The 288,358-nt window shown below is 38.8% G+C and overlaps 16 protein-coding genes across 24 annotated transcripts; 8 read left to right on the forward strand and 8 right to left on the reverse strand.

Moving 5' to 3' along the window:
* Positions 1–12,142: 12,142 nt before the first annotated feature.
* On the reverse strand, positions 12,143–19,766 carry abhd17ab (abhydrolase domain containing 17A, depalmitoylase b). Its single transcript, XM_043247299.1, has 5 exons — positions 19,438–19,766; positions 18,418–18,797; positions 17,228–17,422; positions 16,535–16,714; positions 12,143–15,320 (listed from the first exon to the last, which is right to left on the reverse strand). The coding sequence occupies exons 2-5, from the start codon at positions 18,789–18,791 to the stop codon at positions 15,095–15,097; spliced, it is 975 nt and encodes a 324-aa protein (XP_043103234.1). The 5' UTR covers positions 18,792–18,797; positions 19,438–19,766; the 3' UTR covers positions 12,143–15,094.
* Positions 19,767–22,081: 2,315 nt separating this feature from the next.
* zgc:77486 (uncharacterized protein LOC405808 homolog) lies at positions 22,082–28,884 on the reverse strand. Its single transcript, XM_043247431.1, has 6 exons — positions 28,746–28,884; positions 27,050–27,251; positions 26,825–26,930; positions 26,535–26,659; positions 25,297–25,404; positions 22,082–24,886 (listed from the first exon to the last, which is right to left on the reverse strand). The coding sequence occupies exons 2-6, from the start codon at positions 27,207–27,209 to the stop codon at positions 24,738–24,740; spliced, it is 648 nt and encodes a 215-aa protein (XP_043103366.1). The 5' UTR covers positions 27,210–27,251; positions 28,746–28,884; the 3' UTR covers positions 22,082–24,737.
* Positions 28,885–29,851: 967 nt separating this feature from the next.
* plin3 (perilipin 3) lies at positions 29,852–34,192 on the reverse strand. 2 transcript variants are annotated; one of them, XM_043247902.1, is made up of 8 exons: positions 34,095–34,192; positions 32,729–32,795; positions 32,315–32,510; positions 32,135–32,217; positions 31,821–32,052; positions 30,683–31,041; positions 30,345–30,563; positions 29,852–30,217 (listed from the first exon to the last, which is right to left on the reverse strand). In XM_043247902.1, the coding sequence occupies exons 2-8, from the start codon at positions 32,792–32,794 to the stop codon at positions 30,113–30,115; spliced, it is 1,260 nt and encodes a 419-aa protein (XP_043103837.1). In that variant the 5' UTR covers position 32,795; positions 34,095–34,192; the 3' UTR covers positions 29,852–30,112. The 2 variants fall into 2 exon arrangements, with proteins under 2 accessions (XP_043103837.1, XP_043103836.1); XM_043247901.1 differs by having other exon boundaries at positions 30,345–30,602.
* A 2,904-nt stretch (positions 34,193–37,096) lies between these two features.
* rgl1 (ral guanine nucleotide dissociation stimulator-like 1) lies at positions 37,097–60,435 on the reverse strand. Of its 2 annotated transcripts, none has more exons than XM_043246992.1 (18): positions 59,996–60,435; positions 46,672–46,782; positions 45,175–45,383; positions 44,020–44,094; positions 43,527–43,720; positions 43,286–43,410; positions 42,966–43,181; positions 42,519–42,622; positions 41,996–42,080; positions 41,631–41,720; positions 41,404–41,490; positions 41,154–41,186; positions 40,917–41,038; positions 40,739–40,828; positions 40,171–40,351; positions 39,831–40,082; positions 39,143–39,257; positions 37,097–39,048 (listed from the first exon to the last, which is right to left on the reverse strand). In XM_043246992.1, exons 1-18 carry the CDS (start codon positions 60,128–60,130, stop codon positions 38,861–38,863), a joined length of 2,412 nt encoding a protein of 803 aa, XP_043102927.1. In that variant the 5' UTR covers positions 60,131–60,435; the 3' UTR covers positions 37,097–38,860. The 2 variants fall into 2 exon arrangements, with proteins under 2 accessions (XP_043102927.1, XP_043102928.1); XM_043246993.1 differs by lacking the exon at positions 59,996–60,435 and adding an exon at positions 50,452–50,665.
* A 5,006-nt stretch (positions 60,436–65,441) lies between these two features.
* mpeg1.2 (macrophage expressed 1, tandem duplicate 2) lies at positions 65,442–69,415 on the forward strand. Of its 2 annotated transcripts, none has more exons than XM_043247941.1 (3): positions 65,442–65,577; positions 65,720–66,224; positions 67,178–69,415. In XM_043247941.1, exons 2-3 carry the CDS (start codon positions 65,787–65,789, stop codon positions 68,876–68,878), a joined length of 2,139 nt encoding a protein of 712 aa, XP_043103876.1. In that variant the 5' UTR covers positions 65,442–65,577; positions 65,720–65,786; the 3' UTR covers positions 68,879–69,415. The 2 variants fall into 2 exon arrangements, with proteins under 2 accessions (XP_043103876.1, XP_043103875.1); XM_043247940.1 differs by having other exon boundaries at positions 65,491–65,573.
* Positions 69,416–70,224: 809 nt separating this feature from the next.
* On the reverse strand, positions 70,225–87,984 carry colgalt2b (collagen beta(1-O)galactosyltransferase 2b). 2 transcript variants are annotated; one of them, XM_043246179.1, is made up of 13 exons: positions 87,910–87,984; positions 85,759–86,045; positions 77,882–77,992; positions 77,550–77,667; positions 77,247–77,381; positions 76,200–76,404; positions 75,190–75,309; positions 74,516–74,589; positions 74,252–74,358; positions 74,031–74,163; positions 73,030–73,157; positions 72,710–72,916; positions 70,225–71,721 (listed from the first exon to the last, which is right to left on the reverse strand). In XM_043246179.1, exons 2-13 carry the CDS (start codon positions 85,986–85,988, stop codon positions 71,448–71,450), a joined length of 1,842 nt encoding a protein of 613 aa, XP_043102114.1. In that variant the 5' UTR covers positions 85,989–86,045; positions 87,910–87,984; the 3' UTR covers positions 70,225–71,447. The 2 variants fall into 2 exon arrangements, with proteins under 2 accessions (XP_043102114.1, XP_043102113.1); XM_043246178.1 differs by lacking the exon at positions 87,910–87,984 and having other exon boundaries at positions 85,759–86,148.
* Positions 87,985–89,958: 1,974 nt separating this feature from the next.
* On the reverse strand, positions 89,959–114,097 carry zgc:92140 (uncharacterized protein LOC447854 homolog). 2 transcript variants are annotated; one of them, XM_043247809.1, is made up of 6 exons: positions 113,909–114,097; positions 103,403–103,534; positions 94,840–94,925; positions 93,494–93,564; positions 92,241–92,301; positions 89,959–91,533 (listed from the first exon to the last, which is right to left on the reverse strand). In XM_043247809.1, the coding sequence occupies exons 2-6, from the start codon at positions 103,491–103,493 to the stop codon at positions 91,489–91,491; spliced, it is 354 nt and encodes a 117-aa protein (XP_043103744.1). In that variant the 5' UTR covers positions 103,494–103,534; positions 113,909–114,097; the 3' UTR covers positions 89,959–91,488. The 2 variants fall into 2 exon arrangements, with proteins under 2 accessions (XP_043103744.1, XP_043103745.1); XM_043247810.1 differs by lacking the exon at positions 113,909–114,097 and adding an exon at positions 106,442–106,494.
* Positions 114,098–114,635: 538 nt separating this feature from the next.
* On the reverse strand, positions 114,636–126,257 carry edem3 (ER degradation enhancer, mannosidase alpha-like 3). 3 transcript variants are annotated; one of them, XM_043247436.1, is made up of 21 exons: positions 125,049–126,257; positions 124,916–124,961; positions 123,811–123,911; positions 123,663–123,702; positions 123,449–123,561; positions 123,192–123,342; positions 121,399–121,533; positions 120,854–120,959; positions 120,636–120,733; positions 120,139–120,264; positions 119,976–120,059; positions 119,789–119,872; positions 119,234–119,358; positions 118,903–119,065; positions 118,657–118,802; positions 118,360–118,504; positions 117,982–118,173; positions 117,663–117,828; positions 116,756–116,941; positions 116,519–116,566; positions 114,636–115,815 (listed from the first exon to the last, which is right to left on the reverse strand). In XM_043247436.1, the coding sequence occupies exons 1-21, from the start codon at positions 125,159–125,161 to the stop codon at positions 115,517–115,519; spliced, it is 2,667 nt and encodes an 888-aa protein (XP_043103371.1). In that variant the 5' UTR covers positions 125,162–126,257; the 3' UTR covers positions 114,636–115,516. The 3 variants fall into 3 exon arrangements, with proteins under 3 accessions (XP_043103371.1, XP_043103369.1, XP_043103372.1); XM_043247434.1 differs by having other exon boundaries at positions 118,891–119,065; XM_043247437.1 differs by lacking the exon at positions 116,519–116,566 and having other exon boundaries at positions 118,891–119,065.
* Positions 126,258–127,299: 1,042 nt separating this feature from the next.
* On the forward strand, positions 127,300–132,461 carry npl (N-acetylneuraminate pyruvate lyase (dihydrodipicolinate synthase)). Its single transcript, XM_043247811.1, has 12 exons — positions 127,300–127,407; positions 127,576–127,645; positions 127,737–127,810; positions 127,922–128,009; positions 128,407–128,464; positions 128,688–128,763; positions 128,855–128,947; positions 129,104–129,252; positions 129,355–129,401; positions 129,894–129,978; positions 130,091–130,130; positions 130,548–132,461. The coding sequence occupies exons 2-12, from the start codon at positions 127,578–127,580 to the stop codon at positions 130,691–130,693; spliced, it is 924 nt and encodes a 307-aa protein (XP_043103746.1). The 5' UTR covers positions 127,300–127,407; positions 127,576–127,577; the 3' UTR covers positions 130,694–132,461.
* Positions 132,462–133,071: 610 nt separating this feature from the next.
* Positions 133,072–137,319, forward strand: sec22bb (SEC22 homolog B, vesicle trafficking protein b). 2 transcript variants are annotated; one of them, XM_043247957.1, is made up of 6 exons: positions 133,072–133,266; positions 134,513–134,524; positions 134,623–134,732; positions 134,879–135,039; positions 135,133–135,279; positions 136,015–137,319. In XM_043247957.1, the coding sequence occupies exons 1-6, from the start codon at positions 133,192–133,194 to the stop codon at positions 136,167–136,169; spliced, it is 660 nt and encodes a 219-aa protein (XP_043103892.1). In that variant the 5' UTR covers positions 133,072–133,191; the 3' UTR covers positions 136,170–137,319. The 2 variants fall into 2 exon arrangements, with proteins under 2 accessions (XP_043103892.1, XP_043103893.1); XM_043247958.1 differs by lacking the exon at positions 134,513–134,524.
* Positions 137,320–141,439: 4,120 nt separating this feature from the next.
* On the forward strand, positions 141,440–155,141 carry si:ch73-281k2.5 (neurogenic locus notch homolog protein 2). The gene is given in 8 exon segments (XM_043246283.1): positions 141,440–141,579; positions 145,185–145,443; positions 146,385–146,507; positions 150,722–150,739; positions 150,742–150,954; positions 151,225–151,380; positions 151,496–151,662; positions 152,862–155,141. Coding segments are annotated over 7 exon segments (903 nt in total). The 5' UTR covers positions 141,440–141,576; the 3' UTR covers positions 151,627–151,662; positions 152,862–155,141.
* A 9,769-nt stretch (positions 155,142–164,910) lies between these two features.
* Positions 164,911–201,866, forward strand: notch2 (notch receptor 2). Its single transcript, XM_043246282.1, has 34 exons — positions 164,911–165,265; positions 176,244–176,325; positions 184,909–185,174; positions 185,311–185,652; positions 186,413–186,535; positions 186,937–187,170; positions 187,298–187,453; positions 187,602–187,787; positions 187,894–188,007; positions 188,391–188,504; positions 188,671–188,904; positions 189,426–189,536; positions 189,690–189,882; positions 189,983–190,128; positions 190,224–190,337; positions 190,873–190,992; positions 191,166–191,318; positions 191,658–191,886; positions 191,981–192,182; positions 192,359–192,509; positions 192,621–192,805; positions 193,351–193,483; positions 193,571–193,813; positions 193,916–194,028; positions 194,830–195,347; positions 195,583–195,930; positions 196,027–196,169; positions 196,272–196,473; positions 196,804–196,891; positions 196,982–197,135; positions 197,256–197,578; positions 197,858–198,005; positions 198,112–198,209; positions 198,317–201,866. The coding sequence occupies exons 1-34, from the start codon at positions 165,193–165,195 to the stop codon at positions 199,706–199,708; spliced, it is 7,431 nt and encodes a 2,476-aa protein (XP_043102217.1). The 5' UTR covers positions 164,911–165,192; the 3' UTR covers positions 199,709–201,866.
* A 516-nt stretch (positions 201,867–202,382) lies between these two features.
* slc35a3a (solute carrier family 35 member A3a) lies at positions 202,383–208,506 on the forward strand. Its single transcript, XM_043247556.1, has 8 exons — positions 202,383–202,763; positions 203,430–203,652; positions 204,466–204,620; positions 204,697–204,819; positions 204,906–205,080; positions 207,022–207,140; positions 207,286–207,419; positions 207,551–208,506. The coding sequence occupies exons 2-8, from the start codon at positions 203,463–203,465 to the stop codon at positions 207,639–207,641; spliced, it is 987 nt and encodes a 328-aa protein (XP_043103491.1). The 5' UTR covers positions 202,383–202,763; positions 203,430–203,462; the 3' UTR covers positions 207,642–208,506.
* Positions 208,507–208,524: 18 nt separating this feature from the next.
* Positions 208,525–216,752, reverse strand: fam78bb (family with sequence similarity 78 member Bb). Its single transcript, XM_043247557.1, has 2 exons — positions 212,609–216,752; positions 208,525–210,616 (listed from the first exon to the last, which is right to left on the reverse strand). Exons 1-2 carry the CDS (start codon positions 212,869–212,871, stop codon positions 210,094–210,096), a joined length of 786 nt encoding a protein of 261 aa, XP_043103492.1. The 5' UTR covers positions 212,872–216,752; the 3' UTR covers positions 208,525–210,093.
* A 4,498-nt stretch (positions 216,753–221,250) lies between these two features.
* Positions 221,251–223,047, forward strand: foxe3 (forkhead box E3). The gene has a single exon (XM_043247612.1). It carries the CDS (start codon positions 221,601–221,603, stop codon positions 222,867–222,869), a length of 1,269 nt encoding a protein of 422 aa, XP_043103547.1. The 5' UTR covers positions 221,251–221,600; the 3' UTR covers positions 222,870–223,047.
* Positions 223,048–226,240: 3,193 nt separating this feature from the next.
* Positions 226,241–228,854, forward strand: foxd2 (forkhead box D2). The gene has a single exon (XM_043246233.1). The coding sequence runs from the start codon at positions 226,999–227,001 to the stop codon at positions 228,106–228,108; it is 1,110 nt and encodes a 369-aa protein (XP_043102168.1). The 5' UTR covers positions 226,241–226,998; the 3' UTR covers positions 228,109–228,854.
* Positions 228,855–288,358: the final 59,504 nt, after the last annotated feature.

Here is a 288,358-nt window from a genome sequence, read left to right on the forward strand (position 1 = left end):
TTTAGAGAATGATAAATAATAGCCGGCAACAAGTCAATTAAAACAATCCAATATATTCTATTTCTTTCTGTGGCATTTTGGGGCCAATCTCAATTGAAGATACAACAATGTATTTTTAAAATGTGTATACACATATACACATGTGTATATATAAGATTTTCATAAGACATTTAGGGAGGCTAATAATAACAACCCTCTCCTCCTGTCTCTTCTTCTTTTCCTCATTCCTCTTTCTGTGATCATACTCCTCCAAGTTATCATAAGGAGTCTAGACAACAATAAATGAGTCGGCTCAGTGCAAATAGCAAAGAGTTATTCAGAAGTTGGTGACTTCATAAGCTAAGGATGCCTAGGGCAGGTACATGAATGACAAATAGACTGACATTATCAGACAGATAATAAACGCACCTGAAAAAGTCCCTCTTAAAGAACCCATGAGCATTTCCTCAACATGACTCAAACTAATTATGTTTACTCACAGAAACAGAAAAATGTAGGTGTGTGGTATCTGTATATTGTCCATGAATTAGAGTAATTAGACAACACTCGAACCATTGTAACAATTCTGGCCCTTGCAAACAAAGTCAATATGATTTGCTGCTGTCACAGTTGGGGTAATTGAATTGGCTGAATCCCAGTGGTTCACAATTATCCAGTACAATTTTGCTTATTGTGATCTTTTAATAAAAAGTATCAAATTAGGCCAAAGAAACTTTGAGGGAAACATCTCGCTTTTTTCCTTTTTCCACATTTGATCTGAAGTAAAGCTCTCGCAAGAGAGCGATACGGAACTGACAACAAATAAATAAACAAAAGAGAAGCACAGTTTTGTTCTTCCTGGCTTTCATCCCACACTGCCGCTCTGAAATGGAGCATTTGCTTCAAACCCGGGCCACAAAACCGTGTTGGGAACACGAAACGAGGCAGTTTATCAGAGACAAAGAACTTTGAAGAGCAACATTTTTTAGCTCTTACTCCTGCTAGAGAAGCAGCCAGAGATCACCCTGAATCAGTGCAGTGCTAACTCTGAAATAGTCATCATTCTTAGTCAAGATGCTAAAATAACGCTCCTGTCTTCCGCTCCCGGCTAGTTCTGGTTGCCAGGTGTATATATGGCTGAATGGGTGAGATAAGAACAGTGAGGTCACCATTACGCCACAATGTGAGGTGCAATATGATATCTCTGGGTAATGACATATATCGTAGCTCAGGGGCAGCATTGCATGTGATCAAGCACAATCGAATTACTTGCAGTCACAAGCCAACCATCATGTCTCCATTTCCTTGTGATTTGATTGCAGGTCCTGATAGCAGCCGACGAATAGCCTAGCAGTTTATTCCATGTTCATATCCATTAATGTTAGAGATGTCTAGGTTTTTAATGGGATGGGATACTTCAGTTTCGGACCATTGCTTCAAATACACAGTAGCTTTACAGTAGCTTTGCTTTTGTTCTTGCAGTAACAAGATTTCACTCCATAATTCCATATCGTAAAGCACCTTATAGATCATTGTGCTGGCTGGAAACCAAACAGCCTAATGGCCTACATATTCTCAATCATATAGCTGTCTAAAAGCTCCAAAGCCTTATTTGTTCATGAGTAGAAATCCATGCAGCAAGTGCCAAACACAACAATAAGCTGAGCCCTAGGTGACTTTTGTCAGTCACCCAAATCCAAGCCTCTTTCTTTACTGTTTTCTCTATAATCGCAAGCACATGTACAAATCGAATCAACAGCCATTATTACTTGCATCTCAATAAACATACTCTCCATGGAGTCTTGACTCAACGTTCATGAATGCAAATGCAATTATAGGTCATTTGAACTTGGTAGATGCCCAGTGCTGATAAAAATGGAGCTGGTTTGGACCAGTCTAACAATCTATTGTGCTGAGAAGGGAGTTGGGAAGAAGCTGGGCCAATGACATAGTGATTTATGCATTAAAAACACCATTCATACATACAATGACTAGAACATGCCTCTTCTATGAGAAGCATCCTTTTAATTTCTGTATTAAAATTCGTTCAGATTTTTTATGGATGGCATTAAATCGAAAATGTCAGAGTAATGCAACAGTGATATCATAATGAAGAGTAAGACCTCATTAAAAGAATGAAATTATTGTAAGAAAACCTTATTAACCAGTTTGGCATAACACAACTGCTTCACTGCTTATTAAAATTGGAAAAAGTCATGTCGTTTAATGAACTTGAATAAACATGGAGGGGGGGGGGGTCTACCGCAGACCATCATAACTATGCGTCAAGGTCAGTAGGAATATTAAAATAGTAGATAATTTGACTTGTTTATGACAAAGCAAGATTAATTCAAGTTGTAAAAGTCTTGTGCAGAGTGAGTTTAAAACACATATGGCAATGTAATATAGAAATGTATTTTTTTGTTCATATTGGTTTAATATAAATTTTACTCCTAATCACAATTTTGTTTATAGAATTTCTTTCTCTATGCTTTTTTTTATTACATTCCTAAGAACCTGACTCATGTGTTTTCTTTACTTCTTTTACTCTACTTTTAATTATTTTAGTTGCCTTATTATTTTCATTGTGTAAAATGTAGACAGAGCAATACAAAAGAGTCTGATTTCTCTTTTCTCTGTATGTGCCACAGTTGAAGGCCTTGTTTGGTAAGGCAGCTGCGGTCTATGATGAGGTCGTCACGGCGTGCTAACTGCGAGCAGATTAGAGATCTCACCTCACCCAGAGTGCTGAACGCACCGAGGCCACTGACCCGCCAGCAACCCACACCTGACATGATCCCAGAGCAATAAACACTGGCTAGTGTGAGTGTCACGGACATTAAAAGCCTCTGGAAAGAAAAAAGCATACAGAAAAAGTGGGTTCATTTATTTGTCTTTGACAGGCTGCTGAATGATAGGCCTAACTGCCTACTCTATCTGAAAATACACGATGGGTTCCTGTAACCGTTTAGCTTTCGTTTTGTTTCCCTGGAGACAATGGTTTTCAATTCACTCTCTATAAATGTTCAGATGAGTTTGGTAAAATGCTTCTAAAAATGTCAGCCCAGGAGCAGAGGGGTGTATTTCTAGCCATCTCGCATGTTTGCTGCCCACTCAGGGACGGTTTGATGAGTTCCCCGCGATTGTGTAATGGAACCCGACTGTTAACTGCACAGGACATTTCAAAGATTCCGGAGTTTTGTTCAACGCTGGAATCATTCCAAAAAACACAGCGAAAGCATTCCAGTGAGCTTCATGGAACGACAATGAAATGTAAACAGTAAAATCACAACACATATTCTGTGCTGATGAATTACATAGGGTTGTCAACGTGATAAATTCAGCATTTGTTGCAGAAGTCATTTAAGGTTTATTTTTGTTTATCTTAATGTATGGCAACAGAATGTTTTAAATTAATGAGTGGTGTCAGTCTGTGTTTTTTAAGTGATTTAATAAATAAACTAACAAAAGGGCAACTATTCAGTGTATAATAAGGGAAAAAATGGGCCAGAAATTGCATTACACATAAAAATCAAATGCTTCTTTTCGTTCATATAACAGTCAAACCAAAAAGAATGTCAATGTTGATGAAAGTTAATCATAATCATAGCAAGCTTTATTCTTCAACATATATATATATATATATATATATATATATATATATATATATATATATATATATATATATATATATATATATATATATATATATATTTTTTTTTTTTTTTTTTTTTTTTTTTTTACCTATAGTAAACGTTCTGAGGTACTGGACTCATGTTACTTGTGTTTAACTTATTGCTTGCAGTCCATTGTAAGACAGTGTGCTCTCAACTGAGTGTGGCTGTTCAACAAGCTGAATTAATTATGCAGATCTGTGATTGTGTAAAAAGAAAGAATGATTAAATAAATGATAGTGTCAAAATAATATCCCACACACACACATACTGAAAATCACAGAACGGGGCAGATGTGGCAGGTGAATTATTTTTTATTGCTGATGCAAGGCTAAGTCTTCGAAGTTATATTACATCCACGTGAAATATGTTTCAGTCCAATTCCTGTATCCGCTTGGCCAAGGTCACACACTAATATGTTATTAAATGATAAATGGTCTCAGGGCAGAAGTTTATGTATAATATTTCATCTTTGTCATGATTTGTTTCTCTAACCTCTATGTTACTGATACTGAATGTATCCAGCACATACATGATTCCAGACATACGATGTGAGATAAAAAGATAGAGCGATGACATCTCTTGCCAGAACCAGATGGCGGAGAGTTTGAGGGTAACAATACAGCTCTCATGACCTTGATGCTGATATCTGGAAAGAGTATAGTCTGTTCATCCATATAGAGTCAAGCCAGGATGTATGCGTGCATTCTGTGCACTGCATTTGGAACAAAATTGAATTCTGTGCACAGATAATGTTGATTAAAATTGCATATAATCATAGCCTACAGCTTTCTAAGTCGAAAATACTGAGAAAACAAATAAGCATGCTAATAAATAACATTCAGGCAACAACAATAACTTAATGTTACTATTCTAAATAGAAAACATAATTTTTAAAGGAACATTTCGCTCAAAAATTAAAACGTACTCATCTTCGGGCCATCTAAAATAAAGATGTAGATGAGTTTGTTTCTTCAACGGAACACATTTGGAAAAATGTAGCATTACATAACTTGCTCACCGTTGGGTCTTATGCAGTTAATGGGTGATGAGAGTTTAAACATCTGATAAAAACATCAAAATAATCCACAAGCAATCCACACATTGCTTCATGCTAAAATATGAGTCATTTGATACAGTTTTCTTCCGTGAAAAAGTCATCTCATATGAATCAGGAGAAAAAGATGCATATATTAACTTGATATACAGTATAACATCTCCTGAAGTAACCAGTGATGCATGTCTTATTTTCTTCCTGTTTTATCAACTCTCTTGCTGATGGCAGCCATTTACTGCAGAGCATCCATTTGTGAGCAAAGTGATATATTCTCTAAATAGGCTCCAAAGAAAACAAATCTTGGATAAATGTTTGAGAATTTTTTCATTGTTGGATGAACTATTCCTTTAAATAGGTTATGAGGTGATGTACAGTATGCAAACGTAAACCACAGCACAAGATTGATCAGATCATCTGCAATCATACAGCATAAGAGGTTGGCAATATTGGGAACAGTGCAGGAATAACTCTAATATCTGCATCCATTTCGCCTGCTGCCCCCGAATCTTCAATTACCCAATATCCAGGTCAATTTGGACCACAATAAATCGACCCAACAAAGTTAAATGTGAGCAAAGCAGAACCATATGACACTGCTGGCCTCAGGGGCCGTAGCTGGTCTTGGGAAAAAATGCTCAAGACCACTCAAGAAAAATACACAAAACAATAACCGTGACAAATGTAACTTGCAATATTCCAGATCACTTGGTTTCCATGAACAGATCTATGTCTTTTCACGAGCACTGTGGGTTATGTTTGTTTGTTTAGCAGTGTGCTAGACACAGGCACAAACACAGTGAGGACTAAACACATACTTCTGATGTTTTTCCCCCTCCACAGCGAGAATGCAGCACAGATTTCTTTAATGCAGACCTCAGATGACAGTGGAGATATGAAACACTCTGTAGTGAAGTGTAAACACATATTTTGTGGCTATGGTGAGGAAGGAAGCATTTTACCAGTGATGCTAATTACAGAACGTGGCAAAAGAAAGTCAATAAAAAACATAACACAGCATGAATCAAATATCAAACATGCTGTCTTGTTAGTGTGATGGAAATAAAAGAATAACGTCAAAATAACCCGTTTTTAAGTGTAATTATGCAGTTTATAGATTTTTAATGTTATATTTACATTTGTCAATATTTTTTGTATTTGTGTTCTAGATAGATTTATCATGGAAATGCCCTTCCGGTTTTTAATAATAATGCTGGGAATAGCTTTAAGTGGACTTAGCTTTCAGTTCAAAAAAGGTCGTTTTGCGGTCTTAGCAGATCATTTCATTTTGACGTACACAAATCAGTTTTTTTCACATGTACGTCTAGTAGAACAACTGACTGTTAGCTATTTGAATGAGCGCGTCTCAGCGCATTGAGAATGTAGTGAGTGCCCCCTAGTGGTCGGATGCGAGAGCTGCAGTGCATCTCCCTCTAGCAAGCCTCAGGCGAACTGTCAGACAAACTCAAGAGACAAAGGATGACATAGCTATGGTAAAAACAATCACCTCTCCTGAAGCAACCAGTGATACATGTCTTATTTTCTTCCGGTTATCTACCTTTGGAGTGAGCTGAAATAAATAGGCCTATGTAGCCTACAATAAAAAACAACCTTGCACTGTACTGACAATAAACAAAGAGCTAACAGTGCATAAATCTAAATTTGTTGGCATAACATTTTTTCAAGTAATAGCATACTAAAATGACATGATGTTGGTTAACAAAAAGTTTTTATGAGAAAAAAAACAGTGGATAATTTGAAGTACTAATGTAAACATAATTTTATAGGCTAGTTACATTAATTCTTCTGGTAGAACTTGTTTGTTATTTGAGCTTACGGTTGTTTAGGCGTTACTGTTATGGCAACAAAGGTAGCGATTTGTTCACACTAAAATTAAGCATATCCCTGCTGGGAAAAAAAAAACACAAAAATTTGAATGGTTTCCACTACAAATACCATTACAAACATTACAAAACATCTACTTTAACCATTAAAGCCTTTTAAAAATATTAATGTGTTTTGGGACACATTCCATAAAAAAATTATTTATTTTAACAAACCACTAACAGAAGGCGACCAATAAATCTATCAGTAGAAATCACAGTTTCCATTAAAACCAGTACAATTACCATTATAACCTGTAAAAAGCATTACAAATTCTGTCATTCATTTTTTTTTTTAGCAGGGATGATTTACAATACAGTATTTTTACATTAACAGCCTGACCCCGTTCAATTCCACTGTAAATGCCTGACAGTTACCAAATACAAGTCCAAATCATTTTTTTTTTTTGTGGTAATTAGAAATACACAGTGTTGCAGTTTGAGACTAATTAATTGAACGCAGAAAATGTCTTGGCATATCACATCTAGAGCAGGTCTCAAACTAATGCATTTGAATGCAAGCAAATTAACATTGTGAGAATAATCCAAGCGTGATTAGACTGTAGAAACAAGGTTTTGTGTGCATATCCACATACATGTCCATGTGTTTAACAAGAGGCCTTAAATCCCATCTGGCAGTATTAATGCCTCTTGACTATAGCTGTTGCAGATAGTCTGGGTCATGCCAAAGCTCACAGGGCAGTAATTAAAACAAGGCAGATAATTGGAGTTTTTTTGTTACAGATAATAACAGAACCCATCTGCTGCTCCAGAAATCCTCTGCGACTCCTTCTTCTCTCTGTACGCCCACATACATACACTTTTACAAGTTTTTTTCCCTAGGATGATTCAAATCAAGAGTCTTGAGACCGGTTTGGCATTAACTGATGAATCTGAGGAGAAGACTACATAGATGAAAAGAGAAATTCAGCTACACGATGAATAAACAAAACACGGCCAACGGCAACAGAGCGTTATCCGTCACGCTCACACATCAGAATGTTTCTCTCTGTGCCTTGAATTATAAATGCCTCATCATTGATTGTTGGGACTTAATGTCTGTGCCACAGGAGTTGAGGATCACAATTTAATATGCAGGTCAGCTGCTACCATCGTTTTACGATTCTTGAGGATTTTTATAGCTCAAGGATTCTGGGAAGCTCAGCCCCGCTCAGCCTGTAAAATATATCACCATATAAATGTGATGTTCCTGAGTGCAGTTACAAGAAAAGAGATTTACAATAGCTAATAATTTATCATTTCAAGTTCACATTAAATATATCAAATATTAAAACACTAAATAGATGCATTAAATGAGAATGTAAAATGTTCAAATAGTAAGAATGCATTACGTATTCAGCATACAAATGTGTTCCAGCATGTCACATGATGATAGACGTACAATAATAATCAATTTATATGGTCAAGTTCAAAAATAATTATTAATATACTACCGTATAACTGTATTATTTAAATGTAAATAAAAGCATTAACAAATTGTGATAAAAATAAGTTTTTATGCGATATTACTGTTTTAATTGTAATAATTATGAATTCAAATTGTCAAGCTAAAGGATCCCTCCGAGGATCGCCACCTTAACGTGGTGGAGGGGTTTGAGTGCCTGAATGACCCTAGGAGCTAGGTTGTCCGGGGCTATATGCCCCTGGTAGGGTCTCCCATGGCAAACAGGTCCTAGGTGACAAGCCAGACAAAGAGCGGTCCATGACACCCTTATGGAAAAGACCTGGAATGGAGTCGCGACGTCGCCCGGTATGGCGCAGCCGGGGCCCCGCCATGGAGCCAGGCCTGGGGCCGGGCCGGCATGCGGCGCCTGGTGGCCGGGTCTTGCCCCACGGGACCCGGCGGGCTCAGCCCGAAACAGCGGCGTGGGGCCATCCCCCCGTGGGCCCACCACCTGCAGGAGGGACCGTAAGGGGCCGGTGCCTTGTGGTTTGGGTAGCAGTCGGCGGGGACCTCGACAACCCAACCCCTGGACTCAGAATCTAGTTTTAGGGACATGGAACGTCACCTCTCTGGGGGAAGGAGCCTGAGTTGTTGCGTGAGGTTGAGAGATACCGGCTAGAGATAGTCGGGCTCACCTCCACGCACTGCTTGGACTCTGGAACCCATCTTCTCGAAAGGGGCTGGACTCTTCACTACTCTGGTGTTGCCCGCAGTGAGAGGCGGCAGGCTGGTGTGGGCTTGCTCATAGCTCCCCAGCTTAGCCGCCATGTGTTGGAGTTTAACCCGGTGGACAAGAGGGTCGCCTCCCTGCGACTTCGGGTTGGGAGGACTCTCACTGTCATTTGTGCCACGGGCCGAATGGCAGTGTAGAGTACCGGCCTTCTTGGAGTCCTTGGGAGGGGTGCTGGAAAGTGCTCCAACCGGGGACTCTATCGTCCTGCTGGGGACTTCAACGCTCACGTTGGTGATGCTAGTGACACCTGGGGGCGTGATTGGGAGGAACGGCCCCCCCGATCTAAACCTGAGTGGTGTTCTGTTGTTGGAATTCTGTGCTAGGCACGGTCTGTCCATAACGAACACCATGTTCAAGCATAAGGGTGTCCACCAGTACACCTGGCATCAGGACACCCTAGAGGCGGAGGTCGATGATCGACTTTGTGGTTGTATCATCTGATCTCCGGCCGCATGTCTTGGACACTCGGGTGAAGAGAGGGGCGGAGCTGTCAACTGATCACCACCTGGTGGTGAGTTGGATCCGTTGGCGGGGGAGGAGGCCGGACAGACTTGGCAGGCCCAAACGTGCCGTGAGGGTCTGTTGGGAACGTTTGGCAGAGACCCCTGTCAGGAGATCTTCAACTCCCGCCTCCGGCAGAACTTTGACCGGATCGAGGGAGGCTGGAGACATTGAGTCCGAATGGACTATGTTCTCTACCTCTTTGGTCGACGCAGCCGTCCGGAGCTGTGGCCGTAAAGTCTCCGGTGCGTGTCGTGGCGGCAACCCGAACCCGATGGTGGACACCGGAAGTAAGGGATGCCGTCAAGCTGAAGAAGGAGTCCTATCGGGCATGGTTGGCCCGAGGACCCCTGAAGCAGCTGACAGGTACCGTGTGGGCCAAGCGGACTGCTGCCCGGGTGGTTGTGCAGGCAAAAACTCGGGTCTGGGAGGAGTTCGGGAGGCCATGGAAAATGACTATCGAACGGCCTCAAAGAGGTTCTGGCAAACCGTCCGGCGCCTCAGAAAGGGAAAGCAGTGCCCTGCCAACACCGTATATAGTGCTGATGGGAACCTGCTAACCTCGACTGGGGATATTGTGGGGCGGTGGAAGGAATACTTTGAGGACCTCCTCAATCCCGTCAACACGTCTTCCACTGAGGGAGCAGAGGCCGGGGATCCGGGGACTCGACCATTACCCTAGCTGAGGTCACTGAGGTGGTTGAGAAGCTCCTCTGTGGCAAGGCACCAGGGGTGGACGAGATCCGCCCGGAATACCTCAGGTCTCTGGATGTTGTGGGGCTGTCTTGGCTGACACGCCTCTGCAGCATCGCGTGGACGCGGGGAAAGTGCCTCTGGACTGGCAGACGGGTGGTGGTTCCTCTTTTCAAGAAGGGGACCGGAGGGTGTGCTCCAACTATAGGGGGATCACACTTCTCAGCCTCCCTGGGAAAGTCTATGCCAGGGTACTGGAGAGGAGAATCGCCCGATAGTTGAACCTCGGCTTCAAGAGGAACAATGCGGGTTTCGCCTGGACGTGGAACACTGGACCAGCTCTATACCCTCTCCAGGATGCTGGAGGGTTCCTGGGAGTTTGCCCAACCAGTCTACATGTGTTTTGTGGATTTGGAGAAGGCATTCGACCGGGTTCCTCGTGGTGTCCTGTGGGGGTGCTCTGGGAATATGGGGTAAGGGGCCCTTTGCTAAGGGCTGTCCGATCCTGTATGATCAGAGCAGGAGCTTGGTTCGCATTGCCGGCATTAAGTCAGACTTGTTTCCAGTGCATGTTGGACTCCGACAGGGCTGCCCTTTGTCACCGGTCCTGTTCATTATTTTTATGGACAGGATTTCTAGGCGCAGTCAGGGGCCGGAGGGGGTCTGGTTTGGTGACCACAGGATAGCTTCTCTGCTTTTGCTGATGATGTTGTTCTGTTGGCTGCATCTGGCCAAGACCTACAGTGTGTGCTGGGGCGGTTTGCAGCTGAGTGTGAAGCGGCAGGGATGAAAATCAGCACCTCCAAGTCTGAGGCCTTGGTCCTCAGTCGGACAAGGGTGGCTTGCCCCTTCAGGTTGGTGGGGAGCTCCTGCCCCAGGTGGAGGAGTTTAAGTATCTTGGGGTCGTTCACGAGTGAGGGAAGGATGGAGCGAGAGATTGACAGGCGGATCGGTGCAGCTTCTGCAGTAATGCAGTCGCTGTACTGGTCTGTCATGGTGAAAAAGAGCTAAGTCGCAAGGCGAAGCTCTCGATTTACGGTCGATCTTCGTTCCTACTCTCACCTATGGTCATGAGCTTTGGGTCATGACCGAAAGAATGAGATCCCGGATACAAGCGTCGAAATGAGTTTCCTTCGTAGGGTGGCTGGGCGCTCCCTTAGAGATAGGGTGAGGAGTTCAGTCACCGGGAGGAGCTCGGAGTAGACCCGCTGCTCCTCCACATCGAGAGAGGCCAGCTGAGGTGGCTCGGGCATCTGTTCCGGATGCCTCCCGGACGCCTCCCAAGGGAGGTGTTCGGGCATGTCCCACGGGAAGAGGCCGGGAAGACCTAGGACACGCTGGAGAGACTATGTCTCTCGGCTGGCCTGGGAGCGCCTCGGTGTCCCCCCGGAAGAGCTGGAGGAAGTGTCTGGGGAGAGGGAAGTCTGGGCATCCCTGCTTAGACTGTTGCCCCCGCGACCCGGCCCCGGATAAGCGGAAGAAAAGAAGAAGAAGAAGAAGCTAAAGGTTAAATAACACATGAAATATTTCTATATAAATGTACTGAATTTATTTAAATATTAAATGTTCTAAAAGCGATACGGTTCATTTTTAAAAGTTGTTTTTTTTTTTTATAAATAAGCTTCCTGTTGATGTATGGTTTGTTCAGATAAGCAATATTTGGCTGCAATACAGCTATTTGAAAACAGGAATACTGAGAAAATTGAGAAAGAGTTGTTAGCGACGCATATTCCAAAATTAAGTTTTGATAGTATGTTTACAAAATACCTTCATGGAACATTATCCTCTCTTAATATCCTAATGATTTTTGGCACAAAAGAAACATGTTGTTGGCTAACAAGTATACTCATGCTACTTTTGACTCATGGTCCAGGGTCACATATAAATATATCTGTATGTAAATGTGTTCTTCTTCTGTTCAAGCAGTATATTTACAGTAATCATCAATACATAACGTAATGTTCAAGACTAAATACATCAAATAGGAATTTAAAAATATAAATGTCCATTAAAAATATTAAATGGAAAAGCATTGCCGTATAAATGTGTGTTAGGCTTACAATAATTATCAATTAATGTAAATGTGTGTTTACGCATAAATGCAATAAATACATATGCGATGTTCCTGTGTGCCGTTACAAGAAAAGAGAATTACAATAATTATCAATTCATAATTTTATTTTCTAAGATATCTCTCTTTTATTATTAATTCTGGAAAAGGAAAAGGACATATTTAAAACTAAAAACAACAACATTAGAATAATGCATAAAAGGATAGAACAGTAACACCCCAATGACTCTTGCTCCCGATCCATTAAGATTAAAAAAAACTGATTCTCAAACCTCAAGATTAAGCTTCTCAAACAATGTTATACAGTACATACATCTGATAGATTTAAAAAGACTTTTCTATAACTTATTTTCTTTAAACAAGAAAAAAAACAAAAAACAAATCTTAATAAAAAGAGCAGAATCTGAATGTGTTGGGACGGAGCCTCTGGGTAACTCCAGCCCCAACCCAAACCAACATCCTCCCCTCTTGTTAACACACACAGAGCATCCTCACATCCAGTCCGCTGGCTCCAAGTCAGTATTGCTTCTGCCCTCCAAACACTTGTGTCTTACAGGAGGTAAACACGCACCAACAGTCCACACAAAAACTTCCCCTCTGCGGCATCAACAGCAGCCTGTATTGTGTGAGACCCGGCTCTGTTCTGAACAGCCAAAGTCCACCGCCTCCTCCTCCGATCAACATCTGAGCGCTGACAAATGGCGGTGGGCGGCCATCGCAACACCAACACCTGTCGTCTTTGGTTAGAATGGAGAACAAACAAGCCCCTTTGTATCCAACCGCAGATTACACACTTAAATACATGATGAAACATGGAATCGGATTGGCTGGAATTAGGATTCAGATATTATGTACAAACCAGTGTTTTCGGAATACAGATTGCTTGTGCATTAATGGGAGTCAGTTTAACCAGAGCACATAATAACAGACCAAATAGAGTGGATGGATGAATGAATGTTAACTAGGAGAAGAAAAAAAAAAAAAATGTGATGAAATCACATGTCTTATCAACTCCAACACCATAAAATCAGAACCCTCATCAAGCAAAGACCTATCCGGACAAGACACTGAAATGAATGAATCCAATTAAACACATTGTTACGTGGAATCTAAAATGGAAGTGCAGCCTGCAGTGTTAAAAGGGCAAGAATGAATCATGGCAGAAAGAGGAAGAGAGGTCTAATCTCACTGAAAAGGCATGGTAGTCTTTGACGCATCGGAAAACCACAAAAGGTTGCAAGGTTCGGCCCTTTAATTTCATTCAGACCATTCTATAGCAGCAAGTTCCCTTGATAATTCACAGTTGAAAAGCTTAGTTTAAAAGAAAGACACCTCTGTATGATTTTTAATTCACCGCCAGTGTTTTTCAAAGCTTTGACAATCTTCCTAAACATAATACAACCTGATAGCTATAAGAGCCATAGTTGTGTCCAGATCAAATCAGACGAACTCCCTTTGAAGACGAGCAGCTTGACTAGAGGCGGCAACAATAGGTTTCGGATGACCTCACTGTTGTGCCTTTATTGCTAGTTCTAATCTTTAAACTACCCACAGCTCAGAACCTTACTTAGATGGATTAAACCCTGTGCCACTAACTAGCAATTTAAAGTTGAAACGAAAAGGGGAAATCCTTTATTAGCATTAAAAGGAGTCTAAATGATGTGCTCTGCTTTGAAACGATTTGCTTTAACATAACAATCAACAAAAAGAGAGTAAATACGCATGATTATAGCTTGAGCTCAATTTCAAATGCCAACAAGAGAAGAGTAACATTTCCGTGGTAGAAACACACTTGATGTCAGACTGAAAACGAGAAAAACTGGTTGCGTGTTGTGCGCCACAGGGTTCAGAAGTGCTTTCTGTTTTTACCTCTGTCTGCTACCCGCGTTGTGTGAATTGTATGTTCTTACACAATTCCACAATTTATTAACCCAAATCCCATTTAAAAGGTTGAACTACTTGAAAATTAATGTGGAAATGCTACGCCGAAGATCTGGCTTCAGGAAAGTCCCGACAACATAATGAAACCTTGATCTTTCTACTGGCCCAACAGTTCAGAAACATGATGTATGGATCTGGACGTGAATGTAGTCCGTATCGTGTCATCCCAAATGTGGTGGTTTCATTGAAATATGATGAGAGATCAGCCCTCCCAGTTTCTTTCACCTCAGGGTGCTATGGACACCCTCACATGCTGAGAAGAAAGGAAAGAGACAGCAAAAAGGGAAAAAAAAAAAAGACTGATAATGCTGGGAACAAAAGCCACAGTGCCAGGATTGGAGCTTTCCCTGCCTGAAGCGGTGTAGATCATCAGGTGTCATCTTATCCCAAAAGGCAAAAACTCATTGGAAGGGAATGTGAGTGCATCAGACGGACACACACACTGTCCAGAGGAAGCCAAATGGTTAAACAAATGAACAAAGATGCAGAGGTGGGCATAGTTGAGCCTATGTAGGATGCTTCAAACCTTAATCCTGATATCCTCCACCAAAGAAACGTTTTTTTTTTTTTCATCCTGCAGGGTCAGCAAGGCTAAAAAAATTGCTAGGCTCTGAGAATGAGCTATTTTAGGCTGCCTGATGAGAAGTGGGAAGAGAAGATCTCTCAGGCTGAGGCATCATGAGAGCAGGTCAGAGATGCAAACGCTCAACTGACAAATGAACGCTCAGATATTAAGAAACACCATCGGGTTGGAGGTACAGGACAGCGTCTGGCTTCTTTCCGTCGGGCTGAAACCGACAGAGGCATCCGTCCATCCTTTCTTGCTCCATAGAAATTCCACTTCCATGCCCCAGAGTTCCCATGCGCACGCATACGTACACACATGCACACTCACATGTACAAGGAAATGACAAACGAAGGGGGGGAAAAAAAGAAAACATTTAAGAAAACAAATTTGAGCAGAGGATCATGTGTCAAACTGCTCCAACAGTAACGTTGTCCATACAAAATGGCAGCCTTCAATAAGTTACTGATGCATCCATCTCATTCTTGCTCGGACTGGGAGATGGTGGGATGACAAGAGGGAGACGAAGGAGTGCTTAGGCGTGTTGTGCGGCCAATTCCTGCCCGATGAAACGACGCAGACGTTCCAGGTATTGACTGTACAGTTCGATGTCGTTGTGTCCTGCTCCTTCCACCCACAGCGGCTCCACGGCTTTGGGGCAGCGCTCATACAGGGCCAGGCCATGAGAAAAATCTATCACCTCGTCCTCTGTGCCATGGATGATCAACACTGGAGACGTGATTTTAGACACTTTCTCAATGCTGAAACAAATGAACACAGGGTTTTAGAAGAAACTTCATTAATAGACTGAATAGCTAATTTCACACTTGACGTATGATCAATGAAACACCATAAATTAATTTCAGCTTTAAGTAATTTTTCAGTAGCATGATAACAGCTCAAACTGTAGCTTTCCAGTAATGGGCTTTTTTAATTTATTAGTTGCATTTTAATTTTTGGAGATTTTAAATGTTCACATTTTATGCCAAGTATTTTACATACAACAGCTGAATACAAAATATGTAATAATAGAATATAAACTACTTTTAAAATGTTTGGTTCAGCAGTTTTATGTGAGAAATTAATACGTTTATTCAGCAAGGGCCACAAAAATGAGCAGCACAACTTGATAATTAAAAGAAAATCAGCATATTAAAATGATTTCTGAAGACTGGAGTCATTGTTGATGAAGTTCAGCTGTACCATCACAAGAATAAATAACTTTTTTAAATATTTACCATTTTAAATTGTAAGAATAATAATAATAATTCACAGTATTACTCTTTTAATTTTGAACAAAATTTTAATTACATATTGACTGCAAACTTTCGAACAGAACATACAAATACTAATAGAAATAACACTAACAATCACAAATTGTTATGTAGCCAACTACATTCAAGTGTGGTGCATGTGTTGCATGCATGCGTGTATGTGCGAGTGCCAGCAAACTAAACAGCTGCCTGCCAAATACATAGCACTTGTGCGAGAACAGTGGTGGTTTTGACTGAAACTGTATGGCGACCATGTGTTCTGCTACACTGGCACTGAGTGACACCGCCCACTGAGTGTAAACAACCTCTCTCTAAGCTCCACTATACCGCTGTCACAGCCGACATGCAACAATGAAAATGATTGTAATGAAAATTGAAGAATAATAACTCTTATTCCCTTAAATCAAGAGCTGAAGGTCTAATTTTAAGATTGAAAAATCTATATAGCGTGATAGTCAACAAACAAGGAGCTCAATATAATCGCCGGCAGCAATCCACATCACAACGCACTGCTTGCTCTCGCCAAAACCAAAACCCAGTGAATCGCTCATAAATAGCTGCAATCTGTGCTGGCCATGACAAGGCAAATCATCAGCTCATAAACAAACCGCAATGATGATGCCCTGTCAGTCCTCCAGTACAATGAAAGGAGCACACAAATAATTGAGGACGAATAGGAACCCAACGTTTTTGGTACTCACTTGGGAAATGCGTCAAAGCAGTAAGTCTTCTTAGTTTCGGGGAAGGCCACCCTCATGCCAGAGGTGAGAGGGGAGTGGAGAATCACAGCCGCGCACTCGTATCGTGATGCCAGGTCTACCGTGGGCACCGTGCCAATGCTCTGTCCATACAGGATAATATTCTCTGGGCTAATGCCATATCTGTTTGCAAGAAGGGAATCAAAAGCCAATTAAATGTCGTATAACGAACAAATAACAAGTCTCATGTCGACGTGAATTACAGCGCATTCACACCAAAACCAGTATGAATTGCAGATTGCTGGGAAAAGAAATTGTGCCAGAACTATTCAGAGTGCAGTGTGAATTTTTATCAGCCTTTGAGAATATCTGCAGAAAAATTGCTCTGTTCAATCCTGGTTTATATTCCACTTGATGGTTTCTAACTGATCCTATTAAGGATTCTTTTAGCACTTTTAAGAAAGGCTTGTATAGGCTAAGAAACAAAAATGTTTACTGAAAAATATGATTATTTCAAGTTACATACATGTATTTCACACAGAAAGCTTTAGTTACATTATAAATATATTTATACTTGTGATCAATCTGCAGATTGTTGTCTAGATCTTACAATAAGATGCAGCGCTGTAAACCTTGAACTCTACTACAGTCACGCAGTTGTTTTGGTTGTGACCTGGTATTGATTTCATGCCTCACCGTGAGCGTAGAGCCTGCCACGCTGCGTCTATATCTGCATACAAATTCTTTTCCGAGGGCTTCCCTGTACTGACCCCGTAGCCGGAGTAATCATAAGAGAATATGTTACAGTTGATGCGAGTGCCCAAGCCGATATAGAAGCTGCTCATCTGTCCTAGATCCACTGCATTACCATGGGAGAACAGGACAGTGAACCTGAGGAGAGAGACAGACAGAAGGGACGATGGGGTTTGTAGTACAAAGTCACTCTCTAGTACGCTCATTTCAAGGTCTGACTCAACATCGAAGTCAAGATGGATCCTCAAAGAGACTTAATAACCTGTAATTTCACTCTCTGAATCACTGGGCATGTAGGAGCATTTGCAGTGAGCCTGAGCTCAATACGCCACAGGGAACGGTTTCATAACTAGCACGGGTGTATGTGTGTGTGTGTGTGTGTACAATCATATAATACCAGAGTGTCCAAATCCAAATCCACCGGCAAAAAAAAAAAGGAAAAGAAATGGCTGTATATCAAAGTGTTATTTTAATATCACTTCTTCTGTGGTATTATTAAAATAATAATAATGGTATTATTTTAATATTTGTGTTTTAAATTTTCATTAGTAATTCATCTTTTGAAGTTTGTACTCTTCTCATTTTATTTTTAGCTAAATTTGTATTTCAACATTTATTTTATTTGAGTTTGTTGCCAGGGACTTTTTCTTTAAATGTTTTTTCATTCAAAATTTGTAAGCTTTATTTCAATTAAAGAAGCCCTTTATTATTAGAATATGATATAAAAGCCTTCCCGAAAACACTAACAGGTACTTGGTGTAGTGAAGACATTCACAGTACATACAACAACACAAAACCACTGTACTCATCCTACAAAAGTTGAAGAGGAAATAAAGCAACAAAGGAGCAGGCGAGAATAACAGTGAGAATAAAGCAGCGCGTGATAAAGAAAGAATGTGTCCAGGAAGGAGTGGCTTCTGAGTAAAGATAGCAGACAAACTCAGGGAAGCAGGAAATGGGACAAAGGAAAATGGAAAAATAATGAAGGAATGTAAATGACCCATGGGAGGAAAAGGGGGGTCCATCAGAGGAAACGTGACATTTTGAGTTCAACATATATTATCGTTTAACAAATAAATTTATAAAAATAATAATACTACTAATAAAAATCACAATAAATCCAAAAATCCTACCTGGCAGAGGGGGCACAGCGGATATACATGCAGCCCACTCTGTTCCCCCTACTAGATCGAGTCAGGAACACTTCTGTGGCATCCAGTTCCCGTTGGGAATACTGGAATTCTGCCCGCTCTGTGAGGTGAAGCTTCCAGCGCCCGTCCCCTGGAGCATTCCCTCCCCCTATCGAACTCCCACCACCGCCACCACCTCCCCGGGACCGGAGGCCTGACGTCCCCGTGGGTCCGGCCGGTACCGGCCCGGCCTCCAGATCGGGCAGGAGGGCATAGGTAGGTTCAGGGGGCAGGAAGGCAAGCTTGGCAGCGATACGGCTGGGGCAGGGGGGGCAACAGAACAGGCAACACAACTCACTCACAGAAAGGCCATTCATTGTCAGCTGAAAGAGAGATGACAGGAGATTGTGGTCAATACATGTTTAACACAAAACATTTATTTAACACACACACACACATGTTATTATTATTAAATGACACCGCTGGTCATGTGATCTCAACATGGCAGCACCCATAAGGGGACGACCCTCTCAACATACAATAAAACAGTATTTCTAGAATACTGATATTTTATATATATATATATATATATATATATATATATATATATATATATATATATATATATATATATATATATAATATACAGAGCAACCATTATAAAAAATATTCAATTGATAAAATCTACTAAAGCTTGAACAAGTAAGAAGCTCCAGCAGTAAACAAATGGTTAATAAGTAATACCCAGGTAGAATTAACTCAGGCATCCAGTAAACCTATCTCCCAGCTATACTGTCCTCCCAGCGTAAAACTGATAGTCTATCTGCCATCTGACACCGTATAGACTACAAATATAAATAATATATATTGCCGGTTTAAGAGGCTCCAATAAAATAACCACCAGTGGTCACATCAGTCTCAACAGACCCGCTCACCGCTAACTCAACATTTACACTTCATTTCAGCTGCAAACGAACATTATATTGCTAGCAAATACATTAATGTATATATTTGTCCACATACGTGTCGTTCTCTTGACCACAGCCTGCCAAAGCCGGATTTCTTTATATTTTCACACCTCTGTCGCTAAGTAGCTAGCTCGTAGTGAGGGGGTAGGGGGGAGTTAGCCAGCTAGCCAGTCAGCTACGACTCCTCTCAGACAACAAATAAAGGCCTGGACGCCGTTGAGGACATGTCTCATCCGCAGATAAAAGCCGAGCCCTCCAGGAATAAAACTCGATTTCTGGTTTGTCGTTCCGAGTTGATTCCCGGCTACCGTCCTGGCATGTAATAATCTGCTGGTATAGGCTAATAGAGCTGTGTGTTTTTTCCACTCCAGTCAAAGATGCTTATTAGCCTTCCCACTCTTCATTGCGTCTCAGCTTGAAGTAGGAGGCGCTGTAGAGGTGTACATAAACATGGCTTGAAAGCTAATATGATTAAAAAAATGATATTTACAAACACGATATTGTATAATTACGCAGTAAGATTAAGTTAAAATACACACTGTTTAACTGTTTATGCTTAACAAAATTATCTATATAAAAAGACAGAATAAAAGTAATAAATTGTCAATTATAAATAATGTTTAAAAATAACCTTAAATTATAAAACCTATAAAATAACTAAATAAACTCATTTTAACATATATCTTTTTAATACAAATGTATGTCCTGATTCATTCTGGAGATCATGTTTGCTACTAAAACGATTGTTTGCTACTTGTACGATTTGCTACTAAAAGCAAGTCATGAAAATGAATATATTTGTATTTGTATAAGAAGATATTGCGTAAAAATGGTAAATATAAATAGACTACGTTAAATATAACAGATGGGAATTCCACCAATATTATTCCTTTGGAGTAACTTAATTTTTGACATATCAGTATTAATATCAGATAAGTATCTTTGCTTTTTAAAAGAAATGACAAACCTTTCTATTCTGAAATAATTTAAAAATAAGATATCTGAAAGCGCATTATCGAGAGGCATGTAACCAATCAGATGATCCGCTAAGTCGCACGTGATTCGACGAGTCCTCAATGCGGAAGTCATACAAAGTGGATTACAGTCCTCCTGTTAAAACGTCTTTGCCCTTCACTTTACTGTATCCGGAAATTACGCTGCCGAGACATCGAGGGAGGAGCGTCCCAGGAACTTCTGTCAGATCTGCTGGCATAGCGATGTAAAATCTCTCAGACAGCTGATGATTACAGCCATGCAAAAGACGTCTGCCAAATACTTTTATTTAAATAAAGTTGTTTATGTGCATTTTATAAAATGTTTATGAAAACATATAATCTACTTTATTTTTTATAATTGTAAAAAAAATTAAAAATTAATATGTCTATTTTTAAAAAATCCATATAATTTCACGCATGTTTATTATAAAACTGCATGTGTGGTTTGTATAGCCTATTTTCACCTTTCTTCTAACAAAAGTGAAAGAAAATCAAGTCACTGTTCATATAAGGCTTTAGAAGACCAAGGAAATTGATAATTGAGATCACTGGTAAGAAAGGGTGGAGAAGAGATTATCCAGCACTTCCAGGCAGAGAGAACTACTGCTTTATATGGGATTACATTTAAAAGAAAAAAAAACCCACTACTTCTTTTTTTTTTCAAAAGCTTACAAAGTGTACATGAATGCAACGGAATCATGCGGTCACATTAAATCTAACAGATAAATGTCAACTCATTTAAATCAGTTGACTTAAAACCACGTAAGTGCCCACAAACAGTAGCCAGCCGCTTGTGGGGGAAAAAGGCTGATGTGGCAATAATACAGGGTGATTCATATACTGACACTGAACAATTTCACTATGCACAGATCTCATTTACTCCACTCAAAACACTTCAATTAAATTTTCAGGAAAAGAAGCTAAACTACTCTCTTAAAAATAAGGCTTCCTTATTGGCATCAAAGCATTATTATGGATCCATGATGTTAAACAGGTTATAACTATGATATAAAATAATATATAAATATTGTGTCCCGAAGCTACAATTTATAGTTAAAATTTTAATAGACGTTTTTGTACTTAATTAGATTAACTGATAGACTAAAGTCATGTGAATGACTTGTGTATTATTGTGATGTTTTTTATGAGCTGTTTAAAATTTTATTCTGACGGCATCCAAGATCTATTGGTGAGCAAGTGATGTAATGCTAAATTTATTTAAGCCTATTCAGATGAAGAAATAAACTCGACGTTTTGGATGGCTTCTTTAGAAAACAGTCTTTTTTTTGGGTGAAGTATTATTTTAACAGTCATGAATCATTTCATTTGTTCTTTACGTATGGATTATTCCCATGCTTTATAGTGGGAAAATGTTCCAAAAACAGAATTCCAAAAGTTTTTCTTTTTTGGAGAACACAAGATTGCACCGCCACCAAAACTTTGTAAACTTTTTTTTTTTTTTTAATGAGAATCTGTTTATTAACCTTTTGGGTCCAAGGTCGCTTATCAAAAGTTGTCCCATCTAAGCTGCGTTTAATAAAAAAAATAAGCTTGTTAAATATTGCTCCTTTTTTTTTCAACATTCTTCTTAACTTGTATTCAATTCAAAACTAAAATTGATCATTTTTAAAATTTACCTCTAGATGAGAACGATGGTCTGGGCAAATACATCCCCAAAGTAAAAGAACAACACAAGACATTGTGTAAATTTAAAATAAACTTTGTGATTTTATTGGTTTTATACTTACTCATACACATCATACAATCCTAAATTTAAAAAGAAAACAAAAAAGGTATCTGGTGGTGTCTCTGGGGGACTGGGCACGCTGGTAAATTAAATTGATGAATGCTGGTTAACGTACTGCCAAACATGCCTGAGCTGAAACTCACATCACCCATCCGAATGTTCTGATGAACTACTAAGAGAAAAAAAAAAAAAAAAAAAAATCAATCTCGACACCTTCACTAAAATCAAGGCAATTCTTCTTCAGTTACATGTACGGAAGAAGTCGCTCCTCTATTTTGCTCAATAACATGCAATGAAGGCGGTTAATCATTGCTAGCACTGAAGGGATAACACACTGGCATATAGTGCCAACGGTCCGATAAGACACTGAAGGCAACAACAGAGGTGACCGACTGGCTTTTAACCCACTGGAGCTTCATAGTCAAGCGGTTGACTACATTCACAGTTTTGTGCCCACCACGCTACAACAATCTCACCGCGAACTGGAGTCTAGCGTTCCCATACAGCGTCTGTATCCCTACACTCAAACCCTAGAAAGGTGGGATTATCCTCCAGCAAACGGTGCAGACAGAAAGCGTGAGATCCAAACCCTCATTAAAAGGCTGTCAGGATGCCGGCTCAGCCAAGCATGGCGTGTACACATGCCAGCTCGCTGAGCCACTTACACCTGCCTTTCACAAAAGCCCTCTTGAGCTGGCAGCCCCACTGAGGATAATGCTGCAATCACAGACGGTGCTAATTAAAGCTCAGGTTATTTCCTTAATAAAGCAGCAAGGTCATTACCGGGACTTCAAATAGGATACATCCACCAAAGTTCATTTCAACAAGTCAAGGGGACTGTACACGAATCATGGAAAATGTGCACATCAAGAGACATTATGGAGGGAAGATTGCTGGACAACATTAAGGATAAATACAAAACGGTTGTTTCAGCCCTTTTACAAAAAAAAAAAAAAAAAAAGTAATTAAAAACACAACCAGCACAAAAGACACAAGATTCACGCAAAGGATGACAGAGAACACCACGGCGAACCTTTCTCCTTACGTATGGGTAGTTAATAAACACTACATACACACAAAATACGTTTTTTCCCCCGTTGTACCTTTCCTGTTCTTTCTTAAACATTCTATTTTAGAATGGCAGCCACATGGTATTTACATTAGAATCCTGTTCATTTGGAAAGCAGGCTTCATTCGCCCATGCAATGGGACGTTTGTTTTACATTCGTGTTGCAATGTTAATGTGTGGCTGTAGCAAACTCTGCATTTGGCCTAATATTTGTGCGAGCATGCAACGTTTATCTGTTGGGGAAGTGTGTGTGCATCTTCCACTATGAGCTGTATTAATTGTAAATACATGTTTTTGGAACAAAAGGCGTTGCCTAATAAACAAATTAGTAGCCGGTTCCATTAGCATCATTCATTGGTCTGCTGGTGGTTATCGAATACCTTGCTCTTGGGCAAAGGTCAGAAAAGTTCATCGCTGGCGTGCATTAGCAATAACGGGTCTGCTAGTTTCCGTAAAGCACCGAGGATCCTACACTAACTGCACTTTTTGTTGCGTTTGTGCGAAGAAACTGAAGAACGATCTTGTGCTTTGATTCTAAAAAGCCCAATCTAGTCCAACTCAACTCCATCAGGACCTTTTTTTTTTTTTTTTTTTTTTAAATGCATATGTAGACAGAAATATCATTAAGGGATAACCTACTGGATTTTTTTTTGGACACATGCTTCCAATCCTCCAGTACCAACCAACCAAATGATAATACAAAATAAATAGAATGCAATCACACAATTCAAGCTACGTACAATATATTAATATAGATCTTCTGATGCCATACACTCATTAAAACAGAAAAGATAAGAAAAAACTCAACTCAGCGCTAAGCTTATGTCAAGGCTCTTGCTACACCCCACCCCTTCCCCCTTCAAACCCTATCCGATAACTATTCATGCACCCAACATTAGCATGATAAGTCAATATATAAAAGAGAAATATTTTTTTAAATGCACAGGCTGGGATTTGACATGTCGGGATAATTCATCAGAATAAAGAAAAAAAAAAAAAGAATAACACAGTAAAAGAATTTTACATGGGTAAATGAGGGAGTAGTCATTAAAACCTATATTCTTCAATGTTTTGCAATATCAGAGAAATTCCCTCTTGACGTTCCACCCCACCCACCCTCTCCGATTGGACTCCTGAACATCTCAGGGCTCCTATAAAAAAATAATGTTAATATCCTAACAAAAATCAATGCCAGGGTAAAAACTAAAGAGTCCACCCTTCCCCGGTGCACATGGATGCCCACCTGACAACCAATCCCTCTTCTCCCTGGCTCTCAAAAAAAAAACAGAAAAAAACAACAACACACACACATCTTTCAACCCGTCACGCATTTACTCACACTCACACACACACCTCTACACCAGCCTTCTGGGAGAGACAGGGAGATGATAGTTTAGGGAGTGGCCAAGCAGGGGCTGTACCCTACAACCCCACCCACCTTATCCTACAATGAAGACATGAACCCAGTTTAGAATGGTGTTATTCAGCGCCATGGTTCCAAAACTTGCAGGTCAAACAATTTTTGCTCATTTAGCTGTCAGTCCTCATAACTTCTGAATCTTCTCGGCTACCACGATGGGGTTCTCCTTGCGGATGCGGGCGGCAGCGGCTCCTCGGTAGTCGTAGGGACAGTCATGTTTGTCAGAATAACGGTGGATAGCGCAAAACAGGTTACCGCAGCGACAGTCAAAGCCTACAGATGCAAAGGAAAGTTGATTTAGTCTTTCAATTGGCCATGTTTCAACATTAAGGGCTCTAATTATTAGTGGGATACCAGCAGTACTATGTGAAATGCAGCAGTATACTGTCTGACTACAGATAGAAACTATTCGAATTGACAAAAAGTTTACTACCTACACTCATAAGCTACCATTAAAAAGTTTGCTTAAAAAAACATTAAAAATTCTAAAATGTTAAAATTTGATGGCAAAGTTGGATTTTCAGCATCATTATTCAAGTCTGCAACGTCACAGGATACTTCAGAAATAGTTCTAATATGCTGATTTGGTGCTCATTAAACATTTTGTATCATCATCAATACATTTGCATGAAGGGAAATTATATGTGTTAAAACAAACAAAATGCTTCTCCATTGGTTCTTACCCGTGAGGCCAACTTTTTTCCTACAAGTGAAGCATCGATTCTTCTTTTTGTTCTTGTCAGGAGTCTGATCTCCGTCTGAAGAAGCCTGTGCAGCTTCCCCTGCTGGCCCTGCGATTAAAGACACGGTCAGTCTTTGACATAATTAATTTCCAAACATCTGAAGATACATCAGACTCTGACACTCATATCAATGATTTAACGAAAGATCAGTATTCATGTCTTCCCATAAAATGAATTGAAAGGAGGGCTTTCTTTTGAATGGAGCTGCTCAAGTTATTAAAAATGTAAAAAAGTTTCTTCTTCTTTTTATATTGTTATGGTGTTTCATAATTAAACGTTTATGAACAAGATCAAATCTCAAATATGTAAGAATCAAAACCACAGAATTATTATAATGCTACATAAAACTTCCAACAACTGGTTTAACATTAGAATAATATGCCAATTATTTATTTGATTTGTTGACCATTACATGTCTCACTAAATTAAATCTAACAGCGCAAAATTACAAGTTACAATATAAAGTGATTTTAAATGAAGAAAAATAAAATGTAAAATATATTTAACATTTTAAGTAAGCCAGAAGCACTTCTTAAAAATAACACATATATAAAAACACATTAAACTAATGGTTATTCAATTGATATAAAAGCAGGAGACCAAAAATGGTTAGTGATGTTATATTACATTAGAGTAGGGATGCACGACAATCATCGGCCGATATGTAATGTGCATTTTGTCAGTGAAGCCAGTTCTGTAACAAGCAGTAAATGCCATCACATGCGTGATTTCACATTGAGCAGCTGATTACAGCAGCACTGATTAAAAAAACAGCTTTACTGACAAAATGCGCATTACTTATCGGCCGATGATTATCATGCATCCCTACATTAGAGTTAATATTATAGTTTTTACTACGTTGGAGTAATTTTTTGGAGTTAACGTAAATTTCATTTCAAGTAACAAAAGCCATTTCATGGTTTCAATTAACCATAATAACCCAGAGATTTATTTATTTTTGTGCATTTGTTTATTTGAATGCCATTTCGGCAACAATGGCTGCATTCATAAAAACATCAACAGAATCATTACAATACATCGTATACAATATTATACAATTTTACAAGAAGCAATCACAATACAAAAACATACAAGTAACAATAGTAACCTTTCAACTTAATCAGTTATAAAAATTCTTCTGTGTTATGTACAACGTGCATGTATGAGACACAACGGACCTGTGCTTTTAGACGAGCCCTCCTCCTCTTCCTCCTCTACTTCTGCTCTGTCTGAATCAGTGGTTGCTGTGTCCTGGGAGATGCTCATAGCCGTCATCTGCTGGGTTACCGGGCTGGGCGAACTACTGCATAAACACAATCCAACCAAATACAGGGGTTATTTGTTATAATTCCTTCCTATAATCATAAGCAGCTTGTACTAATTAAGAGATTACCACTGAGCTACAGACTGTTTTGCACTTGTACTAAATGAAGCATGAACAGTCTCAGATTTATAAAGGTTGACTTACCTAGATGTGCGTTCTTCAGGTGGGGTAGCGGCTTCTGTGGTGGGTACAGGGGTGGGCTCCACCGTTACCGCAGATGCTCCTGGGGAACCTACAGGAGATGTGGCAGCTGGAAGAAATGGAGGAAACCTACAATGAACTCCGCTTAACCTCAAAACTGAGTGAACGCATTTGATTCCTAATGCAATAGGTGCCTGTGATGCGTAAATCAATCTCCCTGTATCCTACCTTTCTCACCTGGGGGACTGTTTCGCCCCCCTCCTTGTTGTCTCTGCAGATGTTCCTTGTAGCAGACAGAGCACATTCCATTGGTGCGAGGGTTACCATAGAAACCGCATCCCATAGTGCAAAGCATTGGCACCTGCGTCTGATTTGTCTCCTGAGCCATGCTGTTTAAAAAGGGGGGTAAGGGGGACGGGAGAGGGCGATCCTAGAATTCAGGTTTAAGAATTAGTATTTCATAAGCGTAATTTATCATAAAGTATATAATGAACAGACCTGATATATGAGAAAATAACATCTAAAAGTAATATATTTTTTCTATGAAACTGAAAAATTTACTTCACATAAATATTTTCATAAAAACTTGAATCTACTGACTCAAACCAACTCAAAGAAAGCCCTACAAAAGCACCAGAAATGTTATACAACTCATGCGCTAAATGACAATTCTTCTGAAACCACATGATAGATTTGTTTCAATGGAGCATGAGAGTCATATTAGACAAACGTGGTGCTTTTTTTGTCCTTTCGTGGCTTGACACCTTATGGTCACTGTGAACTGTTGCTGTATGGAAAATATTCATGTGCAGACATGAAAACTATTTTTGTCTTCCTTGGAAGAAATAAATAGCATAGAAGTTTGGAATGACACAAGGGTGAATAAGCAATGACATAAATTTCATTGCGGAGCAAAAATGAGTGCTGAGCAACATTAATAAGAAATATGTAACTGCTATATAGTTAGGGTTTGGTTTAGTAACTAGGTTTAGTTTAGTAAAGCATAATTTAAAGTTAGTATGTGCTATGAACACATGTAAAGTGAAACAACTTTAAAAATGAAGCCATACCAACTTACCCTGATATTGTTAAAATTAAACTAAGTGCATTAAATTTACTATCTTTATACTTTTGACTTGGTTTAAAAGACTTTAAAATAATACAATGTTTATTTACTTTTGACTTTTTTTAAGAAAGAGAGAAGTTAAGACCAAGTGTGTCAATAAATCTTGTGACACCATTTAATGTTGTTGAATTCAGTGAGCAAAACCCCAACTTTAAACCCTTTGACTTATTTGTTGGTGACCCTGCTACAGGCTGACAATACGCTGCACGAAAACAAAAGTTCCTTTGTTTGTTCGCGTTTTGTTTCCCAAACAAGCAAAGAATGATCCAGGTTACTGACACCTAAAGAGCCTGCTGATCAAATGACGATTTACAATCTGACAACAGTTGCGCTTCAATTCGAATAAATTACAGCAAGTACGTGTTTAGTGTTAAAATAGTAGTTTACCTTAACTATCTGAAAGGCACATTACCAAGCTAACGGGGAATAAACAAGGTTATTCTGGAGCATGTCCAGGAAAAATCAGCTGAGAGCGGCTCCGCAATTAGAAAAACATTTTGTCTTTGACCCGAGGACCGCGACAAACAACAAATCGACTTGATGTCAGAGTCAAAGCGACATCGAAAGCGAATATTTTCCTTTGAAAGTAGTCAATATTACGCACGCGTGACCGCGTTCAAATCGTTGAGCAGATACAAGTCGTTTTGTTTGTGATATTCATCTAACCAGGCTAACGCGCTAGCTCTGCTAACGGCTAGCTGACGTGATGGAACGCACACAAAACGGACAGCCGGGACCTCGAGACCGTCCTAAGGACACTTGCGATGGCTTAAAACCCCCGTGCGCTCGAATATTTACCCGTATTTCCGTGTGATTGCGGAGAAATCGACGACCTTGATCCACAGAAACTGACAGAGTAGGTTCCTGCTATGCGCGTGCGGCCTGCTTCTCTCGACGTCATCCGAAACAACGGGCGTGACGTCACCCATAGCGCAACAATTCATTTTTTGGCCATCATCGAAACCTCGTCACACTTCCCCCAGTCCGGTTCAGTCCCCACCGGCAATGCTGTCAAGTATTTATATGACATGCAGTTTATTTGGCTGACAAAAAAAATTAAGGCGAAAATGCAGCTATATTAGGGAAGCCTATATGATCATGTGCAATTTATTAAAATGTGTGTGCTTTCATTTTTTATGTTCAGTTTATTTCAGTTCCATTCTTTGTGAATTATTCAACTGCATCCACATGTTGCTGTAATATATTCACAGTATATGTGGTGTTACTTTTGCTTGTTTCTTTTCTCTCCCTCAGAATATTGGATGAAATAAAATGACAGATATAATCTCTCTCTCTAATCACTCCACACATCAGAAAATGCTGTCAACAGCAAGAATAAAAATACTTTTATGTTTTAGGGAATGAAGTGTTCTAAAAAATCACAGTGAATGATATATAAATCCCTCATTAAAAACCTTCAGAACATGTGTGGAATAAAATGTTATATCAGAATGTTATGGAATAAAACAAGGTTTTGGTGAAGCTGAGATTTCTGGGTCACTGCATGAGAAAATAAACTCATTTTGATAAATCAGCCTTTGAATATATGCAAATAGATAAACACTTCAATCTGTATTTTAAATGTTTTCTTCTACAGTAGTCTTAAAGAATACATGTTATGGAGGCGAAATAGCCAAAAACCAAAAAAAATTCCCAGTGCATGAAAAATGATTACAGACAATGCTTTGTCTGAAGTGTCCTGCATTACATCTAAAAGCAAAGATACTCACTATAAAATGGCACTTGCTTCTGTGATATTCCATACATAATCTTAAATATGCTGACATGGTTTATTATAAAATATGACCTATCTTTAGAATCCTTCATTTTTGTCCAGGAAGCAAAAACAAACGATAGTTATGCAAAAATTGTGATATGAAATCATGTATTACAGAACCAGTGAATTATGCATGATTTGCTTTTATTTAGAAAGTACATGTATTGAGTATTTAAGTACCACAAACTTTTGAATGCTACACCGCATTATATCACCACGCTACCTGCTTGGTTTAGAATACTGACATTGATGAAATGATAGCGTGAATCTACAGACTTCAATTACCACTAGTTACATTTTTAAAATGGGAATAGTTGCAAGATACAACAATTTGGACTATATATTAACCTACTGCAACAAAACATCAGTTTTAAATTGTACAGCGTTTTCAATCGCCTTTCTCTGTTATCTGTGGTGCAAAAGGCCCAACCAGCCAATTGAGAGGAGTGTTATTGAGAAGGTAATCCACGACTCCATCCAAAGATTGTCGTACCTGTTGAAGGATGAAAATATACATTACACCGTCTAAATTCTACACACACATTTTCACAAAATAATAAAATAGAGCAGATCTCAACAACTGCTATGTACAAAACTGCATACTCCCAGACTGGCTATACCTGGCCGATCTGCTGTCGTGTCTGCTCTAAGAGAATGGGCGTGAGTATTTTGGTGCTGCTCAGTGATGCCTGGAGTTCTCCAGCTGTATGTCGAGCATTTAGAAGCTGTTCCTGCACAGTGCCCGGGAGACCCTGTACGCTGGACACGACCCCTGAACATGCCGCCTTGAGCTGATTACTCAAACCCTGAACCATCGACAGGGCTCTCGACTCCAGCTCCTGTGAGGAGGCATCCGCATGCACACACTGAGAAAGTGTCTGACAGACAGTCCGCAGTAAGTCATCTGAATGGTCATAGACATAATTGCACTGCATTCCGAGTAAAATACAAACTGTACCTCTTTCTTGTCTTTTGCTGTATCCACCGCTGTCTCGGCTGTTACTTTCTCCTGCAGTTCTTTGGGCTGCCCTTCTTTCCATTCTTTCCATCTCTGCAGTAACTGCTCCGGAGCACCTCCTAGCTGCTGGTTGGCACTGGCCAAGGTAACCCGGGCACTTTCCAGCAGGTCCATAGTGCTGGTCATTTGAGTTACAGCTGCATGCGTAGTGTCTCTGGCTCTGCGGGCCCTGATGAGAGACTGCTCAAGTGCCCTCTCCTGAACTTTGGCAGACAGTTTACCAAGGCGGACAAAATAGCTGGGTCTAGCAGTTACTACGAATCCTTCCTCCTCACCTGGTCTTGGTTCAGCCAGTGCAGCTGTAGACAGTAACACAACACCGGTGTACATTAATACATATCAAAAGTTTGAGGTCATTCAAATATTTTATTGCTTTTTGAAAAGTCTCTTATGTTCACCAAGACTACATTTATTTGATAAAAAAAAATTATATTACAATATAAAATTCCAGTATTTTATTTAAATGTATTTTTAAAATGTGTTTTATTTTCGGTGATTGCAAAGCAGCAGCTATTACTCCAGTCTTCAGTTTCACATGATCATTCAGAAATCATTCTAATAGGCTGTTTCCAATTTGAAAACACTTTCGTGAAATGCATTACACAAGTTCAAAAGATCAGCATTTATTTGAAATCGATTTTTTCACTGTAAAAGTATTTACTGTCACCTCTGAACAATTTAACATATGTTTTTACTTTTTAAAAAATATAATAATTATTAAATATACATATACATAAAATAAAGCATTTTATTGTATGAAATATACAATAATAATGGGACAACAATACAACAATAATTGAACTAAAAACTAAGTGAAAAAATAAGTTTTCCTAAAACTGCATTTCCTATTGCTTCACTTCATCTCATTAGCTGCTGCCAGAACTGTAACAAAAAAGGAATGTGTTTTCAACAGGAATGTGTTCTTTGCCCTTTTGTTGTGATAATGTGTATTTAAACCCAGGGCTAATTTCAGAAGCATTTTTGCATTTCTTTAGCCAGTTTTACATTTAACCTGAATTTAATTGTACTTGTATGTTGATATATTTACGTCAAATAATTAAGTTACAACCACACTTACCAAGCTCCTTTTCACTGATTGGAAGGTTCTGATCTACCCAGTCTTCAGATTGGGTGAGGGCCTTGTCTACACCATTACTGACCATCTGGCCCACACGGGTTCCCATAACAGTGTTTATGCCACCGGCCACGGCCATACGTGTCTTTTCCACACCACCCAGCACAGCCCCCACCACAGCATCCTTTGCTCCTGTTACTGACTGGTACACCATGCCCACTGTGTTGGATACCAGCTGCAATGGAGATACAATGCTGATTCATATAGAATTTCAAGTGCTTCAAGTCGCATACAAAACAAGTCAGTCTACACTTCACCTTGTCTGCTGGTTGTTGTAAAATTGGAAGGTTTTCTTCTACCTTCTCCAGCCCTTTAATGGCATATTCATTTACCGCCGCAACTACACGAGAATGAACACAAAAACAGCTTAATAAATGGCACAAACTATATCTGATGGCACAAATGGCACAAAGTAAATCTAAGATTGAGATCCTTACTTTGAGGTTCCAGACGGTCTAGTATGGGTTTGGAACCAGTTGAAGCAGCAGCACCTAGTGTGCGCACCCCGCTCTCCGCAACCTCCATTACTCCTTTCAGGAGCGGCACGCTGTCTTTAGTAGAGCTGTATGCATTATACATCGCACCACAAGCTGAACTCACCAGCGGCAGGTTGCTCATTCTGGATACCACACTCTGAAACACAAATGTTAGATTGTTGCAGTTTACTCTTAACTTAATGTAGAATGAATTTCATTTATGAAAACAGAGCAGAACATGCCTGATTATTTACAGAATAATTTTTACACAGATTGAGGTTTCATGTCACTTTCATGAGTTTCATGTCACTTGTTTCAAATGGTTTCAGTATGAAGTGTTTCATTAGTGACTTCTGTTGTGAAACTGTGACTAACCTGTTGTTCCTGAGTAGCATGTGATGCCTCTGTGTCCTTCTCGACTGTCTTCCCGTTATCTGCCATTCTGTGAAAGATGTTACTTAATCAGAAAAACTGAACTATTTACTTCTTAGGTAACCGCAACCAGTCTACATCCATCTCATAAACACAAATACAGGGGATTATACACCCACAAATTATTATTATTATAATTTGCTCACCCTCATGTTGCCCCAAACCTGTATGAATGTTTTTGTATGGCGATAACAGAACAGTTGATGGTATCTATAGACTTTTATAGTATTTTATCTATATTATGGAAATCAATACTGTCAATGTTAGGTTAGTAACATTCTTCAAAATATCTTCTCAGGTTTGGTACGATGTGAGGCAAATAATGGCAGACTTTTCCTTTTTGAGTGATACACCTTTAAAACTCACCTGTCTGTTCAGAAATAAATCAAGTGAGAAAATGATGAAAGAATACTCAGTATAGCTATACAACTATTCCAGTCCTAATACTACAATCTAACTGGCCAGCTGATGTTGCTACAGGACCAAGAATGAACAAGTAGAGGAAAAAAAACAAGTTTATTAAGTTTAATAACAGAATTTAATTAATTCAGATTTTGAAATAACTAATCAAATAATAAGTACAATTATAAAAATCATATGTCTATGTCCATATAGACGTATAATATATTAATCATAAGTCCAGGAAAATAACTTTTACACGTTATGTGAGTATATATTAGTAATATTGTAATCTAGTAATAAGTTTTGTGGGAACTGTAAAAGTTTGCCTTATCATCCTCCCTTTAGGATTGGCAAACAATGAGCATTTATAGCATAGCCTATAAAGTCTATGTTGTGATACTTGTAATGTTCGGACAACTTAAAAAAAAATTCGCTAACAAATGAATTATATCTTTGCCACATTTCAAAAAAGTGGGCGTTAGTATATCATCGTTATTTCTCGTAATGACAAATCAAGAGCGTTGAACAGACGAAAAGGCGTAAACTTTCACCCACTTCCTGAAGAATTTTATTGTTGCGCCATTCCGTGTGGAATATGTCAGAGAGACGATAGACAGCCAACTTTTAACAGTAGCCTACAATCTTACAAAAGGCTTATTTTGATACTGTATTACAATATTAAAACCTTTTTCGTTTCTGAGGCGCAACTCTTCGGAGCGCGCTTGAAAAAAAAAAAAAACTTCCATCCAACTGGAAACAAAACGCAATCGTATGCTCGCGCTCTTTAAGAATAATAAAAGCTTATTGACATCACATTAAACCACCGATGAAAAAGCGATCGTTATTTGCCGTCCGGCACACTATAGTCATTTTCCCATTCTCTCAGACAGCTGTCACATGAACTGACCTGTTATTGATCCGCTGTCCTTCGCTGACCCGCGTTCAGTAGACGTGTGAATCTCTAATGCTGAGTCTGTAAGAGCCTGTGAGTCAAGAACTTGATGCAATAAAAGTGCAAAGTTAGGCGGAGTTCTTTGAAACAAACCAATCAGCCTTTCGGAAACCTCGTATTCTGAAACTACCCTCAATTTTTGGTAACTACTTTTAAATATTTGCCTTTTTTAACATATTGTTTAAATCATTATTTCCATAGAGCTTTAGAACGTTTCCCCATCTTAATTATTACCACATTTTTTTTTTGCTGAAATTTACAAAAGCAAATGGTTTTATTTTCTTTGTTTTCTTTTTTAAAAAATACCTTTAAGCATCACTGTAAAATGCTTAAAATTGTCTTAAAAGAGGACACAATATAATCTTATATACTATAACAGCATTTTATGCGTATTCTGTTAATGAGCTACTTGTTTTCACAATATTTTAAACCTTTATACCAGATTTATCAGGGTGCTGATAAAGATTCTGGCAGTTCACCAGTTATCATTATCATGAACCTTTTGAGTTCTCCTGAGGTGAAAGAATCGTTATGATATCGGATATGACCTAACATCTATGGAGATCTCGGGACTCTGACAGGTCTCTGAGGCACTTGGCCCATAATACCAAGCCAGTCCTTCCATGTCAATGGTGTTTACAACTCTGATGACAACCAAACACGATAAGATATGGAATCTCCTGAAGATTCGAAAACCAGTGGTAAAAAGCTGCCTCTACACTTCTGCTAATCATGAGATGGCAGTGAGTAATGGAGTGATGTGTTGTCAAAGCGCCCACCGTGAGTACTACCGTCTTGAGTAATCTGTGCAAAAGGACAACGTTGTATTATGTATGTTTTTCTATTTCCAGTTTTCATTTAAATTTGAAGTCTCAGTCATTTTTAAATTAACTTTGTCATTTTTATTACTATTAAAAAAACATAAATTTTAGTATAGATTTAGTTTAATACAAACCGGATTCCAAAAAAGTTGGGACACTATACAAAACGTGAATAAAAACTGAATGCAATGATCTGTAGGTGCCAACTTCTAATATTTTATTCAGAATAGAACATAACTCACGGAACAAAAGTTTAAACTGAGACAATGTACCATTTTAAGGGAAAAATATGTTGATTCAGAATTTCATGGTGTCAACAAATCCCAAAAAAGTTGGGACAAGGACATTTTCACCACTGTGTGGCATCTCCCCTTCTTTTTACAACACTCAACAGACGTCTGGGGACAGAGGAGACCAGTTTCTCAAGTTTAGAAATAGGAATGCTCTCCCATTCTTGTCTAATACAGGCCTCTAACTGTTCAATCGTCTTGGGCCTTCTTTGTCGCACCTTCCTCTTTATGATGCGCCAAATGTTCTCTATAGGTGAAAGATCTGGACTGCAGACTGGCCATTTCAGTACCCGGATCCTTCTCCTACGCAGCCATGATGCTGTGATTGATGCAGAATGTGGTCTGGCATTATCTTGTTGAAAAATGCAGGGTCTTCCCTGAAAAAGATGACGTCTGGATGGGAGCATATGTTGTTCTAGAACCTGAATATATTTTTCTGCATTGATGGTGCCTTTCCAGACATGCAAGCTGCCCATGCCACACGCACTCATGCAACCCCATACCATCAGAGATGCAGGCTTCTGAACAGAGCGTTGATAACAACTTGGGTTGTCCTTGTCCTCTTTGGTCCGGATGACATGGCGTCCCAGATTTCCAAAAAGAACTTTGAATCGTGACTCGTCTGACCACAGAACAGTCTTCCATTTCGCCACACTCCATTTTAAATGATCCCTGGCCCAGTGTAAACGCCTGAGCTTGTGGATCTTGCTTAGAAATGGCTTCTTTGCACTGTAGAGTTTCAGCTGGCAACGGCGGATGGCACGGTGGATTGTGTTCACTGACAATGGTTTCTGGAAGTATTCCTGAGCCCATTCTGTGATTTCCTTTACAGTAGCATTCCTGTTTGTGGTGCAGTGTCGTTTAAGGGCCCGGAGATCACGGGCATCCAGTATGGTTTTACGGCCTTGACCCTTTCTCACAGAGATTGTTCCAGATTCTCTGAATCTTTGGATGATGTTATGCACAGTTGATGATGATAGATGCAAAGTCTTTGCAATTTTTCGCTGGGTAACACCTTTCTGATATTGCTCCTCTATCTTTCTGCGCAACATTGTGGGAATTGGTGATCCTCTACCCATCTTGGCTTCTGAGAGACACTGCCACTCTGAGAAGCTCTTTTTATACCCAATCATGTTGCCAATTGACCTAATTAGTGTTAATTGGTCTTCCAGCTCCTCGTTATGCTTAAATTTACTTTTTCCAGCATCTTATTGCTACTTGTCCCAACTTTTTTGGGATTTGTTGACACCATGAAATTCTGAATCAATATATTTTTCCCTTAAAATGGTACATTTTCTCAGTTTAAACTTTTGTTCCGTGAGTTATGTTCTATTCTGAATAAAATATTAGAAGTTGGCACCTACACATCATTGCATTCAGTTTTTATTCACGATTTGTATAGTGTCCCAACTTTTTTGGAATCCAGTTTGTATTAATACTTCAACATTTGTAATTTATGTCGTTTTTTTTAAAGTTTACAATCTAAGATTTATATTTACTTTATTTCAAACACCACTATTTTTGGTAATGCTTTACAATAAAGGTTCCATTACTTAACATTAGTGAACTAGTTAATATGTGACTAATGAAAAAACTTCTAAAGCACTTATTAATCTTAAATGTTAATTTCAGTGCTTACTGTCACCCAATTACTGATAGTTTTGGTTTTAGTTAACACTAACACAGAAAACATCAACAGAATTATAAAACAAAACACATCTGTCATTTTCTTCTTATGGTATTTTAGGCGTGATGCAAGCGAAGTGAATTTTAGTCAACATCCAGAGTACTTAAAGGGAGTCTTCATTTAATTCATAAAAAGTAATATTCAAATGACAAAACATCATAACGATAATAATTTATTCACTGACTCTCTGTACAATTCTTTGGTAGTGAAGAAATATTCAAAAAAAAAAAAGAATGGAGAAAATTCACAAGTGCTGAATAAATTTGAATTAAGACAAATTAATCAAAGTACAAACGCTGCTGTCCCCACTAATGTTAAAACACTACATTTTTACCTTGTTGAAAAACTGTTAGTGTCATCAAAGTCTAACGTGTACAATGTAACAAACATAAGTTTCTTAATTAGTGCGAGAGAACAAAAGGCAAAAAAGGGGCATGTTTGGCACATTCTGTAGCACATCAGTTGACATATTACCAGGAGTCAGGGTCAGCTAATGATTATTACCAGATTAACAACTTTATGAGAATTATGTAGAGAAAGAACAGGAATAAGGCAAACACCTCAAGAGCTTTTAGAAACAATTGAAACTATTTGGTATTAAAATGCCTCAATGTAAAATGATTTGTTTTAGTGTAAAACAAGTTGTGATATTCACCAGGTGCACAGAAGTAATGCCTAAAATGCTCTGGAAAACAGGGTGACGGGGTAAAATGAGAGTGAATTATTGTGCTGGTTGATGGAAATGACTGACATGTTTTAATGCTCACTTTACAATCACACACTCATATTTCACAGCTTTTTTTTTTTTTTTTTTTTACGTTTTTTCTTTTAGTTAACAAAATCATTTTAAAATTCCAATTTTTTTTTAATATAGATATCGTGGATACTTCATCTCTTACAAAAACATACGTATAAAAAAGAAGCAAAAAGGAAAATATATCATTAATATAGTGATGCTTGAAGACAAAAGAGAGGAAAGCTACAAAAAGTGGACCAAGTGCTCTTTTTAGTACACACCTATTGACTCCGCCCACTCTAGAGCAAGTGCACTTTCACACAGAGGAAGGCAGCTCAATCCAGGTTTCCTAATAGAAACCCATCCTACTGGTGCCGTGAGACCACACCTTAAAGAAGCAACATGGATCCGATCGTGAAAGGAAACACCACAGACTTGATAAAACCAAGCAGGAACCAATCAGAATGCGTATTTTCTGCATTCGTCACCCAGCTCACAATATGAGAAACACAGAAATAGAGATAAAATGCTTAGAATAGGCAGAAAAAAAAATAACTTCATTGATCTTGTTTCATCATAGATCCTTACTGATTATGATATCTAAAGGAAATTACATCAATTTTGCTTAGAGATGGAAAGTAAATGTAATTCTATGGATTCTTAGTGAGCCAGTCTAAGCACTTTAAGTCTAGGGATACAATCCACATTGTCCACACAGTGCACAAGTGGACAGCTACTGCAGTTCATCTTCAATACTGACAGGAGTTACATCATTACCGTTGATAAAGGCAACATGGTTGTTGTTTAACTTCTCTTCCAACAGCTTCTTTTGTTCCCCTCTTTCTCTCTGAGGAAGTCGTGTAGGCCTCTCGGCTGGGAAGAGATGTGCTGTTATGCAAATACTGATGAGGAGCAGGAGACTTTCCTGCAATTGTGCAAAATATCCAGCAATAGGGAGGATGTCTTTTGTGGGCCAGATGGGCAGGTGGAGGCGCATGCTGCTATTAACAAGCCTTTTTTATTTCGGAAGGCAGCACGGAAGAACATGAGATGTCTAAATTAGTTCTGAAATGTTTCTGAAGTCCCCTTGAAATAGTCTATAAAGGCCATTTTATTTTACTCCACCTGTCTGCTGTAGTCTTTTTTTTTTTAACAAAGCCTTTTCTGGTCCAAAAGAAGGTCAGAGGTCACAGTGTGACCTTGCTGAGCCTGAGGGACAGACTGGAGCGCTGCTGTGTGCGGGGTAGTGTGGAGCTGCAACGACTGCGCAGCTGAACCGGCCTACCCTCAGAACCACGCAGACGCAACAGGAAGTCAAAGTTCGCAGATGTGCTCATGGCGTAAAACACATTGGCGTTGTCAGGGATGATCAATTCTGGAGAAAGAGGGGACAAAAAATTGCTATTCCACCGTAAAAAAAAAAAAAAAAAAACTAAATAGATGATATATTTCAAACTGTCATGTCGTACCTCTCTCCTCAGAGATGACCTGCACCAGCTCGTAGTCAGCAGTCTGCTCACCCTCCAGGTTGTGTTTGGCCATGGCCCGAGAGATCACAGCTGGAGTTTTATCCTGACTGGTCAGCTGCACAGAGAAACAATGATCCATTTTACATTAGAAATTCAACTCTCTATGAATTTAGGCTTTTTGTCAAAATCCTCTACAATATGAGGATTCATTTTCATCTAAAAACAATGTTTTCACATTTCAAAAGCAATTCATACGGTGTAAGAACAAGTGAAGTGTTAAAATAATAAATAAATAATTGTTTGTTATATTGTCAGTGTACTAAAGCCTATCTGGAAATATTTTATTATATTATTTAATTTGTGTTTTCCCCTCACTATTGATGTTTGATGTATAAACCTGGAGATTTTTTTTTATTCAATTAATCACTATTATAATTATTATTATTAACTACCTAATTTAAACTATTTCTACAACAATTTTAATATTGACTGCAAGGAAGAAGAGATTTGTATATGAGTGAGATTAACACTATACTGCAAAATGTTAAGCCGATTTGTTATTATTTCTTTCTGATAAAATCTGTGGAGATATATATATATATATATATATATATATATATATATATATGCAAGATTAGATTGTACAAGCTCATAAAAGTAGTTTAATATTACTCAAGTGCACACTAACCATAATACTCTTGTAGAGGTTTCCGTTTCCCTGTTCAAGGCTTACTCGGATGATGCACGCATCCTGAGCTTGTGTGTTATAGGCAGGAGGAAAACCAGGTGATGTGGGGGACATGGGCATCAACGAGATGGAGCGGCGGTGCATGCAGGGTGGCCCAGGCAGGGTCGGGGAGGCCAGAGATATGGAAGCGCTGGCTGTAGAAGAGGAGGTGTCCATGGAGTGCAATGAGGTGCAGGAGGAAGAATCTGACAGCTACGGTAACCAAAAAGGTGTGTATTTAATACATTATTTGAATACATTAGTATATCAATAATTTTGCCATGAATTAAAATGTTTGTACCTTCTTCAGATGAGTGTCTATAGAGTGTGTGGGCGTCATGCCTTCGCTCTCTGAGGGACTAGAGTCACTGGAAGACACACTGACCGAGTCCATGCTTTCCCCAGAGCTGCCAGTAGGAGGCGACCGAGGACTCTCTCTCACAGGAGAGCTCGTGTTCGTGTTGTCAGTTCCTAAGAAGAGTCTAGGAGGACAAAAACAGATATTAAATAAATTATTAGAATGTGTCATCCTCTTTGAATATGCAATATGATTAAAAGGTTTTGTGTCAGTAAGACTGCTGTTATGTTCACCAAGGCTTCCTTTATTTAAAAATGCTGTAAAAACTGTAAAACTGAACTATTTTCTGAATTTCATATATTTTTAAATAACCATATTTTAATATTTTATTTCTGTGGCGTAAATTTTTAAACATATTTATGTACAAAATTTTAATTTAACTTTTATTAGCATAAAGGACCTCAATGTTAACACAGATCTGTAATTATTAAATTCAGATCTGTTTTATTAAATGGAAATATTAAAAATATAAAAATATGATAGATCTGGACATCAAGATTTTGTCACGCACAGGCTTAATCTTTTCACCATACTCTTGCGGGGTTTCGGTGACGTTGGGCTGTTGTCTCCCAATCCTTCAACGTCACAAGACAGAGCATAGCTGAAGGAAAATAAGAGAGAAATATTAATTTTGGAACTTCAGATTCAGATGAAAAAAAATAGGCATGCAAAGGGAAAAATGTGTGTACCTCTCTTCCTCTGAGTACTGAGGCTGACTTTTAAACCAGCGCAGAAATGAGGGATCAGGGGTCAGACAGTAACTATTACACGCAGACTGCAGGAGCTTAATCTGAGCGATCACTTCAAACTCCTGCAAAGAGAGATTTTATTCAGCATTCCCAGAGATCTGAAAGCCTACAGCAACGAATAAGAGATTCAACAGATGCTTTGACTGTAGACCAAATAATAAGGAATGTTGTACTTACTCTGCGCCGCTTTTCAAAATTAATCAGTCCTCCCTGTGAAGCACAGAAATAGACTTTAGCCTAGATTCTCTTCATCATTTTTACTCATGAAAAGCTTTGATTAAAGTTCTTGTGAATCCAATGTCAAATAAACCTTGGCAATGAAAACCTCAACGGTCTGGGAATGTTAGGTCAGTAATAACATCAGAGATAATTCTTTATGAGCTTTTCTTTGTCAGGAAACGTGTGGTTGGATGTGCAGCTGACTCACCTCCACTTGGTCAGGCAGTGCTGTATCAAGCATGGTTAGATCTGTGAGAAACGTACCCAGGTACGGAATCGTCCCCTGCATGGCACCCTGGAGACAAAAATGTAAATATGTTTTTATTAGCTTTAAGGTAACATTACACGTTACAAACACAATATTGAACTCTGCTTCTGTTACCAGTATATTCTGACACTAGTTTTTTTGTGCCGTGTTATTTTTTACTAACTCACCATCTCTTTCTGTAACTGCAGTCTCTTGTGGGATCTTTTCTGGTGATCTTTGGCACAGCTGTCCAGACTGGCAAATTTTGAGGTGCCCTCCTGTGATCAGAGAGATATCATCAGGAATTGGCAGTACTTTTTGGGTTAAATAGAGCTGAACTACTACACTGTTATTGTACCTAAAAGCATCAAATCATAATAAACACCAAAAAAAACACAAGCAAAAAAAAACAAGCAAAAATGCAATTTATTTTTAATTTTTTTTAACTTGTGCCTAGTTATTAGCGAAAGCTAATTTAAATGCGCAAAAAAAAGAAAGAAAAAAAAAAACACAACAGAACTGAACTGAAAAAGAGATGTATGCGTGAGCTCACCCTCATTAGCAGTTCCCTGCTTGTAAGGTAATTGTTCTGGTCAGAGAAAATATCAGAAAGCTCTTCAAACATCTGCATGCTATCTCTAAAATTGCAGAGTGAAAAACAAACAATCTCAGAGCATGTAATTCTTTATATTATATCAAAAATTAATTACAGAGTATATAATTCAAAAGTCTGACTTTTATGTTTGTTAAAGGTACCATTTATTTGATAAAAATAGCGTAACTGTAATACTGTGAAAGATCATTACAATGTTGTACAATAAATCATTCTAATATGCTGATTTTGTGAAGTGTAAAGACTTTGATACAGCATGATTTTTGGAACAGCTTTTAAAATAAAAACATTTTGTAGCATTTTAAAGGTTTTACTGTCATTTTTGATCAAAGAACTGCATTCTTGCTGAATAAACGTGTAATTTCAATAAAAATACTTAACAGGATTTGAATCATTTCACCAGTCTATATAATTTTTAGAAATCAAGAAATAACCGACAGGCTTGTTTACTGACAGAACTTACTTGGAAACAGAGGCCCAAGCTCTCTTCAGTCTGTAGATGGGGTTGGACTGCAGCGCTGATACTATGGCTCTCAGAGAGGAGAAGTTCTTACGAATGCGACACTCCTGAAAACACGTTAATCCATGTTTACACGTTTTCATTTACAAATGGGCCTAATCAGACTTTTTCAGAAATCCTTTGGGAGGCTAAAAGTCATTATTATGTCTACTTCGGTTTATCTAGATCTCAACTAAAACAGTTATGTTTTACAAAGAAATAGATTAGGTGTCTTTTGAAAAAATATATTCCAGATGAACATCAGGCATCTTTATCTAAAGTATTGCTAGAAAAATCACACAACACTAAAGCGCTGCTTATCTGTAATGAGCCTGAGGTGGACGGGTTTAAAAGTGAGCAAACTTTAAATCATACTGGGAGGTCCAAATACGTGTGTGTTGGGATATGCACCTGCGCAATGTCAATCCAGCGCTGGATGATGCGAGCACGCAAATGCGGGCGTATCTGCCGCTGACGGAGGATGGTGCTGACCACGCACGCAGTAACTGCATTAAACTGGGTGATGGTGGCACGGATGGTGGGCGCACTCTGTTTGCCGTCCTTTTTATCACGCTGAGACCAGATAGCACCCAAACAGTGATGAGGAACCACCTTCTTAAACAACAGCTGTGGAAAGAAGGAAATATTTCATAGCTTGAGCCAAAGAATGTACAAAAACAATATTTCACAGTTCCTCAGTGCTGATTTTAACGTAGGTTTCTTTTTCTCACCGCATCCATATAAGTCAGCTGCTCTGCTACAAGGTCAACCTCGAAGGAGAAGAAGTCCTCCTGCAAATCGATTTCCACTTCCTCATCCTCTCCAATGCAGAAAGGGTTGGTGTACTGAAAGCCTCCTGCAACAAACGCACGGCAGGTGTTTTTGTAAGCACAGGAAGACAGAACAAACATGAATAGACAATAAGTTAGATAGGATGGATAAAATTATTAACGGTAACCGGATATGACTTACCTTCAGTCTCATTTTCTAGGCTGGCCTGGACTTGCAATTGTTCTAACAGACTCCGAGCCCGGCGCATTGGCTCTGAGCCTGGCATGGCCTTCTGCAGGAAACCCAGCACACGATGCAAGCTCGGATATGATGGAGGTTCCTGGAAGTCCTCTGGACACTGATCCAACCAGGCTCTTAGAATAGAGGCCAAAGCACTGAAAGAAAAAAAATTATAATAACACATAGATGTTTGTATAAACCAGAGAAAACCAGATGGCACAAACTAGTGAGGGAATCTCTCTTTCTATAATTCAGCTGCAACGCTGTGATTCATGCAGAAATTAAGCGCCATCATTTATCAGATCTCTTTTATTTGAAACGGCATGCACACATTACAAAGCTGTTTGACCTCTATTTTTAAGCTTCCATGGAAATGAAACAACAAACACAAGAGCTGCTCGGAAGTCACTGCAGATACAGCAGCACAGATAACCACGATGATGACAGAACTCACGTTCTCACAGCAACTCTGCTCTCTCCAGTCCGACACTGGTTATGCTCTCCCTCACAATCCTCAAAACTGCCATACCTGAGAACAAAGAGAGAAACCAACCTTTGAGCATTTAGACAAATAGTAAAAGGCATAAACCACTGAACAAAACAAAAAAGAAGTTATAAAGTGGCCATATCATTTTTAATTACTATTTTTATTACCTAAACTTAGTCCACTTTTAATTAGCAAAGATTTTTCAGTAACATTTTATTTTGATAGTCCACTAACATTAAGTAATGTTGCAACTAAATATCAATATGCAGTTATAAAATTAGTAGACTGTCTGCTTAATAACTTCTAACACTTTATTTTGATGGGTCCACAACATGCAACATATTGATTATTAGAAATTTTGCAAGTATATGTAACTTATGCTATTAACCCTAAACCTACCCTAACAAGAGACACGTAGTTGCAAATTACTGAGAATAAGTTGACATGTAAATTACATGTAACCACAAAGTTAATTATTGTTAGTAAAATGTCTAAAGTGGACTATTAAAATACAGTGCAACTGATTTTTCAAATATCAAAAACACAATTTTTTAAAACAGCAAAATAAAAATAAAACATCAGGTATGACAATAAAATATTTTTTTTTGTAATAAAACAATACTTTGATGGATTTAAACTGCATAGATATTGCATAGATTCAGGGTTGTTGAAATAAATTATGATTTTACATAAAACATCAGTTATGAAAATAAAATTATATATTTAGATATATATCTAGCTTTTTTCCAGTCACTTCTGGTTTCTAAATATGGACTTTTAAAAAGCAGTTTTTAAAGATTGCTTTTACAAAAAACTGTATCTATTGAAAGAAGTACTTGAGGAAGTGAACATAACAAAATATATATATATTGACCATACATTTTAATAATTGTAATAATTTACATAAATTTTGCTGGTACTGTATGACCCCTCTAGATCTAATATTTTGACACACATTAAATTTTAGTTTAACCTGTTCACATTAACACAACCTAGTCTGTTTACACTAATACCTTGAATACTAGTTGGGCATTTGTATCACAAAATGCGACCTCTCTTCACTAAGCATACACACAGGTTTCACCTGAAATCTATCAAAAACATGCGAACAAAAGTACACACCTGTCCAGCAGCAGCTCCAGGACACTCTGTGTAGTAGCAAAGGCCCTGTACGTGGAGAGGAAGATGCTGGTGTAGGTCAGGTCATTATCCCCAAATGCTGTGAGAAGCGTCTCTACCAAACGCTCCAGTGTCCCTGCCCGAATACTCCTGATCTTACATGTCTCCAGCTGGCTGACTGTGTGACCTGGGGGCAAGCGGTCACCCTCCGCCTGAGAGAGCAAAGGAGAAGGAGAGGAAAATACTTTCAGCTCAGTTCTAAGACATGTGTTCAAGTATCGTGTAGAGAAAAGCAGAAATAAACAGGGGAAGAAAAAGAACTAAACCTTGGTAGTGCAAGCACGCTACAACAGGAAACTCTACAATCTGCTTTTAATCAGAGCAACCCTCCTCCTCCCTCTCTGAGACGCGCTGGAAAGTCAGCAGACTTCTTAAAAATGCTTCATTAGTTGAAAAAAAAAAAAAAAGGTTCACACAAAAATAAGCGATTTAAAAGTAGGCCACAAAAAGGTAAGTGTCACTTAAACAGCAAGAATACTAAATCTTCCTGACGTAAAAATAAACTGATTGTGCCGCAGTCACTAAAACTAGGTCAAACATTGAGCACCATGACCTCTCTAAAACAAGACTCTAACTAGTGTCATATGGAAAGAAATGTGTTTGCTTTTAATTGCAATGTCTAACAAATTACTGTTTGATTTTTTGTAGTATTATTACTATAAAGTGAACTTGCTTTTGAAACCATGAATGTCACATTCATGAAATGATTCGACATTAAATTAACTGTGTTTTCACTCAACACCCATTTAGTGTAGAAAACAGCTGCATGTTACAACAAACTAAAGCCCTATGGAAATCAAGTCAGCTCATAAGTGCTTTTTTATGTTGATTCAGAAGGGTGTTGACAATATGGAAAACGTTATCCAAGGTTAAAGCAACAGATTATACCATATTCACCACTTTCAGCTGGAACATATCCATAACAGCATGCCTTCATAAAATAACAATGTTGTATAAACCTTGAAATTTCTGCAGCAAATTTTTAGTTGAAAATGTGCAACAGTTTAAAGTTTTCCTGTCACCAAAACCCATAAGTATGACATTAAGCAAAACATAAAGAAGCTAATTTGAAGAGTGTGTTTGCTCATACAATAAAAGCCAACGGGTTTCATTTTTTTTTATTTGTCCTCATACAATAAATCAATCAGTTTGGAATGGCGTTAATGTGAATAATTGACAACAGAACTTTAATTTTTGGCTTTTTCTTTTACCAAACAAATAACTCTATAGAATGCTTTATAGGTTTTCTTGCAAGCATCCATGAAAACTAATGACCAGAACACTATAGGAACCCCACAATTAAACACATCCGTAAACCATAAAAAGCTTTACAAGGTCACCGTTAATACGCCCTACTGTCTGGCCGGCCCAGCATGGGCAGCCGAAGTGTTTCTTTAAATAAAGAGTGGAAGTGCATTCAGATCAAAGGCCTTCTCTCACCCCCAGCCATCTTGCGCCTTTGTTAGCCGCCTGCTGGATTTGGACCCTCTTCAGAGTCACGTTGTATATGGCTCCTTCCTCAACCTCCTCTCCCCAGTCTTGCACAGAGCTCTGCAGAGAGAGAAAACAATCAATGTTACTCCATTTGGAATGTCATGGCGTAAAACTGGGGAACAACATGTCTCCATTCGGCATAAACAGGAACTCTGGCTTTAAATTTTAGTATCAAAAGACTGACAGGGGGTGAGTGGAGAAGAGAAAATGATAACTCATTCGGAGAAAGGAGGCAGAAAGAGGGGGAGAGAAGAGAAATGAGATCAGAGCTGGCATGGAGTTTTAAAAATCGGCCTAAGAGCTTTTACAGACTCTTAACAGCGAAGGATTTCTCCAGCCTTGGAGTATAAGAACCAATCTTAGTCTACAAACATATACATACACACACATAGGTTTTCTCAGTCAGACACACACAAATGCAAACAATATAATGGGCTGACCAATATTAAGTGTCTGGGTGAGTGGAGGCTTTCAGGCTGTGAACTGTCAGAGAGAGAATATCGATAAATTCTGCCTACTTTAATCAATAATACTAAAGTAGAGCTGTGATATATATATATATGAAATCCTGCAAAGTCTCTCATATCCAAAATACATTTGTCAATAAACTTCATTAAAGCGCTTTGAAATGGAAGTACAAAAATTAAAGAGACAAAAGTTAAGGGATTAGGACAGCAAATCTAAATGCAAAGATTTTAAATTAAAAACCTATGGGGATAAATAAAGAGAAATACCATTTAGAAAAAAAATAGCATTTTTTAAGGCATTTGAACACAGTCGTGTGGCCATAGTGTGTGAAAACAACCAGTCAATAATGGTACAAATCAACTCACTCATTTTTCATAATCCCAATATATTATAGTCTCTCCAAACGAGCGGTTTCAGATTTCTCCCTATATAAATAAGATTTCTCCCATTTGTGATGCTCTCTGCCCTATTTGCACAGATACAGCCCTGAGTGAGAAGCAACAGTGCGACATTACAGTTTCCTTGATGTAATGTGAGCTCCTGGAAATGTACAATGTCAGCGCTAAAGAGGCATCACAAACGTGTTTTAGGATGCACCAACAAACATAGAAGTCTCCGTAGACTCAATCTGAGCTGCTGAAGACACTGGCTAAATTTCATTTATGAAGGAAAAATCTCAGAAAAAAATAGGGTAAAGTCCCCTATATGTTTAGGGATCAATTCCAATGTATTTGGCAGGCCAAAATATCACGCATTTGTTTTACGAATTACCTTTCTGAAAGAGCTTTTCGGCACTCTGTAAGGTTAATGATGAAGCTATGGCTGTTTTCACTGGTGCTGCCATAATGATCATAAACAGAAATGTAGCAGTTTAAAATTGCATATTAAAGCAATTTAAAGTCAACCGCCTGAATTTGTTGAGCTTTTAAATTACATGTGGAACTTTGTGATAGTTTGTAATGATTGTGATGGAAGCTAAAACACAATGACACCAGCTGCCATTATTTTTATCCTTACTATTAATTTATAGTACACGTTTAAGTTAACAGGCTTGTACTAGTAGTAGACCATTTATTTGCATGCTGAAGCTTGAGCTCCTGAAACTCCACCCCCTTCTGAAAGGGGGCCCAAGAGCACCAGCTCATTCGCAATTAAAGGGACACACACAAAAACAGCATGTTTTGGCTCATACCTTAAAAGCGCAGATTTTAACAAGCTATAAAAAATTATCTGTGATGTATTTTGAGCTAAAACTTCATGTACACTCAGATGACATCAGAGATTTATTTTACAATAAAGGGAATAATAGGCGCCCTTTAAAGACAAGTCTACTTCTTAGAGTGCAAATAAACAAGAGATTGACAGATCTCCAAAAAAATATGAAAGAAAAAAAATTCCAGTGAAACACAGCAAAGAATACTTATATTTAAGATTTTAGTCTACTTTTTATGCCATCTCATAAGACATTAAGATGGTTTCAGTTTAAAACACGTTGTTATTTATTTTTGCTGTGCATTCTCAAGTGACTGTGGGAAGACTTTAAACGAACACAGATGTTTAGATGTTTAATAAACTGTTGCCTTCATGCACACTAAAAAATGCACCTAAAGGCATTTATGAAATATTACTGTTTTACTAACGATGTCACCAGACATTTTCCAAAAAGACTCCAAAAGTCTGGGAAAAGTCAATATGCACGGTGGCATCATGGACCTGTCCTGGCATTACTTTGTGAATTCATCCAAAAGTCATGCTAAATAGATCCAACAAGTCTATCTAACTCTCTCTGGTACCGAAATGTATCTCTGAACATCAGAAAAAAAGAAGAATATTTAGTTTTATTGCTGTGTGTGAATATGTATTTCTACAATGCGTAACAGTTTTAAAAGAACATATAGCCTATGTGCATGAATTTTAAAGTCCCTGACATAACAAACATCTCTGTACTGAGCTTTTTCACTACTGTAGCACATCCAGACTACGTCTGCAGTTTTATATGCCTGAAAGAGTAACTGTCCCTGGAATGAAGTGGATGAGTCTGTCTGTATTTCCCGGGCCGTTTCCTGTACAGTGCATTCAGAGAAATGCTCAGCTGGATGAGTCATGCAGTCCACTCAAAAACAATGGTAGGAGGTCTGTTCACCCGCTGCCCGGACCCTGCCGAGTCCACAGACTATGCACTGTGCTGCCCCTTTGTACTGGAAGAAATGTTTTCCAAAGCGGCTTTAAAAGCCTGCTCAGTGGCACAGGCAGATATTAGAGAGGGTGGGGCTACACATTTCTCTGAAATAAAAAAGAAGTGGAGTACTAGTACAGTGGCCACATGCGATTAGATAAGATTGGACCTCTTTGAGGTTAGGTTTATTTGTTTGAATTATATCAGCTTTAAATTTTATCAATTTAATTATATTATTTTTAAACTGTTATTGTTTTTATTCCAGGATTTCTTAATTTATTACTTAATTTTTTCCATATTTATTTAAATTGTTTGCGGATGTTAAACTATTTTTATAATAATAATAATAATAATAATAATAATAATAAAGAGCAATGCCAATCCCAAGAGACTGCAAATCTGATGAAACCCGTGAAAATCAGCACTCAAGTATTTACTAAGTATAGTGCTTTGTCAATTAACACCGACTACGATACTTTATGGTCAGAAACTTAAACACTATATTCTTAACAATAATGAAAGGCCTAAAAAGCATTAAAACAATATACTTTAAAAGCTGTGGGACAGCTGAGGACTATGTTAAGGTCCCCAAAATCCTATAAACAAACAATGAAAGGATGCTGACCGTGTTATCATCCCAAACAGAGTCGTTTTTTAACCCCTACAGCCCGCACACAAAAACAACACAACCCCAAAGTCCACGAGAAACAATCCCTCCCCGATAACAACAATAACAAGTGGGTTTAAGCCCATCTGTCCGCTTTGTTTTCGTCTGCAGCCTGGAGGCTGTTCATCACAAAAGTAGAAGTATTTCCAGAGTGAGAAACTAACGGGAACCGCCGCCTACGTGGAGACTTTCAGATCCAAATCAGATCATAAACAGAAGAGCGCAATACATTACTCCAGTAAAACGCGATTTAACAACATTATTCATATTCCCCCACAACCCCCTCCACTCCCAAACTCTTCTTTATCCTCCACTCCGAGCTCTTTTCCCCCTCCCGCTCCTGTCTTTCCCCTCTAGAAGCTCAAAGCCGCAAAATCAACAGTGTGCAGGGGGCAAACGAACCGCAACTTCTTACCATTTTAGCTTTCCAAGCGAATTTCATGGTGAGGGCCTCTCTCATCGTCCGGTTGCGGCATCAGAACCCAGCCCAAGTCCAGCGCGAAAGGGTAAAATGTTTTCAAGTATAGTACGCAGAGCTATCCTGTGTGAATTGTCTTCCTTCAGAGCGCGCGCGCGCACACACACAGCCCGTCACAGATCTCTGGAGTCTCAAGCTGCTCCCCTCTCTCTCTCCCTCCCTCTGGCTCTGCAGTCCACCCCCGCTTAGTGAATGACACAACTCCGCCCACTGCACTCTCTCTCTCCCTCCCTCCCGCTTTAGCACTTCGCTTTCTAGTCCTTTTTTATTTTGGAATGCCGGGTACATTTTTTAAATAACTTTTGTACCCCATCATGGACCGGCGCTGAACATCGGCATTAACGCCGAACGACTTTTTAAAACGCACGAGAATGGACTGTGCACGTGCGGATCTTTTTAAAGTGTCTGAAAAAAAGTCTACCATCACCCTCATTTGACTCCAGAATTATATATGTTTGAAAAGTAGTTGTTTAGCATAATGTTCAAGCTGTTTTCATACAGCGTAAGAAGGCGGTGATAATAGCTTTCAAATATTAGGCCTAGTATAAGGTCAATTTAGCCTAAACGATTAATTTAAACACTGATTATCATGGCTGCAGTTAATTAGCCCATGCCATTAATTTATTTCTGAATCCATATATTGATCTTACTGTGTTTCATGAATATTTATTTTTCTTTCTTCCTTCACTTGATCTTCTGAAGCTACTTTTCTCTGGTGACCAAGCCAGACTGTCAGACTTCTCCAATAATCTAAATTATCCTCCCTTTATTTATTTATTTAACCAGGAATTATTCAACTGAGATCAAAAAATCTCCCAGGGACTCCTTAAAGCCATTTTCTTACAATCTACTGCAATTCAATTCAAATCTGCCTCCAGCCAATCAACAATCAATGGACGCAACCAAGTACCCAATCTACTTTTTTTTTTACATTTCAGTAATCTGTTTCATTTGGATCTACGTCACAGTAAAGAAGAAACAACCTGTTGCGACCTCCACTACATCGCAAATTTAAATGGCTCAAGATTGAAAGATTCAGATATGACAGAACGACTGAACTCAAAGAGACAATATGAGGAAGGCTGACGCTGTAGCTGATTGTCTGGATGTAGGGATTTTCCATTATGTCTCTTATGTGCAGGACGTCTGGCTTTTTCATTTGTTTGAGCCCAATGGAGACAAGGTTGAAATTAGCAGGTGCCATGAGGCCATTCATTCTCACACACACACACACACAGACTCTCACACGTACACTTCCTAGAGGACAATTAAGACGCCGTAGAGAATCGGTGTGATCGTTCATGCAGGCACACTGGGGAGCACAAAAGAAAGCAGTTCAATGCCCTTCACTTCCAACAAGGCCAGCGATGAGATCATAAACCTCAAGGGCTAGTTTTATGAAGACAGATTCAAAGAGTACTCCCTCAAACTAAATACATTTTACAGGCAATGTTGCTCAATCACAAACATTTAGTAGCTATATATAAAAGCTATACAAATAGATTTTATTTATTTAGCCATTCTGCAGAGAATATTTGAACTAAAAGAATAAAAACAAGAGAAAACACCTTTGACAATAACGTTAACATTAGTTAATCCATTAAAATGAGCAAAACATTTGGTATGTTATTAACTGTTGTAAATAAAGTACATACAACTAACTTGATTTTAGTAATGTAATAATAAATTCTGAAATGAACATTTATTTATTATTAATTGCTTAAAAAGTATTTTTCATTGTTAGTTCATCATGTTATACTAATGTTAACAAATGGAAGCTTATAGTGATGTTTTTGGGGGGGTCTGGGGGTGGACTTTCCACCCAGAGGACTTTCCCAACCAAATTAGGATACTGTATACTCCTCTAGAGAACACTAACCTAGTGACTACTAGTAAAACATCAAAAGAAATATAATATATATTACAATATTTTTTAAATTGATCACAAGTTGCCATGTTGCTATTTTTTCTTAAATCTGCCTTTTTCTTTTCCTATGTTGATGTTAATGAATTAGTTAAAATAGATTAAATTAGTTTAAATGTATCTCTCAAACCTGACTGGGGAACATCAGAACATTTTTTTATTAGGATATATAAAAAATTCCAATAATATTTTTAAGAGGATGTTTTTGAAGGCACTTTTCAAAATAAAACAAAAATGTTGTTGAGTGTAGTCCAAGAGCTAATAATTTAAAATTTTATGGAATTTAGTCAAGCACTATAGTCAGTTCCTGTGCTTAATACCCTATACTTTGATCAATATTCTACAAACAAGGACTAAAATTGTATTAGTAAAAGTGCATGCACGGGAGAACCCTGACAACCTATCACATGACTTCCCTTAAACCAAACTACTTCACCCTCTACATCATGCCTACAGTCACAACAAATTCAATAAGTGTGTTTGATATACAGAGGAGTGGTCCGGTCAGAGAAGGCTGGTCAGTCAGGGCGGTGGGGCTCCAGAGGGGAAACCCTCATTCTCTGGGATCCGCTCCAGTTCCCAGGCTGGTCTGACTGGGTGTCCTCTGCTCGGCTGCTCCTCGGGGGCTCTGGGAAGCGTGGAGAAGCAGTGGGAGAGGTCACGACCTCTTGGTCCCCCTCAAGGGACAGCTGTTTGCTTTCAAAAGGGAGTGATGTCATTGCAGTGCACGACAACAAGGTCTGACAAATGGCAGACGCTTGGGCTGGCCCTGGCTGACGTGCACATACACACACACACACCCCTCTGATCTCATACACTGCCATAGCCCAAGGGAATTGATAGAGATAGTGTGTATCTATATGCACAACCACCACTATAGCAGTAGTGATGTTAATCTCTAAAAGAAACACTCTGCATCATTTGATCACATTCAAGGTGTGGGAACTAAATCTATATTTTCTGACCACTAATTTGTGAAAATGCAACCCAAGGACATTCATCTTTATTTAAGAACATTGTTCCATTAAAAAATAAAGATTCCCCTTTATTTAGTTTCAAATCAAAACATGCATCTCACAGGCACTATTTATTTAAAAAATGTTCAAACTGTAATTTCTATTGGGTATTTCTGCCACAGAATGCTATTAAACACAGTAATTTTATGCTGTGTTGGGAATTTTATTCTCTTGTGATGCATTGTTCATTGCATTATATTGATCAAAAACTGACAGCAACGAGTGACAGTGAAAGTTCATAAATGATGACGGAATTTTTATTTTGGGGTGAACTATCCCTATAGACATATACAGAGCAAAATGTTTTAATTTGTTAAGGGATTTTCTAGTGTTTATTTTCAGGTGGGGAGGCATGGGGTTGAGCTTAGGAAACAGGCTTAGCGGGAATCTTAGGGAGTGTGTTTAGACCCCTAGGGAGGCTGTGGATATCTGTTCTGTCGACACCAATAGAGACAAACTGAATCTAAACCTCCCTAGAGTATAATCGCAGTCTCCAGTCAGTCTCTCCTCCAGCGGTGGACTCACACACACACAAATACACGTAAACACACACACAGGGCCTGTGAAGCTGTGGAGCACATCGACATGAGTAACGAGAGTGCTGTTATTGCACCACTGTGGGGGGAAAAACACACATTCCAGGAAATCTCCCACTTCCTGCCTGCAGCCTCCCAACTTTATGCGCTTGCCGTCATTGTACCTGACCGACGAACCTATCATATCTACACCGCCAAAGCCACTCGCAAAAATCTGAGGGATAAAGAAAATGAGAGTCTAGTCCATTCTGTATGCATGGGAAGATTTACGGTCAGATTTTGGACTGCTGTGTTGCACCAGCGTCACTACAAGAGTTATAAGCTGAGCTGACGCAGACAGAGGGAGCTGGAGCTATAGGGCGCTGGGAAGGAACCTTCAGTGGTGGCGTATCTCTCTGTGTTATGACGTGCCAGGCAACACAAGTTCTTCCTGGAGGTTGTTATTTGCAAAATCGCCGTTTGCTACAAAGCTCAGCATTATCCACACTTTAATCTGTGAGACACTGAGACATTCTCAAAAATCTATGATCCATTTTCTCTCTCACACTGTGAAATCGTTTACTTTCCTTTCAAATCAACTTCACGGGAAATCCACGCAATTTAACATAAGTGAAACATTACGGTCAAATGTCGACAAAGTCAGTTATTGTTATTTCATGCATTTATTTGATAAAAAACTGCAATTTTCCAAATATTATTAAAACTTAAAATATCTGGTTTATATTTATTATATTTAGAAATATAATTTGTTCCTGTGATGACAAAGCTGAATTTTTAAAAGCCATTACTCAATGGAACATCTTGAATATGAAAATAACATTATTAATGTATTTACTATTTTTGATCAATTTAATGTGGATTAAAAAAGGTCTACTAACATGCAGTACACAACATAAGCACATTGCATTAAATACTGTATCCCATAATGCAATGAGCTCCACTTGATCTTACCGTAAGGAATTAAAAATCCATAATTGTTCTTGTCAAATGTGGAAATGTTTTTTTTAAAAAAAGGCTAAATAACTAATTTCCCTTTTCTGAGTGAGCCGTTTTCTTTTCCACCTCATAACTCAATATTAATTAATATCACAGAAACATTACTGTAATTAACCGAGAGAGATGAATGAAGAACTGAAAATTATTGAGTAGCTCATGTGGTTTCCAGATGAAAGAAAACTGAAAATAAAATAAGAGGGAAGCGCCATCAGAAGAAGCACAGGCTAGATATGCCACAGTAGAAACTCTGTCATTGTGAAATGTGTGGTCGTAACATCTGTTACCATCAAATGGCTGGAACTGTAAAAAAAAAAAAAAACTCTCACAGAAACTCATTTCCCAGAATCTCAAGACAAGGAACGAAAGAAAGAATGAGAGAAAAGTGTTTATGTCCCTCAATACCTGTTGACATGCCCAGTAGAGGGCAGTAGATTCTGCTCAGAGTTTGCAACGTCAGCAAAGAACAGAATGAACTAAAATTTTATGGCTTAGAGTTTTATTGTTTAGAGTTATGATCTGCTCCAATTTGAGTGCTTTACACCAAATCCAAGAAACACTCTGTCTTTTGTTAGTTATTCAGTATGAAGCAAACTTAATTTAACAAGCAGTGTTTTATCAACCTTAAATTTACCACAGCGTTTATCTAGATTGATGCGAAACATCTGGGTCACCTAGTTATTAATTGGTAGGCATTCAACAATAAAAAAATACAATACAGTATAAAGTGCACACTTAACCATACTCAGTTGGAAATGAAAGATCCTTGAAATGAAAAAGCCAAATCTGTTTTTCAAGAGATCTGTCCTGTGTTTAGAGTATCATAATAACAGAACCTGACAGGAACTGTGGCAGACTGATTATACAGTCAGCATTAAGATTATTATAATCATTCAAGTATGGGTAAGTATTACGCTCAGTGATTGGTCAAAAACAGAGAAAATCCTGGACGGCCTTTGATTACTAATATGGTGGCCAGTTGTTTGCGGCGAGTCAGTAGGTGTCATTAATCTTCCTCTCTGACCTAGAACTAATAAGCTTTAATTAGCTAGTGTGGTAAGTCTGGTTTGGACCCCCACGTTAGCAAAACCATCTGCCACCATAATCATAAACAGATGGATGGATAGATAGATCACGGTCTGCCGGACTGTGATTCTGCTGATTCAGTCAGCTAGAAGTGTTTGCTGATCAGATAAATAACTTCAGACAGTTAAATAAATTCAACACAGTGCCTGGTCCTGTCTGCTTGAGTTTCAACCTCTCCATCCCTTCTTTTTCCTCTCTTCTACCACTCTGACAGAGGGGGCAGTAAGCCAGGCCACATGACAGGGATCAGGCCAGCCACGGGGGGAGAAAGAGGGAATGAATGGATGGGCTGTAGATGGGAGGAGGGAGCTGTTGTTGCTTTTTTTCTTTTCTTTTGCAGTGTGAGGCTAAAGAGGACTGTGTGTGTGTTTGTGTAACTGCTGCAGTGACCTGAGTGGCTCCACACCTGTCATCTACCACAGCTAAGAAGACTCACAGACCTCCCAGAATGAGAGTTTACCGACACACACACTCGAACACAATCTCTTTACAGTACCTCTAACACACACACACACACACCATTCCTCGCACAGTTGTTTTCTCCATTATGCCAGATACACCCATCCTCACTTATTGGTCTACCTTGTATAACTCCTCACCCTATACATGAGAGGTATATATTTTGTCCCCCAGTTGAGTTATTTGCCATCTTTGGACTTCAGCCTGAGGCATCATGCTGTCAGACAGGGTGACAGCAGTCATATTAGCAGCTTTAATAACTTGTTCCATTATCATATACTCATTGAACCAAACTCCACCCTGGAAGTTCAATAGTGCAGTCATGCAGACTGACACATTTACGGAGAATGCTAACCATTTATAATGCAACTACCTAAAAAGCATGCAATATTAGGAAAAGCTCTGTTCGTACATCTATTTATGCAGCTGTTCAGAAGTTTAGAGGCAGTAATTTTTTTTAATAGATCAAATAAATGTTCTTTTGAACTTTCCATTTATAAAAAAAATCCTGAAAAATGTATCATGCTTTCAACAAAATTTTTATAGCACAACTGTTTTGAATATGTTTCTTGAACGTAAAAAATCTACATGATTTCTGAAGGATCATGTTACACAGACGACTGGAGTAATGGTTGATGGAAATTTTGATTTGCCTTTACAAGAATAAATTACATCTTGAAATATATTTAATTTAATTAATAACATGTTTTTGCAAGTAAACTGCTTAAATGTTTGCAAGATATTTTCTATAAATTAAACTTTTTTTGATTGTGACAACTTTTTGTCAAACTTACAGCATTTCACACTTCATAACTACAGCACTTATATAAACTCTAGGCCTTGTGCTTTCTTGTTACCAGTTGCAAAACTGTCACTGAATTACTGAATCAGATTCTCCATCACAACGCGTGACTCAGTGAACGCAAGCAAGGAAACATCGCCTAGCAACGAACCATCAAGTGTCGCTTGTTACGAACATTCACAACAGTAGATTTCAAAAAGAGAAGTGATGCAGAAACAGAGAATGCTTAGTCTGCGATTCCTATATTCAGCATAATTCCAGACACGCGCTTGCGGTCTGCGCAAAGCTTCCTCAGTGTGCGATGGCACTGACCCATATTGACTTCTGCATGAGTAAATGTCAGCAACAGGACTGTGCCATATAGGCTGAATATACGAGTGCAATGACCCCAATCCTTGATCACTTGACTACAAAGGTTGAGCGGAGGCTTTGCTGTGTCAAGCAGAAAATCAGCCGCTATATCAGCATTTATGGCTGGTGGAATATGCAAGGAAGTATCCAGAGCGACCTGACCCATCTTACTTGAACTTTGGCCACCATCTTCATCATTAAAGCCACAAAAACAAAGCAATTAACAACCACGAAGGCCCTATCAAACTTTAACAACCAGTCGTTGTAACTGTAGCTAAGCAGTGGTTAAGGATATGTGAGCAAAGCTGTAAAAGGCTTTAAGTGATAAAATCGTGAAAGTTAAAGCATTATGCAACATTCTCTTGTCTCTGAATTAAAGAGTTTCCAGTTTGAAGCGGTCGGGGTAGGGAATAATAATCATGTGAAGTCTTTCCGAGGTAACTAGAGAGGGAGTGAGAATGTCATGGCTGAGGTGAAGGGTGGACGGGGGTCCCGTATGGCATAATCGAGAAATGAGTTTCAGATCTGTGGGACGTTTGTGGGAGACAAAGTCATTTTGTGTTGGTCTATGTATGTGCGCATATCTGCGAGTTTGGTATTTAGTCGAATGTGTTTGAATGGCTTTGAGTGAGTGCGTGTGTGTGTGTGAGGACTATGTTGAATATGTGTGTGCACTGGACTTCATGGGTGAGCGTAGGGTAAAGTGACGAGGGAGCGCTCTATGGCCTCACTGTCAGAGGAACAATATGCTGTCAGAGGAACAATACACGGAAACTCTCCAGTGTGAGAGGAAGAGACTTGAGTCAGGATGTTGGATAAGGATGGATCTCTCTCTCTTTCTCTCCCTCTATCTCACTATGAGCTATTCTCCCAAAACTACTAGAGCACAATTAATAAAAATCTAGATATTTAATATTTTTTTAATATATATTATAATATTACAAACAAGTTCTCTATTGTCAGAAGAACATTATTATTATGGTGTAAATTTTAACTTAATTTGTATTCATAGATATTACATTTTACTTAGAATTATTTTTTACCCTCTAGCACATTTCAGTGCAATTTTTCTGACAGATCAGCTATGTAAGTAGCCTACATTAAAGACAAACACACACACAAGCTCCCATTCCCTCACCATCCATCAGTTATGACTCCACTTTACTGTCCTCATCTATGCCTCCAGCGAGTATGTTATGATGCTGAGTTTCACTTTGTATAATACAATGATGCTGTTTCCCTGAATTGAAACGCACTGTTCTGGTCAGTGCTAGTCAGACAGACAGAGTAACCAGCGGTCAGTTCCAGTGTATGACTATTGAAAAAGTGCTGACAGAGAGAGCTTTTCCCGCTCTGAAACCCCCACACACCATTACCACCACCACCACATAGACACAAAACACACACACACACACACACACACACACACACACACACAAACACACACTGCCTATCCTTTTAACAAATTCTACTGGTCAATGAATATGTGGCCAGCAGATCTAGGGGCTTTCTTAAAAAAAAAAAAAAAACATTTAGGCCTATTGTTGTTGTCCCTTTTCACCTCTGATTCAGCTTTCCCTGAATGGGCTGGCTTACATTCAAAAGTGCTAATTTAGGAAATTTTAGACATTAAAGTAATGTGAACAGCACTGCACAGGGTAATAGACTACAAATAGGTCTAGGTTTACTTGAGTCCCATTATAAACAACAAGAAGGTTGTTACATTTATTAAACAAATACCTCCCACTGACATCTATTGGTATTAATCAGTAAAAAAAATAATGAGTAAAGTTCACTTTAAAAACATAGAAATAAAATGACCAGAATGAATTTACTGTTCAAAGGCACGCTATTACTTAATCTTTAAAGCACCATATACTGTACATAGTGACTAGTGTTGTTTTTTTCATGAATTATGAGCCGGTTCAAGTGAGCGAAATCCATACAGTGTGACAAGTGGCAATCTATTTCCAAAAAACTATTTGTTTTCTTTAGTGAACCAAATCCTCACAGTGTAACGGATGAAAAACATCCCTTATAAATCAATTACTTTTAATCTAATCAGACAGCAAGGTATATACTACAGACATTAAGACTGCTGCATGAGTACATTCTTTCTGCATGCTTACAGCTTTATGCAGACAAAAAAACAACGCAATATAAGTTTAACCCAAGTCTATACGCCATTTAACTTTGGCTTCGTCTTACATCGCTGAAAGACCCAAAACAACAAAGCATAACTCAAATAAAGTCCTTTTACAAACCAGGATAAAATACATCTAAGCAGTAATGCAGACAAATGTAAGTGACCTACCCAGCAACGAGGGCTGCTCTCAGGTGACCGTGGTTGGTACCTCTGCAGGGCCACCCCTCCTTCCCCATCTAGGTCTAGACAGTGTGGTATGGGCGGCCAGGGGAGCAGCGATGCCAGCGGATAGTGTGAGATCATGATGCCCGTGCAGTTTGCCCACACATGCTCAGGGCTAGAGATCCGATGCTCCTGTGATAGCCTGTCTTTACTTATCTGTCTCAGAAGGGCATTCTCATCTGTGGTTTTCCAGAGCGTGCCCTTTTGTCTGTTTGCATGAAGTGGAAACAGTCTAACAAATCTGTGTTTAGAAGTCCACGATTGCTGTTTTCCAACACATACAAACAGTCTCTCTCTCTCTCTCTCTCTCTCGCTCTCTCTCTCTCTCGACCCCAGTGTAATTCAAGAAGAGTCTGGCAGCTTCTCTGCTGTGGCCACATGAGTGATTAAACTCTATTGTTTTTTTCTCTCTCACTGAAGTGAAGGAGGGGTGAGTGATAAGCCCTGCCCCTGCACTAATACCAAGAGTGTGCAGAAAGAGGGAGAGAAGGACAGGAAAAGAGAGAAAAGGGGGGTTAAACGGGGTCCTGTATTGAAGGAGGGAAACTAAGAGGAGGTCTAAACAAAACAGTGTTATTTTAGCATTTTCTACTTCTAAATGTATTTTTGCGCATTTTAAAAAAAATTATAAACAGAAAATGTTATATCTCCTGGATACGAGGAAAGACTTTTTCCATTTCAAAAGCTTCTCAAGCAAAACAATATGCTGCTCCAGAGAGGCAGTAAAACTCTAGGGGGTCTAAGAGTTGAAAGAGGACCTGATAGAGTCATCTTCTCAGTTAGGCTGTAGCTGTTAGTAATGAAACTTTCCTGTTAACCAATAATTCAGCAGTGGCCTTTGTTACCAGGACCAAATACAAGGTGTGTGTGTGTGCTGGTTTTTGTGGTTTATATGGACACAAATTTGTTTAATGACATGAGTATGACAGAGGTGTTAAAAATGCAAATTAAAGATGGTTTATGTGGACACTGTGATTCAAAAGGCTTAAAAAATATACAAAATTGTGTTTTTTCAAAATGCAATGCGTAGTTTTAGGTCTAGAGTTGATGTAGGGCAATAGCACATATAGTTTTTACAGTATAAAAACTACTACGCCTATAGGGAGTCCTCATAAACCACAAATACCAAAGTGTGTTTGTGTGTGAGTGTAAGAGAGAGAGAGAGAGAGAGAGAGAGAGAGAGAGAGAGAGATCGTGTATGTGTGTGTGTGTGTGTGTGTGTGTGTGTGTGTGTGTGTGTGATAGCACGCATAAGACTGGGGTGAAAAATACTTACAGAAAGGGATGTGGAGGCTCATAGGTATTGCTGAGGGTATCATTTGAGACACAGGCCAGTGTTGGTAATAGCTCTGTGGAATGACTGATCAGTCATGAATGATTTAGTGGCTTACTGATACATATTTATCTATGCTAAGGCATACAGTACATGGGACAGTTAATAAGACACAGAGTTTAGAAACTGTAACTTCCGAATGTTGCAAAAATTCTTGCAGCAGATACGTGAATCAGTAACATAAAATAACAAAACAGCAAGATCCGGAAAACGTTAAACACTAAACTTAGAACTTTTCACAGAATACAAAGTGTGTACACACACAGTGATCTCTCTTTAGGGAACGTTCTGGGTAAAGTATAACTTTTAGATCTATGGAATGCTTTCATCATACGCTGTAATTTCTATTGACAATCATTCTGACTAGCGCCTTAGGGCATAAAAAAAAATTGTGTTTATAAAAAGTAATGTATTTATACTGAAGGCCTATAGGAAAGGATATTCCAGAATGTTTTAAAGCATATGAAAGCAATGTGCTGTTAGCATTCAAAATAAATTTTTCAGTAAGATTGTGAAATGCGAAATTCTGGTGGTCAGACTACTGCAGATAAAAAAAATGAAATACATTTTAAATAAAATAAAATAAAATAAAATAAAATCTATGCATTTTTAAATAAAATTCTATATAAAAGGAAAAAAAATCCAAAAACAATCTTTTAGAATACTATCATAATTTAGATTTATGTTATAAAGTACGAAAAATGGATGTTCATTTTATGATTTGCTAAATATTACATTTAACAGAGTAGTAAAATTATTAATGTTTTTAAAGATTAACTTTAAGTGAGCTTTAGAGAACAGCAAAGGTAATCTAAATATAAAAACGGGAAATGAGCCTCTCAGCCAGTATATTGTGCATTCCTAGATTTTATTACACTTGTCTCATGCTAACACGTAAGCCCATACTCTACCCTTTGGAAAATGTTTTTAACATTTATTCCGGTGCAATGACTTCATCCACAGACCTGCATTGTAACGAACCCTTAACATTATGCACCCCAGAATGAGGTGCTTTGACTGCAGGTATTTGTGCCCCGAGCTTAATATACGGTCTCTCTCACACATGCTGCACATTCAAAAGCGAAGATTAGAGAATAAATTAGCCAATTAAACCAGAATGCCATTGATTTTCTCTTTCATATCCTCAGGCCTCTCATCTATTGTTAAATATTTAAGAGGATTTTATTGTGAACCACAGAATGAGGGACCTGAATCCCCGCTATTTGAGCCTTGTGGATTCCTCTCTCTTTCTTTCCCCCTCTTTTCCTCCTTTTATTTTGTTTTCTTTTTCTAACGTTCGTTCCAGCTTCTTCTGTCCCCACGGCGCAGCTCAACACCCTTCTGAACTGTTTTGAAATTTCTCTGCTTCCCTTTGCAGATTCTCTCCACTTGTACATTTTGATCTCAACAGTTTGCTGACATAGCTTAGTGCGGTCTGCTGAAGTTTACACAGCTGGCACAATCTTTCGGCTTTTGCATGTACACTTAAACAAGTTATATCACCCAAATTATATTCCTTATTTCACATCCCAATGCAACACAAGAAAGACAAGTAAGAAGTAGTATTAACACTTCAACCGAGGAACATCATGTTTACCGTATATAAAACACCTATTAACACATTTGAGTGGTATTTCTCAGTATAGCTGTTTTGTTTTGCTGTAATAAAAAGTGCTGATGAGGGCATCCAGGCGGAACATAGGCTGCTGGGGATCTCGTAAAGCATAGGATTAACTCTCTGAGGGTAAAGTACACCAAGACTAGCACGCTTATATGTAAAAAATTCCAGATAAATGTTTATGAAACATTCTTTAAAAGATTGTTAGAAGATTTGAAATCTGAAATAAATGGATTATATTAAGCTATTTGTTCCTAGCAAAAGTTTTGTGCAAAAACAAATCGCACGGCCAGTGTTCAAATTCCTGCTGTCGTCTATTACCACCTGGTGGACACTAGAGGAATTACATACACATTACAAAACTACATTAAGTATGCTAACGCATCAATGTAAATGACAGGGGTAAGTGTATACATTGTGTAGTTGTGCGTGTGGAAGAGACACTGCCACCCTACCCGAATAATGAAGCAGATTTGAGTTGGCTAAATAAACGAATCGAGTAGGCTTAAACTATTTTACTTGCTTTTCATACGGGTTTTGGCAATATCTCACTCTTATTCCGCTAAGAGGTCGATCATCGATGACAGTGAACAACACATTGACTGTAAAACTCCACTAGGTGTCAGTAGACACTTCGCTGCATTTATAACGTAGGCTATCAGAAATTATAAATATACTCAAGCAGAAACCGGGATTTTTAAATATTTCACATTACTCCAAACGCTGTATTTTGGATTAAGTAAATGCTCAATATTTACATAAAGCACGAAATGAAAATGAATGAACATTGCATTTTATTTAAATCGCGGAGCACACCGTTAAGTTTAAGTCAACGGAAGTTAACCTACTCTTCTGTCTGACTTGTGTTTAAAGTGAAGGGATACTCGGCATATGCGTATTTACATATTTTCCGAGTCAACAATATAACGTGAAACCTATGGAAATCGTTTTTAAAAGCGCATGGCGTTGTAGATTCATTACTTCATAGCGTCGCAGGCAATGTTTTCTTTTGGGTTAGCTGCATTGAAAACATCGAGATGAGAGCACATCTGCTTAAACAGATGCCGATTGAGGTGAAGTTCACGGGATGTTGTCCACAGAATGATAAGAGCACACGTTTTAGTATATTATTTTATTATTTAACACTGAGTATTTAACTACAGAGCCGAAATCCATGTATACGCTGCCGGACATGACAATTTTTCTCATACGCAAAACAAATACTTAATTTAAAGTAATTCCTTAGCTTGTTACCGTTACTGGGGTAATCAAAAACATCACAGCCTGACCCTCCAGACATTTTTATACTTACATTGAAAAGTTTTCAGTTCAGTCGATCTTTCTTTACCCCGTATTAACTTTCTGTGGAGATCCGCAGAAGATTCCCTGATTGGTCAGATCACCTGTCAATCAATCTCTTTGCAAACGATCAATTCTTTCATTCAATTCAATGTTCTTCTCAGCCAATCGTGTTCACATACCCTTCGTATGCTTGGTATACCTTGTCCTCCAATTAGCTCTTCTCTCTCTTGCAGCAGCAGCCTGTTCCTTTTATTTTATGATCTGAGCATTTGGCTGAAGCAAGTCAAGTCTGCAGCAGCAGTGTAGCAGATCTTCCAAGACCAAACTTATGCACATTCTATTTGACATTTATAAAGATTTATCAGTCCTTTCCCAAAAGTTTTTCTTCTTAAGCACCTTTCTAATGTGTGCACTCTGACTATGGGAAATTACACAGCAACTTCTCAAGGATTGAAAATCTTTCAGATAGGCTAACCATTTGGTGAACAAATTAACTGCATGAAGAACTTTATATAGTTTTTTTTCGTGCTTGGTTTCCTGTTGTGTGTGAGGCTGTTTGTATGCATGTGTAAAAAAAATAGTGTTTTTGTAGATAGTTGAAACCAGTTGGGACAGTTTTCCGAACCACAAAGCATCTCATGTCTTCATTCCATGGATAAATGAGCTGTGCAGACATCTAGCATTCTCATGATGTTATTGTAAACTGAACATGCAATGCTAAACAGATAGGAAGTTTGAAAAGGAAGACCATTACATTTGACTTTTAAAATTTTTTACATTTTAAAATTCTCAGTTTTTAATTACTCATTTTAATGTTAGAACTCAGTTTAGTCAAGTAGTTCATTGCCTCATTGGTAAAATTAGATTTTCAATGCCTAGTCATACCATCAGTGGTAGCATACATGTTTAATTTGTTATCATATTCACAACTAATTATTTAGATTATCATAGCTTGTTTCTGTACCTTTAACTGGGAGTTTGGACAGTGGTTTGCACGTGAAGAGCATTAATGAAGCACAGAGCATATGTGTTGCACTATGGGCTATATGACACTTATCTTCTTTGGTTTTTTTTTCTAAATTTCAACCTGACAAAACAAGATAAATCTAAAAAGAAAGGTATCGGGATTTTTGACAGTTGCGCAATGTCAAGGACTTTGGAGAGTCCCAACAAAATGAAACTAAAAGGATACTTAGCCTACTCACTATGTAACAGTAAAAATAACAACAGCAAACCGTCGTTGGTTTAAGACGTTCTTTTTGTCCAGAAAGGCTGGTAATTTTTTTATATATATTATTTTTATATATATATATATATATATATATATATATATATATATATATATATATATATATATATATATATATATATATATATATATAGAAGTAGTCTAACTTGAATGTGCATTATTTTTCAGGACCACGCCTCCCGTGAGTAAGATATTTAAGGCAAAAAAAATCGTTTGAAGAGAAACAACCTAAACCATGGAGTCATACACTTTCCTGGTGCTCTTCGTGGTTCTCTGCGAATCTAATGCGCTCATCCGACCCAGTAATGGCCTTCGTGAATGTCGCGTAAACTCAACTTTAACAGCACTAGAGGTGCTCCCAGGTGGAGGCTGGGATAACCTGCGCAACATAGACGTGGGACGGGTGATGAACTTTAGCTATTCCCAATGTCAGACCACAGAGGATGGGATTTATCTCATCCCGGATGAAGTCTTTGTCATTCCAAGGAAAACGAGCGGAGTGGAAACTCACTCTGAGACCATTATGTCATGGCTGGAACAGAAAAGCTCAACATCAGGATCCATCAATGCAGACATTTCTTTCCCTCCAGTGCTAAACGGAAAATTCTCTATAGAAAATACACGCATGAAAACACACCAAGTGAGGACGAATTCCGTAACAACACGAGTTCAGGTAAGTCAGGAAAAGAGTAAAACCATCATGGTTTTTCAATGGCAGGAAAACGTTAGAGCGTATTTAACACCTTTATTGTTTTAACGCGTAGGGATTATTAACTTTTTAGGAGGGAGATATAAAGTTAGACTGTAATGAAGGGTCATAGACAGTTGGATCCATGTGCGACAGGGTTTAATCGTGGTCAGGCAGGCAAGGTCAGACAGGAGCAAACAGAACAATAAGGGAGATCCAGAAGACGAAACGATAACAGGCAATAGGTCGGCAGGCAGGCAGAGAACAATCACAGGAACGAACACGATCTAGGTCGGCAACAGATAATCAAAACAGGAGTAAACGCTCGGAATTGCTGTATACACAAACAAGACTTCGTAAAGAGTGATCGTGGGGAAGTTCATTATAAAGGTTGAGGTGAATGAGAAACACCTGGTGGCTCTAATCAGCCCAAGGCACGGGGTTGTGGGAAATTGAGTCCTTGGCGATCAGTACTCCGGTGAGAGCTCCCTCCGGTGGTGGTCGGAGAGAGCCACAGAGGTGCTATTCGTGACAGACGTTTTAGGAAAAGTTGTTAAGAATTTGTCAAATAGAGTGCAGTTACACTCTACTGCTGGAGCTTGCTTACTTTACATAGACTTTTGGATATTTTTATGCTCTCTTCATCCAGAATGTGTTTGTTCAAATATATGCTTTGAATCAACTACTATTAATATGAACACATACAATCTGCCATTTATTCACATTCATATGTATCTCTTATTTTATAGAACTTCCATTGAACTTAATTTAATTAAGTTCCACAGTTGATATTTTTGCTCCTACAACTTATTTATTCAGTATAAATTAAAAAGCACATATTGAAATCACCAATAAATTATTTTGTTTATAGAAATATTATTTTTATTATGTTTTATATTTAGTTATAATTGTTTTATTTTTCCTTTATACCTTCTCAGGTGCGCAATCATCTGTACACCGTGAATGCTTACCCTGACTTTACTCTGGATTCCCGCTTTGCTCAGCAGATTGTGGAAATCGCAGACGCTGTAGAGAACAATCAAACGCGCCTGGCATCTTATCTATCAGAGAAACTCATACTTGATTATGGTACCCATGTCATCACAAGCGTCGAAGCTGGGGCCATTCTGGAGCAAGAGGACTATATAAAAAGATCTTATGTCTCTAACAGTCAGTCAGACAAGTCTTCTGTCTCTGCATCGGCAGGCATTAACTTTTTTAACAAGGTCAACTTTAACTTTGGTAGCAAGGAATCCCAGGAAACTTCAGAAACCATTACTTACCAGCAAAACATTACATATTCTTTAGTTCAGAGCCACGGTGGGGCTTTATTCTACCAAGGAATCACTCTGCAGAAGTGGCAAGAGAGCACTCAAAATAATCTAGTGGCTATTGACCGGTCTGGTGTGCCACTGCACTATTTCCTCAATCCATCTATGTTTCCTGATCTTCCAGTTCCAACTTTAAATAAACTTACCTTTTCAGTCCAACAGGCTGCGGCGCGTTACTACAACATAAACACCATTCCAGGATGCGTAGATCCAAATTCTCCAAATTTTAACTTTCAGGCTAATGTTAACGACTCGTCCTGCAAGGGTCCAGTCACCAACTTGACCTTTGGTGGTGTTTACCAAATTTGCACTCCTTTTGCGCCAGATGGAAATGTCATCTGTGATGAGCTTGCACAAAAAAATCCAGATACTGGTGACTATACGTGCCGTCAACCATACAGTGCCTCTTTGTTACACTCAGAGACAGTAGAGCAGGGTTACAATCAATATGAGTGCCATCAGGAATGCCATTCATGCTGGATTCTTTTTGATTGTTGTGACAATGTTTGCGGAAATGCTTATTATGTCCGTCGTGCAAAAATTTATACTTACTGGTGTTCCACAAGTCAGACAGTCCCTGAGTACTCTGGATACCTTTTTGGCGGTCTATTTGGACCATCCTTACAAAATCCACAGACCAAATCTCATGACTGTCCTCCAAATTACTTTGCACAAACATTTTTGACTAATGGTATGAGGATTTGTCTGAGCAATGACTATGAGGCAGGAACAATATCTTCTGTGCCATTTGGGGGATTCTTTAGCTGCCAGTCTGGCAACCCTCTTTCGAGGGACCAATACCGTTGTCCACCTCAGTTCAGCCAACACCTCGCTGCCATTAGCGATGGTTGTCAGGTATTGTACTGTGTCCAATCAGGTGAGTTTACTGGTGGCCAGTTAAAACCCATTCGCCTCCCACCATTCACGAGACCACCTCTGGTCAATATGATGGCGACAAACACTGTAGCTGTGATGTCAGAAGGGGATCGGGCCTGGCTGAGGGTTGGAGAAACCAAAAAATGGAGACTAGCAAAGCCTGGGGAAGTTACTCAATTAGTCGGAACGTTTAAGGCATCATCTACCCGGATGTCAGGAGGTGAAAAGGCTGGCGTGGCCTGTGGTGTGATGACTTTTATAGCAGTGGTTGTGGCGGGAATTGTCATTTTGGTGAAACGCAGAAGGAGATTTGCTCACTTCAGTTCAAGCAGGGGGTATGAAGAGGTTCACTATGATGGCCAAAGTGGTGTAGAAAGTCAGAGAGTGCAACAGAATGTAAACGACAATCCCACTCAACCTCTGTTGGCTTAGTTATGTTGAGTGCATTAAGATTTGTTAAGTATTTAAAAAAATTAAATCTTGATCAGCTTTGTAATCTTTTTTTTTTTTTTTTTTTTTTGTATATGGTGATAGGGAATATATTTATCTGGTACTTGGTATAAGGGCTGCTGTTTACAATTGCTTCACAGATTGCGTGAACGATGAACAGTATTTTGTATTTTTATGTCTACAATATTCCAAAAATATCCCAATATCCCAAAAATTACTAAACCCATGTTTTAATGATACTATTTGTCTATCTGTACCTATATGTGTACAGTGTGTATGTGCTTAGCATTTTGTACATGACTGTTTTTGTGCTTTGTCATTTCATTTTTTAAACTGTGTTTGAAAGCAGCGTATTATTTTTTATTTTTTAATTAAAAAATTAACCATCTTAAGTGGCCATTGCCGTTTGTTTTATGCCATTCTGTTAATGCATATTGTGACAAGTGTGAATTATGTAAAACATCGTAGAATATAAGTAATCTTCATTCTGCTCATAATAAAAACATTCTTACGCCACTGGTTGCATAGTGGAAAATTGCTTGGGAATGTGTGCTGGGTACTGTATGTCACAGTATATGCTGGAAACACATAAGCTATAAAACCGTTCAGGACATTATTTACACATATTAAACAACCATTTGGATTGTGTGTGTAAGAAAATGCGTTGTCATCCAACCTGAATGATGTTTTAAATCTCTCCAGAGGTCAGAAAACATTCAACATTCCAGCAAGGCCGGAGATGACAGTAACGTTAACGCTTCATTACCCGTCATGCCTTTGAACTTTATCTCACAGACAAAATGCAACACCACCATGCGCCAATAGATGGCAGTGTCTCCTAATATTACAGCACGGACGAACAGCTAATTTTTTCCCCCTAGGTAATGGACAACATTGAAATTTTACATGTGGATTTGCACAATAATATGGCAATACATCTACTGTATTATATATTTGTGTCATGGTATGACTAAACGCAGCTCACATGTCTCCTATGAACGTAAAATAATACATATTTTGCTATTACAATTAATAAAACATTTATCAAGAAGTTTAAGGAAACTCCTTACTGGTTGGAGCAAATAACTAATGGTTTAATCTACCAACACCAACATGGCAAAGACCTAAGAAATTTTAGCACAGGCCACTCTGTGTAAACATCTCTTGTTTACTCACTGGTCATAAACATTAAATTGGCAGCACATTCTGAAACAGGAAGCTTATTTATGGTGAAGGTTTTTAGATTGTTTGGTGTGATGTGTTTTTGGACACCAAAAGCAGTAGCTTACCATTTTAGCCATAAACCAACACATACACATCTCTTCTGCACTAAAAGGACGTTTCAAACACATCTATTGAAGATTTAGCATAGAAACAGACGTTACTGAAGAAGACAAGCACAGAAATGTTGCCAATATTACCAAAATGAATATGAAGCTATGAATTTTGTTAGCTTGCACAGACATCATTAGATGCATTATATTATTGATCAGTCAGTTTTATTGAATCAGCCCACCACCAGCACCATGACATCTTCAGATATCAAAGAAGGTAATGAAATCAACAGTCAGAGAACAGGAGCCAGCCTGCTGAGTGGAAAAATACGAGTGTGTTTGGAAAAAAAGAGGGCGTTTGCATCCAGCCATTTCAAATTGTGATAGCTGACATAATGCCCAGCAGAATCATACACTTTTTAAGACACAGGAGCCTTATGGAATATTCTGGAAGGAATTAGTGACGATATGATGTTCACAATAACACAAAAACACCTTTTGTCTCTCACACACACGTTGAACTAGACTGGGTACAGCTGCTCTTATTCATTAAAACGTTCACATAATAGCCAGTGAATGATGTGTCAAAAATCACGTGTTCTCCTTTTAAGAAAATGCAACTTGCTTTAGAGTAAATCCAATACAACAGAATTATCTGAAAACAAGACAGATTTGAACAACCTTCCCCCAAGTATGTAAAGTAAAGTATGTAACTACTGCATTTCATTTATGGCTCTAATATACATTTGACACATGAATTTCATTTAAAAGTGAATTTGTAAAGCTATATAAAAATATCAACTTACAATATAATTTCTTTCCTGACAGTATACAGTAAAAATGTAGACAGGCTGTAGGATTCTTTTATTCAGTAATCTGCGCATAAATCGTATCTGTTTTTATATTACAAAAGAAAACATTAAAATAAAGGTTCATCTGTCTTGTTCATCCACTAGCAAATTTATCTAACTCCCATATGTCTATGTTCCTCCGTCCGGTCCTTCCGGAGTGTCTTCATCCTTCAAACACTTTGAAGTGTCCACCAAGGACAGTTTGGTCCCTGGAAGGCATGATGAAATAAATAAGTGGAAATAAAAGGAGCTTGTGTGTCTGCAAAATCAACCAGCCAGCCAATGGTGTTTGAGCATCCCAGCCAGCTGTCATGCTATTGGCTGAAGTGTCGCCAGGGAGGAGGGGACTGCTGGACATTAAGTGAGTTGTCTATGAGTCAGTGTGTTTTGTCATTCATTTGTGCAGTTTGAGAACACGTTGAGGACTCAGAGTTCGTCTCGCGAGGCTCGGGATGCAGGCGGCGGTGTGTCCCCGGTGACGCTGTTCTGAGCAACTGAGCGAATTTGTTCTTGCTGAGCAGTTTTTTTAGCATACTGTCTGTCCCAGTCTGTGTTGGTGGCCTCGTCATCCCAAATAGTGGAGGTCTCTGTGTCGCTGAAGTAACCCGGCTCACCCGTATAGTGTGTTGGGTACAAAAGCAGCGGCTCAACAGAGAAAGCACGCAGATCTCTGGGATCAAAGTGAGACATGTATGCTGCACTGAGAGAGAGACAAGAGGGGAGGAGATAAGGAAAGCAAGGGCATAAGAAAAATACACAATTGATGTATATAAAATTAATATTGTTGCTAAATCAAAGTATTAATTCTTTGCTAAAAAAATGTAACTGACCCTAAACTTTTTCATCTTAACATTTGCCTACTAACGTTTTATATGAATGTATATTTAGTACAATTAAATGATTCTATAATGGGTAAAATTAAAAAAAAAAGGAAACAACCTGAAAACATTGCATTATTCACTACACTTTACAATAATACAACACTAAATTGATACACTTGGGTTACACAATGACTCTTTCTCTCTCTCTCTCTCTCTCTCTCTCTCTCTCTCTCTCTCTCACACACACACACACTACAAACACACAGAAAGTGGAGTATATTTATACAGTAATCCAATCTTACTATATACCAGTGACCCTTCCCCCAAAACTCAGAGAACCATCAATGGGAATTTTGTCCCTTGAATGCCGAGAACAGGAAGAACGGGCCCTTTCCAAAATTCCTCAAAGTAGAGAGAGAGACCCAGAGAATGCAAGACAACAGAGGAGAAGGACCGCAGGGTACTGAGGGTGTTAGGTGAGAGAGAGAAGGGCCAGTAAAGGCGACACATGCTGGGGGTACAGCTAGTGCTGAGCAGGCCCCAATAGAGTAAACTGTGTAGAAAGGCAGTCATTGTGTGAGCCAGTAGAAACACCATCATTTTTCTGCCCACTCTGAACAATCTAGCACTGTGTCTATCCCACTCAGCCGTACAGCCTCAGTGCGTACAAGCTTCTGAAAAATATCTAGCTATCGAGTGATCCTTTAATCCATCCATCTGTATATCCATCAGTCCATCCATTTATCTCTCTCTCCATTGATCCATTAATTTATTCATCTATCTGTCCATTTATCCACACCCATTCATATGCACATCCGTTCATTCATCAGTCTATCTTTCGAGCACCCATCCATGCATCACACTTACTTTGGGTGTTTGTTGAACATGACTGGAAGGAACTCATCCACAGGGAGCATTTTGCCGAACGACTGAGCGGCAAGGAGTTTCTTGGCCCCCTGCTGCGAAAGGGCATAACCTAGAGTCCAATATGAGTAATCAGCCTCCACCAGATTATTAACACCCTCTACGGACACCTCTGGCTGAGCTACTTGCATCCGCTTACGGCCCACATATCTATGGAGAGCATAAAAGAAAGAGATAGATGTAGAAAGAGAAAGATTGATACGCTTTTGTGAATGATGAAAACGTCTCTTCATGTGTTTGTTGTCAACTGGTGTTGTTCTTACATGAGGTCCCAGTTTAGCTGAGCTTTTTTAACATCCTCCATGATGGTCTGTAACCTCCTTTTAAATCGAGGCTCAAACCTCACGTCATCCTCCAACACCAGCACATGCTGCAGACCCCTCTCCACCACCTATCACACACATGCACAAAGAAAATTATTTGTCTGTTGAAAAAGCTTGTTTCGGGAAAAGTAGGAAATTATACTATGTTTGGTATGTTTATACTATGTTAAAGACACAGGGGGTTCAGTGCGTCCCCTGTATTTGTGAACGTGTAAACAGAACTTTATTTTAAAGTATTAAACGCACAAATTCCCACAAAAATTGTGCTGTGATAATTATTCGATGTTTTGAAGAAATATAATTTAATATAGAAAAAAGATTTTAGAAGCTAAAAAATCTAAAAGTCTCAATCATTCAACTTCTACAAAAGGTATAGTTCACCCAAAAATGAAAATTCTGTCATCATTTACTCACCCTTGAGTAGTTCCAAATCTGTATGAATTTCTTTGTTCACAAAGGAATCAAGATATTTTGAAAAAACTGACTTCTATAGTATTTTTTCCTATTATGGGAGTCAATAATGGCCGAAACAGCCTGGTTGCAAACTTTCTTCAAAATATCTTCCTTTGTGTTCAGCAGAACAAAGAAATTCATACAGATTTGGAACTACCTGAGGATGAGTAAATGATGACGGAATTTGAATTTTTGGGTGAACCATTCATTTTATAGAAGAAAATTTTTAAACAAGTTGTTTTTGTATTTATGGGAGGTATAAGTTTCCTATTTAATGTTTTATTATGAATGTTTACTTATATATTGTATTTATTTTATACATATTTCATTTATTTGATGGTACACAAAAAAGGAGAGTTTAGAGATCTTCATGCAAAATTAATGCAAAATAAAATCTACCCTCTATGTATTGAAAAAGGAAAAAACTAAAACCTATTCCAGATTCTGTTTATAGTGAGTGTCACATGTGAGTGTCTGTATGTCTGTACCTGCTTCCATGTGAAGTGGTGGCTGAGGAAACAGCCGATCTCTCCACGCGTCAGCACCCTACCAGAGTATGGATCTTTATATCCCGGCATCATTTCTATACCTAGAGCTTGAAGGTGAGACGTATTCAGAGCCCTGACAGGAAAGAAAAAAGGTCAAATCAACAGTTACCCAAATATCCATCGCAAATATGATTCCACAGAATCTCCCCTTGATGACCTACTTGCCATCTACAGCATCAACCAGTGTAGCCTCAATTTCCAGCACCGCCATTGTGTTCAACATCCGCTCCCTCCGGTCCAACCTCCTCTTCAGATTAATCAGAAAGATCTAAGCAGAAAAGTAAACGAGAGAGTATGAGAAATGAAGCAGGCCAAAATAAGAAAATGTCACTTCAAAGAAGCTTAAATCAGCTGAGGTTTCTCTGCAGAATAGCTATCATGAGTGTCCAGTCAAGCAAGACATTCCAGAGATTCTGCTCGCTCACCTCGTCAAAGCCCATCTTGTCCTGGAGTTTGGGTGGAGTGAAGAGAAACTCAGAGGGTTTTATGTTATGATCAACTGCAAGAAAAGACATTTTAGTTGCATGAAATAGACATCTGACAATTACACATTGAAACATAACAAAATAAAACCTGTGATGAATAATGGTTAAAAAATGTCATGTAAAAAGTGCTGGAAATGGGTGGTTTATTAGGGGCAGTGGCCATGGGTGTGCTTATGGGTGTGTGTGTGTGTGTGTGTTTGCCTACATCATGGGAACCCGGCAACGGTCCCTAAGAAGAAAATGACTTGATAAACATACTCTGCTGTTTGGGATAATTAAGATTTTATTTTTTTAAAGAAACCAAGACATTTATTTAGCAGAACCGATCAAAATAGACAGTATAGACATTTATAATGTTGAAATTAAGCAGCACAATTGCTAATATAAATAAATATGTTCTGAGAACCAAATCAGTATAGACATTAGAATGCTTTTTGAAAGATCATGTGACACTGAAGGCCACAGTAAAGTTGCTGTATCAAATTGTATTTGATCAAATAAAACCTTCTTTAAAAAAATTGTTTAAAATAAAAAAAAAATTGATTTGTGTGAATGAATGAATTAATGTTTCAATGCATCTATACTGTAATGTATTTTTGAATGATAATACTCACTCATGGCCTCAGTTATAGTGTGTGTGAAACTCTCCTCCTCATCGTCCACACTCTGCTGGGCCTTCAGCGGTACAGGCAGAAAACCATAATGTTCTCTGTTACACACATACATCTGTACTCCTACAGAAATAATACAGACACATTATGAAATACATCTGCACCCATCACTGTATATCTCATTATTCTATGTACTCTATGTACTCAGCCCACCCCACACAACGAGAAACATGAGTGTTTACATCAATGTATGTATTTGTGTGGTTTGGTGTTGCCATGGCTTTATTCATGGGTGTGTTTGGAGAAGGCTTTGTGTTAGCTGTGTGTGTATGTGATTTACTATAAATCCACTGCACGCTCGCTCTCTCTCTCACACATTATTTCCTTAATGGAACTTCCACAAACACCCAAAAAAAGCCATAAAACTGCCCAGCTGGAGCTGGTTATATTAGCCACAAGATTATCTGACATGAAAGCTGTTATATTAAAACAAACCCTCCACAGCAACATATACTGCAGCTGGACGGTTGGAGGTGCAGTGATTTATGTGTGCGTTTCTGATCCGTGTCTGTTCTGGGTCGCAAAAACAGAAAAACTGTACATCTCAACTGCCTTCATCTGTTTGCTCTAAAAACATTCCAGCACTCATTTCCAAAACATCTCACGCACTTAAATAATAAAATGACAATATGTTCAATGGTTTAACGTTAGCACCATATGACATAATAAAAAATACTACAATAAGAGCATTTATTCATTATTATTGACATTATAGATTATAGACATTATTATTATAAAATCTGATTGTATTATTTGATATTACTTTCATTTTTTTTATATTACTTTATACTTTAAACTGTTATTTCTAAAACATAGTACACAAAAAAGCATATAAGCAGATAAATACATATAATTACACTAAATTAGATCTTCCTTTTAAATTTCTAAAACATTATAGTATACAAATCATTTTAATGGACCATTGTTAAAGCAATCCAATGGAGATCTCTCACCAGCTTGTCGCGCGGAGAATGCAAAAACCATGATGTCGTCAAAAGCCCAGCTGTAGTCGGGGTGAGGTGGGTAGAAAGCCATGTTGAGTGTGGCGCTGCGTCTCAGATCCAACAGGAAGGTGGAGTGCACCATGGGAACTGAGAAACAGCCCAAACGCTTCCACTCACGGATAGGCTGGTAGTCTGGGGTACGCTTGTAATAACCCTGAGAAAAGACATCATGAGACATCAGACTGTTGAAGCATTATTCATAATTACGATTTAACTGTAAATGTTAAATGTACAATTTCATTTGAATGCGTTTTGAACAAAAGCAATAAATCTTCCTTTAAAGGGCTAGCTCACCCAGCAATGAAAATTCTGTCATTAATTTGTGACCTTTGTCTTCGGAACACAAATGTGACCCTGTACCATAAAACCTCTTAATTAGCTGCTATATTTGTAGCAATATCCAGAAATACACTGTATGGGTCAAAATGATAGATTTCCCTTTTATGCCACAAATCAGGACATTAAGTAAAAATTATTTTTTATGTACTTTTTTTATTGTACATTTTTTAAACATATCAAAGCACAACTTTTGTTTGCAGTATGCATTGAACCACTGACCTTACAAGGACTATTTTATTGTTTTCCTTAGTGCATTTCTAGGCCTGGGAACATTTAAGTTACATTGCTGTCTTTGCAGGGTCAGGCAGATTTCATGAAAAATATCTTGATTCATGTTCTGAAGATGAACAAAGGTCATCGAACAGAATTTTCATTTTTAGGTGAAATGAAAATGCTATTATGATTTACTCATGTTTACATGCCATTCCAAACCCTTAATGACTTGCTTTCTTCTGGAAAATCAAAAGAGGATATTTTGAACAATGCCGGTAACCAAAAACGTTTTAGTGTGTTCCAATTTTTTTAATTTTTTATTTATAGTTCACGGGTGAAAGAAGGCCATACATGATTGGAAAACCAAGAGGTTGAGTAAATGAGGAGATAATCTGTATTTGTGGGTGAACTATCCCTTTAATCTTTTAGGTGAACAAGGTTTACCTGAGGCGTGATGCCACACCAGAAATTTGAGTAAAGGGATCGGGAATCCAACATAGGTGCCACCAGTGTGAAATTCTCTGCCATCATTAGATCCAACACCCGTGGGTTAGTCAGGAGGTTATCACTGTCGACAAACTGAGAGAAAAAGAGACAGATGTAATTGGAGAACTTTAGTTGTACATTAAAATAACAGTTTAGCATTAACACAAGTGTCAAATATATTTGGAGTAATACTACCTGCGGTTTTTATTTATCATAAGTGTAACAGATTCAACACAAGTGAATTATGCAGTGTGATCTCACCAGTATATAATCAGCCCAGCGTTCTCGTGCAGCCTTCAGCGCTGCCTGCCTGAGCTTCATTACATGATTAAAACGAGATGGAGCCCAATGTTTCGGCCCCCACTCATCTGTGTATGACCTTATATCGAAAACAAAAAGATGCATAGGTTTAGATCAGGATGGTAATAAAATAATGACACAAATGACGTGATTTTTAATCCCTGTTCTGAAAAGCATTACATTTACATTGGAAGAGCTTTAGCAGATCGTTGCAAATTCCTGACATAAACAGCTATTAGTGCTAAATGACTTTTTGAAACCTCCTGTTCTGGAACAAGATGTTTTCAACCAACCGTGGCTCCTCCATAGGCCTCCACTCCACGTAATGGTATCTGCTCTGCCTGTTTTTCAGCCATTCTCTCAGCATGGAAGTGGTGTTGTCCACATTATGGTCCGTTGCAGCCCTTCAAGAACGGATAAAGAAGAATTTACCAATCATTTTAACATAAACAAGACAATCTCCAAAAACAGCTGCTCATCAGGAGCAGAGAAAGAGCGATGCGTCCCTCAGGCAAGGGTGGAACAGTCAACAATGTGTTTTGAGTTAGTATTTCCTTCTCCTAGACTCCTGGCTCGATAAGATCATGACAATTCACGTGAAGATGGCAAAAATGCTAGTTGATGACGCTAGCAAGCAGCTAGCGCTGTATTTCCATGACTGAAAAATTCCTCAGGGGCATTTATGGGCTAGCAAGAAAGTGAGGCACTTAACAACAGCTTGCCAACAGCAGCTTGTGAGAAGTAAAGGGCGTATTGTTTCATATTAGCATTCAGGCTTATCACTAGCTTAGCATAGTCAAATATGCTACCAGCAAGTGAAAATGCAGAAACTTCTGACTTCATAAAACAATAAACTGTGACTTGCTAGGAAAATTTATCCGAAACAGCAACTAATTTCTATTTTGACTACATTAAGAGGGAACGAACATATACAGTGTGACATAACAGTGAGTTTTCCCAGCATTACTACTCTGTGGCTTTGTGGAGATCACATGTAAACACTGACACAGGCACACAAACACACTCAGTGTCCTCAGTTAGTCAGGGCCGTTTGGCTGTGCCAGTGGAAACCTCCACTGCACAGTGAGACCATGTGGGAAAAAACCAACAAATATTGACATCACCTCAGTCGTCACATTTACACAGACATTCACATTTCCTCACTCCACCTTTACCAGAAATAAAATTCAACTGGTGTGTATGTATCCATATTAATAGAGCACTGCAGCAATGTCAAGGGTGAAACTTGAGGTTCATTTCACCCAATGTGTAGACAAGTGCCAAAACAGTTAAATGAATCATAATACTAAATTACATAAAGCCTTTTCATAAGCCTTTTTTTATTTTTAAGTATTATTTTTACATCCTTTAAAGTTTAAGCAAATACAGGTTTAAGTTAAGCTCAGAAGATAAATTACATTTCACTTGTATTAAAGCACAAACTTTTTTTTTTTTAACAATTTTACTGAGGTTTATGCGTTAAAAGAAGATAAAACATCAGTCTGGTTACAATATATTCTCTGGGGGAAAAGTCTCTTTTGTGCCATTTTACTATACTTCAAGTAAACTGACAAATTTACTGAGATTTATAGATAAAATAAGACAAAACATTAATCACTTTATATTCTCTGATTCTATTTGTGTTATTTGACTTCTCATGTAAAATTATGTAAATGTATTATTTTCCTGTTTGACTATTTCAGTGATTTATTTATTTTAATAGATTTTTTTATTCTGAGGGACATATCCATCCTGTTCCTAGATCTGTCTGCCTTGAACATCTGCAGTAAATAATACTAGTGTACACCCACAAATACACACATAACTCTCACAAACAAACACTGTCAGACAACAGATAACAGTGTATGCAGTGTGCACATCTAAGTAAACTCATATTATTATACAGTATAATTGATAGACCAGCTATTCGACACTATGACAGTCTCACTCATAACAACATATTCCAACAAAGAGTGCCGAAAATACAGGTGTATGTGTGTTTTAAGTATGCTTTATGGGTGTCCAAGATTTTATGAGTGTATAACAGCAAAGGAAACAGACTTGATAAGCAGTCTGGTTTTTTATCACTGGTTCGAAACACCTGACACACAGGTAATGACAGGTAACGCAGTGTCAGAAAGATGACTGCTTTCATACACACTGGTTTTCTGATGACTTCAGCAAATGCAAGTGTGCCACAGTTGCTTTATAGGAAAACAGGCCTTTGAGCTGCAATCAGTTTTCCAGAACATCTGTAAAAAATCCTTTAAAATCAGAACGAACAATGAAGCAGAATAGCGAATACATGTGCGTTTTATTATATGAGGATAAATACACACGTGCTAGTTGTTTCTTTGCATGCAATTCTCATATTTGTGTTCAGTTCTCTGTTCATTCAAATTCTGCATTTCAAAGAACTGAATAAACATGATTCTGCAGTCGATATAAACATCTGGAATATACAGACTCACTGCATCTCTTTAAATGACTCTCAAATGGCAAAGTACTGCACATGTGTCCTTCTCTAACCTTCTCTCCTGGGGAGAGACCCACATAATGTATTTTTGGTTATGCTTCTCCGTGACAAAGAAAACTGCACATATATACATAGTGAAGAGCGCAAGTATCCCTGTCGATAATGAAGATTTATGATTTATGCATGACTTTGTTACATTGTTATATGCTTAAATTATGTCTGACTGTAAATGGGGAATGAGATGAGCGTATTTCTGTGTATTTCTGCCTGTATGAAGTCTTTGAGGCTGTGTCTCAGCTCTGGCCGCAGGGGGCAACACTCATATTCATGACCGGACAAGTAAGCGGCCAGAGGAATTCGAACCCGCAGCATATGAATGACTCAAACTTCTGTTTTCTGAAGGTTCAGTCAGTCATATATCTGAACAGAAAGATTCTCTTCACCTTTCACTCTCACCTCTCGAACCCTAACAAATTTCCATATCCAGGGGCAAAAACACACCGCTGACACTGGCCATGTTACATACACTCTTTAAACAAGGTCTATATTCTACAATATTATTTAGACTCTTCTCTAAACCTGTATATTGATTTACATTCATTTCATTTTCAATTCATGTTTAGGGAAACTAATCCTAATGCTGCAATTAATTTGATATTTTACTGTTAAACACCCCAAAGTTATTTCACTTGTAATATTCTGTAAGTGGGCCTCATGATAAAGATGGTTAAAAGTGTGGAGGATGTGGGTGTGCTCGTGGCAGGACATTTAGCTCTAGGTTTTGTATGTGTGCGCTCCTGCTGTTCTTGGAGGAAGCAGGACTTTGCTTATAAAACCTGATTTTTTTTTAACCACCCGTTTGAAGTTTATTGTAAGTCTCCAGCTCATTATCTGACTGCCCCAGGCTCACTCTCTCTTTTTGTCTCTCTGTTTCTCCTCCATATGTCATTATTGACAGCATCTGGACACCACATGCTACTGACCTCCAAACACGCACATCTTATACTTTCTCCACCTGCACAGTGCAGCCATCAGAGATAAGTATCACTATCCCCTCATAAAAAAGCATGTTTTAGTAAAATCACAGAGATTACATGAAATAACTCCTAATTAGATAAACCAGTAAAAAAGAAATGAATAAAGTCTTCTACTGTTCAAAGCTGCTCAGACAACACCCGAAACAAACTTCCTTCTGGGCTGATTACCCATTACAACTAGAACAATAAGCCTATTGTATTAAGATGAGCATGTGTGTTCATAATGACAAATGTCTTTAATAACTACATTATGTCCTCTTAACATAACTTTGAAAACAGTAGAATGACATTATCAACTTCATTATGTCTAGTCTCTTGGTATCACCTTAGTAAGTGTTTATGTCGGTTTTTCATCAGTTACATTTTTTGCAGCAAGGTGATGCATTTTTGTTACATGTCAGTATTGACGAACAATTTCTAAATGTTTTATTAAATGGTAGTTGCAATAGAGAGCGTTTTGAAACTTAAAGACATTTTCAAATGTATATAGATGCTCTAATGAGGGTTTTTTTTATTAACATTCATGCAACACACCATACACAGATAAAGTCATAATTTAAATAAATTGTTCAATGCAAAGATAAAAAATTATGGCATGATTTACTCACCTTCATGTCATTCCAAACCTCTGTGATTTTCTTCTTTAGAACACAAAAAAAGATATTTTCAAAATCTTTCAAATGTTTACGTCTGTACGATAAAAGTAAATGGGGTTCAAATCAACACTGGGTCATTGATTTTCATTGTATAGAAAAAAATACCTTGCTTAATAGATTTACAGACACTGAAATAATTCTGCTTTGGAACATTGTTCATTGAGAAAAGATACAAAAAAATGCAAAAACAAAAGTTAAAGGAAAATATTGATGAAAATGTCCATTAATCCAAAACATAGCCAGTTATAGATGTGTGTGTGTGTGTTTGCTTGCTTTGCAGTGGCTCTGCCCCCATGCATGGGCTGACGTGGCTGCCTGGCCCTGAAGATTGAGGAGGGGGCAAAGGGGCTTGTGAAACCCTTGCTGTACTCAAATTCCTCCAGCCACCCTCTGTCAACACAGCTCTGCCATGTCGCACACAAACACATCTAGAGTGTGATACTAGTTCATCCCCCCTCATGACATTTGACATCTTTTTACCATTTACATTTAACACAGCTGCGAACTAGAGCCTAAGAGGTCCATCCAGAACATTTTAGCTTAATCTGCTTTTCAATGACTCACTGTTCTCTTGTACATCTGTTCTAGAGTTACAAATCTGATAAAAGCTACAAAAGCAGTTAAATTAGTTGTAAACACTGGACGCTTTTCTCGAGAGTGCATATAGGATCACACACTAGTCGGTCTGGAAAGCAGGAGAGATTCCCACAGCCTCACCTGACACACTGACAAGAGTTTATCAAACATTCACACAAACTCAGAGACTCTTCGTTCAATTTCATGAATATAAACACATCTGTGAAGCTCTGTATGTGATATGTGATTATGCACAGAACTAGAGCAGACAAACAGAAAAAATGAGGAAGGGGTGTGAGAGAAACAGACAGGGAGAGGTAGACAGAAGGATTGATTGCTTGCACTGCAGACAATGTTAGACATCCCAGTGGTTTACCAGAAGGATAAAACCAGCAGAGAGCAATAAAACTGCGTTCCCCCTCCAACAACATAAACCTCTGTCACCTCAAAATACCTCACTATATGTCCCTGCAAATCTGCTTCTTGCACGCCTTTTTTTGTCAAGTGAGCAGCCTAGAGCAACGGTCTGTGACTGTGAGAGAAAGAAATTCAAAAGAAATTTCTATATAACACCTGGAGAAAATATTTCATTAGCAGCAGCATTGGAACCCAAAACATTTTGAGCCGATCGACGGAACCTTATGTCATGTTACTAACAAGTGCTGCAATATCCACTATTCAACCATGTCATAGTATTGTACAGATTATTTGGTCACCTGCCCTGACCCAAAACACTGCACACCAATAAACTATTATTCCAGCTTGACTCTAGACACCCGTGACTAAAGTGTGCAATCGTGTGGCCGTCTGGACTTTTGCACAAAGTATCGTTCCTCTACACTTGAACCCCCTGCAGGGTTGAGGCCTTTTGTGTTTTAGACAACTGAGGTAAATGTTGTAGGATAGAGGAAAAACTCTGGACATGTTGAAAAGAACAATACTAGGAGAACTGCAGAAACATAGACCCCATCAAGCATTGCGCCAGGGTTGTATTAACAGCTAAACTTGAATAAAATCTTGCCAAATCTAATAAAAACACAAACACACTCAAAGCTGTAATGACATACACGTAATCATTTACAGATCTGACCTTCAGATCAATAGCTACCCAACATGTCTCTATTGTTTTCTCAAGCCCTTTGTTATAGCTATTCAGCATGCTTTGTTTATTTAACTTGCCAAAATGCCCAGCATTTCTCAACAACAGCATCATAACTGCTGGAAAGAACACCTGAGTCTGAAGAAAACAGCTTGCATGGTTGTCAGGAAAATCACATCATACTGATAAGGCTAGTAAACAGACACAAAAGAGCAGTCGGCTCTTATAAACGAGTCTGCGTTCGGTTAATTTGACTCTAACTTGATCAGTCATTTTTAACTTGTGTTGGCACCATTAGCTTGAACACCGTTTTGCTAATTAAAGGGCTGTGCCTTTAGGGAAAATAACGCTGGATTCATACTCTTCCCTCTTTATTACTTAAGACTCACTGAGCCATTAATCAAGATAGTGTCAGAGGAAATTGTCCTCTCTGTCTTTCTTGTTAGTGCTAACAATTCTCTTCAGCGTTAAAGCAGCTTAGTTCCTGCTGAAGTCAATCACAGAAAATGTACCTGTAATCAAAGTTCCTTTAAGGTTGTAATGAAATGGACGTAGTGACAGATCTTTTCTTTTTTATTGTGATATACATTAAGCAGATTATCAGAAAAGACTTGATTTTCTCCATCAGTTGCTGATCGGATGAGAGCAGATCTAAACAAGATTGAATGTCAATCATCTTGCCTTTTTAAGTACCGTAGGCCTAGCTACCCACCTAAATATCTCCAAAACTGTAATCAAAAATGTTGCTTATTCTGTTCCTGTTGTGCTATTTAACATTATTTTTTTCAGGCTAGTAATTAACACACAAATTCTAGTGTAAACACAACTCTTCCACCTCATACTGACTTTGATCCCAACTGAGATACTTAGGCTACTTAACAAATAAGAGAAGACCAAGTTGGGCAGAGAGATGTCACTGTGGTTGACCAGTGTGCATGGCCAATAGGGATGGAATGTGGATTGTTAGGCCACTCGTGGTGCCCCTCTGTAATTTTCAACAGTTCCCCTCCCCTGCTCTTTCCTCTCACTCCATCCTTTCTTCCCCCTAATTCCCCACATTCTTTCGCAAAGCAGTGAGACTTTCGGCCTGTCATTTGACTGTTCCGTTTGTTCAGTAAACTCCTGTAGGTCTTCATAATTGTGCGCAAACACACATACAAATTTCCACAGGCGGCCAAAGCTGGCATGAAATGCAAAATTCACCGAAACTACTTTCTAAATGGGTTTTATGGATCTTACTGTAAACAATGTATCCATGCATGTTTTATTTATGTGTCATTTTTAACTCTGCCAAAAGAAATGCATGTAAAAAGTGGTAAAAGCTAAGCAATAGCAGTGTAGTGGAGTGTACTGTCTATCAGCTTAAACACATACTGAATGTTTTCCGATCAAAGCAGCTCGCCTCAGATTGCAGGGGGAGCATAGAGAGGAGAAAGAGAGATTAAATTAAAGATTGTGTGTGCCTCCCAAGGATTGATTTAGGAAAAAAAAAAGTAATGTAAATCACTTGGAATTGAGAACAGTTTACATGCTCATCATTTGTGGTATGCGAACACGCAAAGTGAGCATGAAAGAGACAAAATAAATTGAATTTGGGCCCCCTCCTTCCCCTCTCTTGCATTTACTGACACACACAAGAGGAGGGCGGGGATATCCGAATCATTCATGTAACTTCACCAAAAAGTTGTTACTTGGCTATGTATTCTTACAAGTGTATGCGTTTCACCGGCTTTTCAAATAACGTTTAAGTAATAAAACATTTACAAGTTAGAGCAAATAAATAGCATATATTTGCGAGTCGAGTTCGCTTGAGACTGTCATTGTACGCAGTACCTATTTTCAAACGGCACAAAACATAAGTGCGATTATCTATCACTTTTACCTAATTTTTTATTACACATATTTCAAGTAGCCACCAGTCACAGTTAAGACGGGTGATAGGGCGGCTGCGCGAGGCGAAAACCAAACGACTGCCGCTAAAACATTATGCTGACAGAAATTCTCCTAAAACTCTAATTATAAAGAGAACCGACGGGACGTGTTGCTTAGCTAGCAAAAGCCTTTCATCTTAATTTAACATGTAATTAAATCCTTGCACACACGCGTGGACAGAGTGCAGTAAAACCGCTTTAACAGGTCTGCTGCACGCAGACAGCGGCGTCTCTGTTCCTCTATCTGCCAGAAGGTTTTCATTAACCAAACCTTACCTGCGCGCGCTTCACAATAACTCCACTATGTAGCGGACCTTCTCGGTTTTCAACCAGCACACTTGCCGCAAAGCAAACTATAGCCTAACCCCCTTTAAGTCCAGTTTGGAAGGTCTCACCATATTGCAATCCGGTCCTTTGGGTAGTCCAGGCGGTCGATGCAGCCCAGGTAGCGCGGCAGGCTGTGCGCCGAGTTCCGAGCCAGAATCGCGATCATGACTTTGGGCTTGAGCAGGGAGGATTCAGGCACGGGATTGAGCTCCTGCACGTGAGCCACAAGCTCCCCGCGGCAGTTTTGCGCCATCAGAGCGCAAAACACAGCCACCGCCACGAACCCCTCGGCCGGCATCTCTGCCTGATGGACACCGCTGTCGCAACCTGAACGGGCGTATGAGTGAATGGGAGGCTGGAAGACAGAGAGGGTGTGTGAGGAGGGGTAAGGGAGAGGTGGAGAGGTTACCTCTTGACGAAAGTGGGTTGCCTCCTACAGATTTTCACACCCTCCACCAAGATCGGAGGCACCGAAGGGCAAGATCTCTGCTGAAAAGTGATACGGCAGCATGATAGCTTTAGCCTGTTATTAGAATATATTTCAAAAGAATGCACTATCGTGCAGATGCAAATGCTCCAACTGGCTATAGCTGTAAATATCGTACTATTGGCAGATGCAGATCATCAATGCATATATACAATTTGCAAAAATAACTGAAAAGTGTTGTGCATATCGCTTACTAACTAAACATGCAATGTCGGAATATTATACATTTTTTTATTTCTTATTTTGGCACACTGTTGTCCAAAGCTCTTGATTCCCTTTCGTTTATTCCCTTCATTCTTTCCACATTGCTCATTTAGGTCTACTTTATCCATCGGGAGCTTGATCTCATTCCATTCGCGTCTCTCGTATCCCATGATTCCCAACACTTCTGGGAGTTCAGTTTAGTCGTGACATCATTACTACAGCTGACACCTGCTGCTCTTTCAAACAGCTTTCACGGTTTTGTTTTTGTTTTTTGACAGTTTGGTGGCAAATTGCTACAAGTTGTATTGATGGGCTATACAATAACTAGTATATATGGCACACAAAATGAGATTACAATGATGCATATTGTAAGATATAGTTGATTACCTGAAACTGCTCCGAAGGGACTATTTTTTTTTTTATCGAAGTACATTTGAATTAGGCCTAAACTTCTTTGCGCTTTTTAAAATGACATTTGATCTAATAACGCCCCCTAGTGTTTGAAGTTGGAAGCGAAGGAACGAAGTACCTAAAATAATGGTCGTGTAAATTAAATATTAATGATTCTTCTTCTTTCTTTCTTTCATTTTAGTTTAATAATAATAATTTAATGCCAGATACCATTCAGCTGATTCTGTGTGTGCCTGCTGGAATTCGTTTAAGAGTTTAAGATGGTTCACATATGGTCAGGAGACAAACGTTTATTAGACACAGAACACCTTTAAAAATACAGGTTTTCAATCAAAACCATATTTGACATTAAGTAGATGCGAATGTATGTTTTCATCATTCGGCTAACAGAAAAACTCTCCAAGGACAGCCAAAGCAGAAGTTTGGCCTAGTTACTCTGGCTGGTGCAAACCTGGTTTCCGTCTGCTATGTCTATGACTAGGTCTGTGTCTGCTACAGATTCTCACGTCAAATGAGTTATTCTGACAGTTTCTGCAATATTTTACTCCGCCATGTGAGAAGTTTGGATCAGGTCACTGGTGTCAAGTCCTAAAAGAAATGCGTACGCCAGAGTGAAGTAATGTTGCTTCAGAATGCAAGGAAGGTCGTGTTTTCTGTCTTTGTGCAAAGGCGACAGCTTTTAATAAACCAATTGAAAGCGAGTTTTTAAAGAGGTTAGTCAAAGTTCTAGTGGGAATGCTTTTAAAAAGCAGAGTGAATGACAGAGAGCTTATAATTAGAGGACAGTAATGGATTACATTTGTAAAGGCTTTCTACAGTTAAAAGCAGGCATGTAGGAAGTGTTTAATGGTGGAGAAAAGAGGGATGATGAGAAGAGAAAAGTGAGAGATATGCATGCAGAATAAGAAGAGTGAAGGGGGGGTTGGAGGAGGGCAAGAGAGGCCTGCTGGATTGAGTTAGATGTAATTGCTGTGAGCTCATGTTGGCAATGTAGAGTGACAACCAAGCCAGAGCTCTCACAGGGCTGAACTCCACTTTCTCGCTCTCATAGCAGATCTTTCTTTCCTCCACTTCTCCTACACACCAGATGGAGATCAGTCACACACATTAGACCTACCTAAACGATCCCATTTTCATCATTCAGATCCACTTCAAACGCACCAGCCACCATGCAGCTCCTCCACTGCTTTCCTCTAGAAAGCGTAACCACTAGTACTAGATTAGCCTGGTAAAACTCAGTCATGCATCACACCAGAACACCACGTGAGAGAGAAGAACACAGCTAAACTTCCAGAACATGTTGTTCTCTAATGACGCAGCATTCACATGGGAAGGGATTTATTGGGTTTTACCTCGCAGTGGAAAGTACAAGATGTCAATGTCTTTGCCCATGTTCGTGCCCGTACTGTTCTCTTCTTTGCAGAGCTGTATGAAAAAGCTAATTAAGCCTTTACCCTAAAATATCCACAGGCTATGCATGCGTAATATGTGATAAAAAAAATATATATATATATATATATATATATATATATATATATATATATATGGACAGTTTACAAGGGATTTATTCTTAACTCTAGATAAAGCCAATCTTTACTTTTTCTTTTAAACTTTGTCATATAAGTGTAGCGTAAATTGGATCTTTGAAATACACTTTTTCTTATTTCATGTAATTAGTTTACTTTTGTGTAAATCCTTAAGTTCTTAAAATGAGCTGTGATATAATATCAAAATGACCAGTCATCAGTAGTATGTGTATGTCTGCAGCAATAACCAAAAAATAACCTACACTGTGTTGGCCAAAATGACAGTATTTTCTCTTATGACAAAAGCACTAGAATATTAAAATAAAGATCATGTTCCATGAAGATATTTTGTAAATATCCTACCATAGAAACATACATTTTGATTATTTATGTGCATTGCTAAGAACTTCATTTGGACATTTTGATGAGAGTTTTCTCGATATTTAGATTTTTTTTGCACTCAGATTCCAGATTTTCATTACTATTCAGTTTTTAGATGACATATAAATCTCAATTTTAAAAATTATGGTTTATGTGGTCCAGGGTCACATATATATATATATATATATATATATATATATATATATATATATATATATATATATATATAGAGAGAGAGAGAGAGAGAGAGAGAGAGAGAGAGAGAGAGAGAGAGAGAGAGAGAGAGAGAGAGAGAGAGATTACATATACTTGGTTGTTTTCAAATGTTTCTTGAGCACACAATAAGCATGATTTCTAAAGGATCACGAGACACTGAAGGCTGGGGTAATGGATTACAACAAATCAGCTTTGCCCTCACAGAAATAAATGACTTTTAAAAACATCAAAACACACAAAAGTTCTTTTTATATAGTGAAATATATTTTCAATATTGCTGTTTTTCGATCAAATAAATACGGTCCATTTATAAAAAAAAAAAAATGTATATAAAAATCTAATCACTGGGATGGTACTTTTTAGGTACTAAAATGTACACTTTAGGTATTAATATGCATTAATATACAAAAACTGTACCTCTTGAAAGGTACTGCCCTTTAAGTGAAAGCATTTGTATCTTTATTTCTGAGTGTAAATATCCTGAAATGTTGACAATGCACTAGAAACTAAAATGAAGTTAGTAAAGCCATCATTGAGGAAAAGGACTCAAATAGTGAAGAGTCATGAAATCTAACATGCACGTTCATTTTGTACAATTATAGACATTTTAATCTAATATTACCATTTCATACATTTCTAGCATAGATCAGGTCCACTCTTTAACCAGCAGGTGGAGACAAATCACAAGAAGTAAAATTAAAACGCACATATGCTTCGCGTCGGTCCCTCAACGTCTCCCATCTCGTTCCTGTGAGGATTCTTCGAAAAGACGTGATGTCTAACAGCTATTTTAACAACATAGTTCAACATTTTTTTAGGTTTGGTAATATTAACCCATGGTGGAAATGTAATCTGCAGATTTCCGCATTTAAAATTCAACCCCAGAAACCATTGAGTATTATTAATGTTGTGAGTCAGACCACCAACAGGAAATATGACGCGATAATGGATTAATGATGTCAGCAAAGCAGTACGTACCTAGACGCGCGCGCACACACACACACACACGCGCGCGCACACACAAGCGCACAGAAACAAATTAATCGGTGAGACAGCACACAGAAACCACAGCTCCTGTGTCTTATATTTTAATAGAAAAAGAAAACATTGAAAATAAAAATGAAAAAGGAATCAATCCAGTAATCATAATGACAAATGCTCGGCCAGCGCTGTCCCCCTCAAAAAAGTGACCCCACCCCACCTCATACTACTAAGGTCTAGAATAGGTCTATGAATGATAAGAGACAAAGATAATTAATTTAAGCCAACACTGAATACGTCTGAGTAAGAAAGGCAGGGTGGGAAACATAGGTAAACACTAGCTAAACACATACAGGCCTAAGACAAACACCTCATCCCTTTGACAAAGATTAACACAGTAAGACCTGGTTCTCTGACACAGATTAACACAAATACAGCCCTCGACACAACACAGACAACCCCAGTTATCTGCCATAGTCTCTTCACAGTCCATTACCTGTATTAAAGGGCAGCATAAACGGTCAATATGGATCTTTAAGTTAAATGTTGCCGGTTTTGCCGGGTATATATTTGGATGTGTGTGGGGGTAACTAGTCTGACAGTATTTCCGTCTATTTTCTTAGAACTTTATATAATAATAATAGCAGGATATACAAAATGAAAGTGTGAACCTGTGTGTGGAAAGAGGGTGTGGTGATAATTTTAGCTTTAAGACTTTCCGTGTGTGTGAGCGAGTGTGTTATGGGGTCACCGTACAGCCCTGACCTTTACAGCACAAGCTTGAAGAGGTATGATCTAAGCAACAAGCGAAAAAAAAAAAAAAAAAAACATTTATGGAACAAACAAATCAATCTTGAGGAAATTAAAAAAGGTCCTTCAAAAGGCAGGAGTCCAAACTCAAATGTTCAAAAACTTGCCGCAACGCTCTTATCAAAATAATCAGCCAGTTCGTTCATATAGTCGCTCTTAATAAAATATCTTTCTTGTTCAATAATTTCTCCCCCAAAAACACACAACACTCCATCTTTACATTCACTCCCCGTTATCTCCAGAGGATGTTCGTAAGCTCTCTTCTGGTTCCTCCATATGTCAGTTTTTTCTCTGTCCTGCCACTTAAAACGAGGACTGGGAGGGGCATGTCATCTTTTTCTCTCTCCGTATCCTTTCATCTCGCTTTCCTCGACATAATCTCTCCTTCTCTCTCTCAGATGGCTTCGTCACAGCCAGGCGGAGCGAGGGGGCCGTTTCATTGCTGGCCATAGGAGGAGTGGAGGGGGACGGGGGTCCTCATTTCACGTCAGAGTGAGTCCGTGTTGATAATACATCAATCAAGCTGTTCTTTCTTCACCCAAAACCATCTAGATCTCCCAGCAAGGCAACCCCAAGAGAGGAGAAGGGGTCAAGGGTGCAACAGCCTATGAGGAAAAGTCCTGCATTCTCTCTCTCTCTCACAATCATACACTCTCACGCACTCGCACGCACACTCGCTCTCAGACCGACAGAGTGTTACAGACATAGGAAACACTGATTTTTTTTTTTTTTTGAGTTCACACTCTCTATTTCCATCTCTGGCAAGATCTGGCGCCTCTCTGCTATGTCACATCCTCCTCCTCCTCCTCCGAGCAGTAATCCCGCCCCTAAAGAATATGGAAAGAAAGATTAAATAAAAATTTGACTGTGCTCCAACCACAAATATAAAAGATTCTCAAAAACCTTAATCCTCAGATATGGTCGAGAACAGACTATGTAAACTAGTTTCTGGCATGGACTAAGAAACAAAGATGATAATCAGTTCATCTCAGTTTTTTTTTTTCTTTCACATTTCACTGTTGTTTTTCTTCTTTAAGCCACAGAATAAAAAAAGGTAACTTTTTCTCTCAAAACACTGACTTTTCTCTCGCAATTGCAAGAAATATAAAAACCCACTGCAAACTGAAATGATACTTAATGAGACTTGTTGCAGTGTAAAAGCGCCACAACCCTAACATAACCCAGTCTTATTTAAAACAAAATCTAAAATGTTTAGATTTTATCCTTTTTTTTTTCAAGTGGTGTCAGACGTCAAGAGAGAGACGAAGACAGATAAGAGAGGGAGACGAAAAGGAGGAAGTACTGAGAAAAAAAAACAAAAAAAAACAGAGCCATAAATATATCATTTTTATCTCCAGAGGTCTACAGGAAGTACCAGACAGGCGATTAACATGATGGAAGGACAAGACAATCTTTTAAATTTCACAGTCTAGATAGGCGAACAGGGCGGTTTAATGTACATTGAGCCTTTAACATTTCTAGCCCATCTGCTGCCTTTACTTCTGTGCCTTGTTCTTTTTCCTCCCTCTCTCACCTTCTCAATCTTCTCATCCAGCATTCTGAAGAACTCCTGCTGACTCTCTGACGTATGTATGCTGAGAGAGAAAGAGAGAGAGAGAGAGAGAGAGAGAAAGAAAGGAAGTTAGTGGGGGTAGGAGAAGGGAAGCAACAAATACACTAGAATTTTCCATTACAACAAGCATAAAGAACACAAACACACACTCTCTCACACACAGAGCTAGCAGCTCCTGTAGGTTCCAGAGTGGCTGGGCAGGAATCATTTTTATAGACACATTACAGCAGGGACTATAAACCCCTTGCCTCCACAAACACACACACACACTCACAGAGCACATTAACTGAACATTACTCCATCGACACACACATAAAACAATAATGAACTGTTCATTCTTAATGAACACTCCCTCAAACAATTTTTTACCTCCTGAAATTTTGAACACCATATGAATTAGCTTTCCGTTTAATGTGTTCATAGTGTTCAAAGCGCAGTAAAAATTCAAGTCCATTAAGTCATAAACAAATAAAATATTAATGGTTAACAGATCATAAATTAGTTTACACGTTAATAGTTGTTTAGATACATATTTTCAGCTGAACGTTTAATAATTAGCTAAATATATCGCCCAAAACGATTTAGTTCATTTACTTTGATTTTCTGTGCATTTTCTTTATTCCATTGAGACCTACGATATTTTGCAGAAAGTTCATGCTGCTCTTTTCCATATAAACAAATCAGAATTGCGACTGAGGCACTGTTTATTTTTTTTTATCCAGTTGTCATCAATACAGATATAATGCAAAACCCCTAGTTTAAAACTGCATAAAGTTGAATAAATGACACGTTCATCCATCATGGTGGAACTACTATTTTGTAATTATCTTTTGTTAAGTTATTTAAAGTGTTAGCCTTTTTGTGTATTCTTTATTTCCATCACAATTGTGTTATTGATGCTTTAGAAAGGCAATTTCACTAGAAATAATTATGCCAATAAAACACTATGACAATTACATCCGAAGGCAATAAACGCATCATGTTTACATACAATAAGTTACGAAACATATGGCACATCACGCTCAAACAGAACATGCAAATGAGATCCGGAGGGGATAAGACGGGCCACAAAGCGAAACAAACCACACACAATTTACAGACTTCTGGCACGTTTTCAACAGAGCAGGAACTCTAATGCCCTCACCCGCACTCGCAAAACAAACAGAAACACACGCACACTGTAAACAGAACGACACATGTATAAACCCACTCACTTCGTCTTGTTGGCGCTGGGCCCAGGCACCTCTTTGTGCTGTTTGGTCCTGTGCTGCGTCGAGCTCTTCTCCTGCAAACACACCCCGAATGAGCACGTTTTCACTCACTACTGTTCAAAACAAAGCCAAATTCAGCCTCCGCCGACCATCCCTGGTGGCCCTCTGGTGCAGAGGCCCTGTCGGCTTCTGGACGCGGGCCAGAACCAGCTTCTCTGCCTGGAACACAGCGTGATACAGAGGCCCTGGGAGTGACCTTCCTCTGGCCACTGCTAATGAGAACGCTGCCCTGCTGAGAGACAGCGAGAGAAAGGGCTGCCCTCGCTTTCACTGCGTCTCTATTCTACTCTCACCCCCTTTATCGGAACATGGGCATCCGAACACCTGCTCTGCCTGTACGACTTAATTACACCGGGCAGTTAAAAGGGGCAATATCATGGAAAAAAAATTTGAAAGGTGAGTACATACTCATTCACAATGCAAGGAGACAATTTATGGAAACTAAGACAAAAAAAAGAGAGGTAGAAACAAAATCTCTCATTTATTTTGATCTCTAAATGATACGATGCATCCGAAATTTGGCCAAGTTTTATTTGATTGTTTTGATATATAATATATCATTGTATAATATAATTCTTTTTAAGGTTAAATAAATTTGAAATAGGTTGAGAACCGTATTTTGGGTAAGAAATAAAAAGTAGCGAAGCATTTCACACCCCCACTGAGCACATTAACATATAACATTAACATATGATGCCCTGCATTTGCATATCAATGCCAATATTTAACAACTTGGCAGTGACATTATTACTCTTTTAGCAGGTGAAAAGGTTAGCCAATCATAACAGGGTAATTTACATAAAGGCTTAAAGTAAAGTAGCTAAACAGACAGCTCCATTCTAAAGGTCATTGTACAAGAAACCTTAACATTATTGGTTAAGCGAAAAAGAAAAAGCAAAAAAACGTGTATGTGTAAGAATCTCTAAGAAAAAGAATACATAGCTTCCTCTGAGAAAGAATCAGTACAGATAGATCCAGACACCTGAGTGTTTGTAAGAAAAGACGCATGTAGAAACTCTAGAACATTACATTTTGTCTGGTAATCGGAGTTTCTGTGACAAAAGAGGAAAAAATTTTTTAGAATTTCCCTCTCCCACATTCCAAACATGTCGGCACACGTGTGCAATGCATACGCTTGGTTTTACCTCTCAACGTATAAGCCAACAACGGGCATATGAGCCTCAAGCAGTGTGTGCATGTGCCTGTGTGAATACTAAACAAAATATGATGGACACCACTGCACAGGATAAATGTCCCAGGTGTGTGCGCAGACATGTTTTGTATCTCACCAGGTTCTCCTGGTTGCGTGCGTTTACTCTGTCTTCTTCTCCACGCATGTACTTCACCTCCTCCACTCCCTTCATCTTATATTCATCTGCAATGATAACAAGAGAACAGTAAGAGGTTCATTCTTGTATGCCGTTAAAGAAAAGATTCACAGAGAAATGAAACTTCTATCATCAATGTCATTCCAATCCTGTATGATGTCCTTTCTTAAGTGGAACTCAGAAGAAGAGATGTCAAAGAATGTACCGGTATTTTTCCGTTCAGCTGAATGAATGGGGACTAACGCTTTCAAGATTCGAAAAATCGCATAAAATAACCCATGCGAGCTGTGTTATATTGAAAGTCTTCTACAGATGATAGACTTGTGTGAGAAGAAATGTAATTAATGTTTGATATCTTTGCCCTTTTATCTAACTGTTGTACTGAATCAGTGAGTTGAACTTGAGAATCAAATCAGACTGATTCATGGAAAAGTTAAACATTTAATTATTCATGAATCAGGCATCTACACTTCTCTCAAGAACTTTCCCCAAACAGACAATGTATATTTATACACTGTATATGCACATGACTTACAACATACAAATTATTTATATTTAAGTTTGTACCCCACAAAAATGGGCTTCAGACAACATAGAGCATGCATCCTATGGGACACTTTTTCATACGTTTATGGTGCTTTTTGTAATTTTGGAGCTTGACAGCTTTATTTCAACCTCGCTTTCATTATACTGAAAAGAGTGGCCATAATCTTCAACACCTTTTTTTTTTTTTTTTTTTTTTTTTTTTTGGTTTGGAACAATGCGAGTGAGAGAATTCACATTGGAAACAACAGCTCTTAACAGATGAACGTTTTGGATTTTGCCCTTTCCCAGCCATTGGTAATTACCAGCGGCCATGTACGTGTTTGCATGTCCGTGCATTTACTTCCTCATAACACATACACACACCCACACGTATACATAAATCCGTCTTTTACTCTGTCTACAAATCAGCATGAGGCAATCACAGCCCACTCAATCTCTGTTTATCTTCGCCTCTATCCGTCTTTCTCTCCTTTTCTCACTGTGAACTCCCTGTCAGTTACCATCATGACAGCTGGAGTGGGCAGCCTGTGAATGTGACTCAGTGCGGCCCATCAGCACAAGCACAAAAAGCGAGAAAAAAGAGGAATATAAAAGGAGAGCGAAAAAGAGAGAGCAACGCCGCCAGTCTTTCACAGCTTGAGGAATGTAAACATGTCTCTGCACAAAAGACCACGCTTCAACATGCTGACAAACACACACACACACACACACACACACAAAAAGGAGAAACATCACACACAAATTAAAATCAAACTTTAATTGATTTGGCTTTGCCGTGTTACACGAAACAGGTTTTCTGGTTCTCACGAAGCATACACATGCATACATACAAAACACATCTCTCTTCTCACACACGCTCGCATGTACGCGAGCAGGGTGATAGCATTACTAAAAAAGGAGATCTGAGGAACATATCAATTCTAATCCATCGTTTCAGGATGAGAGTCATCCGTGAAGCGCACATCTCAGACAAACGGAGGATCTTGGAGTTGCTCACCATGAGAGAGAGTGACATTTTGTCAGTTTAATATGTCCCAGACAGGTTATTTTTAGCGATAAGATGAGAGGTTCTCTAATGTAGGGATATTTCAATTGGCTAATTAGTGAAAACAGCATGATGCCGACCTTTAGGAACTGATGGTTAAAAGGATGCATGCTTTCTCACCAGACAGAAATAAGGTTGGCCTCTGTGCAACTTATTGTTTTATGCCATTATATTGAAGCATGATATAATATTGAAGTAGAATGAGGATAGAAATTGATAGGCAGAATAAGACATTTTTATGAGCATCATGTGATGATTTATGAGCATCATGGGATGTGTTAAAGAACGGAGAACATTTATATATAAATATTTTATTCATAAAATTAAATAACACTATGAATTTAGAGGTGATTTTTTTTAATGCCTTTTATTAGGCCATTCAATTTCCTAAAGGCTGTTATGGTAGGCAGTTTTGTGCCTGCTTCTTGTGTCATGACTCATGAGTATGACAGTACCAAGCAAAGATATTTTTACACCATCTCAGATTTTTCCATTTCAGTGTTTAAGCCCTGAAGATAGAGCTGGGAAGCTCTAACTATGCAAACCAACTGCCAATTTTAAAAAACAACACATGCAAATTCAGTAATTCATTTGTGGCATCACTAAAAATGCTCAATTAGATTCCAGAGGGTTTTCTGCACTCTAAATAACTCCTTTATGTTTGCTGTTGCCACAACGTACTTGCAAAAATGTTAATAAATAAAATCAGATGCATATGCAAACAACAGGTGCTAAATGAATAAATAATGCCGGGAAATTTGATTCCTAATCAAAAATGTTATATCTACTTAGCAAATATGATCAATATGATGTTAGCAATATAGAGAAAATACTTACCGCTCTGCTTTGCATAAACCATTTAAATAATTCTATTGTATGCAATTTCTAGAGATTGCAGTACTGCCTGCTGATTCAGCTTTGACATTAAAGGAATAAATACTATCATAAAATATATAAAAATAAAGTTTATCACAATACTGCACTTTCAAGCAAACAAATGAAGCTCTGTTGAGCATTAACCCTATAAAACCTTCCAATAGAAAACATTATAATAAACCTAACATCTGAAAGTTAACGTATGCATACTCGCCCAATTCTTTAAAATAAAGCTCACCAAGAAAAAAATTAAAAAATTAAAAAAATCTATTTGCTTTTTCAGAGCCACATGACACCATACATGCTAATCACCAGGCCTTCCATGTTTATTCTTATCTTTTTTCTGTGTTCGTGATAAGATGCCTTCTGACGACCAGGTAATTTAGCTGTCTAGCTGCTCGTTCGGCTAAATCGAAACAAATCGGACGACAAGACAGCTCCACAACCCTGTCTTCCTCTCCCTTTTACCTTCTGGCCTAATTTCAGATGTGTTCAGTGCTGTGAGTGGCGTGTCTGAGGAACATGAGTGGGCTGCTTTACTTTTAGAATCAGTGTGGAGAAGCTTTGCCCTGAAGCTATTCTGTAAGTGGGCGTCTGTTAACACAGTCAGTCCAAAGGAGGAGAGTTTGTCAATCTCGCACTCTCTTTGATAGTAGGTGGAAGATTACTCGCTAACATTACGGCGGAACAGAGAAGAGTTATGAAATCACAAAAAAAATGTAAAAAACCAAAAACAAGAGACACGTTTTGCGCTACCTTTAGACACATGACCGATACCACGCCTCTGGTTAAAGATCAGTCGTTAAACATCTGAAGTCATGCGTCTAAACCTCAGAAGGCAGAGTGTCACCGAGATGATCTGTTGCGCTAATGTACGCCGTTGCTGTTAAAAACATTAGCTAAACAGTCGCTTTGTGAACGCAGTCACTTGGTGACTTTGAAAAATGGCTGTATAAAATGTATTAACCACAGCCTGACAGTAAGCCACGTGTACACACACACCCTCTTATGCTTTGTTCAAACATATAGTGGTTTTATAGCTGAAGGTTGATGAGTGGCTGTATTATTGGGCCATATAGGGCTGGGTGGCCTGTTATTGTTAACTTGCATGACTAGCAATATTCTGATTACAATTAAATGAATATAAATCTGTTGTCTTGTCTGTAAAATCAAATGAAGAGGAAAGGTTTTTTTACTGTAGTAACATTTCTGAAATGCATTATGCATTATATTGATTCACAAATCAATACTGGCAATATCTGACAGTTTTTCAGGCATACTTTTTTTTTTTTGTATTACTGCATGTGGGCAGAAACAAATCACCCTGCAAACTTCGTAAAGCCAAATTGGTAATACAAAGCACTAGCGACCCCAAAGTCCTGGGTTTGAAATATAGGAAAAAACAATCATTAAATGTAAACCTGGAATGCACTGTATGTTGCACTGGATAAAAGCATCTGCCAAATGCACATGCAGTGGCCGGAAGATATGAAATCATGCAGATTAAATCATATAAAACAATGAAATTGCTTTTCAAAACCAAACCAAAAATCTATCTTTTTACGCTTTCTGGTAAAAAGATGTACCAGAAAGTAATAGCAAAAAAACTTTACACAAACATACAGTGTGCAAGAGTATTAATATCGTTAATAATCTATTAAAAATCACTTTCATTTATTGATATATACATTTTAGACATTAAAAATGTTTTATTTCAGTTGTGAAGGCAGAATTTCTCATTTTAAGTTGGAGAAATGTACTAAAACTTAAATAAAAATCTAATTATTTGCCAAATAGAAATTAAATTGAATAAAAAAAAACACAAAAATAACTAAAAATGTAAGTAGATAAATATTTAAAAAACACTAGTACATAAAGTATATTAAACGGCACTGAATCATTAAAAATGACTCTTATGTGCTGGTTCTTTTTAATTAAGCAAAGTTACAAAATGCACAGCCAGATTCTGGATATTTTAATAAAATATTTAATAATATTTTAATAAAAAGTAACAAAATCAACATCCAGTTTTAAAAGTACAACTACATCTCTCCACGCTGCAAACGGTTGCTGTTGTTCATATCAGATATGGCCAGCTCTAGCTAAAAATCAGATGTCTTCTGGTCACTTTGTCGGTGCAAATCGGCGTCAAAGTGAACGCCCCGGTACAGATTGGCAGAAAACACACTCACACACCAATCTCAACAGCTCAGTGCTGATCACATGCAATCAGACAGCATATTCTCCGCCTGCTGCCTCTCTTGTTTGTATTAGGGCAGCTCGGCCTTTCCTGTCATTGTGCGTGCCGGAGATCTTGTGTGTTGTTGGGATCGACTAAGCGCTGAATCACAGATGAGGACACACATGCACACACAATCACTGCCTGAACACTGACACAGTTTGACTAGTAAACAGTCTGTTGGCACTAATCGAGTCAGAGAGTGAGAGAGTGAGAGAGAGTGAGAGAGAGAGAACTGTCTCCCTCTGTTCTATTGATAGAGCTGTTTGACTGACAACCGGGAAGGGCAGTGGAAAGAAGGACATCGGGTTGGCAGTAGAAAGAGAGAAAAAGAGCGAGACATGAAGATAGACGGATAGAGCGAGAAGAAAGGGGGAGTTCGCAATAATCCACAGTAACCAGGTCAGTGCTCTGTTCACGCTGGTGAATATAATACTCATCAATCTGTTGTTGTGCCTTACAGTTCACTCAGATTATCAGAACGCCACATGAGCCTACAGATCACACACACACACACACACGCACACACACGCACAAGAGATGAGGACCAGAAGATACAGTATAAACACTCACATCCTCAAAATATAACAAGAGGAAGCACAGAACACAGAGAAGTAGCCCCTAAATCTGACTACCGGTACTTCCCTATGATCAAAACTTTATCAAATGATTAGCTAAATAACAACACTATCCCACGAGGCTACGAGACAGGAGTTTGTGTTCTTAAACAGTGAAGAAAAGCAATAAGGCTGGTGGCGTGGATGGCACTTGACAGTGTTAACACTTAATGTTGCGTGTATAAATTTACACTACATATGCATTTGTATATAATGTGTATAATGGTTAGCTAATGTTGTTATTGTTGTAAACAAACTATTCAAAATTGTTTCTACCAATTGAAACATAGCTGAAATAAATAGATGAAATATCAAAACACAAAATGAGAAGTGTTGCTTTATACGTACACCAAGTCTACATTTATAAAATTGTAATAACATTTTAAAATGACATCTAATTAAGTTTTGAATCAAATCGCATTTAGAAATAAATACTACTGAGATTAGGATCTTGCTACTGTGTACAAAGATTACAACAAACTAAACCACTAAAACTACCCTAGATCTGCAAAATAAAAGATGTGCGTTTAAAAAGCAAATCACCGTTATTTAAAATAATTATGTTGCTATGCATATTAATATTGAATCATTGTCCAGCCGTACTATATATATACACACACATATGCACTCTCTCTCCGCCTCTCTCTCTTTTGAACAATGCTAAAAGAGAACATTGTATGAGAAACAGAAAGTTATACTGCGGGTGAAAAAATGAGAGCATGAAGTAAAATAGCTTAAGTAATGGGAAGGCATGCAGAATAATGAAAAGGAGACAGCCCATTGCAACGGAAGGAAGGAAACAAGGAAAGTGTGGCCTTGAGAAGAACGACAGATATGCAGAGGGAGGGATAAATGTCAGGGGAGGAAAAATGGGAGTTTGTGATCCCACGTCACTCACTCTCTCCCTCGTTCTCAGAGCGTTCCCCACCATCTCACACACTCTGATTCCTCAGAGACAGAGAAAAGAACATGGCAGGAAGAGGGAGAGAGAGGGAGAACGGGTAGGCGGCAGCCTCCTGTGGCTGCTCATCGAGAGTTTCCTGTGTGGATTTTCTGCTGTTTTACCCCTAATTCTTAATCTCCTATAATCTCTGTCACTCTCTCACAGGTCGCAAACTAAGCGCTGCTGTTATCTAAACCCTTTAAAACATATTTACACCCTCTCATACACGCAAAACTCAGTTGAACACACTCACAGGAATGAGTCACTCACTCCAGCTGATAATGTTATCCTCAAAACACACGCCTGTTGGCACAGATGTAGCTGACAGTCTTTACATAGACACACACATCAGTATGACTGCTCAGAAGGATGCAACCAAGAATTCCCAGAATGTAATCAGCTTCCAAAAACACTGTAAAACATTATTCAGTGCCTGGACATAAATCACTTAACTGCCTGCTTGTTCTGCTTAACGTTTAATCTCAAATGAGTCTTGAATGATTGGTAAAAACAGCCTATGTCAATGCCAGTGATGCTCAAAAGACGTCTTTCTGTCCCTTACGTTTGAATTACTTCCCACATATCATGTCTGCTTGAATAACATGGATGGAGCCATCTCTGCTGGAGCCTGTTCCAAATGACTATTCAAAGCATTACATTTTGCATTTAGCTTCAAGCATAGGTTTGGCCAGCAATAAAAACAACTACTGCCAAATGGCTTTTAAGTGTTTGTTTTACTGAATCAGAAACATACAGCCTGAGTAACTGGAGTCCAATTCACAAGCTAAAGACTCTTGTGACTTGAGCTGGTTCGTTCAAGGAATCGTTCAAAAAGACCACTCGACTCACAGGTAACCGGTTTAATTCAGTCTATCCTAAAAACACATCCAAAATCATAGTGAATTAAGCCAAAAATTCCCAATTTGACCACTTTTTTTTTTTTTTTACTAATAGGCCATTACCCACAATCAACGTATTCTAGTTTTTAGTCACGTGACCGGTTTGAACACCTGTCGGGCATATCATCCATTTTTCATCTGGTTCAAAGCAGTAAGTATTTAGATCATCTCTAGAGATCACACGTATTTTTATAAAATAAAATATTAAAATATCAAATTCAGTAATCTCTGTATTAATGATAAGTAGTTTACATAGGAAAGCAGATGAGGCTGGAATATGAATGCAATCCACTTTTCTATGAGAACCACTTAGCGTAAACTTTGCACATTGCGATTGTTTTCTTGCCTGTAAAAAATAATAATAAATAAATAAATAAATATATATATATATATATATATATATATATATATATATATATATATATATATATATATATATATATATATATATATATATATATATATATATATAAAATAATTAATAAAGGTAATTACTGAATTTCGCCTTTTAATATCTGCATTTTATTACACTTACTTAAGGCAAACTATAAAAATAACTGGTGGTCAGTGGAGCAAAGCGGCAAACCAGCATCACAAAGACAAATGAAAACGTAATGCTGTCAGATTACTTAACATGTCATCCACTGGCGAGACAACATAACAGTACAAACCACATAATGTTACAGTACCAATGCCTGCAAAAGCACAATGGAACGCGTTGATGTCAAATAATGTGTAAATACATTTAGACCACTTCAAGGGTTACTTCATCCAAAAATTTAAATCAGCCCATAATTTACTCAAGGCATCCTAGGTTTATGAATACTCATTTTAGATAAATCCAATCAGAGTTTCAACCAGCAAAAAATAGTTTTTGAACCAAATCACCTACCATGCCTTTAAACCATAAAAAATAAAAATCAACCCTATAAGATTTCCATTCTGAAGAACGCTGGCTTCTAAGAAACACAAGACCCTAATGACTTTTACTAGGTGGAAAAAAAGCATTCGAAAAGGATATTTTTCAAAATCTTTTGCGTTTCAAAGAAGAAAGTTAAAAAAGTTTGGAATGACATGATGACTTTTTTTTTTCATTTTTGAGTGAACGATCTTGTTTAAGGCCATAATGATAGTAGTTAATGTCTTGCATATTATAGGATTTAAACCTACAATAGTTTAATTACCAGTCCAGCTTTTTAAGAAACAATTATGAAAGCAATTATTGTTATTATTTGTATCCTATAATGAGTGTTCAATAATTCTGATGCTTCTGAAAAATGGTTATTTGTTCCACATGAATGTGTACTTTGCTGATGAAGGTGTGTGTGTGTGTGTTTTTTTGTTGTTTTTTTTACTGACCGGTGAAGAGGTCTCCGTTGCTGTAGGCTTTGCCCCGGCCCTCTTCGTCGTTGGGCACAGCCGACACCTGCTTAGCCGAGGTGCAGCCCATGGCCTCACTCCCTCCCCCCTCTCACCATCTCACCATCTCACCTGAGAAAGACAGAAAACACATTCAACAGGGAGTTAAAAAGCAGAACGGACACACGATTAGCTCCATTAGCGTCTCTGCTGGGTTACGTACTACCGATGAGGAAAAGAAAACACATCTGAGTTGAGCCTGAACAGATCCAGACATGCTTTCTATCACAGCCCGAAGCCAGACATACAAATTCATCTTTTTTTTTTTTTTTTTTTTTTTTTTTTTACTTATGAACATGTGTATCTTCAAGTTGAACCCAGGCCAAGACCAACACAAGATACACACAGCAGCGCCAAAAAGTATTTGGACACACTTACAAAGTATGAATGTCACAGAGTTATAGAACAAAATATCAACCCAATGGCATTTAGACAGAATGAAACATAGCAAAGCGTGTAGGGAGGTCTGTTAGACTTAAGGATAAAACAACAGATACTTTGTTCAAAATTATTATTTATTTCATTTTTTTTGTTTAAAATATATTTAAGCAATTAGTGCAATATAAATTATTTGTTAACATTTTTTTCCCCCCCATCGAATACAGTGATATTCAAAATACAACCCAATTTTTTTTATTGAAATTTTGTGGAATGTCTGTGGTAACAGACTCAGGATATATTAACATTTTATTCTGACATAAAACACATCAGTAATGACTTCATTTGTCTTGAAAAGGCAGATGCTAAGGAACAAAATGGCACAATAGAGGTTTTCTTGGACATCAGACTTCCCGTTAAAGTCACTAGTCTGCTGTTAAACTGGGTCAAAATGTAAAAGTAAATTTGCTAAGTTTATTAACAAAACGTGTATGAATCATAAACGTTTCACACAGAGCTAATTTTTTCCAATAATCCAATGGAATAATCCTATATTGTATTTTTGTGAAGGGAATCAGGGTAATTTTCAGGTAGACCTACGAAAACACGTACATAACTCTAGATGTTCTGCCGGCATTGCATATAAAACGCTTTCAGAATTTGTGGCAGAGATATGAGAACATCTCATCCAGCAGGGCACCCCAGAGGCTCATGTATGAACGGACTCAAAAAAAAAAAAAAAAAAAAAAAGAAAGAGGAGGACAAATTGAGAGAGGACAAAACAGAGGAGAGCAAGATCAAAAGAGCCGGCTACTCCTCCTCCCCTCTCTTTCCTCGTTTGAAGTCTTCAGGAGGGGCAGTGTTTAGCTCTGCCTTTAGCAGCACGGGGCGCAGGACAAAGCACCAGGTGTACAGCAGAAAGAAAAGTGTGTATGCGCTCACAGACGAGCCTGACCGCTCTCTGCTGCTAGTCTTGAGTAAACAAGATCTGCTACTCTAGGTTTGGTGCACCATCCCATAAAAGCCTGTGAAAGTATAAATCACCCACAGTAGGGGTTTTCGATGAGGAAGTGTTTAGATTTACACCTGAAAAGAGTGTTATCCATTCAGGTTGCTCATCAGAATTGGAATGGCTCTACTCATTGCTCTGCCACTTGTTGTTTCGCTGATAAAATATACTTGGCTAATATGACAATGCTTTCATTTACCAATAAGAGTATAGAACTTTCAGCTCAGCTTAACACATTCTCTTGTTTAAATACACCCTTTTCCCCATCAAAAAAAAGCATCATTTTCTAATTATAGCGATGAAAAAAAGAGCAAAGATGAAAATGTATCTATTCATCCTTGTGTTACCTAACAGAGGTTGAGAAGTCTATTCACACCTCTCGCCACGGAGACATAAACAAGAAGCCATCTGGGCACTTGTGTTCACTTTTTTTTTCACACAGGTTCACTTTTTTCTTGCGCAGACAGAACATTGACGTCTGTGTTCTGTAAAAGCTATGCATACATATGTACAAGATCAGTGACTGGATGTGTGTTTCTATACAGGCCGTGTGTGCGTCATGGCATGGTCAAACATTTCATTTGTTCAAGAGAACAAGGGTCAATTATCAAGTCAGTATTTATTATTAGTCAGTATTATTATTTATTATTAAGGACTATTTTTGCATCATGGCTGATCATTTTGAATCGGCAATTTATCATTGAACTACTTGTCTAAAAAATAAACATTAAAAATATATATTTTTTACTAAAGAAAATGTAAAATTTGTAATGCATAAATAATTTATAATGTATATAAAAAATTTAATGGTTATTAAAAGTTGCTACAAAAAACTATTTCACAGTTAATAAACAGTTTTTAATCTTGTAATAAAGAAACCCGAATAAAATATTAGTTTCCACCAAATAAGCAGCATCTGTTTTCAAATAATAAAAAGAAAATCTTTCTTAATGATTGATTTCTGAAGGATTTCTTAAGAGTGTATGTATGCATGCATGTGCATCATGCATCCCTCGAATTCATTAAATAAATGATTTTATTGCAGTTTGCTATAGTTTTGTGTTAGAAAAATCTCAATCTTGCACAAAAGTCAGCACAAAACTTTCAATGTGCACAAAATTGTTAGACAAACTTTCAATGTGCATAACATCTACTCAACCAACAACCATACCCATCAATTCTTATATCTCAAGGCATTCAAACAAACAGACAATCAGCTCTGACAATAGAAATAATTGACTAATGTGTGAGGACAAATGAATAACCTACTTTCTAGGCAACAGCCTTGAAGATGAAGTCAAGCAAAATAGCATTACACCCTTACAAACACACACACACACACACACACACACAGAGAGCAAGTACACACCCTCAAACAGGCCGCAGGGCTGAGAGCTGTCTGAGCCACCGCTCACCCTGAAAAACAGGCTCATCAGGAGTGAACAGGAATCATGGGAAGCAGAGCACAAGTCCTTTGAATCTCAGCTGAGACAGAACAACACAAACACCAAACCCCTGCCCTGAAAAACCAGAGGAGACCCCATTCATTCATCGAGCGAGCAGGACAGCAACCCCCGACCATATTTACTCACCCGCAACGGCTGTAGCATCAACTCCCCGTCCCACTTTAAACAGATCACCAAGCCTGCTGAGACACACAGTAAAAACCTCTCAGTGCTGGCATGATTATCTTAAGACTAAAGCCTCTTTCTCTTTCCCTTTCATTCCTTCTTTATGTCTTAAGCTGTGTGAGAGGTGGTTTGGGGGTGGAGAGATGTTAAAATAATAGCACCAGTGTTTAAGAAGGGAACTCTCTAACCACGAGAAGAGAGGGGCAACGAAGGACTGAGGGAGAGACATAGAGTTCAAGTCAGAGGAAGCAATGAGACTGAGAAACAGATGGGAAGATAAAAATGTCAAAGATGATCAAGGTGACAGTTTGTAACCATTTATGTCCAGAACCTTAGCTAAAAGCAATGGTTAGCAAATCTTCCAGCAGACCACTTTAATAGAAAAATAACATTTGTAGACCGCGTAACCGGGCTGTACGATATTATTCCAGCACAGATTTCGTGATGTGCGCATTCGCAATAGTCACATAGCAGGGTGTGCGATGTTTAGTAGGCCTATACTGACAGATTTTTTTCAATGTCTTTACAGTAAAAATGTCATTTATTTTATATAATTATTTGAAATATTTTGAAATGCACTTAAATTCGATTTTAAATTTAATGTTATTTTGTATGAGCATTGTCAGTTTTATAGTCATATTTATAATAAGACCAAGACGTATAGGTTCTATTTGGTTTCATTCAGTATTTTTTGTAATGCTTCAGTTCTTACTGTGTTAGCTGCAAAGGCATTATTTCAATTCAATTTTTTATTATTTAATAGATTTATTTAAATTCACAATAAAAACTGAAAAATGTCCAGGATTATCAATTTGCCTTTGTACAAACAATTGTTAGTCTTCCAAACACTCTTGTATCTGTACTAAAATACATCTAAATTTCAATGTAGCATGAGAACAGGCTACAATATACACTCCCTCGTCATCCATTCTTACATAAAACCTCCCATTGAGTTGAAATGAGACAATTCACTAAAGAATGGTGTCACATACTATTCACACAGAAACGCATTCTACTCCTGTTTCATGAATAAGGGCCAGTGTAGGCAGCAAGACGGTATGAAAATTTTACTTGCAGAAGTCAGAATCGATCCCTCCATCCACCGTGACACCGTACCACTCAGGGCTGTCCCAACACCGCCTGCGTCTGTCTGACTCACTGACTTCAGCCCTCAACAACTGATTTGTGCCTGTCACCTCTATACTGTTCGTGCGTTAGTGTCTTGGTGTCTCTGCCACACAGTCAGAAAAAACCCAAAATGACTCATAAACATCACACACCTCTCATGGCACTAGTCAAACGAAACCTCGAGAGCCTCATTTTCTTTGAATAGATCGGCAATTTCAAAACAACACACCTTTGTATGTTTCCTTTCTACGATTACTAATAAGTGCCATCTCTCCTCCAGTGAAAGCACGCACAAGGCTACAGCTTTGTGGAAATCAACTCCAGGGTCAGGTCTGTAATTTTTCCGTATCCATCTCTATAAAGCTGACAAGCGCCTCCTAATTCTGCCTATAAATATTCATTTGAAATTAGAAAACCATCTATTATATACCAATTCTGTTGCCTGCTGCTGCATAATTGGTCTGCCCGTTTCCTGTAAGTATACACACAGCTCTCTAATGAGCTCTTGAAAGTCTCCAAATGAAAATCCCTCCCACTGTGTGAAACTCATTTACATCCCTTTACAAAATGTTTACTAATTCAGCAAAATTTGAATAAGGTTTAAAAATGTCATGCTTCCATCTAAATGGCACCGGTAGTAGACGGCACTGTTATTTAAAGATTCAAACGATCTTGTCCATCGGTCTCAGCACGTAGGCATGGGACAGTGGCGCCTTAATGCAGGGATGGAGAGGACGTTCATGTTTGAAAACAAAAGAGGAGGATGTTTGATCAGTGTCGTATCAGAACAGCGAGAGCTGGTTGGTCACACGAAGCCTTTAGCCTGACCTCTACATTGTGGTGACAAAAATTCAACCTCAAAGCCAGCTCTGAACCACACGGGCCTTTCTCTAGATGATTGGATTTGTAATTGATCCCGTCGATGCTGCCCCAAAGCAGAAGGATCGAGGACAGGTGGTGCACTATCTTATACTGTACAGTAAGGCAAGGCCTTAAATGCCACGATGCAATCTACATGTGCAAATATTTTTTCCCCTCCAATTTTTTAAAGTTGACATGAAACATAAGTCGTATTCAACTTTCGTTATTCTGACATATCCAAGTGAAAAAGTCCTTGAAAAACAAACAAATAGTGTATGGTGGTACTTTGTTTGATTTATCGGGAATGGGATTGTTGAAAGTGTTGAAGTGTCTGTGTGGAGGCTGAACAGTAGCACTCACTGCAGGACAGATGGAGGCTGTAATAACAGACAAAGTAATAGTAACAAAAAAAAAAAAAAACACTTGTGTGATGCAACATTACTTTTGGATTCAATATATTCAGCACACCATCATCTTTTAGTTTCAATTTTTCTGAAAATTCTGTTTAAGTTGTGCCCTGTTGGTCAAAAGTAGTACACAAATGGCCAAGTTCTTACTCGTGTGGTCTGGAAGTTCATTACAAAAAAAAAAAAAAAAATAAACAAACAACAACTTTATATTAGGATCAGAAGGAAGACCTTGCAGAGACTTGGCACGGCGTTGTCTTGTTTCCTTCTGGGCCATCTTTATTGTTCTTTTTCTGCATAACCCTGCATTTGCCTTTCTCATTATTTACACTAGATAAATTGGTGTGCGGGGCTGAACAGGCAGTGATATAGAAGCAAGCGTTGATCTTCTGGTGGTGTTTAGCCTACAATTACATCATAGAGCAGAACACTCCACAAGCTGTGATTTTTACAGATTGTTTTCAATATAAGCTGTTTTTAGACTAATGAGAAACTTTTCTGAAACTTCCATGCTGTTTTTAATGGCACAATAACATCTTATGTCAAAATAAAATAACAACAGGATTTTCATTTCTTAGTTCATGGCCCTTTAAATCTGTATTAGTTTTTCTTAAAATAATAAAACAAGTAAATATTTTTAAACCACAAATGTACAACATAATGTCAGTTTTATTTTTCAAAATAGAGATTACATTTAACAATTTATTTAGTCTTAGCATTTTATTAGTTTAACTATTTATTATGATTAATTATTATTAGTCAATTATATCTAAAAGGGACTAATTACAAGAATAAACCCCTGATCTGAAATACATATCACATGTTCGAAACTAAATCCTTTGGTTACCAGCCCAGGCCAGTCATAAGCCACATTGTTTCCATTATTGTATTGCTTTACTTCAAATGCAAACAAAGTAAACGCAAATGAAAAGTCTTGAGAGCTGCAGAAGGGAAACTTTGAATCAATTGAAAAAATTCAGTCAGTTACTAAAACAAAATTGTAGTTTTCAAAACCACGTAACATGAAGCAAGAGCCCTATGTATTATTTACATAATTTCACATTCACTGCATGGAAAAAAAGCAAAAACATTTGATTAAATATCTGGTCCAACGGAAGAAAAAAAAAGTCATACAGGTTTAGAAGGACCTGAGTAAACAATGACACATTTCCTTTAACCACTTGACCAAAACACCTCACACGGCATAAGAGTCAGATATGGTTTTGCTGCCAAAATACTAAATTCAAAAGTTGCCCTACACAGTACACACGCAACTTCCTCGGTCATCTGAACCACAACACCACAGGAACCTCCCACATAGACCTCCAGTAACTATGGTAACCTCCTCTGAGTGATGTCACCCTGACATTGCATCATAACCCCATGGGCTAATTGGGTCGCTTTTCTCAGGTCCCACGAAGCACGCGGAAGAAACTGAATAAAACAGGCAGAGTGGGAGATGGGAGCCGTGATGGTGGAGAAGATTGAAACTGACCGACCGAGAGGAGGACCCACAGATGCTATAAATAGCCATTCAGCCTCTTCAGTCACCAGAACAAAAGCCATATGTGCGCAAAGCAACACACACACTGCTTATGGATGAGAGGGAGACAGATGGAGGCGTCAGACTGATGAGAGATTGAGAGGGAGAGGTACAGAGACGACCGTGTCTCCCCAGAGCAAAGTCCAACTCATTTCTGTAAACTGGTTCTTTTGAACAGTTTGCTTCAAAAAAAATAAATACTGAGCAATTCTTTTACATCATCATGTGGTTGCTGACATCCCAGCATCTCCACAACATTTCTATAAAGCATATTTTGTTAAAGGAACACTCCACTTTTTTGGAAATAGGCTCATTCTCCAACTCCCCCAAACCTGATCTCTGGGTCTGGTGATAGCACTCACCACAGCTTACCATAGATCACCGAAACCAACTAGACATCTCATCGCATTCAAACATTTACCAAAGAGTTTCAATATTTTTCCTTTTTAAAACTTGACTCTTATGTAGTTATATTGTGTACTAAGACTTTCTATTTTCGATTTTCTAGGCCGATATGATTAGAAACTATACTCCCATTCTGGCGTAATAATCAATGAAGTGTAGTTCCCAATCAATGATAGTATCACTGATCGACCTATGAGAATGAACCCATTTACAAAAAAAGTGGAGTGTTCCTTTAATTACAGAAAAGCAGTTTATTAATTGGAGCCATGAATCAGCTCATAAAAAAAGCTGTTTAGCACCTTAATCTAATTTTCATCTACATTAAACAAAAAATCTAATTAATTTCTGGTCTTTTAAAATGCTATTAGAACTAACAACTACTTTATATAAGAATTGAGAAAAGAAGTCTTACAATCATATTTAGTAGTCTATGTTTTATTACATTTCCCAGTCAGTCAAACAATCAGTTCATTCCAAATGTTCCTAGCATTAACACACACATCAGTACTTGGTTCATTACAAATCATGTGTGTGCAAAAAAAGACCATGATGTTCTATCAGGATTCTATCCTCCTGTATAACGGTTTCTAACTCACAATAGGTCTGCTTTTAAAGGTTTAATTTTCTGTTAATCAAATTGCTTATGGAGAAAATGAATGGGATCTTGTGTAACCTGACTGTTGCACAAGTTCTTTCAGTCTGGGCTCCAATTCTGTTAGGGGTTAGAGCACGACAACGGTTCAACAGAGTCAGTGAGCTGTCAAACCAGATCATTCAGAGTTGGACACATCTGAAAGAATCAGTTGTTTGCAATCAGAGATGGCAAAAGTACACACATCCTTCACTCAAGAAAAAGTACAGACACTTGTGTTTAAAAATACTCCAGTAAAAGTAGAAGTTAGTAGAAGTTAAGGCAAAGAGGTATGGGCTCTAAAAAAGTTCCCATTACTACTACCTGTTTCAGTGTCACGCTGGTAACTGGACCTCAAATCATGCTGACATTTGAATAGAAAATAACTAACATTTAATATTTTGTTGCAACAGCTTTACCATTTTCCTTTTCAGTCTCTTCACTTTCCATTATATCTCTCTACATCTCACTTTGTGTGTGTTAACTTTTTCCACTAATTTTCTGGTACCTGTCACTTTTCCTATCAGCCATCTACTGTTATGAACAGAACTGTCTCTTCCTTGTTGTATAACAACCACCTCATTGAATTTCGTTTGCAATAATGTGCGTTTATTTTAGTTCAATTTAAAGTATCACATTATGACCATGTGTTGTTGTTCGATCCTACGATGACTTAAATACTATAGAATTAATGAAACTATATTTCTATATACAATCATAATAATGTGCATGTTATTGCATCATAATTTTTCTCTCAACAAAATTAACCATGGTTTACTACAGTAAAAGTTTTTCTACACTTTACATGCTTAGACTAGCAAAAGCCAGGCAAGACTAACTGATTCATGATTTATTATAGATTTGTCATCAAATGGTGATGACCAAAACTAAAGTCTGGTTTGAAAATCTAAGAGAAAGTACAGATATTTGTGTAAAAATTATGGAGTAATTTACAGATACCAAAAAAATCAAAGTATAGTAACGTATTTGCACTTCTTTACTTCCCAGCTCTGTTTGTAATGAGTAATGTAAGTATAAATTAAATGAATCACTTGCAATTCAGACAAGTCTGACAAAGACAGCGAGTTGGACAATTAGAGAGTAAAGACAGTTCGGTGAAGGTCAAATTTGCGTCTGCATGAGTTAAATTGGTTAGTGAGTTGATTCAGTAACCGCTCTAACGATTCAGCCAGATTCATTAACTAATAGAGTCATTGAAAAAACTGATTCAAAAAGGAATTGATTCGTTTATGAATCAGACACCGTTAAATGCTGTCAGACATTGTGCTAGCTTATTTTGAATGCTGAGATTTAGCAGTCTCTGAGTAATTATTTTGCGACCATTAAAAAGTATGTTCTACATTGTAAGAATGTGTGCAGTATGAATTTAATCCGGATTACACTACATTGGCCATTCCATCATTATCATGTGACCTACCAGAATCAGTTGAATCTCTCCACTGTCATCCACAAATCCTCTCTCAAAGCCCCACGGGAGAGTAAAGTAAGCACTTTAGGCTCTACCAGAAGTTTTATGAATAATGTGAATTCAGAGATGCTACTCTTTTCACAGTTTCTCTACTATTAGTAGAGAAGTACAATTTCGACATCCTCAGTTCACCGAGTCGGTGAGTTGATTCGAAAAGAACGAATCGATCAGTGCGGTCCTGTGATCCGGTTCAACCGATTAACTGAAAAGATCCGACTCGAACGAATGATTCACTTACGAATCAGACATCGCTAAATCACGCAAGGCTCCCTCTAGACGTAAACATGTCTGCCATTCAAACGCACCGCCATACACTGAATGCGCGCTAGTGAAAAATACTGCATATGAAAGCACAGTGACAGAAGGACACACACAGCTGCGCCACGGCAGAGACAGAGGGCGCATTGTGTGCCCGCAGGACAGTGGACACACACACACACACACACACACACACACACACACACACACACACGTGTACGTGTGCATGCATGCCAACCCAGGTGTCTTTTGTTTTCTTTACTTCCAGTTCGGTAGTGCCACATAAAAACACTGGGAAAAATCAATAAACGTCCTTGCAATGCGGCAGAAACCTCATAGTAACTGATGTCACCTATGCCTGTCTACCATGACTGCCTCTCAAAACCCAGCACACGGCTTACCTAGACAGCATTTTGGCATCACAGTCGCCCAAATATATCGTATTCGTTTCGGTCGCTAAAAATGCCCCAGTATTACACTGGCAGAACACTAGGTTTTGAGACACAGCCCATACACCAGCACGCATCCCAGAATCACTGTACACAGATCAGATCAAACTGATCACGCAAAAAGAAGAACCAGTCAGGAGCCAAAACAGGAATCGACTCACCAAAGACCAGCTACAAAGAAAATCAATCGGTTCGCGTCTAACAATAAACACGAGCATCAGAGCAAAAACGCATAAATGTGACAGGGAAACACTCACTTGTCAGAAGTGACCCGCTCGGTCCACTGGCGGCGGCTCACATACACACATAAACACACACGCACGCACACACACACTACACGCACTACACACGCAGACGGAATAAGCGCTGCTGTAGTGATGTGGACCGCTGGCTTACAGCCTGCACTCCTGATTTGCTCGAAGAACTGCAGCCATCTTGCTGAAGCCCGTGTGGCAAACCAACCACACGCCTAGACGTAGGAGGGGAGGAACTAGTCAAATGATCATTTTCCACTTATCGCCCCCCCCCCAGTAGCGTGTCTTGAAAAGGAGCTTTCCAAATATTGTCAATTGCGTATGCCAAGACTATATATGGATTTTTAGATTGATCGAATTTAAGCTACTTCTCATACATGTTTATTATTTTTGTTTTGTGCATTCACAATGATATATTGCAAAAAAAGACTGTCACTTTCGATAAATGTAATCATTTAAATAATTTATTTAGAAATATATATGGCGCTGTATCGCTCACACGCGGTGGGCATGATGATGTTGTCTTGTGAGGGGCCCGCCCCCTTGGTTGTGTGACTGGGGGCCAACATTTGGTTCTACGCCCCTGGATGCAGCAGCCTAAATGCTGCTTTAAAAGGAAAATTAATGCATCACATGCTCAGTTCATAACGCTAAAATTGAATCAGGCTCCCCCTTCCCCCATAAATATTACACGTGATAGATAGCCTATCCAATAAAAAGGAAGCATATATGAAATTTTTTCAATCAATTTTATTGAGCTTATCACGTTTCACGCCCTCTGGCATGGTCTCCAAGTCAATTAATTAGCTATTGGGGGCAATGGAGCAATGGCGCCCTCTGGCGGATCGTTCAGGATGCTTCGCACGTCTCCTTCATCCTCGGAAAAATGTCTGTCACTGACATGCAAAGTTGTCATCCGTGGTCCTTTAATGCTTTTCTTTGAAAACATTGACCTCGTTATAAAGTCATATTAGCTGGATTGAATGTGTAAGACCGTTAAATACTTAATGCAGAAGGCTGGAGAAAGCATTTTTTGATCTGCAGGAGGTTTGTTTGTTTGGCTCTCAGGCTGATTCACTTATTAATCAAGAACAATAAACATACATACATACAAACACTCAAACATACACATATATAATTTCATAAAGTTCTTCGTATTTTCCTTGCAAACTGAGACGAGAACCGAAATCCTATTGCAAAAAAAGCAATTCATCACAGTTAAACCAGCCATTAAAGTAATCAGTCCTTCAGATGATTCATCTGCACTGATGATTTAAGCCTGCGCTTCAATAATCAGGGAATCCGTTTGTTAGAAGGAAGACAAAAACAGGGCTGATTGCGCACCCTAGGCAGGTATGGAAACAGACAAGTGGTAATGTGTGGGTGAGAACTGGAATAACAGTTTTTGAGAGTTCGGTTGACTCGGTTGAAAACAGAAAAGATGCAAATCGGAAAGAAAAGCCCCTGAGAACTGGCCGTCGAAAATGAGCTCTTCGAGTAAGAGTTCTTAATCACGCCCCGTCTGATATATTGACCCTATTCGACAGAACTGATTTCTCAGTCTGTGCTATGGCTGGGACAACCTAGCGGAGTCCGGCATGGAGGGGAATGTCAAAGCTCATCCTTCTCCATCTGCTTAAACGCTTCCAAGTCCTCCTGCCAATCAGCCATCAACGAGTCCACCGATTGGCTGCTCGAGTCGTCGTCCACCGCAGGCTCCTCCCCTACATCCACGGAAACGTAACTGTTAAGTTCCTCCGTTGGCTGAACTGACTCTTGTCCCACGGCCGAGTCGCCTGTTGTCTGTTCCTGAGTAGTTACTTGTGATTGGTCGACAGGTTCCGAAGAGGCGGGAGAAGTGTGGTCTTTCTCTTCGGTGGAGCAGTCCTCTTCCTCTGCTCCTTCCGTACCTTGAAAAAGAGGTCAACTGAATGAACCACAGGCGTAAAAGACATTTTGTCACCAAAATCAGATTTTGTCAAACATGCAGATTTTAAATGAAGTGAGTTCAAGTCCTCCTGGGCTCGTAGAGAGTGCTGCTGGCCTTGATGTCCAAACAAAGAGAACTAATTTGCCATGAATTTCCATGAATCTGTCTTTTTGCTCTACTACAAATTACACACATTCATACCCCAAACATTCTTGCGTAGTTGTTTAACACAAATGTATGTTTTTATACAAACATAACTGTCAAAAGCGAGCAAGCTCAAAATGCTTTAGACTCCATCTTCACCTGTATTTAATGTTTTCCACTTGAGGTCTGATTGACAAAAACACATTATAATAGCAGGTATAAACAGTTCCTTAATTAATGTAAAGGTCATTTCACACAGAGTACAAAACATCTGCAAGCGTTTTTTTTAATATTCGTCATCCTTTCCTATCAAAATGCTTTATAAGCACGCGTAAATGCAGAAAATTGTGGCCATATTTTCTTACTGACATGCTTCCAACTCAGAAACTCAGGGCCTAAAGTAAGTTCAAAATCTCCTATTTAGAGATGGCATTTATTTTCACTCAACTACTGATTATGCTCTTTGCAACATGACTCATAAAAACATAAAAAATTGGGTTTGATGTATGAAGGGAAAGCCATAGAGGAAAGATACTTACTGCCATCCAACAGGGCGCCCGGGAGGGCTTTCCCCTTAAATATGGATTCTGCCCATCCAAGAAGGTAGGGGAAAAAGTATCGGAAAGGGAAAAGAGTTACAAACACAGAGGGAAAGAGTAATAAAGGAAGAAAAATCAGAAAGGAATGAAAGTAGATGATGCAACGTGTACCACCTTCCTTACATATTAAGACGTTTTTATAGTCATTTCTTCATTCTGTCTTAGAAAATGTCTCACCTCTGTCTCTAGCTTTATCACTTAGCAGCACCTCCACCTCCCTGTACTCCTTTAGAGCCTCCAACAGGATGTTACCCTCTTTATGGAACAGGAAAAGAAGTGGTAAAGTGACATCATCAGTGTTCCGCCCATCTCCCGCCATTTGGAACAATGGAGCTGTATCACTGCTGCTGCCCTCATTGTCATCTAAGAAAGGACAAAAAAAAAATCAGAGAGAGAATAATACAAACTGACTTGTTTTGTACAAAGCAGTGTTGACATTGTTAACTAAAACTACTTAAAAAATTATTAAGAAAATGATAAATGTTGTTTTGGCAGATAAGCGTAATAAGTATAAAATATTTTAATGCTATTCTAAAATGAAAAACAAATAAAAAACAAAACAAAACATTAATATGTTTTAATAAAAAATAAATAAGTAATCATATACATAGCACTAGTAAAAAAGCGATACAAATATTATAATTAATCATTTTAAGCAGCCATGGTCAAATATAGTTCATTAACCAGATCAGGGGATTTCAAACAGGGGCCCACTAAAGTGTTTTATGTGGGTTTTTAGTGAAAACATATGGGAATATAGAGGGAATAAAAATACTAAAGGGATGATTTTGAGACTGTCATTGTAACGATAAAATTGTTATTAGAAAAAAAAAAAGTAGCATGAAAAGTGCTATATCATAAAATCCGAATTTAAGTTTGTAGCAGTAATGGAGGGCGTTGGGCTACAACTAAATATTTTCCAGATAATATTTTAACAATATGTTTGAGTTTCAGTAACAATATAAAAGCCACCTATTAAAGTGTGTGTTCTTTGTGAGGAAATCATTACATTTAGGGGTTATCGGCATCAAAAGAATTGAAAACTCCTGAACTAGCTGACCTGACTCCATGAAACATGTCTCACCTATAACGATACCTCCGATGGCCCCAGCTTTCTGAATGTGCCTGGCCTTCTCTGCAAACATGCACTGGCCTCTTTGCAGCAGAGCAATGCGGCCGGCCACAATTTCTCCGTTACTCAACTCAGAACAGCCGTTATAGGGCTCCGCTACAGTTACGAACCCACGCACCTGAGGGAGAAGGAAAAAGAGAACAAAATAAACAGTATAGCATGACTAAAAAAAAAAACCATACCCTGTAGCAAGAACAAACCAAGTACAATACAGAAATAGCCAAAAAAGTGAGAAAGCACATAATAAAAGGTCACAGTTAATCATACTCACTCCAGAACTGCTTTTGGAAAGATCCATTCCAAACTGCGCAGGGCCTGCAGTCAAAACCACTCTACCAAAAAAAGGGTGTGAAACAATCTGAACAGCTCGTGGAGGAAGCTGCTCCTTCTGCTGCTGGCTGGACAGCTCCATCATTTCCTGCATAAAGCGCATGCCGTCTTCTGCAGCAACTGCGCTCACAGCCTGCAGTGAGGAAGAATTTAGTTAGAAATTACAGAATTTAATTTGAATGACAGAATTCTCATAACTTACGTAGCATAATTCCTTTATGCCTATAATATAATATAATATGTGTTTACAACTGTTGCCTTAATATAAATTAAATAGCGTTAAAATGATAAACTCGTGGTTGCTGGTTCTGCACGGTACCTGTGTGGCATGTTGAACAAGTTGTACTCTGCCATCCTTCAAATGGATGAGACTGACACCCATCCGCCTCAGCAGCTCCAAATGTTCAGGGTTATTGGCCATAAAGTCTTGAGCCCTAAGAGGAGGACGTCCCATACCAGGATCTCTGCAAAATACAGATAAAAATAAAACATTAAATATGAAAATTATTTAAAAATAGAACATCTGATATATACATACAAACTATAAATTTATGTAATGTAAAATGATGTAAAATGCTGTTTAAACATAGACCAGCTGGTTATATCATTTTCTCACCGATGAGTAGTTGGGCGCGGACAACTCTTATCCACCGCACTCCTGATTGGTTCGCGGAGATTGCGTGGGAAGGCGGGATCAGGAAAGAGTAGGCGGGTGTTAGGGCAAGTCCACTCAAAATTTGAGTCATCAAGCTCCTCTCCAGCCTGGGATGACAGAAATATAGTATATCAATATCTGATAGATTTAAAGTACACAAACAGTAAAAACTGCTATGGCGCTGATGTGCAGTACCATATTGTTTACCAAAGGGGGCGCCTGTGAGTTTGAAGCGGTGGAGAGGGAAAGAGGCAACAGATGAGCTTCTGTGGTAAATACGTAGTCCTCCACATTAAAAGGCAAATCCTCCTCCTCAGCAAACAACAGGAACAGGTACTTAAACATCTCCGCCAGGAAAAACGAGTCCATGCTGAAACAAGTGGGCGGTAATGAAGAAAAATAAATATGCCATGAGACAGTATATCACCCACTCTTTACTCAAAACCACTCCCGTCACAAAATCTTCTTAAACTATTTGGACAAAAATATTTAAAATAAACCAACATCCTCTTTAGCTACCCACAAACTCCTGACTTACCGGTCCTCGTGGCTCCCTGTCCTCACGTCCTTCATAGCAGCAAAGCCACAGGGAACCCGAGCGAATCGGTTCAGGTTCTCCAGTATGGTGCGGCCCACCTCCAGGTAATATGGATCTCTGGTTGCCTTCAGAGGAAATGTAATTATTTGTATTGTTTCAAAGTTTAACAATAAAGAGACAGTTCAAACTAAATTATTCATTATTTACTCATTATTTTACATGGATTATTTTACTGATGTCCTTGATTTCTGGACCTTGATCATGGTAATAACATTGTTCTCTATAGGAGGATGGGAGAGCTCTCAGAATTCATTTTAAAAAAATCTTAATTTATGTTGCAAAGATGAACGGAGGTCTTGCAGGTTTGGAATGACATTAGAGTGATTAATTAATGACAGAATTTGTCTTTTTTTGGGTGAATTGGCCTTTTAAAGTACATGGCTAAATGCACTACAGCAGGACCAGTCAACGTGAAGGAGTCAGGTTGTAGAGAAAGAAAATTGAGTGAGAGATGTTGTATCGAGATTTAGTTAGAACCCAGTGACACCTCTGTACCTTATAGAGGAAGTAAGTGCTTTCTGCAAACTCTGGCCGGAGGGGGTGCTGAGCCCAGTGAACCCTGAAATCAGTCGTGAAGGCCTGGCGAGACAGTACGTGAGGGGGTGGGCCAAAGTCAAGAGGAGTTTGTAAAACACAGACATCGAAGAAATTGAAAAGACAGAGAGCAGAAAGGAGGATCTACCTCAGGGAGGAAGTTGTGTTTCTTGGTAACCTGATAAAGCATTTCATGCGTCTCTATGGCTGGCCGGATATCCCCCTTTAATACCTGCAAAGAGCGGAAAGGAGCAGATCTCAGGTTTGGATTTTCATGCCTGAATAAAATTAAGACAACACTAATTACTCACCTGCAATCCAGGGAAAAAGGCAAGCAAGGAGTCCATCCAGGTTCGAGCTGGCAGAAGGGGTTTGTGGATGTGGACATCCAGTAGCAGAGGAGGTTGGCTGATGTATTTCATAATGGATGCATAGTGCTGAAATACATGCCCAACAAACACAACGCATGAATACAGACTACATAATAAATTATCAACTTAATGACACATTATCATTAATGCAATAAATCATGTTAAATGACACAACCTACTCCAGCCTACTACAGTACACAAAAAATAGTATGTAAGTCTAAACATGTACATGCATTTGAAATTAAGAAGGTGAACATGGTCTCTAAGTTAATATGAAATTATGTTCAAAACCCATTTAAGATGAAAAAGGTGTCCATTAGGGGTTGACTGGATTACCAAAGTTGTCTAAATATGACAGATGTGTGAAGAAAAAAAAAAAAAAAGGTTTGTAATGACTTTAACAAAAGAATAACAGATACTCATATACAGATACTCACAGTGTTAAAGCGCTGAAGAAATCGATCATCTCCAAGTAATATATAAGCCTTCATTAAGTACTCATAATAGGAATCTATGCCTGCCCCAACTCCGCTGTCTGTTAAGGGAACAATTACAAAAAAACAACATGATTCAGATTTGACATTTTCCTAATTTGTTCATATATAAGCAGATTTGTTATGTCTTGGGTCGGTTGTTGGCTGTGATTTAGTCTCACCCCTGCGGACCCACTCTCCCGAGTGGATATTGATGGTTGTTCCCACTAGATTACTGTTCCTCTGTCTCTTTTCCCAAAGGAAGTCAAGAGCTCTTCTCGCATGAGCCTGTAAACAATACAACAGCACACCAACACCTAAATACTGGCCTACTTCAATAGATTTACTCATTGTAAGTCTCTTTCACCACACACAGTAAGAACATTCCTGACCTCACAATACTTTTCATAGTTCACAGAGAGTCACGCTAATGTTGTCTTTGTCTTACAGACGGTACAGTTATGTCATAAGAGATCTGTGATATAATTCTGTAAACAGAATGTGTACAAACATTTCAGGAATCAACACTTCAGGCTGAAACGACGTCACTGCTTCATTGTTAGCTCGTTACAAAATAGTGTTTGTGCTAGCTACAAAATGCAAGATTTTCAAACATTTCTCGATACCCTGAACCAAAATATTCACTTGAAGATTATATAAGGACATTTCTGAATGTTGTATCAAAATTGTGACATTTGCTCACAATTCCAACATTAAGCTATTTTACCTCAAATGTGGGGTCGCCAGTAAAGCGGCTCAGGGCTGCAAATTCTAGAATGATTGTCCCGGCACAGGCAGTGCAGGTGTCCGTTTCAGTGCCTGTGCGGGTCTCGGGTCCACGGACTCCATAACGCAGGTTCACCTGTAAATGCAGGATCAAACATTTTTGGTATGAAAAATACAGTAAAAACAGTAATACTGTAAAATATTATGATGATTTTAAAAGTCATGTTTTGCATTTTAAAGGTACAAAATGTAAGATTTTTGTAATAGAATATCCAAAAACCACTTGCACAGTGTTATATATTCCATGCAGTTGCGTACTTACATTATCTCAAAAGTTCTCTAGGATTTAAATAATTAACCGTCCCTGGTCATTGTCGCCTAATAATTGCCTATCAATAACCGAGCCGATACTATAATATGCTACTATAGTATTCATTCGGCCTATGAATACTATAGTAGCATATATGACAAATGCGGAAGTGACTCTTTTTCTGCATTTTACAGTATTGCGCATTATAACCATTTACAATGAGTCTGTTGAGTATATGAATGGAATAATCAGAGGCGGTTCAGATGAGACATCGCTGAAACAGTGCGCACGCTGACAGGGCGACTAAATTTCGCCTCGTGAACAAGAGCCGATGTATGAATAATGTAAATAAGCAATTCATTCATCAAACAGTGTATAGACAGCTTAATGGTTACAAGGGGAGTTTTTTAAAAAAGTACTTAATCTCATGCTAATCAGTCATAATGTTCTTTAACAATAAAAATGTTTTTTGCTTGCTTTCTCTGTATTATTATTTGCTGTTTAATAACTGTGGAAGGTACAGGTAACGTCAATTCATTACCTCAACTGTAAACATGAATCGTGAATTCCATACATTACCTAATTAATAGTGAAAAAATAGTCTTTTTTCCTTTTTAAATTTAATTTCCCATCGTCGCACCCATGTTCACATCGTAATCAAGCTTCGCCTGTGTTATTGTTTTGAACATGCAACCTCTAGCGGCAAAATCTTACATATTGTGCCTTTAATTGGTTTGAAAATATATAATTTGTTCCTGTGAGGGTCATTACTTTAATCTTGTTGGAACTTAAGTATTTTTGTTAAAAATATTTATACATTAAAAAGAACAGCATTTGTTTCAAATAGAAATCTTTTGAAACATTACAGTGTAAATAAAATAAAAGCATACATTTTTTTTAGGTAAATAATAATTAAACAAGGGTTAACATCAAAGTGGGCATTAGAATTGATATCATAGCATTAAAGAAAGTTCAGTTACTAAATAAAAATTATTTGAGAATAAAGAGGAGGCTGTCATGCAGTGTTGGGCACATTATTTTAAAAAAGTAATTCATTTTAGTTACTTCTCAAAAATAGAAATTGAGTTAGTAACAGAGAAGTAACTATTCTAACATTCTATTCAATAACTATTCAAAGTAACTCTTCAACTATTCAAATATATCAAATAACTTGAATGTTTCCTATATATAATGTTGTGATGAGTCAATCAGTATCAGGTATTCCAGGCCTGTACGCCTGTATAATAAACTAACAGCAACTGCGAAAGGGGTGGTCATGCCGATGATGAGATTGTGCAGTCATTGTGAGAAGTCACAGAGTTTATTCCCCTAAGGCAGACTTCAACAAAGCACTGCTATGAACAGAATAGCCGATTCAAAAGAAATTCAAAACAAGAGAATTAACAATCTAAAAAAAGAGAGATTAATGCTCTAAACAAGACTTTTTGCTTATTCATATTTGTATATGCAATGCAATTACTCACTCTAGGGTAAGGCAGGCCACTGCTGGTGTTAAATGCAGGCAGCAGTCTGAGTCCGAGATCTTTGGCCATGTGCAGCAGCTCGTCCTGGTACCAGAGCATTCGGCCACTTTCTTTCAACATGACAGCCATGGAATGGCCTCCCAGTAGTCCACTATAGAGAACAGTAAAGTTTTAAACAACCAAAATGGCCTGGTTTCAGAAATGCAGTCTTTTACTCCGACGGCCCATTTTGAAGCTCTGACAGATGCCTTACTCACCCCAGCACCCGGATGTTGGTCTCAAATACGGACACCACGATGTCATTATCCAACCGTACATCCGCCACCACTCTCCTCACCGCCTCCTCAAACTCCACCGTCTTATTTAACAGCTGTGAGATGTCAGAGCAGGTCATGAGCAAACAACCCTGGGTTTGACTGTACATATGAGTGTTTGTATGAAGTTTCAGGTTTTGTTTGAGATGTCACTCACTGCAAGGGTGTCAAGAGTGTCGATGAGGGTGAGGGAGAACCTGAAAGAACAGAAAAACATGTTTTTATCTCAGTCTTTCTTTAAAAAGAACTAAATAAAAAGACATTTCTTCGCGTCACCATCTTTATTTTCTCTCCAAAAAACTTACTTGCCCAGGGCATCATCTATATCCCCTCGACTGGGCTCTAGTCCACGTACTCTCCCACGGCAAGTCAAAGGCATCAGCTCATCTGCGGGGTAGGCATGGTCCTGTCAAAACAGATGCAATGTGATGAAATCAGGCAGATTTGAATTATAATGCTGTTCTTTCAAACATGAATCTGCCTCCCCTATCCTCGCCGTCCATGCATGTTTTTTTTTTTGGTTTTTTTAACTGGAGGTTATCGCATTTCAGTTTCATGCATCTTATGTTTCCAACCTCCTTAGAGACACTTCTGGGCATAACAGAGGTTTCTGGGAAGCATTTTACAAGTTTAGAAACATTGTTCGGCAACATAATCTAAATTAACATTCTGGCTTCATTTATTTACATTTAAGTATAAATTTATATGACTTTACTTCTTTACTACAATTTTTGTCCATATAATGAAAGTCAGTGGAGTCCAAAAAAAACAAGGCTTTTTGTGTGTTTCATAGAAGAAAGAAATGCAGTAACACCTATTTAGTAACATAATGTGCTGTAGTTACATTTGTCAGATGTATTTATAGTAATTACTACATTCTTACTAGGAGCACTAAATCATGCATAATTACATAAATACATAATTACAACTAAAAGTAAACCAATCCCTAAACCTATGGTATGTAATTGTTACTCAGAACGTATTTGTGGAAAGACAATGACAGTAAAAACATATTTAAAGACACAAAATAAATGCTGTTCTGCTGTGTGTATCTTCAGAAATATATCACAGTTTCAACAAAAAATATTAAGCAGCGCAATTAATTTCAATATTGATAAAAAAGAAATGTTTCTAAATTACCAATTCAGCATATAAGAATGATTTGTATTGCTGAAAATTGATTCTCAAAATTCAGCATTTCCACCAGAGGAATATTTTTTAAACATATATTAAAATAGAAACCATTTAATTTAAATTTATAGTAATATTTCACTATATTACTGTTTTTATTGTATTTTTTCACAAATGAATGCAGCCTTGGTAGGCATAAGAGACTGGAACATGAGGAGCATAAAAATTTTTATGTACCCAATTGTTAACAAAGAAAGTTATCAGTCACTGTGTACATACCATGTAGTTTTGATAAGCGTGGTCAAACATTTCCAGCACTTGGTTCCTGAGAAGCAAAGACATTTCTTAAATAAAGAAAGCATTCGAACAGCAAGCAAGTCATCATTTCGCGTTTCCTCACACAGACCCATACCTCAGTTTATTCTTCTCATCTCTACTCATGGCCTCTGACAAACTGATGGAGGTTCCCAAAAGAAACAGCAGCAAAAAAGCAGGCAACATTGTTGCAGAATGAAGCATCCACATGGCTCCGATCCACTGGTTTCACAACAGACTTCACGTAGATGAAGACAACTTAGGCAAGCGTCTCGAGTCACCTGTTCCTATCTTAGATGTGTTTATTTAGCACCAAGTCAGACTTCATCCACCGCCGGTCCATCATTTTCAAATGTTAAATCAAAAAACATACTGCGGAGAATTTCGTAACGCCCACAACACTTGAATACATTCACTGTTCTAGCTCAATAACTTTACAGTTCATATTCTTATCTGAACTTCTCACTTGGTTGAATGCAGCTCTGGTGCATTTCTGAGATGCTTCTAGTGTCTATTACAAACTGACCGAGGAAGGAAGAACGGTCGCATCAAATTTTCCTCACACGAAAGTCCTGTCGTTAGTGTTACTCAGCCAGCTGCTGTTGTCTCACCTGCCTGTCACCTTGTTAACACGTTGGCATCCATGTGACACGTCTGCATGCTACACTCATCACCTATAAAACAACAACAAAACTACATCACTGTAGATCCCCAGCAGAGACAGGCTCAAGAGGAGCTCCAGATGGGGCCATGGAAAAAGATGATTCGTCTCTAATAGCAACCATCACCATGGGAGTCACGATCAGCAGTTTATATCCCAAGAAAGAAGGAGAGAAAGCATCGTATTGATCCTATTAAAACTGATAGCAATTACATGAACAGTATGCGTGTCCCAGTGTCATCTTCGTGGTATTAAAACTAGTTTAAACCGTGTAGAAAATGCCGCGGCGTTACTCTGGAATAGAGTCCCCTAAATGTTGTTGTCAATACGATATGATGAAAAAACAAAGATTTATTAACTCGTCACGCTTTGTTGTTTAGCTCGCCGGCTAATCAGCCGATGACAGTTCGGCAGTACTGAACATATGTTATTGAGGCAGAAACGCTGCTAAAACTAGCGGAAAGACCATCTTAAATCTGTTCTTCGGTCATCCAGGAGTGTTCAGAAGATCCATTCAGCTCTCCGATTCCGACAGATAAAAAATATTCCGTTTAACAGTGGTTTTACGGCAGGTGTAATACAAAGGGCCAGAGGTCTCTCTCTCACAATCGCCGAGTAAATGATGATCACCAGTCTTACGCCAGATCATAGGAGGACATGAACATCCGCATCCGGGTATACGCCCCGTAAACGGTGTAGTGTAAAAACTACAGTTCCCAGTGTTCCTTTCGAGCAAGCTTTTTTCTTTTACATTATAAACAAACATATATAAATAAAAAAAAGTAATAAGCCAATAAATCATTGTTATTAGTAGTAGTAGCAGCAGCGAAATATTACTAAAATATTCATATTGTTTGTAATGCATCTTACTAAAACTACACTTTGTAATTTTACTTTAAATTCCTTTCGGTATATATTGTTTAAGTACGTGTGAAACATTTAAATGAATAAAATAAATAAATATTCAAATAAAAATACAGTATATTTGTGTCTCATATTTCTTCTGTGTGATTTAATTAGTTTTATTAAAATCAGAAACATTATTTAGCTATATGTTTATATGTAAAGTTCTGTCTATGAAACTGGCCTTACAGAGAAAAAAAACAGTGCTTTTATTCCAAAATGTATTAAAATAATTTATTTCAAAACAAAGGCAAGAATATAAATATAAAACATATATAAATATAATAAATATATAATAATGTTAACGTTACTAATAAAACGCTTATCTGGCATTTAAAATATTAATAAGATTAATATTGTTTGTTACACATCTAATAAAGACCAATTTTCATTCAATTTTAATTTAATTCAGTAATTACTACGTAAGATAATTGTAAATTAATTTCGTTTACTAGATAAAAACAGTTTTACATTTTCAAGAAAATCCAGTTTACATTATTTATTACTCCGGTAAGCAATATGCTCCAGCCACATGTTCATCTCTCACATGTTTTTTGTAACTACAGTCTACAGTCTAGATAGATAAAAAAAAGTATTTTTTTTATTATTAAAAATCCGTCCACACTGTGCAATGCATTCATTACAACATAGTTCTTGGAATGCATTAAGCGTCCTCTAAATAAAGTTACTGTCTGATTTATCATTTTTTATTTTACGTTTCAAGATGTAAGCAACAAGTCTGGGTACGCTTCCTGTTAAGCACGCGTCACATGGTTGTCTCGTGCAGTGACGTCACTGAAAAACAAGCGCGGTACAAGTGGCAGAAGGTGCAGCGCCTGTGAAGTGAAAACTGCCCGAGCGCGTTACACGCTTCTAGCGAACGACAGAGAAGGTGAGCTACTGTCTTTTATTTCTGGTATTAATTCAAATGTGATTGCTCGGCGACAGTTAATAGTTGTGTTAAGAGATAGAGAACAGAACTTGAGATTGTGCAAAACCTGTTTCCTGAACAAGGAATTGTTCAGTGGGCTAACGTGATTTCTTGCTGCTGTGTATGCAGAGATGTCTAAAAGCGTTAAAAAGCTCACTGGGCTCGTGGCAGCTACGTTCACACCGCTCACTGCAGAAGGGTGAGATATTTCATTAATAGCTTTACAGGTTTAAAGTATTACAGGATCATTTGCCTGAGCTGTCATTGATCTGTTCTTTGCTGCTTTCAAGGGAGATCAATCTCTCTGTAATTGGACCGTACATTGATTACTTAATAGAGAAGCAGAATGTCAAGAGTGTGTTTAGTAAGTCAAAACTATTCATTTAATGTAAGGTTTTGGGTAATAAGGCAGCCTGTTTTTTTTTGTTTGTTTTTTTTTTCATTTATATTATGTGTAACTACTTGTTTTTGGTAGTTAATGGCACGACAGGTGAGGGCTGTTCTCTAACTGTGGATGAAAGAAAGCAGCTTGCTGCAGCTTGGTGCAAACATGGAAAGAACAGGTGAGTTATTGCATGTTTCTAGTTTCTGTTCAGCTCTGGACAATGAATACGTCCAAGGGGACAAGGGTTAAATACAAATTTAGCTAAACTTTAATTGACAAGGGAGTAAGCCATTCGTTGTCTAAAAATGATTAAAGGAACAACACAGAATGCTATTTATCCATGTATTCCTGTGAATGAATTTTATGACTGTGGTGTTGCTAGAAGTTGCTAGAAGAGCAGCATATGCAGTGGAAATGTTAATGATGTTTCAAGAAAAATGGCAAAACTTTTATTTAGGAAAAGTCCACAAGACCAAAAGCGTCTAAAGTTGAAGAAACACCCTAATTCCATCTTTATTACTCATTTATTTCCTTCAGTGCCAGAGGTTTAATTTCTTTTATGCGTGTGTGTTAAGGCTTGAGCAAGTAATTGTTCATGTTGGCTGCATGAGCATAAAAGACTCTCAAGAACTGGTGAGCGCACTTTTTCACATATTTACTAACTGCATTTTTTTTGTGCATATACCACCGCTTTTCATAAAGCACATCTCCATTTTCGTAACGGAAGCCTCGCAAAGTCCTTTTTGTCTAAATTATTGCTTATCCCTTCATGTGTTAGCCTGTGTAGATAAACGGCCAGTTCCCTCCTCGTGACTGTTTGAAAGTGCTGAGTGGATGTTTTTTTACTTTTCCTCAGGCTCGGCATGCAGCCAGTGTAGGGGCCGATGGCATAGCAGTAATCTCTCCTTCCTATTTCAAACCCATTAATGCAGGTTTAAACCCCTTTTTTCTAAACACTGCGTTGTTATAATTGTTATTTTATGTTTCCAACCATGCTTTTATTTGCTCTTCCTCTCTTCACAGATGCATTGAGGTTGTATATAAAAGACGTTAGCGCCTTTGCTCCAGATCTTCCGATGTATTATTATCATATTCCAAGCATGACTGGTGTTGCATGTAAGTGCAGATCCCACACGTCATCATCGCTGGCAGTCAGAACACTTCTTTATATTTTTTTATAATTGCGTAATACAGAATGAGACCGTTTCACATGTGAGAGATTGACTCCTGTAGTTCAGTATCTGTTTTTTCTTTTTTTTTTTTTTTTTTTAGTGGATGCAGCTGATGTGCTAAATGGGATAGAGCAGATGATCCCCTCATTTCAGGGAGTGAAGTACACTGGGTCTGACCTAAGGGATCTCGGACAGTGTGTCTGTTACAGTCAGTCCCATAACTGGTCTGTCATGTTTGGAATAGATGAGGTATGCAATCCTCTCACTCTTATCTGCTGCATTTTGCCCTGCTAGTCAAACATTGAAATAATGTTGTTTTAATTATACTTTGCTTGACACTTTGTTTCGCAGCAACTCTTGGGAGCTTTGGTTTTAGGCGTTCATGGAGCAGTAGGGAGGTGAGTGCCAACATCATAACTCTTTATCCAGCCTCAATAGTTATGAATTCAGGATTTTTTTCTTGTTGTTTTGTTGATCCGGTCCTTGCGTTCTGTTATTTAGTGGCTGATTTGCTTGTTGGGAGGAGTGTAACCTCAGTTTTGTATTACATTATTATTTCAAAGGAATAGTTCATGCAAAAATGCTTTTGCCATCTGCATCTTGAATGGCAATTTTAGCAAACCTTAATTTTTGGGTGGACTTTAACACTTCAAAATCATTTTATGGATATCTGTCAGTTAAAAAACAACCGATTCACATAAAAGTTATGGTTTGGCACTAGATGACAGCAAAACTAGTAACGTTTGCAAAACTAGACACAATTTGAAGCTTCTGGCTTGAGTCTCAGTAATTGTAGGGAGGTGAGCAGCGTTTTCATCCACATTCAATACCACAACGTCATTTCTTTAATACTTTACTGAAGACCACGCAACGCTCTCTGTCCTCTGCAGCACATATAACTACCTCGGACGCACGGTGAACCAGATGCTTGCTTCTTTTGAGAATGGCAACCACATGCAGACCAGAGCACTGCAGGTACATCCTTCATCCCATTTTGCTTGTGAAAATCTCATTTAGTGATGCTTAGGTTTAACGACTTTTTATTATTTGAACTACAGAAATTAATTGTTTGCTTTTCTGTTTACAGTTTGAAATTATGAACATTATCACATTTGCTAAAAACCTTGGTGAGTTCATTGTTTTCCGCATTACATTTCTTAATCATTTATTTGATTAAAAATGTATATTTTAATATATTTTTAAAAGTAGTTAATTGATGGTAAAGCTGAATTTCTTCTGTGTCACGCGATCCTTCATAAATCATTGTAATATGCTGAATTGCATTTCTTTTTATTATCAATGTCAAGAATGTTTAATATTTATGTGAAAACAGTAGTAATTTTAAATGAATGGAAAATTAAAAATAATCTTTTTTGAAATGGGAATATTTTCTAAGGGAATGTCTTTGGTCTATTCAGAGCATAATTTCTTTAATAAAACTTACAGACCTCAAACTCAATGTGACAGTAAAACCTGATTTTGTTGTGCGTATTATTGCAAGGAAGGATTCATTTCATTGTATTATTATTATTTATGCTTTGCAGGTTTTGATGTGTCTGTGAATAAGCAGGTGATGAGTGAAGTGTCAGGGTTAGCTCTGGGTCCCCCTCGACTCCCTCTGCTGCCATGTCCTGTCTCCAAGGCCCAGGCTATAGCACAGAAAATCAAGGACTTCTCTCAGGGCCATTAAAGTGAAAGACATTTCACTGAATGTGCCTGAAACTCCAAACAAATCATTTTGTGTTGTTAGATATCTGCAGACTGTACCACATTTTTACACTACAGTATATTGGTGTACTGTACCTTTTTTTCATACTTTATACTTGCCTTTCCTTATTAATGTTTTGTTTTTTATTCCCAGCACATGTAATGTCATTTAGCATTATGTTTGCTCTAATTAATAACACCAACAAATATTGGTGAACCTACTTGAATTACCCAACTAATAATCCTTAACGTTACTGATTTATTTACACTATGGTATACTGGATCTTGTATGCGCTTTTAGTTTTGCACATTTTGTTTGTTCTTGTTTTGTGTTAAAAAGCATGCATGTTTTTATTCTTTAATATTGTATTAATTACCTTCTTTTAACTGATGTTGTAATTGTTCCAGGCTGCTGAGGCAGTGGTTGCTGGACCAGCCATATCACCACTGTTCCCTTAAGCAAGACTCTTACAAAAGTATTTCTATGTGATAAATGGCATTACTCAAAGTATCATAAAATCTATTTTCTCTGGATGTTATATTTTAGATGGGAAGATTTCATTTGAAAAAATAGATAACTCAATATGTAACAATTCTCAGAAATCATTATTAGAAATCAAAATAATTATTTTGATTAGATTAAGCAATAAATGTAAAAAATAGCTAACTAACATGAAAGCATAATAAAAAGCATGATTTTTTTTTTGATTTTTTTTAAACATGAGTTATCTATTTTTGCAAATAAACTCTTCATATACTCTCAAACAGAGTAAGTTAGTTTCAGATTCTGTTCAAATGTTAGTGCTGCTGTCCCTCGATCCTAAATGTTTTGTGGAAAATTACATGTGCCACACTAAATATTTGAGTTTCTCATGTTTGTAGAATACTGCTCAAAAAGGGACATTTTTATATGTTGAAATTTTTTTAATATTATTACTTATTAAATGCAGGTTTGAAGTTCTCAAGAGGTATAAGAAGAGTTTAAGAGGTAAATCTGTAGGACAGCGGCCCTTTAGGACCATGTTTGGACACCCCCGGCCTTGAAATTAAATTTTTTTTAGTTTTTTATTAATCCAGCTGTCATAATGCTGTTATGTCATTGGCATCGCCCACTATTACCTGATTTCCTCTCTGTTCAAGTCTGTGGTGGAAATCTGGCAGAATGACATGGAACAAATCAAACCTTTTAATTATATAAAATGTTCCGGCCTTCTTTGTCTATTAGTTTAATTTCAATTTCATCTTCATTTATCTCCCATAAACAGCATCTCATATGTAACATTCTAATTTGTTTTTAGATTATTCAAAATAACTGAATGAAATTTGGTTTCTTTTTATGTTTTTTTTTTTTTTTTTTTTTAATGTGAAAAGTGTAGGAGGGATACGGTTCATGTTTCACTACCGTCTCAGCAGGACACATGAGAAACTGCACTATCATCACCTAATCTGTTGTTTTACTGCTGACTCCACAGTCTGACTAAAAGAAGCGCAGTATTTCACAGTACATGACCATTTATCAGCAGGAACAGCATTAGCAATTTCCTTCCAGATAGGATACAAGTAAAGAGAACTAAACTGTGTCTGAAACACAGACACCTCAGCTCTTTAAAATTCAGGTCACGACCACGTTTCCTGTAGAAAAAGCTGCCTGACTACAAATTAGACTTCTTTAACTGGACACATAGTATGGAAACCCTGTAAATTACTTTTGTAACATTTCATGTTGTTATCAATAAAGGTCCTTATTTTTGGCCCTTGGATAGTGTCTGGTAAAGAAAGGCCACTAGTTCTTTTTTTCTTGGTCTCTGTCCAAAGGATTTTGTCATTTTATATGAGAAATGCTGCTCTCTAGTGCCTAAATGCATTGACAATATCAGTCTAGTAACCTAACTCATGCCTAGCAATGTTAAAATGCAACTGATTTAATCTTTAAAGGGGGTCAGAAATTATAAATGCCACAGTTTTGAAATAGTATTAAAGCTTAAATGAAATTTTAAGTTTGGGCCTGACACAAAATAGGCACACAGACATCACTTTTCATTACTTTTATTTGAGCTAATTAATGTCTAGAAACGCATGTAAATATATCTATGTAACTTATATAAATAAACATTACGTTGTGGACAGAGAATGGGTTAACTGACAACTCTTGTTAGATAGTTAAACCTGACAGACTAGTAAAAACAACTGTCCCTGGGAAAATGTCTAATAAAAGACTCAAAATTAAATAAGATTATTTTTGTCCTTCAAAGTACGTATATAACAATATTTAATCCAAAGTCACATGCGGAACCAATGATGGCGGTTTAAAAAAAGTGAAACCCTACGGGACAATAATACAGCGACGCCAAATATTCACGTATTTCCGGCCAGCTCAGCGTACGGAGGAGTGTTGTGTAGCTGTACTCAAGACACAGACATTGTACAGCTGTTAACTGCTTCATATACACCTGCTGTGGGTAAATTTTACATTACAGCAAAATGGTGCTGCTGACAATGATCGCGCGGCTGGCGGACGGACTGCCGCTGGCGGCTTCAATGCAGGAGGACGAGCAGGTAAGAGCTCAGTCATATCTGTTTTATAATTCACTTTAGGCCTATGCGTGCTGCGAATGTAAGAAATCAAAGATCGGTATGTTAAAAAAACATTACGCTTACTTCCGGAAGTGTCTAGTTATCTGGACTTGTAATCCACAACAGCAAAAACTGCTTTAATCTGGCCTTCGTTAGCTCGAATTACAGTACTTAGACGTCTGTTGGTGTATTTACATTAATTTGAGATGCCTTATTTGGAATATAACGGTGTAGTAAATCTTGAGCTATTATATTTGTCTCCATCTCGTTCATTCTCGGTGTGAAAGATGTAATTGGTCACACAGAGAGAGAGGCTTCGTTAGATGGGAGTCGCATAATTTTGATCAGTTACAGCGCCCTCTTCTGGCATAATTTGTCCCAGCCAACCATACTGAAAGTCATAATTTATTAATAAAGAGATTAAAAACGCAAACAAATCAGTTACATCATTTCAAAATATATATTAGAATTGTTTTAAATATTTTTCAATTATATTTAGACTTAATTATAATCGATTTAAATAAATTTGGCACTTGGGTTGAACCCTAGGTTAATGGTGTCAGAGACATTCCCCCGAAAACGAATATATGTTCAATAACCTCATGCAATAAATATAAAGGAGTAAATATAAACTTATGAAAATAAATATTATAGCCTTTTAAAAATAAAAAAGTGCTGTATTTATAGGAATACTTTACTGAAAAAGGTTGTCATAAACTCACCTTTGTTGTGTTGTACGTTGACACTTCTGTGTAACATACAAGGAGTGTTAGGAATATTTTTGTAAATAACATAAATCTTTTTTGCTGCACATTGAAAGCAACCAGTGATCATTGGCTGTCAAGCTCCAAAAAGGCATTGTTGTTTGTATTGGTGTATTCCATATCAGCTATACTCGTATGATAACTGTGTAAGGAAGAGACTAACGTTTCAATATTTTTTTTTTAAATATTGTGCAATCAAGATGATATTTCTTCTATATTTTGATAACTATTTCCCATGTTTTTTTTTTTATGCTAAAGCTTTGTTTAGCTGATGTTTAGAGGATCAAGACAAAGTTTTGGGCTTTGCGTAGATTTGAAAGAAGCAAAGGAAAAAGCTTCCCTAGAGTTACTACAAATAGTGTTAATGTGACTAATAGTTGACCAGCAGTTTTATTAACAGTTTTAAAAGTCACTTGACTTAGGTCTAACATCTCTACATTTCCTCCTTTCATGCTGCCATGAAGGGAAGTGAAAAGGTTCGTTCACCTTTAGCTTTGTAAAATCCCTCTGAAGAGGACTATGTCAAATGTATCCGAGTAAGAGTGACTTATCTAATAATTGCTTTTGTTCTCAGATGGGTCGAGATCTCCAGCAATATCAGAGCCAAGCCAAACAGCTCTTTCGCAAATTAAATGAACAGAGTCCAAACCGGTGCACCTTAGAGGCTGGCTCCATGGCCTTTCAGTAAGTTACTTTACAGTATACTACAGTTAAATAATAAAATAATTGATCATAGGAAGGTGAGTATTAATTTCAAAATCACAGTATATTTGAGTTTTACCCATGAAACTAATGTCTAATAAAAAATCTCTTCTCGCTGTTTTTCAAAGCTACGTCATAGAGAAAGGCGTTTGCTATCTGGTGCTCTGTGAGGCCGGGTTTCCTAAAAAGCTAGCCTTCGCTTATCTCGAAGATCTGCAGGCAGAGTTTCATGAACAGCATGGCAAGAAGGTGCCCACGGTCTCCAGGCCCTACTCTTTCATAGAGTTCGGTAGGAACCCTCACTCTCTCAAAAAGCAAGTTTCGTTTACTCCCCCACAGGAAATAATGATTCTTTTTTTTTTTTTTTTTTTCCTGTCCAAAGATACATACATTCAGAAGACCAAAAAGTCTTACATCGACAGCAGAGCACGCAGGAACCTGAGCAACATCAACACAGAGCTACAGGATGTACAGAGAATCATGGTGGCCAACATAGAAGAAGTTCTGCAAAGAGGGGAGGCCTTATCTGGTAAACACGTGTAACAACTATTTTAGAGGCATACAATATTATAAACACAATGTTTCATCATAGCTATATTTAAAGTTAAGAAGGTAAAGGTCAGCTGAATGGTTTACTGCCCTTCCTTATTTTATGTATTTTCAAAATGCCCCTGTAAAACAATAGCTTGCTTTTAATAGCTTCAGTGACATACATCAACATTTTTTTTTAAATTAACAATAAATGTAGATGTACGAATGTGGTGCTAAAGTCAAGTGAAAATCCAATTTTTGTATGTTACCGTTTTGCAGAATTTGTAAAAATGTATTATTTTTGTCTCATTAAATGTTTTAAATTTGATCTTTTTTTTTTTTTATTGAGCACCAAACGATCATATTAGATTTTTGAAGGATCATGACTATAGTAGTGACTGCAAAAAAAATTCTGTTACTTTGTAAAAATATGATCTAACAGTAAAAAATCATATATGATAATAGAAAAGTTCTTTTTTTAATTTGTGATAATATTTCACAATATTACATGTTTTCCTATATGTCTTATCCGATAAATGCAGCCTTGGTGAGTGTTAAAGACTTCTTCCAAAAGCATTGAAAAATCATACCAACCCTAAATATTTTTAGCAGTGGTATATATATATATATAAATGCAGGTCCCCGTCTCTCTTTCCACTAAAGAGTCCTGTGCCCGAATATGAACATCCCAAAATTTCATCTTTCTTCTCTTCACGTTTTTTTTTTCCCTTAGCATTGGACTCAAAGGCCAGCAACTTGTCCAGCCTTTCCAAGAAATACAGAAGCGACGCCAAGTACCTGAACACTCGCTCCACATACGCTAAGCTAGCTGCGGGTGGAGTCTTCTTCATCATGCTGATCGTATACGTGCGCTTCTGGTGGCTGTGAGGTGCGGGATGTGCGGAGGGAAGAGGGGCTCTTGAGAAAGTCACGGGTGAAAAGCAGACGGACTCTCACACGACGACAAGTTCACGTTGTGTTTTAAAGCCACAGCTTGTTCTTAAAGACTGTTGGATCTGGCATTTTCCCTCCTAACAGGCTGTTAAGTCCCTAACCTGATCCTCACCGCTATCTGTTTTATGAACTACACAGAAGTTTGTCTGCACTTGTTTGGAGTGTGAACGAAAGAGAGAAAGCGTCTTTTTTTTTCCTGTATGCTGTATGTCTTTGTGATATCCCTCCGTTGATGGAAATTAATCTTATATACTGTATAACAGTATACTGTAAAGCAGCAGTGCATCCAAAAAAGGTGAATTGATAATTCATTAACAGAAGTATGTTAATTCAGATTTGTAGTTTTAGCACATTGTGGGTTGGATCACTTCCACTGGACACTTAATTCTCCTCATGCTATGGCTGTTAGGTTCAGCCAGGGGAATAAACGTAAAGCAAGCTTGTGGGTCAGCTGTAATAATAAAGCTTTGGTCCACCCAATGATTTAGCATAGAATGAATAATTGTAACTGTCTGCCCATTTAGGCTCTTATCTAAACCTGACGCTTAAGAATTCAACTTGTATCTCTTAAAGCCTTAAAATGGAGTGGCTGATTAAGTCTTAGTTTGAATTCGTCTCTTGTACACTTGTGACACATTTACACCAAACAGATCATTTGGATTGTTTTCTTGGTGCAAAAGTTGCCCAACAAGCAGCACTTGCACTGCAGCGAGGAGGTCTGTGGTCATGTCCAGTTACTCAATCCGGACCAGATCGTTGAAATTAGTGTCAGGGGTGGACTGACACTTTTTTTTTTTTTTTTTTTTTCTTAGAAAAACAGAGATTTGGGATAAATGCAATCTAGAAACTACATACACCTGTATCTGTGGTCCTGCCTCGTGCACGGTTGCAGATATATGGCCCGGGTTCCTACAGCTTTCTCTTTCAGTGTTTACATGAATCTGTATTTTACATGCATTGAAGAACTTAACCCACAGTAACTTATCAGACACCCATGTACCAACTGGATGAGGTCGGGATGCTCATCAGAAGAGTTTGTTGGTCTCACCAAACCTACAGTATAAATAAAATCATTTAAACTCAATTTGCTTTTCTATCTGTTTTTACAGTTCACACTTACATTCATGTTTTTTTTTAATATTTAGATTGGTATGTCACACTAGAAGGTCACTGTGCATCTGACCTACACAGATGGTATCACTGGCCTGTGGATTTTTGGGGTTTTCATTGCCAATTTTTCTGGTTTTACGTAATTTAACGGTTGCCAAACAAGAACTGTAAAATTACAATAAAATCTTAATTGAAATAAAGTGCAAAAACATTCATTTTATGAGTTATTTTAGAGATTTTTCTTGTTTCAATTACAATATTTCACTTCAATTTTAGAGTTTTTGTTTGACATCCGTAGCTGCCAGTCATTTGAACAGTTTTTTTTTACAGTGTAAATATTGCACATGAACAGTTTAAAAATATCACATGTGCATGTATCACATGTATGTACATCAAATAATAAGTGTATCAGATGTCACCACAATGTAGTTCATAGTTCAGATTAACTCCAATATATCTTAAAAACTCAAGAACATTTCTGAAGGCATTTACACCTGCAAAGAAAACAAAATTCACCTGGTTGGGGTTTGAGGAGGAAGTCTGTAAATTACATAAAAATACAGAGTGTGCCTGTAATTTTTTTTCTCCTTTTTAATCAGAAATTGTGAACAGACTCAAAGGGATTAAAGAGAACAGAATGAGATGTAGCATGAGGATGCTAATGATTGTTTCGGTTGTTATCATTTTGGTTTTCGTTATAGGGCGGCTATCTTCAAATGACACAGGTACTTTTCTCTGCACACCACCCACCCTGTTCAACAAACCTCTCGATATTAATCACAGACAGATGTAGAAGATTGTCATTATGATCTACATCCTTTCACACACTTTAAATACTAGCTACTTTTTAAAAATATTTAAAAACAAGACACTGCACAGATTTAAACGGCCAAACGAGACATTTTAAAAGACATTATCTATCGAGTATAATTCTTTTTCTAACTCTGTGAAGGTTATTTTAAGATATATCTAAACCAAATATCTGGTGACAACCTCTGGTGACTTGATGAGACACTTATCATTTGTCTCTTCCAGGAAAGTCATCCTTCTCGTTATTTGCTGCTTTAAGATATTGTATGGTAAGTATTTGACAGTTTTTAAAAGAATAATTTGCCATCCATCTGTTCTCCACGGCCTTGAATGGAGTGTCAGCTTAATGTTATTTTAAAACGCACAAATGAATAGATTTGTTTCTGGAACACTCTCGTGTTTCACCTCACCTGTGCGTAGATGTATGAAATTTGACTTCTTTTGCCGCCAAAAATTTTCCTTGCTTTTAAAACTGCAACCAAAGACGTGTAATTATTGTTTGTGTTTACACTGTTTCTTTACACAGCCCTTGATGCTAGTCCCGATCTGATCATGTTCATTTTTCCTCACAGCTCTGCAGTGTGTGAACCATGTGAAACCCTGTGAGAACAACGCTGCCTGTGTCACTTTCAAGAAAGGAACAGCCTACTGCAGGTGAGACAGGACGATTCTCACATTTAAACTCCACTGTGTGAACTGGGAAAAAACAGCAGATGAGTACGAAGTGTGCTATACTCAGTACAAAGCTGTGTATACAGTATATACACAAAAGTCATGCAAGTATTTAGATCAGTTTAATACAGAAGTATGTTTGTGCATTGCTACATTACATGCTCACTTCTCAGTCATGCACAAAAATTAAATGCATTTACTGAAAGTGTCCCAATGTTTTTAATTAAAAAGTTGATGAATAAATCAGAAAGAATAGAAAACGTTTCAAGCCAGATGTACTGTACATTTTTCTTTGAAGTTATTAGGGAGACAGGACTGTTCCACACTTCAGAGCATAAGGTGGCAGTAATGTACCAATACATTGAATGCCGGCGACAGTTAAAGAGCACCTATTTGGTAAAAATCCACTTCTACATGGTGTTATGTGGTATTTTGAGCATTTTAATTAAATAATGTAAGCAGGCTACTTTTTAAACTAATTATGTTTTATTATTATATTAATATATGATTAATTAATTTTAAGAATTCAAAGTGAATATAGTCAAATATAAAGCAATAAAGGGGGAAAAGACTTTTACAAGTGATAGCCTAAAGAAACTTTCAGTATCTGGGAATTCTTTGAGTATTGAAATTTGAATGGTTATGGGTTTTTCTTTTTTTATCAGAATTATTGCAATTTAATTGCTATTGATGAGATCAGGGGTATCATGTATTCATTATTTTAGAGATGGCACGAGTGTGTGTGCTTATGTTTTATTTATTTTTTATTTTTTATTCAAAACATATGCAAACACATTAACTACATCATTAGATATCTAGATTCTCACCTTTATAGACTATGTTAGTTGATCTGCAGTCGCCTAAAAATGTAGGCTAGTCTATTAACTATGCATAAAAACCTGTTTACATAAGTAGCAACAGATCTGGGTGTCATGCCATAACATAATTTTAATATGACTGACCTAATATTTAAATTCAATTTAACAGTAACTGTTAATGTAGAATAAAATTAGTTAGGCTAGTTATAACACTTTAATTTCTCAGAAAGAGAGCAAAGAACATAACATTACCGTTGCATTACATTATTTTCACCTAAGTCTAGTTCAAGCACTTTCCAAAACTCCCAATAAAAACACTGAAGCTGTTTACACTGTGAAAATGAATTCAACAAACTCAGATTTGAATTTAGCAGCTGATATGAGCTTAATGGTTTAATCACACTGGTGTGATTGTATCAAATATAGAAAATATTTTTCTGATATTTTTTTACCTTTTGGAAGTTGAAAAATCCACTTGGCTCAAAAATCTATGTATTGCATTCCAATTTATATTTGTATGCATAGGTTATCAAAGTTCAATTAATCAGTTACACGCTAGTGAAACTAGTGCATGCCGTGCAGTCCATTCTGTGGTCACATTTCTGCCCAGACCAAACTGAGGTGAGCTCCGCAGCAGACCTAAACTAATAGTCAAAGTGGCATTACATCATGAAAATATGGATTGAGAGGATAACCACAAGGGTTAATGGTATGATTGGGACACTAGTCTAATGAGTCACTCTTACAACATGGGGTTGTATAAAATCACGTAATTTTCTTTACGGAGATATTTATAAACATGTATGTAATACTTAAAATAAGCTTCTCATTTCTGTTCAGTAGTTTGTTCAGAATCACAATTTAATCGTGGTGCTTATCATTTAGAGATAAAAAGCAGTTGCAAACAAACACAAATGATTGAAAAAAGGATGAATGATGGGATGAGCTTTGCCCCAAATACCGCTCTGAAGACCACACTTGTGATCAAAGCATATTGTTCTTATGTAGTCTGAAGGGAATCAGTTATTTTAAATTCATCATAACTAACATTCCTCCTTTTTGGATTTATATGCTTTTGAGAACTAAATTTACCAGCTTTAGTTGGTGTGCTGCAATAAGAAATGTATATGAAGAAGACATCTAGACATCTGTGTAAATATAAAAATGGCCTAAAAAAAATCCATGACTCGAGTAAAAAGCGGAAGTGGTCAAATTTTTTGCTGAATTGCTGAGGGAAGGTTTGCTGAACTGCACATGAAGATAACCAGTCATTTTAGAGCAGGGGTCTCCAACCTTATTTCAGAGCCACTTGTTACAATTGAAAGTATCTGAGAGCTATTTGTTTTTCATGTTAAGCGTTTACCTCCTTCTGTTTTCACAGTGAAAAGACTGTCCAGTTTAGCACTTCTGTTGTATTAAAATATCTTACTGTTCATTTTCTAAGATAAAATTTAGCTTGCATAATGGCCTTCTTACACTTAGCGATGCTAAGATGTGTTCTTTATGTTTGCCTCCACTTTCATGGATAAATATTAAGTATATTCCTTCAGGGTTTTCTGTTTGACTGAAAGTGTTATTAAAATCATTATGGACATTATATAGCTAATGTTTTAATGTATAATAACGTAAAAAGCATCAATGCATTGATATTTCACTACAGTTATTAGAAATCATCTAAATTTTGCAGCAGGTGCAAAATTATTTTTCATGCATGACATGACTGCTGGTGGGAGGGACTCCATCTCTTTTTTTCAGGGGATTTGCAGATACACCATTATGCAATGGTGTTTTTCACCATAATGAATACATTTTTCACTTCTAGAAGATCTATTTAAGCTGGTGACTTTGGATTTTACTAAACATGGGCCAATTACATGGTGTCTCTTTAGGAAAAGTCATCCTTCTAGTTATTTGCTGCTTTAAAATATCATATGGTAAGTATTTTATATTTCAGAACACATTTTTGAAATCATTTGTAATTTGCCATCAGTATATCTATAGACATTACCTATATATATATATATATATATATATATATATATATATATATATATATATATATATATATATATGTGTATATATATATATATATATATATGGTTTTTGTGATATACGGCATATAATACAAATGTTCAATATAATATGTAACAACATTGCTTGATTGTTGATAAAACACAGATACGGGTTCTAATTTAATATAATAATACCAAAATACAAATTTCTTTTCTTTTTTTTTTTTTATACAAAAGTAGCACAATTTCCAACATAAATTTAAAGTCAAAAAACTAATATTTGATCAAAATGTCTAACTTGTCATATCTAATCTGTAGCATTGACATGCGCACAAGTCCTTCAAATTCAAAAGCAACTGCTGTTATATCCATATGTACGGACAGTAATTAGGCAGTTTTAGTTATTATGCAAAAAAAACGAGTTAAAAATCAAAGTCTAATTTTGAGTAGAGTATGTCCTGCCACATGTTGTCTAACCCCAATAGAGTTCAGAATATCTAGGAATGCTTTTAAGACTTTTAATTAAGACTTTATCTGCAGCCAGTACTAACTCAGTTAGAAAACCAATGCAAATACAAAACACGAATTGAATAAAAAGAAAGAAAAAAATTTTATCCACTAATTTGACCTCACAGAGATATGGAAATGAACAATGGTTTTACAGTAATGCAGTAATATGGATTGGTTTTGATGGATTGATTGTCACAGTAGAAATACAAATATAATTAAATTGTTAGTGTAATAAATCCAATGCAGTGTTTTCTGATAAACCTAAAACACAATGCACTGAATACAATGCAAAATTTAAAGTACATCATATTGAATTTACATACACTGTCCCCAATTTTTTTTAAATGAATTAAAAAGATGTAAGTAAATATATTTTTATAATGTATTATTTAATATGGAGCCTTACTAACGTAGCTATTATAAAGTAAAAAAAAAATCTTAACCTAGACATTCAAATCCTAAAAATCCCATATGTGATATGTAATTGTATGGGTAAAAATGTTTCCTTTATACCAAAAATCATTAGGATATTACTGTTAGTAAAGATAATGCATGAAGAAATTTTGTAAATCTCTGAATATAAAAATGTATATGAATATTTATATGATTTTTTTTAACTGTGATTTTCAGCATATGCATAATAACGCAACGGCTTTACCATAGAAACCAACACACATTCTGAGAAACCAGAGCCGCTGAGAATCAGAGTTGCAACACGCTTTGATCTCGCCACAGTGTGGTCACATGGTTCAGCTAATGTGTTAAAATGACAAAAACTTTCCTCAGCTTTCTGACGAGTGTGCTTTAAAAGCCCTAAAATGAATTGACTTTAATACTGGAATTATTAATAGTTTTGAACTATTGGTTGCTCCACGACATGCTTTACTTCTGCATTCCTCAGTTCCTAAGTTTTGCAACTCTGTTTCTAAAGCGATCTGAAACAGAGTTGCGACACTGCCATAGGCTTCCATAGGAACTGAGGAATGCAGAAGTAAAGCGTGTCATGGAGCGGCTAAAATTAAAATTTTTGAAGGTACGGTTTGGGTATTCAATTATATGCAGCTGTGAATATAAATGGGAGGCAGGATTTAATGCCAGGAACCATCGCAAGGAGGCACGTTTCCCTTCGTACACAACATGTGAATACTTGAATTTTGTGTAAAAAAAAAAAAGATAAAACTAAAGATAAATAAACGTAAAATTTGTGCCTCCTCCATTTAGACAAAAGCTAGACAAAAATATTGGCAGGAAGAGAGAAAGGTCACACCGTGAACAAACTGGCTTTCACAGGTCAGAGTTCACCAAACTTGAACATTGGAAAGCAGCGGCATGCGCAACTTTTCACTCATGTGCTGTGCTGCTGATAACCGTGATATAATTTCAGTTCTGTTGTTTGTTTTATAAAAACACAACTATGATAAACAACACACTCGTAGATCTTGCTATTTGATTCCATATGAAATGCGTATTTATCTTGTATTTCTACTTTTTTTATTACAACAATTACATGTGACACACAGAGATTGCACTGTCATAGTGTTTGAAAACACGCATGCATAATTAAAATACGTAAAGACATGAAATCAGATTAAAAAATAAAACATTTTAGATAAGAACGCAGCAACACGGTTGTCTGAACCAGTGAGCATGAAGCTGTGTTGTCAGTCAGTCGTTTCCCATCAAGCTTTTGTTCAGCACAGTCGAAGGAGAGCAACAGCGCTCGACTGCTCAACCTGACACAACTCTTGCCGTCACAAGTGTTTTGTTTTTTTTTGCAGACATCAGCATTACATTAGAACAAGGCGGACGTAACTGACATATTTCTAAAAGGCATGCATCTGGCGGTGATCGGTTCAGAGCAGATTTTGCTAATCTGTACTGGTTTTACTGTAATGCAAAGTTTATGCTCAACCGTCGAAATAACGTGGCAGCTGCATTGACCATGCGTTTCAACTTGGCGGCCGGCCTGACCGCAGTAAAAAGTCTTAAATGCAGGGCTGTAATACCGTCGGCCTTGAGGCCCCAATGGATTTCAAACAGTGTTTTTTTCATTCTTTGTTTGAGGGCAAAAAGATGTTGGTAAAGGCTAAGCGACGGTATACTGTTCTTAACACGCTGCTGGGAAGGGCTGTAGATTAATGTAAACATGATGAGACTCTCAGATATAGCCCATAAGTTTATTAAAAACAAAGATTTACTGTATACCATTTAAATTTGCTTTAAAAGAACAACTGCAGCAGTGTGGTGTAATATTTATTAACTTGCTACCTGTAAGGTTCAAAATGAACATTCTGTGCTCTGTAATCATTCTTTTGTTTGCAGCGGCCTTTGGGCTAGATACTCTTAGCTTAGATTGCATCATTAGATAGACGATGATTTTTGCTCAACTAATCTGTAATGTGGAAAGATTTTTCTTCTGCTATCAACTATAAATATGCCCTGCCCTTTGAATAAACTTTGGGTCTGATTTGAACTGCACTCTTTGGTTCCTGAATACCTGCTCCATAGCCCAAGTTTAAAACACATCTCTGACTCAGATTGGTGATGAGTTGTTCACGAACGACCAGGGGCTAAAAGCCAATTCTTTGTAGCGACAGAGAAAAGAGCCAAATCTTAGAAGACTCTGCATTGTTGCAACATTGGTCCCATTTTATGAAAACAATCAATACAAAATGCTTACCAACACACAATTGACCAACCATTCACAATTGATAAATTGGGCTAAAATAGAAGGCTCCGTGTAATACTGAATGAGTTGGAATTAATTGCTTTTGCTGAAGCTTCTCCACAAGAGATTGTAGAGGTGCTCATATATCTGCTCAGCTATATACTGACTTGGAGATATTTCTCCCATACCTGACCTCGGCTGGATGATAAACGAACTGGTAAGAAAAGGTGGAGATTTAGAACACACCCACGGATGGCGTAACCGCTTCGGACCAATGGTAGCTCAAAGGTTTTTTCTGTCTGGTGGGCCTCTCAAGGACTCCATCTAACCTTGTTTTTATGTGTTTCAGGTGTGCTCCTGGCTTCTCAGGCGAGTACTGTCAGTACAAGGACCTTGTATCTGTGTATCTGTGGGATATTGTCTGAATGGAGGAGAATGCATTGTGAATGTGGACAGTGTACCTGGGAGCCCCAGATGTGTGTGCCCTATGGGTTTCACAGGCCAGCGCTGCGAGACGAATTATGTGCCCTGCTTTCCATCCCCCTGCCTCAATGGTGGAACCTGCCGGCAAATAACAGACACAACTTATATATGCCACTGCCTGCCAGGTTAGTTCCCTAGGAGAGGAAATGAAAATCCGTTTTAATAATACCTATAAGTGAAATCTCACTGCGTGAACTACAAAGATACACAAAGACCAAATTTGTCACATATTAAAATTGAATATGACACTTTAGATTTTGAATTTGTATCTTTAGAACAAGTGCCTACATCCGCTGCATCTTCTTAGCCAATCAGCTTTTTATTTTACAAAAGTAAATGCAACAAACCGTCTAAACTTTCATTTAAAAAATATAAAAATGTTAGTCACTGAACATTGTTTATGATGCTGAAAAGTTAATGTGGATTACCACATACTGATAAAAAGAACCTTTGACTTTGTTGATCGCAGTCTGTTTTTACCAGTGAGAGCTTTCTTCAGAGGTATTTGTTACATGTAGGGTTTAAAAAAATCTGCAGGCCAGTCTTTTATAGGATTTTCTTGCTCACCTCAGTGACAGGTTTACCACAAATGTTCTTCCTGACATTGCAATATCAAATCCATTTCTGATGATGTTTATCATGATTTTAATTACATAAAAAGTTAAACATAGCGGTTATTCTTGACATCTAATGCAATAAGGTTATACTTAAAGTATTCAATATCAAAATTATATTTTTGCCTGCTTAACTGAAATTAAAGCCTATTTTTCAAATCATAGCCATGTTTATTTAACTGCACAATAGTAAATTATTCATGATACACTTAATTAGACATGTTAATTAAGTGTAAACCATAACTATGTTATTACTAAGTTGAAAACAACTGAATTAATCAGCTAATAGCTACTGTTAGCATATTAAGATTGCCATTTTCTGCTTACCATAATGTGCACTTAGGCCTGCTTTAAAAAAGTATAACACTGGCTGCTGAAAATTCAAGTTTTTACTTCATTTTTTTATCAGGTAAATGCAGTATAAGAGTAAGCATAATTTTTCTTGCAAACAGGTCTTGGAGGAGCAAAAAGTGAGGTGAATATTGATAATTGTCATAATCACCGCTGTCAGAATGGAGCCATGTGCATAAATGGAGTGAACACTTACAGCTGCCAGTGTCCACCTGTATGGACTGGTATGAAAACGGCTTTATATAATGTGTGCGTTTGTGTGTTTTTATGTTTATTTGCTCCTTCCTTTCCAGTTTCATTAGTGGAAATAATCAATTATTGGAAACAATAATCAAAGGTCAATAGATGTGTCACGAAGGAACGGTCTGAGGCGTGCGGATCCATGTGCAGGCTTTTATTAAACGAAGGCATGGTCATAACAGGCAGGCGTCGAACAGGGCTAACAGATATATAGGAGGCGAGGCAATAACAAAATCCAGAGACAGGCGGAGGTCAGGTCAGGCGGCAAACGATCAGAGAAACAGTAAACAGACAGGGTCAAAACCAGGAAAACAAAGACTAAGGAAAACTCGAGAACCAACAATAGAACAGGCGAAACAATGCAACCTGCAGGTGAGTGGCTTGCTACAGTTTTTATAGTCCTGGAACAGGAAGTAGCAGCAGAGGAAGTGATCGCAGATCACCCAGGGGTAAGAGCTCCCTCTGCTGGCTTGGTGACATAGCCCCCCTCCTAGGAGCGACTCCTGGCGCTCCATAAAACAAACAAAAAACACTGTGAGCTTGGGAGGGGGTTCCGGGAGGGGGTCAGCAAACGGAGTCCAGGGAGGTAGAGACGGAGGGAGGAGCCAGGGAGAAGACAGGAGTCCGGAGCGGGAGGTGATCCAGAGCCCAGCTATGGTGGTCAACAGTGGAGCCGACGGAGGGAGGAGCCATGGAAGAGGAACAGCCATCGACTCCATGGCGCTGACCGATGGCGGCGGAGCAGGTGGCGGAGGAGACTGAAGCGGAGGTGGAGAGCCGAAGAGCCAAGGTGACGTTGAGGCGCTGGAGGTCCTAGGCGACGCCACAGGCTTCGGCAACTGATGCGGAGACGGGGGACGAGAAGGACGCTGCGGAGCCAGAGCGACAGAGGACTGAGGTGGAGCCGGGGGAAGGGAGGAGCCTGACAGAGCCGGAGGGATGGAGGGATGAGGCGAAGCTGGAGGAGTGGAATCCTGAGGCGACGGATGGTCGACGACCGACCAAGGCGTAGCCGGAGAGACGATGGAGCCTGGTGGAGCTGGTGGATTGACGGAGCACGGTGGAGCGGAGGGAGCTAGGAGCCTAAGGGAAGCCGACGGGTCTACAAGCCGAGGTGGAGTCCGGGGCTCGGAGGCGGGACGATGAAGTGAGGATCCTTCACCACGGCGCGATGGAGACTGGCAGACCCGTGGCGAGCTCCAGGTGGAGGACAGAGGATGAGTGCAGGGGCTGCTGGGATCCATCGTCGACGTGTGGCAAGGGTGGGAGGGTGGGATAACTTGAGGCGGCGCACGAGGCGCGGGCAGTGGACGGGCGCACGAGGCGCGGGCAGTGGACGGGGCGCACGAGGCGCGGGCAGTGGACGGGCGCACACGGCGCGGGCAGTGGACGGGGCGACGAGGCGCGGGCAGTGGACGGGGCGACGAGGCGCGGGCAGTGGGCGGCAGGCGAGGCGCGGGCAGTGGACGGGCGCACGAGGCGCGGGCAGGCAGTGGGCGAGGCGCACGCAGCGCGGGCAGTGGACGGGGGCGCACGCAGGCGCGGGCAGTGGGACGGCGCACGAGGCGCGGGCAGTGGGACGGGCGCACGCAGGCGCGGGCAGTGGACGGGCGCACGCAGGCGCGGGCAGTGGGACGGGCGCACGAGGCGCGGGCAGTGGACGGGCGCACGAGGCGCGGGCAGTGGACGGCACGAGGCGCGGGCAGTGGGACGGAGGCACGAGGCGCGGGCAGTGGACGGCGACGAGGCGCCGGCAGTGGACGGGCGCACGAGCGCGGGCAGTGGACGGGCGCGCAGGCGCGGGCAGTGGACGAGGCGCACGCAGGCGCGGGCAGTGGGACGGGCGCACGAGGCGCGGGCAGTGGACGGGCGCACGAGGCGCGGGCAGTGGGGCCGGCGCGCACGAGGCGCGGGCAGTGGGACGGGCGCACGAGGCGCGGGCACTGGAGGCTCTGCACGCAGGCGCGGGCACTGGAGGCTCTGCACGCAGGCGCGGGCACTGGAGGCTCTGCACGCAGGCGCTGGCACTGGAGGCTCTGCACGAGGCGCGGGCACTGGAGGCTCTGCACGAGGCGCGGGCACTGGAGGCTCTGCACGAGGCGCGGGCACTGGGGGCTCTGCACGAGGCGCGGGCACTGGAGGCTCTGCACGAGGCGCGGGCACTGGAGGCTCTGCACGAGGCGCGGGCACTGGGCAGGCGGCAGCCATCTTGGGAAGCGGCACTGGGCAGGCGGCAGCCATCTTGGGAAGCGGCTCTGGGCAGGCGGCAGCCATCTTGGGAAGCGGCTCTGGGCAGGCGGCAGCCATCTTGGGAAGCGGCTCTGGGCAGGCGGCAGCCATCTTGGGAAGCGGCTCTGGGCAGGCGGCAGCCATCTTGGGAAGCGGCTCTGGGCAGGCGGCAGCCATCTTGGGAAGCGGCTCTGGGCAGGCGGCAGCCATCTTGGGAAGCGGCTCTGGGCAGGCGGCAGCCATCTTGGGAAGCGGCTCTGGGCAGGCGGCAGCCATCTTGGGAAGCGGCTCTGGGCAGGCGGCAGCCATCTTGGGAAGCGGCTCTGGGCAGGCGGCATCCATCTTGGGAAGCGGCTCTGGGCAGGCGGCGACCATCTTGGGAAGCGGCTCTGGGCAGGCGGCGACCATCTTGGGAAGCGGCTCTGGGCAGGCGGCGACCATCTTGGGAAGCGGCTCTGGGCAGGCGGCGACCATCTTGGGAAGCGGCTCTGGGCAGGCGGCGACCATCTTGGGAAGCGGCTCTGGGCAGGCGGCGACCATCTTGGGAAGCGGCTCTGGGCAGGCGGCGACCATCTTGGGAAGCGGCTCTGGGCAGGCGGCGACCATCTTGGGAAGCGGCTCTGGGCAGGCGGCGACCATCTTGGGAAGCGGCTCTGGGCAGGCGGCGACCATCTTGGGAAGCGGCTCTGGGCAGGCGGCGACCATCTTGGGAAGCGGCTCTGGGCAGGCGGCGACCATCTTGGGCAGCGGCTCGGGGAAGGCGGCCATCTTGGGCAGCGGCTCGGGGAAGGCGGCCATCTTGGGCAGCGGCTCGGGGAAGGCGGCCATCTTGGGCAGCGGCTCGGGGAAGGCGGCCATCTTGGGCAGCGGCTCGGGGAAGGCGGCCATCTTGGGAATAAATGCAGTGTCTTCTTCCTCCATAATACCCAACGTGAGAGCTGACCCCACAGTCACTAAACCAAACTCAATAAAGTGTGCAAGTGATTCACGTGGACCCTCTTGAACAAGTTGTGTTTTGAGTGGCTGATTTATTCCCTCGTGAAAAAATTCAATTAGCAAACAGTCCGGTAAATCAGAGAAGTAAGCCAGGTCCAGAAATTCCTGAGTATAATCCTCAAGTGATCGGGTGCCCTGCTTGAGGGTTAGCAAAGACATTGCAAGGTGCATACCTGGCCATGGTTGGGTGAAAAGCCGCTGGATCCTGGTGTGAGGTTGCATTCTGTCACGAAGGGCGGTCTGAGGCGTGCGGATCCATGTGCAGGCTTTTATTAAACGAAGGCATGGTCATAACAGGCAGGCGTCGAACAGGGCTAACAGATATATAGGAGGCGAGGCAATAACAAAATCCAGAGACAGGCGGAGGTCAGGTCAGGCGGCAAACGATCAGAGAAACAGTAAACAGACAGGGTCAAAACCAGGAAAACAAAGACTAAGGAAAACTCGAGAACCAACAATAGAACAGGCGAAACAATGCAACCTGCAGGTGAGTGGCTTGCTACAGTTTTTATAGTCCTGGAACAGGAAGTAGCAGCAGAGGAAGTGATCGCAGATCACCCAGGGGTAAGAGCTCCCTCTGCTGGCTTGGTGACAAGATGTCAGTTTTCCACAAGTTAATAGTATTCTTTGGGGTCTTAATGAAAAGTCTATAACATACCCCAGGGACAACAAAATGGCAGACTGATGGCAGCTCACTCAGGACGAGTCTAAGGAAAGCGGCCCATGCACAACTATGTCATTCTGCCAGGAATCTCAGAATGATTTGAGAAAGGGGATTTTTAACAATTATTCACTGATTCAAAGCTAAATTTTACACAATCAGAAATTGGTGAACTGCTTTTAACATTATCAGCTCAATGAAACGAAGTAATCTGAACAATTCCCTAAAATTATTCAGGCTTCTTAATGTTAGTGAAAACCTCTTTTCAAACCTTCTTCAAAATATCCTATTTAAATCATAAACCGTTTCCAGGTCAGTTTTGTACGGATGACTGGATGAATGCAGGCTGCAGCCTAATGCCTGTCTGAATGGAGGCACGTGCAGTAACACACGCAACGGCTACAACTGTGTATGTGTGAATGGCTGGAGCGGCCCTGACTGCTCTGAAAACATTGATGACTGCGCAGCTGAGCCCTGCACCGCCGGCTCCACTTGCATCGACCGCCTGGCTTCTTTCGTTTGCAGCTGTCCTCCCGGCAAGACTGGTCAGTAAAAACAACCAAATGGCTTAAAAAAACGACTCTTGGACACTTGATCTCTTCAGTCATAAACACAAATTACTTTTGCACAAAATCTCAGTAGTTTACGCAGCAGCGTTTTACAGTGAATTAATGCAGTAATTCTTAGTTTGAAATATGAATCATGAATCTGTGCAGGTTTATCATTGTCTGTCATTATAATTTGATTGTTTGTGACGGTAATACACAAAAAACAGAACAGTTGTAGTAACCATAACGATTGTTTTTATGCTGAAGGTTTGCTGTGTCACATTGATGATGCCTGCACCAGTAACCCGTGTAAGATGGGAGCTCAATGTGACACGAACCCTGTCAATGGCAAGTTCAACTGTAACTGCCCCTCAGGGTACAAGGGCAGAACATGTGCCGAGGATATAGACGAGTGTGTCATCGGTGAGAAAAGTTGGCAGGATGTTTGTCTTTCTGTGTTTATGGCTCTGTATTTCTGTATACACATTACAGTGTTTTCGACATTTCATATCTTGCCTGAAACTTTTTCATACATCAGGGCCAAACCCATGTGAGCATGGCGGCTCGTGTAAGAACACGGAGGGCTCATTCATCTGTAACTGCGCTCCGGGTTATACCGGTCCACACTGTCAGACATCAATAAATGGGATTCTGACTCCTGACTCTTGAACCTTATAGGTGATTTCACGTGCTCCTGTATGCCAGGTACGTCTCATTCACATGCTCAGAACAATTCACATACAATAATTTGCAAATTCAGATTTAGTAATATATTCTGACTTTTTAACTATTCTCTACAAATAGTGCAGCTATACATGTGTGAATTGTTTTGCTTTTGTGAAACATATCTTTTTTATGAATGGAATTTTATTTTGCAAACTAGAATAGCCTTTTATAAATATAATTTTTTGTGCATGTGAATTGTTTGTATTTTGTGTGTGTGTGTGTGTCTAAAAATAGTTCGTGCATTTGAATTTGGAAGTGCTTGTGTATACACACCGGTAAACTGAGGAACACCATGACAATTTAGGACATGATGTTATAGACGGAGCATATGTAAGGCTGTGCCCAAAAATGCCACTTAATTGGGCAAAAATGCCCCTGTAAAAACAAATTAAATCTATTACATCTTTTGCCAACAAAGTGAAAATGAATAGATTCATAGTGGTGTCTATTATAGCATTAAATTAAGATCTGCTGACGTTGCATCATATTTTATATTAGGTGTTTTTACAGTTTTGCATATTTTAGCCAATCACACACAAGTCTGTTGAGCTTTGAAATGCAATGGCCAATCAGAGGCGTTCAGATGAGTCTTCGTTGAAACACATTAGTTTTGTTGAGCGTTTAAACATTGTTTGAACATGCGTTCTCTGACTAATTTCAAAACAAAGATACATTGTAAGTAAGAGATTAATTTAACAGTGTATAGAGCTTCAGTGATTGTAACGATAGTTTTGTGTGTGTGTGTGTGTGTGTGTGTGTGTTATTGTTATGTTTTATATGTAATTATGCGCTGTTTGGACAACCAGGGAAAGGAAACGTTACATAATTATATCATTTCTAGTTTTCATGATACCTATGTCTGGTTCTTGCCTAAAAAAACGGCTTCATAATGTTTAATATATTTATATCACAGAGTTGGTTCAGCCTCTGCCTATGCATGATGTCCTCATTTGTCTGAGTTTATAATAGCATTTAGTATGCTCAAAAATAGTTTCCACATTTAAATTCTCACTTGTCCTTAAAATCTACTTTTAAGTTAGTTGTGTACTAAATGTGTAAGCCTCCACTCATTCAATTTGAGAACAATGTACAATAAATAATATTGTATACAAAAAATAAGTATATTAATGTTTTTTACAGTTTATATCCATAATATATCCATAATCTTATATTCACAGTTTGACGGTTTTGGTGTAAAGATAATGCTGCAGCCACTCCTCCAAGAAATACTTTACAGGTCTGAGGATCCTCAAATGCATCAGAAGAGTAACAAAACATTTGTATTTTTATTTAAATCAATTAATTTATCCAATCAATGTACCAATCATATATAATAATTTCATTGATTTATTCATTGATTAGTACTTATATTATATCATAATACTTTATTTAGTTTAATAAACTCTGCTCCATTTTTATTATCATTACTGCTTCTTGTCTGGGTTTTGATTTTAATAGACTGATTTCCTAGAGGAAGACTAGAGCTACTTCAGGACTAAATTGGGGCTTAAATTAAACCTACCAGGGGGCAGGTTTAACTTCAGATTAATATTGTGTCTCCAGTCCTTATGCATTAAAATTATTGGCACCCTTTGTATATATGAACAAAGAAGCCTGTGGAAAATAATCTGCACTGTTAATTACTTTGATCTTTTATTTAAAAAAAAAAAAAGTAAAACCTAAACTAAAATGTAAAATGGAAAGGAAGGGAGATCTCATTATAAAATAAATGTTTTTCCTTTAACATATTGGCCACAATGAATGGTATCCTTTTATACAATACTTTTTGCAACCTTTCTTGCCAGTTTAACAGCTGAGTTTTCTCTTTATAATACCTAAAGAGTTTGGCTAACACCAAAATATATAAGAGACTATTTTTCTATCTAGTATCTCTCCAGACCCTTCAGATTCCTAGCTTCATGTTAATATTCTCACCTCTTCAGATTTCTAGGGTTCAGGTCAGGGAACTGTGATGGCAGAACCTTAGTTTTGAGCTCAGCAGCCCATTTTTGTGTTGATTTTGATGGTTCTTTTAATTATTGTTCACAGAAAAGACTTGCTGTTAACAGGTTTTGGTTATTAAACAATTTGATCCCACTTTATATTAGGTGTAGTTAGTACAGTAAATATAAGTACCATGTAAAAACATGTATGCACACGATTAGTTGCATTGTACCAAATTGTTCATTTAAGTAGATAGTAGTCAAGGCCACCTGATATAAAGTGGGACCAACAATTTTGCTAGATGTCTTGTTACAAGACAGCATGGAGACATGATCTAACATACTCAGATGAAGTGGAAAGTGCAGTAACTTCTTTAATTACGCTGACAATAAATAGCCTAAAAGTGTGTACAGGAGACCTATGGTAAATTAAATTTACCATCTTATGCTTTAAAACATTTTAAACATTCATTAAAACTTTGAAACATTCTATTGGTGTGTGTCGAAGGCAAAAATATATTTATTTCTTAAGCATCTTTGACACAACAGTGAAGAAAACAATATTCAGAAGTGATCGTCTCTAGTATACCCTAACCACTCAGGAGGCTTTCCCTTCACAAGGACAGTCTGGGATAGTGAATGGCTCAAAAGAAAGGGATCACCACAAACATTCAGAAACATTCCCTTCATTCAATATGGTTGCCACGATCTAAGGACTAAGACTAATCAAACCTACATTGTCTTCTGTTCAAATATTTTGAAGGTATAATGTATATACAGTGTAATCATATATGGTATATCAAACTACCAAAGTGTTTCAGAGTGTTTAAAAAAAATGAAAGTAATTAAAATGGATTTTAATTAAAGCGTAAAGGATTGTTCAAATATAGGACTTTCTAGCCATCTAGTGGTTGTACTGTGGTATTGCAGTTTGTTTATTTCAATCACATACTGCATTAACTATTTATATATTTGTTATTCTTTTTTCACCAAGCATACAGTACAAATTATTATTATTATTATTATTATCATCATTATTATTTTGGTTTCCATTCTGTTTTTGCAGTTTCCACTAATATACGTAAGTGTTTTGTTTTGTTTTTTTCCCTTTGGACTGTTCTCACTAGTCATAGCTAAAGAGGTGTAACCAAGCTGGCTTTTTGGCTTTTCATCGCCTAAAAGCAGGTCAGCCTTTTATGTAATTTCACATGAATGTTCTTTCTAGTTAACTTAGTTGGAAAGCATGAACTGATAAGCTAGGAATTTCTAAGAGAACATTCCTAACTAAAGGTTACCTAAATGTCACGTAGTACGCTCACTCAGTAATCCTTAGGTCATGTTTGCTAGATTCTTCTGACAAAAATGGCCTGCAAAATGCAATAGTTTTCGCTGTTTACGTCATTTTAAAGTTCCCAGTAATGCGGTACTTAAAGGATTTATTTTAGTAGTTTTAACTTAGTATCACGCGATGTTGGTGACCCGCCCAAATAAGCGTTTCAGGACCCGGCTGTTTCATTTTACTGTGCTTTTTTTTTTTTTTTTTTTTTTTTTTTTTTACATTATGCTAGATGTGTAATAGCTGCTTCGTGCTTCCTTGCTGTTTTAGTCGTATTTTATAACATTAAAAACGCTAGCTGAGACTTTGCGCGTTTCACTTTTTTAAAAAAATTCAGAAAGGCGTTCTGCGACACGCGAATGAAGAATATTATTATTATATCATTTATTTTTATTTTTTCATGTGCAAAGCGTTTCTGAATACATTTCTCCCGTTTCTTCCACCCCGTACAAAACCACCAGAGTGCGCCCAACTGCAGTTCAATAACCCTGAGTTACAAAACGTCTCCAAACTCTCCTGTTAACTTTCCGTTATTGTGCTGTTTTCAACAAGACGGAAACCGATACACAGACCTCATTTTTGTGACTAGATGCGAGAAAAGGTGCTTTTTTTCCCTTTTATTTTTTTTGCAGAGACAACGAAACCCCTGACGTTCCTAGCCCGTTATGTCTGCGTGTGTGCAGGAAGTGGGCACAGCCGAAAAGAGAAGCTGCCACGGTAGCGTGCATCACGAACCACAGTGCTCAGGCTCAACTCTTCACCCCTCGGTTTCTCTTTGCAGAGGGGGAAGTGGGAGTTTGCTGAGGCTGACCTGCTGATAAACACCGCCAGGCCTTGAACTGTGCTGTTTTTTTCTTTCTTTCTTCTTCTTAGAAGAATCAAATGAATAGATAACAAACGTGCGCGTTAGATTTGTGGATGCGTTTTTAGCTTGGAGTTCGCAGAGCTTGCACTTCTGCATGTTTAGCGGTGTTGTTCGCAAAAACTCTCGATACGTATCGCAGGCACCAGATGACGGAGGTGATTTTTAGTTCATGACCCTGCTGTGGGTGCTATCTGTGTCCTCCCACACACTTTGTTAAACAGAAAAGATCACGTTGTTTAGCTCTGTTTTAATAGTCTAAATCATTTACACCTAGAGACAGACATGCTCAAGTTAGAGATGGGTTGATTAAAAAGCAATAAACCTAGCTGTGCAATAGTTAAAATGTGAGAACCTGAGAAAAAAAAGGTGTATCTGATGTTCTGTCTCATGTTCACCTTCGCAGAAGACCCTTATCTAGCATTGTGGGAAGCTGTGTCAGAGGGGAAGTGTTTGCACGCCGTCGATCATCTTCACTCTTGCTCTAGTGATACAGAATAAGAGACAAGTGCCCATTTACAAAATGGTGTTCAGAAAGGGCAAAACTAGTCATTTGTTATAAGGCCGACGGAGGGCGAGGGAACATTCTGCCACTCCTATCTCTTGCTCTCATTTCCACCTTCTTCCCGTCTCCCTACTTTCTGTTGCCATGGTGGCAGGGGTGCATGACAGTCATGTGAAAACGAAGCCGATTGGATTAAAATACTTGGTGTGATCAGGGGTTGGGATACTGCACACGTACTAAACACACCATAAACTGATTATGCGCACGCATTGTCTCTGAACAGTTTGCAGGGAAAGTTAATGATGTGTGCGAACAAGTATTGGAATTGTTTTGGAGAAAACTGGCATCTGGAAGAGATAAAAAAAAAGAAAAGAAAGAAAGAAAGAACCTAATACAGAGAGAAGAAAATATATTCAGTCATTCTGGATTATCTCATTGTTATAAGGAATATGTCCAATTTTGTGAAAAGAATGCATTTAATACTTGGTACAAGGAAAAATATATAATGGTAAAATTTTGAACTGTTAACAGCACTTTCTGGCAAAATGTCATAGTTACTGCTAGTTATTTTTAAAGTAATATGTACTTCTAATACATAAGGATATTAGACATGTACAAACACAAACATAGTACCACTGAAAGTTTGAGTGTTTTTTTGTTGTTGTTTTTTTTGGCAAGTTTAATAAAGGTTTACTTTGGTAATGTTTAGCCACATTAGATAACATGAACTAACAATGGACAATATTTATACAGCGTTTAGTAACCTTAGTTAACGTTTATCTCAGCAAAAGATGCTTTTAAATATAATGAACAAAGTTTAGTGAATGCTGTAAAATAAAACACATTTTATTCTATTTTCTTCATTTATTGTTTTTAAACTTTGCATGTTTGTTGCTATTGCTTTTTCTTTGTGATATCATTGACTAAAATCTCTGATTTTGTTTAATGGAAAGTCCAAGTACCTTGCAACTTCGGTCAGCATGACAGTGGTCAGTGTTTCTTCTGAAAATGCTGTTTTATAGGATTTCTTTTAAAATTAATTTAAGATTGCATTACTGTTTGCAGGAAAAGTTTTGCGTGACCCAGTATTATTTTACTGAATTGATTAAGCTTGATAGATTACATCTAATCTTTCTTTACTTGCATGAGGACTGTTTGTCATGTCATTCTCATTTATTATTGTGACACTTTAACTAGCATAAATCATACAGCGGCAACACAGTGCAGTTCTCACACTCAGTGGCTTGTTTTGTAGCCATATTCTGGTTGCAGTATTTATCACAATATGCCATGAATCAGGCTTCCTCTTTCTTCCGATCGCTGTTCAAATTGACACTGTGATTTCACCTTTCTCCATCAGCTCTCCTGCTGTCCTGTCTCTCCTCCTGTTTCTCCTCTCTCACGCTCCCTCGATTCGCACCGCAGAGCCTGAGCAGCTGTACTCCAGTCTACAGGGGTCGTAAAAACCATGGACGAAAGAGGAAGTTCTGAGGGAGCTACTGAGTTATTGCCCCCCAATGTACACATGGGGGCCTGGGAACTGCCCTCCTCCCTTACCCGGCCAGAAACAAGACTGACGGCTGAAGCTTGATGCCCCTTCACCCTGTGTGTACACAATCTCCATTACATACATTAAAGAGAGTGACCCTCGTACTGAGGTCACGCTAAACCTCATATGTACAGCTCATCAGCCATATGGGAGTGTGCAGTAATGTGTCGCCGTAATTGGGTTAGATGTGTAGGGATACTTCATTTCGCTGCTTAACTAGCTTTTAAAAAGTTTTCAAGGTTTAGCTGTCAGCATTTGTGGCACAATATTGATTTAGTCTAAAAAGATATCTTAAGAAATCTGTAACAATTTCGAAATAAAGTGTCATTTGTTAACATGAATAAACAATGAACAATGCGTTTATTGCGGTATTTATGTATCTTTGTTAACGTTAGTTAATAAAAATACCATAATTCATTGTCAGTTCACGTTAGCTCACAGTGGATTAGCAAATGTTAACAAACACAACCTGTGATTTTAATAATGCGTTAGTAAATGCTGTAATTAGTAAATATTGTTCATTCTTAATTCACGTAAAACAAATGCTCATTAATGTTAACTAATGAACCTTGTTGTAAAGTGTTACCTAAAATTCTAACCATATAATTCAATCAAACAAAGAGTTTCTTATTAGGTAGTTCAAATGAGTTTGCAAAACCAATATATGACCTATGACTACAAAACCAGCCTTAAGAGTAAATTTTGTGAAATTCTGTTTGCCCAATATTTCAATGAGATATAACTATTTAAATATGTGGAACATGAAAAAAGGAAACTTTTTTTGTGTGAATGAAGCGATATTGCATATTCCCATTTAGTCTAGATTGAACTCTGGTAGCATGATGTTCACAGAACTTACGATTTCTCCCAACATAGGGACAGAGAATAGTCAGTCAATAACTGGAAAATTAAACTAATAAACTAAACTGTAATCAGAAAGTTCTGTAATTTTGACTAACACAATGTATTGTTGGCTATTGCTACAAATATGCCCGAGCTACAGGCTTTTTTGTCCATGGTCACATACTCAACACAACACACACAACACAACTCTTACGTTAACACAATGTTTAAACCTGAGCTGTGTATTTTATTTAGATGAATTTATTAGTAGCTTGGTATGCAGACACACTAAGCCATTTGTATTTTTGGGCTAAAGTATCTTTTTGTCTGAAACTGTCCAACTAAAAATAACTTGATCTCATCGTAGAGCTAGTCCTCCAGACTGACCAAGCTGGTGCTTAACTAGGAATTGCTTAAAAAGTGCTTAAACCAGTAAACAGACCAGCCTATTCAAGCTGGGAGACCAGAAAACCAGATTTAGCAGGTTTATTTTAGCAGGGAGTAGCAGACAGTTAAGGAGATTTGTCTGAAAACAGTAATTTTGTGCCGTTTTGTTTGGATCCTTAATTGTGCATTTTAATTAATTTTTGTATTGCGCTATTTATGCGCTTTGCCAGTTCCTTATTCTAATTGCTATTGCTATTCCTAAGGGTAGCTCTGTTTTGTTCAGACCGCTAGCTGGTTTACCTGCCGAAGCACTTACTATTTGTCAAGCCGGTGACTGCAGATGGCAGTATTAATAGTGTCCTATGTAGATTAGCTACGCTGCTGTGGGAGTCTGTGTTGCAGTCGGAGGTGTGAATACCATTCATGCCTGGCCTCAGGCTGGATTTATGACACAATTAACCCTTGGCAGGAAAAACACAGGCTCACTCACTTTACACTTTCCCCCTATGTCATGCTCTTACATGTATATGTGCGTGTTTGTATATATACTGCCTGTAGTAGACGGTAAATCTGCATGTATTTAAACATTTTCAGCAGCAACAGTAATCTTTCTCTTTCGCTCTCACTTATTCCCTCCGGACTGGCTGAGAGGCTACCGACCATAGAGAATTACTTTGACCTCAGTGCACTTTTAAGCCGCTGGGACCAGCCTCAGAAAATCAAAGGGTGGTTTATTCAGGATGAACTCTAAAACGATTTGCCATACTCTATGACTGTAGACCACAAACACACACTTGCAATGGACCGTCACAAGTGTCCTTTTGGAAACCCCACCGTTACATGCATCATACCGTAATCACTTAACGTTCTTTCTTCCATAGGTTCACATACATTTTGCCTAATTTGTAAAATGTTTAACTTTATTCTTTCCTGATGAAGCCATTAGATTCTGCAAGTTCAAATAATATCTTTATTTACACAAATGATCCTGTTCATTAATTCACATATTGGTTCTTTATTGGTTCTCAAGACGTGTTTTTCAGCGTCCACGGTATTTCTTATCATTAGTATGGAATTTTAATTCTGTTTCAATCAATTTTATTATTTTATTTTATAATGTTATTATATTTTTCTCTTTTATTGCTTCATTTTTTTAATATTTTATTACATTTTTATTTATTTTGTCTTGTGGCCTATAAGGAAATATGACTAACTTCAAAGCAATGTTCTTTTACGTATATGTGTAACTCGATATATATATACATATATATGTAAAACAATAAAAAAAAGATTCTGCAAGGAGTGTGTAAACATATACACTGTATGTGTCCACACGTAGACTTTGACCTCAATGTCACTAATGGTGTCCTCAGGCTGAAATGATATAGCCTTCATTCTCCATGTCTGTAGGTCAACTGTCATAAACACGAGCGTTCTCCTTTTCCCACAGTGCTGTATAAATAGCTCTCTCACAGTGTATGTGATGGCTGAGTAGACATCACATTTGCAACAGCAGATTCCGTCCACCTGCCCCGGCCAAGACCCAAGGTCCGCTTACAGGACATGCACAAATTTCTCCCCCTAAAGAACCTCACGGCTTTAACTGCCTGCTCTCTCCTTACCCCATCTTCCAGTAACCTCCTCTACTGTCTTGGCCCCTCTGAGGTCAAGAGTGGTTTTTATGCCAGGATGTGTCAGAGGGGGCTGCAAGCCGACCTAGAGCCCTGACCACTTGTGGAACGTTGAGAAGTGTATGGTGCAGTGGTGACCCCAACACTTGCGCAAAGTGAACCTGATTTTTGAGAACTTGGCTTTTGTCCATGCTAAGATCATGACTGTTTTAGTTTGAAGACACGCTGCAAAATCTCACAGGCACTTTCCCTATAATTATTGCTGTATTACGTTTCTCGTAAATTTTTAAGGTTTATTAGGCGTTTACTAAATGGAGCGCATTATCATCAAACAGCCATCTAATTATTGTTACATCGTGATTAAAACCAAAATATTGTCAAGTTGACTCATTTTAATGGATCAGATCAGGTATAAACAGATCTTTAAAGCAAATTAAAGAGCTTTTAAAAAAAATAATTATAGTGAAATACATGTCTGTGTTCATTATAAAATGAATAAAATTCTTGAATTGAGGTAGCAAAGAGGATATGTAATTGCAATGTGAATCTGAACCGGAAGTTGAATTGGAATGCAAAGATATTCACATAGGTGTTGTTTTTAATTGGAAAATGTTTATTAAGATGAATTTTGAACGTTGACTTGAGAAAGCATTGTTTAAATATTCTGAAAATGTTTAAGGCTTGATGTTTATAGGCCTGATAGCTATCATCCCTTTTCAGATTCACTTTAACCTTCCTGTCTGCGTGGCCAATTCAATTTCTAACTTATTGTGAAAGAAAGTCAGTGTTTCAGTTCTGAATGTAACCGTGTCATATTTTTGCATTTTGTCATTCTGTTTGTTAAAGACACCTTTTCTGAGGTCATCAGCACAGGACATTTTCCTGTTCTCCTCCTGATTTTGTGTCTAACTGTACAGACACTCCATTGTGTTGAGAATCGAACACACCTTACATTCAAAAGAACCAAATATTCCAGCTTCATGTGTGTCATATTCATAATGCTGATGCAAATAATTCCATCCGCATGTCACATGACTCATCACATCACAACAATGTGACAAGGCTTTCAATGCACTTTATATTCTGAGGAAATGAGGGGCCTGTTGTATGAATTAAATTATGCCAGTCACAAGCTAGCATGTTATATCAGATTTTGATACTTTTTTTTGTATGTAAAATGTGATGCGATGACCTCATGTGATGATGCATAGATAAAATGATGCATAAGTAATTAAATGTATGGGTAATCATTCGCAGAAGTGAATAAACAGTTCGAACTAATCCATGCTGTATTTTCCCAAACCTGTTGCTCTCCTTCTGTAATGACACTAGGAAGTAAACGTATCATGGAGATGCATAAGTAGAGATGAGTTGCACACTTAAAATACCTTAATCGTTTTATACATTATGTATTTGGAATTGCTAGAGCGGATCTTAAGCCTATATGTGATCAACACTGTCTCATCTTACAGTCACTGCTATGGTTTTTGGAGTGCCATCCAGCTCATATGCTGCAGGCGAGAGTGAGATAATCTACCACTATATATACCCCTCACTTCCTGTGTACCATCTCTTATTTCATTTTAATAGAGCGAGAGATAGGTAATGCTTCTGCCTGGTTTTGTCAATGTATTCTCCTATCTATCTATCTATCTATCTATCTATCTATCTATCTATCTATCTATCTATCTATCTATCTATCTATCTATCTATCTATCTATCTCTGTCCAAATTTTCTCAAACTTCTAACTTCCTTCTCAAATGTCAAGGCCAAATTTTTGGTGTGTACTAAGTGTAGTTTCCCACGCAAATGGAGGGTGGGCGGAGGAGGTGGGGGTGTAGGTAACCAATCGTGAGGCAATCAGTCTTCTGATGCCACCTAGCCGCAATATATCAGCGTATTATCTGGCCCCTTTGACGCATGCCTACTGCGATAAATCACCCTCTGGATGGCAGGCCATTAAAAATTGTCCCAGCAGTTTCTGACCTTTGCCTTTTCATGGGTACATTCACTAATTTTGATATTTACATTCGCAGCCCTGGCATCAAGTGTCCATCAATCTTAAATGATGTTTGTTTGAACTTTTGAAATTTGAATCTTATGAAGGTGTTTTCATTAGTACAGTATAGGTGCCCTGTTACTGATGTACCGACAGATATGTCGTTGGTTGTGGTAGTCATCACTTACAGAATATGTGGGCTTTTTTTTTTTTTTTTTTTAGTAGATGTGACAGATTTACTCTCTTCCCTTTATACAGAAAAGATACTTTAGATTCAGCTCAGACATTTTCATTTTCTGAGGTTTAAAATAACAATAAAGGAAACTAAGTTTTAGAGATGGCTTCAGCTGATTTTTTTTTTCTGCTGAATGAGCACAATTTGAGTTTAGAGGCACAGATGGCACACCCAAAGGTTGAAGACATTGTTTTTGTAGGGACTTTAAGGGAGTTTCCAGAAGAAACTCCTAGTGAAAATGATTAATAGGTTAGAATTGTTCAATGTGAAGCCAAAAAATAAATGTGACTTTGATAAAACATACAATGTTGAAATCATTCAAAATGAACCTCACTACAGGTCTCTTAGGTTTATGGGAAATTAATCGGACAAGGCCATAAAACCCCCCTGGATCATAATCATCAAATTCCTCTATATATAACAAGAGCAGTAATTGAAAATCACATGATGCGATTTTGAAAAGGTCACCCTTGAGGAATGAGCTGAGACCTGAGAGCTATGTGGGTCTAAAAAACTAGGGAACAGCAACAGCAATTCTTATTAAGGCACAGCGACGACTGCAGTCAGCTAGAGTAACTAAAGCTGGAGCCCCCACAGGCAAACTGGAAGGGTTAATTTGCTCTATTCAGTGCAAAGTCTTTCATCAGAAAGCACTGGAGTACATGAACAAAAAAGGGATTGATTTGTTTATTTTGCCTTTACAACAGGAGCCCTTCAATGCATCTTTAACAATGGCGTCCCACAGGCACATCTTTGATGATCCCTGGGTAGATGGCACTTGATTCATGACAAAATGATGTTTTGATGTGTGTAGGTGGAAAGAACTAGGGCAGGACAGGAGCAGCTTGTTTCACTGACTGATATAATTTATCCACCTTAAGCAGGTGACATTGGCATTTTAATCATTTTTGTTACAAAGGTCTCTCAAAAACTTTGAATGATACACATTTTCTATGTAAGGATGTTGTGTTTGATGTTGTACAAAAATGGAAACTCTCAGACTTGGACTCTTGCTCTTAACATATTTGCCAAGAAATTGACTTGCACTCGAGTTAGACTTAACTAAAACTATAACTTATATATTCTTGTTGACAAGGATCTTTTTTTTTTTTTTTTTTTAATTGTCACATCTGTCACACCATTTGCTCCCATAGTAAAGCTTGACAATAACTGGTTTTATTTGCTGCACATCAAGCATTTGTTAGCCGCTTATCTTTGGAAATATGACATGTATACACACTGTTTTAGTCATTAAGTTACATTTTTGGATGTGTTCTTATATACTTTTATACTTATTTTAGATACGTATGATAAATGTTAAAGCATGATAAATGAACACCCATATACCTAAAATTCGAGCTAGCGAACAAATCTGTGTTTCATGTGTGCTAATATCTAAATTAAACAATAAAGAAGTCATCAAATTCATTGAGTCAAATAATAAAATGCATCAATCTTAGATATCAACGTCTCGAAAACAGATTAATACCAAAATCGGTGTTGCTGGGTTGTGATAAATCATAACACAACAACCCCCTTTTGTTATTATTAACATGTTTTCTATTACTACATGTGAGCCTGCCAAATGCGAAAGACAAGGACTAAACAGATAAATCACTCTAAATCAAAACCCCAGAGACAGGGGTGGGTAATTTACTTACTAACGTCAACGGGTGGAGAGGAAAAAGTATGAACGGGTTAAATTTGAGTCATAGCCTGTTCGTCTTTGCAGAATACGTGAAAATTCCTCCGCCACGGCAAGAAAAAAAATATTGGCACAAAATCGAGCCTCCTTTCAAAACCCGCTGAAAGCTAATTTAATTCATAGTTTAACTCTACGAATATTTTAAACGACTTACAGGAAGCAAACTTTCCAGGAGCTCGTTATTTATAGACTCATCACAGAGTATAGGTCCATCACTATAGGCCGGGGCTGGCGGAAGAACACTTCACTCTGCGACTTCAGTGGCTAGGACGACAAGAAGAGAGAAGTTCAGAAAGTTTGATCACAGCGCAACTACGAGAAGAAAAAACTTTCAAATGAAGGCAGTAAACGGATTTATGTGGCCAAACGAGACATTCTGACAGGCAAAAGACAGCTTCTCTATCAAGTGTAATTCGTTTACCTACTCTTGAAGATCGTTTTGAGATTCTTTACGCTTTAACCTGACGGAGCACAGCCTCGCGCTGGCGGCTCTATGTGGATTTTACTCAAAATATGGGCCAATTACCCGGTGTCTCTTCGGGCAAAGTGATTCTTATCGTTATTTGCTACCTTAAAGTATCACACGGTAAGTACTTTTAATGGCTTAAATTTCAGAAGATAATTGTAAAAGAGCCATTTGCCGTCTTTACGCATCCGTACGGCGGCGTGAAGCATCAGCGCTCACGTTTCGGTTCTCCACGGCCTCGCACGGCGTGTGTCAGCTCCACGTTATCTAAAACACACGAATAAATGTGTAAGATAACGTTATTTACATATTTTTGCATAAACATTTTAAAGGCCGTAATATTTTTTTTCTGAGGTGTTTCACACCTTGCCCAGATGTGAGAGAGTCCGAGCGGATGAAATCTGCAGCAGCTTTCAGTGTGCGAGAGAATTCAAAATGGACACGTATGAGGGGAAATATGGACTTTTCTTTTTGTTTTCAAAGCGTGCTTTTTTTTTTTTTTTTTTTTTTTTTTTTGGTTTTCTGGTTCTTGAGCAAGAGCAATCTGTTTACTCGTTATTTTGAGGTGTGCGTGCATGACTCGTGAATTTTGAGTTTCCACAAAACGATGGTTTGTGTATTTGTTGTATTTCCCAGTTCAGCAAAAGCTTTCCATCTGACGGCTGTTTATTTATGCTTAACAGCTCGTCTCAGCGGGTTTCAGAAACAAAGGGTGCCAGTTGTTGCGTTAGAGACTTGTTTGGAGGAATAAGGTCACATATGACTTCCATTCCACATGCAAGTCAGACACAATCCCTCCAGAATAGAGGAGCCTCACAAAAGAAAACAAGACAATATAATGACTGCAGGCTCGGCGAGAAGAGGGAGGAATGCTGCTGTTGGTGTTTCACATTCCTCTCTCTCCCTCTCTTGCCTTTCTCGTTTTCTTCCTCTCTCATACACACACACACACACACACACACACACATTTCCCTGTAGATGCACTCATATCACAATGCTACAGCTCGCCCATTGTGTCCCACAGATGATGTTTCTTCTTGTTTCTCTGTATTGAGTATCATTCCTTGGGGTGGGATTGATTTCGCTTTTCTTTCTTTTCCCGCCTGGCATGTCGCCTCAGTTGTGTAGGTTGTTTCAAGTCGCATGTATTTGCTCACATATGCCGTTACAGCGCGTGCAATAAGAAGTTGTCCCATTGTTCCCGCCTGCGAGCGGCATGCATGGTGCCCGGCCACGGTTCTGACCCGCCGCTGCTCTCTGGTGTGAAATGTGATTTATCTTCAGCATACTCCCACTTCTCAGAACACAACGGGATGGTTATGAAATGGCCCACGGTCATGCATATCTCAGGGATGCCCACATCCAACCAGCTGGTGCGGTGGAGGTCTTGACCGGGTCACTTGTTGTGTTATGGTGACAATTATTCTCCAGTTAGGTCAAGCGAGTATATATTTCTGTACATTTACCCACTTATACTTAGTACCCAATGAATCGCAAACTGCAAGACTAAAGAGCATTGACTCATCTACTCTCTTGCTGATTTATTGGTTGTTGTGCTGCTTAAAACACAATTTTAAGCAAAGGAAGCCAGGGAATGATCAGAGAAGCCTTTTACTTCCCGTCTGTGTTCTACAATGCAATGAGTTCCTAATAGCCAAATCTTCACAACTGAGGTGTTGCCCCTTTTTTCCCCAAAGACTGAAGGAGAATGCTGCGGGAGGCCTGAAAAGGAGTGAGACGCTCAAGCTTGTTTAATCCGTGGATTAAAACCACTGAGCAGGTTAACAAATGAAGTGGGAATTAAGACGTTCTGCATTCCTGCCACACTGCAATATGCTAAGCCTGGCACCAGCCAGCTTGTCTGTGTTCACAGCTTCACAGGCCTGACCAGAAAACTTAATTCCATGTCATGCAGCATCATTTCCTTCTTAGTATTGCTGACTGTGTGTCAGACATTTTTGATGTTAGCATGTAATAACAGCCTCATCTACAATGGGCTGCATACTATGTTGTCTAAATTAAAAATAGAACACTATAAAACTAAAATCAATATATATATTTTTTATTCCTGTGATGCTAAAGTAGAATTTTCAGCAGCCATTACTGTAGTTTTCAGTGTCACATGATTCAGTAATCGTTTCATATGGTGATTTGGTGCTTACATATCAGTGTTGAAAACAGCTATGCTGCTTAATATGATGAAACTGTGACACATTGTTTTATCAGATATAGAAAGTTCAACAAAACCACTTTTATTTAAAATAAGAATGTTTTGTGACATTATAAATGTCACTTTTGGCCAATTTTGTGTACAATATCTGTATTATCAGGCAATAACCAATCCCTAGTTCCTACATTATGTTTTTTTAATGCTTAAGCTGATGTGAAAGTGTTCTTTCTGATTATTAGCATACTGCCAGCTCTCAGGACACTTTCATTGGAATGTTGTTGCTTTGAGAGTTATCAGGTTTCCTCTCAAACTAGATGCAGCCCATCATTAAACAATCAGTGCTTTTTAGCCCCATGTGACGTACAGATTTAATGAGCGCCACTGAAAACCTCCCTTCGTTCTTATGTTATCAAATCTGTATGCAATTACGCCCCCTGTCTCATTACAGATGGCTTTGGGAAGGGTTTATTGTTTGTTACCATGTCAACGTTTAGCAGAATAGAGAGCACTTGGTGTATATACAGAAATGCCAGGAAATGGGGTTACTTCCTCACTCAGCGTGAACAACTTCCTTCTGCTGTCCAGCATGGATGCGGGCCAATGCCGACAAATCTCTTCTGACTCTCTCTCTCTCTTGCTCGCTTGCTCTATTGAGTACTTTCCTCTCAACCAAGCCCTGTCAGACTCTTATAATTACTTCCCCATCTCTCTCAACAGCTATTAGCACTAACAGAGAGCAGGAGAAAGAGACACACACGAGCAGAGATGTCCCTTGGGTTCTGGGTTTGGTCGCGGATATAAGACAGTGCTTTCAAACAAGCAAGGCTTACAGCTGTGGACCAGCTGCTCTGTGCAAGAGCTCCGACACACTCATGCTGCCTGATCTGCGTCAGGAAAAAGGAGAAACAGATTGTTTAAAACACTCCTTGACCTTATTAGGGCTGTTTGCAGGACTATTTTTATTGCTCATAGTTAGGATTAGGGCTTTGAATGAACACCTAAAAGTAAATATTAAACTTTGGCACATAACTTATGGACATGAATGACTGATACCTTAGATCGTGTGTCTTGTAGAAGAGGTACAGTTTTTACTTAGTGGATGATAAACTGATTTAAATGTTTTTTTTGTGTTGATGGTGGTCAAAGGCAGATCAAATGTGACCATCACTTACTTCTGACTGATACCAAGTTGCACGAACCATGTGTTTGTGTGTTTTTGTCAGTGTAGTGCTGGGCCTCTCTTTGTATCACAGCTGTTTTATTTATTCAAGACTAATTTCCCTAGCTCAGCAAAGCCTAAGATCTAATTCAAGGCAGATTTTATGTTGAAAGCTGTTTTTATAAGTCACTGAATGTAGTTTAGAAAGTCCCTGATCCCATTCCTGCTTTTGTGGGGATAGAAAGTCATGGGACTGCTTTTTTATTGAAGGCAGGTTTGAGTTGGCTTCAGAACGTACACCCAAGTATTCAGTGCCAGTAAACACACACAGACACGCACACACAGCTAATACTGGTGCACAGTTTTGCATGTGTACGTACATTGGTTGTGTGTAGATGTTTCGCAGCTGATTTATAACCGGCTGAGAGAGAGTCACGCTTTCACATCTGGTCACGTTACTGTTGGAGACCCATCTGAAAGAGCGACAGAGAATGAGAAACACAGACTACAGACAAGAAAAACTATGTGAGTTGAAGATGTAGAAAGACTTAGAGACAGTTGAAAATTGTATGGTGAGAATCCTGGCTGAACTGAGTGTAGATTGTGTTACTGTTCCCTGGAGTGTCTGTTCTGAGTTGGATCTCCAAACCTTTATGTGGTCATCCATCCATCCATCCATTTATCCATCTGAAATGGGACACAATGGTTGACATCCAACTATAGGATTACAAAAATAAATGTATTATGTATGATATTTGTTACAGAAATAAATAAACATTTTCTAAACGTTGCAATAAATTATACTTCATTTAAGTTTTAATGTTTTTGTAATTGTATTTATTATTTTTGCAGTGCTGATTTATAAATGGCATGGCATGTCATGCTTTAGCTTATTGATGGTGTGCGTGGTAAAACCCTTTTGGGAAATTTGAGTTTTTAGATTCAAACTTAGATTCTTACCTTTGATATAGTTATACAAAACAGACTTTTTCTCATTGCGTTGCATCTTGTGTTTTTTTTTTAGCTCTTTTTATATTTGTAAGATTGTCAAGTTAAAAACAGTCTTTTATAGACTTTTAAAGCTTGTCTCAAGACCCCTGCATTCTGTTCCATTTTGTTGCACTCCGTCTGGCTGTTTTTGAATGCAAGAATGCATGTTATATAAACATGGCCTAAGAAATGGATTCGTTTGGGATCAGGTGCACCCAAAACCATAGTGAATGTAAAACTCTATTTGATTGAAAATATCTAGCCTAGATTAGCACTTTTTGCCATATATATTTTAATCAGATTATTCCTACAACATTTAATCATTAATTTCTAAACAATCTAGGCTAGTTGAGTTTAACAAAAGGGGAGAGGAAGATACGTTTGTTTTTAACAAATGAATGTGAATTGCTTCTCTTAATTATTCCACTTATCACCCTCCCACTTCTCTTTCATTGAGTGCTTTCCCTCTTTTTCTCACATTGTCCTCACATTTGCTCCTGGCTCCATTCCTTCACACCTTAGGGACAGAGCTCTGGCTTCATGAATGTGGAAAAATGAAGACAAAATGTTTAGCAGTTGGTTAATCACAGCAGGGTTACTCTAAACAGAGTTTGTGTGAAAGTTTTGGCTGTGGTTTGCTTTTGAGAAAACTCACGATAAATAAAGCAAGTGTAGCTTGTGTAGAGCACATGCCCATAAAGAGACTTTTAAGCCCATATGCAGTGTCCTCACCTAGGAACAGTGCACTCCTGTCTGTGTGATCATTGCTCATTAGGTGGTTCAGAGAACAGCCTGATTACAGATCAACGATGTCAGGTTGACTCCAAGCCAGGATGTTGATCGCAGCAGGTGTGCAGGCTTTCAGTGAAGTGCCTGGTTTATGGTTGACAGATCCTGGATTTAGAAGTGCATGAGGCTTAAAAATGCCTCTTCAGTAGGTCTAGAGGTAAAGAGGAGTTATAAAGTGTACATTTACGAAAGCCTGTCCCAAAATCCTTTGAGAACTTCCCCTCTGGCGGTTTGATGAAGCATCTGGGGATCTTGTCAGACCAGTCAGGGCCGAGTCTCTCCCTCTCTGTGCAAGCCTCACCCTTCGCTTGTGTCTCTCACTCATCTACATTCTCTCGCTTTGTCTTCATCATGTTTGCCCATGAGACTTTGTGACCACACTCTTAGAAAATAAAGGTTGTCACAATACCATCATTTCAGAAGTCAGCAATACCGGTTCAGTTACACAACTCTTGATACCACAGAAAAAAAAGCGCATGCTGTTGAACACACATATTAAATTTATAATGTTAAATATTAGTATAACAAACAAATTAAATTAGAATGATGGCACAAAGGCAAGGATATCGCAAATAAGTATCCAACCGTAGCTGCATGTTTTTCAAGTTACAGTTCATGCAAGCATTCATAAATGTAACAAAAGTATCTAAAAATAGGCTAAACCTCTGTTACAAGAAAAAAGATATTTAAAAAAATGTCACGGTGTAGACCCTACTGACCTTCATTGTATATACAAAAATATTAGAACTTTAACTTATTAACAACTATAACTTTGTTTTTGAGTGAAACTGCTTTTAAACTGCTGTATTATATAAAAAAAATGCCTGTCATCAGTCAACATAAAAGCCTAACAGTGTAATTCCTCTAAGACTTTTATTGCTGGGTTTTAGTTAAAAATGATAACAGCATGTTTACAGCTTATTGACTTACCTTAGAGCTTACGTGCTTGTTTATATCAAAAGTTGGCTTGGATTGACCTTACATATTAAGACCTATTAAGATATATTAAGCACATAAGGGTGATTTTGAATTTAATAAGATCTGACAACTGCATCAGGCAACTCAGGAATCCAGTACAGAAAAAAATGCTTTATTATTAAAAGGTGCTGCAGTGGACATTTTATAAACCAGTGCTTGGTTCCCCAGTCTCTCTCTTTCTCTAATTATTTTCTCCACTATTGCCTCTTGCCATCTTGAGCACACTTGACTCCTGCTCTTGTCTTCTATTCTTCGCTCTCATATCTCCAGCACTCCAGTTCCCCTCCCCTTGGCTCTTAAATCTCTGTGAAAGCACAATTTCACACTCAGCTTAGCCACTTCTCCCAAATATTTCCCACCATAGTTGCTGCCAAAAAGGGGTGCTACCAAACGCCTTCTCCAGTTGCAGGCTTTGACCTCACAGGGCATTAAATGCCGGGCACGACACAGTGCCTATAGAAAGTATTCATCTTTCCAGGACCTTTTCATGTTTTCTTGTCTTACGGCTTTGAATCACAGTGAACATAATTTGGCACACTGATCTTTCTGATGAAAAGTAAATACTTTTTAATTTCAGGCATAAAACAGATTTAGACAAAGTAATCCATTGTAACTTTTTTCATAAGTATTCACACCCCTTAATATGTGTTTACATCATCACAGGTGCAATCAGGTGGTGTAGGTGTTGTTGTCTCACGATTGATTAAATGGAAACTGTCTGTACATGGATGGTCCAGCTTTTGATAAGTCAACATTAAGGCAGACCATGCTCCATGAAGATAAAAAGACACAAAGCAACTTTGTGAAGCAGTAGTTGAAAAACAGCAAGCATGGTATGGATACAGGAGAATCAGTAGTCTCGACTCTAGTAGAGAGTAGCAAAGAGAAAGCCACTGTTTGGATGTCATATGACATCTCAGCTGCAGAAATCATGTGGGAGAGTCTGATGAGACGAAAGCTGAGCCAGACACTGTGTGTGATTAGAAAAATGCCATGTGCAGTGCAGCAGTGGCATCCTCATTCCATAGTGATGCTTTTGCGCAGAAGCTTCTGAATGTTTGACAGTTTAGTGGCACCTAATGAACATTTAAGGAGTGCAATGATTTTCAGGGAACCACACAGTGAACATAGTTCCAGGCAGCTCTTTGACCGCATTACAGTTCCATATCACTTTGACAAATGGTTTCTATGATTTCAAAGGTCTTACAACAGCAAAATAACCAAAACCCACAGAGACACTTGCCATACAAATAATCAATAAGATAAAAACAATAGCTCATTTCCATGTTTTGTCACAAAACTATGTTTTATTATATACAACAAGGACTCTCTCTCCCTCAGAAATGCACAAAATTTAAAATACGTGCCATTGGTGCTAGCGCTACTCTGATGACATTATCCAAAACATCAACTTGAAAGCAGCTTGATTTCCGAGGTAACAACTGCACTGTTAGTGTAGAAAATTAACTTTTCAGAGATGCACAGATTCTGAGGAAATTTACATGCTCTCTCAGTTTAGCGCTCTCTCTCTCTCTCTCTCTCTCTCTCTCTCTCTCTCTCTCTCTCTCACACACACAAACACACACACACACACACACACACAATTTAGTTATTAACTGCATTAGTCTTATCAACTATCAACAGCTCAAGCCTCCATTACTAGGTCTAAAATTAAGTTTTGAAATTAACGGAGGCATTGGATGAGATGCAAAAGAAATGATCCTAATCAAAGTAGCGGTTTATTTACAAAAATTGGACAAATACCTTGAAATATATAATCTGATTGATGTCTTGAGGCATTGTAACTAGTATAAGTGGAATAATTGTTTCTGAGCCATTGAATTGTTAGAAAAATAATGCAGAGTGCATTATTACTTAACTTAACTTATTACTTAACTTGTGACTTTAATAATACATTAGCAAATGCTGAAATGTACTAATATTAATAAATCATGTACAAGTATAGTTTAGTCTTAGGTTATGTTAACTAATGTAGAGTACTAATAATTCTTATTATAAAGTGTTACCAATTTATTTTCTGTAAAAAGTTTGTAAAAATGTAAAAAAAAAAAAAAAATATATATATATATATATAGCTTAACATTTAAGTGTTCTGACGGACTGAGTTAGGACATTAGACATTGTTCTGTTTTTACATATATAAATTAATAATACAATCAAGTTGCATATGAATGTTTCACATTTCTCCTACAATACCATGGTTTCAGTTAATCACAGTTTATGTTTGTGATTTATGGATTGAAAAACCTTCCGAATTGTTCAGTCTGGCACATAACTTTTCTTGTTTTCTTCAATAGTGTTGCTGAAAATGTTAGCTAGCGTTAGATATTGTGTTTTTTTTTTCTGAGAAATCTGCTCTAAACTCACATTCTTCACTGTAGTTCTCACAGTACTGTTTAAACGCACCTGCTGTAAACTCGCTCTGCGCTGCCCTGTGCTGTATTTGGGCTGAGCTGATAAATGGTCTGTGTGGCGTGATTCAGATGAGTAGTACTGTTTTGTTCCACTTTTGGCGTGGTTGCGTTTACAACAAAAATGGCAGCGGTTTATCAGTATTTTGGCACCATGACTTCTAACGAAATTTTACAGGCAAAAAGTCATAGTGTAGAGAGCCCTGTTGAACAAAGCGCGAAACCTACAGGGAAACGTCATTTTACAATGAGAATGAGTTCAAGAAGAAGGTAATATTGAAAATTTGCAGATTGAACATCATATTAGAGGAGTTTTGTGAGATGAGCTTGTGCATGATTATATAATATCTCAAAACAATGTACTTAATATGGTATATTGGTTAATACTAGTGGATCTCAGCACACTTATTTGGTGGTTTAAGGTATTGCTTCTATCTGCACCATGCAGACTGCTTAGCCAAATGAATATGTGAATTGACAAGAAGACCACATTCACTTTTTCAACTTCCTTTTGATGACTTTAAAGGGTTTATTTTTCATGATGTAATGCTAATGATGTTGTGTTGATCCACTGATATGTTTGTCTATGTGGTATGATGAGTGTGTCTTTTTTTTGAGTTTTATGATCAATAAAAATAGGTTTAAGCCTTGAATTCATCACAAGACTTGTCATTTCAGTCTCAAATTCTGTTTTTGAGTGTTAGTCTTCCAAGTGTTATTAACGATATGTAGCCAGGCTCAAAGTTAAAGAGCTTTGGGGCATTTATGTAAAGCCCCGTCTTTAACTGTTGGCTTCATGCCCAGGCTGCACTCGCTTTCTCTGCACTTTTGCACACGGGGATATTTTGAGGCCCGGTCAAAGTACAGGAAGTCAGTATTAGCACTCAATGCACTTCCTGTCTTGAGCTGTAGTACTATGTTACTTAGTGTCAGCGCTGCTTTGAAATCATATGACCTGCCACCCAGTGTCTTAAAGGGAAGTGTGGGCTAGGGCTCACTTCTTTTTGCAGAAATGCTCTTGACATTTTGGTAAACCAGCCTAATATGTATAAATCAAGAGTTTCAAGGTTTTAAGATTCAGCCTAAACATACTATTTGATATGAACAGACACATTTACACATTTCAAATGAGTTTGTTGGATTGAATTTGCTTGGTTATATTACAGACAGATGTTATGCTTCGTTGCGATGTCCAAACCTGTGACGTGTGTCCAGATGCTTCCTGTATTTCGAGAGGAAATGAGTGAAAGTATCTGATCAGTTAGGAAATTCCATCTTGAATGCATTTGGCACATTGTCACCGTAAAGGGTTACAGTTTTTTTTTTCTTTACCTTTGTCGCTCTACCACTTTGTCTCTCACCTCTTTCCCCCAAATAGTGTTTGTATCAGAGGGAGTGGTGTGGTTACAATCTACAGCAGCTTTTTTCCTTTGTTTTGTGTCATCAGAAAAAATTTGTGACATTATGTGTAACATCCTGAAGCAGGATTCAATTTTCTGTTAAAGTACTAAAACTAGTTAGCCTGACTTTGTGAATTTGTGATAATCTTGGGTATTGGCAATATTTAGCATAAAATAAATAAAATAAATAATATCAGTCTGATTAGGTCAGTGTTTAAAGCTTGTAATATAAATTTTTTTTAGGCCAGCTAAAAGATTAAACTCTTTTTATGGGATGTTTCAAATGAACTAAACAGGCCACATTTCTGCTATACTTTAAAATGGTGCTCTGAACAAACATTTGGGAGGAGCCACTTAATGTAGCTTTGTCAATCATGATACAAAAAGACATTACTCTTATTACATCTCAACTTTATTTATGTTTATCCCCTACTAGTCTGTTCACCTTTATCACAAATTTATTATTGGATATAAATGTGAAATTATAATAAAAATGCACAATAGAAGTCGAAAGTTTGGGGTCAGAAGATGTTTTAATGTTTTTAAATAATATTTAGAATTTTAAATTGTTCTTTGTTAATATATTTAAAATGAACTGTATTCACATGATGGCAAATCAGAGTTTTCAGCAGCTATCACTCCAGACTTTAGTGTCGCATGATCCTTCAGATATCATTCTAATATGCTAATTTGGTCTACAAGAAACTTTTGTTATATTTTCTTACATTCTTGCAAGCTTATTTCTGTGAAAAATTTGAAGCAGTTTCCACATGATTCTTTGAAGAGCATTTCTTTGACAGAATTTCTAGGGCCCTATGATGGAAAATGCAGACAGAATTGTGTAATTCAGTCACTAAGTAATATATACTGTATTAATTACATTAATTACAATTTACATTCCCAAAAAATTTCTTGTAAAAAATCATAGGAACCCCAAACCTTTGAAAGTATGTATAATGTATATAATACATTAACCTAAATGAACATATGTAACTTAACCCAAAAAATTTGAGTTCAAGTAAGAAGAAATGCTGTGTTATGATACAAAACACTGGAACAGCTATATATAACGATAGAATTGTATTTGTTTGGTTTTGTACTGTCATTGGTTCTTTGCACTGTTCTTAATGTCATCTTAACTGAACCAGTCCTGATCTGATGTGTTCATATTTCTTCACAGCTCTGCAGTGTGTGGACCATGTGAAACCCTGTGTCAACAATGCTACTTGTGTGAACACCACTAATAGAACAGACAACTGCAGGTAAGACAGGACGACTCTCACATTTAAACTCCACTTTCTGAGGCTCATTGAGAACCAGAACAATCCAGCGGCGAGACTGTTTTGCACAAAGCTGCATTGCCTAACTTCATTTTTCCACAGTAATAATGAAATTAGGTCACCCTAAGTATTTAATATTGCCAAATCCACTCTCCTGACAGAGTTGGAGTCCTCCCATGGTACGCTGAGAAGTGTGGGTCTTAATGATTGCAGTTTTTATATGCGCATATGCATGTTTTTGCGGCGCATTTAAAACTGTCTGTGAGTGTAGGAAAAACTATGCAAAGTGGATTCAAAAAAGACGAGTAACAGTTGGAGTGGAAAAACGGTAAAATGCATCCAATTCTTGTGGTTGCAGAGTTTAAAATACACACACACACAAGTTTCCTTCACTGTTAAATGCCGGTTCCTTTACTGCTGTTGTTCGTTGAACGTTGCTTGTGGCAGCTTGTAATTGTGCTTTTTATGCCGTATGATTGAGGGTTACATTTATTGCTTTGCCCAAAATAAACACTTGCTAACAAACCTATCATGTTACATTTCTATGGGCTGTGAAACACAGAGAGACTGTTTTCCCATCACTGAATGAATCCTCTTCATACAGTCTACAGCCATGGAAACGTATATCACAAATTCCATGTCCTACCTTGACAGTTTTTTTTGAGTTACAGTAAACACGTTTCTACTGCCGCATCTCCAGCCTAAAGAACGTGTAAATAAAGACATTAAAACCACATCTGATGGTGAAGCTCGGTCTTGCGGTAAAGGAGGACAGGAATACACAGAAAGCTTACCTCAGCGCCACATTGAAGACACAACTAAATTATCAGAGACTTAATTTCATAATAGGAATTTCTTGGCCTATATGGAATGAAGTCATGTTTCCCAGTGTCAGTAATTTGCGACTAAAAGTTGCGACCTTGTGAATTTTCACAACAAATATTGCCAGTAAAGAGGATGAGTCAGACATTTAGCATAGCTTCAGATTGGGGAAGATAGACATAATAAAAACAGAGACTTATCACACTCATGGTTCATATAAATAATGTTTTTTTAACAATGCCTTTTATTGTGTATTCATGGAGTTTTATTCAAGTTATATTTACTTTACATTTTATTCAGTTGTTTTTTTATCAACTTTGTATTCATTTGTGAAATCAGTTGTGGTATCACAGCCCAGATAATTAAGAAAGGTTATTTGACTGTTAATTGTGGAATTTTAATAATATCTTGGGAAGTCTGAGAACCGTTATCAGTGCCATATCATTTTACTGCCTGATTTGAATTTTTTTTAAATCTTCGCCATATGATTATTATTATTAATTTGATACTAGAACATTTTCATTTTAATGTTATGTATATTATTATATTATTTAAAACAGATACTAACAGATATTAACATTTTTAGGTTTTAGTTAAAGTTAAAAATCTAATGTTTTTTTTTTTAAGTTTTAGTTTTTTAATTAGGCTTGTTTTATATTTCTTGTTTTTGTCATTTTTTTGTGGGTTTTTGTCTTCATAAACATTAATACATCAAATATTTAAACATAAAACGAATACCAACCTTATTGCGTACATTATTGCGTACAATTTGTTATGCTAGAAAATTCCACTAAGTTTTTATTAGGTTCTGCCAGGGAACTTTCTGCCATGAAAACCAGAATCTGACCTTCCCAAGCTGACAGGAATCAGGCACACCGGTCGCCGCCGGATCCAACAGCTTTATACTCTCTACAGCTCAAATTCTTGAATGCTATGAAAGTTCATCTCGGCTTGACTTTGCTTGAGAATGCAGGCTTTCAGCGACCTGAAATGGCTGCCTGGGTGTGCGTGCAATCTCAAAATGGAACAGGCTGACACAAGGTACTCTCGAGAGTTACTAATACATTCTGTGTAGGTGAGGTGACACCCGAGAACCAAAGTCAACGAGGTGTTTTTTAGGTTTTTTTTCCCTCTGCCACTGAGAGCTCGGTACAGGAAGAGCAGTGTGACAGAGGTTGGCAGAGCAGGGTGTGTGTGTGTGTGTGTGTGTGAGTGGTCAGACCGGTGCGTCTGCAAGCCTCCAGCCAGGGTGTGAGAACCAAGCTGTGTGTCACCTGTGTGTCTGTCATTTTTTGTGTGTTTTGTGTGCGCATGTGCGCATATGTCTGGTTTCATATGTGCCTGTGTTTGTGTCATTGCAGTTGAAAGCGTGCGTGTGGTGTAAAAGAGAGACACGTGAGGAAGCCAGCAGGATTTCCACTGCAGTGCCAGTTTCAGAGCACATTACCTATACAACAAAAAAAAGAATCAAGCAGTTCACCAAAACGTTAATGGTGAAGTAATGATGCAGATCAGTGATTTTATTTAAATTTCTTCAGCTACTTTAAATTCTTTAGTTTTTAACCGAAAGTCTGACACATCTTGTTACTGTTCACATGCAAAGAGCACAGGGCACTAAAATCAAAATTTGTCCTCTTTTAACAATAAAGAAAAAGTTTTGTTCAGTTAAAGTCAGTTTAAATGTTTAATAACTGGACTGGCTAGAAATGCAGTGTTTTGTAGTGTCTTTCTTTACGAGTACTACATTTTTAAGCAGACTCCAAACATTTGTGTACGTCTTTAACCATTGGCAAGACACACATCTTTGGTCATGTTTTATCTGATCAGTGGCAGACAGAATTGTTATTTGAGTCTTCAGTAAGTTTTTTATTATGATTTGGAGTATTACTTTTTTTTTTGGAGTATATATTTTTTCATTAACCCCAATTTCTATCAACGATAGTGCATTTGGCCTGATGCAATTCAATGATTTTGCAACTTGCAAATGGATCTGTGCTTATCTGAGCCAGAGTGAGTGAGTTAGCAGTAAGAGAATAGCTGGCAGTGTGTGTGTGTGTGTGTGTGTGTGTGTTTTGAGAGCAGAAGTGAGACTGCCTTGAATACCTGAGCTCACTAACTCTCTCTGCCCAGAATCTTATTTTCCTTCTTTCACATCAAACAAGATCTCTTTGTCTTGGCCTGCGTGAGGGGTGCAAACTTATTAATTTTTTACCCCTCACTTCCTTCCCCCCTCCCTTCAGCCATTCCTCCCCCCTCGGTCGGAAGGGAGAGTGGAGTCAGCTAGGCGTTTGTTTGATCTGACAGGTAGAATGTGCCTGCAGGGAGAGGAGAGCAGTATGGAGACGTCTTTTAGCGCTCAAGAGGGTGAAATCGGAGATGTGTCTGCCTGCCGGTGAGAGATAGAGAAGGTAGAGAGAGAGAGATTACGCTGTCAATACCTCTTTCTGTCAGTCATCTCTCTCTGTGCTCTTTTACGACCTTTTTTGGCTTCTTTTTTCAGTGTTACTTCATCTCTCTCATTTTTTAATCTTTCAGCTATATCATCCCTTCTTAACATGCTGTATTGTTCTTTTTTTATTTTACCCTCCTTTCATCCCTGTCCTTCTTTCACCTCTCTCTCTCTCTCCTGTCTCTCTGTGAGCCTACAGGCTGGGCTGATTCGTTTCAAAGTCACATTCAAAGTGTGATGGCCTCAGGAAGAGTGTCTGCCAACCAGAAACTCTAGTCATAAAAGAGAAACAGAAAAAGAAAGAGAGAGAGAGAGAGAGAGAGAGAGAGAGAGAAGGTGCTTCAGGAACATGTACCCAATTCTGTATATAGCACTCAAGCTAAAGTCAACAACTCAGCTGTGTGTGAAGAGTGGCAAGCAGAGGCAGTGATTTACTCAAAAAAAAAAAAACCCACACACGTTTAGCTAGCTGACCTAAGTGAGGACATGCAGTAAATACTTTTTTATTTGTGTGTGTGTGTGTACAATATCAGTATTTTTCTTTTTGTTGTTAAATATGATTTTCTATTAATCCAGAATTTGACATGATAGCTGTTTATTATATATTTTCATTACGAATCAGATGTTTGACAAAATAAAGATTTTTTTGTGCAAACAAAAAGACCTAATAAATCTAAGTAAATTTTGAGGATTCTATTGTAACTAATGCAGATTAAATATATTTAGATGAAACCATTTATTCGATTAACTGAAAATGATCTGCATTTGAGCTTTCTAATTTATTGACAAGAGGGAATTTAAAATTGTAATGTAATTGTAATGGTCCTTATTTCCAATAATTAAATAAATCTGCGTTTTAAGTAGAACACCAACAACTAAAAACATTATAGAATCCTTTTTATGAAGGATCTTTGAGGGTATCTTAAAAGGGAGGTTTTTGCCAGATTTATGTGACATCTGGGAACAGTTTTGTCCCCTAAGTATAGCTGAGTAAACATATGCACAGAGTACAATTATATTTATTCATTTGGCATGCATTTTGATCCAAAGTATTACTCGTTTACTACTTGAGCTACAAAAGCCATTAAACACTTTGTATGAAATTTATACTCTCTGCCTAATCCCAAATATCCACAGGAACTCGCTTGTATAAAACACAGTCGATATGCCGTCTGTTTCTTTCACTCTTTTTTTGCAGATTCCTACAAAGATAGTGATTATTAAATCTAGCTTGATTTCCTGTAGTCTGAGGCCTCACTATATGTGTAAGTGTGAACGTGGGTACGTGTTTGAACCACACTCTGGTATGAAACACTGTATTATGAGAGAAAGTTTCTCATCCCTGCCAAATAATCTAAGCGAACAACTGCTTCAGGCCAGAAGGGGCCGTCCCACGTCAAGCTGAGCATGAGTCTATTGAAAACATTCTCACAAATTTTCACAAATGTTTCCTATCGCTGGAGGCCTCACACAATAGTGGGAAATGTGGCAACCAGGGCCTAAACCCACGACACACCGTGCTGACAAGTAGAGCTGAGTGACAGAAAGATGACGTGATTATGAGAACAATGACACACGAACGCGCACGCACACACACATAACTTGGGGTGTTAGCATTGCTGAAGTTTTAGGTTACCCAGCTTACAGGTTTGGCTTTGATTTCTCTATGTCATACTGGGGTGGAGGAAGATCTGTAATGATTAAGAATTTGGGTTCCCGAGACAAAAGGTTGCCAATTCAATCTGTAGCAGAGACCTTATCAGCATTGTGTCCTTGAGAACGGTGCTTAACCCTACGTTGCTCCAGGGGAACAGGCCCTACAATTACAGCACCACAAGGCTCTTGGAATGAGAGCCCTCTGGTAAATGGCACGTAATTAACTAACTTAACTACTCTAAGAGTTAACATTCCATTGCATGGGATTCCTGAAAAGGAGTTTTCCATACCTGGCATTTGCTGATATCAAAATACGCAACAATTGCCATTCTCTCTATCTGAGCAAACCAATAAATAAGATTATGGTTACTTTTGTATATGGTCACACACTAAAATCGGCATGATAAACGTTTACATCTGTTACACTAATTATGGTTAGTCAGCTCTTTTTGGTAAAGCCATCATTGTGTACATGGGTGTGTTGTTGACCCTGTGACCTCTAGGGGATATATAAAGACCACCTTTCCTGTCATCTCGAACAAAGACCCCTGGGTAATTGCAGATAATTATCTTTATTTGGGGAAAACTTGTGTAAAAACATATTTTCTTTTGCAATACACGAGAAAAGAGCACGCTAATTTCGCAAAAAAGTTATGCTTTTTATTATTTAAATTAGCTATAAATTAAATTTAAATATTTTTTAATAATAATAATAATAATAATACAATATTTTAGTTATTTAAATAATGATTTAAGTTCAAATTAAATTATTATTCGGTTTAAATTGGCCTACTTAATATGTGTTCTGTGCCCATTGCATCTACGGATTTGTTCAGCCAAGTTTTGTTAAGTCCAGATTTGTTCATTGTGTGTTTTGGAGCTCAGACTTTACACTAGCACAATGAAGCTTTTCATCAAAGCACAGACGAAAATGGTACAGTAACCGAGTGAAGTGAAAAGAAAGAGACCATAGAAGAGAGCAGAAAAAGAAAGAGCGAGGGAGGAAGAGTATATTAAGGAGGAGTATATAAAGAGCAGAGAACCCTCCCTTGCTGTTTTCAGATCAGATTTATAGCACATATGCACTTATAGTCACGCTCAGTCTCACCACAGCACTTCTGTCTACTCCACCCTGCCCTCCTTCTGTCCTCCTCTTTTCTTGTTTCTTGTCAAGAAATGGAGAAAGAGAAACTAAATAATACTTGCTTTATACCTTTAACTTTCTTTTTCTTTCTTTCTTTCTTTCTTTCTTTCTTTCTTTCTTTCTTTCTTTCTTTCTTTCTTTCTTTCTTTCTTTCTTTCCCCTTTCTCGTCCCTCTTTGTGGTTCAGCCCTCCCTGTCTGTGTTACTCTTTTCATTTTGCACCCCTCCCCCTGCCTCCGCTCTTTTTCCCTCTGTTTTTCCTGCGGTCGTTGGGCTTTTTAGCAAAAATTAGAGAAAGCCAATGATGTAGAGGAGGGCTGCCTGCTTCTATAAATACGGCTGGCTCGTTTCCTCGAGAAAGAAGAGAGCAAGAATGGAAAGGAGCCTTTTTAGTTACCTTTTGTGTGAGATGCAAAAATGCTCAAGTTCGCCCACTCTTGGTGAAGTTCACTTGACCCTGGGCCGGTTCAGATTAGATAATGTTAGTAACTTGGGGGTGGGGGACAAACTCTAAGGTGACGGTTTTTGCATGAGGAAGTGAGTTGGTTGAAATCAAAATCTTGATGAGGTGCCTCGTAAAAATATGAACTAGAAAGAGTGTTTCCCCCACCCAATCACCCCAGGCCCCGTGGATGGGACATGAAGAGGTCAGTGAGCCAGAGAGAGAGGGGCGCTAATATGAACCATCTGTAGAAATCTGACACCTCAGGAGAAAGAGCGAGAACGAGGGGGAGACGGAGGAAGGCAGAGAGAAAAATGCATGAAGGATAACAAAGAAACCTATAGATGAGTTTAGCTGCTGGGCTCATTATTTTGTCGAGGTTTGGTTTTTAGATTTGCAGACTGTGAATGTTTATGTGTATATAAATCACAAAGACAGTCATAAATGAAGTCACAAAAGTGCAAAAACCAGGGCTCTGATACCTATAACGCTTGGATGGTGATGGTGGAGCTTTTCCCTGGTGAAATTAAAGGAGAGATAAGCAAAAATGCCTGCTTGTCTTTGAATAGTATAAAGTGACACAACTGTCTGAAAGAGGCCTGTTCCCCTGAGTCCAGGCTGTTTGCTTGCGCCGGGTTTAAGTGTGTTTGTTGTTGTTTGAGTGTCAGCACTGCTGTGATCTCGTGACCAGAAGGTCGCTGTGGGTGTATTCTTACCCAAAGCACAAACTCGCACACACACACACAGCTGGAAAAGAGAGCCGGATCACGGTTGTTCAGTGAGACCAAATGCAGGATGCAAGCTTATGCTATTCTTGCATTTTATTTTGTGGTGGAGAATGCAATATTACAAATACATAAAATGGGAAGGGTGGAACAAAATGAAGGATAACAAATACGAGTCCTCTGTAAGTTACTGTTAAAAGTCACTGTTAGAAATAAACAATTTTCATGTAATTAAAATCATTTTGATAAATACAGTAAGATTAAACAGTTTTGACCTGCACGTTTTCTCATATCACCCACCGTTATTTAATTTTGGGCCGTGTGTGGTCTGAATTGACTGATCTTGAGCCAAGATTTCTGCTGCAACAGTTTGCACGTGTGTGTTCTGTGTATAATCTGAAGAGACACAGTTTGGGAAACGGGTTGTTTGGAATCTCAAGTAGGTGTGTATACGGTCATACGGGCTCTACTACACACACACACACACACACACACACACACACACAAACATTGTCAAGGGGCTTTTTTATCCCTCATCTATGTTACCTGACCGTCCTCTGGGAGGCCGCCACCTGCATGGCAGCAGGCCGTAGTGTGCCGCACACAAGAACACTTTACATGGCACTGAAACTAAGTTGATTTAATGATAATAAGAATATTATTCACTTTCTTTCATTATTCTTTCTCATTCTAACACTTTATGACTTCACTGGACCATGAAAGTTAAACATTAGCAAAAACTAAAAAGGTCAGAGAGAGGGAGGGTGGGGGTTGCATGGATAGAGAGAACAAGACAGAAGGACAGACAGGCTTTTTTCTCCCTCAATCTTATTTTGCAATCATGTAATTTCCTCTTTGTGAGCGCTAGTCATGTGCTGAAATCTCTGGAGAGCTGCAGTAAGGAGGCGGAGGAGATATGCTCCCACTGTCTCATGACAAATCACTATACACTGTCCCACTGATGTGTATGGTTTAACATTTACCTTTGCCCTCATTCTGTCCTCGTTGTGGCATCACATCCCATGTGGCTTTAAAAAAATGTAATTGTCAACTACCCATATATATATATATATATATATATATATATATATATATATATATATATATATATATATATATATGCAATTAATATGTTTTTAATGCAGTTAGCGCACTGGCCCTGCCGTCTCGATGAGGCAAAAATCTTGAGCAAGATTTTTACACCATACATATGTGATAAAATACTGTTTCCTGTGATGTTGCATGACTCATCTCAAAACAAATTAATTTGAACTTGAACGATTCTCTTCTTACAACCTGAATAATATTGGGCCACTTCTGTGTTTTAGGTGTGCTCCTGGTTTTTTAGGCGAGTACTGTCAGCACAAGGACCCATGCTATGTGGGATATTGTCTGAACGGAGGAGAATGCACTGTGAGTGTTGCTGGTGTACCTGGGAGCCCCAGATGTGGTTGTCCTTTGGGTTTCACAGGCCAGCGCTGCGAGATCCAGGAAAACTCTACATGCTTTCCCAACAACCCTTGCACCAATGGCGGGAAGTGCTCACTCCTCCCCAACAACCAGTACAAATGCCAGTGTGCCCGTGGATGGACAGGTCAGATCTCTCTCTCTCATTTCCCTTCTCTGTTTGTCCCTTTTTGAAAGGATAACACTATTTTAGTAAGGTTTTAAATTTACATTTTAACCGTTCTGTTATTGATTTTGTTCTACATTTGACCATTTCTCCTCAGGTCAGCATTGTGAGCAAGAGGACACATGTCTGTCCAGCCCATGTGCCAACGGTGGTATCTGCGATGCTCTGCCCAATCGTGAATTCTCTTGTACCTGTCCTCCTGGTTACCGTGGCCCTCGCTGTCTTAATGACACAGATGAGTGTGCCATCTCCCCGTCTCTGTGCAAGAACGAAGGCGTGTGTCTGAATACCCCAGGCTCATATCGATGTAACTGCAAACCCGGCTTTACCGGCCTCCACTGTGAGACGGATTATGTGCCCTGCTTTCCATCCCCCTGCCTCAATGGAGGAACCTGCCGGCAGATGACAGACACAACTTATATATGCCACTGCCTGCCAGGTTAGTTTCCTAGGAGGTGAAACAGAAATCTATTTTATCTTAGCAAAAAAAGCTATATTTGTTTAAATGCAACTGAAACATATTAGTCAGACATGCCACAGCTCACCCAATGATTACGTCAGCACCCAGTTGGACCTGAGCCAGACAGACCAATGTCTAATGAGATTTTACCTCAGCACAAGTAGTGGGTGATAAACCGGTTAAAACAACTAACTGATTTTCAGACATTTGCTAAATATCACTGCATAGGAAATGGGTGTTCCAGTCACTTCACATGTAGAGAGAAAATGTTGTAGAACCTGACTAGACACTTGTAACGGTTAATTGTAGTTACAGTCAAGCCTTTTCATGTTTGTAGTAACTGTTTATTTTTATCAACCATAATTTGGGAAATATTGAGATATAAATGTGCTACCAAATATAATAGATATCTTCGTTTAATCTCAGTCTGAACAAACTGTCATGTTTTTCATTAAATAAGATGTTGGTTGTATTCGGATTTGTTAGGGACTAAAACACAGAGAAATATATCAGTTTAGTGTTTAAAGAGTGCCGTACTGGCAAAGCACAGCGACAGGCCAAAACTTCTCTCCCACCTCAGGCAGCGAATACGAGCCGTGAGAAATGTCTGTTCGTGCTTTAAAGTTGAGTAATTACATTTAATAATGCCAAAGAGAGACAGAGCACCTTTGTGTTACCGATACCTGGGATTGAGAGTGAGTTGTTTAGGAAATTTTCTCTCTGATTTTCCTGTAATCAGGTTTTAATGGAACAAACTGTGAGGTGAACATTGATGACTGCCCAAATCACCGCTGTCAGAACGGAGCCACATGCATGGATGGAGTGAACACTTACAACTGTCAGTGTCCACCTGAATGGACTGGTAGGAAAACAGTTTTATATACTGTGTGTGTGTTTGTTCCCTTTTCTACTAGCGGGGATGACTTGCAGATACTAATTCAAGAACAAATTATTTTAGGAACTTATTATTTTTAATGATTTAAATCAAAACTCTGTGAAATGTTTAAAACAAAGAAATGAAGAACTCAAAATATTATTAGTACATGTAAACTACTATTAATAAATGCTGGATTATATTTATTTTTTGCTATGTTAAATATTTATATTTTAACAAAGTAAAATATATTTTTGGATTAAATCCTGCAGCTCTTGATTTACACAGAAAAAGTTGTTTTAAATTATTCAGTCAGACTGATTCATGTGTATTCATTGATTCACTACACAACTTGAAATAAGATTAAATTGTGGCACTTTCTTTTCCAGGTCAGTTTTGTACGGATGATGTGGATGAATGCAGGCTGCAGCCTAATGCCTGTCTGAATGGAGGCACGTGCAGTAACACACGCAACGGCTACAACTGTGTATGTGTGAATGGCTGGAGCGGCCCTGACTGCTCTGAAAACATTGATGACTGCGCAGCTGAGCCCTGCACCGCCGGCTCCACTTGCATCGACCGCGTGGCTTCTTTCGTTTGCAGCTGTCCTCCCGGCAAGACTGGTCAGTAAAAACAACCAAATGGCTTAAAAAACGACTCTTGGACACTTGATCACTTCAAATGACTTCTACACCAAATATCAACAACAAACACAAGAAATTTATCAGTTATCTTGTTTCTGCGTTCAAGGTTTGCTGTGTCACATTGATGATGCCTGCACCAGTAACCCGTGTAAGATGGGAGCTCAATGTGACACGAACCCTGTCAATGGCAAGTTCAACTGTAACTGTCCCTCAGGGTACAAGGGCAGCACATGTGCCGAGGATATAGACGAGTGTGTCATCGGTGAGAAAAGTTTGCAGAACTTTAGTTTTTTTGTGCTTATTTATGCGTCTTTGTATTTATATTCATCTTTTTCTGCACACACATTATAGTGTTTTATGCATTTCATACCTTGCCAAAAACTTTCTAACCCTCTTTTTTGACACCTTAGGGCCAAACCCATGTGAGCACGGTGGTTCTTGCAAGAACACAGAGGGCTCGTTCAGCTGTAACTGCGCTCCCGGTTACACCGGTCCACGCTGTGAGCAGGATATCAACGAATGTGGCTCCAACCCCTGCCTAAATGACGCCACCTGTTTGGACCAGATAGGAGATTATACCTGCATCTGTATGCCAGGTACTTGGACACACACTCACACACCGTAATCAAGTGCATGATGACACGGTTTTGGCTCCATGTCCTCATATTCATCTAGTTACTATGTATGTGTTTTTAACCATAGGCTTTGAGGGATCGTACTGTGAGGTCGATATAAATGAGTGTGCCAGCTCGCCTTGTCTCAATAATGGTAAATGTCTAGACCAGGTCAGCCGGTTTGTCTGCGAGTGTCCTCAAGGTGAGTACAATCAGTAAAGTTTTTGACTCAAACAGTCTGCTTTTTCCAACACAATATTTGAATATTTGAATATAAGATTTATGGGATGTTCTGGTAATTATGACAAAGCTTCCTTTTTTTTTTATTAACAGAACCTAGGAGTGTCCATATAGTTAATTAGCCATGTTTCATTTTGTGATTCCATGTTTTAACAGCATGTTCTTCAATAAAAATAATAGTTATTGAGGGTGACAAATAACAAAATAAATAATATGATTTCAGATTATGACTGCATATTCATTTTATTTGATTAGATAATGTGATAATCGTTTTTTGTTTTTTAATTTACATTCCTAAAAAGGAGCAAAATTATTTGACTGAACATTGCCATCATCTGACCACAGGTTTCACTGGGGAAATGTGCCAAGTTGACATTGACGAGTGTGCCAGTACGCCGTGCCATAACGGGGCCAAGTGTCTCGACCGTCCTAACGGCTACGAGTGTGAATGTGCTGAAGGTAACATCACTCTGAACAAAAATGGAGGGATTGATAAAACAAAAAAATCTGCTTAATTAAAATATATACGTGTTTTAATAATTTTGCATTCGTAAACTAACTGGCTAACTGGCAGAGAACTGACATTTTTGTACTTGTGCCTTGTCTTATATATTGTTCTCTGTAGGTTTCACAGGGACTTTGTGTACAGACAACATTAACGACTGTGAACCCAAACCCTGTCACCATGGCGATTGTATAGACGGAATTGCTACCTTCACATGCAAGTGTCACCCAGGTTACATGGGCCCCATCTGCAGCGAGCAGATACGCGAGTGCCAGAGTGACCCCTGCCAAAACAGAGGACGTTGTGTTGACCTGGTCAACATGTACCAGTGCAACTGCCAGCCAGGCACTTCAGGTGAGTCTCACACTCGATCTTTACATTTGAAGGGCGCTTTAAGAGGCTGTATGCTACACCTTTGAAGCATTCAATGAAGTTTAATTTTGATATCAGCAAATGTTCTTGCAGCAAAATGCTCTTTGTTTAGTATATCATGACAATTAACCACTATTTAGATTTAAACTGACTTTTGAGACATTTACTTCAAGATCTGTTTCATTCTTTGGTAATCTTTATGTATAGTATGTGATATGTGAACTTTGGTGATATGAGTTATGTGTCTACAAAGTATATCAGACTCTTATTTGAAAGGAACATGATAAATCCTGTTTTTCTCAGTTACACTGTCCAACAAACAAAACACAGCTCACTACACTCCCCTGCTGGACACTTCCTCTTACTACACCCACACACAGAAATAATCTATCATTAATCAGACTTCTTTAGAGACCTTTCAAAGGCTCCTTTATAAATTAGACCAGCATTATTTCACCTGCCTTTCCCTCCTTTGACTATTTTGTCATTTGTCTTTGTTATAGGTGTGAACTGTGAGATTAACCATGATGACTGTGCCAGTAATCCCTGCCAGCACGGGACCTGTGAGGATGGAATTAATGAGTACAAATGTTTGTGCAAACCTGGATACACAGGTTTGTTCATGCACATACATAAATACACTCATGCAGACGTGCTTCATTCCTGAATCATGATGAGAACTAAGTTCTTTGTAAATAGTTAGATTTCATAAACATGCTATTTTCTACCTTTTGAAACATTTTTTTCCACACTTTCTTTCTTCTCAGGGGAGCGATGCAACGAGGAGATAAATGAATGCAGTTCAAACCCATGTCTGAGTGGAGGGACATGTGTGGACAAAGTGAACGGGTTTCAGTGTTTGTGTCCAGTTGGGACTCATAGTCCTCTGTGTCACTCAGGTGCAGACCACTGCAGCCCCATGCCTTGCCTGCATGGAGATTGTATTGAGCAGCAGGACGGGTAGGAACAACTTTTATATTTTGATAAATATATCTTTTGTATATCATCTATGACCAGTTATCTCTTTCATGTCAACTACTGTCATCTTCTGTCTGTGTAGGTATCTTTGTGCATGCAACCCAGGCTGGGAGGGTAAAAACTGTGAGAGAGAGAAGAATGAGTGTCAGTCCAACCCGTGCCAGAACGGTGGAACCTGTCATGATCATCTCAATGGCTACACCTGCGTGTGTGTCCGTGGATTTGCAGGTAAAGGCGTGTAATCCATTAGCCTTAATGTACAAAGTAATAATGATGTTCAATTCCATTCCCAACTCCCTGATTTGCCCTTTTTTCTTTTTCAGGTTTTAACTGTGAGATAAATATTAATGAATGCGAGTCAAACCCTTGTATAAATCAGGGAACCTGTGTGGATAGAATCAACAGCTACATCTGCCACTGCACTCTGCCTTACACAGGTGATACACATTTTACAGTGCATAGTTTTTTTTTTTTTACAATTTTATTTACAGAATCAGCACTTTTTAATCAGTTGGATTTTATAAGTCTAATTAAAATATTTCAGTCCTAACATGTATTAATAATAAGATCATAATTATTTACACTATTGTTCAAAAGTTTGGGATCAGAGGATATTTTATTATTTCTGAAAGACAGTAAAAATATATATATATAGTAAAATATTAAAAACATTTTCAGTTTTAATATATTTTAAAAATGCAATTTGTTCCTACTATGCCAAAGCTTTATTTTTTTAGAAATTATTGCTCCAATGGAATCTTCTGAAGATCAAATATCAGGGTTGAAACAGTTGTGCTGCTAATTTATGTTTACATAATTTAAATATATTTTAATAATTAAATGAATAATGTTAATCAATATTATTAATATTATAATTATTAATAAATGTAATAATAATAATAATAATACAAAATAATTATATATATATATATATATATATATATATATATAACTTTACTGCTCTGTTCTCAGGGAGACACTGTGAGGATAAGTTAGTCCCCTGTGATTCTCAGCCCTGTCAGAGACGAGGGGTTTGTCAACCATCCCTAGATTACACCAGCTACACTTGCCTGTGCCACAGCGGATGGGAAGGTAAGCGCTTTGACTTTGTGTGTGTTTTTATTCCTCAAGAGTGTATCTGATGTTAACAAAACCACATATAACACCTTTACTTGAATCACTGATGACATGATATTCCCAGTAGTATATCTGATGAAAGTCTGTACAGAACATTTCAAGTGTGTCTGTCTGATATGTGTGTGTAGGAGCCCAGTGCAAAGAGGATGTAGACGAGTGCAAGAAAAACCCGTGTCAGAATGGGGGTCATTGTCGGAACACAGTGGGCAGCTACCGATGCGAGTGTCAGCCTGGATACAGTGGGGTCAACTGCCAGACCAACATCGATGACTGCAGCTCCAGTATGTGTAATTTCCACACAGATTCATTCACATGTCGTGGATGAGTGACAGACAGTAAACACATCCTTGTGTTAACATTTTCTGTTTAGAGGAGAGTAGTATAGCCTAGTAGTCAGAGATCAACTAAAAGACCAAATAAAATAAGTTACATTTGTATCAAACATATAAAACAAATTAGCAAAATGCTCAACATATTAACAACTATTAACAGCCCTAAAAATTAATTTTCTACAATCTTTTTCATGTAGAATCATTTGTGGCCCACCAAGGGTATTTAGATACCAGCTTGCAAAACAGAAATCACAGAATCATTAACATTATCATTGCTCTCTTCTCTAGATCCATGTCGTAATGGGGGCACATGTGTTGATAAAGTTGGTCGGTTCCTGTGCGAGTGCAGAGCTGGATTCTATGGTGAGCGCTGTGAAGAGGAAGTGGACGAGTGTGCTAGCAATCCCTGCTGGAATGGAGGTAGCTGCACTGATTACGTGAACAGCTACACATGCCAGTGCCCGCCTGGCTATGACGGCATCAACTGTGAACGTGACATCCCAGATTGCACTGAGACGTACGATTTCCATCTAAATTATCCATTTAGTTTTTTATTTCGTTGTATCATATATATGCTTATTCATTTTCTCTCTCACTCTTTTACTCCATAGCTCTTGTCTTAACAATGGAACGTGCGTGGATGGAATTAACCGTTTCACCTGCCGCTGTCGGCATGGCTTTTCGGGTCAGTTCTGCCAGTATGAACTGAATGAGTGTGACTCTCATCCCTGTAAAAATGGTGGAACCTGCATAGATGGTCTGGGGACTTTCCACTGCATCTGCCCAAGGATGTATAATGGAAAAACCTGTGAGGTAAAAACTGTTCATTCAGTTTTAGATTGCAAACCCACACAGCCTGATTCCTTTTTGACTAGATGTTAATTTAAGCCTACTTTTTTTACCCTGTGCCAAATAACTGTCATTAATATTCTTTCAACTCTGCAAATACATACTAGACACTCAGTTGTGATTCATTTTTCTTTCTGCAGTCAATGGTGAACCTGTGCAGTCAGATTGACTGTAATGGAGGCACATGCATCCAGAATGAGATAGATTGGAGATGCAGCTGTCAGCATGGCAGGACAGGCCTGTACTGTGACATCCCCAATGTTTCCTGCCAGACTGTTGCTGAAAACAGAAGTGAGATATTAGAGAGCGTGACTAATTTCACTGTAATTGTTTTGAAATGCAACAAAATGTAATGTAGATTAAGCTGTTTGAATTTGTGATGTACCTTCTGATATGCTCCAGGTGTGGCAGTGGACATGGTGTGTAAGCACGCAGGGCAGTGTGTGGACAAAGACAACACACATTTCTGTCTGTGTCAGAGAGGTTATGAGGGCAGTTACTGTGAGCTGCCAATAGATGAATGTCTTTCGAACCCTTGTAGAAATGGAGGGACATGTGTGGACTACCAGGGTGGATATGACTGCAAGGTAGGAACTTACTAACATTGATATACACTATTATTTAAATGGTTGGGGTAAAGACAGCGACATTATAAAGACATTTCATCGCCTTGGAATTATATGGTTCTGTCTGAGTTATTCACATATTCTTATTCTGTGACATCTTATTTACATGATGTGATGTTTCTTTTCTAAGCTGTGTACATCTTGGGTCTTTTTTTAGAAAACAAAAAGGGTTCTATCTACACAAGCCTATGGAATGCAAAAACACAATGCAGACAGACCCTTATAATTCTAAGGCGAAGATTTCTCTTTTGGTGTTACAAGTTCTTTTAAAAGTAGAATCTTGGGAGGAAAAATTATCATGGATTTTACCAAAAAATTAAGCATAGTGGAAAACTGTTTTCCATATTAATAACATGGTTGATTAAAATTGAGCTGTGCCATCACAAGAATAAATTGCATTCAACTTTTAAACAACATTGTGTATTGTGTAAAAACCATTGTGTAAAAAATATACAATCAAGAAATCTGTTTATCTTCTGTTATCTAAACCTCTCTTTCTCTATTAGTGTAAAGCAGGTTATCAGGGTGTGAACTGTGAATATGATGTTGACGAGTGCCACTCCAGTCCCTGTCGCAATGGAGGTACCTGTATTGATTTGATCAACCGCTTCTCATGTGCATGTCCTCCCGGCACCAAAGGTATGACTGATTCTTAACGCAGTATGTTTAATGCACGGATGTTACACTGCTATGTCAATGTCCCTTTAACACTTCTTTGTTGTGCAGGTTTACAGTGTGAGGTGGACGTGAACGAATGTGCCCCAGAGTTTGGTGCTCGCTGTAAGAATGGTGGCCAGTGTGTGGATGGTGTGGGGCGGTACTCTTGCTCCTGCCCTCCTGGTTTTACTGGAGAGCATTGTGAAGGAGATGTGAACGAGTGTCTTTCTGAACCCTGCCATCTCCCCGGCACCATAGACTGTGTGCAGCTCACTAATAACTATCAGTGCCGCTGTCGTCTCGGTTATACTGGTGAGGTCTTGTTTAGAATCATAGATAATCGTACTAGCTGTTTTAAAGTGGTTCAAATTCACTATTTTCTTATGCACCTAAACACTCCATCCTCCCTTGTAGGGCAACATTGTGAGTTAATGGTGGATCTGTGCCACTCCAAGCCATGCCACAACAACGGCAGATGTGCCATGAACACGAGTTCATTACACGGATACACCTGTACCTGCCAAACTGTAAGTGCAGAGTTAGCATTTATATATGTATTTAGTATTTTTTGCATGTATACAATCAGAGGTTTGGTTTTTTTTTAGGTTTTTCCAAACATAAAACAGTACAATACATGACGTTATTTTAATGTAATTTAATTTAGTGGATGGAGAGAATTTTTTTTTAGCAATTTTCAGTGTCAAAATATCCTTCAGAAATCATTGTAATATGCTGATTTGATGCTCAAGAAACATTTCTTATTATCATCATTTGAAGACAGTTATGCTTTGATGAATAGAAAGTAAGAAATAGAAAAAAAAAGCATTAATCTTTGAAATAGAAATCTACTGACCCCAAACATTTGAATGGTTTTGTGTATGTGTGCATGGTCGAGCAAATACATTTTTACTGTACTGTGTATCATTCCCTATTTTGGTAAATGCTTAAAACCATTATTGAATATTTACTAACTTCTCTCCTAGAGGAGGAGGGTATTTTAATGACTAATATGTCGCTTGCTGTGCTTTCCAACATCTCTTTTGCAACCTTTAATGGCCGCGTTAGCTTTGCTTGATTCTGTTTTGCTTTGAGTGAAAATGTTTCCTTTTCTCAAGGCTGCTTGTTTCTCTCTCATTCTCATGCTTGCACTAAAGACTGAAGCTGCATAAATCAGGTATGAAGTGAAAGTCTGATTCCCTCTTAACTCGTCTTTTACTCTTCTTTCACTCACTTCTGCTGTCTTACTAGCCCCCAGTCATTTCGTTGTAAGGTAACGCCACAATTTGCTGTATTCCTGGGGTCTAACAGCCTCTGTCTGGCTCTTTCAGGGTTACACTGGTTTCAACTGTGGTGATTTTGAGATCTTCTCCTGTGCCAGTTTGCACTGTGAAAATGGTGGACAGTGCCTGGAGATAAAGGGTCGCCCACAGTGCCGCTGCCTAGTGGGTTTTACCGGGCCACACTGCGAGAGCATCACAAACCGTTGCATGTGTCAGAACGGTGGCAAATGTATGCCAGATGATTCTAACAAGTTCAGCTGCCAGTGTCCACCTGGCTTCAGCGGGCCAACCTGTCAAATCGATAATACTTCCTGCCAATATTTGGAGTGCAAACAGCGGGCAGGAGACAAAGTGTGTGACCCACAATGTAAGACCCCAGAATGTGAGTGGGATGGAGGAGACTGTACGCTGCACTGGGACAAGCCCTGGAGGAACTGCACAGCCTCCGTAAGATGCTGGGAGTTATTCCATAATGGCCGCTGTAACCCAGAGTGTGACAATGCAGACTGCCTCTTTGACAGCTTTGAATGCCAGAAAGGTTCATCGACGGGCCTGAGCACTTGCAAGTATGTGTGCCAGTGTATTTCTCACACTGTAGAGGATTACTGGGATGAACTTTTTTGCAACAATAATGCTTGAAAACATTTAGATGCATATGTTCCTATTTTTACTTTATTTTTGATAGAATAATTTCGATATTGGTGAACACAGAATTTTTTTCAAGAACCAAAATAAATCTTACAAGCCTCAATTATTTCCAGTTTATAATAATTATAATTTTTTAACCTAATTTCTCCTTAGATATGACAGATACTGTGCAGATCATTACGCCAATGGTCATTGTAACCAGGGCTGCAACACAGAAGCATGTGGCTGGGATGGTCTGGACTGTGACACGGATACTCCTGCCAAATTGGCTGAAGGTACACTGGTGATAGTCGTGCTGCTGCAGCCCGAGGAGCTTTTGGGTGACCTTAAGGGTTTCCTGCGCTCATTGGGGACGCTCCTGCACACTAACCTGAGACTTAAGCTGGATGAGCATAAGAGACCTATGGTGTACCCGTACTATGGAAACAAGGAAGATGAAATTCAAAACATCTCTACTATGAAGCAACGTGGAAGACGAGAGCTTGAGAGGGAGGTTATTGGGTATGTTCCTCACCCAGAAATGAACATTTTGTTGCTTACCTTCATGTTGTTGTGTTTGTATAAATTAACATGGTTTTGGATGTCTTCTTGGTTTAGATCAGAAGTTCACCTGGAGATTGATAATCGACAGTGTTCTCAGCACTCAGAGGAATGCATCTCCAGTGCAGACCAGGCTGCAGCATTCATAGCTGCTGAGTACCTGGTATCAGAGCTAGCATACCCCATCTACTCTGTGGACAGTAAGTAAACTAGTAAAACAGGGTTCTATCAAAAAGGAATTGTGCTTTTCACTGTGTTGTTCTCTCTTTATAAACTTTGTTAACCAGCCTCTCCCACCTCAGGCAGAGTTCACAAATCCGAAACGAATCTTCTCCTGTACCTGGTTGCTGCGGCTGCAGCTATCATCCTGCTGATTTTAGTGCTGGGTGTGTTGGCTGCCAAACGTAAACGCAAGCATGGGACTTTATGGCTTCCTGATGGCTTTCTGGCAAAGAAAGACAGCAAGCGGAGGGAGCCAGTGGGACAGGATGATTTTGGCATGAAGTAAGTGTGCGTCTGATCTCCACAATGATGTCAAGATATTTGATGCCATTATGTTGCCATGAGAAGTTTCTGAGAGGGAATGATGTGACTGTGTGCTTTCTACTGATATTGTAAAAATCAAATATATTAAACAGCTAACAGTTTATACACATTATTTAAAATTTGAGTGGGCAATATCTCTTTTGTTTTTTAACATTATTTGATAAAAAATAATATATGATGCTTTAAAAGCAACAACAGCTTGAATCTTTTTACATGCTTCTGTTAACTTGTTGATTTCAGGCGGCATCTTAGGTCAACTCTTTTTCTCTATCTTCCACTTTCTTTTAGGAGCATGCAGAAACCACAGGATGGAGGGTTGATGGATGGCAGTTCTACCCATCATTGGGAAGAGGATCATCTATCTAAAAAACCTAGGGTAAGAGATGGCAGATCCACAGCCCTGAAGATGACAGTAACAGATCCCTTTGTTTATGATCAAACTGAATGGACCACTTCAACCTCACAGATGGAGGATAAGCCATTGCTTCCTGTCGGGGTGGATGGAGGAGTGGACAGGAGAGAGTGGACCCTGCAGCATCACAAAGCCGCGGACATCACACTCACTCCCCCTCAGGCAGACATAGACATGGACAGCCTGGATGTCAATGTTAAAGGACCAGGTTAACAGACTAAGATTATTTCTTATTCATAATCTTAGTAGATGAGGAAAAAATATGTTCACTTTTTTGTTTTCCTTTTAAAAAGTTTGACTTACTCCGTATTCTCTTTCATGCTCATAGATGGTTTTACTCCTCTCATGCTGGCATCTCTACGAAATGGCAGCAGCCCTGATTGTGGCAGCATGCTGGGAGATGAGGAGGAGGAAAGTGGCGCTGATGAGCCTGGCACAAACGTCATAACTGACTTAATTGGCCAGGGTGCGTCGCTCAATGCCCAGACAGATCGCACCGGAGAGACTGCCCTTCACCTCGCTGCAAGATACGCCCGAGCTGATGCCGCCAAGAGATTATTGGATGCTGGTGCTGATGCCAATGCTCATGATAACATGGGCCGCACACCTCTACATGCGGCCGTGGCGGCAGACGCCCAAGGAGTCTTTCAGGTGAGGGAATGTGCTCTACTGATATACATGCTAAGACTAGCTTGATCATGAATTACAGGTTTCCCATAGTCATGGAAATTATCAATTAATTATAAAGTTGAGACGTCCATCCTTAATTATTAAATAAGTCATGAAGATATCTATAGTGACTAACATATAATTGAGCTATACAGCTTTAAAATTAAACAAACTAATTATATGTAGCTAGAAAATACTCATTTCTTTCATAATCTTAATGGTCTTTAATTAAAAAATTAATTCTTGCACATACCACTCCAGATTCTCATCCGTAACCGTGCAACGGATCTTGATGCGCGCATGAATGATGGCACCACACCACTCATCCTGGCAGCCAGACTGGCAGTGGAGGGCATGGTGGAAGAACTGGTGCACTGCCATGCAGATGTTAATGCAGTGGATGACCATGGTAAGATGAAAACCTGTATAAACATATGTCATAGTAAAGAACTTTGTTGGTATATGGAAAGAGAGAAATTCTAGACATAAAATGCATCACTATCATCTTACCCCAGGCAAGTCAGCTTTGCACTGGGCTGCAGCTGTTAATAATGTAGACGCCACTCTAGTGCTACTCAAGAATGGAGCCAATCGAGACATGCAGGATAACAAGGTACTCATTCATGTCTGTTTGTTTATGTGCATGTTTAATCACTTTTTGAGTACATAGATGTTTTTGTGTCAGCCAAACACTTCAGTTTTGTTTGTTCTGTGATATAGGAGGAGACTCCCTTATTCTTGGCTGCCAGGGAGGGTAGCTTTGAAGCGGCCCAAGTTCTCCTAGATCATTATTCAAATCGTGATATCACCGACCACCTCGACCGCCTGCCTCGTGATACTGCTCAAGAACGAATGCACCACGACATTGTGCGCCTGCTGGACCAATACAACCTGGTGCACAGCCCACATTCTGGGCCTAACCACGTGGGCAATGGTGGGGGACACTCCTCCATGGTCTGTGGGACAAACGGCACGGGATTCATGATTGGCATGCGTCCAGGACCACAGGGCAAAAAGAATCGCAGAGCAGGAGGAAAAGCAAACACTGTCGCAGCCGGGACAGCAAAAGATCTAAAAGAAATGAAGGCGAAGAGGCGGAAGAAGCCGGCCGGAGGAGAGGGCCCGAATGTTGTGGCGGTGGCAGGAGCCAGTGGAAATGTCACCAAAGCATCTGGTGGCCTCTCAGAGAGCTCGGTCACTATGTCACCAGTGGATTCCCTGGAGTCTCCACACTCGTACGCCGGAGAGGCAGTGGCTACCACCAGCACTGCAAATTCTCCCCCTCTGCTCAGCACCCCGTCCGTGAGGCCCATGCTGCCTCCTGTGAGTCACATGTTAAGCCAGCAGCAAAGCTGGGTGGGTTTGGCCAAACACAGCTACAATGGCCACATGTTTGGTCTCATGCCGCCCCACCAGATGAACACGGGCCACACCAGCATGCAGCAGCACCACAGCCCGGGCATGCTCACCCCGATGAACGTCACCATGAGCCGCGAACAACTGCCTCCCATTGTCACCTTCCAAATGATGGCGGCAGGCAACGGGCAGAGCCTCCTCAAGCAGGCGCAACAGGGGCAGATGCAGGCACAGGGGCAAAATCAGGCACAAAGTCAGCACCTGCACTGTAACCAGAGTATGATGTACCCCATGCCCGATGTGGGAATGCAACACGGCATGTCGCATACACTTCAGCACCCCCACGGTCACAACCACGCACTCCCTCACGGGCTGCCTGAGAGTCAAGCGCGACAAGTAGCTTCCTATCAGCCACGCCAGAGCCCCGTGGATAAATATCCAACGCCGCCTTCCCAGCACAGCTATGTCACTGCCGGCTCTGAGGGAACCACCCCTGGCCATCCCGCACACAACCCCAGTGAGCACCCCTACCTCACTCCTTCCCCTGAATCACCCGACCCCTGGTCCTCTTCGTCACCCCACTCCAACTCAGACTGGTCCGATGTCACAACAAGTCCCACCCCTCTAGGAAACCCCCACACACTGCCTCCTTCCTGCCGCACACACATTCCCGAACAAGCCCAGTTGCAGCCCCCATCGCAGGCAGCGCAGCCGACGCAGTCGCAGCAGTCACAGCGCAGCAGCGTGTATGCGTAGGAACTTGGACCTTCCAGAGTTTAATTGCACGGCTGTATGATTGTCTCTCTCTTCAGCTGCCAGAGGAGTGGCCATTTATGCTTTCTCAATTCTTCTACAGTCTTTATTAAGCTCTGCATGCTGACTTTGAAGTTTGCGTATCGTAAGTTCGCATTAGCCCGGATATTTCAGCACACAGAATCCCCGGAATAAACAGAAACGAGAGAAACAACTTTAACAACACCTCTTAACGGCCGTCTGTGATTTAGGACACTGTTACCAATGGACAATCACAGTGCCAAACTTAGGAGTCTTCATTGTGGTTACTGTCCCCAATGTGGGGAAATTTATTTCAAGATTTAGTCAAACATTTTACAATTTGAAGGAAATTTTCTCAATTAATCTGCCGTCTTTTTTGATCATTTTTGTTGATTTTAAAAGTCAAATATGGTACCAACCTTAAAGGGATAGTTCACAGGAAAACGAAAATTGTCATCATTTACTCACTTGCTCCAAACCTGAATGACTTACTGTGTAATGCAAAAGGAGATAATTTTTTTCATTGTCTCTGTGTTTTTTCCCTTTTTTATCCATAGAGTGAAGTCAAATAGTTTAAGGTTGTTTTGAACCCTGCTTACTTTCATTGTATGAAAAAAAAATAATTAAAACTTATTCTTTAAAATATCTTTGTGCTTCACAGAAGAAGGTCATACAGGTTTGAAAGTGCATCAGAGTTTATCGATGAGCTATACTTTTAACTGATAATTTAATCTTTTTATATAATTGGTCAGCTTTCATGTGTTTTTTTTTAGAACAACCTTTTTGTAGTAATGAAATGTTTCTTAAGTGTAGTGGTGGTTCTTTGTTTGCGATTGGTCGCATGAATGTGCTACACATACATCTCATTCATTCGTGTGTGGTTCAGAGCTAAACTGTGGTGTAAATAGTTAATTGTTACATTTTTATGTTATTTCCTTGTCGTCTGTTACGGTTTATAATTAAGAGCGGTAGAAGGAGGTGTGTAAATATAAATGGGTTCCACTTTATTTCTTATGAAATGGTATGCAGTATTCAGTGGCCACATAAACATGACAGAGGTTTGAAGAGGAATTCCAGCTTCCTGTCATCAAGCCCCGTGAGCCTTTCAGTTAACGAAATGCTTATGCGTAATATTATCAGTGCCTTTTAAAACTTCTTTATAATCATTGTTACTATTTTATTTGTTTTGTTCTGCCTTTTTGGTTTTTCTGTATATTACTATTCTAAGCAGTTCTGAAGTTGTATCATTTATCTACACGAGTTTTAAATACATGTCATGTATTTCTTTCATCCTAAATACAATCAGCCTGTCTGTGCAACCGTATGAATCACTTGGTAATAATTCAGAAATAATACTTTATACAATCTAAATGTGCTGTTTCACTTGTTCTGTTTTATGTTTTTGAGCAAAGCTTTATAAAACTGATTGGTACAATCACATTTTTTAATGTGTTTTGCACAATAAAGCCCCTGGGTCTTTCAAACACCAAATAAACACTCATAATAGTATTTAGAGATGCATGCATACATTATCCAGAGTGGGGATAACACACTGTCAAAGAGGTCTTATAAACGTCCGGTATGCTGTATTTGTGCAGGTGGGTGGATCGGTGATATTGTGTGTGCTCAAGGTCAATATTAAGAGAGTCTGTTTATGCAAATAGAAACCTTTATGTACTATAGGCTCCATATGGCATATTCGTTTTTTGGAAACAGTTGATATCCTGTAGCACTTAAGAGCCCTTCAACAGTATGATTTTAGTGTACTGAAATGTTAGCAATTGAATGGGTGTTAGTCCACCAAATAAAGATCAAAGCAAATGTTTTGAAACCTTGTATCTTCACCCAAATGTTATGCAAAGCTATTTTTGTATTTGCTGTATATAATTTTATATTTTTTTTTTTTTTTTTTTTTTTATTGCCTATTGTACCTTCTTTCCTGTTCACCAAATATATGCAATACTGTATGTTAGAATGAAGTAAATGTTTTGTCTTAGTATTTTATAGATTTCAATTTGTGATTTAAATAAAAAAAAAGAAAAACAACAACAACAACAGCCCGTGTATTGGAAATAATCCAAGACAGTTAATGATTAAAATAGAGATGAAACACAAATAAAGGAAAACCTTTACAAATTGATCTGGCTAAATGAGTCTCCCTCATTTTCTCTCTCTTATTTAAGTTTATATGTATGTTTTATTATTCTGTTATATATATATATATATATATATATATATATATATATATATATATATGTGTGTGTGTGTGTGTGTGTATATATATATATATATATATATATGTGTGTGTGTGTGTATATATATATATATATATATATATATATATATGTGTGTGTGTGTGTGTGTATATATATATATATATATATATATATATATATATATATATATATATATATATATATATATATATATATATATAAAGTCTCGCTCTCTCTAGTTGTAATATATTTATTCCTTGGGTTGATTGAATTTGGTGTTAAAGTTGCCCACTACTTGCAAAAGGAAAGCGTGTTAAGTGTATTTTTTTATAACAGATAACAAAACGAAGACTAATAAGCAAGGTGAGCGCGCGCTTCTCAATCGAGGTTCAGTTTGATATCATTCTGTCCGCCAACCGACAGGTGGCGACAACGACACATAACGACGATCGAAACAACAAAACACTAGGAAGTACTGCAAGATTGTGGAGATTCATATGAAGATTTTCTACACTTCACTTGACAGTCCGCTTTTCATTCTTGGTGAATGAGGGCATGCGGCATGGGTGGACACATAGTAGATGATCGTGCGCGAGGAACACCCGGAACCGTTGATTTCCTCAGATGATAGCTTAGCACCTCTCAGTGTGTGTAACTGTCAAAATAATTGAACTCTTTAACTCACTGTGTGTAGATTCAACTTGTGCAGAACTCCCCTTAAGTGATGGCTCTTTGAGGGGGTTTTAACGTTCATGTTTGCGTTCAAACTTCTTCTCACAAACTGCAACTCTTCCGGTTATTTGCAGTAGTTCCCAGAAAAGGTGAGTCTGTGAAAATACATGTTATTTGTAGCTATTATAGCAAGTGGGATTATAGTTTTATGTCAAACGTCTGTCCTCTGCTGTAAACTGGAATTTTTTTTATTCCATAATTTGAATAATTTGTGGTCATTAACACTAGTTGTTTCATTTAACCACTTAAGTTACGTAAATGCTCTTTACAGTTGACTTTATTTACGCTTACGTTGCAGAATATTTTAACGTTACTCGTTTTCTTCTTGTTTTAATACAATTTTAATACATGAGTAATTCACATGCCGTTATTTACACCCGTCATGTTGTTTACTGGATTTCCTTCGTTCAAACATAAGATAATAAGGAAAATGACAGCCTCGGTCACCATGGACTTGCACTGTTAAGAAAAGTTGCAGTGAAACTGAATGGTGACTAAGGTGTCAGTTTGATTTTCCACAGAACCAATAAAGTTTGACTGTAAATCACGACACGGTTTTCATTTGATGTTGAACTATCCCTTTAATTGTCATAGATTTAGTAAGCTGCAGTGTTAATATTTGATTTCTTGGCTTATAACTGTTGTTTATGGCCATTAATGTTTACAGAGCAGCTTTCTTGTCAGACCCAGCTGGGACAACATTGCATTTTAACATCTGTCTGCTCTTTGCCCCTTTCTTTCTGATGTCACCCCAGTCTGTCGTGGTCTCCTTGTGAGAGGCTGTCATCATGGCATCAGCCAAGCTGAAGTACCTCTCTCTGGGGATTCTGGTCTTCCAGACCACATCCCTGGTGCTCACCATGCGTTACTCGCGCACCTTGCAGGGTGATGGACCCCGTTACCTGGCCTCGTCTGCTGTGGTGGTGGCAGAGTTCCTTAAGATCCTCAGCTGTGTGGGGCTCGTCTTCAAAGATCATAGTGAGTTTCTTGGGTCATCCTTCATTCTTGAGATTGTTTTTGATATTGTATCCTGAAAGCTCTTTCTCATATATATATATATATATATATATATATATATATATATATATATATATATATATATATATATATATATATATATATATACACACACACACACAAATATATATGTACGTGAGAGAGAAAATGTTTGAATTATATATTAAATATGTATATTTATATATAATAATGTATGTTTTTTAAAAAAAATGTAAATATATACATGCGTAATTTTTACTTTGTGTATATATACATAATAGATATACACAGTACACACATTTTAAAAACATATTGTAATTTTGAATGTGATTAATCATGATTAATTACTTTGTGGCTCTACTGTAATGTCTCTTTTTAATTAACTCTTTAAAAAAATGTTGATTAATGAACAATTAATCGATTAATGGACATGCAGGTAAACATAAAATGCATATATATTTTTATTAAGTCTACTGCTGTGATTGTTTGAGTCTTTAAAAAATTTATTGTACGTTTTTGTTTTTAAATCAGTTTATGAACCCCTGCTGTCCCCTTCAACATGAATGAAATAATAGATTGAAAAAAATGCAATCCAACTTATTTTTAACAGTCTTTTTAAACAGTTGCATGGAACACACAGAATAAAATCCATGCAAAATTTGTAACTACTAATTAATTTACATTCAGAAACCGTTCTGTTGAGAACAGAAAATTTAGTTTAAAAATCAAATTGGGAGGAATGGCTGTGAATTTTCTGTATTATTGACAGGTAACTGCTTTGTCTGTTTGAAACAGGTTACAGCGCCCGAGCGCTGAGCAGTATTTTGAGACAGGAGATTCTACACAAGCCTATAGAGACTCTGAAGCTGGCGATTCCTTCAGGGATCTACACGCTACAAAATAACCTTCTCTATGTGGCACTCTCCAACCTTGATGCGGCTACCTACCAGGTAAGTCACTGTCCAGCCATTAGTTGACTTATTTTTATGGCTATCATTCTTATGGCTTTTTCTTGTACGCTTCTAGGTGACATACCAGTTGAAAATCCTGACCACAGCACTGTTTTCGGTTTCTATGCTGGGCCGCAGGCTCGGGGTGTACCAGTGGTTGTCTCTGCTAATTCTTATGGCCGGCATTGCACTTGTACAAGTAAAAAGTTTACCTGCCAAAAAAAACCTAAATTCTGTTACAGTCTTTGAGGTATTCATGTATTTTGTGCTTGTTTGTTTGCACAGTGGCCTGCAGACTCCCCGTCAGACCCTCAGAAAGAACAGCTGACTGCAGGCTCACAGTTTGTAGGGCTGGTGGCCGTGTTGGTAGCCTGTTGTTCTAGCGGGTTTGCTGGTGTCTACTTTGAGAAGATCCTTAAAGAGTCTAAGCAGAGTGTTTGGGTCCGAAACATCCAGCTTGGTAAATATGTTTATGCATTTAGTTATGCATAAAGATATGAACGTTTGCTACCCTCATGCCATCCAAGATTTGGATGAGTTTTTCTTCATCAGAATCAAAAGATTTTGACAAATTTCACATAACATTGCTTAGTCACTAATGGATCTTTTTTTTATTCAATGGGTGGCGTTAAAATGAGAACTCAAACAACTAATAAAAGCATCACAATGTTCCACACAAATCCAGATCATCAATTAAGGTCTTGTGAAGCAAAAAGTGTCTTTAAACGGTTGCTTTTCATCCAAAATACGAGTAGGATTTTAAAGCGAGAGGACAACACAGAGACTTTTTCACTAGAGAAAGTATTATGAATTATGGACTTTTTCCACATTAAATGTTTTTGAATTTAAAATGCCTTTATGAATTTGTTTTAACATTTCACAAGAACTTAACTGATGGACTGGAGTTGTGAGGATTACTTGTGATTTATTTATTTTTTTAATCATCTTATTCTGGCGGCACCCATTAACTGCAGCTGATATTTTGCGAGCAAGTGAATGCAAAATTTTTTCAAATCTGTTGAGATGAAGAAACAAACTCCTCTTCATCTTGAATGGCTTGCATTTTGGGGGTAAACTATTCCTTTAAGCTTTTTAGTGAATCTTTCAGTAAAGAGCATTGATGATACGCTTGGTGCTAAAATTTGGTTTTACACCTCCTGCCATGTAAACATATTGAATATAATATTTCTAAAGTACAGGTCACGGACCTGCAGTATTTAACAAGTGCCATTTTTAACATCTGCTAAGTAAAAAGTAATGTTCTAAGTGACAAAGTAGATCACACTGCATCAGTAATGGGACACTACACTGTGCTAGCTGCTGTGCTAGACACATTTTGCATATTATATAAATTCATTCAATAAATTGTGGGTTTGGTGTAATCAGAACCTCTCACAGAGGGCATACATCTTAGCCTGGATAGAAATATATATATATTGCTTTTTCTCAGTCTAAACATTCAGACTGAATTAACACTTCACACTGTTGGATGAAAATTACCTGACAGCATGGAGCACTATGACACACACAACCTATTTTTACACTAGAAGTCTGGTGACCATTTGAATAATCTGTATTACTGAGAGACAGTGTCCAAATTCAAACAAATTATTTCTTTTAGCAAAGTCACATTCAGGAGCTTAAGGCTAATATTTATGCGTGTGTTTCCCTTCTTGCCATGTGGAATCTCAGTGTAAGGGTTTATTTATAACTGGCAATGTGTGATTTGAGCGTCTGTAGAGATTCACCTCCTAATGTGAACTTCTGTTCGTCGTAATGAGCTGAGCCAAATCCAAAGCCAAAAACCAGCTCTGTTCTTCAGTGCTATCATGTTTTGATAACCTATAATCTGAACGTATCAAAATTTGTCATGGTTTTCAGAAATAAGCTATTCATTTATTCACTTGCATTTATAAACTACTGTTCAAAAGTTTAAGGTCAGTAAGATTTAGTTTGTAGTAGTAGTAGTAGCAGTAGTACTTTTATTGAACAAGGACACATGGATTCTTTTTAAACTTTGCATTCATTAAATCCTAAAAAATAAAAGAAAAAAATGGTTTTCTCAAGGAGTTTGTGCCACTGATAATTGAACGAATGCAACTAAAATTCCAGCCTTTATATCACAGGAAATAAAATGCATTTAAATATATTAAAATAGAAACTTTTTAAATTCTAATAATGGTTCACACCTTTATTGATTTTTATTTAGATTAGTTTTTGATCAGACAAATTAAGTAAACATTTGAATGTCAGTACAGATTAAATAATTCATTTGCTGTTTGTGATTTTAAATAATTTTTAGACATTTGTTCAGTCTAAATTATAATTGATATTTATATTTAAAAAAAACCGGAGTGCTATGTTATGTAAAAGAAATCTGAATGATTTGCCCTCTGTGCAGGCATGTTTGGCCTGGTTTTTGGGATCTTCGGGATGTTGGCCTATGATGGTGACCGAGTCCAAGAACACGGAATGTTTCAGGGCTACAACACGCTGACTTGGATTGTGGTTGCCCTCCAGGTATAACACTTTTCTGAAGTTTACATGTGAGTCAGAACCGATAATTGCTTGATCGTCAACACATAACAGGAAGCAACACAAGAGCTATTCTCTGCAATGCGTTAATGTGCGACAAAATAAATAGATTTTTTTTTATTTCCCACAGGCTCTTGGAGGGCTTGTGATAGCTGCTGTCATCAAGTATGCTGACAACATACTGAAGGGCTTTGCTACATCGCTCTCAATTATCCTCTCCACATTTATTTCATATTTCTGGCTTGAGGATTTTGAGCCTACCAGGTAAAAAGTACATTTGTTTCTGTCTTGTGATCAATAAATGCTTTAAATTGATTTAAAGTAAAAAAAAAAAAAAAAATAGGTGTTTTCAATTGAAATAAAAACTGAAAACCCACTTGTTCTTTCCTGTCCAGTGTGTTCTTCTTAGGCACAGTATTGGTCATAATGGCAACGTTTCTCTATGGTTATGAGAGCAAGCCGGCACCCAACCCAAGCAGGGCATGAAAAGGGGATGGACGAGGTGAAAGTGGAATGGAACAAAAGGATGAAATGAGTGGAAGGACAGAGAAGAGCAGAGGAGGCGTAGAGAGCGGGAAAAAGGATTGATACAAGGTTTGATAACAGGCTGGGCCACTGCTGTGCAGTGCTGAGCTGAAGCACACTGGGAGAAATGCTCTGGGTCTCTGGTTTCAGTGAAAATCACATTTTACGTGAAGAACATTAATCGGCGCTGATCACATTAATGGGTGATGGATTAAAAACACTTCATAACGTGCCATTTTTAAACGGCGCAAAACTCGTTTGGCTTTTCTTGGCCATTTATTATGCGTTCATCTTCGAGGAGCAGTGGCTGCTTTTGATTCGCAACAGTGGCCTGCAGCAATTTGCCACAAATTAAACTTGAATCTCGCAGAAATTGAGTCTCTGCAATGGATGTTGCTAAGGGGGTCGTTGCATCACTGTATTTTTGTGTCAATATTAACTGTTTAAATCCTTAAAAAAAATATTTTAATGATATTTTAATTGACTGAGTTGCTGGGTTAGTTTCCGTGCTGTAGAAATTGAGGGAATAAGGGATGTTTTGTGAATAGAATGTAAACTTTTGATATTATTATAATGAAAATAATTATACTTAAGATGGTGCCAGCCGGTCAGTTTGTGGGATGTTGTGATTATTTTACAGTTTACCTCTGTCACCAGGCAACAAAGAATACTTGAGTTACTCCGCCATATATGCAAGGAAATGCTTTTTTTTTAGTGACTTTGCACTATGTGTGAAGCTATATTAGTATCTGGTGAGGAGAAATAATAAATCAGGTGTATAATTATCTTTTCTTTTCTTTTTTTTTTTTTTTTTTTTCAAACAGTACACACATTTTCACCAGGGCAGCACAAAACTGAAAAAAAAGGGTTGTTGTTTTTTTTCAAAAGGTGTAAAAACAATGCATGCAGTCACAGTTTGAAAAAGGTAATTAATTAAAAAGGCAAATCGATTTTACAGTCAGGACAACTCTAGCTGCCCCAGTCCTTCAGAACACACTGTGAACCTCAAAATCAATAAACTCTACAGTGACCTCTGTAGACAAGCATTGGGTCGTTTTTGAAGTCTGCAAATCCCACATGGCATTGTGAATTCAAATCCAGAGGTTTTAATGCTTTCAAACAATCTGATTGGATCCATTTTTGTTAATCAAACAGTCGCTCCACTGTAATTTGTGCAGGCGCAGGACTCTCTAGAGGAGGGTGCTTCAAAGAAGGCAGTTGAGTGTTTGTTGTGCTTTTGTGTCTGGATGTGTGTTTGTTATCTCAGTAGGAAGGTCCGGATGGTTTTCACCTCTCTAATGAGTAGCGGTGGGAGTTGGCGTTTGCAGCACTGTTCAAATCTCTTTCTTCCCCTCCCTCGATTCCCTCGCTCCCAGGTGAGCAGAAGAGTGAATTAGTAGACAGCTCCAGACATTCTTAAGCGTAGAGCAGAGAAACTTAAGCGGCTGAAGATCCCTCATTTCTACTGCAGCGTTATTCGCGGTCCAGGTTATGCTCAGTGGAATTAAGAAGTCTTACATCTCTTCTTACTTACATTATGCAGTGCTAAGTAGCAAACATATCTGATGGTTAAAGCTTTCTTCTGCCTTCAAAATTTACTTGCAGTAAAACTGGTTGAACTGAAAGGCAGTGCTGAATTTGGCTGTAGACCTTCTGAAGTCGTACATTCATGCACAACTGCTTCTTTTGTTTTGCCACATAGATTCATCTATAATTAAGATGTTAAGCAAGACTGGCTTCTGTGTAGCCCAGGCATTTTACACTTACAGAGAACTTGAAAGAGAAAATGTTGGAGCTAAGTAATCTGAATAGCTGAATAGCCTTTTAGGAATACTCCACCCATAAAGAATTGTCATTTTGTTTACTGCATAAGAACATTTTGAAGAATACTGGGAACCAAAAAACATTGGAACCCACTGACATATATATATATATATATAGTAGTATAATAGTTTCGAATGATGGAAAGGTGAGTAAACTATGACAGAATTTTTATGGTTTTTGGTGCAGTATCCCTTTTTGTAGAGCAGATGTATGGTTTCTTCTCCTGAACTTGAGTCTAAGGATTTAAGGCAAATGTCAATTTCAAATTAAAGGGACAGTTCAACCAAACTATAATTTTTCTTAAACCTGTCTGACTAGGGTCCTTTATCTTGTGTCATTGGATGGACAGAAACATTGTTTAAAATATATTTGTGTGTGTTCTACAAAATAAATAAACGTCATACAAGTTTGGAGTGACATGAGGGTGAGTAAAAAAATATAGAATTAAGATTTTTTTTTTTTTTTTTTTTTATGAACTGCCCCTTTAAGTGTCTCCAAGGCTGTTTAAGAACCAAGTATCTCTTTAAAGGCAGCAGTGTGGATTTAAGGCAGATTTTGATTAAAAACCTTCAGGTTTTGCCACAACCTGCTACTTGGAGGGAATCACCACTAATGGTGGACCTCGCTTAGGTCTCCACATGAGCACTTGTGCGTCATTAGCATTGGGTTTACCCATAGCGTTAGGAGGGATCAGCTCCATATGGGTCAACACCTTGGGCTGGTCCTGGTGCATCCGGCCAGTGAGTCTTGCTCTAGAGCCCAATGGCTTAGAGGGGTCCACAGCGATGTCCACTTTCATTCTCCACTTCACAGTCTGCAGGAGGATCTTCTCCTGTGTGGCCATATTCAAAGCTACCAGCCATGTGGTAAAGCTCTGGTCGCGTTTGATCCGCGTGAGCAAAGGCACATTGCTCTCGCTCACCGGTACGGCCCATGTAACGCTGGGGTAGAAGTTATCGTTCATGCTGACAGTAAATCGTGAAGGTTTGGACGTGGGGCCGGAGAGAGTCACAGTTTCAGTCGTGTTTCCGTACCACGGGTAACTCACGCCGTCTGAATCACTGATGGCCTTCACCAGTCCTTCTCGTAACTCTGGCAGCTCCCAGCTTGACCTGTGGAAATAAACATTTAGAGCAATGGTCTCAAACTCAATTGCTGGGGGTCCACCAGCTCTTCAGAGTTTAGCTCCAAATCACACCTGCTTGGACCTTTCTAGTAATCTTGAAGACCTTTATTAGCTGGATGATGTATTTGATTAGGGTTGGAGATCAAATGTGTAGAACTGTGACCCTTCAGGAATTAAGTCCAGTGTTAAACAAACAACTGCAGTTATGCTTTTGAATATACAGTGGTTGCCAAAATTATTAGAACACTAGTATTTTCACCAGCTAAAAAATGGTTTTATGTCTTAATGTGTTAGTAGGACATATCAGTTTACATTTTCAAATATTCATTTAGCCATTACATGTAATAATCCAGTGAGATTTTTGTTTGCACAAAGAGTGGCAATGTTTCCAAGATGCTTTAAGAGACCTATTTAATTTAGTTAAGAAAAGTTAATCGATAAAGAAAATCTATTTATGACATTTTAACAGTTCTGTAGTTTTGCAGGTAGTTCTTGAATAATCTTGTAGTTCTTCCTGAATTAAAAAACCCCAGTTTAAAAAATGTAAACTGTACCAACACGCTACAGATTAATAGAAATAACTGACTTAAACCTATTTTTTGGCTGGTGCAAATGCTAGCGGTCTAATGATTTTGGCCACGGCTGTATAAGTGTAAAAAGATGCTGATTCCAAGTGTACAAAGGATAATTGGGGTTAATGATGACATTCATTATCAGGGTCCCAGCTGCCAGTGTAAAATGACTCAGTGTGAGAGGACGTTAATGTGGCTGGGTGTTGTTAGGTATGACCCGACGCTGGCATTTCTTCTTCGGTACGGCACCATCTGTGTCACAGAAAACCCCACGCAACCACCCGCTCAGGCAGTAATACACACCCCCACACACATGTCCACACCTCCACACAGACAGGCCCCCCAGGCAGCATCAGAAGGGCCCACATCACGCGTCATGGCCTCGTGGGTGGGTGTGAGAATGTCTCTATCTCCTTCTCCTGCTCTGTCTTTAGATTAGGCAGTGAGCACGTAATTGCTTTCGCCTGCGATACAAAACTCTGTTTAGCGCAACCACGCCGATGTTTCAGAGCAGCTATTCTGTTTTTATCTGCTGCCTCTCCCCGTCTGATCCAGTGACAGGCTGTGAAACTCATTTGTGGGAGTATAAATGAAAGAGCAGTGACTGATGAAGGTGCAAACACTCCTCCCCTCAGGCACTGAGCTGATGTATGCATACTCTCTGTGAATATAAATCGCTGGTGCACTGCACTGAAGTTATCCTTTGATTTACGCCATTTGAAGACCTAATTAAACAAAGTGCCACAAATAAATGACTTGTGATTTACTCACACTAAAGGAGTGACCGATGAGACGGTGACATTTTCTAAAATTGCATATTTTAAAATGCGTTACAAATCAGCTTCTATAACACATCCGTTTTCAATTGCTAATTTAAATCCACTTTGATATTTGTTTTAATTTGGCCTTTTCCCGGAACGAAAGGAAAATGTTGAAGCTATTCAGCCTATTGATTTATTAGTCTATTACTTAACGTTTTTGAATAATTAATATGAATAACATTTGAAAGTCTTCATCGTCGAATATTGATAACTTTTTTTGAACAATTACAGAAAAAAAAACTTTATGGAAAAACGTACACTTTTTGTTCAGGACAAATTGTATAAATTTAAGAGAACTCTTGATGTTTATGATTCATGACTCAAAAGTCGTGTATTTAATTACTTTTATTATTGTCTGGTCGTGGTTATAAGCTGTTTTGTAAATATGGCTGAACCCTGGAGTCAAATGTTAGGTTTTTCCTCAAATTTATTTATTATTATTATTATCATTTATATATTATTTATTTGTAAATTAGATTTTGCAATTTTGTAAATCTTCATTTGACCGACATTAATGACAGTCAGTGGCTAAATGAATGTGTGTTTATGGTCAAGACTAAGTGAAAAAACATGCATTATGCTTACATGCCGAGGTCTCCATAGGTGTTGTAGAATTCCATTTGAGTGCATGCTTGAATCCAACCCACCATCCAAGCCTCATTTCGAGGGATCGGCGGCATTACTATCCGAGCGGAGGCCTTGAAGTACGGAGTTTTGTAGCGGAGCACTATGGGTGAATTCTCCTCGATCACTGTGGGGCACTGGTCAATAGTAGCGGACACATCATAAACAACGATGTTCTCGCGTTTAATTCGGGGTTTGCAGGCGACGCTCTGAAGGCAACCCATGGCTGGAGAGGGTCAGAATCAGGGTAACCAACCAACCATGAATGGTGTTTTATTTCCTAATATAAATATACTTTTATATTCCCGAAAAAACAACTCGATCTAGTCCAGGCGTCCAATGTAGTCGCTCCACAAATTAATAATTAAGAAACACAAATCAAGAAACGAGACAAAAATCAGTCAAAAGCACGTGTTTTCCCCCCAAAGTCATTGCCGTTTAGATATAATAGCATATAATAATCTGTCTACTCGGGATCAACAACAGGTTGCGAGACCTCCGACCGTCTCCTGATCTTTGGTGTCCCCATGCCTGTGATTGTCAGTCGCGGTTCGGACTTGTGGATTGTTCCGGGCTCCCACTTCAATCTGATATGTTCCCTTTCAAATCCGCATGGCCTTTTGCAGCTCTTCGCCCTTTCATCCGTTTCTTTCTGGTCCGAGTTTTCATGTCACAACCGGAGGCAGAAAAACAAGTCAGGTGTGGCGGACCGCTCGCCTCGACAAGAGGTGGTCGCTATTCTGTTTTTCTCGATGTATGTTCGCGCTTTCGGAACAACGAACAGTTTCAAAGTATTTCATGATTTGCGACAGAAGAGGAGCCTCGAGGAAAAAAAAAAAGTATGTTACTAAGCGGAACGTTGCTCTCGATCAAATCGCGTTTGACGTTCCGTTATAGCGCGTATTCCTTCGGTAGTCAGGCGTCCGCGTGTTAACACGCGAGGCGTCCGGATGAGAGCGCGTAAACCGCGACGATGCGCTTTGACAACGACTGCCGTGCGCTTTAAAAATAAACCGTTCCCGTCTCCGTTGTCGGCGTGCTCGCCGCGGTCGCTGTTCGGTTGCTGTGGTGCTGAATGAACGATCAGAGGCGCGTAGGAGTACCAGTGCGCGTTATAGTCCTCCTCACGTAGCTACGCTCCGTTCATCATCTCGGATCCTTCGTTAATCAAAACCACAAATAACTTTACAGCGCGGTAACGGTATAACGGCTGCAAGATTCAAGATTGATACCCGGAGTTTGGACCTGTTGATGTTGCTGAATATGAAAAACGCCTGAAATTCGTAATTCTTTAGTAATAATATCCTATATGGGAAGCATGAATAGATAATCAGTGTTGAACGGGGTCTCTGCTAATTTTAGGTAATCTATGTAAAAGTGGAACAAATAAATAAATAAAAAAGGTTAGGTTACATGAGTCTGTAACGCACGTTACACCATTCACAAAAGTAAGATTACGCGTTAATCATTACGCGCTAAATGTTCGCGAAGTTGCTATAGCAACAGTACACCGCTTCAGCGCTCTTTTTTTAGAAGCGTACTGATCGTTTGATTGACACAATTGTCAGCTTGATTATCACGAAACCAATACGTCTCAACAAGTTTATTATTATTATTATTATTATTATTATTTTCTCAAAAGAGCCTTAATCGATTCCTCCATGATTCACTGAGAGCCTTGAATATATCGTGCTGCATCGTATTTTATACTTCTTCATAATATAGCCTATTTCGGATTCAAAAGGTAGTTTGTACCGCTAGGGCTACGTACTCACTTGAGAACCGAAAATAATAATTACCTTTTGTAACTTTGATCCGTATTTACCTCCCCTTCTCTCTTACATATTAGCCACAGGGGAGATTATACAGCGCGAGAGACATGTTCCGCTTCTTAATTGACGGTTTTCCGTGTAACCATGACAACCTGCATAGATGGACTGTCGTCACTAAGGCCGATCTCGTGTCAAATTTATCCGTCAGGGAAACATCACTGCGACAATTGGCTGGTGTCTTAAGTTAGTTTGAGGTCAGAAGAAGAAGATGACGGTGGTTAGTGAGTCTGAATTCACCCCTCAGTAAATTACAGACTTGACAGAATAAACGTGGACAGGTGAGAGTGACATCAGGGAATGACAATCGGCTGCCTGCTTAGAATAAATCCCTCGTTTTTTAGCTTTACATAAAAGCGTCAGCTTAACGGATGAATGTTAATGAATGTCTGCGCTCCCAGCTCGTTCTTCTAAAGCCGAATTAATGCGCAGGGAGCCGGTGTCTGCCACAAAGAGACACGAACAGCTGGACGAAGTGAGGTAGAGAGATTAAAAAAAAACTTTTAGATGTCGACCTCTACTCATTTTCTGTGACTTGAATGTGAATACGTGTCATGCGTAGTATGACTCATGAGTCACGCGGTCTGGTTTGAGGTCCTTCGTAACACTAGGTAGCACGCAGAAAAACTGCCACAATGCAAAAACGTTTTAAAAAGCTTTAGAACTTTATCCTGCGTCTACTTGTGCTTTCTGTCAGCATCTCTCCAACGCTTTCTACATTTAACAAAATGTCCAGAAGGGGGAGACATCGCTTCTGAATCATGCTCGTCAATTTGGGCACCTGCTCGGATCTTGTAATAACGGAGCTGGTAGAAGTTTTTTTTTGGATTTTTTTGGTTCTAATGCAGAAAAAAAATGTTTATGTGAAATTCATCTGCATATGGCACATGGATGATTGTGATACACACCCCTATCTTTTTTTTTCTAAATCTAGCTTAAGAAATCAAGAAAGAGAGCATGGGCATGAGCAGGGCTTTTCAGTCCAGTTCAGCCTCTCTGGTTCTATCAGATCAGGCTTCTGGTGCAGTGGATTAGAGCTCAGGTGAAAGAGGGTCTGTCCGGTAGCCTGACTGTCTGAGACGGTCCCAGCGCTAATGGACAGGTTAAGATGGTTTGTAATCCTTACATGGGTGGGTAAATAATCCAGGCCTTCTCTGTCCTTTGCTGAGCAAGTCTAGACCACTTTAGCACCTATTCAGACTGTGTAATGTGACTCAGTGGAGGAACAAGCATGAGAATCCTCCTTTAGTAAACAGTACAACAAAATGCTTAAATCCATGTTATCTAGAGGAAACTGGGGCTGTGGAGTAGAACAGGAAAATCCCTAAAACATCTGAGTATTTAATGCTATGAATAGAATGTTCACTTGCTTGGTGTCTTTTAGGGTGACACGAAAAGAGTGTGTGTGTGTGTGTGTGTGTGTGTGTGTGTGTGTGTGGTACTGGATGAATTGTGGGAGGAGCACAGAAAGTGAAGAACTCATCAGAAACCTGTTTGTATCTGACCTTTCTGCTTTAATAAAATGTCATAAAGATAAAAGAGGAGTAGCGTGTGTGTGTGTGTGTGTGTGTGTGTGTCGATGCAGGCCCTGTTTGTGAGCGTCGGCTAAATGTAGGCCTAGATGTGTACGTTATACGTTGTCTTCCCTTTTCTCCCTCTCACTCTGTCTTTTTCGATGTAATAAAAGGTTGGAGATGCTGAAGCTCCATCTCTCATCACTATTCAATGCTCAGCTACATCGCAGATGCCTGGAGTCCACGGCTCCTGCCAGACTTTCGGGCTAATTACATTCAATCCTTTCACACCATTCAGCCTGCTGCTTGATAATGAACATTTTCTGAGATTAAACTGAAAAAATTTAACATATGACACTGACGCTTGATTTTACATGTTATTACATTTGGACCTATTTTTGGGGGGTTTAATCAAATAAAAGCATCTGTACTTTTTACTAACAAAAGAACATAACTGGAAAGTTACATTTTCTTGGAATCTAACCAAAGTTTCGGACCAGGGTTTTTTTTTCGGGCTGTGAGCAGAGTAAAGACAAGGACAAATGTCTGTTGAAAGATAAATCTGGAGTAAGACAGAAGGTCCTTGTGTCTTTGCGGTCGTCTCTGTCTCTCATCTCAGGCCTTACTTGCGTCACTTGCCCGCTTTTTTTCCACTGAATTTTATCCGTGGATCTGACTGTCTATTTTTTGATGAAGAACAGTCATATTTAATCACTGTATTTGATTTTAAACTATTTTCAGTCCCCCCACCCCCAAAAATATTATTGGTGTAGTTAAACTCTTGTATTTTAATAATATATTTATTTAATAATTTCTGTAGTGCTTCAGGACACTTAAGAGCTCCCAAAACCCCCTTTTGCTTCTAAATAGACCCAGACAGGTTTAGTCAGTGGGTCAGTCAGCAGTCTGGGGCAACTAACGCTTCAGGAATCCCTTGCCTGCTCAGGGCACTTCCTGCTTTAAACAACAGATCAGAGAATCAACAAACCCACCAAAACCTACAGTAAATACCACCGAAAGGTGTGAACCTGTTTACTCTCCATCAGTTCCACGTGTCTAAAATGTTTTCTAATCATTTCTGCGGGTGCATAATCAACACGTTACGATGCTGTTTTTGATTTGTCCCGAAGCCATATGAGTTTTTCCTCATCAGCAATGATGTGGTCATTCTGAAGGCTGCGCCGTGCAAACAGATTCTTTATGACACTCATGGCAGATTTTCAAGCAGAGGGGCTATTGGTATATTCTTGATTTGTATTATTGTTGTAGTTATTTAAAGGAAATAAAATGAATTTCGGACAGATATTAAAAGTGTAGTTCTAAATAAATAAGTAAATGTTGTCCCAACCTGTTTGATATTCTTTCTTCGGTGGAAAAACAGATACTCTGAAAAATGTTTTCCATCCATATACTGAAAGTCAGTAGGGTCCAGTATTGCTTAGACTACAGGTTTTCCAAAACATAAAAAAAGTCATACAGCTTTAAAACAGACATGATCAAATTGTGTGTTGTGTGTGTGTGTGTGTGTGTGTGTGTGTGTGTTTGTGTGATATCCTTGATGATTAACCCCTATAAACATCTCACAACACTATCAGATAAGAAAATTGGGATGGAAAAAAAAAGGGAAATGATTTTTAGGTGAGCGTGTGACTCTGTTTGTGGTAGTGAGAGTGAGTTCTCATCTTTGTGCATGGCTCCAGACCCCGAGGCTCAAGATTGCTAAGCACTGTCATTAAGAGTTTGTTGATAAGATCAGCCAGTGCGTGTTGCTTAAAGGGAAAGTTCACTCAAAAATGAAAATTCGCACATTGTTTAATCCGCTATGTTAATTTAGACCTCTATGGGTTTCTTACTTTTGATTAACTTAAAAGAAAATATTTAGAGGAATGTTTGTAACCAAATAGTTGCTAGTAGCCTTTGACGTCCATGGTACAGAAAAGAACACTATGGACCTCAATGGCTACCAGCAACATTCTTCGGAATATATTCTTTTGTCTTCAATACAAGAAAGGCACTATAGGTTTGAAACAACGGGAGGATGCTATGGAAGGCTTACAGACACGAATCATGTTTTAATTTTTAGTGTTGCACCCTCATAATATTACTTGAATACATTTCTACAAGATGGAAAGAAACTGGGACAGGTTAAAAAGTGTTTGTATTTATTTTTGACTACTATATGTGATGCCTAAACATAACTGAAAAAAATGGATTTGTGAGGACATTAGAAGTCATTTTACTGATATCAGCAGGTTTTCCAGAAGGCTAAATATTATAATTTGTAGATGGAAAAGAAAAACATTTTCTCTACTGTAATGAAATCTCGTGTGTGTTTTGTTGCGGACATTTATGTGTGAAGAGTTACAGTAAATGATAATGCCGCTCTTTGCCGAGAATGTCACTGACCTATGCGTGGCACATGCTTGTGCGAGCGTGCTGGTAAGTGTGTATATGCATTGTGTCTTTGTGTATGTGTGTGTGTTTCTGTGAGAACCATGTTGGAGCGCTTTAGCGAAGCAACGTAGCGTGCAGTACAGGAGTGATGTGGGCTGAGCCGACCTGACCGAGCCCCGGCCCTCCACTAATCCTGCCGTTTTCAGGAGCCCTGGCCCGTACTTGATGAGCTTGGGTAAGAAAAGGGGCAGCTCTTTCTCCCTCTCGCTTTTCCCTCTCTCGTTCCCTCTCGTTCTTTCATTCTCTCTCTCTTTTTCTCATGCGCCCCCCTCTTAAACCCCAGCCCTGCCTGGAGCCAGTGTGCAAATGAATGAGTTCCAAGTGTTTACTCAGCAGTTCTCTCTTCCTTCACATCTCTCTCTCTCTTTTCTGACAGATATAGCAGAGGTGGACACCAAGATAATTTTTTTTTTAAATCTCTTCCAAATAATTGCATATTTGTAGTTAGAATTAGGTGAGTTTTATATTATTATTATTATTATTATTATTTTATTCAAATAATTAATTATTTTAGAATTGACTCCTATTATTTGATTCCATACCTGAATAATTTTTTTCTTCCGTTTTTGTTCATTTACTCATGCATTTTTTTTCTAAACAAAAATAAATTATTAAAAATGTATGAATTCCAGTAATAGAATATCACCCCGATTGAAACATATTTGAATCATAGCATAAGCACATATTAAAGCAAAACATTTTACGAAAGTGCAGCTGGGTTTAAAAAACGGTCTTGGTTTGTTTGCAAAAGATATTTAATAAAACCTCATTGCCTCATTGGAGCTGATCGATCTTCATTGTCTTTCAATGCATTTATTTTTTTGACTGCACATAAATGTATGAGTTTGGAAGGACATGTGGGTGAGTAGATGATGAAAGAATTGTTCTTTTTGGGTAACTTACCCCTTCATGTGTCCAAATAACACAGGAAAGTTTTCCCTGAGCCTTTGCTTGAGGTTGCAGAAAATCCGCAGGAAACGGACATGTATTCTACTTTAATAGATCCTGGGGCATTAAATCTTAACAGTCCATTTAATGCAACCTCAAACGATGCCCCTAGGAAGGCACTTATATCTTGTATCTTTACTGTATACTCGCTTTTCGGCGATTCATCTCAATGTGACGCGTACTACTGTATGCATATGCTCATGAAGACACGCAAACATTACAAACCAATTGAATTTATTACAGAGTTGGCAGACTGCTGTGTGTCTCTGGTGTGTGTGTGTGATAAGAGAGTAATATTACGGGGATTACTGTGAGATGGTGGGCCCTGGGGCTGCTGGATGAGGGTGCGGGGGAGGAGGGGCTGTTTCCTGGCTGTAGCCCTTGTTTGTCTGCCTGACCTGGCAGCACTAGGGGCAGATCCTGCTTGGATACAACCCTGATCCCACGCCTGTCTGAAGCTGTTAGCCAGCCGCTCTGTTCGGGTAGCTGGGCTTAGCTCGTCTGGGCGCAGGGAGGGGCTTGGGCTGGGGCCGCCGCATGCTTTGTGCTTTGGGCAGGAGTGAATGCTGTTATGGCTTATGACTCTGGTCTTATTCATCCTGCCATTTCTTTTTTATCAGTCAGAGCTGAATACTGTCTGTCCAGTTTCTCACTCTCGTTCATATCACCTTTTTTTTTTTTTGGCACACTCCTAACCCCAATATGTATGCACTTAAGTGTTTTAAATTGTTTATGGGCTGTTTGATTAGAAACGTACTTTGAGTTTTTAGGCATGAGAGTGAAAAGGTGCAGGATAAATAACATTTTACCTCCTGACCTTGCTATAGATCCCTTGCGTTGAAAAGCAAAGCCCTAGTAATTCCCTGATAGGTCTAACTATTCTTTTAAAGCTGATGAGAATTCTTTGTGCATGCTATTGTTGTCTTACTGTAATTCGATCAGTAAAATCCTGGGTGAGATGTCAATGTTAAGTGTTATGATGCTGTATTAACACCCGTCCCTCTATAGTCTCAATCTGGAGAATACAAATAAACCAGCAGTATTTTTGTAACATTCTGTGAAGCTTTCACAGCTCAATTGCTGTTTTTAAAGGCCTGTTTTTATTTTTCAATTGGTGGATTGAGAGGTAGTTTGGGAAGTCTGTTACAGCCTTTCTGTGTGTTGTTTCTGTCCTGGATACACAGTGAACCCTGGGCAAACTATGAGAGAGAGAGAGAGAAAGAGAGAGAGAGAGATCAAAGATAGAACTTACAGTGGGCAATCTTTTTTTTTTTTTTTTTTTTTGCACTGTAAAATATTTAGCCTACAAAGTGGCAACCTACAAAAGAAACTTTGCGACAACTTTACATTTAGCTGTTAAGAATATAACGGCACAAGTTGTTAGTTTAAAGAGATTTTTTTTTAAAGCAATATCTTAATGTTTTTTTTTAATATAGTGAACGGACATGATCAACAAATTGTGTATTTACATTTAGAATGCTCCTTGTCTTTGAGATGTGAAGAATGCCATGCTTTGTGCAACTGTTCAGCATAAAATATTTAAAGAGTATTTAACCTCCACCTCTCCGACCTTTCCTTCCTAATCCTGTTGCTCTTAAGACCCCCAAGTCAGTGGAAGCTATTATGTAAGCCACTTTGCCTTATCTAATATCTCACAATGTATATTCCATATAAGGTCACAAGTAGCCTATTGCTTCCTTTTTGTTTTCCTTGACAGAAGCATAAACTCTTAAGGACAGCTCATAGTGAAAATGAAAAAGCTATATATATATATATATATATATATATATATATATATATATATATATATATATATATATATATGTGTGTGTGTGTGTGTGTGTGTGTGTGTGTACATAGTGAGTGCTTTATGCGTGAATTTTGTTGTTTAATCAGGTAATTCAAATGTCTTTAAATAACACGTTGTATAAAACAAATTCATCCGTCCGAAATAAATGTAACATTTTTTGTTAGTGAGAGGAGAAGTGTCACCCAATCGATCGTCATGAGGCGGCCCGTGTCGTCACTCCGCCCGCTCTATAAAACTCCCCCCGACTCACTCACCTGGTTAGACAAACACTTCTCTAATCTACAGCTGGCCGCACGCTTATTTTATTAGTGTCAATATTTTTCACACCCTGTTTAGTGGGCAAAATCGGAGAAATTTTACAATTCTGACAGCCCTAAACGTTTGAAAAGACAACTTTTATGAATCTTGCAAGTTTTTCATACTTCACGGGCATGTGCAACATGACGGCAGAGTCCCAGCACTCTCCAGCCGAGGCGGCCAGTCCAGTGGTGGTGTCTCCCAACGTGAGCCTGGACTCCCCGATTCCTCTTCCTCCACCAGCGCTGAACCACCAAACCCGAACCAAGGACGCTGTTCTGATCAAAGCCGAGCCTCGGGGCAGCAGTCCGAATACCGACAGGGAGGAAGGGGTTTCGTTGGGTCAGACGGAAGAACATCTGCCCGCCACTGGCAGCCGGCGAAGGAAAAGGCCAGTGCAGCGAGGTAAACCTCCCTACAGTTACATCGCGCTCATAGCGATGGCCATCGCCAATTCACCTGAGAGGAAACTCACTCTAGGTGGCATCTACAAGTTCATCATGGAACGGTTTCCCTTCTACCGCGAAAATTCCAAGAAGTGGCAAAACTCCATACGGCATAACCTCACCCTCAACGACTGTTTCGTGAAGATCCCGCGGGAGCCCGGTAGGCCCGGTAAAGGAAACTACTGGACGCTTGACCCCGCCGCTGAGGACATGTTCGACAACGGGAGTTTCTTGCGCCGCAGGAAGCGGTTCAAGCGGACCGATGTTAGCACGTATCCCGGCTACATGCAAAGCTCGAGCGCTTTTACGCCCACGCCTATGGGCAGACAGGCGTACCCCAACACCCTGTACCCGGGTGTGACGTCTGGCTACGGTTCTCAGCTGTCAGGTTCTCCGCACCCGGCGATGCTGCACCACTATCAGACATCGGCCGGGGTCACGCAGGGCCAGCCCAGGATGTTCAGCATCGATAACATTATTAGTCAGCAGACAGTGATGCAGAGCGGAGGGGATCTCAACACGCAGTCTCTCGGCCTGGGCGCTGGAGATTTGGGCGCCATGACCTCCAGCTGTTCCGTGTCCACCTCGGACCCAAGCTGCTTCCAGACGCAACCGATAAATCCCACGAGCAACATGCTTAACAGGAACACTGGAGCTCTCGCTTCAAACATGACAGCCAGCTACACGTACCCCTCCTCGGCTTCGCCCAATCACCTGTCCGGGGTCACGCAGTCCAGCTTCTCACCCGGAGGTTCACAGGTGTACTGCTCGGGAAACAGGATTTCGCTGCCCCCTGTGCGCTCTGGCTCGTGCGCAGATCACACGGAACCTCTTTTAGGTCTCTCCGGACCGACTATGAACTCCTACAATAATTCATATATGAGACAGGCCAATTTTGCCTCAGGACTGGAGCGATACATGTAAAACAAACTCCTGCAATGATGAGCTATTTTTGATTATGTAACAAACGTTGTGTACTGTGTGACAGAATTAACAAGTTATTTGTGTTGTATGAAATGACGAATTACAGTTCTGTTATTGATAAGAGATCTGAAACATTTGTTTGGCTATATATCAGAGGACAACCAACCCCCTGAACCATGTAAATATTTCAAGCAAATAAATGTCTTTGTGTAATAATTTTTTCGTTTGTTCTCTATTTTAACTGTCGTTCAGAACTATTCGATTCAATAATCTAACATAATAACAACATCCTCGTTTCTTGAGTCTTCCAGTTATGTTTAATAGTTCATATAGGCTGCCGTTTAAATATTTTCAATAATTTAACATTCGTCACAATGTTTCTGTTTATCGACTATTAATAACTTTTTTAAGTAAATTGTATTAAATAGTTCTGTCCGATGATATAGTCTGTGGAGCTTCTCTACAGAAAGAAATCAGAATTATTTTGAATGGAATTATTTTGACACTTTTATATAATGAATAATAATAACAAAATATTTATCCTCTATAGGCATACCGTCAAACATCGTGTAGGCCTGAACGTCCTATTATTCTGCTGGTGAGGGGGCGACATCGACTGGTTATTGGACTAAATGCAATAAAACCCATATTTGGGGCATTTTACATAAAATCCACTAGATGTCAGTCGTCACCAAGTTTAGGCCATGGCTGGGTTTCTCAACATCACATGGTTGTCTATAAAGCACAACTTTTACCCGCAAAATCATTTTGTTTCCGAGAATAAATAACGTTTCAAAAGAATACTCCACAGACTTCCTTTAACTGTTGTGGCCTGCCCCGATAATTCTGTTTTGAACGTTTTTAATTGTGTGTAGCAAACATGTTTCGATGTCCACGGTGCAGTGCCATTAATTGCACATATTTTTTTAACTTTACTTACTGTATTTATTGAGCATAATTTTTTATATTATATTTTTAAATCGAGAATGTTTTATATAGTGAACGTTTAACCCCTCCGCTGGATGAATTTTCAGGCTTGTAGGTAGGCCTAATTTCAAGCTCTTTTCTTATATATTTTGCTTAGTTAACTCAATCACTCTTAAAACACTAACAATAAGCTTATTTTCTTTATTGATGTGCAACAGACCTGTATATGTCTTGAGAAAACGGCGTAAAACAAGAGAAAGAGCGACTTAATTTAATTAAGAGCACGATTAGTTATTGAGAAACCCAGCCTATATGTCGTTGCGATCCTGCGACTTTTTCCATTTAATTACCACGATATTTTATTCATAAATAATACGCTGCGTTTTAAGAGACACAATACTAGTTCACGTAAAATTAAAAAGTGGCCCGCGTAGTTTTTTTTTGTTTGTTTCTTTGATTTGGTGACGAAGCTGAAGCGCGCTTCTTTTTCCTTCGTGTGGGATGCGCCGTAGAACCGCTAGGTGGCAGTAACTCGGTTAAAATGTTAGAGAAAGAGCGCGCTGCACAGAGTCCTTTTATTCCGCGTCAGCCATCAACACATCAACTTGTGAGCCCACTTAAAAGCGGAAAGGATGAAAAAAAGAAAGGGGAAGCCTATTTGTCAGTTTAAGCCAAAAACCGACGGTGATTATCTGGTTCTTTTTCAGAGTGTCGCCTGTGGTTTGCTCTATGACATTTACGTTGCACAGGGACGTACACGTGCACGATATTTCTTTCTTTCTTTCCTTCTTCTTTTTTTTTTTTTTTTGTTCTGTTGAGCAGGCAGAAAAGAGTGTTATTAAAGTTTATTTAGGCCTACTCAAAAGCTATATATTAAGGCAAAATTTAAAAAAAAGAAAAGAATAAATATTATAAGAAAATATTATAAGGCTATTGAATTTATGTATCAAATGTCTTATTTGATTAGACAAAAGGACTGCATTAGGGTGCTAACTTGACCCATGAGTTTGGGCTCCCATAGGCAGCTGTTCCGTCCGTGTCACAGATCTCTCCGTCCCCGCCGTCGTCTCAGCAAGCAGTTCACGAACCACACTTTTTACCTTTTTATTTCTACCATACCCTTCTTTTATAACGTTGACACTTTTTTTTTTATCTGAAAGGTTTAGTAATTAATTTATTTTTTTAAGCGATTATGACTGCATGACTACAATCTGGTAAAAAAAAATGTAACTAAAACATTATTAGTTATCGAAATTCCCGTTTTTACGTGCACTTTAATTTCTAGTTTAATAAAGACTATTTAGCTTAAACAGAAAATTGCAACGGTAACGGAATGTAAGAGAAATATGGTCACGCGGCACGCAGAGCGTGAAATTTGGCTTATCATGTGGAACATATTTTAATCTGAGGCGCAGGCTGGGGACTTGGGGTTTGTATATGAATAATGAACGTAATGAAAAATGAATTCGATGCTCACGTTTGTCGTCTACCCGTAAGCAATGACGAATTTAAACAGGTTGCAGAGATTATTGCGCTTTTATATACGTTAGGAGAATATTTACGTAGTATCCATGAACGGATGTGTTTGGATTTCTTGACTGAGGGAAAGAAAGAGGTGAATAACTGCACTAAAAAAAAGCAGGCTAACCTTTTAAGAACTCGAACGCGCGCACATTTCGTTTCACCCTGTTTTTGTAAGCATATATCGTTATATTAATATAAGACATTTTAATGCCAACTAAAATGTAATTACAGCGGTCAATGCACCTGTCGAGTTCTAGAATAAGCCTATTGATTCATGCTCTTCTGCAATGCAGATGAATGCAGGGATATTTACAAGTATCGTGAAATACGTGCAGTGAGCTATATTGTGGTCTCTATATGCTAAAGTGTGCGTTGGCTTTGACAGAGGCTGAATAATAATAAAATATTAATCGTGCTGTGCAATTTTGTAATTAATCATTGTTGCTATGCGACCCTAATATTTTTTTGTTTTCAGTCTCATGTAGCCTATTATTTCAAGTGTCCGTTTACATAGGAAATTATGATTCCTTTTTTCCCGGGAAAAGCAAGCGCTGATAAAATGATACAACTGTAATTTGAATGCAGTTTAAGTTGCTTTGGATAAAATCTATTGGCTAAATGCACACGTTTTTATACTATTTATTTGGTAGAATTCATTTATCTTTTTAAAAATATCTGCTTCTAGCCAATGGAATAAAATATTCATCTGGTGATTTATATATATATATATATATATATATATATATATATATATATATATATATATATATATATATATATATATATATATAATACTTTCTGTCTGTCTTTTGTTTATTTGCTATATTGTTATTATCATTATTAATATATTTTATATAATGCTGATTATTATTTTAAGCAGCTTAAAAATAATTAATCATTTAGTGTAGTAAGTTTTGATGTTGTTCGACGAATGCGTTACCAGTTTATTTGAAAAGTCCTCGGCTTTATTAAACTTATTTCGCGCGGGATTGAAGCAGTCATATAACCTATGCAGATGTTATGATTTATTTTATCACTATTGTTTTTGTCATTTGTCGCGAATGTGAGTTAAATACAGGTGTTAAGGCGAGTTGATAACACGTACTTTGCTGTTTCCCCCCCCCCTTCTGCTGCTTTTCTCGGCTCTAAACTTGCCGTAGTTCCTGGTTACTGACATGCTGGTCACGTGATCATGGTGCCTGGATAAATAGTTTTTGGAAGCCGCGCGGGGGTATACTTGGAGGCTCATTCACGCGCAGCGCTGCGACCGTACACGATAACAAACGCTCGAATAATGAAAACTCGTTAGCGAATGCATAGCAATCGTGCTATTCATAAGATCCAAAAGTTCATATCGCGTACGGACCAACTTGCGCTCCATGAAAAGGAAATCGAGGTCTAACCGAGTGTCCAGTTAGACTTGAAAGCGCTCCGAGCTCTGGACGAATTTCGCGTTATGCGAGTCCGGTGCGATCCTTTCGAGCGCTTTTCCGTTTCCTAAGGTACGTTTTCTATGCGGCTCTCGGACGTGAAGAAAAGACGTTCTTGGCATTGGGAGGATTGGAGTTTTGTGGTTCCAGCACGCGCGAGTGACTGAGAGGGGCACGCTGCTTGTGTTGGGTGCTACACGAGACTGGACACGGAACGCGAGAGAGGAAGACAAAAAGACTCTCCAAGGATGACTCTGGGGACGGACATGTCAGACAGTTCTGCTCTGTCCGACGATGTGGACATCGATGTCGTTGGCGGGGATATTGTAAAGGAGGGTAAATATCTTCACCACCATCATAGTTTTCACTTGGACAATGACTCCGATGACAATCTATCCCAGAATGCGGGGGAGGGCGCGATCTCTCCGGGCCAAAGCAGCTTGGACTGTCCGGCCGACCGGGTCGGGCCACGGGATGACAACAGAACCGGTACGTTAACGGGGGATAAACCAGGGAAAAATGCATTGGTGAAACCCCCTTATTCTTATATAGCCCTGATAACCATGGCTATCCTGCAGAGCCCAAAGAAACGTTTGACTCTCAGCGAGATCTGCGAGTTCATCAGCAACAGGTTCCCATATTACCGGGAGAAATTCCCCGCGTGGCAAAACTCCATCCGTCACAACTTGTCGCTAAACGATTGCTTCGTCAAAATACCCCGTGAACCCGGTAACCCGGGCAAAGGCAACTACTGGACCCTCGACCCAGAGTCAGCCGACATGTTCGACAACGGGAGTTTTCTGCGCAGAAGGAAGCGCTTCAAGAGACACCAGACCAACGAGATCCTTAGGGACGCGGGGGGATTTCTACCTGGCTTTGGCTACGGACCGTACGGTTACAATTACGGCCTACAGCTGCAAAATTTCCACGCGCATCACCCCTACCACCCGCACCACCCGGGAGGCGCGTTCCCTTTCCAAAACGCACCTTGTGCTCTCCCGACGCCTTCCTCCATATTCTCCACGCCGCACAGCTTGCCTTCGTTTTTAGGTACCGAGCTGAGAAAGCCTTTCTATCCTCAACTCAGCCCGACCCTTCCCGGTCTGGCGCCTCTCAAAACGGACACTAATGGCCCGAGTCGGCCTTCCTTCTCAATAGACAACATAATTGGAGCGGCTAGCTCGCCAGCTTCGCCGTACACCGCGCAGCCGGGTGGACAGGCTCAGATCTTGGCCATGCTGACTCCCACACTTGCTTCGGCCACGAATCACTTGAATCTAACGCAGGAAACGATGCTTCAGCCCGGCGCACAGACTTTCTCGAGCAAAACGTCAAGCCTTAACAATTGCCATTTCTAAAGTGGCGGCAAATAGAAAAGCGCAGCAGTCCAGTTTAATATGGTTGTTTCGTCCTTTGCTAAGGTAGGATTTACACTTTTGCAAGATTAAAACGCCGCCCGTTTCGTGTTTCTGAATTCTTAAATAAAAGGATAATTAAGTATATTTATGAACTGTAAATATGTAAGATTTTGATGAGAGAAACAGGCTGAAGAGAGGAAATTTAGTCCATGTAAATAGTAAGCTAAGATTTCACCTTTGGACGGCCAGTGGACCTTTGCCGTTTTGTCCAGAAAGTCAAATAGTTTGTACTCATTGACATGGCATTTCCTCCTTTGCTTGACTTAAATGAAGATTGTTTTAATTATTTTATTGTTTTGTATAGTTTGTGAGTTTGTGAAAAGCACTGTCAATACCGAGACTTAAAACTCAGGATTTACTTGTTTTGAAAGCACATTGCCAGAGACAATAGGGGGCTGTAAATAGATTACATATAGGTTAACGTCCCACTTCCCCTATAGCTCTCTCAACAGAAGTGTTCTGGTGAATTTTATTCTTATTTTATTTCTGTTGATAGCTAATTACGTGGTTCTTGGTGTAAATCGCATTACCTCTTTCTGTCTGACTCTTGTTAATACACATTTCATTATTCCATTGAAAAAAAAATATCTGTGAAAAGAATGTTGTTATATGTAAAGAGACAAAACGATGTCCGTAGGTCATTTTTTGTTGTATTGGCAAGACAATAAATGTTTGTGAATTTTGAAGATGTTTTCGTTAACTTCTTTTTTCGCTTTAGTCTTCAAACGGCACACAGCCTGCGGAGTTGTCTGACGTTTATTCACGAAATGTAATATTTGGTGTGCAAACAACTGTCAGGAAACTGTCAGTTAGAAAAACCAATCATTTTAACCACATTGTTTTTGCTTTAGTGTAATCCTTTTAGCAGTTTGTACAATATTAGACCTAATGAGGCTGTTCAAATGCAAAGAACAACAATAATTAATACGCTGTTAGATTAATATTTGCTGCCACACTATATTATTAAGGCTTTAGGCTATATATATATATATATATATATATATATATATATATATATATATATATATATATATATATATATATATATATATATATATATATATATATAATAAATCATAGCGTGTGACAATTTCACACCAGCATTTAGTACGTTGAAGGCCCAAGGCACATGTTTCCTCTTGTGTGGCGCTTTGAGCAATGATAATTGACCAGTTTCTGGCAAACGACAAAGAGCTAAAGCAATGGGAACATCAACGCTTGAAAGCCTGTAATTGAATGTGAGGGTTCTACATGGATACCCACGAAGTCTTTTGAGGATTCGTTGCTAATTTGTGGTAGCATTTTTTTCATCTGGAATCTAATCCACAATAATGCAGCTTTTTGCCCATTTGTTGATGTTGTCACCGAAGACCTTGTCCCCAAGGCCTGAATAGGCACCCAGCAAGTGGTCCCTAGCGAGACAAGCCACACACATTTGCTTCTGAAAGGCGATCGTCTTAAAAGACTCTCGGTCGTCCGCTTTCATGTCATCCGTGTTGTCTTGAGACGCGTACAAAAGAAGCAGCGGGAATTCACCGTAGAGCGCAAAACAGACTGATGAATCCATTTCGGAGTTGGCCGAGCGCACGGTACTGTTCAGAAGGTGGTATAAAAAAAAAAGAAAAAGAAAAAAGAAGCTGCCTTTATTTACTCGGTTCGTGCGCAAATGGGTAAATTTGCTTCGTGGGGTGTTTTTGACAACTGGTTGTTAGGCATAAAGGAAGGGTTGACTCACTCACCGTATTTTTCTCTCTTCTTCAACTCCGCAGATCCTTTTGAAGCGAATGCAAACACGTCGGTCGTGGTTGTAGCCTATTGATTCAAAACGTCGCGTATTTTGTCGTCTAAAAAACAAAACAAAAAACAACAACAGTCTAAACTATCGGGCCAGAGCAAAAGTAGACCAAACTAACGGTTATATCGTGTTTTGCAAATGCTTCTGGACCACCAGCCAAAGCTGCGCGTGAATCTTAAGTGTTTTTCTGTCATAATAATATAGTCTCATATGCTATAAAAAATAAATTAATAGGAGTCCTAGGTAAATTAATATAATGCGCGCATTTCTCAATAGCCGGTTTTTGGCTGCTCGAAACTCTTATGCTTAATGCAGTGCCGCTAAATAATTAAACCAAGGGTATAATAATCATGCTCTCTCTATATTTATTTATTTGTCTTATGCAGGCGACTTTATTTTGGGACATCAGGCTGACTTGAGGGCAGAGGTCATGTGCTTCTCTAGCAAAGACTTGGGAGGAAGGACGTTGCATGTATTGCTGGTGCGAGGTGACAGAGAGCTGCGGAGAGGAAAGAGCATTACACAATAGCGCACTTTCGATCTGTACTTATAGTGAATAAAATTGTACTCGCGGCCTATGAATGAGACGGAAAGGAGAGAAATGTCCCCCTAACCGCTCTCGCTTACATGTGGTCGTGTTTACGCCTATGTCGTAATTTACAGCTAATGAATTTGTGGTGATTAGCTAAGTTTCAGAAAGACGGGCCCTTGATTAAAGGAGGCCAAATGCGAGATTGGCTTTAATGTAAAAAAAAAAAAAAAAAAAGGACGTTTATCTTCTCTCTTGACGTTCAGTACTTTTCAGTCTTGTTTTGTCTCTCCATGAGAAATCACATCACTCTCCTTTAATCGGATCGAAAGTGTAAATCATGGGTTACGGCCTTAAATCCCACTAATTGCCCGTTCATTTCGCTTTCATTTTTTCCGTGTGGCGAGTTAGTTACACCATGAGGGGACCACCCACGATTTCGCGCGGAGCAAAGCGTAGCCTATCTCTACTTATCTCTTCTATCGCTGTAATTTTAAAACGGATATCTCTAAAACAACTGCGTATTTGCTTCTGGCCTGGTGTTTTATATGTCCTCTACATTTTGCGACGTTGTCAGCTTTTCTTGTCCGCTTTTTTGCGCCGACTGTTCGTCCAAATTACGGGCTTCACACAGTTGCGTGCAGTCATTTTATTTTACTCCAGTTGCTTTTGAGAACTGCGCTGTTGCTTATAAAATTCAAGTTTACGTTCACCCTCACTAACGCCATCCTACAGACATTTCATTTAAATAAATGCACAGTCTGTAGGTTACGCATAAAGTTCCCTTTTTAATCTCTGTTTTAGAGGACGGCGGTTTGATTCAGAGTTCATTTATGTATTTAGGTTAAATTTATTCTAGATGAGTTGTTAATATTCTAGATGAGTCGTTTTTATAGTTAATGTCTGAATATTTTTAAGCGAAAGTGAATCATTTTAATTTCTTTTTAATAGCTTTTTCTTTTATGGTGTACAGCAGAACTTTCTTCTTTTAGAAACGGCTTTCCCTGGACGCGTAAAACGAGTAGGCATCATTCATTATACATTTACACTGTTTAATCTCGTCATGATGGATGGTGCATTAATTATAAATTGTGTTATACTTTAATTAATTTTAATGATAAATGCGCAGGCTTATTGTTATTTAATTTATAGGGAATTTAATTAACTAACAAAGAATTTACATATGGCACTGTTTTTAATATTTTGTGTTCAAATACCGCATAAAAGCGTTTGCAATGATTTCTTATTCTTCTGTCATGACTAGGCTGCTTGCATTAACCTAAGAAGCAGCAGATTATTTCATAGCAAAAGTCAGCTTTAAAAATATTCGTGAAAAATATGAAATAGGCTATGCCATGGTTTGAGCTATACATTTGGTGCACATTTCTGAAAATTAATTTTTATTGCATATCATGATATTTTATTTAAAACGACTTTAACGCATTATTTTAATAAAATATGATTAGGTCTATTAAATAGTTGACATTGTTGTTTTTGGCTTGTGACTAACAACACTCCTCTGCGTGTCTAGTATTAGTGAAGATCTAGTTACAAGGCCATAGCTTGTAAATCTATTTTAATTCTTTAGTTATAATTAGAAAATTATTTCAAGCATATGAAAACGAGTCTGAGGTACATATTACCTTGGATGAACTGGGGCACCTGCTGCAAGAACGACGCAGTGCTGCGCGCTCGTGCTCGTGCTGCATTTAACCTAATATAGGCTATACGTTTTTATTCATTTCTTTGAGGCCGTTTTTTTTTCACCCCCTCATCATTATTATTATCATCAACCCTTTTTGACTAACGCAAAGTAATGAAACCTATTGACGCAACCTGTATGAGTCAATATTGAATGTTTTATTATTTCAGTGTGGCTTTGGAAAAACGGGCGCTCTGTAATCATATTGCTCGTTAAGACAATTATCAGTGGGTTCCACAATAAACTTTGTTGTTGTGTCTTTAAACTTTGCTATTCTCTCTCTCTCTCTCTCCTCCGCGTCTCTAACATACTCTTTCATTTAAAGCGGTGAAATAAACAGATGATGGGAGCTCTAGTCCTCATTGTGAAGGAATGCCGTCGGCCGAGTCCCCTGACACCCTGGCATGAAGCAGAGATGTACGGCCACAATAAATTAGGCCCTCCCTCCGCAGCCCAGCATCTCCCCCTCCGTGTTTTTCTAGCGCACCGAGGAATCCTCTGCTTAATTAATTTAGAATGTGTAAATAAAGCGGAGATACAGGCCTCCCCTCTTCTCTGGAAACAAAATATTAACTTTGGAAGTGTTCGCCCCATCGACTTCGACTCACTGGGACTCACTGAAGGACACCTGCTGTTGGCCTGCCATCCCACACACAGAGAAACACACGGGCATCACCGCGATGAGCGATCACTGAAGAAAATTCTGAAATCTGTTCTGTCATCAGATGAGCACAATGGCTTCTTTATGTGACCTAAAAATGACCGCTCGACAAAAAAAGTGATGTATGGTCCTCGTAATGACAGTCTCCATGGCAACGTGCCCAACTTCTCCTCCCGTGCAAGTCTTCTCTGTTTGCCGGAAAACAGTAACGCACACTCCTCCGAGATGTGCTCTGGATATCGCCTGGCTTAGTGACGGTTTAGTGTTAGCGTTATAGAAGCCCGAGGACTTAACTTGTGACCCAAAAACTCTTAGTTTGATGGAGAGGGGCAGCTGTCGCCTGTCCGAGAGCATGCTCCCGTTATCCGGTCAGGATACTACGACCAGGCTTTAAAAAAAAGGTCCATTTTAACCGAACGGTTTAAATTATTTGAATGGCTCATCCTCAAGTTTGCGCGACTCATTTAGCTATTTATTCCCGCGTCTTGCTCCGCGCGCGAAACGGATCTTCGCGAGCCTCTCGAGATGATTTTCTTCACAGGCAAATAACAAATAAAGTAAGAACTAAACAAACTTTTCCAATTTAGAAAATGGCGTATAAATACAGATGCTGCGACAAGGGTAGTGATTTTTCAATTTAGCCCCGTCCCAAGAAGCTATCAGTGACAGACTGAGAAAAATCTTAAGTGAAATGTGGGGATGTACGGTCGCCTCAGATAACGGCGTAACATTTCACCTACAGTCTCCCTCTTGCACTCTCGAAGACAAATTTCCCCTCGGTGTGAAATTTTGAGGTCTGTCTAAACAAAATAATGATCTTTTGGTTTTCAGGACTAATCCAAACACGTTTCTCAACGGAGAAGCATGCGTGCCTTTTCATCTTGAAATTAAAACTTAATTCCCGTGTCACTTTTAACGGCTCTGTTTTCCACAGTAAAAGAAACGGGATACACGTCTGTTCCAGAGCCAGGTGAAAGAGAAACTTTGTCAGTGTAGGCATTTCATATCTTCGTAAACCGAAGACTGTTTTCGGAAAGAATGGGAAAGTCCCGCGATAAAAATGAAGTTTACTATCCAGAGTGAAATGCGATCAGAGAGAGGTCGCGGGGCCAAACTTTTTAAGACTAATGTTTATTTAGAGAAGTGAGCGCTGTCTATGAGCCTCCCGCGCTCTCCTCGAGCGCAGCACTAATGTCTTTAGCAGAGCTGACCGGACCACCGCGCGCGCGCGAGCCTCTCCTGGCTACTGACACTGTGGCGGGAACCCCTCGAGGAGACTTGTGCATCAAAAAAGCTAGACGGACAAATCACAATATTTGGGTTCAACGCATTCGTTATTTTGAAAGGTTAACCGTTATCCAAATGGACTCGTTTCTGAACCAATTGACCCCCGCTTTTAGATGACTGATAAAAGCCTCCGTGTTTTGTTTAACCGTGCACGTGCGTTGTTTGCGAGGGGGACCGAGGCTCCGTCGAACTCTGTGTTTTCTTACAGTTTGTAAAATTGAATTAGATACGGTTAGGAATCTGACCTCGTAGCAGACCCCGCACATATTTCCAACTCCCAGGTTCGTCGTGTTTTGGGGTGTTTTGTTTGTTCAGCTGGAATGGCCATCAAACAGCCAGCCCGTGTCTTCCGCGTCGAACTCCCTCTCTGCTCTTGCCTCGCTCCCTCCTGAGACGACTGTCCCCTCTCACGCTCTCTCGGCCGCGCCTCACCACCAAAACGGATCCGGGTAACCGGCTCTGGAGGAACACCTTCTAACGCGCATACGAACAATTAGCCCATAAAAAAAAAAAAAAAAAAAAATCCAAAAACTTCTTATCTGCGTTAACTCACCGTTTCTGGCGTTTCTTTATAGGATGATGTGCTTAAGGGCTTTAACTAATGATTATTTGGGCATAAAAATAATTGAATTGAAAAATATATTTATGAATCGCATTCACCAGAAGTGCACATTTAACAAAAACAAAAAAATGATATTAACAATTAAAAATCCCAATTTAAACATTAAAGCTTTAAACTGAAGTTTATTACCTAGCCGAAAATAAACGTTTATTTTTAAGAGCTTGCGTATTTAACTAACAAGCAAAATTCTGCGAACCTTATAGTATTGGCTGTGTAGAGTTGTAGCAACAACAAATGTTGCTTACAGTTTAAGTGTGAGTGCGTTAAAACTATTGGACAGATGCCACATCACTGAGATAAGGCCATTGAGAGCACAGATTCACAATGGCTGGGGAGCAACACATACCAAAGAACATACTCAAGTGAAGAGGCTGCGGGCAGAGAGCGCAGGATGAAGCCTCTCTGCACTTCACTCTCTTAGTACTACCTTTATGGGACCCTGTCATGGCAAAGCCCCCTGCCTCCCAGATATGGGCCAGCATACAGGCACAATAGCTTTGAGTTCACAGGGTGACTCGAAACACTTAATGTTCCACCACTCTCAAGCACCTTTCCCCAACCCTATTCTATATAGTATGGTGGTGTGAGGTAATGAGAGTTTGTGTCTGTGTGTGTGTGTGTGTGTGTGTGTGTCTAAACAATACCAGATAATCCATTGCCAGATAATCCGGATTTGTTGCACCTAGTGTTTAACACTCTGGACAGACGTTGTCTAAATGTGTCCTGTCCAGTGATTCATTGTTTCAAGATGCTGCCGTACTCTGTGCACTACTACTAATTCTTAAATGAATGGGATTGTTGTGCTATCTAAATGGATTTACTGTCATTCTGCTCACATTTTGTAGATCAGTATGCAGGAGGGGAAATGAGAAGGGGAAACTATTTGCACATTTTGGAATGAAATCTTTCCCTCTGCTCCTGTTGGTCATCCCTCTTCTACACCCCAGCCAGCCAAAGCGAATCCACAAACGAAATGTTCTGGAACAAGTGAAAAGAGTTCTTTATACTTTTATAAAACAACAAACATGGTGAAGTTATGTTTAAGAAATGTATAATAAAAAATCTATTTTTAAATAAACAAAATAAAAGTTAATGTATTATTAATTATTCTGAATAGATGGATACATTTGAACAAAGGTGAAAAAAAGGGAATATTTCTTATTATTAAATGACCAGAAATGTTTTCTTTATATTTTTACAAATTTAATTAGTGGATTATTTACAAATTCCTTTTTTTTTTAAACGCTACAAAATTAATTACATTATTTTACGTTATGAAATTAACTTTAATTAATATTACTTGAGTTTATGGACCAATTAACTAGATGCTAATAAGCATGCATATTATCAACTTATTGATTACTGATAATGATTATATATTATTATATAAAGCACATATTAATGCCTTATTGTGCTTGACCCTAGTATATACAACCTGGTTATAAACTCTTTTCAAAATGTCTTCCTTTGTGTTTAGCAGGACAAAGAAATTCATAGAGATTTGGAACTACCTGAGGGTGAGTAAATTATGACAGAATTGTAATTTTTGGGTGAACTATACCTGTAATCCTACCGACTGCTTTACTAATAATCAGCAGCATATTAGTGGTTTGAGGCAAAATGTGTAGTTAATACAAATATGAATGTAATGTATATAGAATATTTAAAACATAGAATATAAATAATTGACATTATACATAGTCATTAAGTACTCATACAACCGTTATAAATTATTTATTTGTGAATGATTTATTTGACTGTTAGCTGGCTTTTTTCCCCCTCAGAGAACTATAAATGCATGTAAAGTAATTTGAGTGTTATTAACACTATTACAAATTATGCACCTCCATGCCATTGTTAAAAGCAGCAGGAAATGATTAAGTTCACATATGTGCACAAATCTTATTTTTAAGAGATAGCAGATGATGCATTTCTATCTGCCTGATTTTTCCCTTGAAGCACATACGTGTGGTAGTTGTTGATGGTTTGAGGTTTACTTATGCCTGTGTCTGTTTGTTCACACAGCTGACAGGTATGAGGCCATCATGCATAACATGGAATCGCACTTACTCTAACTAAAATACTTTTACCTGCATCAGCAAACACCACAGGAGCTGTGGAGCACCGTTATTACTACAGCAACTCACTGCCATTTTCATTTTCTCACAACGAAAGGAGAGAGGAGGAGGAGACTACTTATCACTCTTAGAAAGAGTTTCTAAGGTAGTAACCCTACTTTAGTGGTTTTAGTCCTAAATACAGCTTCTCATACCCTAATCCTTTAAGGGAGGACTGAATGTGTGTGTGTGTGTGTGTAGTTATATTCCCCTTAGCCTTTTGTTGCCTTTAGAGAACCTTTCCTGGGACTATTTTTCAGTCCTGAAGCACCATGTTATGGAGGAACAAGTCTTTTGTGGCGTATGTGTGGGTTTCTTCATGTGCATATATATATATATATATATATATATATATATATATATATATATATATATATATATATATATGTGTGTGTGTGTGTATGTGTGTGTATCTGTGTGTGTGCGCGTGTGCGTATGTGCTTGCGAGTGTGTGTGTATGCGGCCACACAGGGCTAAAGGTTCTGAAGTGGGTTGTGGTTTTCAACCCCCAAGTTCAAAGCTGAGGAGGGCTGAAAAGCGGGAAAAGATGATGAGACCCCTCTAATGCGCCTTATTTAAAAAATGTTAGGAATAAAGAAATAAAAGCTGGCCAGAAACAATGGCCGTCCTCCCTGAGAGGCAGCAGCAGCGGAGGTGAAGTGCCCTGAGATTGCAGAGCAGAGGCTCAAACAGAGAGGCATCTGGCAGTACAGGGGCTGCTTATAATCTGCCCTAATGATTAATGTCCTCCAGTAATTTTACTAAGGATTTCTCCTCTCTTTTTCTGTCATGAATGCATTGTGAGAGATCTCAGAGAAAGTATGCCTCAGTGCATATGTGCATGTTGCCGGCGGAGAAAGTGACAGAGATGAGGTTAAGTGGGCTGTTTAGATGTAACAGATGCTGAGTGAGTGAGAGAGAGGAGAATGAAAGGACATCTCAGGCCTGCGGGAGGAAAAAGCTCAAGTGAAAATAATATAATTGCACAGGGTCTCTCCGTAGCCTATGGTTGCATGTGCGTTTGAACACGGAGTTTTGGATGTATAAGGAACTACGGCTGATACTGAGGCAAAAAATCAATAATGTCTCAAATAAGAATAAAACCATCCATCTTCCTACTCTAATATAACCTTCCTCTATTTTTGTTTTATTTCTGGGTCATGTTTTGGAGTAGGGCAGGAAGTTTTTCCTGGGTATTTATGTGCCGGGAGGATGTGCCGAGGAGCACGAGGGAGGCCGACAGGGTGGCAGACCCCTGTGTGAGTAATATGACGGGAGGGAAGAGGAAGTGTGTATCCACCAGTGTTTGTCTTCCCCTGCGGTCCTGCCCGGCTCTGTCACAGACCATTGTGGCCTGGCCAGATTGATGGGCAGCAGTGGCAGGAAGCTGAAAGCTGGGAAAGAAAAAGCAGGTAACAGATATGCTGCTCCATCCTCGTGACTTATTTTTTCTTGTCAAGCATCTTGTTTTCAGTACAGCTTTCAAATGGTTTCACTGACCTGTTAAATTAAAGCACATTTACACACAAATGTTTACAGATTAAAAACAGGATACAAGCAGGAATAAAGCAGCGTGTTATGTTTGCTATTTTATGCACGTTGCAGAATGTTTCAGTTATTTCCTAGTTGTGGTCCTGTTCTCCTGCTTGTCATTTTGCTGTGGTAAGACTTTATATATACCTCACAGCCAGATTTTAGCTTGCTGAGCTTCTTCAAGTAGGTATGTAACGTTATCCTTGAAATGATTTAAACCGAATGATAAAAATATAATTACAAATATTGCAATTTTGAAAACATTTACTGATGGCAAAGCTGAATTTTCATCACTTCTCCAGAAAATTTTATAATATGCTGATTATACGTAGTCAGGTTGAACTCATACAACCATTATAAATTATTTATTTGCGAATGATTTATTTGACCATTTCCCCCCAAAGAAATACATGTTATTAAAGTGTTATCAGCACTCAAATATTGTGCACATTTATGTCATTGTTATAGGCAGCAGGACATAATTAAGTTCGCACAAGTGCTCAAATTGTATTTTAATAGATGGCAGACAATGCATTTCTATCTGCCTGTTTTTTCCTTCAAGCACATACATGTGGTAGGTTTACTGTGTCAGTTTGTTCACACAGCTGACAGGTATGAGGACATCATGCGTGACATAAAATAAAATACTTTTTCCTGCATTAGCAAACAAATATTATATAATTATTGCATTATTATGCAATGCTCAATAATGTGTTGTGGTTACCGAGACACTTTTTTTCAGGATTCTGTGATGAATATAAAGTACAAAGGACCAGCGTTTTTTTTGTGGTTTTACACTGTAATGTCACAAGTATAAATACATCTGCTTAGAAAAAATGAGATTTGGCAACAAAATGTATCAGTTTCACAAGCAGTGATGCCTCAACTCAAGAAGACAGAAAGGTTAAAAATGACTCCCTTTATGTTCTATTTTGCAAGAGTCCAATTTAAAAGCGATTTTGCACTCATTTTATGAAATAATACAGTTCTTGTTTTCAAGATCAATTTAGATGTGGATCTGTTTTATAAAATAAATGTTTTTAAACCTTCAGAACTGTTCGTAGTTTTACCGTTTAACCTATGCTGGAGTATTACAGGTCAGGAGCTGTAATTGAGAGCCAGGAGCAGGGGTAGGATGAAAAGGAATCAGATCCTAGACGATTCCTTCTGTTTTGAGCTCTGCTTTACGAACACTGGTCCAGATGGCAGAGAACGGGTATGTGCTCAAATCGAGCCAACTCTCTCACCCTCTGCTGTTCTTCTTCCTGCGCTCTGTCAATCTTATTGTCCTATTTCAGTTTAACATGCTTTTCTTGGCATGGACGTGTCAGACCCATGCCTTCACTCTATTTTTCCACCTTGTTTTAGTGTATCACCCAATTCTGAATTATAATGCTTCTGGTTTGCTTTACATACCTAGATATCTTCTCATGCTCCTTTCTTTCTCTCTCTCTCTCAGTCATTCTGTTTGTACTTTCTCTATGAAAAGAGCACGAGATGAGAGAAAGCCAAAGGGAGAAAGGTCACTCTCGGGTGAGTGATATCACCCCTCCCAAAGTCTATACCATATGCTCACACTCCGTACAGGCACTCTTCTGCCATGCATTTTTGCAGATGACAATGGAAAAGCAAATAATTTAATTTTCACAGCAAGTGAATGTTAAATAAGTATGTTAGGTTATATTATATTCTTATGTCGGTTAACTACTGTACATATGTACCTGCGTATGTGTGAGTGTATGGAAGTGTCATTTTTTTGTGTTGACACAGCAGTAATTTAAAGAGCCAGTACAGCAAATGAATGAATGAGTGTGTGTACGTGTGAAGGGGATCCTGTTGAGAGTATTTGTGTACACAGATGCAGATCGGGGAGAAAGAGGGAGAGTAAGAGAAAGAGAGAGAGAGAGAGAAAGAAAAAGAGAGAGAGGAGATTGGCCAATGTGTTAGTGTGGAGAGGGCAATCGAGGGGATCGTCTTCCCCGCTGGCCCTTGCCTGGCCCCAGCCGTGGTTCTCCAGGGGTCCCTCAGTTCCTTAGGAAAAACATTTCAGCCCCTCTCACCTCTGAACCCAGCCCTCGGCCTGTTTATCTTGGCTGCGCTGCCTGACAGCTTTACTGATGTTACATACAGCCACACAGGGATTGAAGGAAAAGGAGATAGAGAGGGAGAGACAAAGAAAGACAGAGCGAGAGAAGAGGGGAGGAAAGTAGGAGGCAGAGTTGGTTTACCCAGATCCTAATCGCCACGTTTTGGAGCCTTTTTTGGAGGTAGCGTTCAGCACGACTCATTAGAGATGCTGGAGCAGAGGTGGAACAAAAAGTAGAAATTATAAAGAGAAGAGGAGGAGTTAAGAACGAAAGTGAGAATTGCCTTTTTTTAAGATTTTTTACTGAAATAAAAAGGGTCCTGTCACTCAAGTAGTAGAGCATGGGTTCGATTCCCAGGGAGCAAGAACTGATATTGTGTACACTGATGTAAGGCACTTTGGAAATGCTTGTAAATGTAAAAATTACAAAGTCTTGACATTTACTATCATTTTAGGAAGCTAATCATTACATTCTACTTAACCTAAAATCTGCAACCTGTCAGTAAAGTTCAACACAGGATTTAGAATATTGCCATTTTGCTATCTATAGTTCAAAATAGATCTTGTATATTTATGTAGAGAAAGAGCTTATTCTTGGGCCAAGAACATAGTAGTCCCTAAATAATCTGTACTGTATCCATCCAGCAAAAGACCCTGTTGGTTTGCTTGTGTTTGAAACGGTTATTTTGAGTGGATTTAATGGTGTTACATGGTGTTTTTGATGTGGTTTGGTATGATAATGTTTATGGTGATGTTTGATTATACACTCATTTGTTTGGTATGATTATGTTCTGTTTGAAGGTGCTTGGATCAGTCTGGTATTTAATTTGGCGGTTTATGGTGGTACGTCGGTATAACGCGATGTTATATGGCTTGGATTTGTCTTGGGGTGTGTTCAGTTCTTCAAGGCATTGTTGCTTATGCAGCTGGACAAGCTGTAATAACACAAACACAACTTAGCACAGCACTGCAGGTTGTATTAGCCCAGATCATGTTTCCCACAGCACAGAACCTGACTTGTTGGTTGGGGGGGGACTACACCACAATTACTGTGGTGATTAATCACCTGAGACAGTGCCTTAACAGATGTGTTTGTTTGTAAAAATGTTTGCTTGTCTTATTAGCCCCAGTGGTCACCCATGCAAATCACACCCCAGAGTGTCTCCTGTCTAAATGGCTGTTGTTCTTGCATGGTCGTGATAATACCAAGTGGCATTATTGTTTGGGCTGTTGCTCAACAAGTGTCGAAATCCAGTGGGTTAGCAGATTAGTGGAGCCATAAGGGACTGTAGGGGTGTAAAAACATCCAGTGCTCAAATGTGACAAAATCCAGACTGTAGTTTCCATCCCCTCCGCTAAAATTCAGAACCAGAAAAACATGCTGGCATTTTTACCACAGAGCAAATTAGCACTGCCGTAAGCAGTTTTCTTATGTTGACAGACTATATGAGTTCAGTCCAAGTACTTTATCCAAGACATTATTCAAGCTACTATAAAACATTATATATTATTCTTTATGACATCATGTGAGCCTGAAGGTGCACTGTTCTGCAGGGTTTAATCAAATCCTGATCAAACTCAGCTGCCCGTAGCTTTCTAGTAATCTTAAATATATTGTTTAGTGTTTGTGTTTGATTTGGATTTAAACTAAACTGTCTAATAAAATATATCTCAAAAATCTTTTTAAAAACTCTGCTGTAATTAATTTATTTAATTGTATGTGTTTATACATTTCTATTATATTTAATGTATTAACTTCACTGTCTTCCTCCATCTCTCTCTCTCCCTCTCAGAAACACACACACACACAATTTGTTTTTGTCAATTGTGGGGACATTCCATAGGCATAATGGTTTTTATACTGTACAAACTGTATGTGCTATTGCCCTACACCAACCCTACACCTAAACCCGACCCCTTACAGGAAACTACAGCCATTTTTATATTTTCAAAAAACTCCCTATGATTTATAAGTTATTTGAAAAGTGAGGAAATGACCTCGTAACTCACCTTCTTCTTGTAATGCCTATGTCATACCCATGTTGTTACACAAATTTGTGCCCTCATATGTCACAAAAACGCATATTGTGTGATATATATTTTCATGATGTCATTCAGCCATACTTAACAATGTCTTTTTTTTTTTTTTTTTTTTTTTTTTTACATTCATTGTGGAAAATCTGGGAACATCATTGTGGAAAATCCTAAACAGTCTATTATATTTTTATTACATAATCAATCATCTCCCCTTCAAACACATATTTCATTAACATCATTTACATCATTCTCACATTGTGTAGTATATTTAGTGGAAACATCGACCCGAAACACAACATTTTACCACATAAGTTATAGCCTCATCCATCCTCTTCTTCTGTTCTGTCTGCCATCTCTGTGGAAACAGTGCTCTACAGTACAACAGCTGTGAGAACAGAGGTTGTAAGGGTCAGTCACAGGCTGAGAGAAAGATCTGTGTAGGCCTGTCAGTAGTTACATAGATTTTAACATCTGGCATGGCCCTAGAGAGACAGAGGGCAAAGAGAGAGAGTTAAAGCGCTCTATGTCATAGCATTGACAGCCTAACCCTGTCTGACCTTTGACTACTGCTGTCCTTCACTCTCTACCAAACCAGGACATTTGTCAGCCGTGGAATCTCCCTTTCACCTCTACTCACTAGATCTGTTCTCAGGAGGATTATTAGTTATTTTAGAGCTATGCTTAAATATTACTGTATGTGAATTAAATGTTCATTTTAGCCATTTATACTTTATTTGTTTTGTTAATGTGGGTGCATACAGATCTATTTTGAATGCACGTGGTTGAAAAGAGGAGTTTTATGCCATCGCTGAATAGACGTAACATGTAAATGGCTGGAAACTGATTCCTTAAAAAAATGTTTTTAGATCATATTAAGAATTTTTAGAATTATTCCGATTGCTTAGTGAATGACTCAATAAAAACATATAGCTTGACATGTAATTTGATTCCAGAACAAATGACTCTTTTGAGAATTTCAAGTTATATCAGTAGTATTTCATAAATGAATGAATTATAAACTGTTACCTACAGTTATAATAGGTCACTTATTGGATTGCATTTATTTATTAAAAATTAATTTAATTTAATTAAAGACAGACTTGAGGAATCATACTGTAAGCAAAATGTAAATTATATTCTCATCCCTAAATATGTTGCAAATTATGCTGCATCTTTTTCAAGACAGTTAAGACAATATATACTGAAATTCATGTCATCACCTTTGACTAGTTTGATTTGGTTAAACCAGATATTTACATCTTGGTGCCTAATATATCTACTGTCTCCAATACTGTGCAGGTTCCCAGTGTACAGCATAATTAAATTAATTTGAGATTATATCTAATTTGGCTGACACATATTGCTGATAGAGTGTCCTGTTGGAGCATCACAGGATTAAGTGTTTTACACTAGTGCATAATGCTGATAGTATATTATCCTTCCCTTGCATGGTTTGAACATACAACATTTTGGTTTCCACCATATCAGAGTTCTTTCTAAACTGCACCACTGCACCATTTTGGGGCTACTCCACCCCAAAATGAAATTTTGTCTTTAATTACGTACACCCATGCTGTTCCAAACCCATAAGCTTTGTTTGTCTTTGGAACACAATTTAAGATATATTGGATTAAAAAAACGGGATGCTTGTGACTGTCCCATTGACTGCCAAGTAAATTACACTGTCAAGGCGCAGAAATGAATGAAAGACATTAGTAGAATAGTCCATCTGCCATCAGTGGTTCATGAAGCTACAAGAATACTTTTTTTTGCAAGAAGAAAACAAAAATAACAACTTTATACAACTATTCGCCACTGTAGCATCACCATAGCACCATTTTGGAGAGTATTCACAAATAGTGTACACTTTCATTCAAAATATCTTAAATTGTTTTCAGAAAAGAAAAACTATTACGGGTTTGGAACGACATGGGGGTAAGTGATTAATGCCAAAATTTCCATTTTGGGGTGGAGTAAACCTTTAAATAAGCCTAGCCATTGATGGTTTGTCTGAGCGGTGATTCGACACAACCCGTCTTGATATCTCCTATCCCATAAGCACCAATGTTGTTTGTTTGGTTTATGTCAAACTTATGGTAAACTGCATCTGATCTGGCATAATAACATGTGTGTTCCACATTAGGCGTTGCAAGCTGGGTTGTTGCAAGACAGAAAAAAGGAGAGAAAGAGTGCGAACAACGCAGGAACCTGGAGGAATGGAGAAGAAAAAAAACATGGAGGTAAAATGATCTGATCAGAAAACTGATTATGAGTTAAATAAAGAATATGAGATTAAGGGGAAGGCATCTTTTCCTGAAACATGCTGAGCATGGACACCCCGCATACAAACGCCAACTGGCCCAGACGTGATAGATGAGCCGAAGGGAGGAATTGAAGGCAAGGGAGGAGGGTGGTAGGGTATAAGAAAGGATAGTACCTACAAGCCTTGAGAGGCAGCATAAGAAAGAGTGAAAGGGCATTCTGAGGCCATCCTGACCAGTGTGAAAGGAATGAAAAAAAGGGAAAAATTACAAATTTGATAAAGGATTTCTAAATAGCAGAGGCCATACTGAAAACAGGGCTATCTAGACCGGCACATCTGCAGAATCCATTACAGGGTGCGCAGTGCATTCGTGTGTTTTTTCATGCCTGGCTGTCCCAAGACCGTGCAGCAAAGCTGAGCTCAGGTTTCGCCTGTGTGCGGCGGGGGGCCGTCTTCTGTTGATGCATGATGATTTAGTCAGGTGTGAGCGTGCACTTTCCAATTTGGGGGGAAATAAATTAGAAGTGATTTTTTATGAGCACTGTGTCCCAGTTCCCTGCCTTGCAGTTCACCCCTACTGTGCACTGTCAACTCAACTGATGTGTTTATAAAGAGCGCTGAGGCCGGACCTCCGGGCCCTTGCTTGAGCACACACTTACACAAACTTATAGGCTTTGCTTGTAAACATGTATGCGAATGTTTAATATATACTTGCATAAAAATAATGGGGCCCAAAAGTCGGGGATCACATTGAAATTTTTTTTATTCAAAATTAAATCTGGAAATAAACTGAAAGATTCATTCAGGATTCATTCACTTGGAATTTTTAGAGTAATTACATGCTATAAAATATAAAACACTATACTATGTCTAGGTTACTAATGAAATGTGCAAATTTGTGAAATGTAACTCCAAATCAAAAAAGGTTATGCCAAAGGTTATGACAAGTTTTTAAGTGTGCATGTGGTGAATATGCTTTGCACTGCCATGGAGCTAAAAATTCTGCTAATAAATAGCATTGACCAATTTTTAATATTGCTTTTAGTGCATTGCCTTTATGCGAAATGTATTTTTTTTCTTATTGATTTTGCTGACATTGTTTGTGCTCAGCAAAGCGCTCAGTTTTTTTCCCTTAATATGAAGCCATGATTGTACCATCATAGCTGGCAAAGAAAAAGGATATTTTCCTTCAATCTTTTTTTTTCCCCCTGTGCTGCTTGAAGACTAATATTGTTGCAGAGGAGGCTGCAGAGAGTGGGCTGAGCTGAAGGAAGCGCCCTGACTGAGCTCTGCAGGAGGCTGTGCTCAGGAAACCCAAACCCTCAGTGACCTCTGACCTTTGCTACCGCTGCAACATCTGCACCAGAGAGAGGAAAGAAGGAAGAAAAAAGAAAGAGAGGAAGACACTGTGGTACAGTGAGGATGGTGAGAAAAAGCAAGTGTACAGTACGTAGAAGGAGAGAATCATTAAAATAAAATGCTCTAGATACTCTAGAATTATCTTTCAGAACAGGTCCTCTGGTTTGGTTGTTAAAGATGGTAATCTGTACTACTACTGTAATCCTCAGACAGCAGTAGTGTTAATGACAAAGCCAGATCACAGCACTAGCGGAAATAAGTTCTCCTTACCATCAGAAGAGCAGCAGTCTCCCTCCTCTGAGGATTTGCAGGACTTCAAGACTCTGTCTTGTGCCAGGCTCACATTGCCCCAATAGGAGCCTTACATTTCTTCTCTAAGTATAAATGAAACTGTAAAGCTGAAGGAACTGAGATGAAGTACTTTCAGGTTTATCTGTCTGTCTGTCTGTCTGTCTGTCTATCTATCTCTATCTAATGTCTGCCTGTCTAACTATGTATCTATATCTGCTGTTCTTTTGTTTCACAATTTTCCATGTATTTCTTTTTATTAAAAATATATAAAACAAATGTTCCCAATGAGACAACTGTAACAAATATAAACTACTTTTTTATGTTTTTAAAGAAGTCTCCAATGCTTGGGTTTATTCAAAACATTAATATTTTGAAATAGTATTGCAATTTAAAATAACGGTTTATTTTATTTAAAATTTATTTTAAAATGTAATTTATTTCTGTGAAATTCTTAAAAACCATTACAGTCTTCTAATATGTTTATTTGGAGCTCAAGATTTCCAAGTTTCCAAGCCTTATTTCCAAGTTTCTTTAAATAATAAACATTTCAAAAGAACAGTGTTTCTTTAAAAGTTTAAAAGTTTTATGCAACAAAAGTCTTTACTGTTTTATTTTTGTATAATAAAAGGTTTTTTTTCTTAACAAAAAAAATCTTAACTGACCCCAATTTTTTTTAACAGTAGCATATTACAATAACATCCCCCACTGTTGGAAACACTGAATGGCCTGTTTGAAAACTGACTTTAAAAATGAACTGCTCCTTTCTCCCCCATACTTCCTGAAATCTTAAATCTATAGATATGTTTTTTTTACTTTATGTTTAATGAGCATGCAACCTAGCTGTCATCTGGGGAGGGGCAAGAGATTCTCTAACCATGGAGTTCAAAGTCTTGCACCTTTACGAGCTGATATAACATGACTGGGAGTGGCAGAGAGAGAGGGAGAAGAGGAAGTGGGCAGTGTAGTTTTTTTTTTTCTAGCTCATGCTCCAGGCTGGGTGAGGGGCAATAGTGATGAGGTCAGTTGCTGGGTGGTCAGAACAATTGCGTGTATGTGTGCAAAAACTCATGGGCATAATCACAGGACTCTCAGATTTCTCATACTCCTGCTTTATCTTCGTTTCGATCACTTTTGCTCAGTTTTATACACACCTCCATGTTTGCATTAATGCAACTTAAGTTGGCTGCCTTTGTTTGGGTTTTTCATTGTAAGGTCCCAGGAGAACAGTAGTTTGGTGGAAATGTTTCAAAAATCATGTGCGTTAACATGTCCTAAAATACCCTACAGCCTTTTGAGCCAATTTGCTGCATTTCAGTGTGAAAAGCAGACTTATAATGCAGTTTTCCCCCTCATCCAGTGTTTAATTTAAGCCCAATTCAATTTGTTCTCTTCGACAACATCAAGCCTAGAGATGCACAGCAGTGTTTGGGAGCTGAGCGGGTGTTGAAATCTGCTGAGTGGTATTGTTAACAGAGCTTACAGGTCAGTCTGTTGCTCGGCCTGACTCTGGGGCCCACTCGAAATGTCAAATCTGATTGGCATGATTGGCTACGGCGCTGTGGGAAGCGTCCTGCCTCGATCCAATGGAGAAGGCTGTCAGCAGATAGGGAGAAACCCAAACACAGTCCGGCCACAAAGCCCGGTTGTACCTCCAAACCCAACACTCAAGGTAAAAAATAAAGTTTAGTTGGGTTCTCTTTAACTTGCTCCTGTGGCTTTCGCTCCGTTTCTTTCTGCTTCCTCCTGTCCAGTGCCCTTGCTCTTCCCCGAACACTTACTGTACTTGATTTCTTAAAACAAATCCATACAGCACGTTTGAATTAGCAACATCTATTCAATAACAATGATGTAATCCATTTATACTTAGGAATCCGGCTTTAATGCGGCAATGGAACGCTGGAATGCTGCAGAAAAACAAACGCGGCGTAGGAAAATAGACAAACCGGGGTAATGGTAGGCAGAGAGGAAGAAAGCGCACAAGAAAAAGACAGACCCTTACAGACAGAACATTCATCTTAGATGGAATGGTAAGAGCATGAAAGAATTGCTAATGCGTGTTGTTTTCCAACACTACCAGATCTAATGAGTTTTTTTGGTGCTTTTATTTAGAAGAAAGTAGGCTAAAAGAACAGAAAATTAAGGGGAAGGAAACAAAAATAGAATCATATCGCAAACTAAACTCTCCTGTATTAGACTCCAGCACATTGCATTGGACACCAATAAGCCACGGCTCTGAAAAAGATTTGTTTAATGAGGGCTATGAAGGTTAAGTGTGCTTGGCAGAGAGTAGAGTCATGCAACTCCTGCTGCAGAGAACGAAGTGTGTAAAAGTGTTGACAATGCTGAATTTTGAAACCTAATGCTGATACTGAATACCCAATTTTTCCATGCCCGTAGTCATCTCAATGTTCCCCAGCTTAGTCCAGCTGCTGCTTCTCATTGTCCATGGGACAGGCTCACTCTTAAAACCTTCACAAAGTCAAAGCTTAAATCATAAATGAGCATAAGATAATATTTTTATTCTTTGGGAGGAGGTTTGAGAGGAAAATCCAGGCTCCTGTTATCTTCTCTTTGCTGTGCCGTAATGTGTTTGCCTTATTAATGGGATGGAAAGGACAGAGGTGACAAAATCATTCATAGTGTCAAAGGAATATATAAACTGTTGCCATCTAGAGAGTAAGCCAAAAAATTGACGTTCTAGTCATGATCCAAGATAATCACAAAAAATGTATTGAGAAGAATAAAAACAGACCTGACAATCTGATTAATCTGCATTTAATCCAGGCAAAAATATCTTCAGTGGATTCTCTTCAAATGATAAACAGATGTTTTTTGTGGATATAATCTAGTAGTTCAGAATTGAGCGTATACTTAGGTTGTTGTATACTGAGGTTTGAGTCAGGACTATACAATATTGCCAAATTATACACACATCACATGCACATATTAAGCCATCTGGTGGGCATATACACGGAGGTGAGGAAGAGGCTATGGGAAGGTATTTACAACCTCAAGAGTGACGTGCTAGCAGCTTTAACAAGAGAACAAGAGTTAATGTTTAATTTGAAACTAGTCAAATGGATGCTCAATTTTCTGTATTCTGATGTAATACCACGGTCATTAAGCACTCAGATTTATCCACAGAAACACATAGTAAAAAATATAAATCAAACAGCTTGTTTGATGTGTTCTGAAGGTAAGGCTATGAAAAGTCTATGAAAAATGCCATTATAAATAAATTGCAGAATATTGTAACACAATTCCCTAATGTTAACATGAACATTGATTTAAATGAACTGAACACTCATTAAACCAACTTAAATTGGTTTAATATTTAACCATAAAGGAATAATATTGTACATGTTTAAAAGCAGTAACAACCTGTATCAGATAGGCTATTTATAATATGTAAATGTCTAATATAATAATAGCCATGATTGTGTTGCGTTATTGTGTGCAATATTCTTCTTTAATATGTACTATGTAATATTAATATGTAATATGTACACTTTTCAAATTAAGCAGCATGTAATGTAGGCCATCCATGCACAGTATTTACCTAAATTTATGTTTGACTAGTTTGCAAGCAGTGCTCCGAGCAGTCTCTCTGGAGAGTTCCTCAAATGCACACCCGCTACTTACACTCCTAATGAGCAGATCGTTGTCCTCTAACGAGCCTGGAGTAGAAGAGAAAAATGACAGCCCTGAAGATGCCTCTTCACCACGCTAACAGGATCACTCAGCTCATCTCGTAAGTTAGCGCTTTGATTAGCAAATGAGGCAGCAATAATATTAGCTGACTTGACACAACACTCAAGCACACAGTGATGTCAAACGTCTGGACAGTTTCTACTGATAAAACTGAGGGGAAACCGATGAAGTAGCAGGCGCGAGATGTTCTTCAGTCACGAAACCTAGGTGTGTTCTCTCTTTGAACCGATCTCGTTGTTATTCTACACTTGTTCGCTCCAACTTCTTCTCACACTTCATTTACAGCTTGTCTTTTCGTTACCACCACAGAAGCAGTAACATTTCAGGCCTGGAAAAACATGGCTGCGAATGTGGGCTGGTGAGTGCGTGCGTGCGTGTGCCAGGCCGAGGGAAGTTAAAGCACATATTACACACTCTCGCAATCTCAAGTAGCCTTGACCTCCTGCCCAGAGTGTGGCTTCCCCACAGCTCAGCTCATACATCTTCAGGCATGCATACAAATACATGATCGCGCACCACAGTACAGTTACAGAACAAGGTAATTGCCCATAGCCGGGTGGGTCTGAGGGCAAGAACAAGGTTTTACAGCACAGATGAAAATAAAATATAAGGACTTTGTGGTTCACAGTACAGTTGGAAAGACAAATATTATTTTTTACGAGGGAGTGAGAAGGCCGAGGCTAGATGTATAAAACACCTTAATGATTGAATAGCTTAAGTATTAAATCTTCCGACCTGTGCTCCGTCAGGGAGCCTGCAGCATTAAACCGTACGGGATGAGGGTTGAGAGAGAGACCAACCATGTGACTGTGACAATGTTGCCAGAGGGAGAATAAACCCTCCCAACACTTTGCTTTCTGGCAGGGACACTTTCTCCGTAAATCTTTGTGTTGGACAGCATTTGGTGGTTTAATAATTAAATGAATAAGCTTTACTTTTTGAAGTGAACTCCGAGACTGAGGTGAATGATGCATTTTTGAATGGTGCGCTGTGTTGCTCTTTTCTTGAAAATGAACACTTCTTGAGATTTAAAAAAAAAAAAAGAACATATTTTACATGCTTTTGCTATTTTTAATGTGCTGAACCCCTATAAAGTCAATTATAAAATAATTAAAACAGTTTCGATTATCTCGTCTAGGGCAAAATGACATAGCAATCTTCAAAAGCTGCTTTTATTCACAATATAAAGGCTAATAGCTTCTTTGGTTTTATTGAGAATTTTTAGTCCGTAATATCAGGTATCGACTTGTTTTTTTTAATAAGATTGTGTGTTTATTTAATACTTATAATGTATTATTTTATAGCTATAATGTAACTTGTAATGTATGTTACGTGCTTGTAGCTACTCTTCTCATGTTACAAAAGAGAGAAAAAAAGTAAGTTTAGCTTTATAAAACTCTTAATAATTAAATAGCTTTAGTATTAAATCAAAGAACCTGTAGCATTTAACTAGACAGCCGAGTTGCCAAGTCTGTACTTCTTCTGTGTAATTGGTCTATATTTTAAAACTATTAATTTAGTTTGGATTTATTACTTTTTTTCTTTCAGGCTGAAATTTCCCCCCATTATGGTCTACCATGACACATTACTTTATTTTTGTGTATGTATGTATATGTATTTATGTAATACTTTACAACATTAGGTTTATGTTCAATTATAAAAAAAAAACTAAATTAAAAAGTGCAGTACGTTTTTAGTTTTTGATCCGTAATGCATTAAATAATACTAACTAGATATTTACAACCCACATAGAAGTGTCCAGTTGCTTACAGTTAAACTCTAAACTTTTTAAGTGTTACAGTATATTCTGAGAGTTGGTATTGGGTTGATTTTGGACGAGGTCTGGCAAACAGTAAGAGAAGGTGTGTGAGAGTGGTCAGTGCTGAATGGGAAATGACGTACCAGCATACTAATTTTACCATTTCTACCATATAAATACCCTTTTTTTCATATAAAGATATTTTTCATATAAATAGTTTTTCAGCCAGGATAGTCAAAGGCTAGACTTAAACCGGATCCACCCTTGTTTGTTATATTTGGATGAGGTAACAGAATCCACCATGGTAACAAACGTGTCCCTCCCAAACATCTACCGTGTTTCTCATCTCTAACTTGACCTTGAGAGAACAAATTTCCGCCTTCACCTCGACTTTACTTTACTTTCCATGACTCCTGCCGAGGAATCGCGTTATTTAGTCAAACATTCTTGTGGTTTGCAGAGACAGCGACGGTGAGCATGTTTGGACGCTCCAATATACAACTCAGATGGAGAAGATCAAAGACAATGGAGGAAAAGATCTCAGAAGTCCGAGCCAAGGCTCATTACCGGTATACACATCCTGCTCCGGAATGTTAACACGGAGGGTGGCTGTGTCAAATTCTCCACATATGCTTGTCGCGGTTCAGTTACTTTTAAAAGCGAGATACCGTTATTAAAAACTTTGGTTACGTTACCTAAGGCGATGGTGATGAATATGCTAATTCACCGGCATACCAGAGAAATTATTCGCTTTGAATATGTATTCTGCCCCTCGGGCTGCCGACGATAATCGTTATTTGTAAGAAAAAGGCGAGAGGGTTCATTCACCGAGGCGCGCGCGTATTTCTCGAGGCTCTCAGATTCCGCGCGCGTTTTCTCTTGTGATGCAAGCGCGCAAACTATTTCAACCTGCGTCTCTCCAGCGACAGCGTGCGGAAAACCAAGATTAGCGAAGGCAGCGGGCGTTTGATTTAAATGCGTCAGACAGTAAAAAAATCAAAGGAGAGCTGTGTTCACAAGTGGCAAAACCTCAGCGGTCGTCTCTTTTATTCTTTTATCTATCGGCCTTTCTCCGTCTGCCTCATCCACATTCTCTTTCAGGCTCAGTCTCTTTTTCTCTCCAGCTGCAGGCCTGATGGCAGGACTTCCTCCTGGTAGCCATTATAATATGTGTGTCTCTGGGTGGTCCGGCCTCAGTTCCACAGCTCTAATAGTTTTCTACTGGTGTAGCCCTTGCTAGGCCCAAGGGCGTAGAGAGAGAGAAAGACAGAGGGCAGTTTGTCTAATAAAACCCTTGTCCAGACCGCTGTATGTCCCTCTTAGCACTTCCTGGACACTGCCCCCTGCCAACCCCAACCACCTCCTGTGCTCCACCTCTAATGGGACACAGCTGGACTCTCCTATTACTTTCTTTCTTTGTATCCATTTTGCTCTACCCATCCTTCCTCCATCACTCCTTTTCCTCTTTTTTTATCCGGCATGCTGCCATGCGGCCATCACGTCTGCTTCTCTCTTAGGCTCTACCCTCTGTTTGTCTTTTTCAGTCCCCACTGTGCTCGGGGACAGATGTATGGCTGGGTGAGCCTGGACTGCCTGGCTCTGGTTCTGTGATGTGGCGTGAGTCAGGATGTGAGGGGCTGCAGAGAGGATAATGCTCATTTACACACACCCCACGGCCCTCGGGCCCTGCCTTCCACTGTGTGTGTGTGTGTGTGTGTGTTCACACATCAGTCCGTTTCAGCACCACACAAGCACACACACACACACACACTCGCTCTCGTTCTCCTTTAAACATCCTCCTCCACCGTGTGGCCAGTAACAGCTCCAGTGTGAGGAACATTTGTTCAGCAGATACTTCTCAATGAAAGAGGGTGGCGCTGAGAATTGCTTTAGGATTTTACAGTACGAAGGCTGCAAAACAAACAAAGCATTGAGTTTTATGCAGCCTGGCTGACTATTAAAGCCCACACCCCACCATGTGATCCCAGGACGGCTCTGTCAGCCAGATCTTGGGGTCGTGGGTGACGTTTGTACATGCTTTTGGCAGAACGCGATGTCTTTACATCTTCGACAGCTTGTTCTGTGTGATGTGAAGCACGTGGGTGGGCAGATACACAGTTTCTAATCGCAGATGTCACTGTAAAAGTGAAGAGCGTGACTTTGAGTAGATCAAACTGTTGGAGTGGGGAGGGGGTGGATGGCAATTGAGAGATTCGGTGGAAAAGGCGGTCTAGGGTTTTACTGTAGGGTTTCGCTGTGCAGAGGGTGGCAGAAATTAGTTGAAAGAGCTGAAGAATTTAAAAGAGAAAGAAAATTAAAGAGCAAAAAGAGAAACCAGAGTTAGAAATGCTGTTTTGGTCCAAAACAAGGGGAGAAAAGAGGGTGAGGTATAGAAATATCAACGCAAATTCATTCAGTAACTTAAAAGAACTTAAAACCTGAAGGCTTACACTCTGTAATTCATTAACTTTGCACTTCAGTTAATTCAATAATAATCATAATGGGTATTTATTTAGTTTAGTTATTAAATTACATGTCATTTTAAATGCTTAATGCATTCTTCTACTCTTCTGTTTCTTTTCTTTTTCTTCATTCCCAATTTTTTCGGAGTAACAAAAATGATGTCTACTTCTGTTTAAAAAGATTATTCAGAATATTTCAAAATAAATAATTAATGAATCATTTTTTCAACAAACTTTATATTCAAGATTTTTTAGGATTTATTGTACAAATATTTCAAATATCCATATTTAATAGCGTTTTATAAGCGAGTTCATGCTTTATGCAGAGTTTGTCAAAATACTTTACTTTTATATTGGAAGTGTCTGATCCGCCTTGAGATTTCTGCCACAATGAAAACCATCCCATCTCTTTGAGCGTGCCACAGTGGTTACGTAGCCCTCCTTTGTTTACTGCCCACAGACGCCCAGCAGACGCCCAGGCTAAACAGGAAAGGACAGAACACAGAAAGGAGACGCATGAAATACAAATGCAAGTTGTGGAAGCACTGTCACATATAGCATTTGATCCAGATGCTATTTAGTCCACTTAGAAAATAGTGTGCTCTTGTGTATGAGAATGTGGCATCACCGGGCTTCATTTTATTGAGCTAGATATGCTGAGTATGTGTGTTATTGTGTGCTTTATGATTGTGGGATGAAGTACATGCATGTGTTTATAGTGTGAGCTATACTCCACACATCCTCTAAAATAAACAGACACGGAAAAAAGGAATGTTGTGGGTAGTGGCACATTTTGTTTTTTACTAAGCATTAAAGCCAACAATCTCATTTTTATTTTTATTACATATGTTAAGTAAAACCTTATGTGGCAGAAAATCTTTCAGAAAGTCTTTTTTTGTTAACAATTTTTTTAACAGTAATATAACGACTGTGCAAATTTAGAACCTATTCTTACTAGAAAATTACACAAATTAGGGTTTTATATGTCCCACATTTTAATATCAGGGTTGCAAATGCTGAAAATAAAATGGTTCAAAGCATACTTAGTTTGACATTGATGATCAACATTTTCCTTCACCTACATTTCTTGAAAAAGGAAAATATTGTTATTGTAATTTTCAGATGCTATTTTGTACCCTATATTGGTGGAAAGTGTCTGGTAGACATTTTTTGTTTGTGTATTTAATGAATAAGACAGAACACGCATACACACTGCTTATGATGTCAGATTAACATTAAATTTTAGCCATGCTTTTGTGTGTACATTTGCGTTGAAGTTGCTTTGCTGGCTGTCGGATGTGTGTGTGTGTGTGTGTGTGTGTGTGTGTGTGTGTGCGAGAGAGAGAAAGTCCTCTTAGAGCAGCCAAACTTCAATAGCAGGGCTGTGAGGGATGACGTGACGAGCGCTGGTCGGGATGAGGGCTGGTGTTTGTCAGGACAGCTCCATGACTGTGGCTCCAGTGACAGGACAGGCAGAGAATGGCGGGGCTTGAGTCAGTGCAGTCTGGGTACAGGAAGCTTTGTAAGTTTACCTAAAAGGCTCGGTTTACGTTCTGGGTCACCAAAGTTAGACCCATATACTGTTTAGCTTTAGACCAAACCAGCATGGTGAGGTTGTTTGTCAGGAGGGTGAGTAAATGATTCATTGTATATGACATGCTACAGGACAGGTTTAACTAAACAGAGGTGCAGGCTTAATGTTTAAAGCTCAATTATGGTCTGTGGCTCTTTTACAGTACACGCTATTGGATAAATGCAAAAATGACACCTATAAACACCTCGGATTGTTGTTACACTAAAAAGTCGATAAGCATACTTTGGGTTTTTATAGCAAGTTCGGTCTGATGATCTGAACTGAATTGCTCTGTCCTGGACGATGCACCGTGATTCTGTTGAAGAGTCTGGCGGTGTGCCAGGACAAAGGCACAGTGCCAGCTGCAGTCTGCAGAGGTGCGGAAATGCCCAGCTGTTGCTGTCCCCCAACAGAAATCGATTTCATTCATATCAAAAATTGCAGTGGTGACTGCCTTGTTTCATGCATCTTTGTCTGCACTTTTTACACTTAGGCGGATATATTTAATGTGTGTTTATTTGTATGTACACTGTTCAAAAGTTAGGGGTCGCTAAAAAATACAATAGAATAGCAATATTGCAGTTTAAAATAACTTTATATTTGAACATATTTCAAAGTGTAATTTATTTGTGTGTACAAAAAAGTGAGAATGTTATAAAAGATTTCTATTAAAAAAAATCCTGTTCTTCTGAGTGAAATTAGTGAAATTATTTCAGAGAAATTTTAAGCAGCAAAGGATGTTTGCACTGTTTAAAATAGTTATAAGAACCATTGATAATAACTGAGCATCAGTAATTGATAACTGCCCACCAATTTTACTTTTTAAAATGATTTCTAAAGGATCGTGTGACATTTAATACTGGAGTAATTGCTTCTGAAAATTCAACTTTGCCATCTTAGGAATAAATGACATTTCAAAATAAATTCAAATAGATAGCTTAGTTGTGTATGCATTTATGTAGAGAGAGAGAGAGTGAGAGAGAAATAGGTATATAGATAGACATATAAGACCTAATTTTTAGGCTACACAATTTTAGCTCCTGTGTCTACATGCTCGCAAGTTCGCATTATACACTTGAATTATCTGAATCCCGATTCGATTGTCTCTCGATGTTGCAGGAAATTATTCACCTCCTCTCAGCAGCTCTAGATCCCTCAGGTGTGGTTGGGCATGCAGGCCTCTCTTTTTCTCTTTCTTTCTCTGATTCATCTATCTTAGATCTACAAAAGGCCCATAACAAATGAACCCGCAGTTACAGGCCTTTCATGAGGCCAAGCGTCAGTGTATGTCAGACTGACGGTGGTTTCACCCTCCACGGAGGTCTGGGACGCTCTGTGTTGTGGTCCTCACCCCCAGATAGACCCATTCAGCCGCGGGACCTAATGAACACTCCTGGCCTCATTCACTCCCACAATGGGCTTCTCCACTGCCATTGAGTGCGAGCACAATAGGGAACATCGCTCCAATTAAACCCCGGGGGACAATACATGTGCAAGGGGGCCTGCACTTGGGTGTTGGGGGTAGAAGATGTTGGGGGTCCCTCTCTGGGTGCTAGAGTGGGGGGTCACAGGGGTAACGAATGTCTCCGACCGGGTGCTTCTGAACGGAGCGCGGCTGAAGTGGCGGTGTCTGTGATGTGCTATTAGGATCAGCGAGGAGTAATTATGTGACCAGAGACCCTCCCTGGCCCAGTGGAGGGGGCTGTTGGCTTCACGAGAGGGATGAGGTGAAGAGAGGGGAGGAGTAAGAGGAATGATATATGTGACATATTATCATATTGCTTTGCTGCTTTTATATAAATGCAACGAACCTCTTAAGGTAGTGTTACATTGGTTTTTACCACAGTTATGGGAGTTTTAGACTTTGTGTTGCGCCTAAAAAGAACAGAAAAGCACAATTTTTACATTTATTTATTTGGTAGACAATTTTTTTTTTTTAATTAATATACTAAGTCTACAAGTCAAAGGTTTTGGGTCAAAATAGTCTAATGCTTAAAAAGCTAAATGTATTTAATCAAAAATTCTGTAATATTGCTAAATATTAAAACAGTTAAAAATATATTATAATGTATTATAAAATTTAATTAATTCCTGTGATGCAATACAGAATATTTATCAGCCATTACTCTAGTCTTTAGTGTCACATGATCCCTCAGAAATCATTTTTACATTAATCATTCTAATGGTAATTTAAAATATTTCTTGTTATTACAATCTATGTTGAAAACAGTTCAGTTGTGCTGCCCAATATACATGTAATATTTTTTCAGTATTCGGAAGGACATGAGTGTGAGTAAATGTGTGAATTATCATGTGTTGTGGTCTATTATGAGGCGTTTAAGCACCCAATCATTTAATTTAATTATAATGCAACCAAAATGTTGTCCATAAAAACCTGAATAACTGCGAAATGATGTCCAAGAAAAATACTTTCATTCAAAGTGTTGGGCGCAGGCCACTGTGCCTGTGAGTGCAGACGGCCTGAGTTTTCTTTGTGGCCTAGGTGTGTAATTGAATCGGGCAGTCCTCTGGACAGCTTTGTTCCTCTCCTGTCCCCAGCGGTCCTGGCAGCCACACAGGAAGACGCGTGTCAAACACTGAGACAAGGGAGCTCTCTCTGCGTAGCCCACACAGGAACAGGGAAACAGAGAGAGAAGAAAGGTGGAATTAATGCTGTAAGAATAAACACAGAAAAGAAACACAGGAGAGGCGGTTAGTTAAATAACAGAGGGGGGAAAAGCTGCTCTGGGGGAACATTCAAGACATACCCGAATTTTTTAAAGTAAAGTCGCAGCATTGAAAAAAGGTTACAAAACCCCTGTGCAAAGAATCCTCTGCCATATTGTGGTTGTATAACTCATTATTGACATTTATACACAAAATAGATGGAGGCCTTCAGAGAGGTGACATTTCACTGGGCACGACGGCCAAGAATACCAACAAACTGATGGAGCGAGATGACAGAAGCACCTGAATTTGCCCTTTCCTGGATGCTCAGACGGAGGCTGAAGTAGGGCCGCTGCTGACCAAATGGGTGTCAGAGCACATGCACACGTACAGTCACACAAACAGACACACACACACACACACACACACACACACAGAGACAGATAGACAGACAGAGACACAGACAGAGATAGAGACAGACAGAGAATGGGATTGCAGTGCCCCATACCACATAGTGCCACATACGTAAATGTTATTATATGTTAAAATATTATTTTATACTTCAGGTTTGGTATGTTGATTATTTTTCTGTTTAATGACATGCTGTGCCATGCACCAGTCTGTTTTAAACTAAAAGGCAGAAAACACGTATGAGAGAGTGTATTGTTACAAAAAGTCTTATTACGTGAAACATGTTACACCTAGGAACATTCTCTTGTCGTTTACTGCCACTGTCAGGAACCGTTTTACTACTGGAATGATAGAATTTAAAGCATTTGAAATTTAAAGCATTTGAAAAAAAGTAACATAAAAAAAATTCCTTTGAGGCGTGACGTATTGTGAATAAGTCATAATACATTATTCTTATTCACAATACAGCACAGCTTTTTAGTACCATGTTGCTTATTATATTATATTATATTATACAAATATAATACTGTTTTATAAAATATACATTTTATTTTAATATCAAGACAATATATTAGTCTCAAAATGCTTAAACTGTAAACCTACATAAAAATAATACAATATTATTTTTATCATAAACTATGTATCTTATAAATTAATAATTCATTAAAATTAATTAAAACATTAAATATTGGCCAATTTAGATGGTTGCTACATCTGGTGCCCTGTGCATACTGCATGATCCGAGTGTAGGTACAGTAGCAGCAGCTTATAGGGCTGCTTTGAATAGCCTGAGGGGGCTGTCTATCCAAGCAAGGTCTCCGAAGAAGTCTGTAGTTGATCCAGGCATCTGTCAGGGCTTGAGGTTGTTGTTATCTGTCCATAGATCAATCTTCCTGCTTGACCTTAAAGGACAAACTGAGAACTCTTGAGGATGTAGAAAAAGAGAGAGACAGTATAATCCCTATTGCTCCCTGTCAGCCTGACAGCTGATGACTGTCCTCTGTGTGTATGTGTATGTATGTACGTATGTATGTGTGTGTGTGTGTGTGTGTGTGTGTGTGTGTGTGTGTATGTATGTATGTATGTTTGTGTGTGTAAGAATGAAAAAGAGATGAAGTGGATGATAAGAGTCTTTGTATGTGAGCATGTGTGACTGCGTGTGTGAGTGTTACCAATGCACCGGTAAATAGTTTCTCGGCTACAATAGGCATGCTCTCATTGAAGTGGTCAGCCATAAGATGGATAAACTCATGTCATTTAGCTCAGCGGTGCTAAGAGCCCTCCAGCTCTTAGGGCTGGTTCCTCATCCTGCACTCAGAGCAAGCCAAACATCTCCGCGTGTTGTGTGCTCTCCTCCGCACAGCTCCATTCACAAACTAGACTCTCCGCTAGGCCTCATCTGCCCTCAATTTACTCCTAACGCGACCTCTGACCTGTCAGTACAGCATTCCTTTCTTTATTACACAAAACACCATATTGTTTTCCAATGAAAAGGGGAATAAATAGTCTAGAATATTTGCCAGCCTACTCGAGTGGAACCAAGCCTTGTTATTGTAAATCAAAGGCCGGGAGCAAAGTTACCGGATTGCAAATGTGTGTATTGTGTTCAGGGAATCGCATTTGCGTAAGCATGTGAGCCGTAACCGTGATTTAAAGCGGTAGTTATGCATTTTTAGTGTGTGTTTGTGTCTCAACATACGTTTGTCTTTATGTATGTGTATATTAAAAGGCAGGGGGCACTATATACTTCTCTACCTAATTTAAGACTCCCCGTGCACCTTTCAACTTGGGCACAGCGCAGCTTTCTCTCTTTTTCAGATTCCTTCTGTCTTTTTCTGCTTCCTCTGGCTGATGGAGGTGAGGAGAGTGCTGGGATGGGAGGCTAGGTGTGTGTGTTAGGGGTATATCGTGTTCTCCCCGCTCTCTCCCACAACAGATTTATGGGGGCTTGGGCCTTCTCTAAATATTTGGCTTTCCCTCTGTACCGGGAGAGATTGATGGCCTTTGATGTGGGAGGGTGGGGGGTTAGGGGAAAGCTGGCAGGCCCAGTTTAAGGCCACGGCTGATGATGTTTGTATGTGTGTGTGTTTGACTCCTTTACACAATGTACGCTTTAAAAATTTCCATTGATTCCATAGGAATGAAGAGAAGAGGTTTAAAATTAAAATTCGAATTAATTTCCCTCATGTTGTTCCAAACTGACTTTCTATTGCGGAACACACACACACACACACACACACACACACACACACGTCAAGTGTTTTGGTCATTTGTTTTGAGAAATGCTTTTTTGTTTGTTTGTTAGTTTATTTAGATTTGTTTGGTTTTGTTGCAACTAAAAGTCAGTGGAGGTTTTTGTCTGTTTTTGTTTAATTGGCAGTGATGGTTTTATGAAGGACTTATGATTCGTAGACCATTTGCACTGAACAAAAGGTTCTTTAGAGTGGATTAACAAAACATTCTTCACATGAAGGGAAAAAAAAAAGCATTTTGAAGAATTTTTCAATGAAATATTTGTTGGGGAACTCAGAAATGGTTAATTGCTGTGAAAACCTTTATTTTAAAAGTATGGAAAGAGTATTAAAGAACAGAGTCAATAATGTTTTAAATAAACATTTTACTTTGATTTCATGCAGCTTTTAGGTACGGAAGCGTTGTCCTTTCAAAAATATGCCATTTTAGTTATTTATTTATTTTTGTGGAAAGGGGTATTCTCAATGCTTTGTCAGTTGCTATGGACACAGTTCCTTGTTTTCACTAAAACGGCCAAGAGGTGGAAGGCGACTCATTTTATGGGTTTCGACTGGAAATTATTGAAGGCAAAGATACTGTGGATTCTGCCTTTTCTTTGTTTACAGATGTGGATCGGTTTGCTGTGTAATGTTCAGTCACACAGGATAAAAGCCATGTGAGCTCTACAGTCTGAGGAAATGCGCTCCAGAGTCAACTCACCATTGTTTTGAAATGTCTGTGAAAAATCAGGGGCAAATTTCCAAACCTATTTCCAGTGGCAATAAATATTGCATAATTCAGGATTTGGATTTGAGGCTTTATTTTGTGTTTTTCTGTTTTGATGTGTAGCTTCTTGCCTCAGAGATGACAAAGAATGTCATGACACACACGAAATAAGGAAAAACATCTCTTGTTTTCATGTTCAATTTCTCTCCCACACACTCAATTTGTCTCACTCAAACAAGTTGAAGCAGTGGACTGTGTAAGTAACTGTATTGTCCAAGCAAATAATTACAGTGGTTATTTAAACATAAACATGAATCCTGCAACTCTGATGATAATGTAAACTATCTCTCTTTCTCTCTCCCTCTGTTTAACTGTGGGGTGTAAGGGAGTAATTGTGAAGGTTCTGCCCCTTGGCTATTGTGAGTGGAAACACGCTGTCATATTACTACGCTTCTCTCTGTCTCTCAGTTTTTGGCACAAAGGGAGCGTGTCCTCGAAAATAGAGATGACAGCAAAACTTCTTCACACCAAACTAGTGCTTTGTGGGTTTGTGCCAAATTCTCGGCACAATTCATCTTATTCTCTCACATTTAATTATATGATTAATTAAGTCAAGACGATAGGTCAACAGGGTCATTTTTAAACTAATAAAACACCCTAATTAGTTGATGAATCCCAGTACATTAAGTGTTACATTTTCAGAAATGAAACTAATTTGCAGAATCAATCATTTAAACATTGGATAAAATAGTTTCAAAATAATTGTTTTTTTTGTTTGACAATATTTTTTACAGAGGGGATTTGTATTTCTTTATCACTCCATATTTCAGAAAACATTGTCAAAAAATATCAACCCATATTTCTGGGCGAAAGTTCTGGAACATTTTCATTTCAGGAAGAAAATGTAAATCGGGGGAGTGATAAATGACCAAACTGCTCTGTAAAATGTTAAGAATATAGTTTGGGAAGTTTGGTTTATGCTACCGAATTAGAGATCTGACTCAGTGAACAATAAGTGCAATAAAATAAACATTGAAATGTGTATTTTGGTTGTTGCCATGTTCCAAAAAAGAAGAGGTCTAAAAGAAGATCCTTTACAGAAGCAAAATAGCCCCCCAAAAAAGACCTGCAGTGTCTTGCCTTAATATTAATTTTCCTTTATATTTAAACATGTTAATTTCCAGTTTCTTATGCTGCACTTTTTAAAATTCCTAAAAAATTATGTCACTTGTCAATGTCAATTATTTTTGTTTTGTACTGATATTTGAATGTTACTATTATCTGTTTGCACTTGTTTTGTTTTATTTTACAGTGCACAATTTATCATAGTACATAGCCAGACATTTTGGCAAGTAAAACATTTTTGTCATGCCAGTAAAAGACCAGAATTGAGGAAAAGAGAGAGAGAGAGAGAGAGAGAGAGAGAGAGAGTTGCAGTACTATTAAAACAACAGCAGTAAAGCGAGAAAGAAACTTGTAGCATTTTGGACTCCTGTTCTCCTGCTGGAATGCACAGCAGTGGCATTTACACGTTCATGGCGATTTATGGACGCTGGCTTCCTCCTTCATTCTCTCTCTACAATGTCTAAGCCAGTGGAGACAAGGGATTGCAACAGTACTCTCTCCCCCTTGCCCTTCCACACCTGTTGTGTCAATATGGCATTGAAAGCGAGCGAGAGAGAGACTGAATGTTTGCATGCGTGACAGTGACAGTGACAATCTGTTAATGTATGTGGGTCTTAATGTGCATTAGGCAGCTGTAGTGATGGTCCTCCTGTTATTTAATGTGAAAGAAAGAAAGGCCATGAAGATTTACCTCTTTTCCCTGCCTCCCTTCTGCCCCACAATTGCCTCGGTGAGTAATGGAACCAATTTATTACACAATAATTTAGCCATAAAGTGATATCAAACCATCCAAATTGGTATTATAACTCAATGTGGCTATGACAGTGTATTCCCAATAGCTCAATGAAAGTCTGCTGGAATCTCACTCAATTATGAGTATGAGAAGAAGAGAAAGACTCAGATGTAGATGAGACTTACTGTAAGCTTGTTTGAGGAGCATGAGGATAGACTATTATTTCACTTATATATAATATATAATAAGAGGGCAGAGGATGAAAGTAAAGAAGAAGAGGAATAATTCAGGACCTATCAGTGATTGGTTGAAGGGCTAGCACCAGTCAGAGTGGTTTTAGTATTTAATTGTAGTTTTAGTATTTAATCACATTTTGAATTCCATTTTGAATTCTATTTTGGTTTGTTTTAGTCATTTCATGCATCGTTGTTTTATCTTTTATTTTTTTCTATTTCAGTTTTAGATTTTGTTCATCATATTAAACATGCATTACACTTAGTTCTTACGACAACACTTTATCTAATATTTGTATGCCATATCAAAAAATGTTTGAATAGTTTTAGTTTTAACAATAATGACAACTAGTAACAGTTTTATTAAACTGTGGAAATACAGAAATTAGTTTCATTCGATTATGCTAGAAATACTAATGTTGAATTACATATACATTTGAATAATTTTAATACATTGTGTAATAATGTTATGTTATGTAATAATTTAAGATAAAACTGAATTTTTTTAAAATGAAAAATGCATTTATTTTCACTGGTTTACAGTGCATTTACATGCATTCATTCTACTACATTTAGATAATACATTTAATATTTTTAGTCGTATTCTGAATATTGGGACCAAAACAAAGAATATGATTCATTATAAGGAGGCAGAAATCCTGTAAGAAAAAGTTTCAAAATTGTTAAACGAGAAGCAGGAAGGCTTATAAAAAGTTTGGGAACGTCTGATCTAACGGCAAGCAGTTCTGTTTGCTCTCACGGTGCCTGTACCTATTTGCAAATTTGATTCAGGACACCTAAAGTATGTAAATCTGTGCATCTAACCGTGCCCTCTGGACCATCAGCGGGCACAGAATGAGCCCGTTTCTGCACTTGTTTACGCGTCTAAAATTAAAACCTGCAATTAAACAAAATAATGTGTTGTTTTTGATGTTCTTTTTGCGTTGCGGTTATGTTTGACTGGGGTTAATGAGCAGGAGACGGGGCGCTCATCACCGTAAACCCCCTCCCTGAACCCAGCGTGTTCTCACCCACCCTGAACACAGATCTAATTGGGGGCAATCACTCAGATAAAAAGGCTCAGGAACAGCACGGCTAGGCTCTGCACAAGCACACACACACACACACACTCTCTATCTCTCTCCCTCTCTCTTTCTCTACCTTCTCCTCTTGTCTGTTAGCCCTCCCATTAAAATGCCATGTCCCTCTTTCATTTCTCCACTGAGTGATCCAACCAGCTGGCTTTTGTGTGGGAGAAAGAGAAGAGGCAGAGAGAAAGAGGAAGAGATGGAGAGAGAGAGAGGGCAGCCCTGTTGTTGACTGGTGCCATTGTCTCGAACCCCTATGAATTCCCCTCCTCGAAAGTGCAGACCCCACAGGTTTTCAATAGATGTTCTCCCTCTCTTTCTCTCTTTCCGCTCCGTCTCTGTCTTCTAAGTTACAGGTAAAGTGCGTAATGTTAAAATAGTCGAATACGCTAGTTATAAACGCTAAACTTTGACTATTGTCAGCGTGTGGGAAACCTGTCTGGAAACAACTGTTTTAGCAGAGAAATGACCTTTAAGAAGATGCAATGTGTGACTTTAGCACCACTGTTGGCCTCAGATGGAATTGCAGTGTGTTAGCTGTGTCAGTTTGAGGGTTGAGTTTTGACACTGCTAGCGTCTCAGAAATGACATGTCGTACTTTTAAGTTATGAGTAATACAGCAATTTTAAAAAAAGAAGAACACAGCAGATGTGTGGAACTGGTGCATGTTGTTCCAGTGGAAGCAGACTGCGGTGAAGAGGCCTGTTCGTGATTGCAACACGGGCTTCAGAACAGAGAGCGACTGTTGATTTGGAAATGGTGCAAAATGAAATATGCACAATGATTGCAAAGCTCTTTAACTGAAGAGCCAGAGCCACCCGCTCTCTGAGGCTGCCCCCCTCTCTTTCTCTCTGTATCTCTCGGAGGGTGATAGTGTTTGGAGTCAGTGTTGAGTTACGGATGGTGCTGTCGCATGAAGAGGATGGTTGGAGGCTAATAGGGTGGAGCAGGCTGACTATTGAGAGAGCCAACCCCACTTAGCTCCTTTACTCCTCTTTTTCTCTCTCTCTCTCTCTCTCGCTCTCTGAATCCTCTTCTTTTCTGTATTTCCACGTACACTCTTGTCTTGCCACTCTCAGGCTTGAGTAAAAATGTTTCACTATAGTGTTAAAAAGTTGTTAGACTAAGCATTTGATAAATGCTAGATTAAAAAAAGGAAAAGAAAAATCTTGTGGCACTTTTAGAGGCTCTGTATGTGTGTTTATTTATTTAACTTTAATTAAGTTCACCCAAAAAAGAAAATTCTGTCATCATTTACTCACCCTTCAGTTGTTCCAAATCAATATATATTTCTTTGTTCTACCAAACACAAAGGAAGATATTTTTTATTATATATATATATATATATATATATATATATATATATATATATATATATATATATATATATATATATATAATCAAATACGTTAAGATGAGAAAACATTTAATTATTCAGTTTGAAATATGTTTTCTTATTTAACTTGAATATGTTTAGTTTTGTGTGTGTGTGTGTGTGTGTGTGTGTGTGTGTGTGTGTGTGTGTGTTTAGTAATATGTTTTCTCTATGTATAAAATAACAACGAAACAATAACAAAAGTAACAAAAGCACATAGGCAATTTTATATAGTCAATGCTTTTCATTTTGGTTTTATTTTAGTAATTTTACTGTGTTTATATCGCTAATGTTTTTGACTTTGGCTTCATTTTTACTTTTATTGTTTTTGTTTTACTAAAAATTTTTAAATCATTTTTTAAATGTACTTATTAATAAAATATTTGTATCTAATATTTATATTTTATTTAGTCTGTATTTCAATTAATGAACATGGCTTTCAATACAGTTTACAATAAGAAAAATATGATAATAATTTATAAAATAAGATAAAGATTGTTTATGAACAAATGTTTCTGAACTTATGAACTTTCAACATTTTTTTATTTAAATATAGCTAAAATAAACAGTTTACAACCACATACCTTAAATTCAATTAACGACATGCTTAAAAATTAATGCTGCACTCTACACAGTTCACACAAACAGAAATACTGAAAAGAAAATGCGGAAAACCATAGACTTGGGTACATTGTGTGAAAATTTCGTCGTTCAGCCACCGTTCACTAAAAACAGCTGATCAAATATTGCAGGAAGGTTATGAATCCAAGTCAAAGTGTTCTGTATTATCACGTTACATTAAACATGAGAGCTGTACCCACAGCACTCAGTTTGAGTACGTGTGTGTGCGTTTGTGAGCGCAGCGGTGCTCCAGTGTCCTCTACAGAACAATCATGTTACACCTCTCCAGTATCAATTAAAACCAACAGTCCACTCGGTACTCATCTTCTGCTTCTGTTTATCCATATCTCTCTCTCTCTTTCTCTCTCTCTCCCCCAGCCAGTGAAAACATTAACATAAGTAAGCTCTCTCCACGACAGGCCTCTCTGTATCCGTGTATAACTGCAGAGACACAGGGGAAAACATCCTAGTCCAGGAGAGCAGCTAATGAGGGAGCGTCGGCGAGCCAGGGGCTGATGGGTAAAGCCACACGGCACTGCCGATGGGAGAGGACTAGTGTAATTGTTCAGGCCCTTGTCTCTGTTGATACAGGCTCTTCAGAAAGCATGTGATTTAGCTAAAAGCCATCTCCAGGCCAAGTAATTAGAGACACCATTTAGGACTGGCATTAGCCAGATCCACTGTTATTGACTCGCACAAAGGACACACATGCACACACACTCTTTACTACCAATTTAACACCACGCTGTGGGTGTTATTCAAGCTATTTGTGGTGAGATTAGTCGCCCGGTGTGACAGAGAGAGTAAGTGAGTGGACAAGTGTGTGTGTGTGTGTGTGTGTGTGTGTGTGTGTGTGCTCATTGGTATGTGTTTCTTAATATGTTTTCTCTCTCTGAGCAGGGTGTGCATTGATGTGTTTAAATACCGAGATCACTGTATGTCCTCAGACAGAAGCAGTACACTTGACAGGCTGAAGTATTTAGTGTGTGAGTAAGGGCTGTTTGTCTGTGCGTTTCGCTGGGTTCATTCTCTAACAGCGGTGGGTCAGTGTGGCAATTAAACCCATCCAAAGTGTGACTCAACAGCTAAGAGGACACACAGACACAGGTTTAAACCTAGCAGTCATGCTTTTTCAATCACTCAGAATTACTTTTGTTCTAATTTTTATAAAAATAAATAAAAATAAATAATAATAATAAAAAAAAAAAAACCGTTGATTTACATTGTAATAATATTTCACAATTTTGCAGTTTTACATTTTTGTTCAAAGAAATGCTGCCTTGGTGAGTGAAAGACACCCTAAACTTTTGACTAGAGTGTGTGTTTGTGTATTTTGTGTATGTGTGTGCAGTATATACTAAATATATACTAATGCTGTCAAACAAAAACTGTGATTTCATCCAAAATGAAAATTTGTGTTTACATAGATGTGTGTGTGTGTGTGTGTGTGTATGTATACATATATGCAAACACATACTTATATTTATATAATTTCTATTATCAGCATTTTAGATGAAAATATACATTTTATACATGCATGTGTGTGTCTATTTGTATACACAGTAAACACTTTGTAAGAACAATTTTTCTGTCTATATTTTTTTGTATTGCTTTACACATTTTTACATTACAACAGAAATTTCAGAAGTTGTGTGTAATGAGCTGCCAGTACTTTTTTTGTTACTTTACAGATTTCTTTTTTACAGTGCATGTAAAAACAAACTTACATTTCAGATGCGTGAAGCTAATCAAAATGAAAGATGTTTTATTTTTAAGAGCTAGTCGACAGAAAATGCTGGGAAGAGGGGTACAAAATGTATCCGTCAAGCATGCTAACCTGTAGGCCACATTTCCGACAGAACGAACCGGTCTCAATGCGTCTTTCATTCCCAGAAGTCTATGTTAACGTGTACCTGTGACACAAAACAGGAACGTCTGATGGCTACCATGAGGGAAAAGTCAAAACCTAACGCTTAGCGGGTCTTTAACGGTTAATAAAATCCACCTCCAAGAATAGCGTTCCCTGGGTGGGCTCCGCTGAGATGAAAAAGCGAAATGTGATAGAATTTACTGGAATGGAGTGATAGGCTGAAGGAGGAACAAACAGAAAGAAATGGAGAGAGGAGCGTCTGTGGAGAGGTGAAGTTAAAAAGATCAGGGAGCCCCTCGTGGCACCTCGCTCCCTCTCTGCCGTTCTCTTTATGGGTTACCCGATTCCCTGACAGTTTGTTTTAAATTTGACCATGCAGATGTTTCTCTGGGTGACTGACTTTTATAGTTTAGAAAAGATTATATCAGTTTCCCGCAGATTGTGTTACTGTATTTAAAAAAGAACCGACCGTACAGGGAGAAAGTGAGCGAGAGGGAGGAAGGAGAGAGAGGCCAAGGGGCCCGGGGGAGCAGGGGCGCGGGACTGGAAGGAGAACGCTGTAGGTCTTTAAATCCTGGGGTCTCAGTGGCACAAAGAGAGCGAGAGAGAGAGTCAGTGAGACTGCGCTGGAAGTGGAGCGAAGTTCAGGGGAGCCAGGTTTGGCTTATAGCATTAGACACAGATTCTTTCTAATTTCAAAGGACAACATAAGCGTCAAATTTGAGGATATTAGTTTTTGATAGGCAGCTGGGGCAAAGAACTTAGAGGGGAAAAACACACTGTTCCCATTACTGACTTCAGCTTCCACTCCAGCCTGCCAGAGAGCAACACACACACACACACACTTGCTCACTTCCATAACAGTATCTTTAGATCTCAAACTTTCTTACACTTTCTATCTGCTAATCTCTGTCGCTCTAATTCATTGTTTTTCTCTATATCAGTCTTTGATACAAGACTGTGTTTGTTTGTTTAATCTTCACATGGTTGGCAAACTCTTGCACTTAAGTTGCCTACTCTGATGGGGGAACGATTACACAGTCCATAGGAACGGGCCTCTGAAATTTCATAAACATTTTGAACGTTCACATTGTATTTCCTAAATAAAGTCTGATGCCACTTGGCTGGGACATTAAGGGCTCTAAAGGACACAGGATTAAGGAAGTGGGTTGAGTGGGCTAAACAACGTATGATAGGTGGATGGTAATGGAGAGTTGAAAGGGGTTGTTAGGGAAAACGAAGAAAAACTTCACTGCTGCCCATGTCGGAAAGCATTTACCGCTGCTCCTCTGTCAAGACGAATTTAAAAGGTCATCTGTTTTTGGCCTGGAACTTAATCAAGCCCCATCAACACCAAATCTTTCTTTTCCTTACGAAAACATGTAGGAAAACCGATGGAACAACAACTGACAGATCACAGAAATGGATAGCGCTAACTGCGGGGATGGACTGAGATTTGGGTGTATCGGTTAATATATAGGCGTCTAAATCACACTTGTGAAAAAATAAAAAGTATTTCTGTTGAACTTTTCACATTGGTTTGTAAAATTTAGACGTTATCAGAGATCAGCGTTCCGCCATGCCTTGCACAGTCAGACTAAACCGTCTGGAAATGACTCAGGAGTTTTCCCAGACCGTTGAGGGTGACTAAACCATCCTGCATCACAGCACAGTTTCCTGAACTCTCAAGTCTCAGACCACTAACAGCCTGAACCTGCTTCACACTGATGAAGATGCTTGAGCCACAATGGCAGCTGTGTAATCTAGCATCATGTCTGTCAATCAGTTCAAATAAACTCTCCTGGAAACTGAGCCACACCCTCCTGCTGTAACGGTCAAGGACAACGCGCGCTGTCTTTGTCAAGCTTTTAGCCTTTCAGTTTGGGGTGACTTTGTAAACATTATTCCAAGATATCTCGCCCTCCGAATTTTCGCAACAAATTGAGTTTCACTCTGTTGCAGATTTGGCGCAGATACATGAAAATTGAGTTAAAGAAAATTAGATTACGTTCAGTTACATCATACGTTAAGTTAATGTTTTAAAGAGCTTAGTTACAGGCTGTTTCTTTTCCCTGTCTTGCCCTCGTCTTGCAGTGAAAAATAACAACTGTTGAGAGCAGCGGATATCTGACCTGTTTCTCTCTGCTGTGGAACCTGTTTCTCACAGTGAGGCTTATGCCTAGAACTGCATTGATTCAGACTTCAATAGAGATCTAGATTTTTGAACATTAGATTTCAGTTTGAAAAAGAATGGCAAACTCTCACAACAGCAATGGGCAATATCCAGAACAAAAAAATGGCTCTTCTAAAATTACTGAGTTGGAATTTGATTTCAAGCCACACACCACAAGAAATTAAAGTTGTTATATTTCTATCATATCAAAACGTTGAGGCTTTAATTATTTTTTTAGTTAAACATTCTCTCGAATTTCAATCAACTGTAATTCTGTTTCATTACAAATTCGAATTGAATTCAGATTTGTTAAATTGTAAAAACGCATTTTCAGTTGAATTCTGAAAGGCTCATTCCTGCCTCACAAGACCTCATGCTTCATCCTCATTGAACTTAATAGACCAAACTTTTCAATGAGTTTAATTCGATTCGGTTTCCATTAATCAAGATCACTGACCCTCCCACTCCGTCTGCTTCTACAGCTTGCTCAGATAATGTCTTGTACTTTGATGTTTATGTCTGCCGGCCTGAAATTGGGGGGGGTTTGTTGGTTTGAGGCGAGGCAGTTGTTGACTTGATTTTCTTGAATCAAGATGAAAGAGCAATCTGTCTTTCTATTGCATTTGATCAGTGTGTTCCAGTGACTTCTGTGTGCTCAGGTTCATCACAGTCAACCTCTGATCCACTCATGACAACATGATAGAGGTGACAGCAGAAGTGTCTGAGAGCCCCTGACTCTGGCCCCTCTGTCTCTTTCAGAGTCATCAATGACTTTGATTATTATGGGCTCAGTGACAGAATGGAAGTGCTGTCATTTGCCTGTAATAGCAGCACAATCAGGCTCTAACACTTACTCTGTATTGCTGCGGAGGGGCCAAACATTTACCTCAGTATGCTCCAGCACATTTCTGCTTTACATGCTGTTTACACTAAGTGACGTTCTTGATGCCGTGTGCACCGCTCACTTCCTTTCTATCACTCACTCTCTTATGATTGGCTTTGTAACTGTACATTACATAGTATAGGGAAAATATATGTACTTACGGTTTCAATTGTGAAGCTCTTGGGTTGATAAGCTCTTATGTAGATGTTCCTTTAATCTGCCTCTTCATTAGAGCAATGTTAAGAAGGGAAAGGGGAGGTGATGGATGAGAGGAAAAAAGGAAAACCGAGTAGAGACATGTAGAGGAGGGAGAAATAAGAGCTAGTTAGGGGCGTCCACGCATCTCCCTCGAGTGTTTCTGCCTCACCTTTAATCTATGGAAATGTGTGTATCAGATGAGAAGTAATTGTAAAGTGGAGTTTGACCATTAAAATGTCTGGAGAGCATGCTTGATCAGCCGTCCAAAGATAGAGCTGAGATAATCACAGTCACCTCGTAGGACACTGATGATGGGGACGGAATTAATTTGTGCTGGAGGAAAACAAATTAAGGCACTCACCGCCGAGCTCTCCATTAGACAATAGCATATATAAATATTTGATCTTGGGCGATACAGGTTTGCAAAGGTTTAGCACATGCTCATCCAGACAAGAGCTTACACTTCAAACGCTCGGCTCTCCTTAACCTGCGGCATTCTCTCTTTCTTCCATCCCTCTCTCTTTCTTTCTTTTCTCTCCGTCCCATCCCAATCCCTCTCTCTATTCTCCATTGCTCATCGCTTTTTCGTATGTTCCCCATTCCGAAAGCTGCAGAAGCATCCAGCCTGTTTAATGTGAATGGCTGAGAAAAAGCATTAACCCCTCGTAAAGAATATAGTGTGAAGCCTTCTTAATAAGATTCAGCTGGCACTATTCAAAATGTCACAATGCTTTATGAATATTGCTATGAATTTTATTGGACTCTATAATTGGAAGTTAGAGTTACAGTCTGACTGACTCCTAAACTGTTAGTTTCTGAAAGGCTTGTATTTGCAGTATTATGGGATTACATGTAATTGCATCCATCTACTTCGCAGCTTCACAATAGCATTTTCATCTTTTATGGTATCTTTTGTAAGAATATAAACAAGCATTCAAAAGTTGAGGTCAGTAAAAAAAAATTTCCATTTTTGGAAGAAATACATTTATTCAGCAAGGCTATGTTGAATTGTGAAAGGCAAGACTTTTATTCTGAATAATTGCTTCACAGCATTTTGTTAATAGAAAAGTCCTGAAAAACGTATCACAGGTTCCAAAAATATTAAGCAGCATAGCTGTTTCCAACATGAATTTTAAAAAATCAGCATATTAAAACGATTTCTAAATTATCATGTAACACAGAAAGCAGGTATTGCATTACAGGAATGAATCACATTTTATTATTCAAACAGAAAACCATCTATACAACCATAAGCCTATAGGCCTGATTCAAACATATTAATTCATTACATATTTTACTGATTCCAAATTTCGAAACAGTAGCAATCCTATACATGGGACAATGCATTTTCAAAATATCTCTTAACAGTCCTGCCGGTTTCCAACGACAAGGAGGGAGACTTATTTTTTTTATTTTCGAGTGAACTGCCTCTTTAAGACTTCTCGATGAATCCAGTTTTGTCTAAATCTTAATTCTACAAGATTTTTTTTTAAAATCTGTGAAATCAGCCTGCATTGCCCTCTTTTAGTAGCCGCAGTAGCTCAACCAAAGAGTGTCGGTGTTGATGTTAGTAGTTTGATTAGCTGACAACAGGAGGCCGTAATTATCTCAGCTTGCGTTAATGACCGTGTCGGTGCGCACGCTGAGAGTTGCTCGCGCGCTGCTCCGCCCTCTATCGCTCGGACTTAATGAGCCTAGTGCTCTAATGAGCGGGATTTAATGGATTTATTGCCGTTTAGGGCTCCGGGGTACGAGGCTCCCTGATGTCAAATGGCTTTAATTGGTGTATGGAGTTCGCCCAAAAGTCCATTCTATTGTCATCTAGCGCTCGCCTGACGCGAATGTGCAGTCAAGTATAAGCGTTGCCTCTTTCATGTTCTGCAGACAAGCCCCAGGATTTTCTTTAGCCTAAAAATTGACAAACGTGTTTGTTTGCTTAAAATTAAGTTAATTGCGAAATTTATTTTATCAATATTATTTTTAATAATAAAATGATTTTTTTTTTTTTTTTTTTTTTTTTTTTTTTTTTAAATAAGTAGGCCTATGGCTTTAATGTTTTAATCTTTCTGTCATCTGAGCAGTGTTTGACATTTGGATTTATTGGAGTGGTCTTTAGTTAGTTCAGCTTCTCACATGCTGTCTGGATTGCACATCAGTTGAAAGTCATTTGGGTACTTTCAGTGTTTGCTCTGGCCAGCTGTCAGAGGAGCTGCATCCTTCAGCTCCGTGATCAATACTAATTTAGTGTTAATAGATGTCAATTGATCAGCTCTCCCCGGGGTGCGAAGCGTGACCACACACAGAGTTTGACATCTAGCCTGTAAAGAAGGTTCTAATCCAGGGAATCGGGAACCTCTCAGTTATATGGTAAACTGCTGAGATGCATCGCAACACTGTCTTTGTAAGATAGGATGCCGCTTAATGTTCAAAGTCAAAAAACGAATTTAAAAAAGCAAGCATTTAATATAATGATAGATGGAATATTTTCATTATCACGGTTCTGTTTGTTATAAATTATGACGGTATTTTAAAGTAAGTTATAAATTATGTCTCAAATGTACAGTTCAGAACTGATTATACCTTTCAAATTTCAGTTTCTGAATTTGTATGTAATTTTAATTAGGCAACATAGAAAACTGTAAATTCCTAATTGCATAAATTGATATGCAATAAAATGAAATGAAAAAAAAAAATATGCGAATAATGCGATTTCAACTGAAAAGCTACAAATTTTGTATGAAGCAAGGTTTTAATCCATACGCGATTCCTTTGTCTATTTCAGCCCCACCTGCATATACCGCAGCTCCAGCAGTATGTCAAATGCCTCTTTAACCCTGTATCTCCTTTGGTTCTCATAAAAGGTCCTGTGAAGCTAAGCTTGCCCTAGAGACAATTTGTATTGGCTGATGCGTAACATTCAACAAGCCCTTTTCTCTTCAAGGAAGGAATTTACCATTTATAAACATAATCACATAAAACAACTTTCGCAAAATAGGAAACAGAAAATTTATAGTTGAACTAAAACATGTTTAATCCTCTGTTTGTCCCACCCTTGTGGATCTGGCTCACAGTTAGAGAGGTTATGGAGCGCGCGGATTTGGAGAAGAAAGGAAGAGGAACTTCGAAATTCTTCTTGTTTATTCCTGTCCTCTCCCCATATTTACTTCTGAACTGTCACTCATCTTTTTTTCCCTCCCTTGTTCGCTCTGCCCTGCGGCTTTTCTCTCACACACAGGCTGTGTGACGGTGCTGTTGCGAGCGGAGAAATCTAGGGGACCATCTGAAACCAATTAGGGTGGTGCAACAGCCACCCAAAGACTCGGTGACGGATGGGGCTCTTGTATTTATAGCCGGGGTAATTGGCAACACACACACACTCTCACATACACACAGATTGTGGTGCATGAATGCACTTTTCTCAAGACGTGTGAGGGAGAGCCAGGCCAAGTCCCTCCAAATTATGATTCATGTTACATCACAGTTTGATAGCACAGATGTGTATGAGATTACACGATCCTCCCTCTCCAAGAGCGAAGATGCTTTGAAGTTGTTTAGGCTGCGTATGCTCGTCACGCCTGCCAAAGAAAATCTTTCCAGTGTCCGCCGACCAAATGGTCTGGAATGAACGTATTAATACGACCATCAGTCACCGTGGAGGGGACAAGGTGGAAATCACGGTGGCTGTGTGCAGCTGATACGGAAGTCAGGGCCAGGGCCGTACATCTCAGCTATCTGTCCGGGGCTGTCAGCGCGTCAAACCTGCATGCGAAAATATACACACGGCACATCTGCCTCTCGTTAGCCGCCATAAATGACTGCCATGTGGTCTGCTGATAAATAGGCCAGTCTATTTATTGGAACACAACAAATTGGCTACAAACACTGACATGGAATCGAAGCACTATAAATACTAGACGCGATGAAAGTTTTAAAACGTGCTGCAGGTATTTTATGAGGGTCCTTGTTTTTCCTCCTTTCTTTTTATGTACTTTCAGCCATTCCTCTCACTCCTTTCTTCTTGCTCTGCCAAACAGGGGTGGACTCTCTCTCTCTCTCTCTCTCTCTGTCTCTCTCTCGCTCCTTGGCTGTAAGCGATCAAGCATAGAATGTAGATCAGGCACTGACTCCATCATGGAGCATAGTCTCTGTACACTAAAAGCCATAAGATTCCTGAATGAATTGTCAACAGACAAGCCCTAAACCCCGTGTAATTACATATTTGGAGTTTATCTGGGTTTATGCGAAAATGCACAAGTTTCCCTTCCTTGGTGGTCCTTAAACACATCCATATGTCTTGAGTGTTTCCCTTTTCACTCCTCCCTCTCTCCTTCTTTCTCTCACTCTCTCTCTCTCTCTCTCTCTCTCTGTCTCTCTCCCCTCCCTAGACTTTGGAAACATTATCCTTTTGCATGAGTAGATTAGTAGACCTGTTGGTTTGGTGTTTTTCTATTGTTAAGTTTGTTGTGGCATGAGACACTTTCACTGGCCCAGATGAGGTTTCGGAGTGTGGAAGATCTGGGTGGGACGGTTTGCAAACAGAATCAAGCCGCAAAGCACATCCCTGCAGAACCAAACAGGAACACACAGTAAATGTGGGGAGGCCTGGGATCGTGTGTGGGCCTGTTTTTCCTTTTTTTCCTCCCTGCTTGAGAAAACCGATCTGTTTTAGAACACGTGCTAAATATTACCATATTTACATTTTCCTGTTTGAAAAAGGCCAAGCCAGGAGGGAGGGTGGTGGGGTTTGCAGTGGAAAGGTCTCGAGCCGGGTTAGGCTCTGTTTGAAACTCTAAACCCTTTTCATGCTTGTTTGTTTTATGATTCTGCAGGGTACTGTGTTTACACTCAAAGTGCAACATCTGGATTAGATAATTTGTTGAGAATTAACCGAGGCTGGATGCTTATCGACCTCTTCTGATTAAATCTGTTTGATGTTTTGCTATTTTGCTTCGCAAAGATTTTTTTGTTGGTCTGTCAGCTTGTATCTTGCATGATATATTTTGTTGTAATAACTTTGTGGAAAAAAAGACAGGTGAAAGCTGGGATTATTGTACTGGAATGGCCCCTTTACAACACACACAGCGAGAGAGAGAGAGAGAGAGAGAGAGAGAGAGAGAGGAGCGTCCATGGTCTAATCACATTCATGGCCTTTGATCTATAATGGCTTATTTGAAAGTTAAGCATGTGGTGACTGTTTGTCTAAAGGCCACTCCTGCAGACTGCACAGTGAAGGACCAGAGAATGATTAAATCCCTCTTACTCCAGTAATAGTTCTGTTGTCATTCACCAGCTTTTGTGGAGACTGTGTATTACACATGTGGTTGTTTACTATAGCAGGAGCAGCATCAATAGATTATCAAGTGAAAACGTCACAGATGCAGTCATGAATACAAGAATGCCAGAACAACTGAAAGAATCAATACGTTTGATTTACGCATGCAAGAAGACCTTAATAATAATTAATTCGTGCTGTCAAATGATTCATCACAATTAATGATATTCAAAATAAGAGAGAGAGAGAGAGAGATAAAAAGATTTTATTACATAAACATAATTTTCTGCATGCACATATGTGGACACAGTACAAACACGTTATGTCAACAAAAACCTTTATTTTGTAAACAATTAATCACAATGAATCGTTTGAAAGCACTATAATTAATACAATTAAAAGTGAGAAAGTACAATATTAAACAGTACGACAAAATACACTATTCATGTCATGTTTTTTTGTCATTTCTCATATTGATTTATTTCATTTTGGGTTTTTTTCTATAACATTAAATTAGATATTTAATACATTAATATTTTAAACTTAGCAGATACACCTGCACACCTATGCCATGTGTTTATTTTTTATTTTTTATATGAGAAACTCACGCGCAAAAAACGTCTTTGTTCTTTCATTCCTATACAGCCTAAAATATTTTGGACATGAACAAACAAAACAGCACTATTATTTAAAATAAATATTATAATGTTAAATGATGAAAAACAGCTATATTTTGTTAGTACATGGGTCAAAACAATGGGGACTACAAATTTAACGTTTGTTTTGTCCCTTTTCCAAAGACAGCATCGGCTTCTATCAGCATGGTACCACCAGTGCTTTGAGATTATGTCCCAATGAGGTTTATTAATATGTATTTAATAGCACAAAGGTTTTCAGTAGAAAAGCCAGTTATGACTCACAGGACTAAAGAGAGCTGCAGTAATTTGATGGGAGCGTTTGAATCATGGGAAATTCCTTGCTTTGAGCTGCTCTGCCATGCAGGGTTCCAGTATGGATTGTAAGCTAACTGCGTTGCTGAGGTCAGCCATAGTTCCAGTTGAGCTGGTGGTGTGGGGTCTGTGTCACATTAATGGACTTTCTGTCAAAGTGAGTGTAGTGAAAGAGAACAATACACGTGTTTCACGGTCCAGAGTTTGCGTCTTATTATTTATTGTGTTGTTTTAGCTTAAAATGGACACAAAGCGTCTGGGACGACATGCTGTGAAACAGGACCTTAATTAAGTAAACAAAGCCGTGTGCCAAATGTGTCATAAAAAATACGAGAAGAACCCCCTTCAACAATGGAGGGCCAGTTGTGATCATGCAAATGATGCTCGTTCGTCAAGAACATCCAAGAGGGATTAGCCGAGTTACTTACCCCCACTGAAAGATGAGAGGTCTCAGGGGCGAGCCCAGAGTCCCCCCTCCATTCCATCACTGCTGTCCCAGGTCTCTTCAGCGAGGAAATGACTCTAATGCTGGGGAACAGATGTGTCAGAGACGCGATTTGTGTGTGTTTTATTGACTCTGTCCATCTGTTAATACAGTTGCTTGTTTCTTGCAAGATAGTTTTTTTTTTTTTAAACAAGCAAGTGAGAATGCCAGAAGAAACATATAGGACGGAAAGGAGAAGGACTGATGATGAGATGAAGGAACGGGGTATAATGTCTTGAGGTTTAAGTGTAATATTTATTTTATAGATAACATTTCATTTGAATTACTTATCAATCCCTCGCCTACGTGTTCATCGTCGAATGCATTTTCCAGTCAAGAAGTTCACGCCGAAAATGTATTTAAAAACACACACAAAGTGAAGAGGGAAAAATTTCTCATCTGTTGTAGTGATTGATAACAGCACAGATGACCACACACCGAGAGGATGCTGAGATGAGAGATGAGTATGAGGATACAGAGAGTGAGATGAGTCATAAACCCTATAGGACACAGAATACAAGGTTGGAAAATTACCTGCAAATTAATGGAATATATAAATAAAATGTAAATATATCGATTTCAATTGTTTTGTTATTTAAGAAAAATAAAATGCTTTAAAAATACATATATATTTTACATTATTTTCAGGTACTACAGTAAACGTTTGTTAGTATGCAAGGGGTTGTTTAGGTCACATGCCTACTGTCAGAACCATGTGACCAAGAAATGAAAAACCTGGCCTCTGTGGGTCATTAGCTATAGTGTAGGTCCTGGCCTTGAACTTACACTTGACGTGATTTTTTCTGGGTACTGACTTTTCTGTGCACTTTCACTGAATATATTATTCATGCTTTATTTTAAGGTGTCCTTGTTACAGCGTAATTTGCATTTAAGTAATAATGTAATACTGGTAATATTAATTAACTACATATATTCGTTTAGCAAACTGTATTTATAATATATTGCACTTTATAATATCAATGTTAACTGAGAAATTAATTTGTTAACTTTTTATTAGATTTTAATGCTCATACATTACACTGGATAATGACCAGTGTATATTTGATATAGTTCTTCTTGCTGTAGTAGTCATCTGTTGAGATTTTTTTTAATGCCTACTGTACTTTTCCATTCCAAGCTATTTCATCAGCACAGTAGAATGTGCAGTAAATGCCAATGGACTATGTCAATGTGTGTGTTTTTGTGTCTAGATTGTTTAAAACATCTGATATTTTTGCCCATGAGAAATGTTAGTAAATTTATAGAAGCTGTTACCATTTCCTGCGCTCAGGGAAAGCCTTGCATTCTTCCCCATCACAAGCCTCACATTTCATCTCTCACTTTCCATCTTCATTTTTTTTCCGTCTATCTCCCATCCTCCCATTAGCAGTATATCTCACAGTTTTACACTATTTTACTATATTTGCAGTGAACTGATTGTCCCGATGCTGTCTGCTCAATTTACTGGACTCAGAGGCTGCAGATGTCATGTGATCCAATCCAAATGCCTGATTTTGGTCTCCTATCAGCCATGAAGCTTGTTGGGTGCTGACTGCATTATAGCTTTCGAATACCTTGAAATCACATCACTGCGTAAAATTCAGCCAGCCTAAACAGCCCTCACAAACGAAGCGTAAAGGTTCAGTGGCTGTACTCTACAGTACCGCTTTGGTTTATTATCTGTAATGTCTCGCCATTTTATCAGAAGACACTGACTTAATGGAAGTGGAAGACAATGGAAGTGGTCATAACCAGTGATGGAGAACCTATAACATTGTAGACTCTTAAAGCTACATGTTAATCATTATTTGAATTATGAAGTTTAAAATGATAGTTCCCCCCAAAACAATAATTCTGTGGATGTCCAGCAAATGTTTGGTTACCAACATTATACAAAAAAAAAAATCTTCTTTTGTGTTAAACAGTGGGGAAAAAAAACTATAAGAAAACTACATTAAGATGTTTGGGTAAATCTCTTTAAATAAGCAACTTTTTTCAAGCAGCAAACTAAAAACAAAAACCAGTTAAGGAAACAGGAGTTATTTAAGGTGACGATATGCTTTATAGTATTAGCCAAATAGTTTTGATACACAAAAATTGACTACAACCAGTAGATTAGGGTTGTGGGGTAGATGCGAAAACTAAGCTCGTTTCTGGGACAGAACAATATTATGCACCACTCACGCTATAGAAAGTGCCAACGTTTTAACTTAGTTACTCCTCTGTACAAGTCGTAGTTTCGCCATGGTGTGATGCGATGTCTTTTGCTCCTGTTGAAACGCAGATGGAAACGGTCCCACGGCGAGCCTGTCAGCCAAACACGCAGCAATCGTGTCTATAAACTATCGAACTCGATCTCATGAAACTGTGATGCGGATAATGACCACAAACGAACGTGCAGCTGCTGTCGTGCGTGTTAACTAGAGAAATAAATACAATTCATACGGTTTTATAGTATCATCGGACGTTATAAAACGAGGAACTTTTCAAGATCGTAGCGTATGGCAAAAGAACAAAATGCAGAATGAAACGTCTCAGTGTTTGTTAGCTTCTTTTCCTCTTCCATCCCTCTCATATAAACACATGGCCACACAAATACACACACTTTCTCAGACCGGCTGAATAGTTTGGGTTTTTGGCCTCTCCACAGGTCGAACCAAAAATAAGAGGCTGTTTAACAGCACTGGCAGGAGCTTACATAAACAGGCAGGGGATTAGAGTTTCATGAGTTTCTGTCTCTCTGTCTGGTATCAGCACTTGAAGAGAGTCAGGAGAACCAGATGAAACATTTGGAAGGAATGAGCAACCAGCTAACGTCACATCATGCATTATGGATGAATATGCTTTCCATCTTTGCGGAAAAGGCTCACATTTTTACTGTTCTTTGCGTTATTGTTTACGTGTAAATGCTTGGCAGTCGATTAAAATAGCATGCTTCGCACATTTTATTACATTGGCCGAAGCCTAAGAATAGAAATATGGGTAGGTAAACTATCGGTGTCGGATTTATTGACGCAATAATTTTCTAAGTGCAATAATTAACATAGCTTATTTTAGTTTTGCAGAAACGTTTAGACTGGATTTAAGACCCTGTAATTGTCCCACTTTTTTTTTTTTTACAGAGTATAGAACAATGCACAGCATTTGTGATGCTCTGCTTGTGGAGGCAGAACAGCTGAAGGCTATTTCATGTGAGCCTTGTTGCATTAAAAACATCTGATCGCTTCTGAGAAGCACAAAGACGATGCCTAAAAAACCAACACAGCAGTTTGTGTTCATGTGAAATGCTTATATCCCACGCGACCACTGTTGTGGCAAAACACATGGCGTTTGTGGAAATCGGGCCTGTGCGAGGAATCTCGTTGGCATAAGGCGCAGTGCACATTGGAGATGGTGCAGACATGACTGTCCGTGTGTCATACCTCTCTCGTCTGTCTCTCTGATGATTTCTTTCAGCTTTGTCTGCCCTTGGGCAGTTTTCCGGATGCCCCGCTTTGATCTCAACCATAAGTGAGCTGTGACAACATCCTTGAGATGTAAAGAAAATAGCCAGTTGATGTTTTCGTGACAGCCTCGTGAGAGTTTTTTGTGTTACTATACGGCCGGTCGAACGTTTTTCGTGGCTTTGTGAATAATGCATGATGCATCATAAATATTTCCAACTTTTTTAGGGATTTTTGTGATTTATGAATGAATGTATGAATTTGAACAGCAGATTTTATCTTCACTTGAAACCCATCGCCCTTATGCGGATTCCCTGCGGGGAGTTTTATTATCTGAAGAAAAATGAGGATGATTTTAGCACATGCAGTCTCATTAACCATGTCTATGAGGGCTATGGGAAGTATTTCATGATATAATTGCCGTTTAATTAGGTTCCACGGGCTGAGGAGGGGAAGAAGTTCAAGGCGAAAAGAAAAGAGCAACTGTTCGGCTTAATTTGTTAAATGCTTTTGCCACGTTTTTTAAAGAAATATTGTTCATGATCAAATGTTTTAATATTTAATTGAATACTTTTATTATTTTTAATATTGCAATTTATTAAATGAATGAATTTAATATTAATCTTTGGACGCACTGTGTGTTTTAATGTGTAAAGCTGAATGTTAATATTTGACCTATGTTGGAGTTCACGTTTTATGTTGCTGGCCTCTGCCAGAAAACGTGCTTAAGTCAATTTATCTGCGAACACACACTTATAGTGTCAGTTCGAGTGAAATATCAGAGTGCCGTTCCAGTTTGGCCGGGGAACAATGAGCGCGCGCAGGTGTCGCCATATGTCTGTACATTTCACATATGTTTACTGACAGCAAGTTTGTAGGCTTTCATTTGTGGTCTTGTCTGTTTGTGTGTTAAAAAGGTCTGCCTAAACATCTGAAAGTCTGCGTGCTTAATCATGTACACAAAACAACAGTAAACGCTCTCTCAGACTCTCCCTCTCTCTCCCTCTCATTTTTTTTTTTTACAAGGACTCCTTTGCTTTCAGCCCGTTGTTGCTACCAGCACTAACACACTCTTGCACACACAAGCTTTTTTGGCGATCTTTCTCTCTCTCTCTCTCTCTCTCTCTTTCAATCCATTGCACCCTACTGCACAAACACAGCTATCCCACCCGGAGGACTCTCTGGGGGTGATCTAAAGGGTTTTGGGGGAGCGAGGCAGAAGCTCACACATGGGCAGCTGTGTGTGTGGGAGGGCTTTGATCAAAGCTAGGGGGGAACAGCCAAGTGGAGGTGGCTGCAGAATGTGGGCTGTGATCATTGAGGAAGGGGTGAGTTTGGGGAGGGAGGGGGGGCTCACTACTGAGACACACTAGCGCTGCAAAGAACAAACACCTGCTTATCTCCTCACCACCTCCTCCATCTCCAAACCACTGCCTGCTGCCTGTCTATGGACTCACTGAGACATCCGGGAATGGAGGCACGGCTAATAATGGCAGCTACAGTTTACGGTGACAAAAGCCTTAGTTAGCAAAGAATAAAATAGCCTTAATTCATTCGGTTTGCTCTTATCCGCACATTTGCGAGGCTCTTTATTAAGTAAAATCAAGGTGCAAATTATAGAGTAACTGGGGTGTGTGACCTCTGTAATTAAGGCTCGGACCCTTACAAACGAGGTCAAAACGAGGTTGAGGGGGTCTCACAATACATTGTTTTTTAATCTGTGAGACATCAAAACTATTATTGCCTCTTTATATAGATTAGACACACATAATGCAAAAATCTTTGCGTTTTGTCAAAACACACCTTTTAAGCGGCTGGAAAAAAAAATAAAATAAAGCCACGTGGAAGTCATTGAATAATTCGCACACCGAACAAAGCAGGAGAACGAATTAGCCACGAATTTTCAATAATTCAATCATATATTTTGCCTAACCCGGGGCGGTAGCTTGCTTATTGAGCACATGTGCCACGATGAGTGTATGGAAAAAATCGTAAGGACACACAATGTAACGAAGCGATGGAAGAGCATGTGCATTCTGCCAGCTGCAGGTTTATTTTCGATCTCAGAGCAGCACAGCTCACGTTCTCTCTCTTCTGTGAACGGGGGACATATTCCTAACCCAACCCAGTCGTTCATATTCTAGGACGTCTGAGAGTGTGCGATTTTAATATTTGTGTGGCTAACATATTGGAATATAATCGGGACCGCCGAAAATACATATTTAATTCGTTTTTAGGATTCCCTTCAGGTTCTGACACGCGTGAAACGTTACGCCTAACTCAAAACACATCCCAGAACAGCTCTCTTCAAAGGGCCCGTGTTTTCTGCGTGTGTCCAAACCTGATTTATTTTCAATAAAGCAGCTGCGAAATGTCCGTTTGGACAGAAATGTAATAGTTCTCGGCTTGTATCAATATTTCACAGACTGTCCGGGTAAGAAAAAAATAATTACGGATAAAATAAATGAATAAATAAAGCCTTTGAAACCCAAGAAAGTCAAATCCTGAAAGGCTCCGCGCTCCTTTGCCAAGTACAACTTACAAACACGCTCCTGAAAACCCACGGTTTATTAGAGTTGACGCATAAATATGGAAAATTAAATTTGACAAAGATAAATTAATAACAGAAGGCAGTGCTGGCAGATTTTGGATGGGTTGTGAAGACAATTTAATTTCCATAAACTATGCAATATTTTGGTACAGAATGGCTACTTTGAACGATAATAATAATAATAATAATAATAATAATAATACATTTTTATATTAATTACTAATAATTATTTACTACAAAACATTTAATGTGTAATTATAAATATCTACATAATCGTCTAAATTATCGAAGTAAATGTACATGTATAGCAAAAAGTCCAAGGTCTTGGACGATTATTGAAAAAACAAGCCAGGAATAGGTTCATTTAAATGCCCCATTATTACCACAGTTGATGATGATGATGATGATGATGATGATGATAATAATAATAATAATAATAATAATAATAATAATAATAATAATAATAATAATAATAATAACAAACACGTGGTAGGTTAATGGTTATATATATATATATATATGGTGCTCACAATCTGTGCAAAAACGTCAGAGTGATCCATACGGCTATGAGGAAGAAACCCCACAAACGAACATATGTTTTAACTTTGGTTCCAAGCCGCCTAACACACCGAATTGAGCTGAAGATGCCGCCGACGTTTCATGCGTTTCATGCTCCCTGAATGATGTCATGTAACGGAATCGCTGGAGAAGATGACATTTCAGTGCGAGGAAGGAAATGCACAATTAAAATCAGAGTGAATCGGCATTACGCAAATCTGTTTTTGGCTGCCGCGCAGGCCCGCGCTGGCCCCCGCGTACAGTGCGTGTAATTTCACAAGCCTCGACCTTGTGCGTGTGCGTGTCGTTTGGGGTTCTGTGGCGTTATTCAAAAACATCTAAATAATAATAGGCCTAACTAAATCGCGCTTTAAGTCAGAGCAGTGGACCGAAGCTTGGCAACGAGACGGCGTTTGAATGGAATCTAATCCCCGCAATTTATTTTACAAGCCTACGCTTCATTACTGTAATATTGTTGTAATCACCACATAATTGTTGCTTCCTTGCCAAAATAAGGCGCGGGCTAACCTTACCGAGATCAAAGTAGGATTTAACATAGGAAGTAATCGGGGAATTAAAATGTCGATGTTATTATTTAGGACTATTATTTAACCGATTGTCTGCTGTGTCTTATTTTTTTATGCCTATTTATTTAACTAGGCTGTTTACTGTGACCTCTGCACTCTACTGCTTTGTGTTTTCGCGAGCCTTTATTAAGCAGTCCTGTTTGTCTTTGTAGAAAGAACCGAGCAGTGCCTTTTTTTTTTTTTTTTTTTTTTTTTTTTTTTTTTACCTGGAAAAGGGAACAGGGAAAAAGCGAGAATTAAATCAATGTGTGTTTCCAAACAAAACGAATGGAATCAAAGACGTGTTTGGTTTTTCTGTGGTTCTCTCCGCGGGCGATCCCTCTCTTCTTCGGATGACCCCTCATTGGAGTCTTGGATTGTGCGACACAAAGGCGAGCAGATGGGCTCTAGTCTCCTCTTTTCTCTTTCTCTCTCTGCACTAACAGCCTTGCACGCAAAACTAACACACGTCTCAGCGCCGTTTCTTGAGGACGTGCTCTTACCGTCCTGAACAGACCCGGGTCAATTAGACATACTGGCTGAACAATAATGTCATGTCTATTCTGTTTGGACGGTTTAATGTTTTGATTAACTCTCTATCCGTCTGTCTACCTATGCTATATGTATGTATAACCTATGTTCAGTATGTAGGCTGCTGAATATTAAGCATTTTAAAGCAATATCGAGCTTTCTCTCCGCGGCAACAGAAGGGCCGCCAGGCCTGAGAATCCGGCGCGTTCGTTTGCCCTTCCAGCCCACCTCGAGAAGTGGTTTAGTCCTCACAAGTGTATTTGGCATGAATAGATTGGGGTCCCAACAAAGCGGCCGAGCTCTGGGCTCCTCATCGGTGTTTGGAAACCACTGGTTCGTGTGATGAGACCGAGGGGAGATCTGGGTCTGGAGGCTCTCTCTCTCTCTCTCTCTCTCTCTCTCTCTCGCTGCATTAGGCTGTAATAGGTTTGGGATGACCTAAACGATTTGTTGACTGGGACAATAAATCTGTTGTGTGTTTCTTGGCATGCTGAGGGGAGGATTACAAGTTGTCGTACAAAGGAATGCAAATTGCTGGCCAAACTGTTGGAGAGGGGGCTTGGAGGAGGCGAGCAATTCGCACCATTTGTGCGGATCCCTTCTTCTTTTTCTTTCCTTTATTTTATGTTTTTCTATTAGGCCTAATAACTGTGAAGGGGTTGAAAGTAGTCACTGTATTCATCCCAAATCAATGGATCACCCATAGCAAGCCCTGCAGACCCCTAGATTTGCATTCCATTGAAATATCGACGGTAAGAGGTGACCAGGAGGACAATGTCCTTCACTGGTGTTAGGACGTTTCTATAGGGGACCGCGTGAAAGTCTTCAATCGCTAGGTTTTCTTCACCCTCTTCGATCTCTCCTGAGCCTCCCCGTGTAATTATTTCACGTGATTCTGTCGAGTATAATTTTAGTCACCAGAATATTGACTCAAACTCAATTCACCTGCTATAGTTTTCAGAAGTGTATCATTTGATTGCACTAGTTGCTTTTGATAGATTTAGAATATTGTAGGGTAATATATTTACGTTTTGAGGAAATTATTATAGTCCTAAAGACAATACAAATGGTCATATCCCTAACATCTTATTTGCAAATCAAATTATTATTAGTTTAAAAATAAAACGTTATTTTACTATCTTAATTTTTTTTACCCAGTTTCTTTAAAAATAATATAATTTAAAAATATAAAATAATATAAATATATATTTTTTTATTATTATTAATTTCCGGACATGCGATACAGGCTACAGCTTAAAGTGGGTTCTCAGATCTGAAATGGACTGCAAAAAACAGCTTCAGTGATCGCTAAGACGGTTTAAATAAGTAATTTCTGCACTTGGCATTTCAGCAGAGTGTGGTGGAGTTTGTAGATCAGTCACTTGTAGGTCTTTGTGTATTATAAGAACAATTAAATGTCTCTCTGTAAATAATTTTTCAGGTTTAAAGTGCGTTGGATGTCTAATTTGTAATATTATATTTAAGCCACTGTAAAGCATTTCATCCATCTTGGTTGTTCTGTAATCGCGGTGGATAAATCGCCTGTCCTGTAGATGATTTCGGTTTGGGTGGTGAAGAATGAGTGTGACAAAGCTGTGTTCAACAGCGCCTCCTAGTGACCTCCGAATAGGCCTACAATGAAAAGCCCGGGACACACCTCGAGAAGTTCTGGGCTATTACAGCGGGAAAATCAGACCACATGACCTTTAACTA

This window comes from Puntigrus tetrazona, chromosome 8 (assembly GCF_018831695.1).
Source record: "Puntigrus tetrazona isolate hp1 chromosome 8, ASM1883169v1, whole genome shotgun sequence".
NCBI classification, from domain to species: domain Eukaryota; kingdom Metazoa; phylum Chordata; class Actinopteri; order Cypriniformes; family Cyprinidae; genus Puntigrus; species Puntigrus tetrazona.

What these genes read in the sequence shown, in the direction of transcription:
- edem3 (XM_043247434.1), bottom strand. Translation starts at nt 125,161, where the DNA reads ATGTGGATGCTTCATTCTGCAACAATGTTGCCTGCTTTTTTGCTGCTG. An exon ending in GATGAGAAGAATAAACTGAG is followed by an intron (nt 124,962 to 125,048) that starts GTATGGGTCTGT and finishes TTTGCTTCTCAG; the next exon opens with GAACCAAGTGCTGGAAATGT. An exon ending in ATAGATGATGCCCTGGGCAA is followed by an intron (nt 123,703 to 123,810) that starts GTAAGTTTTTTG and finishes CTGTTCTTTCAG; the next exon opens with GTTCTCCCTCACCCTCATCG.
- zgc:77486 (XM_043247431.1), bottom strand. Translation starts at nt 27,209, where the DNA reads ATGGCTCAGGAGACAAATCAGACGCAGGTGCCAATGCTTTGCACTATG. An exon ending in GGGCTCGTCTAAAAGCACAG is followed by an intron (nt 25,405 to 26,534) that starts GTCCGTTGTGTC and finishes CTTTAATCGCAG; the next exon opens with GGCCAGCAGGGGAAGCTGCA. An exon ending in GAAAAAAGTTGGCCTCACGG is followed by an intron (nt 24,887 to 25,296) that starts GTAAGAACCAAT and finishes TTGCATCTGTAG; the next exon opens with GCTTTGACTGTCGCTGCGGT.
- zgc:92140 (XM_043247809.1), bottom strand. Translation starts at nt 103,493, where the DNA reads ATGGGCTGCACCTCGGCTAAGCAGGTGTCGGCTGTGCCCAACGACGAA. An exon ending in CAACGGAGACCTCTTCACCG is followed by an intron (nt 94,926 to 103,402) that starts GTCAGTAAAAAA and finishes TTATCATTGCAG; the next exon opens with ATGAATATAAGATGAAGGGA. An exon ending in TGGATGAGAAGATTGAGAAG is followed by an intron (nt 91,534 to 92,240) that starts GTGAGAGAGGGA and finishes CATATTCTTTAG; the next exon opens with GGGCGGGATTACTGCTCGGA.
- notch2 (XM_043246282.1), top strand. Translation starts at nt 165,193, where the DNA reads ATGGGCCAATTACCCGGTGTCTCTTCGGGCAAAGTGATTCTTATCGTT. An exon ending in CTACCTTAAAGTATCACACG is followed by an intron (nt 165,266 to 176,243) that starts GTAAGTACTTTT and finishes ATTTCTTCACAG; the next exon opens with CTCTGCAGTGTGTGGACCAT. An exon ending in ATAATGGAAAAACCTGTGAG is followed by an intron (nt 192,183 to 192,358) that starts GTAAAAACTGTT and finishes TTCTTTCTGCAG; the next exon opens with TCAATGGTGAACCTGTGCAG.
- colgalt2b (XM_043246179.1), bottom strand. Translation starts at nt 85,988, where the DNA reads ATGCCGGCCGAGGGGTTCGTGGCGGTGGCTGTGTTTTGCGCTCTGATG. An exon ending in ATTCTCCGCGCGACAAGCTG is followed by an intron (nt 75,310 to 76,199) that starts GTGAGAGATCTC and finishes TTATTTCTGTAG; the next exon opens with GAGTACAGATGTATGTGTGT. An exon ending in ACAAGATGGGCTTTGACGAG is followed by an intron (nt 74,359 to 74,515) that starts GTGAGCGAGCAG and finishes TTTTCTGCTTAG; the next exon opens with ATCTTTCTGATTAATCTGAA.
- npl (XM_043247811.1), top strand. Translation starts at nt 127,578, where the DNA reads ATGTCTAAAAGCGTTAAAAAGCTCACTGGGCTCGTGGCAGCTACGTTC. An exon ending in TAAAAGACTCTCAAGAACTG is followed by an intron (nt 128,465 to 128,687) that starts GTGAGCGCACTT and finishes ACTTTTCCTCAG; the next exon opens with GCTCGGCATGCAGCCAGTGT. An exon ending in AAGCATGACTGGTGTTGCAT is followed by an intron (nt 128,948 to 129,103) that starts GTAAGTGCAGAT and finishes TTTTTTTTTTAG; the next exon opens with TGGATGCAGCTGATGTGCTA.
- fam78bb (XM_043247557.1), bottom strand. Translation starts at nt 212,871, where the DNA reads ATGGGTTGCCTTCAGAGCGTCGCCTGCAAACCCCGAATTAAACGCGAG. An exon ending in ACCTATGGAGACCTCGGCAT is followed by an intron (nt 210,617 to 212,608) that starts GTAAGCATAATG and finishes TTATTTCCACAG; the next exon opens with GTCAAGCTGGGAGCTGCCAG.
- foxd2 (XM_043246233.1), top strand. Translation starts at nt 226,999, where the DNA reads ATGACTCTGGGGACGGACATGTCAGACAGTTCTGCTCTGTCCGACGAT.
- plin3 (XM_043247901.1), bottom strand. Translation starts at nt 32,794, where the DNA reads ATGGCAGATAACGGGAAGACAGTCGAGAAGGACACAGAGGCATCACAT. An exon ending in ATGCTACTCAGGAACAACAG is followed by an intron (nt 32,511 to 32,728) that starts GTTAGTCACAGT and finishes TTTGTGTTTCAG; the next exon opens with AGTGTGGTATCCAGAATGAG. An exon ending in AATCAGTGAAAAGGAGCTTG is followed by an intron (nt 31,042 to 31,820) that starts GTAAGTGTGGTT and finishes TACTGTCTACAG; the next exon opens with CTGCACTGGCTGAACCAAGA.
- slc35a3a (XM_043247556.1), top strand. Translation starts at nt 203,463, where the DNA reads ATGGCATCAGCCAAGCTGAAGTACCTCTCTCTGGGGATTCTGGTCTTC. An exon ending in TTGATGCGGCTACCTACCAG is followed by an intron (nt 204,621 to 204,696) that starts GTAAGTCACTGT and finishes GTACGCTTCTAG; the next exon opens with GTGACATACCAGTTGAAAAT. An exon ending in GGATTGTGGTTGCCCTCCAG is followed by an intron (nt 207,141 to 207,285) that starts GTATAACACTTT and finishes TATTTCCCACAG; the next exon opens with GCTCTTGGAGGGCTTGTGAT.
- sec22bb (XM_043247957.1), top strand. Translation starts at nt 133,192, where the DNA reads ATGGTGCTGCTGACAATGATCGCGCGGCTGGCGGACGGACTGCCGCTG. An exon ending in GCTGGCTCCATGGCCTTTCA is followed by an intron (nt 134,733 to 134,878) that starts GTAAGTTACTTT and finishes TGTTTTTCAAAG; the next exon opens with CTACGTCATAGAGAAAGGCG. An exon ending in CTACTCTTTCATAGAGTTCG is followed by an intron (nt 135,040 to 135,132) that starts GTAGGAACCCTC and finishes TCCTGTCCAAAG; the next exon opens with ATACATACATTCAGAAGACC.
- rgl1 (XM_043246992.1), bottom strand. Translation starts at nt 60,130, where the DNA reads ATGATCTCACACTATCCGCTGGCATCGCTGCTCCCCTGGCCGCCCATA. An exon ending in GCAGGGAACTGCTAATGAGG is followed by an intron (nt 41,721 to 41,995) that starts GTGAGCTCACGC and finishes CTCTGATCACAG; the next exon opens with GAGGGCACCTCAAAATTTGC. An exon ending in CAGTACTCAGAGGAAGAGAG is followed by an intron (nt 40,829 to 40,916) that starts GTACACACATTT and finishes ATTTTCCTTCAG; the next exon opens with CTATGCTCTGTCTTGTGACG.
- abhd17ab (XM_043247299.1), bottom strand. Translation starts at nt 18,791, where the DNA reads ATGAATGGCCTTTCTGTGAGTGAGTTGTGTTGCCTGTTCTGTTGCCCC. An exon ending in CGCTGTGCCCCCTCTGCCAG is followed by an intron (nt 17,423 to 18,417) that starts GTAGGATTTTTG and finishes CTCTCTCCTCAG; the next exon opens with GTTCACTGTCCTGTTCTCCC. An exon ending in TGCTTTGACGCATTTCCCAA is followed by an intron (nt 15,321 to 16,534) that starts GTGAGTACCAAA and finishes CATTTGTTTCAG; the next exon opens with CATTGAGAAAGTGTCTAAAA.
- mpeg1.2 (XM_043247941.1), top strand. Translation starts at nt 65,787, where the DNA reads ATGGAGTCATACACTTTCCTGGTGCTCTTCGTGGTTCTCTGCGAATCT. An exon ending in CCGTAACAACACGAGTTCAG is followed by an intron (nt 66,225 to 67,177) that starts GTAAGTCAGGAA and finishes ATACCTTCTCAG; the next exon opens with GTGCGCAATCATCTGTACAC.
- foxe3 (XM_043247612.1), top strand. Translation starts at nt 221,601, where the DNA reads ATGAATCTTGCAAGTTTTTCATACTTCACGGGCATGTGCAACATGACG.